The 251916-nt window shown below is 41.4% G+C and overlaps 4 protein-coding genes and 2 pseudogenes across 13 annotated transcripts; 2 read left to right on the plus strand and 4 right to left on the minus strand.

Moving 5' to 3' along the window:
• The first annotated feature begins 5007 nt into the window (after positions 1-5007).
• On the plus strand, positions 5008-112634 carry NCOA6 (nuclear receptor coactivator 6). 8 transcript variants are annotated; one of them, XM_030309745.1, is made up of 17 exons: positions 5009-5199; positions 24074-24150; positions 47726-47831; positions 55228-55509; positions 62423-62578; positions 68819-68941; positions 78075-78203; positions 78909-79790; positions 81834-81980; positions 84593-84726; positions 85420-85709; positions 88374-88495; positions 92149-95151; positions 97938-98006; positions 100781-100817; positions 104255-104403; positions 112068-112634. In XM_030309745.1, the coding sequence occupies exons 4-17, from the start codon at positions 55275-55277 to the stop codon at positions 112109-112111; spliced, it is 5520 nt and encodes a 1839-aa protein (XP_030165605.1). In that variant the 5' UTR covers positions 5009-5199; positions 24074-24150; positions 47726-47831; positions 55228-55274; the 3' UTR covers positions 112112-112634. The 8 variants fall into 8 exon arrangements, with proteins under 8 accessions (XP_030165598.1, XP_030165600.1, XP_030165601.1 ...); XM_030309738.1 differs by having other exon boundaries at positions 5008-5199; positions 84593-85709; XM_030309740.1 differs by having other exon boundaries at positions 5008-5199; positions 84593-85709; positions 104258-104403.
• A 1306-nt stretch (positions 112635-113940) lies between these two features.
• Positions 113941-122664, minus strand: TP53INP2 (tumor protein p53 inducible nuclear protein 2). 3 transcript variants are annotated; one of them, XM_030309749.1, is made up of 5 exons: positions 122486-122664; positions 121552-121659; positions 118593-118767; positions 117902-118070; positions 113941-117313 (listed from the first exon to the last, which is right to left on the minus strand). In XM_030309749.1, the coding sequence occupies exons 3-5, from the start codon at positions 118714-118716 to the stop codon at positions 117061-117063; spliced, it is 546 nt and encodes a 181-aa protein (XP_030165609.1). In that variant the 5' UTR covers positions 118717-118767; positions 121552-121659; positions 122486-122664; the 3' UTR covers positions 113941-117060. The 3 variants fall into 3 exon arrangements, with proteins under 3 accessions (XP_030165609.1, XP_030165607.1, XP_030165608.1); XM_030309747.1 differs by having other exon boundaries at positions 117902-118190; XM_030309748.1 differs by lacking the exon at positions 121552-121659 and having other exon boundaries at positions 117902-118190.
• Positions 122665-129511: 6847 nt separating this feature from the next.
• On the minus strand, positions 129512-130219 carry LOC115510175 (annotated as a pseudogene).
• An 18442-nt stretch (positions 130220-148661) lies between these two features.
• PIGU (phosphatidylinositol glycan anchor biosynthesis class U) lies at positions 148662-232655 on the plus strand. Its single transcript, XM_030309750.2, has 12 exons — positions 148662-148805; positions 160145-160209; positions 171768-171827; positions 172666-172728; positions 180937-181046; positions 183231-183331; positions 200493-200590; positions 207552-207706; positions 209339-209482; positions 212171-212295; positions 218544-218686; positions 232224-232655. Exons 1-12 carry the CDS (start codon positions 148676-148678, stop codon positions 232335-232337), a joined length of 1308 nt encoding a protein of 435 aa, XP_030165610.1. The 5' UTR covers positions 148662-148675; the 3' UTR covers positions 232338-232655.
• On the minus strand, positions 165599-166096 carry LOC115509800 (annotated as a pseudogene).
• A 223-nt stretch (positions 232656-232878) lies between the features above and the next one.
• MAP1LC3A (microtubule associated protein 1 light chain 3 alpha) lies at positions 232879-234440 on the minus strand. Its single transcript, XM_030309751.1, has 5 exons — positions 234290-234440; positions 233936-233991; positions 233753-233859; positions 233320-233489; positions 232879-233039 (listed from the first exon to the last, which is right to left on the minus strand). Exons 1-4 carry the CDS (start codon positions 234327-234329, stop codon positions 233327-233329), a joined length of 366 nt encoding a protein of 121 aa, XP_030165611.1. The 5' UTR covers positions 234330-234440; the 3' UTR covers positions 232879-233039; positions 233320-233326.
• Positions 234441-251916: the final 17476 nt, after the last annotated feature.

The raw sequence follows: 251916 nt of genomic DNA on the forward strand, positions 1-251916 counted from the left end.
ACAACATGAATGAACCTTGAAAACATGCTGAGTAAAAGAAGCCAAACACAAAAGGTCACATATTGTGACCAATATTTATATGAAATATCCAGAATAGGCAAATCTATAGAGATGGAAGGCAAATTAGGGGTTGCTTAAGGATAGGGGAATGGAGCCTTGGGAAGAGGACAATATCTAAATGGTACAGATTTTCTTTCTGAGGTGATATAAATATTCTAAAAATTGACTGTGGTGATGGTTGCATCTGTGACTATACTAAAAAGCATTGAATTGTATGCTTTAAATGAGCGGATTGTTGGTATGTGAATTATATCTCAATAAAACAGTTTTTAAAAAACATGATTTGGCAATATACACTAGGGCTGAACATGTAAATTCTATGACCCAGCAATCCTAGTCCTAGGTATATATCCAGCAGAAAATTGTACACATGTTCATCCAAAGATGTATAAGAATATTCAGAGTAGTACTTAAAAAAATTGACCTGAAGTAGAATTTTACCACCAGTAGAATGGATAATTTGTGATATACTCAAATAATAAAATGAAAGGGACAGCAATGAAAAGGACAAACCCCAACCATAGGCAATAATATAGATGAATCTCAAAAATATAAAATTGAACATAAGAAACCAGACTCAAAAGAGTACGATTTCATTTGTATAAAGTTTAACACCTGGCGTGCCTCATCTGTGGAATTAGGTATTGGTTTACTGTTTACACTCAGAGGCATGGGTAATGATTAGAAAGGGAGCTTTTGTGGAGCTGGTAATGTTCTACTTGTTGATTTAGGTGTTGGGTAGACAAGTGTTGTTCATTTTGTGAAAATGCATCAGGATTTACACTTATGACTTGTGTATTTTTATGTTTTTATGTTATACTCTAATAATTTCAGAATACTTTTAAAAATAGGTTTTTAAGTCCTAAGAATATTTCTCTCTTTTTGGTCACTTCTTGATACTCTTTGATTTTTTTCAATTTTGTAGTTATCACTCTATTTCTATTTTCAATGTTTTTTTCCTAATAGCAAGCCATTGCTTGCCCATATCAAGCCTTTATGCAAAGTAGAAGTGACTCCTCTTCAAGGGACCTTTATTTCTGGTTGTCTGAAATTGTTGAGCTGATTTTGTAGTAACAAGGCACTTTACTGCCATCTACTGGTAAATTATCACAATAAAGTTATAAATTACAGTGTTAACCAGTGGCCAACACCCACTTAGATGTGATGTCCTCTTGCAAGACACAACTTGCTCAACTGAATGTGGTAACGTTGTTTGGCACTGTTGTGACGAACCCCGCAGACAGTAGAATGTTGACATTCTCTAGGTGGTTTTGTTCTTTTTATTCCTGTTTGATATTGTTCTTAAAGACATGGTTGAAGTATTCACTGCGAAAGCTTAAGCCACTTGGACTAAAATGTGAAAGCAAAAGTTCAATAAATGCTAATCAATCTGTTCATATCAAAGAACCATTGATTTGCTCTTGCTTTACCCAAGTCTGAATCCAGAACAATCCTGGATGTCATAGGATTGCTTTTCTTGCTCAAAACATTCTGTGAAACAGTCTTGCATCCTCTCCAGAGGCCTCTGAATCTGGAACTTGTTGAAGCTATCATAAGTCCTAGGTAGTCTTCAGAACATTTTATATCTACTAATTCATTTAATCATCGACTCCTCATCTATAAGGTGCCCTTATTATCTGCATCTTACAGATGAGGCAACTGAAGTACAAAAAAGTTAATTTATATTACAAGTTGTGATATTACAAAAATACCTTCTTTAAGGAGCTTATGGTCTATTAGGGACACAAAACAAAATAAAAATGCCATGTAAGGCTTAAGAAACAAAGGAGAAAATACTTTGGACCCTGTTGGAAAAGACATTTTACTCCTTTTGGTCCCAGTTTCCTCATCTGTATAACAAGAAGGTTGAATTTTCCCAAGGTCACATAGCTAATAAATGCCAGCTGATTTTGTAGTAACAAGTATTGGGTATTTTAGTTTCAGAGCCCAAACTTGTGATCACTGTGCTATACTTAGTGCCAGTTCATGCCTGTTTCTGTCCCTTTGCTAACTACCTGTAGGCAACAAATACTTATGTTGCCCATGCTTCTATTTTCACCTGCAGGATAGGTAGGTGCCCAAGTGGGTCTCTGGATCCTACCTCCCTGAATACTTGTTAACCTCAGGAAAACTTAGAACCTTCAGTTTAAGGACATGGAAAACAAGGTAAAAATGAGGATAGTGGCTCAGATTCTGGAATGTTTTGGTTGTTTTTTTTTTTTGTTTTTTGATTGTGGTAAAATACATAACGATTTTCACCATTTAATTATTTTAAGTGTACAGCTCTGTGGCATTAGGTACATTCATTGTTGTGCAACCATCACCATCATCCATCTCCAGAACTCTTTCATCTTCCCTAACTGAAACTCTGTACCCATTAAACAGTAACTCTCCATTTCCCTTTTCTGTTAGCCCTGGGCAATTCTACTTTCTTTCTTAATTTTTTAAGTTTGTTTGTTTGTTTGTTTGTTTGTTTAATTTGAGAGAGGGAGACAGAGACAGAGACAGATAGAGCATGGAAACAGGGGAGGGGCAGAGAGAGGGAATCCCAAGCAGGCTCCACACTGAGTGCATGGACCCCATATAGGGCTTGAACCCACAAACCTCAAGATCATGACCTGACCCAAATCAAGAGTCAGACATTTAATCAACTGAGCCACCCAGGCATCTCTGCACATTTTTAAATTGGATTTTTGTTGATGTTGTTGAGTTTCTAGAATCTTTCAGAACTTTCTTACCTCTAGAAATTGTTCTAAGACTTGGAGGTTTGTGGATGATGTCATCTCAGCCTCTGGGCTGGCTTCTGGTGGGAACTTTTACTAGTTTCTTTCAGATTAATTCATTAATCAAGTAATTAATGAATTGTATTATACAAGGAGTCACTCTTTGGCTGTGTCAGATTTCTAGGCTAACATAAAAGAATATATGCATATATGTTTGTATGAAGTTTAAGAACTGTCAAAGTGGCTCTAAGTTGCTAGATGTCAAAATAGTGGTGTCTCTGGAAGAGCAAGTATTGACTGGGAGGGGACATGGAGGAGACAAAAGGGAACTTTCTGGGTTGATAGTTCTGTAACTTGATCTGGGTGGTGGTAACATGAGAACACAGGTAAACATTTATTATACTTAAGATGTTTGCATTTTGCTGTATGTAAATTATACCTCACTTTGTAAAAGTTAGAAGAAAAAGCTTTAAAAAAATTTTTCCCCCAGGATCTTATAAGACCTTCTGCTGTTAATTTCATAGGCTCAATGACCTGAGGTGCCTCCTTGTGGCCATCTGTGGTTCTCTTTATTTTTCTTTGTCTTCTTGGTCCCCACACCTAGCACCGTATTCAGTATTCACAAACACAACAGATATTTATTAAGCACCTCCTCTGTGCCTAGCACTGTGCTATATGCTAAGGTAAACAAGATGGATAAAGTCCCCTCCTTATGGAGTCTACAGTCTAGTGGTGAAGACAAGGAATATATAACCTAGTGCATCCTTATTGAGGACAAATAAGAGAATCTGTCTGGGGAGTGGTCAGGGAAGGAGTCCTTGAGGTTGTGATGTTTGAGATGGGAGCTGAAGAGTCATGAATTATCTAAGCAACTAGAGCATTTCAGGCAGAGGGATCAGCATGTTCAAGGGTCCAGAGTAGGAAGGAAGTACAATGTATGAAGAAGATCACTGTAATTACAGCCCAGAGAGAGAATAAGAACGCCCTAAGATAAGTCTGGAGATGGGGCAAAGGCAGGCGACAGTGAAGACACCTATTTGGCCTTTAGCTTAAGAGCAAATGTGGGCCATAAAATAGTTGTTTGTTTTTTAATTTCTTAAAAAAATATTTATTTTTGAGAGAGAGAGAGAGCACAAGCAGGTTAGGGTCAGAGAGAGAGGGGGACAGAGGATCCAAAGCAGGCTCTGCACCGACAGCAGTGAGCCAGATGCAGGGCTTGAACCCACAAACCATAAGATCATGACCCAAGCTGAAGTCAGACACTCAACCCACTGAGCCACCCAAGTGCCCCTCAAATAGTTTTAAATAGGGGAGAGACATGATAAAATTTGACTTAGAAACATTACTCTGACAGGAGAGTGGTTCATTGAAGGTGAACCAGGGAGGATGTGAAAAGGCCTTAGATGACTACTGCACCAATCCAAGCATACAGTGTGTGCTCAATGGAACGAAAGTACTCCTGACTCCTATTCTTAGATGAAACCAGTATGTCTGACCAATATGCAATCAATTTACAATCCACTGGATCATCTTCTATCTTCTGTGATGTTCACAACAGACTCTTTAACTCCCATTTTACAGATGAGGAAGTTGAGGTTACAGGCAAAGAAAGTTACATAACTATCAAGTGTGAAAAACAGATCTGAATCCAGGCCTTTATGACAGACATCAAGTCCAGAGCTGGGAGGCCTCTCTACATTTGGGGAGAAGGGAGGAGCCACATTCCCTTGCACCTAATGAGCTTGCAAGGATGATGGTGATGGGAAAAAAGTAGAGAGGGGCTTACAGGCAAATTAATAATTAAGGCTAAAGATTATCTTTATCACCGTTAATGTTATTAAACACTATGTGTCAGGCACTGTGCCAAGTGCTTTTCATGTCTTCTCTCATTTCCTCTTTGCAAGCACTATTATTATCCCCATATTTCAGATATGTAAACTGAGGCTTGGAAAGTTGACTTGCCCAAGGGCACTAGGGCCACAGGGCTCCTATAGGGCTGTACACTGACTCCAAGGTGGAGGCAAAAGCCACTGACGATATTACAGCGCCAGGAGACAGAGAATCACCCAACCCATGCACTAAGCTCTGCACCCAAGTGAGCGGGCGCGCGCTCCGCCTCGCGCTCTCGGGGACGTTTGGCCACGTGATCAGGGCCCGCCCCCGCCCGCCCCGCCCCCTCCCGCGCTCCCACCCTCTCTCCCTCCCTCCCCCTCCCTCCCCGGCCCGGTCCGGCCCATCCCCCTCCCCGCCGGCTCCCTGAGGCCCTTGCCGGGTCGGGCTGCGGGCGGCCGGGCGCCGACGGCCGGACAGACGGACGCACGCGAGGACGGACGGACGGACAGACGGAGGGCGGCGGGCACGCACGGCCCGGGCCGGTGCTCCGAGGCCCGCCCGGGAGGGCTGGGGCCGCGCTCAGGTGAGGTGACGGCGACGCGGGCCCGTAAGGGGTGGGCCCGCCGGGCGTCTGGGGTCCCGGCCCCGCTGGCTCCGCGGGAAGGAAGCGCCGCCCGGGCCCGGCGCGGGAAAATGGCGCCGGCCGGCAGTGGAAGACGGCTCCTGTGCGGGCCCGGCCCGGAGCCGCCCCGCCCGCGGCGCTCGTGTCCCCGTCGCCATGTTGGGGAGCGGGCCCCGGGCCTGCGGGCGGGGGTGCTGGAGGGAGCGGGGGCCGGCCGGGGTTGGGGAGGGTGCGAGACGCGGGGTCTGGGGCGCTGAGGGAGTGCAGGGCCGGCCGGGGTCTGCACAGGGTGGCGCTCCAGGCCCGAGGAACTGGCGGGAGCTGAACGTGGGGTCGTGGCCGGGGTCGAGGAGAAGAGACACTGAGTTCAAACGGAACTGGATCGGGGTCCGTGGGGCTGGAGGCCAGGACTGGAGTTGGGTTAGGCTATTCGTGTTCAGGACCCCAGGACCGGTAGGACCCAGAGGGGCGTGGGGTCCGAGCTCAGGCTGTCAGAGCAGGGACAGTTCTTTGTGGAGGGCGGGGGTGGAGTGTTGATTAGGAATATTAGAAATGGGGGCCCTTTGGAGGCCGGTGCGACTATCAGACTGGGACAGTTCTCAGAGTAGCGGGTGCGAATTGCAAGTCCGTATGACTCCCAAGAGACTGAGGACATATGTTCTCCTAGCATATTCTACTCCCAATTGGGGAGAGCAACAGAAAATAGGAAGACTTTTGTGAGGAAGAGGGAAAAGAGAGACTGAGGTTTGGGTGCAGGAGCTGGTCAGCAAATGGGGTGCCCAGCGTGGAGCTGGTTGGCAAGAAGAAAGAGCCTCCATCAACTTAATGGAGTTTGTGTCTTTAAAAGGAGGGACCAGGCTGTTTGTGGGTGGTGACCCAAGGTGTCTTCCCAGGAAGAGGACAGCCCACTGTTTTAAGAGCAGGGTCACCTGGGGAGGTCATCAGAAAGGCCTTGAGGCCAGTAAGAATGGTGAAGAAAAATCGGTGTGTAGAAACTACAAGGGTCTTAGAGATCATGTAACAATTTCGGGTCATGTAATGATTTTAGATGAGACCTAGAAAGGTAAAGTTGACTCCTCCAGATCTTTCAGGTTCCTGGAAGAGGAGGTCTGCTGCCTCCTTATTCAACAGACTGGCTTAAAGGAATTTGTTAGCTGTGAGAAAAGTGTTAAGAAGGCAAGCTCAGCATGTATCAAAGAACTGTGAATGGGTTTTGTTTTGATAGTTTGTCAGTACAAAGACTGAAAGGGGATACAAAGAAGGATAGGTAACCAGCTATTTGATAATTTCTAGCCCACCTCCATTTGTGCAAAGAAGTTATCTTCAGGACCCTTTTGACTTTGAACTTGGAGTTTTAAGAGATGCTCCTTCTGTTCTAGGTGTTTGTTATGTAGGAGAGGGACATAGAAAGCCTAAAAAGATAACAGTGAACAATCACGTACACCCAAGATCTGTATCATGATCAAACTTCAATTAAACTTTGATCAAGATAGAGAGGAATTCAAAGTTCATATGGGTTATGGAAGAGTTCTGTCATGCAAATTTCATGCACATCTATCATGAGATAGTAGACCCAGGGCTCCCATAAAATCAAAAAGGTTATGAAGATGTTTATAGTGGTAAGATTTTCTATGTTCAATGAGTATACACAATACATACATACAGTATCAAGATTAATTTATTCTGAGTCTTTCTAATGCACGAAGACCTAACTAGTGGGCATCTAGGGAAGCTGCTCAGAATAATAATAACCCCTCTCAAAATAATAGTTTTAATTGCATTAAACAAAATACACTGGATTATAGAGAAAGCCATTATATTGAAATACCAAAATATACAAATTATAAAATAGTATGGATATACTTTATCAATACATTAAGAAATCAGATCTAGTGACAGGTCTGATAATTACAAATTTTAAACACGATGAGCATAAATAATACTTTAAGATATCAGCAACAATTGTAATATGATGTAAAGGTATCTGTGATAACTGTGACAGTGACAGATACTGCTAATACTAGAGTAGTGTGTTGCCTACAATTCATTTTTGAAGAAAATTGTAACTTTCAATTAGAAGTTAGTGAAAATAAGGAAGTAATTTTTCTTTTTCTCCCTATCCAAGTTCACAGACCCCTCTGAATTCTACCTGTGAATCCCATCTATGAACCCCAGGTTAAGAAACCCTTCCCCTACCACCAAGCATGTCTTCCATTCAGCAGACAATTACTGTGCACTAAGACACGTCAAGCGTTATTATGCCAGGCTCTGAGGATTGAAAGGTCTTTAAAGCAGGATCTTTTCATTTCAGATATTCAGTCTCGTGAGAGAAATGAACATACAAACAATGCTATTTCAGGATGGTGGATGCCAAAGGAGTATCAAAAGTTGTAAAAACACAAGAGGTGGGCACATTTCGGTTCTAAGAATCAGGGAAGGTTTTGTGAAGGGAGATACTTGAGATGTGTCCTGAAAGGTGGAGGAGTTTGCCAGATGGAGAGTTGGAGAGAAGAGCTTTCTATGTAAGGCATGCACTTTCAGGGAATACAATTGAATGTGGCTGAAGCACAGTATGTGTGTGGATCAAGTGGTTAAAGATGAGATGGAAATGTTGTTTGGTTGTCCTGCTTGTAAAGGACTTTATTAAAGGACTGAATCTTTAGCTGATAGGGAGGCATTCAACATTTCCAAGGAGGAGAATGTATGATTAGGATTAATTTTTAGGAGATAAGTGGATGGAGAGTGGACTGGAGAGAAGTAATGAGGGCCTAGTTAAGGCAGAGGCAGTCAGCTTTGAGCAAAGTTAGAATTTTTAGGTGTTGATAATATTGCACATGGTAAGAGAGAAGGAATATTTTAGATTGGGATGGTGGCTCTCAAGTTAAAAAAGGGATGAAAGGAAAATGAAGTGAGAATTGTCACAGGTAATAAGGGAGATGATTTTTGGGGATAGAATAACAGACTTCTGGAAACCATTGCAAAGCTGGCAAGTGTGGTACAGTTTTTGTTTAAAGAAATCAAAGGTAAGTGTCAGCAGACATAAGAAGCAGGGAAAGTATTCCTAGAGTGTAGGAAAACCACAACTGTCTACATCAGGGGTCAGCAAACTATGGTCAATGTCATATCTGGTAGAGTTACTCATTTACATATTGTCTTTGGCTGCTTTCACTCTACCAAAGGCAGAGTTGGGTAGTTTTACAGAGAATATATAGTTTTCAAAGCTGAAAATATTTATTGTCTGTCTCTTTACCAAAGATGCTTGCCAATCTCTGATCAGTGTCTGAAGATTGGATGTTCAACTTCTGGTTTGTCATTTCTAGTTCTTATATAATGGGGAATAACCATTTTGACTTTGTCCTTCCAGCTGGGTCACCCATGCTCTGTATATCTGCAGTATGACATAGACCCCTGAATATTTTATATCAGTCAGTGATGCCAAGGTCTGTTCTGGGGTCTGCTGTGTGGCAAATGTGGTAGTAACAGGTTTTCACAACTCAGACCATGCTTGTTTTGGCATATTCTCATTGGGTTGTCTTTTTAGAAAGATTTCTTTATATTTTCTGATTAGTAATCCTTTGTTGGTTACGTGTAGCATAGAGATCATTTCCCAGTTGCTCATCTTTAAAATTTTTTTTTTAATGTTTGCTGTTGAGAGAGAGAGTGTGAGCAGGGGAGAGGCAGAGAGAGAGAGAGAGAGAGAGAGAGAGAGAGAGAGAATCTGAAACAGGTTCTAGATTCTGAGCTGTCAGCACAGAGCCCAACATGGGGCTCAAACAGCGAGATCATGACCTGAGCTGAAGTCAGATGCTTAACCGACTGAGCCACTCAGATGCCCCATAAATCTCTCTCTCTTTTGTTAAAAGAGGTTCTGAATTTTAATAAAGTCAAATTAATCAATCTTCCTGCAAGATTTTGAAATTATTCTTTATATTATCTTCTTGAATCTTCACTGTTTTTCCTTTGATGTTTAGATCTCTATCTGGAATTGACTCTTGTGTGTGATGTGAGGTAGGGTCCAGTTTCATTTTTTTTTTTTTCTATGTATAACCAATTATCCCAGCATCAATTAAAAAAAAAAAAACAGTGTTTTTAATGTTTTAATTTATTTTTGAGACAGAGCATGAGTGGGAGAGGGGTCTAGAGAGCCAGAGACACAGAATTCCAAGCAGGCTCCAGGCTCTGAGCTGTCACCACAGAGCCCAACGACACAGGGCTCGAACTTATGAGCTGTGAGGTCATGACCTGAGCCAAAGTTGGACACTTAACCAACTGAGCCACCCAGGCGGCCCCAGCCCCATATTTAAAAAAAAACTTTTTTAATGTTTATTTTGAGAGAGAGAGAGACACAGAGTGTGAGTGAGAAGGGGCAGACACAGAATCCAGAGTAGGCTCTAGGCTCTGAACTGTCAGCACAAGAGCCCAACATGGGGCTGAAACTCACGAACTGTGAAGTCATGGTGTGAGCCAAAGTCAGATGCTTTACTGACTGAGGTGTCCCCTACCACACCATTTATTGAAGGGCACTTTGTTTTCAAATTGTGTGCTCTTTTGGTGGAGTCTGTCTGAGGTCCTAATTCCAACTGTGCTGCTTGCTAATTGTGTGACGTTGGACAAGTTGGGTAACCTCTTTGTGCCTCCGTTTCCTGAGCTATTTATTTATTTATTTATTTATTTATTTAGCCCAACGTGGGACTTGAACTCATCACTGCAAGATCCGAGTCTCATGCTGTACCTACCTGAGCCAGCCAGACACCCGACGTTTTCTCAGCTTTTAAAATAAGGATAATAGGGGCACCTGGGTGGCTCAGTTGGTTAAGTGGCCGACTTCAGCTCTGGTCATGATCTCACGGTTCGTGAGTTTGAGCCTTGCATTGGGCTCTGTGCTGACAGCTCGGAGCCTGGAGCCTGCTTTGGATTCTGTGTCTCCCTCTATCTCTGTTCCTCCCCCACTCACACTCTGTCTCTCTCTCTCAAAAATAAATAAAGATTTAAAAAAATGTTTAAAAAAATAAGTAAAATAAAATAAAATAAGGATAATAGTATTTATCTCATAGGATTGTGAAGATTAAGTGAGTTAGTTCATGTAACATGTGGAACAGTATGGCACCTAGAAAATGCTCAATAATGTTAGCTGTTACTTAGCATTCTTGTTCATTTATGATGATGTCTAGCACCTGGCACAGAGTAGGGGTTTAATGTACTCAACTGAGTTGTCTGTCTTAACTTGGTTTTCAGGTCAAGACAGAATGGTTGAGAGGTAGGCTGAATCTCAACAGGAAATGCTTCCAGTTGCTGCTTAGTTTTAGCTGCTGCCTCAGACTATCTGCTGGGAAGGAGCTCCTCTCAGCCCATCACTTCTTTTGCAGAGAACTTCTGTAACAGAGGATGCAAACCAGCAGCCTGTGGTTGGATTTGACCTGCAGACAGACATGTTTTGTTTGGCTAAAATTTACACAGATTTCTGACTTTGTGACTTTCCTTGAAATTTTGAAAGATCTGTTAACACAAACCCCTATTCTCTCATAGCAACACAGTGAAAGCTAAAGCTTTTAGGTGTGATGTGTGTTTCCTTGTGCTCTGTGGTCCTCACTGCTTTCTTGCTTTGTTCATTTACTTTTATTGCCCTGTAGGCATTTGATTTTCTCGTTCTTACTTCACTGAGGTTTTAAATATTCTCTCTCCTAAACCAAAAAATGATATGTTGGGATGAGGGTTGGGATGGCCAGAAATTGACAGATGAGTTTGTGGGCAGGTAAAAACCAAAGTCTGTTTATAAGGATGAGTCATTTTTGATCAAAATGAATAAAATGATAAGTGAAATTAAGAGATGAGGTGAAATTAATTTCAAATTGCTGAATATTTATGCATCTATTGTGCACTGGGTATATTAGAAATTACCACATTTGTGGTAGCAAACTAGCTGGCCAGCTTTATGAAACATTGCAGAAGAGATCTTTTTAATTGTGATGTGGAGCTGTTTTCCAAGAGAGTAGTTGGATGAAAGAGAGGAAAAACAGGAATTCATTCATTTGCCAAACATTTATTGAGCCCTACCCTGTATATTAGGCTAGAACCCTGCAAGATACAAAGATAATTCCAGTCAGAGTTTAAGTGTCCTTTGGAGTATAGGTAATGTGTTACGAAGCTGGGATATCAAAGAATGGTACCTGAAAGAGGTAGCCTTTGAGTGGAGCTGCCAAAAATAGTAAGGATCTTTTTGGTTTTTTTTTTATTTTTTATTTTCAATGTTTGTTTATTTTTGTGAGAGAGAGTATGCGCGTGCACAAGCAGAGGAGGGGCAGAGAAAGACCGAGACAGAGAATCCGAAGCAGGCTCCTTGCTGTGAGTGCAAAGCCTGACATGGGGCTGAAACCCATAAACTGAACCATGAGATTGTGACCTGAGCCAAAATCTGGCACTCAACCAACTGAGCCACCCAGGTGCCCCAAGAATGGTTAGGATCCTAATACTTGGAGACGAGACCGATTTTCCAGGCTGAATGAAAGCATGAGTGTGGAGATGTGTGTTTAGGAGTTAGTAAAGAGTCCAGTTTGGCTGGAGAACAGGATCGTTACAGGGCTGTTGTTGGAGTTCAGTCTCGAAATGGAGATTGAACAACAATAGCAATAATAATAGCAGTAGTAGGTCACATTTTTTGCTTGCATACTGTTTGCCAGATAACTTGCCAAGCATTTAATAAGTAGTATTTCTTTTAATCCTCACAACAACTCTGTGAGATAGGCATTATTTTTTATGGCTTTTTAAAAATAAACTGAGGAAAAGAACTAACAATTGATGGAGAAAGAATTTGAGTCTAATTCCCAGTCCTGTGTTAGTCCCTGTATAGTATATATACAGCTTAATCAGGGAAGGCTTTGAATCCTTTTCAGTTTCTGGCTGGGAAGTTTGGACTTGATTAAGTAATAGGGAGTCATCAAAAGTTTTTAACTATATGGTGACATAATGAAACCTGCACAGTAGGAAAGTAAGCCTGGTAGTGAAGTATAGGAACAGCATGGGGAGAAAGGAGAAATACTGACAGCCAGTTTACTCTCTACCTCCTCACTAGATTCAGTGCTTCTTCATATCTGGCCCTGTGTCTGTCCTCCCCTTCCTTCAGCTCCACTGCCTACCTATTGTGTTGTCTCACAGATTTATTTTTAAAAATGTAATCTTTCCCTACCTCACCTTATTCTAAAAAGCGACTTATTCTAAAAAGGACTTGAGGTGGCTGTCTAGGAACTCAGTAAGCATTTGCTGAGTTAATTAATAAATGACCAGAGGTATAGGTAGGTGTGTATATAAAGGGACTATGACTTTGTTGGACAGAGTAATGCAGCTCTAGAATTTGGTGATAAGCTATATTTTATGTATAAACCCTATAAAGCAAAAGCCTGGAACCACATCTTCTTTAACTTGTGAATGATTATATTCTGTGTCAGATAGAATATTAATGCTCAGTTAATATTAACTATATCAGTTAAAAAGCTAAACTTATAGAAACAGAGAGAATGGTGGTTGCCAAGGGATGGGGTAGGGGAAATGGGAATATGTTGGTCAAAGCATAGAGACTTCCAGCTGTAAGATGAGTAAATTCTGAGGACCTAGAGTACATCACGGTGACTATAGTTAACAATAATGTATTATATACTTGAAAGTTGCAGAAAGAGTAGATTAGATCTTAAATGTTTTTGCCACACACCAAAAAAAAAAAAAAAGTGTGTGAGGTGATGAATGTATTAACTAACCTTATTGTGGTAATCATTTTGCAGTATATATGTGTATCCATCTCATTGTACATTTTATTTATTTATTTTTTAATGTTTATATTTTGAGAGGGGCGGGGAGGGAGAGAGGATGAGCAGGGGAGGGGCAGAGAGACAGAGACAGAATCTGAAGCAGGCTTCAGGCTGTGAGCTGTCAGAACAGAGCCCGACTTGGGACTCAAACTCACAAGCTGTGAGATCATGACCTGAGCTGAAGTAGGCTACTTGACCGACTGAGCCAGCCAGGCGCCCCTCATTGTACATTTTAAACTAACACAATGCTGTATGTTGATTATATCTCAGTAAAGCTGGGGGGAAAGATCTTTGTCAGCTAATAATATTAATGATCACCAAATTCAGAGGGCATTCATACTTTAAATATTTAGGTTTGTATTTACCATTGACTGGCTACAACCACCGCCTCCCCAACACATACAAAGAGGCAACAAAAGTTCCCGCTAACTCTTACCTTTACCAATATTGAACCTGTTGAATATTAGTTCCATAGTACCATTTATGTATATTTTCTAAAGACCAGACAGCAGCAGTTTCTCCCAGGAAGAACTAGTTGCAAATTTGTGAATCAGATTCTTATTTTGGATTTTACAGAGGGAAATTGTTCATTAGGTTAAGTCCCTTGCCGTAAATTTAAATATTATATGAAAGTAAGGCTGTGTCCCTTCTATAAAATACAGACTTAAAAAGTTCAAACACTTGGAGAAATCAAAGATGTTGTGGTTAACCACCAATTGCTGGTACAGGGGAGAAGAGTTTTAGGTAAACCAACATCTGACTAGACATAATAAGAGACAGATCAATAGACCTAAATAATGGATTTGTTAAATAAGTATTCTTTCCCATTGTAGATATTAACTAACAGCAGTATATGCATATACACGTAAGCACATATCAGTATGAATTATAATGATATAACTGGTATAAATTCAAATCTAGTAATGCTTCATAAAAGAAAATGAGCCTTCAACTGAGTTCTTTTAGATTGTGTTCAACTGTTCAGTGCATGTGGAGATGACTCATTCAGAAGCATCATGATCAGAACAATTAAGTGTGGAAGAAAATGTGATTATGATAGTATATGTTGACTGCCTACCAGTGTTGAGAAGTATATCCAGTTAATGAGTAATTAGTTTCTGCCTTCCAGGAAACTAATTCATCTGAGAACGTGATATGGACATAAATAAAAAGGTGGGGGGAGCATAAATGTTTTAAACGAGACTATAAGTGCTGTGGAAATTCAGGAGAGAGCACCACTACCACTTGGAGAATCAGGGAAGACTTCATGGAAAAGGTGGTATATTAATTTTCTAGGGCTGCTGTAACAGACTACCACAAACTGGGTGACTTAAAACAACAACAATTTATTCTCTTAAAATTCTTTATTCTAGAACCTGAATTCAAGGTGTCAGCAGGGACATGTTCTCTCTGAGGCTTACAGTAGAATCTTTCCTTGCCTTTTTCTGGCTTGCATCAATTCTTAGTATTTCTTGATTTGCAGCTACATCACTTCAGTCTCTGCCTTTGTTGCCACATGGTGTTCTCCCTGTGTATCTCTCTGTGTCCAAATTTCTCTCTTATAAAGACACCAGTCATATTGGATTAAGGGCCTATACCCTACTCCAATATGACCTCATGTATACTGGTTACATCTGCAGTGACCCTATTTCCAAATCTACATTCTGGGATACTGGGGGTTAGAACTTTAATGTATCTTTTTGTGGGACACAGTTCAACCCGTAACAGGTGGCATGATACAGAGATGATACAGAGGTATTAAATTAAAATTTATTAAATAAATAGAAGGGTAAGATTGCAGTGAGTTAAGGAGAGAAGAACCAAGTGCATGATGGACATAGGAAAGCATAAGGAATATTTAGAAAATGAAATAGTGAGAAGGCTGTTTTGCTGGTGTGTTGAGGAGCTATGGGGAGATGAAGCCAGAGTAGTTGGTTGAGCCCTAGCTGCCAGATCTAGGAAGGACATTCAGATGTTGAGTGGGTAGTGTGTGGGAACAGGATGGAACTGCAGAATTTTGAAATGGTGGGTAACTGATTCAAGCTTTGGATAGGTAATTCAAGCTTTAGGGAGATTTTGTGATCCAGTGATCATGGATAAGTAGACACCCTGAAGAAAAACAGATGGTCGATGATTTAACACACCCAGCCTTCCTCATTTGCCCAGGACAGTCAGGAAATTCCTCTTTTGTAAAAAAACAGCAATAACAGAAACACCACAACAAACTTTGAGGGTTTTATTAGCCTCTTGCTCAGCCATCTGTGGGCACTGAGATACATCAGCTTTTTAGGATCTCTGTTCAGAAGCCTGACCATGTATTTCAGTATTAGTAATCATGTCACTTTTCTTTCAAACTTTTCTTCAAAATCACCTCTTTTCTGTCCTTTTTTTTTTTTTTATCTTTTGATTTTTCTCAAAACTCTCTTTGGTTTTCCATCTTTTTTAAACATCTGACTAATGGAAAGAATTGAGTAAAATTATGTACTGTCCAAGACAATGATACACTTTTTTTCTGTGTCCTTTTAATGATAGTTTTGGTGACTTTTGCCCACAGTAGGACTTTATTCATATTGTGAATGCATTCAAGCTGTGGTCAACAGTAGAGCTCAGGTGCTTTTCCTTATTTGTCTCTAGGTAGTTCTTCCTGCAAATTGTGTATTTGCATTGTTCATATAATCTCGTAAGAGCCTATGTCCCCATGAAGTTTTAAAAATTGTGTTTAAATATTACAAACACATAACTTTGTGCTCATTAGCATATATGCAGTCTTTGTAAATTTAATTCTTACAGTTTAAAAAAAATTTTTTTTTAATGTTTATTTTTGAGAGAGAGAGAGGGGGAGAGAGGGAGAGAGAATGAGTGGGGAGGGGCAGAGAGAGAGGGAGACACAGAATCCAAAGGAGGCTCCAGGCTCTGAGCTGTCAGCACAGAGCCTGACACGGAGCTTGAACCCACAGACTGTGAGATCATGACCCGAGTTGAAGTCGGACGCTCAACCTACTGAGCCACCCAGGCGCCCCATAATTCTTATAGTTTTTAATAGTCTTTTTATTTGGCAATATATTGAGGTACTTTTCACATGTCTATATAGTTATTTTTTTTTTCCAACGTTTATTTATTTTTGGGACAGAGAGAGACAGAGCATGAACGGGGGAGGAGCAGAGAGAGAGGGAGACACAGAATCAGAAACAGGCTCCAGGCTCCGAGCCATCAGCCCAGAGCCCGACGCGGGGCTCGAACTCACGGACCGCGAGATCGTGACCTGGCTGAAGTCGGACGCTTAACCGACTGCGCCACCCAGGCGCCCCTATATAGTTATTTTTAATGGATACATAATAACCAAAATTTAAATACTCTCTGTTTATTTGGGTGAGTTCCAGTTTGTTTTTATTTTTGGTTTGTAATTCTCATTTATATTTCTATAACATCTTACTATAAAACTTTTTCCCCCAATTTTATTTTAGAATATATTCTCTAAAATGATTCAGTTTGGTCTAAGGATCATCACTTTTTAGCCATTTTGTCAGCTTATTCTTTAGAATAACTACCAGTTTATATTGATACCAGCCATTAGTTGTTGTTGGATTTTATAAATTTTTTCTTCTAGTATAATAGAGGTACCTCACAGTTTGTTGGGTTTTAAGATACTTTAAATGTTTTCTTATGAAAAATTTCAAACATACAGATAATACCCCTGAATTAGTAGAATAAACACCCTTATACCTACCACCTATGTTCAACATGTAGCCATATGCTCAATGGTATACTTATTATGTTAAACTTTTAAAAATAAAGACATCATCAAACTATGCCTTTAAACATTTTAGCATGCATCTCTTACAAATACATTCTTCGCATACAGTACCTTTATCACACCTAACAAATTATCAATAATTCCTTAATGTTATCTAACATTAAGTCTGTATTTGTTTCCCTCCTTGTCTCCAAAACAACTTTTTATAGCTGACTTGTTCAAAGGACCATGCACTACATTTGCATCTATTTATGTAGATGTAGTATTTTACAAATCTGGAATAGTTGCCATTCCTTGTCTGCTTCCTCACCTTTTGTTTTTTTTGTTTTGTTTTGTTCGTGGCATTGATTTGTTGACACCAGAGCAGTTTTGTTTAATGCTCCACATTCTGGATTTATCTGATTGTTTTCTTTGTGACATTTATTCCTTATATTTCCCTAAACTGTAAGGTTTAAAGACCAGATCTGAGCTGAACATTTTGGCAAAAATACCTAAATATTCCTCACAAGGCATCATATTACAAGCTACACAAATGTCTAGTCGTCCCATTGTTGATGATAACTTTGATCAGAGGTTTAAGGTTGTGACTTCCATATCTCTCGATTATGAAATTGCCCTTTTTCTTCTGTGACTAGCGAATATATTTTTTACTTTTATCAATGATGGGTATTTTTTTTAACTTCTTTGAGTTAGTTTTCTTTACCATTTGACCATTTGTTCCATGTAGATTTGGTATTATCCTTTTAAGTTTGTACTGTGTATTTAAAAATTGTATTCAGTATAACAAATAATGCATTGTTATGATAGATAAATTTCAAGTTTCAAAATATAGCTGAAATCCAATATAACCAAAAAAAAAAAAGATACAGATTTCAAATATATAATAGGGGGCATTTGTTTGACAAGATTTTGTGATAAGTCATGTTTCCTTTTTAAAAAAAAACATTCCAAGCAGACAAATCTAAAAAACATAAACTCTTGAATCAAAAATTTCTTTTATTTTTTTTTTTGAAATGGAGGTAAATCTCAAATTTATAAAAGTTGGATTTACATTTGTTTTTCCATACCCACCCAAAAAGCACCCAGAATTTATTTCTTATTCTGTGAGTGTTTCATTTGGTGGTCTTTTTTATACACCCATTTTTATCAATTTTAAATTGTTATTCCTTTTCCTATTACAGATATTTTTCTTAATTCTTTCCTGTTATGAATTATACTCAAATCGGATTTTCCTTTCAAACCACAACTTTTTAAATGCCCAACATGGCATTTTCTCTCTTAGTAAGATTATCGTGATGCCATACACATTATTCTACAAATTCTGTTTATTTTTTTACTTTTTAGGATATACATTTAATTCTATGTCATTAAACAGATATCAAATTCACTTTTTTCTAGCTACATAATATTTCATTTATGCAGGTTTCTGAAGTGTCATCAGGTTTCTGATTTTATTTTCCCCATCACAAACTGTGAACATCCTTATGCATACATCTTTAAGAAATGGAGCTTTTACTTCTGTAGGATAAATCCCAAACATGGGCTAAAAGATAAGCTTATTTCAGTATTATGAACTGCCAGGTTATTTTCCATAAAGGTTGTTGCATTTCTTATTCTCACTGGCACTAGATATTAGGTATCTTTTTAGTCTTTGCCAGTCAGCTGGGTGAAAAGAGTTTTCTTATTTTTATTTTCATTTCCCTGACCATTAGTACATTGTATACATTCATTGGACATTTGTATTCCATATTCTACAGATTCCCTTTACCAGTTCTTTACTTATTTTTCTCTTGGGTTGTTAATTTTTTACTTTTTAGTCAACTTGCTGGCACTTTTATGTATTTAGAATATTAACCCTTTTTTGTCACATGGTACAATTATCCCAGTCTATCAGTTGGCTTTTGACTTTGTGGTTTCTTTTGACACATAGACTATTTTAATTTTTACCTGTTCATATCTGTCAGACTTTTTCTTTAATTACTCCTGGATTCATGTCTTGCTCATCACTACCCCACTAATGAATTTTTATTTTATTTCTATATGTTTTTTAATTAAAAAAAATTTTTTTAAGTTTATTTATTTAGAGAGAGAGAGAGAGCACAAGTGGGGGAGGAAGAGAGAAGGAGAGGGAGAGAATCCCAAGCAGGCTCCATGCTGTCAGCGCAGAGCCCAATGTGGCTACTTTGAATGCTATACCTGTGATTGAAAATATTAGTAATAGTGCATTCACCTACAGTTCTGTCTATAGGTTTGCTAAGTGATTATATCTGGGTCATCACTAATGAGGAAATGGTAACTACAGAATTTAAAAGCTGATCTTAGGATTTCAGTGTTTGATTTTAAATGTGACAGTTTGGGGCACCTGGGGGGCTTGGTCGGTTGAGCGTCCGGCTTCGACTCAGGTCACGATCTCACACTCGTGGGTTCGAGCCCCGTGTTGGGCTCTGTGCTGACAGCTCAGATCCTGGAGCCTGCTTTGGATACTCTGTCTCCCTCTCTCTCTGCCTCTTCCCCGCACGCACTGTGTGTGTGTGTGTGTGTGTGTGTGTGTGTGTGTGTGTCTGTCTCTTTCTCTCAAAATAAATGAACATAATAATAAAAAAATAAATAAATAAATAAATAAAAGTAACAATTTGAGGGGTGCCTGGGTGGCTCAGTTGGTTAAGCATCTGGCTTTGGCTCAGGACATGATCTCAAAATTAGTGGGTTTGAGCCCTGCATCAGGCTCTGTGCTGATAGCTCAGAGCCGGCTTGCTTCAGATTCTATCTCTCCCTCCCGCGTCTACCTCTCCCCCACTTGCACTCTGACTCTCTCTCTCTCTCAAAAATAAACAAACATTAAAAAAAAATAAAGTGACAATTTGCAGAGCATAAAACAAACAAAAAAACAAAGAAAAGAAAGAAAAAAGTTTGACAACACGCAACACTCTCATTATGAATGTAAGACCATAGAGGAGAAGAAACACTGGTAGACTCTTTAAAAAAAAAAAAAAAATTAACGTTTATTTATTATTGAGAGACAGAGAGAGACAGCATGAACATGGGAGGGGCAGAGAGAGGGTGAGACACAGAATCCAAAGCAAGCTCCAGGCTGTCAGCACAGAGCCCGATGTGGGGCTCAAACACAGAAACTGGGAGATCATGACCTGAGCCGAAGTCGGACGCTTAACTGACTGAGCCACCCCAGTGGCCCAACACTGGTAGACTCTTAGATTGATTGCTTAAGGACTTTTGTAACTTAGAGCCCAGATCTTCTGATTTAATTCTATTGGAAACTTAATAGAGGAAAAAAAAGCCATGGTTCTTTAAAGTCGTCTTCCGTCTTATGGCAAGACTACATTCGTTATTATTATTACAACATACTTTTCTAGTGCTTTTACAATGAACTTTTTTGTAAGGAAGTGTCACATATGAAATGAAAGACTTTCCTACTTCTGACTAAGAAGCTTCAAATTATTCACTCAGACCTCAATTTTTCCATCAGGTTATTGGACTAGATGATTGCCAAGGGCTCTCTAGTTCATACGCTAAGATTCTCATCAAGTAATTTTTAGAGAATTTTTTAGTAGTTCCTATATTGTAGGATTTGATCAACTTTTCAATGTCATTTGTATTTTAGAGCATGGATTAAAAGACTAGTACTCTAAACCTGTGTTATTTTTTGCCTACAGCTTTATTAGTCCTAAAAGGACACAGTGGTATTCATTGTTAGAACATGATATAGAAAGTAGTTTTTCTCTAAATTTTACATTATCCACCTATCATGGCATCTAACAATATGGGGAGAATCTCTTTGAGCCTCTGACTTATTTTGTTGGTTTATATTATGCTCAATTAACTTAACTATATTTGTGTTAGAATGAGTTCTAGGAATCTCAAATTTCATATTTCACAGATTTATCTTTTGCTTCTTATATTACACTGTCAGAATTGAAGTTTAAAAATTAATGTTAATATTCCCTAATGTCTTAAGTTGTCTATTATGCCTACTAGGAGCAAACCAGTTGTTGCTACAGTATTGAAATGCCAGTCTCTTTGACAGGCATTTTGTGGATCCTTTCAGGGTACTAAGTTTTTATGATTTGAGGTGCCTCATTTATGCAGTAGATAGCGTGTCAGTCTCATAAATTTCTATGATTTGACTGGAGGTTTGCATAAATTTTCCCATGGGAGCCCTGGACTTAGAAACAGGAAGCATGTAAAAGTTTTATAACAGATTCACGAGGTATGGGGAGGATGGGATTGGATCTTTAGTTATGCCAAGGCAAATGTTTTTTGACAGTTCACATTTAACTGTTTATTCAGAGACTTTTTAAGTGCCTAATAAATTATCCTGAAACATTTAGGTCTGTGTGGTTAACAGGCCAACTTAATTTTAAGTACTATAAGTATAATATCCAGATTTAGGCATTCATAAAAATGTTCTTTAAATTTCTCATTATACAGAATTTTTGTTTCTTCTATAGTAACTTTGGGAGCAAGAAAATACCTACCTTACCTGGTACATAGTAAGCGGTTGCTAAAGGATAGTTGAATAAATGCATCCATTTAAAGATTCAAATTATAGATTAGAAATTATGAGGGACTTCTCTACACACATTTTCTATTTAAAAAATAACTCGTGGGGGAACCTGGCTGGCTCAGTTGGTAGAGTGTGCAACTCATGATCTCGAGGTTGTGAGGTTGAGCCCTGCATTGGGTATAGAGATTACTTAAAAATAAAAAGGAAAAAAAAAAAGGAAATAACTCATGGTCTGTAAGTATGAAATGATTTCAAAATATTAAGTTAAAAAACTCATGCAAAAGAGTCTCTTGGTAAAGTATTGAGGGTGTTATTACTAGCCATCTTTGAGAAGGAAGGGTCTTGCACCTAGACAACAAATCTGGAAGATTTGTATTTGGCACAAGCTGAAGATATGCTTGTGTTTATGAGGCAGAATCCAGAAGAAGTCTAGGATTCTTATTTTACAGAGCTGTTTATTTATTTAATTGAAGTATAGTTGACACACAATGTGATATTAGTTTCAGGTGTACAGCACAGTGATTTGACAACTCTATATGCTGTGCCATGTTTACCACAAGTGTAGTAGCCATCTGTCACCATAAAACTCTATTACAATACCATTGACTATATTCCTTATGGTGTACCTTTCATCTCCATGACTTATTCATTCCGTAACTGGAAACCTGTACCTCCCACTCCCCTTCACCCATTTTGCCCACCCATCCCACCCCCATTACAAAGCTATTTAAAACGTTCAAATAGAGATATTCATTGGTTAAAGTGAAAGCATGTAGAATAATAATTAAATTTCTTGGTAAATAGTCCTTGAGTTTTCTTAAACCTGGAAGGAGCTCAAGATTCTGTTCAGCTTTAGCTTAGTGATCCATCTTCTCATTTTATAGTTTAGAAATCTGAGGTCCAGAGAGATTATATCCTGCCAGTCATACAAGGGAAGGTTACTACTAGAATTTGAGGCACACTTACCCTGCCATGCTTAGCCCAGCCCTCTTTCCATTCTGTCACCCTGGGTTTCACTATCATAAAATAATGCTAATGTCTTTTCTCAAGCTATACCTAGTTAATTTTACTAGTAATCATTTGACATTTGTATTGAAAATATTATTAAAAATGGATTCTGCAGTTAGGAAATCATTGCATGGGCATTAGGCTTTATTTAATTTCCTTATGTGGATAGTGCAGCACCTGTGATGGTTCACAAGTTGTGAACCAGGACGTCTGTATTTTCCATTTTTTTGTTTCCTTGTTTGGTTTTGCATTGTCACTTTTTTAAAATATTTATTTATTTTTGAGAGAGAGAGTGTGAAGAGGGGGAGGGACAAAGAGAAAGGGGGACAGAGGATCCAAAGCGGGCTCTGCACTGACAGCAGCAAGCCTGACTGTGGGGCCAAACTCACAGACTACAAAGATCATGACCTGAGCTGAAGTCGGATGCTTGGACGCTTGACCAACTGAGCCACCCAGGCACCCCTGCATTGTTATTTGTAATAAAAATTTTTCATAGTGTAAGTAAGAGAATAATGTTAAATTAAAAAGTATATTATTATCAGAACATTTACAGTTTTACAACAAAGAGTAGGAAAGTGACAAGAAAGACTAAGTGTGTAGCTAACTACATGCAAGATCTTGGGCAAATCATGTAACCTTTGTGGGACTGTTTCTGCTACTTACTTCATTAGAATCCTTCAAGGGTTCTGCCCAGTACAGATGTATCTGTTCTTAATATTTGTTAACTCAAGTATAGCACACACAATGCAAAGTGCACAAATCATAAGGATAATGAATTGTAAAATGAACACGCTTGCATAACCACTATTGATGTATTTTGAAAAAGCTTTCTTAATTATTATGAAAGCTTTCCTTTAAAAAAAAAAAACACTGGATTTGAGACTATAGGTAATCTCATGTTTTTTTTTTTTAATTTAATTTTTTATTTTTTAAAATTTACATCCAAATTAGTTAGCATATAGTGAAACAATGATTTCAGGAGTAGATTCCTTAATGCTCCTTACCCATTTAGCCCATCCCCCCTCCCACAACCCCTCCAGTAACCCTGTTTGTTCTCCATATTTATGAGTCTCTTCTGTTTTGTCCCCCTCCCTGTTTTTGTATTTTTGTTTCCCTTCCCATATGTTTATCTGTTTTGTCTCTTAAAGTCCTCATATGAGTGAAGACATATGATTTTTGTCTTTCTCTGACTAATTTCACTTAGCGTAATACCCTCCAGTTCCATCCACGTAATTACAAATGGCAAGATTTCATTTTTGATTGCCAAGTAATACTCCATTGTGTGTGTGTGTGTGTGTGTGTGTGTGTGTGTGTGTGTGTGTGTGTTTGTGTGTATACCACATTTTCTTTATCCATTCATCCATCAATGGACATTTGGGCTCTTTCCATACTTTGGCTATTGTTGATAGTGCTGCTATAAACATGGGGGTGCATGTGTCCCTTCGAAACAGCACACCTGTATGCTGTGGATAAATGCCTAGCAGTGCAATTGCTGGGTCGTAGGATAGTTCTATTTTTAGTTTTTTGAGGAACCTCCATACTGTTTTCCAGAGTGGCTGCACCGGCTTGCATTCCCAGATAATCTCATGTCTTTTAACAACACTTTCTAGAGTGAAATTACCAGAAACAGTGATAGAAAGAAGGAATTTGGCCAGTCACAAAAATTTTACTTTGAATAGGCTTATTGGTCTTATACAATTTAGTCTTTTCTTCTGATGTTTCTCTTCTTCCTCTCTGCCCTTTTCTGTCTAGGTCCTGGATGGAATGGAGAGGGGTCCTACTGAACATCTATTATCTTTTCTGAGAGTGGTCAGAGAGTTCTTAAACAGGTCTGTTGTTTATATATAGAATACAAATGCAATCTTGATTTATTAAAAAAAAAACAAAACTTGGTTTCAACATAAGAAAAGGATTGACTTAGAAATAGAGTTTACTTTTTTAAAAAGAAGGCATTTGATCTCCATGTTCGTGGGGAATTTTAGTTTGATAAGCTGTGTTTGACATGTGAATTGGACCCAAAGCAACAGAATTAAATGAGATCTGCTTATTAGAAAAACACTTTCTTAATAGAAAAGCAAGTGAGTCTTATCTTTTTCAGTTATGTTGAAAATATGGAATATGGCAGAATTCTTTATTGATTTCATGGAAGGTACTAAGAAAAGGTAAAAAGGTGAATGTCTCAGTTGTCTATGATTCTGGAGGGGAATGGAGGCATGAGTAAATCCAAGAAGGAAAATATTTATTTGGTTCTCTTTCTCGTGTTTTCAGAATTCATAACATTGAAAAGAAAAAAAGGTACCTTGCAAATCTTTGATTCAGAGGAAGGCAAGTGTATAGAGTTTTGGTTTATTCTTTTCTTATTCATCTGTGTCTCTCTAACCATGAATGAACTGTATCGTTTAGACAGATGAAAACCATAGCTTAGTGATTTCCCAAACTTGTCTTCACATTGAAATCACCTATGAAACTTGGCAAACTATTGATGCCTGTGTCTCCCTTCCTTCCCTGCTCCCTACTCCATTGTGATTTAATTGGCTTGGGCACCTGGCCTAGGTTTTGGTATTTTTAAAAGATCCCCAGGTGATCCTAAAGTTTGACAAGTTTGGGAACCACAGCTCTAGCCAGTTAAAGCAGATCTGGCCACTATTGTAACTTGTGACTTTTTTTTTGCATAAATGTTTGGATAAATACATAAATAAGAGTATAAATATTTTGATTTAGGAATCTAGTGCTTTAAATCTAGGTTCTTGCTAGAATATAAGCCCCATAAAAGTAGGTAGCATGTCTGTATTTTTCTTCATTATTGTATCGTTAACATTTAGAACAATATCTGGCATATATTGCATGCCTAAATATTTGTTGAATGAGTGAATGAACCTGTCAGTCTCTAGTGAGCTGAGAGTATCCTTTTACCTAATACACCAATGGTCTGAGATAGAGAGGGAGGTGGTTGTGAAGAGCCCAGCCTCTAGAATCAGACTGCCTAGACTCGAATAATGGCTCTGTCACTTACTAGCTGTATGACCTTAAGCAAGTTACTTCTCTGTGCCTAAGTTTCGTCATTTGTAAAACGGGGGTAATTGAATCTATTTCATGGGATTGTTGGGGGAACTAATTGAATTGATAATGCAAAGTGCTTAGAACAATGCCTGGTATATAATAGTGTCCTGTTTTAGCTACTGTAAAATTAAAAAAAAAAAAACTCTATTTTCTGCAGTTTGGGTAATTTATCTGTAGAATACTGTTTGAGAGCTAGGGTAGAATAATGGAATCAGCTGCATTAGATGTAGTTAAAGAAGGCTTGACAAAGAAGGTGATTTTGTTTTTTTTTTAGTTACCTTAATGAGGTAAATTTGCATACAATCACCTGCATCCATTTTATTTATTTATTTATTTTTTACCTACATCCATTTTTAATTTTTTTAAAATGTTTATGAGAGAGCGCACGCGCGCACGCGCGATCATGAGCGGGGGAGGGGCAGAGAGAGAGGCAGATACAGAATCTGAAGCAGGCTCCAGGGTCTGAGCTGTCAGCACAGAGCCTGACGACAACGATGACGACATGGGGCTCGAACTCACAAACTGCGAGATCATGACCTGAACTGAAGTGGGGCGCTTCATGGACGAGCCATCCAGGCACCCCTCCCTTAGCATAGTTTCATTATTTATCTGTGTTGTTGCATGTATCAGTAGTTTGTTCCTTTTTGATGCCGATTAGTGTCTTATACGGATATAACATGTTTATCTGTTCACTTGTGATAGATATTTGGGTTAGTTCCAGTTTTGATGACTGTAAATAAAGTTGCTATAAACGTTTTTTAATTTTAATTTTATTTTTTTATAGAGATAGAGTGTGACCAGGGGAGAGGGAGAGAGGGGCAGAGGGGCAGAGGGAGAGAGAGAGAGAGAGAGAGAAAGAATCTTAAGCAGGCTCCACATTCAGCAAGGAGCCTGATGTGGGGCTTGATCCCATAACCCTGGAATTATGACCTGAGCCAAAATCAAGAGTTGGAGGCTCAACTCACTGAACCACCCAGGCGCCCTGCTACAAGCATTTTTGCAAGTCTTTGTGTAGACATATTTTTATTTATTGTTGGGTAAATCCCTTGCAATGGGATTGCTGGGTTGTATGGCATATATGGCATATCTAACTTTTAAAAGAAACTGCCAAAAAGTTTTTTTTTAACTTTTTAAAAAATTTTTATTTATTTTTGTATGTTTTTATTTTTATTTTTGAGAGAGAGAGAGACAGAGTGTGAGTGGGGGAGGGGCAGAGAGAGAGGGACACACAGAATCCGAAGCGGGCTCCAGGCTCCGAGCTGTCAGCAAGAGCCCGATGTGGGGCTTGAACTCACAGACTGTGAGATCATGATCTGAGCTAAAGTCGGTCATCCAACCAACTGAGCCACCCAGGTGCCCCAGAAACTGCCAAAAAGTTTTAAAGGAGGTGAATATTCAGTAGGATTTCCAGGGAGAGTCCATTAGTTATCTATTGTTGCATAATAAATTACCACAAATTTAGCAGCTTAAAACAACACATATTTATTGTGGCACAATTTCCATGGGTCAGGAATCTGGGTACAGCTTAGGTGAGTCCTCTGTGTCAGGGTCTCTCAGAGGCAGCAGTCAAGGTGTCAGCCAGGGCTGGAGTCTCATCTCAGTGCTTGACTGAAGAAGGAATTGCTTCTAAGTTCACTTGGTTGTTGGTGGAATTCACTTCTTCAAGGGATGTTGAATTAAGGACCTTGATTTCTTTTTTCTTTTCTTTTTTTTCCCTGTGTTCTCAGACTATCTATTTGTTTATTTTCAGGAATAGAATTTAGTGATTCATGACTTACATATAACACCCAGTGCTCATCCCAACAAGTGTCCTTCCTCCTTAATACCCCTCACCCTTTTAGCCCTTCCCCCCACTTAACAGCCCGCCAGCAAACCTTAGTTTGTTCTCTGTGTTTAAGACTCTCTTATGGTTTGTCTCTGTTTTTATATTATTTTTGCTCCCCATCCCTTATGTTCATCAGTTTTGTATCCTAAATTCCACATATGAGTGAAGTCATATGATATTTATCTTTCTCTGACTTACTTTGCTTGGCATAATACACATTGTTCCATCCACATTGTTGCAAATGGCAAGATTTCATTCTTTTTAATCCCCAAGTAACATTCCATTGTGTATATATACCACATCTTCTTTATCCATTCATCAGTTGATGAACATTTGGGCTCTTTCCATACTTTGGCTATTGTTGATAGTGCTGCTGTAAACATTAGGGTGCATGTGCCTCTTCAGATCAGCCCTTCTGTATCCTTTGGATAAATACCTAGTAGTGCAATTGCTGGGTCATAGAATAGTTCTATTTTTAATTTTGGGGGGAACCTCCATACTGTTTTCCAGAGTGGCTACACCAGTTTGCATTCTCACCAGCAGTGCAAGAGGGTGCCTCTTTCTCCACATCCTTGCCAGCATCTGTTGTTGCCTGAGTTGTTAATGTTAGCCATTCTGACAGGTGTGGGGTGGTATCTCATGGTGGTTTTGATTTGTATTTCCCTGATGATGAGTGATGTTGAGCATTTTTTCATGTGTCTGTTAGCCATCTGGATGTCTTGTTTGGAAAAGTTTCTATTCATGTCTTTTGCCCATTTCTTCACTGGATTATTTGTTTTTTGGGTGTGAGTTTGATAAGTTCTTTATAGATTTTGGATACTAACCCTTTATCTGATATGTCATTTGCAAATATCTTCTCCCATTCTGTTGGTTGCCTTTTAGTTTTGCTGATTATTTTCTTCTCTGTGCAGAAGCTTTTTATCTTGATGAGATCCCAGTAGTTCATTTTTGCTTTTGTTTCCCTCACCTCTGAAGACATGTCAAGTAAAGTTGCTGTGGCCAAGGTCAAAGAGGTTGTTGCCTGTTTTCTCCTCTAGGATTTTGATGGCTTCCTGTCTTATGTTTAGGTCTTTCATCCATTTTGAGTTTATTTTTGTGTATGGTATAAGAAAGTGGTCCAGGTTCATTCTTCTGCATATCACTGTCCAGTTTTCTCAACACCATTTGCTGAAGAGACTGTCTTTTTTCCATTGGATATTCTTTGCTGATTTGTCAAAGATTAGTTGGCAGTACATTTGTGGGTCCATTTCTGGGTTCTCTGTTCTGTTCCAATGATCTATGTGTCTGTTTCTGTGCCACTACCATACTGTCTTGATGATTACAGCTTTGTAATACAGCTTGAAGTCTGGAATTGTGATGCCTCCAGCTTTGGGTTTCTTTTTTGGGATTGCTTTGGCTGTTCGGGGTCTTTTATGGTTTCATACAAATTTTAGGATTGTTTGTTCTAGCTCTGTGAAGAATGCTGGTGTTAATTTTGATAGGGATTGCATTGAATATGTAGATTACTTTGGGTAGTATTGACATTTTAACAATATTCTTCCTATCCAGGAGCATGGAATCTTTTTCCATTTTCTTGCATCTTCTTCAATTTCTTTCATAAACTTTCTGTAGTTTTCATTGTATAGATTTTTCACCTCTTTGGTTAGGTTTATTCCTAGGTATTTTATAGCTTTTAGTGCAATTGTAAATGGGATCAATTCCTTGATTTCTCCTTCTGTTGCTTCATTATTGGTGTATAGAAATGCAACCAATTTCTGTACATTGCTTTGATATCCTGCAACTTTGCTGAATTCAAGTATCAGTCCTAGCAGTTTTTTGGTGGAGTCTTTTGGGTTTTCCACATAATAGATTATCATGTCGTCTGCGAAGAGTGAAAGTTTGACTTCCTCCTTGCTAATTTGGATCCCTTTTATTTCTTAAAAAAAATTTTTTTTTTAATGTTTATTTATTTTTGAGAGACAGAGCATGAGTGGGGAAGGGACAGAGAGAGAGGGAGACACAGAATCTGAAGCAGGCTCCAGGCTCTGAGCTGTTAGCACAGAGCCTGATGCAGGGCTCAAACCCATGAATCCTGAGATATGACCTGAGCCGAAGTCAGACACCCAATTGACTGAGCCACCCAGGTGCCCCAGATCCCTTTTATTTCTTTGTGTTGTCTGATTGCTAAGTTTAGGACTTCCAACACTATGTTGAGTAACAGTGGTAAGAGTGGGCATCCTTATTGTGTTCCTGACCTTAGGGGGAAAGCTCTCAGTTTTTCCCCATTGAGGATGATATTAGCAGTGGATCTTTCATATATGGCCTTTATGATCTTGAGGTATTATCCTTCCGTAAGGACCTTGGTTTCTCACTGGCTGTTAGCTGGAGGCTCCTCCAATATAGCACACTGAGAGGGCAATAAATAGAGTCTTCCAGAAAAATAGAAGTCACATCTTTTTAACATAATCATGGAAGTGACATCCTGTCACCAACATCTGTTGGTTAGAAGTCACTAGGCTAGCCCACTCATGGGGAGGAGATTACACAAGGATGTGAATACTAGATGCTGGAATAATTGATGGCCATCTTAGAAGTATATCTCCCACAGAAGGCATGGTTTAGTGGCAGGTTGGGTCTAGATGGACCAAGGGGAAAAAGTAGCTTGTGAAATTTTCTTCATCTTTCCTGTATCAAACTGTATCTCTTTCTTCCTTCTGTCTTTCACATCAGCCTCTCTCCCCTTCACGAAGAGAGACATAAAGGTCACTCTCACAGTAAGTTTTTTATCTGAGTTGTTTTTGTTTTTATTTTATTTTATTTTTTTTTGAGAGAGAGAGCAAGCACTCGAGCTAGGGAGGGGCAGTGGGAGAGGAAGAGAGAATCCTAAGCAGACTCCACACCCAACACGGAGCCCAACATGGGGCTTGATCCCACGATGGGGGCTTGATCCCACAACCCTGGGATCATGACCTGGGCTGAAATCAAGAGTTGGACACTCTACCAACTAAGCCACCCAGGTGCCCCTTGAATATTTTTTATTGTTGTTAAGAGATTTAATTAAGGCTTCTTCCTGAATCATTTAGTGTTTATAGCTTATTTAAAAAAACATTTTATTATGGAAATTGAGACAGATACAAAAGTAGAATGCTATCATGAACCGTATGTACCTTTCACCCACCTTTAACAATTTATTTATTTTTTACCAATCTTACAAGTATATTCTACATACAATAAAATACACTCATTTTTTTTTTTTTTTTTTTTTTTTTTAATTTTTTTTAACGTTTATTTATTTTTGAGACAGAGAGAGACAGAGCATGAACGGGGGAGGGTCAGAGAGAGGGAGACACAGAATCTGAAACAGGCTCCAGGATCTGAGCTGTCAGCACAGAGCCCGATACGGGGCTCGAACTCACGGACCGCGAGATCATGACCTGAGCCGAAGTCGGCCGCCCAACCGACTGAGCCACCCAGGCGCCCCAAAATACACTCATTTTAAATGTATAGTTTGTATTCTGTCGGATGCCTATATCCTAACAATCAAGAAGATTTAGAACATTTTCACTCCAAAGTTACCTTGTGCCCCTGTTTAATCAGTCCCCATCCCAGTCCTAGGAAGTACCCATCTGATTTCTATTGTTGTGGGTTCATTTTGCTTGTTGTAAAATGTCATAGAAATGTTTGGATTCTTTTGATCACCATGTTTTTGAGATTCATCCCTGTTGCATATTTCAGTAATTCAGAGTTTTTCAGCCTTGGCACTACGGACATTTTGGGCTGGATAATTTGTTTTGCAGACTGTCCTGTGTATTGCAGGATATTTAGTAGCATCCCTGACCTCTATCCACTAGATGCCCATAGCATTCTCCTCTCTTCCTTTGATTGTAACAATCAAAAATGTCTCCAGACATTGCCACCTATACACTAGGGGACAAAATCCCCTCCCTTGACTGGTAGATAACTTTTACAGTAGTTGATCCTTTTTATTGTTGGGCAGTATTCCACTGTATGGCTACACTACAATTTATCCATTTACTGATTGATGGATATTTGGGCTGTGTCCAGTTTACTTTCAGTTTCGGGCTATTATAGATAGAGTTGCTATTAACCTTCATAGGAAGTCTTTGTATAGACATGTTTTTATTCAGGATAAATATCTAGGAGTTAGATTGCTGGGTCTTATGATAAATAAATGCTTAACTTTAAAAGAAACTGCCAAATTGTTTGTACATTTTTATAGTCCCACCACTATGGGAGTTCCAGTTGCTCTGCATCCTTGCCAGCATTTGATACTTATTCTTTTTAATTTTAGCCATTAGTGTAGGTGTGTTATTTGTCACTTTAATTTTCATTTTCCTGATGACTGATAGTGTTGAGCATCTTTTTATGTGCTTGTTGTAAAGTGTCTCTTCAAATCTTTTGTCCATTTTTCATTGCATTATGTCTTATTATTGAGTTTCCTTTGTCTTTTCCCCTATGTGTGCATAAACATATTTAAGAAATTAAATATTAAGAAAGACAAGACAATTGAAATAATGAATACACCTTTATATAGTTTCATATTTATTTATTTATTTATTTATTTATTTATTTATTTATTTATTTATTTTTAATGCTTATTTTTGAGAGAGAGACAGAGAAACAGAGTGTGAGTGAGGGAGGGGCAAAGAGAGAGGGTCAGATAGAAACCCTGAAGCAGACTTCAGGCTCTGAGCTATCAGCACAGAGCCCAACATGGGGCTTGAACCCATGAAACACGAGATCATGACCTGAACTGAAGTTGGACACTTAACCAACTGAGCCACCCAGGCACCTTACCATGCATCTTTTCTGATCACAATGCTGTGAAACTAGAAATGAGTCATAAGAAAAAAATCTAGAAACAACACAAGTGCATAGAGTTAAATAACATGCTACCAAACAATGAATGTGTCAACCAAGATATCAAAGAGGAAATAAAATAATACATGGAGAGAAATGAAAATGAAAATACAAGGGTTCAAAATCTTTGGGATGCAGCAAAAACTGTTCTAAGAAAGAAATTTATAGCAATACAAGCCTGCTGCAAGAAGCAAGAAAAATCCCAAATAAGCAACCTAGCCTTATCCCCAAAAGAACTGGAGAAAGAACAAACACACCCAAAACCAGTAGAAGGAAGGAAATAATAAAGATTAAAACAGAAATAAATGAAATAGAAACTAAAAAAAAAAAAAAAAACCCAGTAAAATAGGTTAATGAAACCAGGAGCTGACTCTTTGAAAAAATAACAAAATTGAAAAATCTTTACCCAGACTCATCAAAAATAAAAGCAGAGAGAGAGAGAGGACTCAAATAAGCAAAATCAAAGATGAAAGAGGAGCAATAACAACTGACACCACAGAAATACAAAGGATTATGAGAATATTATGAAAAATTATGTGCCAACAAACTGGGCAACCTAGAAAAAGTGGATAAATTCCTAGAAACATATAACTTTCCAAAATTGAATCAGAAAGAAATAGAAAATTTGAACAGACTGATTACCAGCAATGAAATAGAATCAGGAATCAATCAACTCCCAACAAAAAAAATTCTGGGATCCGATGTCTTCACAGGTGAATTCTACTAAACATTTAAAGAAAAGTTGATACATACTCTTCTCAAACTATTCCAAAACATGTAAGAGGAAGGAAAACTTCCAAATTCATTCTATGAGGCTAGCATTACTCTGACCCCAAAGCCAGATAAAGACGGTACAAAAAAAGAATTACAAGCCAGTATCTCTGATGAACATAGATGCAAAAGTCCTTTACAAAGTATTAGCAGGGGTGCTTGGCTGGCTCAGTTAGAAGAGTATATGACTCTTGATCTCAGGGTTGTGAGTTCAAGTCTCACGTTGGGTCTAGAGATTACCTAAAAAAATTATTAGCAAACCAAATCCAACAATATATTTAAAAATTCATTCACCACAAGTAAGTGGGATTTATTCCTGAGATGCAAGAGTGGTTCGGTATTTGTAAATCACTCACTGTGATACATCATATCAGCAAGAGAAGGGATAACCATATGATCATTTCAGTAGATGCAGAAGAAGCATTTGATGAAGTGTAATATCCATTTTTGATAAAAACTCTCAACAAAGTAGGATTAAAGGGAACATGCCTCAATATTATAAAGGCCACGTATGAAAAGCACACAGCTAAAATCACTCAATGGTAAAAAACTGAGAGCTTTTCCTCTAAGATCAGGAACAAGGCAAGGATGTCTACTTTCACCACTTTTATTCAACATAGTACTGAAAGTCCTAGCCACAGCAATCAGACAAGAAAAAGAAATAAAAAGCATCCATATTGGTAAGGAAGAAGCAGAACTTTCAGTGTTTACAAGATGGCATGATACTATATGTAGAAAACCCAAGACTCCACCGAAAAACTTCTAGAATTGGTAAATGAATTCAGTAAGGTCATAGGATACAAAGTTAACATATAGAAATCCATTGCATTTTTATACACTAATAATGAAGTAGCAGAAAGAGAAATTAAGAAAACAATGCCATTTACAATTGCACCAAAAAGAATAAAATTAACCAAGAAGGTGAAAGACCAGTATTCTGAAAACTAAACAACATTGATGAAAGCAATTGAAGATGACACAAACAAATGGAAAGATATTCCATGTTCATGGATTGGGAGAACAAATATTGTTAAAATGTCCATACTACCCAAAGCAATCTACACATTTAATGCATCCCTGTCAAAACACCAATGCCATTTTTCACAGAACTAGACAAATAATCCTAAAATTTGTGTAGAACCACAAAAGACCCTGGATTGCCAAAGAGTCTTGAAAAAGAAGAACAAAACTGGAAGTATCACAATCCCAGATTTCAAGATATACTATAAAGCTGTAGTAATTAAAACAGTGTGGTCTTGGCACAAAAGTAGACACATAAAACAATAGTACAGAATAAAGAGCCCAGAAATAAACCCACAATTATATGGTTAATTAAATTAAAGCAAAGGAGGCCAGAATATGCAATGGGAAAAAGTCTCTTCAACAAATGATGGTGGGAAGACTGGACAGCTATATGCAAAAGAATGAAACTGGACCACTTTCTTTCACCATACACAAAAATAACCGTAAAATGAATTAAAGACCTAAATGTGAGACCTGAAACGATAAAAATCCTAGAAGACAGCACAGGGGGTAATTTCTCTGATATCAGTTGTATGTAGCAACAGCTTTCTAGATATATCTTCTAAGGCAAGGGAAACAAAAGCAAAAATAAACTATTAGGAATGCATCAAAATAAAAAGCTTCTGCACAGCAAAGGAAACAATCAACAAAACAAAAAGCATACTGAATGGGAGAAGATAATTGCAAAGAACATATCTGATAAGAGGTAAGTATCCAAAATATATAAAGAACTTATAGGGGTGCCTGGGTGGCTCAGTCGGTTAAGCGTCCGCTTCAGCTCAGGTCATGATCTCACAGTCTGTGAGTTCAAGTCCCACATCAGGCTCTGTGCTGACAGCTCAGAGCCTGGAGCCTGCTTCAGATTCTGTGTCTCCCTCTCTCTCTGCCCCTCCCCTGCTCATGCTCTGTCTCTCTCTGTCTCAGAAATAAATAAAAACATTAAAAAAAAAAAAAAGAACTTATACAGCTCAACACAAAAAAACCCCAAATAATGCAGTGTAACAATGGGCAGAAAACATGAACAGACATTTCTCCAAAGAAGACAGCCACATGTCCAGCAGACACATGAAAAGAATCTCAACATCACTCATCATCAGGAAAATACAAATCAAAACCATGAGATATGACCTCACACCTGTCAGAATGGCTAAAATAAAAAACAAGAAACAACAAGTATTGGTAAGGATGTAGACAAAAAGGAACCCTTGTGCACTGTTGGTAGGAATGCAAGCTGGAGCAGCCATTGTGGAAAACAGAATGGCAGTCTTCAAAAGATTAAAAATAGAATTCGCGTATGATCCAGTAATTCCACTTTTAGGTATTTACCCAAAGAATATGAAAATGCTAATTCTAAAAGATATGTGCACCCCTGTGTTTATCATAGCATTATTCACAATAGCCAAATTATGGAAGCAGCCCAATAGATGAATGGATAAAGATATGTGTGTGTGTGTGTGTGTGTGTGTGTGTGTGTGTGTGTGTGTGTGTATAATAGTTATTATTCAGCCATAAAAAAAGAATGAAATCTTGCCATTTGCATCAACGTGGATGGATCTCGACGGTATACTGCTCAGTAAATAACTCAGAGAAAAAAACATACCATATGATTTCACTCGTGTGGAATTTAAGAAACAAAACAAGTGAACAAAGAAAAAAGACAAATGAAACACCAGACTCTTAACTATAGAGAACAAACTGGTGGTTACCAGAGGGGAGGTAGTTAGGGGAATGGGTGAAATAGGTGAAGGAGATTAAGAGTACATTTATTTTGAGGAGCACTGAATAATGTATAGAATTATTGAATCACTATATTGTACACCTGAAACTAATAAAACACTGTATGTTAATTATACTGCAGTAAAAATAAAAGAATGATAAAATATTAAAAAGTATATACCAAGAACTCTTGTGGGTGCCTGGGTGGCCCAGTTGGTTAGCATCTGACTCTTGGTTTCAGCTCACATCATGATCTCACAGTTAGCAGTGCAGAGCCTGCTTGGGATTCTCCCTCTCTCCCTCTCTGCCCCTCCCCCACTCGTCTCTGTCTCAAATAAATAAACTTAAAAAAAAATTTACAATTCAATTATAAAGAGTCAAATATCCCAGTTTTAAAAATTGACAAAAGATTTGAATGGATGTTTCTCCAAATTGTGGCAAATGGAAAATAAACATGAAAATATGCTTAACATCATTTGGCATCAGGGAAATGCAAATCAAAAGCACCATGAGATACCACCTTACACCCACCAGGATAGCTGTACTCAGAAAGGTAATGACAAGTTGGCGGGGATGTAGAGAAATTGGAACCCTTGTGCCCTACTGGTGGGAATGTAAAATGGTGTAACTGCTTTGTAAAACAGTTTGGAAATTTCCTCAAAAGATTAAACATAGAAAATATATGACCCAGCAATTTTACTCCTAAGTGTGTGTGTGTGTATATACGTATGTATATGTGTATGTAAATATGTATGTATGTGTACATGTAATCGTGTATACATATATGTATATATATCCGAGAAAAACGAAAATACGTCCATACAAAAACTCGTATACAAATATTCATAACAGCATTATTCATAATAGTGAAAAATGGAAACAACCCAAATGTATCAGCTGATGAATAAATGGATAAATAAATGTGGTTCTGACAGTGCGGAGCCTGCTTGGAATTCTCTCTCTCTCTCTCTCTCTCTCTCTCTCTCTCACTCTTCCCTGAAGAGTGAGAGATGTTATTTGGTATTTTAAAAAATACTGTTACTTGCTACAACATCTTGAAAATATTCTAAGTGAAAGAAGCTGGTCACAAAAGACCAGTTATTATATGGTTTCTACTATATGAGGTATCTAGAAAAGACAAATGCTCCTTGACCTAGTCTCAACTTTCCCCTTTAATGGGGGGGGGGAGATTAACACATTAAATTAAAAACAGCATATTAGCAAAATTGTTCATTGTACTCAGATGAAGATGATGGTGACTAGTAATAGTTCATCTTTATTTCATACCTTATAGATCTTTTCAATGATTATTTTTTGTAAAAAATAGCATTTGGGGTACCTGCGTGGCTCAGTCAGTTAAGTGTCCGACTTCAGGTCATGATCTTGCTGTTCGTGGGTTCGAGCCCTGTGTCGGGCTCTGTCCTGACAGCTTCATCCTGGAGCCTGCTTTTGATTCTGTGTCTCCCTCTCTCTCTGCACCTCCCCCACTCATGTTCTGTCTCCCTGTGTCTCAAAAATGAATAAACACTAAAAAAAATTTTTTACAGGCACCTGGGTGGCTCAGTCGGTTGAGTGTCCGACTTCGGCTCCGGTCATGATCTCCCAGTCTGTGAGTTCGAGCCCCATGTCAGGCTCTGTGCTGACAGGTCAGAGCCTGGAGCCTGCTTCGGATTCTGTGTCTCCCTCTCTCTCTGCCCCTCCCCCACTCTGTCTGTGTGTCTGTCTTTCTGTCTCTCTCTCTCTGTCAAAAAAAAACATTAAAAAAATTAAAAAAAATTTTTTTTAATAAATAGTATTTATGGGGTACATGGGGGGCTCAGTTGGTTGAGCATCTGTCTTCAGCTCGGGTCATGATCTCACTGTTTGTGAGTTCAAGCCCTACTTCGGGCTCTCTGCTGTCAGCATGGAGCCCACTTCAAATCCTCTGTCCCCCTCTCTGTCTGCACCTCCCCTTCTCATACGCTGTCTCTCAAAAATAAACAAAAAAAGATGGTGTTTATTCAGTGCTATTTATTCAATAAATAAGCAGCATTGAATAAATAGAAAAATAATATGGAAAGAAAAAAGTCTCTCAATCATAATCCCAAATAATTGATATAGTTAAACGTCAAGGATAAGGAACATAATAGTCCATTCCTAAATTAAAGGATCAGGGTAGTGTTAGGGTTATGAGTTAAGGATAGGGTTAGGGTTAGCCGTCATGCAAAATGGCTGTGAGGGAGTAGACATGGTAAGTAGCCAACTTCTGATGACTATGTAACTGGAGTAGGGCTGGTCTTGCACCTTTGTAAACACTTCCTGAATGTTGGGTATCAGAAGCCCAGAATTCACACTCTTCATTTGTGCTCAGAGCTTATCTTCCCATGGAGGCTATAAAGCTGAATAGGAAAAATGTATTTTTTTTTAATTTATTTTTTAGAGGGAAGGAGAGAGAAAAAGAGTGAGAGAGAGAGAGAGAGAGAGAGAGAGAATTCCAAGCAGGCTCCACACTGTCAGAGAGGCTCGAATTCACGAATCATGAGATCATGACCTGAGCTAAAGTCGGACATGAACCAACTGAGCCACCCAGGTTCGAGCATACACAAGTTGGGGAGGGGCAGAGACCGAGACCGAGACACAGAATATGAAGCAGGCTCCAGGCTCCCAGCTGTCAGCGCAGAGCCTGATGCAGGGCCAGAACCCACGAACCATGAGATCATGACCTGAGCCAGAGTCAGGCACTCAACTGAGTGAGCCACCCAGGCACCCTGAGGTAGCCTCCATTTTAATTTCCAGTTTGGATTAACTTTTTGAAAGGAGGAAGATGACAGAATAGTGTGGAGAATAGCCAATAGTGGAAAAAGGAAGAGTTAGAGATCTTGCACCAAATAATTTCCAGTTCTTCAGGGAAGTATGATTAACATTGAAGTCAGGGCACCTGGGTGGCTCAGTTGGTTAAACTGAGTTTAAAGTTGTGTCTCCCTTTCTCTTTGCCCCTCCCCCACTCATGCTTTTTCTCTCTCTCTCTTCTCTCTCTCTCAAAAATAAACATTTAAAAATTAAAAAAACAAAAACATTGAAGTCAAATAGCCAGGGATTAAAATAGTCATAGTGTCCCTAGATCTGGAAGATGTTAGCCCATCATTTTCTAAATGACAACATGGAAGCTAAGAAAGGTTTAAGTGATTCCAAGGATGTGGAAAAAAACAAGATGGAACACAGGGTGCTGCAGTTCAATTTTAGATTCTATATAGTTACATTTGTTTTATTTCCACACAAATAATATGGTTTGTATTACTTATATTAAAAAAAATTAAACAACCAAACTTTATGATAATAAAAGAAAAAGCTTTTGTTTCTCCTTCATCACTTTTTTGGAGCAAATTATTATTTTTTTTAATGTTTATTAATTTTGAGAGGGAGGCAGTGCATGCAAGTGAGTGTGGGTGGGGCAGAGAGAGAGAGAGAGAGAGAGGGAGAGTGAGAATCCCAAGCAGGCTCCGAGCTATCAGTGCAGAGTCCAACGCAGAGTTTAAACCCATGAACCATGCATGACCTGAGCCAAAATCAAGAGTCAGATGCTTAACTGACTGAGCCACCCAGGCACCCCATTGGAGCAAATTCTTAACCACATTCCCTACCTGACTCAGTTTCCTCATATAAGGTAAATTAAATAATGTATGAAAAGTGTGGTTCTAAATTTGCACATTAGAATCACCTGGGTAGTGTTTCAGTGCCCAACGCTCAGGCCACAGTGCAGACATAGTATGACTCTGGAATTATTTTTTTAAGTTTCTCAAATAATTATAGTGTGTAGCCAAGGTTGGGAGCTCCTGAAGTTCTTTCAAGGCATATACTCATTTGATCTCAGATATTCTGACTTCAGTCATTTTGGAGTTACTGCGGCAATTCTAATTAGTGGGTATTGGCCTGAAATAAACTAGGTCACTTGGTTCTGATATTTCTGCTAATTGTGTACTATGTATGAGTAGGGTAGAGTCACCCTGGTGAGAAGACAGTTTGGTATATGGTGGGAGAAGCACTGAATTTGAAGGTGAAAGACCAGGCTTTAGTCATTATCCTGTCACAATCCTAGTCTATAATTTCAGTCAAGTCACAATACCACTGCTGTGATTCAGGTTTTTCCTTTGAGAGTTGGGGGGAGTTAGACTGATTATTATGCAAATTCCTTTCTAGCTTTTAAACTTCAAGTTTGTGAGTTAGTGGGGGTGGGGGAAAGGCAGTTGATGGATTTGTATGCCTTAAGAATAAGTGAGCAAGGGGGCAGGACACTGATAAAAGCATTGCTGAAGGAGCCAGCTGTGGGATGGGATGGGAGTGGGTGGGGAGGAACAGACTGGGTGAACAACAGAACCTGGAGATAAGGGAATGGGGTGGGAAAGGGTTGGGAAGCAAGTGTAGGAGACTGGCTGAAGGGAATATTGTTGAAGGTGGTGACAGTGGCTCAGCCCTTGGTAACAATGTGCTCCAGGTTCTTAACCTTACTGTCAAATGACTCAAGGAAAATGTGGTCAGAGGGGCTCTCCTCAGAACTAGGAGATAGAAAGCAGAGGCTATTTTTGTTGTTGCATGCCTGAGATGGGGTAAGAGTAGAAATATACTTGCTGCTCAGTGTTTAAGAGGGTAGTAGATAGCTGGCTTTTTTTTTTTTTAATACATAATGCATGCATGTGGTTCAGAAATAAAAACATTATAAAAAAGATATACAGGGAAAAGTCTTGAACCCACCCTCAGCTCCCAGGATTTATTTATACCCTTCTCCCCATAACTTTTTAATATGAAAAAAAAATGTTTTTAATACAAAAAAGTTGAAAGAATAATACAGTGATAATAGTTTGCTATATTTGCATCATCTGTTTACCTACCTATCTTTACTGAATACTTTGAAAATAAGTTGCAGACATTATGACATTTTATCCCTAAATACTTTGGCATGCATCTCCTAAGAATAAGGGCATTTGCTATACAATCACAAATAACATTACTACACCCAAGATGTTTTTAAAAATGCCCTAATATCTTCTGTTACTTCACATTCAGTTTTTCCCAACTGTCTTAATAATTTTATGGCTGTTTTCTTCAAAGCAGGTCTAAGTAACGTTTATGAATTGCATTTGGTGGTCATATTTGTAAAGTCTTTTAATTGAGAACTGTGTCTTCCCCCTATCTCTTCCCTTAAGATTTTGGGTTTTGAAGAGACCAGATCAATTTTGTTGTAGCAAGCCACACATTCTAGATCTGATTATTTCTTCATGTAGTCAAATACTTCTTCATGTATTTGTTCTTTTTGCTCTATCTCCTGAATTTTCTATAAAGGAGAAATTACTTTTAAAGACTTTTTAGACCTAGGCTAGGCATTTTTACTAATAATCATCATAGATGATGACTGGTGTTTCAGGTAAAATCACATCAGAAGGCATAAATAAAAGGTCTCACTGTAATTGTTACTGGATTTGATCACCAGGTAAAGCTGGTGAATGTCATATCTTTCCACTCTAAAGATACTTGTTTTCTCTTTGCAATTAGAAAGTAATCTGTGGAATAATCCGTTTGCACCATGGGAGTCTTCTGTTCCCCAGCAGTTTTCACCAGATGGTTTTTAGCATCCTTTGATCATCCTTGCCTGAATCACTTACTTCATTGGAGTTTGCACAATGGTGATTTCAAAAATTCTTTCCTTCTGCATTTATTAACTAGCATTCTGATGTAAAGGAGAGCTTTCCCTCTTTACCAAGGATGAATGTTTCTTAAAAGACAAAGTAAATTTCTTGCTTCATCCTTTTTTCTTTAATTATCAATCTTCAGAGTAAGGAATTGATGTCATAGTTACACCTAATAGTGACTTTCTGAGTAATTTTTTTACTCTCTGAGCTATTATTTACTCTGAGCTATTATTATATATTTATGGATTTCTATTTATTCATGGTATTTTAATCAATTTTAGTCATTAATTCTTTTTGATACTTAAATTGTCTCAAATTTGCCGGTAGAAACCCCTTAAACTGGCTCCTGGGTCCTTGTGACTTTGCTCCCTATTTGTGTGAGTGCTTCCTTGCCCTCCTCTGGTACAACATGTTTTTTTTGTTTTGTTTTGTTTTTTTCCTAGTTTACCTTGAAGCTAATAATTTTTACTGTTTTGTGGGGTTTTTTTGTATTTCCTTCTAGAGGTTTTTTTTGTTTGTGTTTTTTTGTTTTGTTTTGTATTTTGTTTTTTTGTTTTTTTTTTTTGTCAGAGGGAGTGCGAGTGGGGAAGAGGCAGAGGGAGAAGAAAACAGAGAGACCATCGTAAGTGGGCTCCACGCTGACAGTGTGTAGCCTGATGCAGAGCTGTCTCATAAACTGTGAGATTATGAGCCCAAATCAAGAGTCAGATGCTTAACCAACTGAGCCATTCAGGCACCCCTAGAGTATTTTATTTTTAATACTAACATATATAAAATATTTTTCTCCTCTTTCCCCACTAAAAGTAGCATCCTGTAGTCAATGTTTTATTCCTTGTTTTTTCTTCTCTCAACAGTATATCTTGGAGATCATTCCACATCAGTGCATAGAGAGCATCCATATTCTTGCTGCCTTTCCTTTTTATTAGATGTACTATAATTTAATCAGTCTCTGTTGATGGACATTTTGGTAGTTTCCTATCTTGCTCTTGCAAAAATGCTTTTATTGAATAACCTTGTGTATGTGTCATCTCGTAAGGGAGCAGGTTTATCTGTAGGATCAGTGCAGTCAAATGCTCTACCACTGAGCTCTACCCCCTCTTACAGGATCACCAACCAGAAGTGAGATTGCTGGGTTAATGGTATATGTAATTGTAATTTTGATAGATAATGCCTACTTGCTGATGTTAGACAACCACTAGCAATGAGTGAGAATGTCTGTTTTCCTATAGCCTTGCCAAGAGAGTGCATTATTATATTTTTGGATTTTCACTAATCTGATGAGTGAAAAAAATGTTTTCTTATGTGTGAAGTTTAACATTTTTTATATGTTTAAAGTTCATTTGTATTTCCTTTTCTTTGAATTTTATGATCATATTCTGTGCCCATTTTTGGACACAATACTTTGTCTAAATTGCTGTTCTCTTTATAATATCTATATATGCATACACATATACATACACAAACCTGTTTTTTTCTATTGTATGTTTATATATGGGAAATTTGCTCTTTCATTGTCAATATTTTTTCTTTGTCATTTTGTTTGTTGTTTGTTTGTTGGGTTTTTGTTTTGCTTTACTTATGGTATTTTTTGCCTTGCAGAATTCTTTGATTTTTATGTATTTAAATTTACCCATTTTTTTAATGGCTTTGGATTTTATGTCATAGTTAAAAAAATCTCTACCCAGTTCAAGAGTATAAAAATTTCTTCTGTACTTTCTTCTAATACTTGTATGGTTTCATTTGTTGCATTGAAGTTTTGGATCCATTTGGAATTTATCTTGATGTGAGGTATAGCTCTAAGTTTATTTTTTCCCCAGGTGGCTACCTAGTCCCATTTAATGAAAAATCTGTTTCCCCCACCTTTATGAGATACTAAAATTCTACATCCATTTTGATCACGTTTGGGGATTTTAGTCTTCCATTGGTCTCCCATCCGTTTATATGCCAGTACTCACAGTTTTAATTACTGAGGCATTATGTTTTGATATCTGGTAGGACTTGTCCTTTTCCCTACTCTTATTTTTCAGAGGTTTTTTTTTTTTTTTACTCTTTTTATTTCCATGTGAACTATAAAGTCAGCTTTTCCATTTTAAAAAAGTTAGAATTTTTCTTAATGTTTTATTTTATTTTTGAGAGAGGGAGAGAGTGCAAGCAGGGGAAGGGCGGGGGGGGGGGGTGGTGAGACACAGAATCCAAGCAGACTCCAGGCTTTGACAGAGCCCGACAAAGGACTCCAACCCACAAACCGTGAGATCAAGACCTGAGCCGGAGTCAGACACTTAACCAACTGAGCCACCCAGGCACCCCAAGAAGTTAGCATGTTTTAATAGGATTGTTAGATTCTAAATTAGGGAGAATTGATGTTTATGAGTCTTTTTTCCTCTCTCTCTCTCTCTCTCTTTTTGAGAGAGAGACCACGAGCTGGGGAGGGGCAGAGAGAGAAGGAGAGAATCTTAAACAGGCTTCATACTCAGCATGGCACCCAACACGGGGTTTGATCTCACAACCCTGAGATCCTGACCTGAGCTGAAATCAAGAGTCAAATGCTTAACCGACTGAGCCACCCAGGCACCCTGTGAGTCTTTTTGTCTAAGAATGTGGTGTGTCATTCCATTTGTTCAAGTCTTTTTTGTATTTGGATCCTTTATTAGTGTATTTAAAATTTCATCTTTTTAGTTCAGTCCTAAATATTTTGTCCTTTTTGGGCTGTTATAAATTAAATTTTTCCCCACATATTGATGATTGATTGCCTATGTAATAAAGCTGTTGTTTTCTGTATATTTTGTACCATTCTACTTTGCTGAATCTCTTATTTTTGCTGTTTTCTTGGTTGATTTTTCAAGATGTGCAAGAATACAATTATATCATCTCCTGATAGTGATAGTTTTACATTCTTCCCAATTTTTTACTATTATTCGTCTTGTTTAATTTCACTGACTTTATATACCTATGATAGAATGTTTAATAATATTTAGTAGATATCTGCCCTCTTCCCAACTTTTCCCCATTAAGCAAGCTGCTGACTTTAGGCCAAAAAAAGATATATTTTGTCATGTTAAGGAAGTGTTTATATATTTGATTTTTTTTGAGAAGTGTTAAATTTTGTCAAATGACTTTAAGTATCTGTGGAGATGATCATATGACTTCTTCCCTTAGTTTCCTCATAGTGAGCCTTGCTTGTATTCCTAGACCAAACTCTACTTAATTATGATACATTCTTCATCTAATGTACTGTTGTATTCTATTTAAAATTTGATTTAGAATCTTGCATCAACATAAGAGAGATTATAGCTTTCTGCCTGCAGTGTGTATCAGCTTTTGATATTCATGCTATATTTGCTTCATAAAAAGATTTGGAAAGTTTGCTTTCTTTTTGTATGTTCTGGAACAGTTTCAGATCATTAGACTTAATCTGTTCTCTAAAGGGTTAATGTTTCCATTAAATTTGTGTGTGATGCTTTTGGGGGGCATTATCATATTTATATAGGTAGAGTGAACAAAAGCTTGAACAAAATAGTCTCTATGGTCCTTTTAATTTCCTTTGTTTCTGTGGCTATTTCCTTCTTATTTCTTATTTTATGTATTTGGACTTTCTCCCTTTACTAGATTAACGAGTAGTTTATTTTATTGGTTTTTCTTCCAATGTACCAATTTTTGGATTTATTTATTGTTTTTCTGGGTTTTGTTTTGTTTTGTTTTTAGAGAGAGCGCAAGCAGGGGAGGGTCAGAGGGAGAGGGAGAAGCTCAAGCAGACTCCACCCCCAGCATAGAGCCCACCGTGGGGCTGGATCTCATGACCTTGAGATCATGATCTGAGCACAAGTCAAGAGTCAGATGCTTAACCAACTGAACCACCCAGGCGCCCCTCTTTTTCTGTTTGTTTGTTTTTTTTTTTTTATTAATTTCTCCTTTTATCTGTATTAATTCCTTCATTTTGATTTCTTTCAGTTCACCTTACAGGTTTTTTTCCTGACTTTTTGAGTCAGACATTTAACTCCTTCCTTTCTTTTCTTCTTTCTTTCTTTTCTTTCTTTTTCCTGATGTAGGTATTTATCGCTGTGAATTTTCTTCTTTACTGGTTTGGCTGTATTCTTTAGGTTCTAATATGTAGCATTTTCCTTATTTTGGCATTCTCTAGAAATTTTGCAATATTGATTTCTTTTTTAACCCAACTCCAAGGGTTTTGTTGTTGTTTTAAGGTGAAAAGGCCTTTGTTTCTTGATTTTATTTTAAATGTATAATTTCAGTACATTGTACTGAATCAGAGTATTATTCTACTGTTACTTTTTGGATTTATAGAGTTTTTTTCTTTTTTAAATTCCAGTATAGAGTGTTATATTTGTTTCAAGTGTACAGTGTAGTGGTTCAACAATTCCATGTATTGCTCAGTGCTCATCAGGGTAAGTGTACTGTTAATCCCATTCACTATAGAGATTTTCTTTATGGCCTTTTTAAAAAATGTTTATTTATTTTTAAGAGAGAGAGTGTGCAGGCTGGGGAGGGGCAGAGAGAGAGACAAAGAATCCCAAGCGGGCTTGCCACTGTCAGCACAGAACCCAGCACGGGACTCAAACCCACGAACCAAACTGAAATCATGACCTGAGCCAAAATCAAGAATTGGACGCTTAACAGATTGAGCCACCCAGGCATCCCTCTTGATGGCCTTTCTTAAGGTCATTTTTTGTTAATGTTCCATGGAGTTTTGAAAAAATAGCTTAGACTTAAATTAAAAAATAATTAAGGAGCATAGTTCTTTCCCTAAGAATTATTTATTAATGTCTAGTATATATATCCATTTAAAAATTTGAAATTATAAAATCAATATTTGACAATAATGTAAAACCATAACAGCCAAGTTAAAGACATTGTAGACTGATACTATCTTTTCTTTTTAAAATTTTCTTACTGTTTATTTATTTTTGAAAGAGAGAGAGCAAGCAAACCAGGGAAGGGCAGAGAGAGAAGGAGACACAGAATCTGAAGCAGGCTCTAGGTTCTGAGCTGTCAGCACAGAGCCCAATGCGGAGCTCGAACCCTCGAACTGTGAGATCATGCCCTGGGCTAAATTCTGACTCTTAACCAACCGAGCCACCCCAGCGCCCCAGACTGATACTACCTTATTAAAGTGGGAATATTTTTCTGAAGCATGCCAAAATTAGACACTTTCCATGCAAAATTTCTATGTGTACCATAAATAATACTTAGAAAAACTGAAAATTTAATGAAAAATAAAATAAAATTATATAAAAGTAGGAAAAAAGCTTAAATCTATACTTTATGAAGTTTATTTATTTAAAAAAAATTTTTTTTATTTTTTTTATTTTTTTTTTTTTTTTAAATTTTTTTTTTCAACGTTTATTTATTTTTGCGACAGAGAGAGACAGAGCATGAACGGGGGAGGGGCAGAGAGAGAGGGAGACACAGAATCGGAAACAGGCTCCAGGCTCTGAGCCATCCGCCCAGAGCCCGACGTGGGGCTCGAACTCACGGACCGCGAGATCGTGACCCGGCTGAAGTCGGACGCCCAACCGACTGCGCCACCCAGGCGCCCCTAAAAAAATTTTTTTAATGTTTATTCATTTTTGAGAGAGATAGAGCACAAGTGGGGGAGAATCAGAGAGAGAAGGAGACACCGAATCCAAAGCAGGCTCCAGGCTCTGAGCTGTTGCACAGAACCCAATGCAGGGCTCGAACCTATAAACAGTGAGATCATGACCCGAGCTGAAGTTGGACACTTAACCCGCTGAGCCACCCAGGCACCCCATATACTTTATGAAGTTTAAAATGAGTTTTGAAATTATGTTAGAACAAGCGGGTCTTGTATTTAGTGTGTGTAGAAAATATTTTGGTCTTGGCTCCAAGTATCTGCAAACAGTGTGGCATGATGATGTTAATTCATTTTAATTTGACAGGTTTAAAAATGGAGGTAAAGGGAGGAGGTCTCTAAGGCTTAGGGTCCCAGTTTCATGATCCTTTTTTTTTTAATTTTTTAAAAATTTTATGTTTTTTTATTTTATTTTTGGGAGAGAGAGAGCGCGCACATGCATGAATGGGGAAGGGGCAGAGAGAGAGGGAGACACAGAATCCAAAGCAGACTCCAGGCCTCGTGCTGTCAGCACAGAGCCCGATGCGGGGCTTGAAGCCACAAACCACGAGATCATGACCTGAGCTGAAGTTGGATGCTTAACCGACTGAGCCACCCAGGTGCCCCGCCCCCCGCCCCAGTTTCATGATTCTTAAGCGAAGGCAGTATATGTCCTGGAGTTTGCTTCTATACTCTTTGAAATGCTTGTTGAATAGTGGTTTGATCTCAGAAAAAAGATATTCTTTGTAGACTTAATGAAAACTCTATTTTAACATTCTCTAAAGACGTCTAAGTTGACTTGGTAACTTGTATTTGCATTGGCTTCTGTTATAAAGATGTCACCTCTGTAATTTCTAATTTCTATATGATACTGCAACTTTCTCTTTGTCTCTCTTTTTTAGAATTTTTATTTGGCTGCTGCCTTTTGAAATACAGGCCCTAAAAATGCCAGCTTGTTTGGACTTAGAAGATGACCTGAATAAATGATAAAAAAATAAAGACATTTTGGTGAGTGAAATCTTTTGTGAAAGAGTGGTTAAGGCTCAACTTAATTCCAAGCAATGGAATGACTCTACTAAAGTTACGTAGCAAATTAAAAAACTGTTTCCTTTATCATCTAGCGTTTTGTCAAAGGAGAAGATGGTCCTTCAGCCAGTTATCGAAGGTATCAGTATATTTAATGAAGCCCCAAATTCACTAAGTTTGAGTGCCTTCTGTTCCTCTGGGGTTGAGAACTTGATCTATTTTTTTCTTTCTCTTCGAGAGTCCACATACCTCTTAGGAGGCACATCATAACATTTAAATGCATTTCAAATATCTGGTCTATTCCAGCACTGTACCAAACCCAGCATAGTTCACTCACACCTAGCATTGTACTAGTCAGTCATGGGAGTTGTAGAAATTGAAAATTGGTGACTGGGCCTTATGCAGCTACAGTGTGTTTCATTTGGCATACATAGTATTTTTATTTTCCGAAAATGTAAACCTATTTTAAAATCTGGAGATTTCACTGAATATATGGATTTTAGCCTTTTCTTAAAATTCAGAACATCTGCCCAACTCCTCCCATCCTTCCAAAAAGAAAGTAATAAGCTGGAGCAGAGGATAGTAGCTGCTTAGCATAGATGGGTATGTGAGTTTCCTGTTACCCAAATCATTCATACAGTGTGTGTAAATACACTTAATATCCAGTGTTCTTCTCTTATTTTATCTGCCTAACCGCTATGAGTATGTAAGTTTGTGGTTTCTGATGCAGATCATAGTGTCTTGTCTTTTCAAATGGCAGCCAAGCTGATACTCTGAATAACCTGTAACAATCTTCTACCCATTACACCAGTCCCTTCTGTTCATATGTAAATGTAAATCTGGTGCATATTAGCTGGGTATATATATAATATGTAAGGTATATAAATTTATATATTCATAAATAATATAAATTTATATATTTACAAATATATATGTTTAAATATATTTATTTATTTTTAACCCTACTGTGATTTGGAAGATGTTCATAAGTAAGCTTCTAAGCCTTCCTGATGTCTGTGGAGTTTTACCTTGGAGCAGCACTATGTTGCTGGTATGATTGCTTTTTTCTTCCTTTTTTTTTTTTTAAGCTTTTTATTATGAACAATTTCAAACATTTTATAAAATTATACTATAAACAAAAGTATAATAAACACCTGTATACTAATCACCTATATTTAACCATTATTAAAATTTTGTCATATTTGCCTAATCTATTTTTCTCTCAATTATTTTAAAGTAAATTACAAGCATCCTGATGTTTTACCCCTGAATGCTTCAATATGCATCTCTTAGAACATTGCCCTATATAACCATAACACCATTGTTATCACACCTAACAAAATTAGTGGTAGTTCACTAATTATCCTAAAAATGTGCTTTACATCTTTTTTCCAAACCAAGACCTAATAAAGGACCATACACTGCATTTGATTTTTAAAAAAAATTTTAAAAGCTCTTTTATTTTTTTTTTTAATTTTTTTTTTTCAACGTTTTTTATTTATTTTTGGGACAGAGAGAGACAGAGCATGAACGGGGGAGGGGCAGAGAGAGAGGGAGACACAGAATCGGAAACAGGCTCCAGGCTCTGAGCCATCAGCCCAGAGCCCGACGCGGGGCTCCAACTCACGGACCGCGAGATCGTGACCTGGCTGAAGTCGGACGCTTAACCGACTGCACCACCCAGGCGCCCCAAAAGCTCTTTTAATGTAGAATAGTTTCACCCATCTCTTTCTTCCTTCATTACAACTGACTTACTGAAGAGGCCAAGCCAGTTATGCTGTAGAAATCCTACACTCTAGATTTGTCTGAATATTTCCTCATGATGTTATTTAAGTTATACCTCTGTCTCCTGTATAAAGATTTTATTATATTCAGGTTAAACATTTTTGGCACATTTCACATAATGTTTTATCCTTATTAATGATCCTTTTCTGAATTATTTTATCAACAATCACAAAATTGTGATTTTTCCAATGATATCATTCTTTTTACATTTAAGTTGGCTTTCTTCTTAAAAAAGAGCTTTCCTTTATCAACTGGAGCTATTTGGTTATCCTGAAATATTACCCTTAAATGATTTAGTTTGGAAATCTATTTCCAAAAGTAGAATAAATAATATGCTTGCTCTTTAAATTCTCCTGGATGTCACATTTATTCTTAGGTTCTTTACAAAAGATCAAAAGAATGAAATATGGCCTTTTGTAGCAACGTGGATGGAACTGGAGAGTGTTATGCTAAGTGAAATAAGTCATACAGAGAAAGAAAAATACCATATGTTTTCACTCTTATGTGGATCTTGAGAAACTTAACAGAAGACCATGGCGGAGGGGAAGGGAAAAAAAAAAGGTTAGGGAGGGAGCCAAAACATAAGAGACACTTAAAAACTGAGAACAAACTGAGGGTTGATGGGGGGTGGGAGGGGGTGATGGTGGGTGATGGGTATTGAGGAGGGCACCTGTTGGGATGAGCACTGGGTGTTGTATGGAAACCAATTTGACAATAAATTTCATATAAAAAAAAAATCAAAAGAGCCCCTGTTAGAAGTGAAACCAACAGATAATCTGGAAGTTTATTATGTGGCGAGTGAGCAAATTAACTGGTGGTTAATCTTAACAAACCCAGAGAGATAGCACATGTTTTCTTGTGATGACCATAAATGAGCAAGTGAGTCTCAAACTGGTCAGCTGTAATGATTTCTGTCTCCAAGAGCAGTCACTGAACTGCATTTCACTCAAAATTAGTTAATTGTTTTGATTATAAATCCTTTGTTAAAGACTAGATTTTAAGTGGACGTTATGTCAATGAATATGTTATCAGGAAGAAGCTTCTTTAAAAAGTTTCTGGAGAGGAGGCCAGCAATTTTTCATACTTACTTTTAATTTCTTCATTTTTTAAGCACCTGTGTAGTGCCATAGTACTTTTAAACCAGTAATTCTTGAATTTGGATTAGTTGATTTGTTTTATCTGCCAGGAGATGGTTTTCCAAATTCAGATTTGCCAGCCTTCATGACATGACCGATGACCCCTTTAGAAGACAGATTTTTAGTTGATCTCTTTCTTTCCAGTAAAAGATTTCTTTTGGAAAACACTTCTTAAATTTTAAATTCTTTTCTTGTAGTTGTTCCAACTGGGGAGTAGCTATTAAATAGCTCTAGTATTTCAGGCAGTCTCAGCGATCAGTCGTTTTCCTGATGAGTAACAGCTTTTAAGCCCTAAAGTCTTTTTCAGTCTTGTTTATTTACCTCTAAAGTTCTTTAAAATCTGTAAGGAGCAGATGGCAGTTGACTAAAGGCAATGGTATTTATAAGGGATTTTCTGAATGCTGTTGTTTCTTAACCACCCAAGTCACACTATTCCTTTGTAACAGTTACAGTACTAGAAAAGGTGCTTTGCTCAAACGTAAGTTTTTTTGTTGTTGTTGTTTTATTGTTTTCATGTTTACTTACAACAGAGGAATTTTTCCCCCTAAGATTCCTTAAATTGGTTTTTGGAAATTCTTTGTTCTTGAAATTTAATTGACTGTTTAAAAAAGAAAAAGAGGGAATACAAACTGGTGCAGCCACTCTGGAAAACAGTATGGAGTTACCTCAAGAAACTAAAAATAGAACTACCATACGACCCAGCAATTGTACTACTGGGTGTTTATCCAAGGGATACAGGTGTGCTGTTTCGAAGGGACACATGCACCCCAATGTTTATAGCAGTACTATCAACAACTGCCAAAGTATGGAAAGAGCCCAAATGTCCATTGATGGATGAATGGATAAAGGTGTTGTATATATATACAATGGTATTGCTTGGCAATCAAAAAGAATGAAATCTTGCCAATTACAACTAAGTGGATGGAACTGGAGGGTATTATGATGCTAAAAGAAATTAGTCGGAGAAAGACAAATATCATATGACTTCATTCATATTAGGACTTTAAGATACAAAACAGATGAACATAAGGGAAAGGAAGCAAAAATAATATAACAACAGGGAGGGGGACAAAACATGAGAGACTCTTTTTTTTTTTTTTTTTAATTTTTTTTTTTTCAACGTTTATTTTTGGGACAGAGAGAGACAGAGCATGAACGGGGGAGGGGCAGAGAGAGAAGGAGACACAGCATCGGAAACAGGCTCCAGGCTCTGAGCCATCAGCCCAGAGCCCGACGTGGGGCTCGAACTCACAGACCGCGAGATCGTGACCTGGCTGAAGTCGGACGCTTAACCGACTGCGCCACCCAGGCGCCCAAGAGACTCTTAAATGTGGAGAACAGAGGGTTGCTGGAGGGGTTGTGGGAGGGGGAATGGGCTAAATGGATAAGGGGCATTAAGGAATCTACTACTGAAATCATTGTTGAACCATATGCTAACTAACTTGGATGTAAATTTAAAAAATAAATTATTAATTAAAAAAATAAAATAGGGGTGCCTGGGTGGCTCAGTCGGTTGAGCGTCTGACTTTGGCTCAGGTCATGATCTCACAGCTCGTGAGTTCAAGCCCTGCGTTGGGCTCTGTGCTGACAGCTCAGAGCCTGGAGCCTGCTTCGGATTCTGTGTCTCCCTCTCTCTCTGCCCCTAACGCACTCTCATTCTGTCTCTGTCTCTCTCAAAAATAAATAAGCATTAAAAAAAAAAATAGAAAAGTCTTAAAATAAAATACACACCTTTCTATTAATTAGAATAACAAAGAACCAAAATTCAGAACTTGGGATAAACATGTATTTGAAACTAGATGGAAGGAGATTTACTAAAAGAGTAGAATTTTTAGTAGTAGACTAAACAGAAATTTCACTGAATGAGAGATCTAATTTGTAATTTCCTTTTTCCCTCATTGTAAAAGCTGCCAACAAGAAAAACAAACTGTTCAGAATAAATGGAGTAGGGGAACCTGTTTGCATCTATGGATCATGACTTTGATATCTAAAAGGCTGAAATGAGTGGAAAGAATATGAATATTAATATAAGTTCCCTGAACTAGATAATAGTTATTAGAATGAATAACTGAATCTAAGTGCTATATTCTATAAGTTTTCTATATTCTATCCTGTAAGTTTTCCATTTTTTTAATATCTGACAATTATATCCATTATCCATAATCTGACAATTATAAAAGTCCAGTTTTAAAGACTTTTGTTCCGGTTCTGCCTCATGGAATGGTAAAGTAGTAGTATTTTTTGTTTTTGTGCACTTTTAAATCATCCGATAACCTGATTATTCAATTGATCATATTTTAAATATTTTAGATAAATTTGCCTTAAAATTAAATTATTTATTCTACAACTGACACAAAAGATTAAAATTGTGATTTAAATTTGCTATATGAGTATCCACTTTGTTAGAAAAATGTATAAAGTTGGGGGGTATTTTATATACTCCAACATAATCTTAGGAATGAGAAGTAAGGTATGTAGATGCTTAATGTGTATTTTCTGTTTTATTATTATTATTATTGATGTAGATATGCTGGACTTCTGTCTTTAACATGGGCAAATAAAACCATATAGTATTTTGTTTTTACCAGAGTTTTACAACATGATAGCTTATCGAATTAGTGATATACTGCCAAAATAGTTTTAGAAATCACCCTCTAAAAACCCAACAACTCTATCCTATACCTAAGCCAGTAGATCAGTTTGTAGGCATCTCTTTGCAGAACTGATATGCTAGTGTGAATTTGAGGTAAAATATTTAGTATTTAGGAAAGAATAAAAAACGATTCTTGCATGGGACACCTGGGTGGCTCAGTCGCTTAAGTGTCTGACTTCTGCTCAGGTCATGATCTCACGGTTCATGGGTTCGAGCATCCGGCTCTGTGCTGACAGCTCAGCGCCTGGAGCTTGCTTCGGATTCTGTGTCTCCCTCTCTCTCTGCCCCCTCCCTGGCTCACACACTGCCTCTCTCTCTCTCTCTCTCTCTCTTTCTCTCTCTCTTAAAAATAAATAATAAAACATTAAAAACAAATTAAAAAAAATGATTATTGCATGTAAATCCTAAATGAAATGTCAAAGAAGAAGTAACTCAATAAAAGTATGTTATATTTAAACATTAAAAAAAAAGAAAAGTTAAACAGTTTTTAAAAGTTGATAATTTTTTTCCATTTATACTGGTATTATAACCTATTACAGCATATTTAGCTTTGCATGTCCCTAAATGACTTGTAGCATATTTGGAAAATAGGAAAAGAAAATTTACCAGCCTAGTACAATCACTGTTTGCATTTTAGTGAATTTATTTTCAGCCCTTTTTTTCTTATCTATCTTTAAAAAAAACACATAGTTGTAATTCTATAAGGAATGTTTTTAAATTAGAAGAGTTGTGTGAGGTTCTTATGTATCCATGTCATTCTGGCTTAACACAGATGCTAAAAAATGAATGTTCACTCACTTTTGGGTTAAGAAGTGATCTTCAGTCCCAACGCTAATGGAGAAAATGGCCACATGGTGTGATTGTTAATACATGTATTCTTTGATAGACAGCATAACTGAAAATAACAGATAATGTGACTTCTCTAGATCTAAAAGTTGAAAAGTAATTTAGTTGTGTCCTGGACACAGTTCTTTCTTTCTATAAACATGTGTTAACTACTTATTTTCCTTTCCTAAAAGTATTTAAAAATGTTTTATTGTTTTGTTTCTAAATTATTATTTTTAGCCATATAACTATTAATAATGCTTTAAAAGTTATTTTATTTATTTTTTAAAGTTTATTTATTTTTGAGAGAGAGAGAGTGCATGCACACAAGCAGGGGAGGGGCAGAGAGAGAGGGAGACGCAGAACCTGATGTGGGGCTTGAACCCATGAACCATGAGATCATGACCAGAACTGAAGTCAGACGCTTAACCGACTGAGCCACCAAGGTGCCCCTAAAGTTATTTTAAAGGGTCCTCAAGACTTTAGGATTTTAGATAGTCCTCCAGATGTTTTTAGTTGGGTCAAGCTTTGCTTTGCAGGTTAGAAAAAGAGAATGGCTTTAGAAACCTTGGCTCCTCTGAAACTTTTGTCAGAACAGGAATAAGGGGAGTATTGGAGAGCCCTTTGCTCTGTGGGGTCAAAGGCTTATATAAATTAATTTTCAAAATATAACTTGTTTTATTTTCTTGTGATTGCTTGTTCCCTCCTCCCTGTATTCTAGGTAGCTTGACATAATAAACATAAACATTATAATAAAAGGAACTTTATTTAAAACTGGTGAATTTTTATTTCAAGTATTTTTAAGAACTAATTATTATAGACTATCTTAGTTTATCCTCTCTGTAATTTCTTAATGTTTATAGTGTGCTTTCTTATTATTTGGGAAATAAATTATAGTTTTTACAGACCAATGGATTATACATTGTTGATTGTATAATTATGCATTGTAACACCCTTTTTGTATCTTCTCTTTTCAAAGGTTTGCTTATTCTCCATTTGGCATATGCTACTGGAATAATATTCACCATGGTTTTGGATGACCTTCCAAACTTAGAAGACATCTATACTTCCTTGTGTTCATCATCAGTGGAAGATTCAGAGATGGATTTTGATTCTGGACTAGAAGATGATGACACAAAAAGTGATAATATTTTGGAGGATTCCACAATATTTGTGGCCTTCAAAGGAAATATAGGTGATAAAGACTTCAAATGGAAATTGGACACAATATTGGAGAATGTGCCCAATTTGTTACACATGGGTAATTTATTTATTATTTAATTATTTTTAAAATCATTTTAGTTTAATTATTTTTTCTTTTTCTTTTTTTTGGGGGGGGGGAGAGAGTGAGCACATGCCAGTGGGGGAGGGGCGGAAAGAGAAAGAGAGAGAGAGAATATGTTAAGCAGACTTAGTGCGGGGCTCAATCTCAAAACTGTGAGGTCATGACCTGGGCCGAAATCAAGAGTTGGATGCTTAATCTACTGAACCACCCCAGTGCCCCTCTTCTTGTTACTTTTTTAAAAAAATGTTTGCTCTTCTGTGATTGTCTTGAGTTTTACGAAGTAAAACTTTGCCATACTGGATTGAAAGGCTGATTTTAAGTGCAGAATTGGAATTTTAGAATTTTTTTTTTATGGAGGTATAGTGGACATATAACATTACATTAGTTTCAGGTGTATAACTTACCATTCCATATTTGTATATATTGTGAAATGGTCACCCACCACAATCTAGTTAACATCTGTCACCATACATAGTGACAGTTTTGTTGTGATGAGAACTTTTTTTTTTAATGTTTTTATTTATTTTTGAAAGAGCGCAAACAGGAGAGGGGCAGAGAGAGAGGGGGACAGAGGATCGGAAGCAGGCTCTGCACTGACAGCAGAGAGCCCAGCGAGGGTCTTGAACTCGGGAACCATGAGTTTATGACCTGAGCTAAAGTCAGACACCTAACCGACTGAGCCACCCAGATGCCCCTGCAATGAGAACTTTTAAGATATACTCTCTTAGCAACTTGCAAATATGCCATAGAGTATTACTAACTATGGTTACTTGCTGTATGTTATATCCCTGTGACAATAACTGAAACTTTGTATCTTTTGACCCCCTTTACCCATTTCACCTCCACCACCACTCCCTGTCCTGTCCCCTGTCAGCTACCAGTCTGTTCCCTGTATCTATGAGCTTGGTGTTTTTGGTTTTGTTTTGTCTTGTTTTTTAAGATTCCACATGTCTGTGAGATCATACAGTATTTGTCTTCTTCTGGCTACTTAATTCACTTTAGCATAATGCCCTCAAGGTCCATCCATGTTTCTTATAAATGGCAATATTCTTTTTTATGGCTGAATAACGCTCCATTATATGTATATACATACCATGTATATACATACCATGATTTTTTTGTTCATTCATGCATTCATACATCTGTGGACACTTAGGTTGTTACCATGTCGTTGTTCTTTAAATAATGCTGCAGTGAACGTGGGGGTGCAGATAATCTTTTTGAGTCAGTGTTTTTGTTTTCAGATAAACATTCAGAAGTGGAATTGCTAGATCATATGGTAGTTTTATTTTTAATTTTTGAGGAACCTCCATATGTTTTCCACAGTGGCTGCATCAGTTTATATTCTCACTAACAGTGCATAAGTGTTCCTCTTTCTCTACGTCCTTGCCAACACTTGTTATTTTTTGTTTCGTTAATAATAGCCATTGTAAAATTTTTTAAATATTTATTTTTTTTTGAGAGACACACACACACACACAGAATGGAAGCAGGGGAGGGCAGAGAGAGAGGGAGACACAGAATCTGAAGCAGGCTCCAACCTGTCAGCACAGAGTCCAATGCAGGGTCAAACTCAGGAACTGTGAGATTGTGACCTGAGCTGAAGTTGGATGCTTAACCAACTGAGCTACCCAGGTACCCCAGTAATAGCCATTCTAACAGGTGTGAGGTGATATCTCATTGTGGTTTTGATTTGCATTCCCCTAATGATTAGTGACATTGAGCACCTTTTATGTACCTGTTGGCCATCTGTATGTCTTCTTTGGAAAAAAGTCTGTTTAGATCTTCTGCCCATTTTTTAATTGAGATTGTTTGGAATTTTATAATCAAGTTGTATGAGTTCTTTAGATATTCCTTATCAGATACATGATTTGCAAATATTTTATCACATTCAGTATGTTGCCTTTTCATTTTGTTGATGGCTTCCTTTGCTGTGCAGAAGGTTTTTAGTTTGATATAGCTCCACTTGTTTGTTTTTGTTGCCTTTGCTTTTTGTGTCACATTGAAAAAAATCATTGCCAAGACCAATGTTAAGGAGCTTACCACCTGTTTTCTTCTAGGAGTTTTATGGTTTCAGGTCTTACATTAAGTCTTTAATCCATTTTGAGTTAACTTTTGTGTATGGTGTAAGATAGTAATCCAGTTTCATTCCTTTGCATATGGCTGTCTGGTTTCCCCAGCATCATTTATTGAAGAGACTGTCCTTTCCCCATTGTGTTTTCTTGGCTCCTCTGTTGTAAATTAATTGACCATATACGTGTGGGTTTATTTCTGGGCTCTCTGTTCTGTTCCATTGATCTGTGTGTTTTTATGCCAATACCATACTGTTATGATTACTATAGCTCTGATTTTTTTTTTTTTAATGTTTATTTTTGAGAGAGACAGAGACCATGCGAGTGGGTTAGGGGCAGAGAGAGAGGGAGACACAGAATCCAAAGCAGGCTCCAGGCTCTGAACCCCAGCACAGAGCCCAATGTGGGGCTTGAACCCACGGACTGTGAGATCATGACCCGAACTGAAGTCGGATGCTTAACCAGCTAAACCACCCAGGGGCCCCGTAGACTGTACCTTTTGCTTCTACTCCCTCCTCTCCCACTCACTCAAACTCAGAAGCTGTGAGATCATGACCTGAGCTGAAGTTGGATGCTCAACCAGTTGAGCCACCCAGGTGCCCCCCCTTTTTTTTTTTAATTTTTTTATAGCTTTGTAATACAGCTTGGAATCAGAGAGCTAGAATTTTTTTAATGTTTATTTTATTATTTTTTTTAAAGAGAGAATTAAACATTTTTTTTAATGTTTATTTTTGAGACAGAGGGAGACCAAGTGCGAGTGGGGGAGGGGCAGACAGAGAGGGAGACACAGAATCTGAAACAGGCTCCAGGCTCTGAGCTGTCCGCACAGAGCCCGATGCGGGGCTTGAACCCACGAACCATGAGATTATGACCTGAGCCAAAGTCGGATGCTTAACCGACTGAGCCATCCCGGTGCCCCTTAAATGTTTATTTGTGAAAGAAAGAGTATGTGCACATGAGTAGGGGAGGGGTAGAGAAAGAGGGAGAGAGAGAATCCCAAGCTGACAGCAGAGAGACCCAGTGTGGGGCTTGAACTGACAAACCATGAGATGATGACCTGAGCCAAAATCAAGAGTCAGATGCTTTAACCCACTGAGCCCCCCCACGTGCCCCTAGAATTTTTTCTTTTAATAGAAATGCTGTTGTGTTTCTTTTAAGTACATGGAGAAACTGAACATAATAAGGTACTGTTTAACATAGTAATCCTTAAATTATCTGCTCTAGTAGGTAGGAGTAATTCTCAAGACCCAATTTTATTTCTTGTTTTTAACTCTCTGGTCTTTAGTTTCCTTACCTGCAAAATGAAGAGGTTAGACTGGATCTTAAAGGCCCCTAAAAGCTTAGAAAAATCTTACTTCATGGTTCTACTTAAAATGTACTTGAAATTTGCCTTCCTGAATTTTATTTATTTCTTATTTTTTAATGTTCACTTTTGAGAGAGAGACAGAAGGCAAGATGGGGAGGGGCAGAGAGAGGGAGACAGAGAATCTGAAGCCGGCTCCAGACTCTGAGCTGTCAACACAGAGCCCCAAATGCAGGGCTCGAACCCATAAACCGGGAGATCATGACCTGAGCTGAAGTCAGATGCTTAACCGACTGAGCCACCCAGGTGCCCCTTGTCTTCCTAAATTTTAGATCAGGCTGCCAACTGGCAACCTGTTGGATCCAGCCTGCAACCATGTGTTATGGCTCTACTTTAGTTTTGTTTGTTTTGATGTTTGAATTTCATCACCAATGCTTTAAAAATTGAAATATTTTGCATACAAATCCAGATTTTGGATTTAACTCTAAAAATGGAAAGATTTGATAACATTGAACTCTCTTCTTGTCCCAGGCAGTGCTGAGGAGCAGCTGCTATTGAGGGCAGGCCCTCATCTCAGATAGTTCCCATCTGGCCTCTTCATACACTTGGATTACCTGTCTAGGTCTTGTAGGCATTTGTGTTTTTGAAACTTGGTTAGAGGCTCTACATCATTTTTGGTTAGCACAGTTATCTAATCTCATCAGACATAGTACAAAGCCTAGATCTTATTTTTTTAGGCTTGGTGGTTTTTTTTTGTTTTTTTTTTTGTTTTTTGTTTTTTTTTTGAGATTTGATGTCATTTTCTCAAGGGCTTTTTTATACCATGTAAAGAATAGTATTAGAGAATTTTATATGTTAAACTTACAGTTATTAACATCATTGTCACTCTAGTCTTATTCACAATATATTACAAGAGCCTTTCCAGGTTAGAGCAGCATACATGAAATTAAAATTTTATAGTCCTAATATATCATATTACACAGAGATAAGAGTGTCAATGAGCACGAAAGTGTTTATTGCTCTTATAATTACCCCCATTTTTTCTTGTTTGAGATTGCTGAATCAGGGGTGCCTGGCTGGCTCGGTTGGTAGAGCATGCAACTTTTTTTTTTAATTTTTTAAAATGTTTATTTATTTTTGAGAGAGACAGAGAGAGCACAAGCAGGGGAGGGGTGGAGAGAGAGGGAGACACAGAATCTGAAGCAGCTCTAGGCTCTGAACGGTCAGCACAGAGCCCCATGTGGGGCTCAAACTCACAAACTGTAGATCATGACCTTAGCCAAAGTCGGACACTTAACTGACTGAGCCATTCAGACGCCCTTAGAGCATGCAACTCTTAATCTCCAAGTCATAAGTTAATCCCCTACTTTGGGTGTAGAATTTACATTAAAAAATTAAAATAAAAAAATAAAATAAAAAAATAAAATATGGATGGATAGCTGAATCAGTTTGTTTATGGCTTTCAAATAAATTGCCAAACCCAGATTTATGGTGTTATCAGATTGTATTCTTGGTCCACAAGTATTTTAAATCAAATGTCAAGTATGATGGAAGTTAAAAAAACTTTTGATAAATATAACCATGTTATAAACAGGATTTTTCTACACCCATATCATAAATAGATAATACCATAAGCAATTTTGATGTATGTCTAGACTTTGAATGAGATTCTGGTACTCTTTAGATTGGGCATATATACTCTGGAACTAGGATCCCTCGCTTCCTACCTTTTGCTTTTTGGAGGCATAAGTGTCATGGAAAGGAAATTGACCTGAGAATCAGAGCTGGGTGTTAGTCCCATCTCTGGTGCTGCTAGGTGACCACAGGATTCTAGGCAGATCACTTAGCCTTTCTTGGCCTCGGCTTCCTCACATGTAAAATAGACTAAATATTGCCTAATCTTAAGTTCTATAATTGTATTATCTTACTGCGGTTAGCAAGTGGTCTTTTATATCCACATTAGAACAAGTGAACTCCATGTCTGGATAAATTAACTTTCAATGTGTAGTGGTTTTGGAGGTGGAAGGGGCTTTAGGCAACATGTAGGCACTTTATCTATAGATATATCTGATTTTGACAACACATATGCCCATATGACCCATTTTCTTGATACTGGAATGCATAAATAGAGGATACCAAAGACTTAATTTAGCCAAGTTCATAACAAAAGGGAAAATTATTTTGCCTGGGGTTATTGAGAAAAAAAAATTTTTATGAGTTAACTGGGCCTGGGATTTGTTTTTCATCTGTAAAACACAATTACAAACAACATTTAACCTCCTCAGTTAAACTTTTGTACCTTCTTTTAAAAACATGTCCTGAAGTTTCCATTGACTTTTCAGACTTGCTGAAATGCAGGGTTTTCATATCCTAACTGAAGCTTTGTTGTCAAATTATATTGTTTTTCCCTTCAGTGCGGTATGCTTCAGTGAAAATTATACTCTTATTTAAAGCAGGAAAAAATTGGGGCGCCTGGGTGGCTCAGTCGGTTAATATCCAACTTTGGCTCCGGTCGTGATCTCATGGTTTGTGAGGTCGAGCCCTGTGTCGGGCTCTGTGCTGACAGCTCGGAGCCTGGAGCCAGCTTCAGATTCTGTGTCTCCCTCTCTCTCTGCCCCTCCCCTGCTCATGCTCTGTCTCTCTCTCTCATTGATAAATAAATGTTAAAAAAAAATAAATTTTTTTAAAGCAGGAAAAACTTTAAAATCAAAGACAAAAAAAGCCTCCTTCTTAAATTGAAGGATTTATGGGACACTGGAAGAAATATCTTCTTCCTGTCTTTGTGAATATCTTGTACAGAGATACTCATTATTTGTTTGTTTGTTTGTTTATTTATTTTTAAGTAGGCTCCATGCCTAGTGTGGAACCCAACATGGGGCTCAAACTCACAACCCTGAGATCATGACCTGAGCTGAGATCAGTTGGAAGCCTAACCAACTGAGCCACTCAGGTGCCCCAATACTAGTTAATATTTAAATAGGACTATGAACTGGCATAGTCTGCATACTGTATTTTTGTATTTATAGAATTTCAATGAAATGTGAGACTTAAATATTCTCATGATGCCAGTTCACATGTATTGAATGGAATCCAGAAATAGACCTTAGTCTATTCATTTAAACTTGTCTCTCTCTTTCTCTCTCTTATAATCCTTACTCCATCTTACTGCTTTCCATGTATTTACTGCATGTGTGTATATCAGGGCCTGTGCTAGGTTTTTGGCATATATTTTCTCATTTAGTACTCACATTCTCACGAAATAGTTTTTTCATGGTTTTAAAGAAGAGAAAGGTAAGTTTCAGAAAGGTTGAATAATTTGTTCATGGCCACTCAGGTGCTAAGTGCTAAAACTGGAATTAGATTTGAAGTCTATCTAATGCCAAAGACTAAGTTCTCACAGCTACTCCAAGGCAATGCTCTGCCTTGTTCTTTTGCTTTTGGTTAGTTTTGTTTGTTCCATGTCTTCTGGTGGTTAAAAGATTACTAATATTATTCACTTTCTTTCATGACCAAGAATCCAGCAAGCTAAAGGTACAGAAGGTGGAGCCCTGGAACAGCGTGCGTGTGACATTCAACATCCCCCGGGAAGCAGCGGAGCGGCTACGGATCCTGGCTCAGAGCAACAACCAGCAGCTTCGGGATCTGGGGATTCTCTCTGTTCAGATTGAAGGTGCCTATCTGGACCCAGATCATAACAACAGTAGAATGTAGCATGATTTTCTTTGCTGCTTTGTCTGTTCCCCTCCTGTTTCAGAATGCCAAGTAACTCACGTAACCTGTACTTCCCATTGCCACACCTTAGGGTAAGGAGGGATTGAGGCTCTGTCTGGGTGATGGTTCCACATCCATAGCTTCAGACTCCATTCCCTTGGCTCATTTTGTCTGTCAGATTTGGATTTTATTGGCACCCTGACCAGGAACTGATTTGTCTTTTTTTTTTTTTAAGTTTATTTATTTATTTGAAGAGAGAGAGCATCAGCAGTGGAGAGGCAGAGAGAGAGGGAGAGAGAGAGAGAATCCCAAGCAGTCTCTGCACTGTTAGCGTGGAGCCCAGCACGGGGCTTGAACTCACAAAGTGTGAGATCATGACCTGAGCTGAAATCAAAGAGTCAGGTGCTTAACCAACTGAGCCACGAAGGTGCCCTTTAACTTATCTGTTGTTTAAGGAATATCTAATTTCATTTGCTTCTGTCTACCAAATAAGCTTTAGTATTTATTTCGTCATCTAACAGAGATTAGGAGGCCCTAAATAGTCCTTTTCGTAGCAGTATTCATTTTTCAAATATTTTGCCAGAATGGTCTTTTCAAAATGAAAACACACACACACATACACACACACACACACACACACACGCGCGCATGCACACACACACACGCGCACACACACACACACACACACACACAAACACACACACACAGTATCCAGCTTAAAACCCCTGCTTTGGCTTGCTGTTATTCACAGAATAAAGACCAAACTTCTTACTCTAACCTCATGGAACTTGTGTGGTCTGACCTCTACTCTACCTTTCTCATCCAATCTTAACTCATCCAACCCTCCTCCTTGCTGTCTATTCCAGCCTCTCCAGCTTTCTTCTGGTTCCTTGAATATGCATTTCTTCCTCCTGCCATGGGCCCTTTGCATTTATGTATTCTCTATATGGAATATTGTCCCTTACCAATTCCCCCTTCCTTAGTTAACACCTACTCAGCCTTCACGTATTAGCTTAAATCTTCTTGAGGATATATTTTCTGAACTCCTTGACTAATTCAGAGTCCTTTGTTATATGCTGTCACAAAAGTCTGGTTTTTGTCCTTAGATCATTTATGTCACACTTTCATCAGAGCAATTGTTTCATTATTGTTTTATTCTCTCCTAGATTGCAAGCTACAGTAGGGCAGAGACCATGTCTGGTTTTGCTCACTGTTGTAGTTCTGTTTTCCTGGAACGTGTTAGTTTCCTGAATAAACATATGTTGAATGAAGGCAAGGGAAGCACACACATAATAGCATCACTTTGCTTTAGCACTTGGAATACAGTGATAAGTATAATATGGTCCTTGCTGTTATAAGCTCAAAAGAATTTCCTGATCTTGGTGAGGGAGACAAACCTGTGAGAGAGAAGTACCAGGAAGGGGGAAGCACAGAGGAGGTTCTATCTTTGGAGGCCCCGTGAACTAGAACCTTTCTTCCCCTCCTGTATTGATGCAGACATAGTGGCAACCAGTGATTTCAGCCTTTCCTTCTACCGGTGGGCCAAACCTTCCTAACTCCGTGTTTGCTTAGAGCCTAAATGCGCCACAAAACCTTGGCAGCCAAAAAGGTTAATACTTCATATGCAGGAGTGAGACACATTTTGTGCAGTGTAGGATTGTACGTTGCTGTGCCCCAAAAGGGGCAATAGCAGCAAACAAATGAAGATTTAGAGAGGATTATAGGTAGAGAAATGGGGTAAATCCCATCATTTGATAAAAAAGGGAATAGAGGTTTAAACAACAACCAGCCTATTATGAAAAATGGTCGATTGTCTAAAAGGATCCAGAGAAGTAAAATTAATTCACAGCAATCTATAGGATATAGGATGAACTTTTGGGAAGAGTGGAAGTAAAACAGCTTTTGGCTACATAGCACTATGTAGGCCATTTATATTTTATGAAAACATAAGTGGTTTCTTAAACTCTAAACGTTTTATAGTCTGTTACCTATTTATGTGAGTTAAAAGGGCTTTGAAAACTTACATGGTAGTGTTTTCCACTGGAGAAAGGAAACACCAGTCTCTTCTTTTAATCAGACCTACTTCCCCTAAGTTCTTTTAAAAAGATAAGGTGCTGGCTCCCCTTTATAGCCGTAAATTAAAGCATAAGTACCATCAAGAAAGTAAAGTAGATAACATGTATTTCAAGAAATTGTGAAATTCACGTATGGTAGTGATTATCACATTACAGAAAAGGGTCCTTTAACTTTTAGGGTATGCATATGTGTCCCAGGTGACCTCCTTTTCTCTCTCTGTGCTCCCTCAGAATTCGGGCAGGAGTAAAAGTGGTGGCAGCAGCTTTGCTTTTGTGAAACTGGTAATAAGCTGATGCCTTTGTAAGTTGTAAGAGGTGTCTGCTGCAAGGGTGTAAGGTCAGGTTGCACAGCCTATTCTCCATAGAAGAACACTCCCTGTACCCTTCCTTTTTTGAGTTTTGGCCAGGGAGTTGGGAAGACATCTTTTTTGAGTATATTTTGTGTCCCCTCTATTAATTCATGGTGATTTAAAGCAGAAGTCTGCAAACTTTTTCTGTAAAGGGCCAGAGAATAAATTCTTTTGACTTTGTGGGCCCTAAGATCTCTGTCACAACGATTTCAGTCTGCTTGCAGTGCAAACCAGCCATAAGCAATACGTAAGTGAATAAACATGGATGTGTTCCAGTTACATGTTACTTAAGTATATAGGCAGCAGACTAGACTGTAATGTGGGCCCATAGGCTGTGGTTTGCCGACCCCTAATCAGTGAGTTTGGGAGCCTGTAGTGTTCTTTATGTGTGTTTCTTTGGCACCAGTTAGCTTATATGCAGTTGGCAAATAGGAGAATGATAGCACTATAATGTGAGAATTGTGTGTATTCATATAAAAAAGGCAAGGGAAGCTGAAATAAAATAGAAGGATGATTATAAGAAAAAAAACTCAGCTACTGCATAGGTAGGAGTCCTTTCAGCTCTGTTTTAAGGTAATTAAGGATGAGAATTTAGATACCTTCCCCAGAAGTGCACCCCAAGTGCACTTGCATGGCTCTTGCTTGTGACAAGTTCACTTTCTCCTGTGTCTGCTTTAATGGCAGCCCCAATGGCTCAGAGCTTTACTGAATCTGCATTATCATAGCATCTTTAACCGGGCATTTCCACTGTAAATGTTCTTGGATATATTGCCTCCACCAGTTAATGTTTTCATTAGAACTCTGATTACAAAGCCACATACATTTTGAGTAAATCCTAACAACATTGTTTTTCCCATAAAACCTATTATTTTCAGTGTGAGTTTTTATAGAATGTGGGGTTTCCCAGGAATGCATTCATCATTTGGAAAAATGCCTATAGTTCTTTGTAAGGTTATAAGATAACAATTCATAATATACTCAAATAGCTAATGAGTACCTACCATGTATTAGACACTGTTCTCTGTATTAAGGATATAATTAGGGTGGCCATATAATTTATCATCTAAATTAGGACACTTTTGAGAGTAAAAGGGGTGCTATTTTTTTTTTAATTTTTTTTTTAACGTTTATTTACTTTTGAGACAGAGACAGAGCATGAACTGGGGGGAGGGTCAGAGAGAGAGGGAGACACAGAATCTGAAACAGGCTCCAGGCTCTGAGGTGTCAGCACAGAGCCCGATGCGGGCTCGAATTCACGGACCGCGAGATCATGACCTGAGCTGAAGTTGGATGCTCAACCAACTGAACTACCCAGGCACCCCAAAGGGGTGCTATTAATAACTACCCCAGAACAAAAGACATAAAGGAACCAGGGCAGATTCCTGGTTATCCTTGTATAGTAATGGATGAGGCAGACAATAAAACAAGTGAATGAGTAAGTCATTACATGGGATGTGCTCTGAAGAAATAACATGATATTCTGGGGTGCCTGGGAGGCTCAGTCAGTTAAGCATCCGACTTTGGCTCAGGTCATGGTCTCACGGTTTGTGAGTTCAGGCCCTGCGTCGGGCTCCATGCTGACAGCTCAGAGTCTGGAGGCTGCTTTGGATTCTGTGTCTGCCTCTCTCTCTCCCCCCCCCCCCCCCCAAATAAATAAACATTAAAAAAAGGAAGAACATGATGTTCTGATAAGGGTGACCTACCCTTGGATAAGACAGTTGGAGGAGGTCTTTTGGAGCCTGTGACACTTAAGATTACATGAACACTGAGAAGTTGGCTCATGTGAAGAGAGTAGAACTATTAGAGGCAACTATTTGCACATACTGTATGTGCAAATGCCTTGAGGTGAGAAGCAGCTTTGTGTGCTTAAGAAATTTTTTAAAATGCCACTGAGGCTGAATCCTTATTATTGAAGGAGAATATAGTGTGAGTTGAGGTTAGAGCGGTAGGCAAGAGCCACATCTGAGCTCTTAAATATGGTAGCCACAAACCACGTATGGCTGTTGAGCATATGTGGCTAGTTCAAACTGACATGTGCTATATTGATATAGCATGGATATATTGAGCCAAATAAAGTATATTACAATTAATTTCACCTGGGGTTTTTTTTTTGTTTATCTTTTCACTGTGGCTTCTAGAAAAATTAAAATTATATGTGTGACTCATATTTCTGTTGAACAGCACTGGACTAGATAGATTACTAAGACCTTTTATACCCTGTTAAGGAGTTTGGCTTTTATTTCTACAACAGTAGGAAGCATTGGAACAGTTTTAAGCAGAGAACTGAAATAATCTCATGTCCATTTCAAGAATAAATACTCTTTCTGTTTAGAGTGTCTTAGTGGGGAGCCTGGGTGGCTCAGTTGGTTAAGCGTCCATTTTTGGCTCAGGTCATGATCTCTAGGTTTGTGAGTTCAAGCCTCGCATTGGTTTCTGTGCTGACAGCTCGGAGCCTGGAGCCTACTTTGGATTCTGTGTCTCCCTTTCTTTTGCCCCTCCCCCACTCGTGCTTTGTCTCTCTCTCTCTCACTCACTCTCACTCAAAAATAAATACACATTAAAATTTTTTTTAAAAAGAATGTCTTAAGTTTGGTATATTAATAGTTGCTTCCTTTTATTGGAAACCTTCAAGGTCTGTATTCTCTTTTTCTTTTATTCCTAACTCCCAGAGGCAAACAGTTTAGAGCATCTTGTAACCCTGGTAATCAGTCCCTTATTAGTAGGATGTTTGTTCCCTGGGACCAACCAGCCTACCTGCCTGGTGGAAATACTTAATACAGAAGGGTGACTTATCAGTGATAAGACAGGAAACTACTGTGTCCTCATTAGCTTCCTACTTTATCATCTGGCTCTGTAATCCAGAACCCTACAGTACATAAGGAAGGATGCCAAAGAATGCTGCCTTTGACCTTCTTAGCCACTGGTTAGCTATACTTCTATCTGTCCACATGGTGGTGCTATCATCCACAGTAACAATAGTCAAAATTTTGGATTAAGCGCAGGAAGTCTCCTGAAATTTGTTTCTTTTTATCATTAAACCAAGTAAAATTTAAGTAAGTTACCTCTAAGTTTAGCGTCTAATAAGTTGGAACACTTCTAGATGTTACCTACCAGGGTATTGTGAGGTTCAGATGAGATAAAATTTTGTAAGCATTAAAAACTTCATATGAGTGTTGGTCTTATAATTAGATGCTGCAAAAGTAGATTAGTAGCAATCTATCTACTCTTCATTGCATAAATATCTCCAATGGATATCTGTTTATGCTGCACTAGTTGAAAGGGAAATGGGATTTTGCTCACAAATACTACAGTGTCCCTATACCATCATATGTTCTTTCTCCATTAAACTTACTCTTTTCTCTACCTTCTGGTCATAAATTCCCAAAAGGTAATCTAGGAGTTTGAGAGTTTCTGAGAACATTTAATTCCTTCTTGCACACATGGACATGTACACACACATGCACACACTATGAGCTAGTTGAAAATAGTCACTCAGAGTTACAAACTCTCTCCTGACACCATACATCATTAATGATTGTCCATCTGCTGTATTGTGAGTATTGATTATGTTTTCCTTGTGCTTCATGTAAGTAAACTTACTCAAGTGAAGTTGAAGAAAGACCTATATAGTATTGAACCTCCCTTTTGTGTGGTTGGTAAACTTACCATAGTTCTTTAAAAACACAGAAAACTAAAGTTTTTGTGTACTTGTTTTTAAAAAACATTTGCATCTTATTCTGATGGTTTCCTTCTTGTAACCTGTAATTTTTTCAGGGGAAGGTGCTATCAACCTGGCTTTGGCTCAGAACCGAAGCCAAGATGTGAGAATGAATGGACCCATGGGAGCCGGAAATTCAGTTAGGATGGAGGCGACATTTCCCATGGCAGGTGGTCCAGGTGAGATCTCCCACTCAGTTATATGACATTTTACTGGTTTCCTTTTTCCTTTTATCTGCTAATGTATGATCATTTGAGTTTTGCAAAATAGATGGGGGTTCCTGACACATCACTGTTTACTGATTTAAGAAAATAAGATTTAAATCACTCAGGAAGGTAGAATCGCAGAGCATGGGCTCATGCTTAAATGTAGATAGATGAGCACTGAGCTGTGCAGCAAACATTTGTTGAGTTCTTATTGTAGGACAGACTCTGCTCAAAGTGTTGGAGATAGAAGTGAATAAAATAGGGGCACCTGGGTGGCTCAGTCAGTTAAGCATCGCTCAGGTCATGATCTTGGCGGTTCATGGGTTTGAGCCCCTCGTCAGGCTCTGTGCTGACAGCTCAGAGCCTCGAGCCTGCTTTAGATTCTGTGTTTCCCTCTCTCTTTATCCCTCCCCAACTCGCACTCTGTCTCTGTCTCTCAAAAATAAATCAACATTAAAAAATTTTTGTTTTTAAAAAAATAAAATAAAGAAGATAAAATTAAAAAAAAAGAAATGAATAAAATGTTTTTTATCTTCAGAATGTTTATAGTATAATGGAGTATGTAGCTTTCCAATTGCCACCCATTTTCTATGAGGCTGAGAATCTGAGCCGAGAGTTCTTTGTGTTTATGTGGAATCTGAGGAATATGTGGAAGAATATGTGTTTTTAGATATTTAGAATTTGAGAGAGTTATAAATTATTTGTTAACTTTTCTAGTAAAACTGAGATTTCTTCTTTAGAGAATGAACTCAACATTCTGTGAATCACAAAATATTAGAATTGAGTGGACTCTCTCATTTAAAGCTGAGGAAACTGAAGCTCACAGAAAGGAAGCAGTTTACCCAGGGTCAAGTAGAAATAGACTAATATCACGGATTTAACTCCTAGTCCAGTGCTCTTATCACTACATTAGTGGCTTTCAAACTTTTTCTGCTTTAGGACCTTTTATTCAAATAAACCAGGAAAGCACAGCTGCTGTGGTTGAAGCAGAGTAACCACCTGAAACTATACTGAGTCATTCACATTCCCACTTACCACAGTAGCTCTTGAAGAAATAGAGCAGAATGGAGAAACTTAATTTATAAAACCATTATTCCAAACTGTAGCTGAAGACTTGGCCATATAAAATTGGGACTAGATTTTTATCCTGGCAGTGCCATTTCCTGGTTACCTCAAGCTAGTCACCGTACCTCTCCAAGCAATAGTTTCTTCACCTAAAAAGTCAGATAGTAATGCGTACAGTCTTTTGTGCTCATGTTTGAAGGTGGATGAGCCCTGAGCCATGTAGCTGACATTTACAGAGTTCCTATTATATGTCAGGACCTGTGCTGTTGAGCTGTTACGGAATACCACATGGTAGATAAACAGTACCTATCCTGGTACCTGTAGTAGGGAGTCAGTATAGTTATAGTTCTCCACAGAAATCTGAGCATTTGGTATTATGGTAGCTTAATGAGAGATAATCAGTGATGCTAGTGCCACTACTGAAGAACCAGAGTGGGAAAACTCTGGCCAAGTTGCATATAGTTAGTAAAAGAATAGATCTAGAATGAGAGACAAGAAATCTGGGTTTTAGTCTCAACTCCTGGACAAATGACTTAATATTTACTGGCCGTAATTGCCTGGAAACATATTTACGTCCTAGAAACAATGCTGTGGATCCCTTCCAGCCTTACACTTTTAGGACTCTATTAAAACTGACATCAACACACTAATGCAAGTATCTGGCAAGTAGCAGGCATATTTACTAAGCATCTCTAGGATGTAAGTGTAAATTATAGTGATACAGTTCATTGTCAACATAGGAAACTTAGAAGCTTAAGGTTGAAATCAAGTTAGATTGGAATTTAATGAAGGGTACTGATTGTGCTAATATATGTAATACAAAGTTGAAGGAATAATAAAGTTGAAGTAATGATCTGTAGTCATACCAACATTTTAACCCCTAGATATCTTTCTTTACTGCCAAGCGTACTTTAGGAATATTTTTCTCTGATGTCCATTGGGACAGTGGTTGCAAATAAAATTTAATATTAGGTTGAACATTTATAAACAGAGAAAGTTTTAAGGGAAAGAGATCTTAACTACCCTCTAAAACAATAATAAATGACTTTGGAATTGTCTGTATAGAATGTCTTGGATTGTCAATTATTCTTAGTATTACTTTCTTTGCTTAGCACTGGCAACAGAAGTTGACTGATAAGCCAGAAGTCTTTTGTAATTAAAAGCCTTTTTTAATCCATAGGCTTTTTTAAAAAAATTTTTTGTAGCCATATAGAACTGCCAAGATTAGTAAGGGTGCCATAGTCATTTAGTCATGGTTTCTTGACCTTGTCACTGTTAATATTTTGGGCTGATCATCTTTTGCTGTGGGCAGCTGTCCTGTGCATTGTGGGATGTTTAGCAGCCTGCTTGGCCTCTACCTACCAGATGCCAATAGCACTACCACACCTTCCCCCCTAGTTGTGCCAACAAAAATGTCTTCAGATGCTGCCAAACATTCTCTGGGGGACAAAATTGGCCCCAGTTGAGAACCATGGATCTTGTGCAGATTCCTACCTAGTGCTGGAATATATGTTAGAGTGTTACTACTGAACATGTAGTCAGCATGCTCTTGAACATTTCTGGAGATAGAAAGCTCATTGTAAACTGAGAAAACCTGTTTCTTATCTCCAGAGAACTTTCTTACTGTCTAATTACCATCTTTGAAAAATGGAGGGGGGTTTCTCAGAGACAAATCCAGTTATAGACAGATAAACATTTATCTAACTGTCCCAACTACAAAACACCCAAGAATGCTAGACAAAATATAACATTTAATGCATGGCTGACCTTGTAAGAACTCAAAGGAAATCCCCAGAGTGAAAAAGAAGTCAAAAATGAAAATTTAAGTAGCAGTAAACAAATGAAGAGATTCTGCAGGGACCAAAGGCTCTGAGTTTGAATGGCCAGGAAGGGATAAAATATGAAACCTTGGCTTGGGTCTACATAAAGAAGGAAGTTATCAATTTGAAACTAGAATTTTCAGTGAAAGGTAGATTAGAAAATTTTCACCCTCTGACACAGAGGGAGACAAATGCAAAACTTACGTGTCTTGGCCTGGGCTCTAGTTGGGAGGTGGGGAAATGGTGATTATGGAATTGTCTTTTCTACTCTGATTCATGTTGGACATTTAATATATTATTATTATTATTATTTTTAACATTTATTTATTTTTGAGACAGAGAGAGACAGAGCATGAACAGGGGAGGGGCAGAGAGAGAGGGAGACACAGAATCTGAAACAGGCTCCAGGCTCTGAGCTGTCAACACAGAGCCCAACGCGGGGCTCGAACTCACGGACCGTGAGATCATGACCTGAGCCAAAGTCGGCCACTTAACCTACTGAGCCACCCAGGCACCCTGGACATTTAATATATTATTGAAATGACCCTGGAACAGTCAAGCTAAATTATTAAGTGGTTCTAGACTGGTAATAATTGTTGATGCTCTGGAGGGACACGTTCTCAACCTGAGCCATTGCAGACTTCTCATAGTTAAAGCCCTAGTATAAATGAGTTTATACTCCAGATTCATAAAATGTAGGACTAGACTCCCTCCCTCCAAAATTCTAGATAATTTATAATAGTAGGAGTATCAGGGTATTTAAAATGATGAAAATCACAAGAGAACAAGACACCATTAAAACAGAATTTTGGAATGGCACCTGGGTGGCTCAGTTGGTTAAGCATCCAACTTTGGCTCAGGTCATGATCTCCCCATTTGTGGGTTTGAGCCCCACATTGGGCTCTGTACTGATAGCTCAGAGCCTGGAGCCTGCTTCTGATTCTGTGTCTCCCTCTCCCTCTCTGCCTCTTCCACACTCATACTCTGTGTCTCTCTCAAAAGTAGATAAACATTAAATAAAATTTGAGGTGTGCCTGGGTGGGTCAGTCGGTTAAGCATCCGACTTCAGCTCAGGTCATGATCTTGCGGTTTGTACAAGATCACTCACTCTCTCTCTGTCTCTCTCAAAAATAAAACATTAAAAAAAATATTTTTAATTAAAAAAAACCCAGAATTTTGGGGAAAAAACCCAGAACTTCTAGAAATTTAAAAATTATTGAAGTAAATAACTTGTTCAGCAAATTAGACACAGCTGAATTGGAAGGTTAATATGAAGAAATTACCCAGAATGCAGCAAATTAAAAATAAAGAGATGGGAATATGAAAGAGGTCAAGAGACATGATGGATAAAATGAGATTTAACATATATCTGAAAAGGGTTCCAGAAGAAGAAAATAAAGAAATTGAAGATGACATCAGAGAGAATGGCTGAAATTTTTTCCAACATTGGTGAAAGATGTGAATCCTCAGAAATACTGAGCAATATAAATTAAAATAAATCCATGTTTCACACAAATTTGAAAAACTATAAAACAAAAAGAGAATGTTAAAAGCAACTCACAATAAAGGATCAATTATTTACAAAGAGAAAACTATCAGATCACAGCTGATTTCTCAGTAGCAACCCTGGAAGCCAGGAAACATTGAAATAATATTTTCAAAGTGATGAGAAAATAATTGACAGCCTAGAATTTTAAACCTATCTGTACTATCAAGAGTAGTATAAAATACATTTTTGGGGCACCTGGGTGGCTCAGTTGGTTAAGCGTCCGACTTTGGCTCAGGTCATGATCTCACGGTTGTGAGTTCGAGCCCCACATCTGGCTCTGTGCTGACAGCTCAGAGCCTGGAGCCTGCTTCAGATTCTGTGTCTCTCCATCTCTTGGCCCTTCACCTGCTCATGCTCTGTGTCTCTCTGTCTCTCAATAATAAATAAACATTAAAAAAAAATTTTTTTTAAATACATTTTCAAAGACACTAAGAGAAGTTACCATTGCCAGACTCTTGCTAATTGCAGTGCTCAAGAATCTACTTCAGGAAGAGGAAAATTGACCCTAAGATGGAAGAAATAAGATCCAAGAAGGAATGGTGAGCTAAATAATTGGTAAACATGGGGCAAATCTACATAAGTATTGGCTTATTTAGCAATACTTGAAATAAATACTTTAAAGCATACTCTTTAAATTATGTCTGTTGACATTTTAAAGATATCATTAAAATAATAGAAATAAAATGTATAACTTTTTTTTTTAATCTTTTAATGTTTATTTTTGAGAGAGAGAGAGAGAGACAGAGTGCAAGTGGGCAAGGGGCAGAGAGAGATGGAGACACAGAATCTAAAGCAGGCTTCATGCTCTTAGCTGTCAGCACAGAGCCCGATGTGGGGCTCAAACCCATGAACCGTGAGATCATGACCTAAGCTGAAGTTGACCAAGGCACTCCTAAAATGTATAACTCCTAAACTAGTAGTGGAGGGGTAGAAAGGAAGGGCATGTTAGAAAAAATCCAGTAAAATCCAAGAAAATTAGGAAAACAGCATAGAAAAAATAGGAAATCACCATAGAAAGAAGGAGTAAAGAGCAGTGGTATCCTAAGATGATAAAATGAATCAAAATATATAGTAACAGTACAGGTAAACGTATTATGAACACTGATAAAAAGATGGTGATTAATCAGATTGAATAATAATCTCAGGCTTACTAATGTGCTTTTACAGGAAGCACATAAAACATAAGAACACAGTTCATAGTTAAAAGGATGGAAAAAAAGATAATACATGTGAATATTAACCAAGAAAAAGGGTATATCAACAGACTTTAAGATAAAAAGCATTAGGGTAAATAGGGTCTCTGTATGATATAAGAGGAAATATTCATCAGGAAGACAGCTAAACTTTTATGTACTTACTAACCTAGCCTTAAAATATGTGAGGCAAAAGTGGACAGGATTCATGGAGATATCACATCTTCAGAGACCTGTTAACACACCTGTGTTAGTAATTGATGTATTAAGCTTATTTTGAAAATTAGTAAGGATAAAACTTGAATAACATAAGAAAAAAAGTTTGACATAATGGAGGTATATAGAAAACATGCACTACTAATTCAGGAATTTTAATTTTTTCAAGTACAAATGGAACATTTATACAAATTGACTATGTGTGTTTCTATTTTTTTTTTTTTTTTTTTCAACGTTTATTTATTTTTGGGACAGAGAGAGGCAGAGCATGAACGGGGGAGGGGCAGAGAGAGAGGGAGACACAGAATCGGAAACAGGCTCCAGGCTCCGAGCCATCAGCCCAGAGCCCGACGCGGGGCTCGAACTCACGGACCGCGAGATCGTGACCTGGCTGAAGTCGGACGGTTAACCGACTGCGCCACCCAGGCGCCCCGACTATGTGTGTTTCTAAAACCAAGTTTCATTAAATACCAAATATTGGTATCACACAGATCATGTTCTATGACCACAGTACAATTAAGTCAGTGGCAAACAAAACATAGCTAACCAAAATATGCTGTATTTTTAGAAAATGTAAAATATATTCTGAATATCCATGATTTAAAAGCAATCATGGTGGACAGCAAAAATACATACCAAATTTGTGAGATGTAACCAATACAGGGCTTGGAAGAAAATTTAAGCCCTAAGATAACTATATTAGAGCAGAACATGAACTGAAAATTAAGAATCTAAGTTTCTGACCTAAGAATTGAGAAAAAGAACAGAGTAATAATAACTTAGGAGGAAGGAAATAATAAAGATAAGAGCAGAGATAAAGTATAAATTAAAAATAGAACAAAGCAGCAAAACCAAAGATGTTTGTTTGAAAAAAACAACTAAAACTGATGAACCTGGTAAAACAAAAAGAAGTCATAAGCAATGTAAAGAAAGAAAAAAGTGTACACTTCAAAAGGGTGAATTTTGGGGCACCTGGGTGGCTCAGTAGGTTAAGCGGGTTAAGCGTCTGACTCTTGATTTCAGCCCAGGTCATGATCTCATACTCCGTGAGATTGAGCCCCATATTGGGCTGTGTAGTCAGCACAGATTCTCTTCTTCCTCCCCCTCTGCCCCTGCCCAGCTTGTGCTTGCTCGCTCTCAAAAAATTAAAAAAAAAAATTTTTTAAGGGTGAATTTTATGGTATGTCAGGGAAATACAGATCAAAACCACATTGAGATACCTCCTCATACCAGTCAGAGTGGCTAAAATTAACAACTCAGGAAACAACAGATGTTGACCAGGATGGGGAGAAATGGGAACCCTCTTGCTCTGTTGGTAGGGATGCAAACTGGTGCAGCCACTCTGGAAAACAGTATGGAGCTTCCTCAAAAAAAAAAAATTAAAAATAGAATTACCCTATGACCCAACAATAGCACCACTAGGCATTTATCCACGGGATACAGGAGTGCTGATTCATAGGGGTACATGTACACCAATGTTTGGAGCAGTGCTATCAACAATAACCAAATTATGGAAAGAGCCCAGATGTCCATCAACTGATGAATGGGTAAAGAAGATGTGTCTTATATATACAATGGAATACTACTTGGCAATGAGAAAGAATGAAATCATGCCATTTGCAGCAACATGGATGGGACTGAAGGGTATTGTGCTAAGTGAAATAAGTCAGAGACAGGTACCATAGGTTTTCACTCATATGTGGAATTTGAGAAACTTAACAGAAGACCATGGGGGAAGGGAAGGGGAAAAAATAGTCTCAAACAGAGAGGGAGGCAAACTATAAGAGACTCTTAAATACGGAGAACAAGCTGTGTTGATTGCGGGGGAGGGGTGGCGAGGAGGAAGGGAAAATAGGTGATGGGCATTGAGGAAGGCACTTGTTGGGATGAGCACTGGGTGTTGTATGTAAGCGCTGGGATCATGGGAATCTACTCCCAAAGCCAAGAGCACACTGTATATACTGTATATTAGCTAACTTGACAATAAATTATATTTTTTAAAAAACTTAAAAAAGTAAAGTTTAGAAGTAGAATCATAAAATAAAAATTAAAGTGGGGAATTTTATACTATGTGAATTATATCTCAATGAATGGAAAAAAGTTGTGAATAACTTTAGCCTAATAAATTTTGAAGCAGCAGCAAATTAACAGTTTTCTTGAAAATATAATTTAACCAAAACTGACTTAAGAAAACTTGAAAAATCTGTATTTAAGAAATTGTGAAATAATTAAAAATCTGTGTCCTTATGAATTAATTAGCATAACCCACAGACCCAGATAGTTTCCAGGTAAGTTTACTAAGCATTTAAAGAACAGATACACATGTTCTTCCAGAGCATAGAAAAAGAGGAAAGATGCTTTTCTGCTCTATTTTGAAGTTACTTTTTAATCTTGATGCCAGAAAGCAAAGACATGAAGAGAGGATAATATATTTTCACTTATTAATATAGATGGTAAATCCTATAAAGCCTTAGCAGTATCAGAAATTGGAAAGACACGGAACAAGAAGAGTTCTCAAATTGCTAGTTGGAATATAAATTGGAATAGCCACTTTTTTTTTTAAGTTTATTTATTTACCTAAGTAGTCTCTTACCCAACTTGAGGCTTGAACTCATGATCCCGAGATCAGGAGTCATATGCTCCTCTGACTGAGCCAGCCAGGCACCCCTGGCGTAACCACTTATGAGAGCAGTTTGGCAATATCTAGTAAGATGGAAGATGCTTATAATTTAAAACCTAGGAATTCTGGGTATATAGTCTAAAGACACATGTCCACAAGAATACATGACATTGCAGAATTATAAGATTGAAAATTCAGGGCAGTGGGAGGGAGAATCTTACTATTCATCAGCAGGAGAATAAATGTGTGGGTTCCATAAAATAGCAGTCAGGATGGATGGATCTCAAAAAATAATATTAAGAGAAAAAGGAAACTGAAGAAGACAGACTTTGCCAGTTATACAAAGATTAAAAGCATACAGAAAAGCATACATACATTCCACATATGTGGAAAAGATAAACATGCATGTAACTATTAATCCCAGTTATAAGAGAGTGGGAGTGGAAAGAGATTGGGAAGGAGTGGGGACTTCTGCTGTACCTACATATGTATCTGAAGGGAATGGGGCAAAATGTTAATTAACAAGGTAGATGATGGGTACATAAATTTTCCATACCTTTTTATCTTCTTGAAATATTTTACTTAAAAACAAATGTTGTGCCAATTCCAGTACTCTATTCTACAGATTTTCTTTTTCCTTTAGGACTAATAAGGATGACCAGCCCTGCCACTGTTATGATACCCCAGAGTGGAAATGTGTCATCTTCCATGATGGCATCAGGCCCCAATTCAGAGCTGCAGCCCAGGACTCCTCGCCCTGCTTCTCAGTCAGGTAATGACCTCCAATCTTTGTGGCTTAAAGAGGCTGGAACTCTCTGCAGAGATCATTACAAAATTTAGCTATTTCTGATTCCACGTTCCTAACTGCCCAACTTAAATGCCACCTTCTTCACAAAATCTGCCCTATTTCTTCAAGTTGAAAGTCCATTTCCTTCTCAGAATTTCTCTTTCTCTTATCAGTTACAACCCAACATTCCTAACAATGCATTCCTTGGGCTACTTAGTCCTGCAAGATACTTCTTGGCAGAGAATTCCATAATAAATTTGGTAAGTGCATCATATGTTACCTCCTTCCTAGAGATTCAGAATTAATGTTCTGGAGGCACTGGAAGTCCTGCCATGAAGAAACCTGTCTAAGGTGGTTAGGTTCAGTTGTTTCCCAAACCAAATTGACTGTATTTTGTTTTATTTTCTTAAAACACTAATGAACATAGTTCCCAAGAATATGCTTTGGAAAATACTGCTCTCCACATTTTATGTTTGGCTCTTATATCCACTTTTGAACCATAAGCTCTTTCTAGACAATATTCATCTTTCTGTCATCTTGGTGTGTTGCTTTGCATATAGAAGGTGTTCGCAAACATTTCATTGAAGGTACCAGGGGATTTTACTCTATATTTTTCACGATTGCCAGGACTACTGTAGGATCTAGGGTTGCAGTAGTTTAATTAGTGCTTTGTTGACTGTCTTTAAACAGATTCAATGGATCCACTCCTCTCTGGGCTCCATATACAGCAGCAAAATCATCCCTCAGGATCTTTAGCTCCCCCGCACCACCCAATGCAGCCTGTCCCTGTGAACAGACAAATGAACCCAGCTAATTTTCCCCAGCTGCAGCAGCAGCAGCAGCAGCAGCAGCAGCAGCAACAGCAACAGCAACAGCAGCAGCAGCAACAGCAGCAGCAGTTGCAGGCAAGACCCCCACAGCAGCATCAGCAGCAACAGCCACAGGGAATGAGACCCCAGTTTACTGCCCCAACTCAGGTGCCTGTTCCTCCAGGCTGGAACCAGCTGCCTTCTGGAGCCCTTCAGCCTCCTCCAGCCCAGGGTTCTCTGGGCACAATGACTGCAAGCCAAGGGTGGAAGAAGGCTCCCTTGCCTGGCCCAATGCAACAGCAGCTCCAGGCAAGACCATCCTTAGCCACGGTACAGACACCTTCCCACCCGCCCCCTCCATATCCCTTTGGCAGCCAGCAAGCCTCACAAGCCCATACAAACTTTCCTCAGATGAGCAACCCAGGCCAGTTCACAGCTCCTCAGATGAAGAGCTTGCAGGGAGGGCCCTCCAGGGTCCCAACCCCCCTGCAGCAGCCCCACCTCACCAACAAGTCTCCTGCCTCCTCACCCTCCTCCTTCCAGCAGGGATCCCCTGCATCCTCCCCAACGGTTAACCAAACTCAGCAGCAGATGGGACCAAGGCCACCTCAAAATAACCCACTTCCCCAGGGATTTCAGCAGCCCGTCAGCTCTCCCGGTCGGAATCCTATGGTTCAACAGGGAAATGTGCCACCTAACTTCATGGTGATGCAGCAGCAGCCACCAAACCAGGGGCCACAGAGTTTACATCCAGGCCTAGGAGGTGAGGAGCACTGAAGCTATTTGTGTTGATAAATTTACTGGAGATAGATCTTAGTAGAACTTCAATTTTTAGAGTTAATGGAGGGAGGATGTAATTATTTGGCTTTGTGGATGTAGTGGTGACACTTGATGTAACTTAGTTAACTTGATACATTATTGACTTGATACATTATGCAGCATCTTACTGGTTACATTTAAGCTAGCCCTCTGGATGAAAATGCAGGTAAAACTCAATATAGAGATTTTCATTTTGTTTTTTAAATTACTTTTGCTTGATCTTGGACTGATAAGATGTCCAGAAGAAACATGCATTTTATTAATTTAAATCGCTCAGCTGTTGAAAAAAAATTAAGATTATGCAATAGAGCAAAAATGAAAAAAATAAATACAGGGTCTTTTGGGGAAAAGGCCCTTCGAGTTTTCAAGTTTGATAATCTTCGTAAAGTAGTAAGCATGGTATTTGTTAAGTTTGATTAAAGTGTTAAAGGGGAATAATTTCAGAGATCATTGAGTTTTATAGTTTATAATGCCAATGCCTGCTCCTTAGAGAGGGAATTCCACCAGTTATACCTAAAGGAGATTTATTTATTTATTTTGTAAGGTGCCTCTTGTATGAAGAAAAAGCAATGGAGCTTAATGTGTGAGAGGTAAAACGATTACAGTAAAACTTATCCATCTCCATGTTTATTATTTATCTTATTAATCATTGATCTAGTGCACATGAATGTGCTTGGAGCTTTTCAGTAAGGTATAGAGAGTGCCAGTAATACTGTCATCTGATGAACATATCCCCACCAAAAGACACCCATTGCCTACCCAGAAAAAAACCCTTGCATCTTTAGTGCAACATAGCAAAGGCATGTTCTCATGGTTTCTGGTGAAATTAAGTTGCTCATCAGTCTCTTCACTCTCTTGTAATTAATTTTACTGACGTGCAGGCTCTGATATTTAAATCCTAAGAAGTTTTTAGAAAATGCAAGAATGTTTCAGTTCCAAACTTCACTGTTCTGGGCATCTAGTCCTGGATCAGTGGAAGCTGGGTAGTCCCTCCTGCAAATGTGATTCCTGATTTAATTATAGTGGAAGCATGCAAATGGGGACTTGTCACTGCTAAAGAAAGGACAAATGCATATTTGTCTACAGAGCGCTTTTCAGGACATTGAAAAATTGGTCCTTAAAAATAAATGGACTAAAACAAAAATTTTTAAGTGAGCTTTAGGTCTTGATGCTTTCATAGAGCAGATTATGTGCTCACGTAGGTGATCTGGCCACATCAAGGCCTATGTTACAAACAATGAGTGGGTTCTGAGATCCTCCTTCTTACAGATCTGTTTTCTGAAATTAAACCTTCCTATAAAAGGAAGTAATACTTTAGTAAGATTCCATTAAAGCATGGCTTTTGGTACCATAGCTGTCGGAATTGCAGCAAACCTTATAAGGGGAAGGCATGATGATAATTTAATATAGCCTCACTTTGAAGCTCCTATGGATTGTTGCTAATCTCCTGTCTCTTCCCAAGAGACGAGCACAATATTGGGGGAAGTTTTCCACAAAGGAGATTGTCATCCATTTCCCTCAATGGAAAAAAAATCACCTATCGTTAATATCAGGACCCAGCTCTTTGTTTTATAGTATTTCATATCAATTTGTTTGAATATGAGAGAATTTAGCATATTACTTTGGTACCTATGTTAAAGTATGTAAAGTTTTGGGGTCTGTTGTATTACAGAGAAAAGTGAGCCCTAAACCTTGCTGTGACATGGCCTCAGATCACATTTAGGGAGCAGATTGCCATCTCTTCCTTGGCATGTTCTAAGTGTAAATTTTTTAGTATTTCTTTTTCATTTTGACAATGCTCATGTAAGAGATTGTGTTGATTTTTTTAACCATCTTTCCCAACCTTATTATTAAAGATCTTACCAGTGTGACAGAGAGAGCTAAGCCAGTGGAGACTTCATGCAGCTCATCCTTCCTTATTCATTCCACATCTAAGCAAGAGTATAAATTTGCTAGGTAACTGCCTTACTCATTGTTTTCTATTAAGGAATGCCTAAACGCCTCCCACCTGGCTTCTCAGCAGGACAGGCCAATCCGAACTTTATACAAGGTCAGGTGCCTTCGACCACAGCAACCACCCCTGGGAATTCAGGAGCCCCTCAGCTGCAAGCAAATCAAACTGTCCAGCATGCAGGTTTGTTTTCTGTGATTTATTCAGCCAACATTTATTGAACATTGTGTGCTAGATACCATGATAGATAATAAGAATATACAGATAAATATAAATCCTGGTCCTTCTCTTAATCTCAAACCCAAATTATTCTTTCAGGGCAATAACTAATATATCAAAAGTAGGTACAGTGTCTTGGGAACCGAAGGAAAGGAAATTAAACTTGAGTTTGAGCAGGTTTCAGCAATTTTTTTTTTCCTGTAAAGGACTCCAGATAGTAAATATTTCAGACTTTGCAGATTATATGGTCTCTGTTGCAACTACTTAACTCTGCTATCACAGCACAAAAGTAGCCATAAACAATATGACAAATGAGCATGGCAGTGTTCCACACACTGTTTATTTAGAAGCTGGCAGTGGGCTTGATTTGGCTCATGGGCCATAGTTTGCCAACCCCCAAGTTAGTAAAAGGGCAAAAGGCATTTCTGGCAAAGGAAACTATAGGTACAGAGACACATGGCATTTTGGGCAACTGCACCTTTCAAAATCTCTCTATAGTACATGTTAGCTTTGTTTATGCAGAATGTCTAAATTCTGGTTTATAATGTGGTGTTTGAAGAACAGACTTCAATCAGTATAGATTTAATGCCGACAGTGTATTTGTGGAGAAATAGGATAGAGCAGAATGGCTAAAAAAATTTGTAAAACAGTGTTGTAATATGCCCAGACTTCATGTTTCTGGTTGCTTAGGCACCACATGGACTAATCTTCTTATCCTTTCTCATTGAGCCAGATCGGAATGAAGTAAGTGCAAACATTTTCTGTGGAGAACTCCCCATCCCCACTTAGAGTTAATTTAGTTGTGTGGTTCCAACTTTTAATGGTAAATCACTAAGGAACAAGAAAAGTTCTAACTTAGTTTGTTTTTTTTTTTTAAAGTTCAAACTACCTCTTGAAGCGTGAGAGAGGGGCAGATTAAACTGTTTTACTTTACCCATCTGCCAATGCAAAACTGCATTCCTGGTTATGTGAATTTATGGTTTCTGTAGGAAGTTATGAATAGTGATAAAATCATTCATCATTCTTCCACCCAAGCACATCTATTTTGTATTTCTATATGGTGCCTTCCACAGGTACATACTGTTTAGACTTCCACACTTCTCCTAAGATCGTTCTACTCCTGTCTCTCATTTTCTGTTCTCTTAACCCTACTTTATTTCTCTTGTTAGCTTTTAGTTCTCCTGAAAAAATATTTGTCTGTTACAGTCTCTTGCCAACTGCATAGAGTCAGGGGTTTGGTGTGTCTTGTTAATTGATACTACCTTAGCACCAAAAGTGTCTTGTGCATATTAGTTACTCAAGAAGTAATTAATGATTGAATGAGTATACACTGTATATTCAGTGTGTACAGAATATTCAGTTTATACAGTATACAGTGATCATGGAGTTTAAGTTAAGAGTTTATAAGGCTAATGATCCCAAAATCTTTTTTGGGATTCAGAAAAACTGAATAATGTGAACAAGGGACAGTTTGTCCCCTGCCTCCCTGGCTGGAGTGTGGATTGGCCTCATAACTTCATTACGGCTGCCGCTTTCTAGTCCTTACTTAAAAGTGACAAAGAGCTATAAAATAATCTAAAAGAGTATTCAGTAAAAAGGGGGAGATAATGCAAGTAACTATAGGAAAATCCTAAAGACCCAACAATAAGTAAACACTGCAGCAAGCCAGGCAATGTCTTTGTCTAAATTAGAAATAACTGAGAATAGGACATGTGCTGTATGATCCACCAGGGACTGCCACAGGGAAGGGTCAGTGAAGTTTTGTTTTTTGTTTGTTTGTTTGTTTGTTTGTTTGTTTGTTTGTTTTGGTGGATCGGAGATTTATTTAACACCAGCGGGCTCAGAGGAGACCATTTCTCCAAAGCTCTGAGCCTAGGGGTCAGTGAAGTTTTAACATCCCTTGGTAACTGTTCCTCTGTCTGCAGTTTCTGGGTTATCTGTCAGTTGACTTACACCAGAGGCTCAGCTTCAGATAAGGAATAAGGAATTTTTACCACACTGGGGCAGAGGAGACCTGTCCTTAGGAAGTATCAGGTGTTCTTTCCTTTCATGTGCAGCATCCAATACCACACATGTAAACTTTGAGAGTCATTAGTTTTCCAGAAAGCATGTTTAGCATTGCCAAGGTTTTCCTAAGACAATGCATCACATTTGTTGTTTTCCTGACTCATCTAAAGCAGAGCTTATTTCACCAGCCTACAGTGCTTTTCATTAATTTTCTTCACCTTAAAATAGCTACATGTCATTTTCGAACAATGAGATGCTGCCTTTCTCTTTATTTCATCTGAAAGAAACTAAACTGTTGATCTTCAAAGTGTTATCTTTAAGTTACCAAATAGGAGTAAAGAAACCATTTCCCCTTCTCTGTTGTGTGGTCATTGGGAATGTAACCAATCATTCCACAGTCATGTCTCCATACTTCAAAAAAGCCACAGAAAATATGTCAAACATAGCATATTTATTTATGTTGGTCAGTGGATATATGGGTTATTGGTGTTTCTCCAATTAGAGTATCTTAATACCAATATAAGAGTATTTCTATCTGAAACTGTCCTTTTTTTGTTTGTTTGTTTAAGGTGGTCAAGGAGCTGGTCCTCCTCAAAACCAGATGCAGGTGTCCCACGGGCCACCAAATATGATGCAGCCCGGCCTCATGGGAATTCATGGCAACATGAACAGCCAGCAGGCTGGTAGTTCTGGGGTTCCTCAGGTGAACCTGGGCAACATGCAAGGCCAGCCCCAGCAGGGCCCACCATCTCAGCTGATGAGCATGCACCAGCAGATTGTGCCCTCCCAGGGCCAGATGGTCCAGCAGCAAGGAACCTTGAACCCTCAGAATCCTATGATCCTTTCAAGGGCCCAGCTTATGCCTCAGGGCCAGATGATGGTGAACCCTCAAAGCCAAAATCTTGGGCCCTCGCCTCAAAGGATGACCCCACCCAAGCAGATTCTTCCCCAACAGGGCCCACAAATGATGGCGCCACATAACCAGATGATGGGGCCTCAGGGGCAAGTTTTACTCCAACAGAACCCAATGATAGAGCAAATCATGACCAATCAGATGCAGGGGAATAAGCAACAGTTTAACACTCAGAACCAATCCAATGTCATGCCGGGACCAGCACAGATAATGAGGGGACCAACTCCAAACATGCAAGGAAACATGGTGCAGTTTACGGGACAGATATCAGGACAGATGCTGCCACAGCAAGGGCCCGTGAGCAACAGTCCATCTCAGGTTATGGGGATTCAGGGGCAGGTCTTGCGACCACCAGGGCCCAGCCCACACATGGCCCAGCAGCATGGTGATCCTGCTACTACAGCAAACAATGATGTCAGTTTGTCTCAGATGATGCCTGATGTTAACATGCAACAAACCAACATGGTTCCCCCCCACGTGCAGGCCATGCAGGGAAACAGTGCCTCGGGAAACCACTTCTCAGGCCATGGGATGCCTTTCAATGCACCTTTCAGTGGAGCACCCAATGGAAATCAGATGTCCTGTGGTCAGAATCCTGGCTTCCCGGTCAATAAGGATGTCACGCTAACAAGCCCATTGTTGGTCAACTTATTGCAGAGTGACATCTCTGCAGGCCATTTTGGGGTAAACAATAAGCAAAATAATACCAACGCAAATAAACCGAAGAAGAAGAAACCCCCTCGGAAGAAGAAAAATAGTCAGCAAGATCTAAAGTAGGTTGTGATAGTTTTGCCTCAAATTGTATTTATTTCTATGTGAACTTTTTTTGATGGAAAATTTTAAACGTGTATAAAATCAGAACAGTATGAAATCCCTCTGCTTCAACAATTACCAAGTCATAGTCTGTCTTGCCTTCATCTCCCATTACCTTTCTGATTATTTTAAAGCAAAATGACTGTGAATATTTTCAGTACTATGTACCTCTGAAAGATAAGGACAGGTTGGGTTTTTTTATTTTAATGAACACATAATACCATTAACATGTAGGAAAACGAACACTTTCTCCATAGTCTCACACACTCAGACAGTGTTCAAAGTTTTCTAATTATCTTAAATTAATTCTTTTTTTATCGTTTGTTCAAATAAGGAGCCAAACAAGGTTCATACATTGCAACTGACTGATCTACGTCTCTTAAGTCTATAGTCTCAGGGATTGTGGCACATAGAAACTGAAAAGTAGCCAGTGCTACCACATTACACTCCACAAAGCACTTCAGGGTTATAGCAGCTACTAGGGAGCCAGAAAGGCCAAATGTGTTTTGGAAATGAAAACAGTTTATCAAAACTCCCCGCTCTCTCAAATGGAAATAGTTTTTTGGGGACACCTGTCTGTCTCAGTCTGTAGAGCATGCAACTCTTGATCTCAGGGTTGGGAGTTCAAGCCCCACGTTGGATATAGAGATTACTTAAAGAAATAAAAATAAAATCTTTTTACAAAAAGAAATAATTTTTTGTACAGATGCCTTTCCTTCAAAGGCTCTCTATTTTGTGAAAAAATAAGTAAGTAAAGGCTCTCCATCTCCATCATCCCTAGAAGCTTAAAGCCTCATTCTAACATGGTTGGACCTTTTAAATCAATTACCCCTTAAGTAAAGGTTCTCTAGGTGAGTTCTTTTGCAAGATCATAGCAGGAAGGACGATTAATTTATATGTCATGTCTTGAAGCTAAGTGTTAATCATGTTTTTTTGACTTTGATAAAATGTTTCCAGAGGGCATATTGATTAAACTGGATTTTCTGCCTTTAATCGTAAAATTGGAAGAGACATTTGTTAATAGGGAATAGTGACTAATGAATGTAAAATGGGTTCATTGAAACAAATTGCTAGAACTGTAGGAGAGTTTTAGTTAAACAACCATAAATGTTCAAAATAAAACCCAACTGTCTCTGAGCCTTCCCATGATATTTCTTTGATTATACCGTACTCACTTGCTGCTTCTTGAGTATTATAAATTAAAAGTCTGTGACTGTATATTAACAAACTATATTTTCCTAAATTCAGACTTAATAAGACCTTTAATTATCTAATTTTTCCAGTAGCTCTAAGTTAAATTCCTTACTGCTTTCAACCTGCTGTCCTGGGAGGGTATTTATTTCTCCCAGTAGTCTAAAATTGTAAGGCTATTCAGTTGCCATTAGTATGCATTCTTACTGTCTTCACCAGCTCTGAGGAAGATCGCTTACTTGTTGGGGCTAGAAATTGTGGAAAGGACCTTATATAGGCATCAGGGTTCCTACAAAAGGGAGACAGTAGGTATAATAGGAAGAGCACTTGCTCCTAACTCTACCACTAGCTCACTGTAGAGCCTTGGACCTGTTTCTTACACCTCTCTGGGCCTTTGTTTTCTCATCCATAACATGAAGTGACTGGACCAGATATCTTGAGATTTTTTTAGCAGTGCAGTTCCATGAAAGTAAAGAGACCTACAGAATCCTTATAATTTGAAGTGAGAGAGAAGTCATAGAAGGAACAAATTGCTATAGGCATCTGGATGTGCTAAAGACCTGCTTCAAGCTCTAAATTTCCATGTGCTAGGACTTTTTAAAATGGATTTAAGGTAAGGCTTAGAAACCACACAGAATACAATGAGATCAAATACTGTCTAAAACTGGGTGACCAATATCAGGGCAAAGGGAAACTAAAGATAGGGAAGAAAGATACAGCCAGGAATAAGATTGCAAACCAAATGGATGTGAGTACATTGGTTCTTTGGGAATGTGGATGTTAGTAGATAACATTTTTTTTTCATTTCTTTTTCCCCACTAAAAATTCTAAGCTACAACCAGGTAAAAACGAAAGCATCCCAAAACCAGTGGGGATGTCTGCAAATACTCATTCTGTAGCAGAAATAATTAGCTTTGTTCTAGTATTCTCCATTTTTCTTTATTCCCTGGATACCATTTTCATCAGCCAACCTACAACTTCTTGCAAGGTGTTATGAATTGTGAGAGCTGCTGCTATAATATCCACAAAAAATAAACAATCTGGACTCCATGGTTGAAATTGATAACTATACCAAAGATAGTGTGGTTTCACAAGAATAATATTTTATAATGTTGATAGTCCAAACTATGATCAGGTCTTAAAACATTTAAGCGATGGATGATTACTTGAAAATCATTATGTCAGAAATTTGTAGAAAGCACTTTGAGTAAATAGCCATACTATTATTAGATTAAGTAGATTTTATTGTTTAATGAAATTGCTGGATTATTTTTATGCCAAACAGTGAATATTTTATCGGACTAGAGATATGGAAGTTACGATAAAGATGATAATGCAAACAGATTTTATGTCTTCAGAAATAGGGGAGAAGTTAAGCTACTTTCATGTATAAGCTAAGCAACTTACTCCCAAATGTATAATTTATTTTTTAGTACCCCAGATAATCGCCCAGCTGGGCTGGAGGACACGGATCAGCAGCCATTGCCTGGAGAACAAGGAATTAACTTGGACAACTCAGGCCCTAAACTGCCAGAATTTTCAAACCGACCACCAGGTGATAAAATGTTAGCTAAAGATTGCGTACTTTTCATCATTTATACAGCAGTACAAGGCTTCTCTTCAAGGAAACATTGGTATTTTATTTTGTCTCCTAACTAGGCTTCTTTAGCAATTAAATGTGTCTAATATTTGGAAACTTTGCCTTGATAGTAAGTAAAAATTTCAAATATGACTTCTGAAGGCATATGTATATGTAGTGTATACAGTTGACCCTTCAACAACATGGGTTTGAACTGCATTATCTACTTATATGCAAGTTTTTTCAGTAAATACAGTAGTATAAATGTGCTCTCTTATGATTCTTAATAGTGTTTTCTTTTCTCTAGCTTACTTTACTGTAAGAATACAGTATATAATACATATAACCCAGAATGTGTGTTAATCAACTGTTTATGTTATGTAAGGCTTCCAGTTCACAGGTAGGTTATTAGTACTTAAGTTTTGGAGGAGTCAGAAGTCATACATGGATTCTCAACTGCACAGGGGGTTGGTACTCCTAACTCCTACATTGTTCAAGGGTCAACTGTGTATAGATACTGCTCAGATTAGCCTTCTTGATATTAAGTCCTCATAAAATCAGACTGAAATGTCAAGTGCTTCTTTATTCTTGTCAGTATCAAGATTCTAGTTGGCATCCAAATGGAGTAAGATTAAATGGAAAGATGTTTTCACTCGAATCCTGCTTGCCTGCCTTTCCTGCAGCCTTTCCTATTGGGTTTTCTCGAAACAATGAATAGGGTTTACAATAAAATTTTTTTTTTAATTTTTTTTTTCAACGTTTATTAATTTTTTTTTGGGACAGAGAGAGACAGAGCATGAACGGGGGAGGGGCAGAGAGAGAGAGAGACACAGAATCGGAAACAGGCTCCAGGCTCTGAGCCATCAGCCCAGAGCCTGACGCGGGGCTCGAACTCATGGACCGCGAGATCGTGACCTGGCTGAAGTCGGACGCTCAACCGACTGCGCCACCCAGGCGCCCCTACAATAAAATTTTTTAATAGAGTTTTTATTATGAATCTTTAAACATAAACACTATATAAGAGTAATAAAAGAGACGCTCATGTACCTACCACCCAGCTGAATAATAAATAAGATCACTATTGGTGAAGCCCCCTGTGTTGTACCCCTTTTTGGCTATAAAATAATATTATCCTCTAAATGTTGAAAAGAAAAAAACTTCCTAAAATTCATTTATTCCAACCTAGGTGTTATAGAAGAACTAAGGCCAGCTGCCACAATATCTCTATACTTGTTACTCTTGGCCTGAGCAGTGATTTGTAACCTTATTCCCCTGTGACCCAGTCGAAGACACCCAAGCCTGTCATACTTAGGTCACTCTTCCCTGTGTGTACAAAGGATTATGTTTTGTTTCTTCCTCACTAGTTATTCCTCCTTTTTGACGTGTGAGAGTGACGTTATTTTGGGTATATACCGTAATCCGCCCTTAATTTATGTATTTTAAAAGTGAACCAAAAAAAAAAAAAAGTAAATACACCATGATGTCAATACTACATGCTATTTATTACAAATTGTTTGGGAACACCACAATTCCAGTCAGTGAGTTGCAGCAATTGAGGCAGGGAGGTCACCAGTCTTGGCAGGTATATCTAGATGACATTATGAATAGGAAGATACCTTCTTCCCTCAAACACATGTGAATTCCTATATGAATCCCAGAGGTCCTTGCACACATCATTGCTTCCTTTCTAGAGTTTAAAAAGTAGGAACCTACAGGATGAATTTGGCCTATCATGTGTTTGAACTATCATGCAGTGTCTTAAACCAGATAAAAACCTGAATTTAGATGCCTTTAGATAGAACATTCATTCTGCAGTTTGGCTCTGTCCACAGGACTACTACTGTCTTATACCAGACCACTTCTGTTCTTCACTACTGGCCTGGTGCCTAAAGGCATATGAGTTGCAACCCTTGATTAATAAATATGGGTTTGGGTTATGTTATAGACACTATGTGTGTTCTGGCTTTCATTCTCTACCATTATGTGACGGCAACCCTAATCTGTCTTCTTAACGTTAGTGCCCTTTGGACTGCTGCCTCCAGCTTCTGGAACCTTTATAGCAGCCATGCCCTCAGCTGTAACTTTTGAAAAGTTGCTGTATTATCTGCTCTGCTGTCTTTGGTATTTATTGTGCTACCTGGTGGGCTGATTTAAAGATAAAAGACATTTGTGACATAGCCCAACAACTGTGGGCTTCTACAGAAATGACAATTTTCTTAATATGGGAACCTGAGTTAAACCTGTAGAAGTGCCATATTATTGTTGGCTCTATAATTGTAAAGAAGTGACTTGGGCCTGAAATAGAAAAGGATTTTTAAAAAAATCTCTAAAACTGAATTCTGTACATTGTACTCATTGGTGCCATGGTAATCTTTGGCCAGAAGACATTAATTAGGGTTGACCACAGGGTCTGACCCTGTGGATCAGCAGCATTTGGTAGCTCCTCTGTGAAAATCATGAACCATCATTTCTGCCAACTGCCAGAGCCAACTGTTTTTATTCCTGCGCCTTCTTAAAACTTCCCTTATGCATTTTTATGCAACAATGGAATAAATCTAGTTTGTGAAATTGTATCCCAGCTATATCCCCACTTTTTCCCATGGAACTACCTTTATTCTTGGTTAATGATTTTTCCTTTCTGCTGATTGTGTAAAGCTCTGGTTCTAAAATGTCAAGTAAAAGCTTCACAAAAGAAGGAATCATTTGAACTGTTGCCTTCTGAAAATCTATAAGGCATTGACCCTCAGTTCTTTTCCCAAAATTATTTTTTATTCCTGAGGGCAATGTTTCTGGCTTATTATTCTTCCTTTGTGGATTCATAGAAAATATTTCTCCAAATTGAGTTTTAACATGTAAGAAAGTAAATGGAAATTAATATCCATAAAAAAATCTTCAGTATCCTCAATTTATTTTCAATGTGTATATCAGCTTCTGTTAGCTCCTGCTCTTTATTAAATTGAACTACATCAGAGGGACAGTTTAGTTCATTTGGGTTCCCCAAAGGATTGAGCCTGAAGGATGCAGCATGATGTATGGAGCCAGTGGATTGGCGTCATTTTAAATCCCTCTTAAGGCATTGAATCCTAGAATTGTATATTTGCTTCTGTTGAAAGAATAAAAAGCCTATCTTTGATGCTGTTGTTTTCACAAAATCACACCTTAAAAAATTAATCTTGATAACAGAAAAAGTGAGTCCTAAATGCCTTACTTCATTCACAAGTACAGTGAAATATTTATTATTCCCACATGAGACCCCAGTGGTCAGCTACTTGCTATTGATGGGAATTTTTCTCATTTCACCTGAATGTTTGGCTGGGATAGACTCAGCCACTTTCATTGCATAGCACAGAGTGTCTGTCTATTACAGTCTTAGTACAATAGTGCCTCATTCAGACCTTGAAGACTAAGGAGCTCCAGGTTCTTGATGCTTTGCTTTTTGCTTCCTTAAGCTGTGTGCCCCTTTGCTTATGTCGGATAATGAGGAGCTGCTCCTGCCCCCCTGGCAGTGGGCATGCCTAAGCTGTTTGTGCACTGTCTGGGCCACCTAGATGAGTATTGCTTGGCTATACTCTAAAAGTTGCTTTTCCTGCCGAAAATCTAACTTCCCTGATTTTGGGGGCTTGTTTTAGGTTATCCTTCTCAACCAGTTGAACAGAGGCCACTTCAGCAGATGCCTCCTCAGCTCATGCAGCATGTGGCACCCCCGCCACAGCCACCACAGCAGCAGCCGCAGCCACAACTGCCGCCACCACAGCAGCAGCCACCACCTCCCAGTCAGCCACAGTCGCAGCAGCAGCAGCAGCAGCAGCAGCAGCAACAACAACAACAACAAATGATGATGATGCTCATGATGCAGCAGGACCCCAAATCAGTTAGGCTTCCGGTCTCCCAAAGTGTCCACCCCCCACGGGGCCCCCTGAACCCAGACTCCCAGAGAATGCCCATGCAACAGAGCGGCAGCGTGCCTGTTATGGTCAGTTTGCAAGGACCTGCTTCCGTGCCACCATCACCTGATAAGCAAAGAATGCCAATACCTGTGAATACTCCTTTGGGAAGCAATTCAAGGAAAATGGTATACCAGGAGAACTCCCAGAATCCTTCTAGCTCACCACTGGGAGAAATGTCCTCGCTCCCTGAAGCAAGTGGCAGTGAAGTACCATCTGTCTCAGGAGGCCCAAATAACATGCCTTCACATTTAGTAGTTTCCCAGAATCAGTTAATGATGACAGGGCCAAAACCTGGACCATCACCCCTTTCTGCAACTCAAGGTGCAACTCCCCAGCAACCCCCTGTAAATTCCCTGCCCAGCTCTCATGGCCACCATTTTCCAAATGTGGCTGCTCCAACCCAAACATCTAGGCCTAAAACACCGAACAGAGCCAGCCCCAGACCCTACTATCCTCAGACACCCAACAATCGCCCTCCTAGCACAGAACCTTCAGAAATCAGTCTGTCTCCAGAAAGACTCAATGCCTCCATTGCAGGACTCTTCCCACCACAGATTAATATTCCTTTACCTCCTAGGCCAAATTTAAACAGGGGCTTTGATCAGCAGGGCCTAAATCCAACAACTTTAAAGGCCATTGGGCAAGCACCTTCGAATCTTACCATGAATAATCCTTCCAATTTTGCTGCCCCACAAACTCACAAATTAGATTCTGTGGTGGTGAATTCTGGAAAGCAGTCTAATTCTGGAGCAACAAAACGGGCTAGTCCGAGCAACAGTCGCAGGTCTAGTCCTGGGTCCAGTAGGAAAACTACCCCAAGTCCTGGGAGGCAAAATTCAAAAACCCCTAAACTTACTCTAGCCTCTCAAACAAACACAGCTCTGTTGCAGAATGTGGAGTTGCCAAGAAATGTATTGGTCAGTCCCACTCCTTTGGCCAATCCCCCTGTACCTGGGAGCTTCCCTAACAACAGCGGGCTGAATCCTCAGAATCCTACTATGCCTGTGGCTGCAGTGGGAGGTGTTCTGGAGGATAACAAGGAGAGCTTGAATGTGCCTCAGGACAGCGATTGCCAGAATTCCCAGGGTAGGAAGGAGCAGGTAAACATTGAGCTCAAAGCCCTCCCTGCCCAAGAAGTTAAAATGGTTGTTTCTGAAGATCAGTCTAAAAAGGACGGGCAATCTTTGGATCCTAACAAACTTCCCGGTGTTGAAGAGAACAAAAATTTGGTGTCTCCTGCTATGAGGGAAGCACCCACATCGTTAAGTCAACTTCTTGATAACTCTGGAGCTCCTAATGTGACCATTAAACCCCCTGGGCTTACAGATCTGGAAGTAACGCCTCCAGTAGTTTCTGGGGAGGACCTGAAAAAAGCATCTGTCATTCCCACACTGCAGGATCCGTCTTCTTCTAAAGAACCCTCTAATTCCCTAAATTTACCTCACACTAATGAGCCGTGTTCAACCCTTGTGCATCCAGAATTGAGTGAGGTCAGTTCTAATGTTGCACCAAGCATCCCTCCAGTAATGTCAAGACCTGTCAGCTCTTCCTCCATCTCTACTCCCTTGCCCCCAAATCAGATAACTGTTTTCGTTACTTCCAATCCTATCACGACTTCAGCTAATACATCAGCAGCTCTGCCGACTCACCTGCAGTCTGCATTGATGTCAACAGTCGTCACAATGCCCAATGTGGGTAGCAAGGTTATGGTTTCTGAGGGACAGTCAGCTGCTCAGTCTAATGCCCGGCCTCAGTTCATTACACCTGTGTTTATCAATTCATCCTCAATAATTCAGGTTATGAAAGGATCACAGCCAAGCACAATTCCTGCAGCCCCACTGACAACCAACTCTGGCTTGATGCCTCCCTCCGTTGCAGTTGTTGGCCCTTTACACATACCTCAGAACATAAAATTTTCTTCTGCTCCTGTACCACCTAGTGCCCCCTCCAGTAGTACTGCTCCAAATATACAGACTGGTCGACCCTTGGTCCTTAACTCACGAGCCACCCCTGTTCAGCTTCCTTCCCCCCCATGTACAACTTCTCCAGTTGTCCCTCCTCATCCCCCTGTCCAGCAAGTGAAAGAAATGAATCCAGATGAGGCTAGTCCTCAGGTGAGCACCTCAGCAGATCAGAGCACTCTTCCCTCTTCACAGTCAACCACAATTGTTTCTCCCCTTTTGACCAATAGTCCAGGCTCCTCTGTCAACCGGCGAAGCCCAGTCTCATCTAGTAAGGGCAAAGGAAAAGTGGACAAAATCGGCCAGATTTTGCTGACCAAGGCATGTAAGAAAGTTACAGGCTCTCTTGAGAAAGGGGAAGAGCAATATGGTGCAGATGGAGAGACTGAAGGCCAAGGGCTAGAGACCACAACTCCAGGGCTCATGGGAACAGAGCAGTTATCCACAGAGCTGGACAGTAAAACCCCAACACCCCCAGCACCCACTCTGATAAAAATGACCTCTAGCCCCGTGGGCCCGGGCTCCACCTCAGCAGGACCCAGCTTACCTGGCAGTACTCTCCCCACCAGTGTACGCTCGATAGTAACCACTCTGGTACCCTCTGAGCTCATCTCTGCGGCGCCGGCCACAAAAAACAATCATGTTGGCATAGCATCTGAGCCACTTGCGGGTGGCCTAGTGGAGGAGAAGGTGGGATCTCATCCAGAGCTTCTACCCAGCATAGGTATGTACTCGGGGCCTGGCATCATCTCCTCGTGTCAATTTTTTGATGACCTATCCCACAAAAGAAAGCATGACTTCTCTTCTACTTGGTTGAAGAAGAGTGGGCTAAATGGCAATAGTGGTAGTTTCATTTATTAGAAGTACATTGGGAAATATACTTGAAAACCCATGTTAAGTTTACATTCATTAATAGGTTCTCTCTCAGCTCCTAAAATAATGGCAGACCTTTCATTTATATAAAGCTTTTCATTTTACAAGGAAACATCTTTACCTGTTATCTCACGTTATCTTCATACCAACCATGTCAGGGAGCCCTTAACCCAAGTCCGATTCCGTGAGTGAGAAGATTGAAACTCAGAGTTCAATATTTGTTCAAAGTTGATACTGTGAACCTTCAGTTTAACATTGTCTCTTAAAGGTGAATAGAAGTTTCTGCAAGCTCTCCTTACCATGATAATGACTTGCTCTTGACAGTTTCAGAGCAGGGTTCTCATAGCCCCTTCCTCATTATACTCTATCCCAGAGACTATTCCTTTCTGACTGTCTACTCCAGAGGAGAACTTTTCAGAAAACTAAGTTTCATGACAGTAGACACAGGAGAAGCAAAGTGGTTGAGAGACAGATAGGCTTGAGTTAGTATCACAGTGCCACCATTTACCAGCTCTATGGGTTTAAGTAAGTTGCTCAACTACTCCAAACTTGAGTTTCTTCCTTTTGTAACAAGGGAACAACAGTAGTTCTAAGAGTTCACTGAGATAATGCATATAATGTGCTTAGCACAGAATATAGTAATGAATAAATGGAAAAAAATTATTACTGATTTCTCTTTGACACAGTTTTTCATAAATTAGACCATTCCAATTCATGTATATCTAGTTCAAATTATTTCCTATGTACTGTTAAGATGGACAAATGATGGGAGCGTAGGTATCCTTATGCCTCCCCTCCCCCCTTCACACCCCGCCACACCCCACCCCACCCCCACACACACGCACACACACATGTCTCTCCTGTGAGACCTAAGTGATGCAGAAGCTCTATTTTCCCCAAGTGGAGTCAATCACACAATGCCAAAGCTGAGAAGGACCTTTGCTATATCCTAGGGCAGCTAACAGTGCTTTTCTCGTTGAATGCAAGCTAAAATGTTTTGAGTGGTAAGCACCTAGGAGGAGGGTCAGAAAGAACACAAGCTTCAGGTTATGATCAGAGTTCAAATTCTAGTTCCACTGGTTACCAATCACAGTTGGATAAATTCCTTAACGTCTTATAAGCCATGTACTTCACCTGTAAAACAGAGTTTGTAATTTCTACCTCCCAAAATATACAAAGATAAAAGGAGAAGACAGCATAATGTGGCCAGTACACTGCCTCACACAGAGCTTTAGAAAGGTTAATTCCCCCTCTCCCTCTTCAATGCTAGAGACACGGAGAGATAAAGACCCTTAAGGAGTTCATTGCCGTTGCAGGAGACAGAGACTTCACAGGGCTGGGTGCCCTAAGTTTCTGGTTCAAATTCTGTGAATGTAGATGACTCCTAAGAATGAAAAAGAAACCTGGTGTGAGTTAAATATATTTTCTGCTATTAAGTGTTTCTGTTGTACTTCTGGAGGGATCTGCCCACCCCCCCCACCCCACCCCCCCCCACTGCACACACATACCAAGAGAATAATGATGAAGTGATTAGGGAATATTTTTATATGGGTCATATATAATACTAGAGAAATATATAAGCTTTGGGAAGATGAACCTGCAGTTTAAAAAAACCTCAATTTTAAGATTGTTTCCATTCTTCTAGGTTTTTATCTTGAAAATGTGAGAGATCAATACTGGAGTTAAAAGTAGGATTTAAGATACAGTTTTAGGCTTTATCAGATAAACATCCAAAAAAAATTCTTAACACAAAGGCATTATTGACTAAGCAGGGAGAGAAATATACAAAATTCACAATTTCCACAAGAGGATAAAACATTGTTACTAAGTTTATCTAGGATGTTAGACTGAAATGTCAAGATAGGAGGACGTAATCCTTGAGTGACTGTGGCATATCTATGCCCTTAATCTTTATTGTATGATCCAATAAGCTTCCATTCTAGAGTACATTGTGTATCCTGTTCCATTCCTCTTCAGGGACCTAAGTAGTCTCTGTCCTCCGAAGCCTAATTCTGATGTTTCTCCCTCTAATGTACCATCAGTTTTCTCAGTCTAGAATTGATCTCCTTTTCTTTCAATTCCCATAGCACTTTCTACCTTATGAATCTTTTTCATATAACATCCCAGTGGACTCCAGAGTACCACATTTGTGTATCTTATCTTTGATACTGGACTGAACAAAAAGAAAAATTAGTCTCTAACGGTGCCTGGAACAGCGCCTTGCCCCTAGGAAGTTCTTGGTAACTGTTTGTTATATAAGTAAATAACATCAAATAATGTATTCATCAAGTATGAATTGAATATCTGCTCGATGACCATCACTCTTGCCAGGTGCTATACAAAAGTACAAAATGAATTTTAAGATTCAAGTCTCAAGGGGTGTAGTCTTTAGAGGAATGAGAAATTTTTTAAATGCTGAGGTAAATGGTATCGTTGTTCTCTGCAAGTGGTTCAGTTTGCCTACTAAGGTGTGTTTTGGGGGTTAAGTTTTGAAATGTCCTTTCAAGGCCAGTTTCAAGTACTGCCCTCTAAGCGTATATGTATTTCAGCAGTTACTTAGCCCTTGAGTCAGTCAATGCCTTCGGTTTTGTTGAGAAAAGAAAGTAAAAGGCCTGTATTTTTTTTTCCTTGCCTTAGCCCCTTCACCGAGTTTAGTTGCAAAGGAAACTCCAGCCACAACACCACAGGGGCCTGGTGCCAGACCAGGTAAGGCATGCTTTGGAAAAACTTCTCTGAGTGGAATGGATTATATGTGAAGGAACTGCTGCTGTCCTCAGGGTGCCAGGAAGTGACTGAAACTCTCTCACCTGCTGGCTTCAGAGCAGACCTCAGATGAGTGGCAGGGTTTGTGCAGGACTGTTAGGGTTCTTTTCCCCCCGACTGGCTTGCTGTCTTATGCATTCCTGGTGTCAGCCAGGGAACCCAAGAAGGGTGTTGCGGTGCCCATTGTCTGCCACCTAGCTGTGGATGGTTTCCATTGGACTGTTTGCCCTGTTGCATGACCCTGGCACTCATAGCTGGCAGCTGACTGGCCCATGGTAACTTGCTAGGGTGGCAAGCGTTCCTACACTCAGTAATTGCATATTCATGACAGGAGTGGAGGCTTGTTCTGAGAACCTCTGCTACAGTGAGGTAGCCACTTTTCCTGGGAGTCAGTCATTTCAGTCCTCTCTGGATGGCATTATGTTTCCCATGACCAAGAAATTGCAAATGGCATGAAGGATGGTGTTTCTGGAAGGTGGAGTCCATGGTAATCTGACAGATAATTGCTGTGGAATGGTGGGTCAGCTCAGAATGCGTGAGGATCTTGATGGCAATAACAGTACTGCCTTCATAGATAAATAGTGTAAGTGTGTTACAGTTTAATCTTGGCCTGGCCCTTTGTCACTGAACATATTTAGAGATACCAAAAAAAAAGTATGACACTTTTCACTCAGAGGTTAGAATCTCATTTACAGTCCAGTTCACACCTGAAAAAATTTGTAAGGAAAAAACAGTATTACCATGTTTAGCTTTGTGGGCCTAAATCAGTGAAATTAAGCTATAACTTGTGATTTTTTTAAAGATTTTATTTTTAAGTAATTGTTACACCCACAGTGGGGTTTGAACCCATGACCCCAAGATTAAGAGTCACATGCTCCACCAACTGAGCCAACCAGGCACCCTAACTTGTGTTTATTTTAAAAGCTGCTTCAGGTGCTATGTGCTATGTTATGTTCTATTGCACACTCTGGGTAAAATCAGGCTTCTGAAAAGAATGGTTGAGCAAAAAGCATTTCAGCCATTCAGATTCTTCCTTTGCTACCAACTACGCACATGATGCATGACATTGTGCTAGGCACCTGACAAGGATAGGAGTGGAGCAAATCATTCACAGAAGGTATTAGATGGTAATGTTCATTTTTGGCGAGAAAAGGAGCAACTAAAAGAGGAAGGGAATTACATTTTCTGCCCCAATTCTTTACTCCAGAAAAATGTGCTTTACTATATCGTACATCTTCCTCAAAATAATTGGCCAAAGAATCCTATTGCTTTTAAAAGTGTGACTTAAATGAATCTGCTTAAAATACCCTCATAGTCACTAATTGCCTCACCAGATTCCTTTGATCTCTACTAATGTGAATTAGCTGTAATAGCGTTAAAGTTCTCAAAAGCACTGAGTTTTGTTTCACATGAGCAAACTAATAAAATTTTTTGGTAATCAGCCTCTTTTGAGCTGTTTTCATTTTTGAGCACACATTACCTGAGTTTGTGTGCAGGCAACAGAGACCCAGTGAGCTGGTATCTATTTCAAGTGGAGGGTTTCCAGGTTTTATGGGTTAGATGTTGGGAGCTAAGTAGCAAATGAGAAGCAAGGATTCCCTCATCTTGCATTGAAGGCAGAGGGATGCAAGGGATTCCAGCATGAAGGCTGCATTGACATGAGTATCCTAACAATAACAACAGCTAATTTTGAGTTCTTACTAAGAGCCAGGTGCTGTACTGAGTTTTTATATGTATTGTTCCATTTAATCTTAATTTTGAGGTGAGTAAAGTGGTTGTCCCCATTTTTCAGATGAGACATTGAGCACAGAGAGTCAAGCACAGGGTTACATGGCTAATCAATGGCGTCAGAAGTCTAACCTATGCACTCTGATTTCACTGCCTTCAAGGAAGTTAAAGTGTAATCTCTGGGGTAGATGAGGCATGTACACTGAATCTGCTGTGCTGAATTCTCTATAAGGGGAGGCAGGAACAGGTACAGAGCTGTGGGAGGCCAGAAGCAGGAGAGATCACTGCTGTCTGGTGCATTAGGAAAGTCTTCTGGAAAGATGAAACTCTAAAAGTGATGTTTTTCTGCTGATGCTGAGAAAGAAGTGCCTGGTAAACCCATAGAATATTCATTTAAGCAAAACCCTGCTAGACAAATTACTGAGATTTTCCTTTCTTAGAGGGTATTGTGGGGAGTTTGAGGAAGAGAGGAATGTAATGGAGTCTGTAGGCATTATCTCAAAGCAAAGCAGTCTGCACTCTGTAACTCAGTGAGGAAGTCCTTTGGAGGAGAATGCATCCTTAATATATATTTAAGACATATTTTAAGATTACTGCCTTTAAAAACAAGTATGAAGAGGTTAGGGATATTTTAAGAAAGAAACCAATCTCTTCTACAGGAGAGGAAGAGGCTTATTTTACTAATCTAGTTATAGTTGGGTGAAATATGAACCAGGTAGTGTGAATTTAGTTCTATTGATCCAAACAGGATTATTTCACAGTGTGGAGTAGAAATAAAAATAGACCAAGTAAGTGTCTTATGCCCCAGACTACTGAGTTGTGTCCCTGCCAACTCTGTCTCCATACCATGTAGGGTGAGGATCCTGCTGGGCATGAAGACATGTTAGCCTAAATAGGGCATTTAGAATTCTGAGACACCTCCCTTCTCCCAGTGGACATAGACACCAGAAGCTCCCACATCTCATTTCTGTCCTTTGTATTTTTCACAGAACTCGAGGCAAATGCTGCCATGGTCTCTGGACAAAGGTAAGATGATCATTCTGCAGACTCAGCGTGAAAACGGCGTAAGCCTCTTTGAAGGGAAGGGTATCGGCTTTCTCATCCTTTAAACCTCTCTTCACCTTGTCCTTTTTCCTCGACTCATTGTGCCAGTCTGTTTTCCCTGCTAAAACAGGGGAGCTGTCATGAGTCCTAACCCCTGAGAGGTAACATTTCCCTTAACAAAGCTTGGTGGCCAAGTTTCTACCTTTTTTGGTTGTTTTGAAAATTGAATGAGATAACATGTTCAGCACTCACCATAGTGAGTAAATAGTAAGTTCAGTATGTAAGAACTGTTGTTATATTGTCATTAATAATAGTCCTTGCAACACCTTCTAAAGCATAGCTGTTTGATCCTCCAGGCATAAGAGAGAAAGCCAGACAGGGTCTGAACCCCAAAATTCATGCTTTTCCTGTTATACTACAAAGCCCCACATAACCTAATAAAATGAAATACACCTGTGGCTTCACTAACTCCATGGAAAGGAGGAGGAATAGTTCCAAAAGTAATTCCTTTTTTAATCTAGTAATGCATTGGATAACATTTTAGAGAATTTATCATATTTGTACAACTTAGTTTATAAAACACCTTCACAATCATTTTCTCATTTAATCCTATCCACCCTTTGAGGTGGTCATAATAACCAACATCTATCTGAATGCATCTCATGCTATGCACTGGGTTGCAAGCCCCTTAAGTGTATCATCTCATTGAATTTTCACAGTATCTATTAGGAAAGTAAATTCTGTCTTACCGGTAAGGAACCTGAAGCTCAGAGAAGTCAACTAAATTGCCCAAGGCCACAGATTTAGTAAATGGTGCAACTGGTATCCAAACTCAGGTGCCCTGATTCCGGAACCCTCACACTTAGGTATTGTAGCAGACAAAATGGGGATTATAGATCAAGAACCTGAAGCATAGAGGAAGTTAAATATCATGCCCAATAAGTATATAGGTAAGACTTGACCCCTGTTCTTCTGCCTCACAGATTCATTGGCATTCCTACTACATATTTCTCCCTGTTTTTATTTGAATTGGCTAATATTTGAATTCATTTGCCTTTACCAAGCATACTCCAGCTGTGTGGCTACACAAAGAAGATAACCAGATCAAAAAAGGGTATTTGTTTCCAGAGCTGAGTACTAACCATATGAACAGCAGGACAGTACTTCTGTGGCTTTTGTTTTGCCAGGAGAAAGAGGCACCTCTGTTAGGAATCTTTCTTCCTCAGAGACTTTGACCATTTTCGGGGCTCCTAGCCAGAAAGCCATCCTTTACCATCTCTAAAAGGATGTGTGAATACCCCTGACTTACAGTTCTACCCCAGCTCTGGCCTTGCCTCTTCTTCACTTGACTTGGTTCATGGGGCAGTTGTTAGATATAAAGCAAGATGGTGAACAGTATGGCCAAATTCCCAGCTATCGTACCACCAGTGAAGGGTCCTATGGCAGGAATGAACAATGGAGGGGTAGAGGGAGTTCATAGGCCATGGTTCATGCCTCTAAGGAGCTCCTGATCTAGTGGAAGGCAGAAGATATTAAAATAAAATATGCTGTACAACCTGATGGGTGCTCTTGAATGCCAGATACAGACTGTGAACCCAAAAAGAAGAGACAGCTTTACTTGGGGAGTAAGGGTCAAGGAAGACTTCCCAGAAGAGACATCCCTTTAACCAGCTTGTTTTGTTGCATTACGTTTGTTTAAGTTCCATGCCTTACAAGCAAGTTTAATCAGCGTTTTTTCCCTAATGATTTTGACATGCATTTTTTTTGAATCATGCAAGTAGTAAAAAGTTTATTAAAGAAAATTTGAAATTCAGATCAGAGAATTAAAAAGAAGAAAATTACCAGAGCGCGTGGGTGGCTCAGTCAGTTAAGTGTCCGACTTCAGCTCAGGTTATGATCTTGCAGTTTGAAAGTTCAAGCCCTATGTCAGGCTCTGTGCTGACAACTCAGAGCCTGGAGCCTGTTTGGATTCTGTGTCTCCCACTCTCTCTGCCCCTCTCCCACTCTCACTCTGTCTCTCTCAAAAATAAATAATAAACTTTAAAATTTTTTTAAAGAAGAAATTACCAATAAACCAGTATTCCTACGACTCAAACAATATTCACTATGTATGTTTTAGTTCATTTTCTACTTCTCTTCAGAGTGTGTATACAGATAGGGAATATTTTATATATAAACACTATAATATTTTTATATAATATATAGTGATATATATATAAGCATTATACACACGTGTATTTCACACCCATTCATTCGTATGTAGTTACATATATATGCTCAACATGTATTATGACAAAAATAGGATTATACTATTCATAACATTGGTAACTTTTTTCCCACAGTAATGTGTCATGAACAGTTTTTATCATTAAATAGCTTTCTACAACATGATTTTTCATGACTGAATGTGAATGTGCCATGTTTTAGTTTTAAAATCTGTTGTAAAGCATTTAGGTCTTCTGTCTTTATTAGTACTTATATAATGCTTTGACATCCTGTGTGTAATTACAGCTCTGTAAAAAGATTTGTTTCCTTAGCCACCTAGAAATGGAATTGCTGAGCCAGAGGATTACACCAGGGTTTCTCAGCCTCAGCGTTATTGACAGCTTGGATCAGATAATTCTTTGTTGGGGTTGGGGGGGAAGAGCTGTCTCATGCATTATAGAATATTTAGTGGCATGCCTGGCCTCTGCCCAGAAGATGCCTGTAGCATCCCCCACTTAGTCACGGCAGTCATCTTAACAATCAGAAATGTCTCCAGACATTTTTAAATTGCTAAATGTCTCCTGGGAGGCCAAAATGCCCCCTATTGATAACTGTTGGGTTACATAATTTACACTCTGATCAGGAGTTTCTGTCCTCATACCCTCAGTAGTACTGGATATTACCAATTTTAAATCTTTGCAAACTAAAAAAAGGGGATTGAGGTAGGGGTAATCAGTATACCCAGCAGTATATATACTCTGAATACATTCTCATGTGTATTCTATAATGTGACTTAGGCCATTATCTGATTATACAGGCTCATAGAAAATACCAGTACATATTAGTAATTTCCTAAATTTCAGATACTATTAACTTTTGAAAAGGAATATTGTTATTTTAAGAAAAGGGTGAGGAAGTTTCGGAATTTTTATTCCAAGTTCTTAATTTCTTTTACCTGTTTTTCCACAATTTCACCAGCAATATGCTTTTTAGTATTTTATTTTACTACTGTAACAAGCTAGACTCAACTTTTAAATTGTGAGTAATATAGAAGGTATTTTGTTTATTGTCCCAGAGTGGAATATTTTCTCTTCAGAATGACTGTATAGTTCTTAATCTCCTGCCTCACAAATGAAGCTCTATCTGAAGAGCCCTTTTTTGTGTGTGACTTGATTCCCTCTCCTTCTTGGAAACTTTGTGCTTCCCTCTGTCAGCAGTGAGCCCAAAGAGATCATTGAAAAGTCCAAAACCCCAAGCCGAAGAAACTCCCGAACTGAAGAGCCAACTGTGGCTTCTGAAAGCGTGGAAAATGGACATCGCAAGCGATCCTCTCGGCCTGCTTCAGCCTCCAGCTCTACTAAAGGTTAGCAGTGCAGTGTGGGTGCTTTTGTGGGTCAGATAGAAGAATGGGGTCTTTATCACCACAGCAGAGGACTTTGTCTTTTATCTATGCTTCTGTTACTTTGACTTCTACTGTCTGTCCCTCCTTTGTTTGTTAGTTCATTTACCTGTGTGTTTTCTGTGTATGTGCACAGAGCAGCAAGCACTGTTGGGGGAAAAAAAAAAAAAGAACATAACAGGGCAGATTGATTCGTGATCACCACTTCAGATAGGTGCTCAATATGGCCCAGCCATCCTTCTGTGATCAACTCTCTTTTCCACCCCTCTGGCCCCTACTTTCTCTCCCCTCTCTCAGCAGAGACTCTCACCTCTCCACAGAGAAAATAGAACTGCTTCAGCTGTCACTACCAAGACCTAAATCTACTAGGATCCTCCTTTGCTCCTACTATAATAGAGCAGCTGTCCCTCCTCAAGTCTAAGGCCAGTTCCTCCACTTGTGCCTCTTTGATCCCATCTTCTCTGACCTTGTCAAGAACCTTACACTACTACCAGTTTTCTTTCCTGTATTGATTGCTGTCTCCTTTTTTAATTCATGATGTCCTTGGTTTCTGTGACCTAGAGCTCTCCATAGTTTTCTCTCTACCTCTCTGGCTTTTCCTGCTCAATCTCTGTAGCCAGTTATTAGATGTTGCCCTTCCTCACACTTTGATCCTGAGTCACCCTTTCTCTTCAACTCTTCTCTCCCCAATTGATCTCACTCATGCCCTTCTTTTTTAGTTACAACTTTTCACAGATGACTCCTAAATTTGCATTTCTAGTACAGACCTCTAAAAATCTTAGACAACTGCATGTCTTCAAATTCAACATGTCTGAAACCAGACTTGTGATTTTCACCCCCACTATCAGGTCATCTGCCAGTGTTCCCCACCTCAGGGAATAGCACCACCATCTGTCCATTGGGCAAGTCCTCCTTGGCATCTCTCCCTCATCCTCACATCTCTCATGTTCGTTACCAAAAGCTGCTGATTTTATTTCAAGTGGCCCAAATTCATCCCCTTTGCCCCATCTTCATTGCTACTGTAGCTTAAAACCCTTTGGTGATTTACATTGTAATTTGGATTAAAGTCTGAAAGTGCCAACATGGATTAGAAAGGTTCTATGTGGTCTGGCCCCTGTCAGCCTCTCCTGGCCTCATCTGACTTCCCTCAGCAACTCAGACATGCCGCCCTCTCGTCACAAGCCTGTGTGTGTGTACACCCACTGCAGGGAGTGTCTTTCCCTCTTCCTTCCTCCCTTCTCCTCATTAAACTACTCTTTGTACTTAGCTCACTTGACACTGCTATGAGGAATCACAGCCCCATGTTCTCCTTCATAATACCACAGCTTTAATTTTATATTTATTTATGTGATAATTAATATACATGCCCTGTTAGGGCAGGAGTTTGTCTGGTTTTGCTCACCACTATATCCTCGGTACCTGGTACAGCGCCTTATACAAAGAGGTATATAATCAGTAACTATTATATTAATAACCATCTATCAAATATATATTAAGTACTTACTACATGCCAGGCTCTGGGGATATAATAGTGAAAAGGGAGAGTCTCTGTCTTCATCATATCAGTTATATACCAGCCAGAAAGACAGACTAATACAGCGTGTTAAATGTTAAATGCTATGATAACAAACTTACATGGTACTGTAGGAGCATATTGCTGGGATGCTTTACTCCTCTGCCTAGTCATAGAAGGCTTTGAAAAAATGATGTTTAAGTTGAGACCTGAAGAATGAGGAGGCATTATCCAGGCTGTGGGAGTTGAATGAAATATTCTAGGCAAAAGTACGGCATGTGCAAAGGCCCAGATCTGAGGGAGAGTCATCCCCTCTGGGAATGTGCTGAGCTTGAGTAGCTCAGCTTAGGCAAGAGGTGGAATCCTGGCCAAGTGCCTGATACCAGCAGGGCTGCTGAGACGCAGTCCAGTACCATTGGGATGCCAACCTGAAGATGAGGGCAGGTTGTGGTGCGCCAACACAGACACTGACCTGAGAACTCAGCTGTTATTGGCAGGTTGTGTTTCTCGGCAAGAATTTCACGATTCCTCATGAGAGCCCCTGGGTAAGCCACAGGTCTACAGATCATACAGGTAAAGCAGAGGTGTAGAAGTTACCTTACCTCAGCCCATCAGAGAGGGAGGAACCTTTTTTCCTCTCCAGGCATACTGTGTACACCACAAGCAGAGTCCTCTTAGGTATCCCCACTTTGATGCCGAAATGGAATCAGCCACTTTTCTTCCTCCTCCCTGGGAATTATCTCCCAGGCAGAGATTTGTTTGGAAGTAAGCACTCCTTTCAGTATATTGAATACTAAACTTAGAACACTAAAGGGAAGATTCCTAGAGTTCCGTGGGAAAATCTGCTTCCCCTCAGTTCTTTGTATTCTTTATTTAATGTTTGTTTATGTATTTATTTAGAGAGGTTGAGACAGAGAGAGTGCAGGGGAGGTCAAAGAGAGAGGGAGAGAGAGAAAGAATGCCAAGCAGGCTCTGCGCTGCCAGCACAGAGCCCATTGCGGGGCCTGAACCCATGAACTGTGAGATCGTGACCTGAGCTGAAATCAAGAGTCAGACACTTAACCAGCTGAGCCACCCAGGTGCCCCTCAATTCTTTGTATTCTTTTGGCCCCTCACTTTCCCAAAGATCGAAGTTTTCTAGGCTATAGAATGTGGTGTGTAATTACCTTTAAAGCAGGAAATAAGTGTTGACCTTTAGAGATGTCACACACCAGATTTTTGGAAACTTCATCTAAGTCCAAACCCTCAAGATAATAAGGATGTCATTTATAGTGTACCAGAAAGAATTAATCAAAGGAGCAGCTGGGACAGTTAAGAAGAGATGCCCAAATTAGAGCCAGTTTGTAGAGAACTGCCAGCCAAGCAAAGATGGAAAGCTGGAACCTGTTTTAGAAGAGGGTGGAGAGTAGGCGTGTACACTTAAGGACGTTGTCCCAAGGTGGTATTCATGTATTCCAACATGGTATTCATGTTGGAATGCCTGCCCCATCCATGTTCTGAAGCTTAGCAACTAGCTTAGGAAAGGCCATAATGACTTGAAAGCTTTGTGAGTTTGCATGGAGGGGTGCTGGATGTCTCCTGAGAAGATAAAGAGAGCTCCGGCCAAACCCCAGGAATCAGTCATGTACAGATCTCTACATCAGCTTCAAGCCCTCAGGCTCCCAGTTCTGAACTGCTAGGGTAAGTTACCTTTTGTACCCAAGATGAGTGCTATAGCTGTTTTGGGTTTTAAGTGCTAGAGCTCTTGGATCCAAATTAAAGAATAAATATGCATATTATTTGGGCTGCTATGTTGTATCCAAAACTCTGAACCAAAGTCATAAAATAACTTTTTGTGATGTATTTGAGCCCATACCCAGGGAATGATCATAAAATATCATGGTGGTTTCCTTCAAGTTTTGAGGGGAGAAAAAGGTTTGCCTTTTTTGCACTCATACAATGTGGGTCATATGTGCACAAACAGAATCAGAAATGGTCTGTGTTTTTCATGAGAACCTTGAAATCAGCTGAGAAATATGAGTGGTGTATAATGAGAAATACTGGTACATTTGTATTGTCAGAGAACCAGTGACATTAATTATGCTCCTGCTGTGAGAACAGAGTTTGCTTATCTCATGCTGGCCAAGGCCTCCTGTACTGCCAGATTGGAGCAGGTGGGACAGATTATTTCTGGGCAAGTCTAGAGAGGCACACGTGGTTAATAGGTCACTCTTTAACCTATTGTTTTGTTTTTGATTGTTGGGTTCCCCCCCCCATCCCACTTTTAATTACAGACACAAAAATTGGCTCTCACAAACTAGTGAGCTTCTTTTTAAAATTGCGCTTGATCAGGTGTGTTGTTACAAATATGCAAATGAGTAGTTCCACTTCCTGATATGAGGTGTTGCCTATTAACACAGAAATGATTTTTCTCATTTTTCTTGTCATTCTTCATTTACTCTTCTGTTAATAATAGTTTTTATGTTATACTTTCAATTGGAAAAAAGATTAGTAGTTAAAAATGTAAAGTTCAATGCATAAGTTTGAAACCAGGGAAGGTATGCTAATATGAAGGAAGTTCAGAGCAACCTATAATCAGTAGCAGCTGTGGGTGTTCCTGGAATGCCTTAAGATGCCTCTGATAGCAAAGTGGGGTGAGAGTCCTACCCTCCCCACAGCCAGTGACTTGAGAAGCAACAATCTCAAAAAACAGACATTCTTAAAATGAAAATGTTATTGTGGAAATGTAAATGAACATAATATGGAGAAAACTCTGAACAGTAACTGCCTGAAACTGCACTCTTGTAGTAGCATCATTCAGAAACCAGCCATGAAAATTTTGAAAGGAAAGTTCCAGAATTTTCTTTACAAATAAATAGAAATCTTGGCTAGAAGTAGTACAGTAAAAAGCATAATGAAGTGAGCGAGGTCAAGGTCATTTTCTAAAACTCCTTGAAAGGTAAAGGTAAACTCCACATAGTAGAAGATTTAATAAACCCTTGTACTGTAGATTTGGCCAAATTTGCTTAAGGTCAAAATGAGGCAACCAGTGGGGGGGGGGGGGGTGGGAATGCCCATGTCAAATTATAAATGTAAATGTTCTCCAAGGATGTATATACAACCATCTGAAAGACTGTTATTGACCCAGTTACTTACCATATACTTTGTTCTAAAATATTAATATAAATGATGTTACTTTTAGTCTTTGGACTACTTTTATATCTCTCAAGACATTAATTTGTAAAAATCGTTGATGGTTTAAAAAACTTGGATTTTCCAACAATGTATGTAATATTTATTTTGCTAGTATGGTATTGAGTATGGGACTTGGGAGTGGGATTATGCACAGTCAGTTAAGGTAGGCAGCCTTTAGGAACAGACTTGATGTACACTCTGAATGTACCATCAACCACTTCATTACTTCCCTAGAATTCCTTTACCTTCAAGAGGTAACCTCCAGATTCTCTTATTGTGTTCAGCGGAGTAGTAAAAGTTGTAACATTTTGGAGGAAGTATAAAGTTGAACTACAAAAACAGAAAACTCATCTTTTCAGATAGATTTATAAAGACTTCAAAAGTGACATTGTCCTGTGACCGAGATTGCCTAAATTTATCTAGCAAAGGTGATAAAGGACTTCAAAATCAGGTTGATACAGCTTTTTCCCTCATGGAAGTATAAAAGTTCACCCTACACCCATTTCCCACACCTAACCCTGGCATCTAAAATATTATTTTTTTTGCAGTTTCTAGCACAAATCACTTGTTGATTCATGGTCCCACTCACTGATTCATCCTCAGAAGCAGAATCAGTCTGCCAGATCATTGGGTGCTTTGGAGCAGTGACAGATGGGAACAAACAAGGAAGGAGGAGGGGGAGGAAGAGGCTGAGGTGCTTATCCCCCCACCCCCTTCCCAGCCACATCCCTCAGTCTTTCATATCACAACAAAGAGAGGCTCCCAAAGTTGGCCTAATTAACAGATATCTTTCTAAGAATGAACACCCCATCAAGACAAAACCCTGTATATTTTTCCTGCAAATGACAAATTTGCTACAGTGAAAAGGAAACTTGAAAGCTGGACTGGGAGTTGATTATAGGGAACTGGGGTGGGTGTGAGACTCTTAGTTTATTTCATGGAATTAAAGAACACCATTATCAACATCCTGTCAGATTAACTGTCCTCTGATTAGCAAAAGACTATGGAGTAAATCAGAGAGACTGACTGTACCACATGGCACAAGCAGAGTGACCTTCCAGCAAGAAGATATATACACACTGGAATTTTCACCAACAGAAGCCCTGAAACATTACACAGGCCACTTCTCAGAAAGTCATTGAGCCTTATTACTTCCTAGCAATTACTATAGCTAACAGCAACATTTTTGCTTTTTGCATCTACATCTTAAGTCTGTGCTCTCAAAATATGATACAAAAGAGAAAAAAAATTTCTTAGAACACTGAATCTAACATGTAGCATCAGGAACTTTAGCCTAGGGGCACCTGGGTGGCTTAGTCGGTTAAGTGTCAAACTCTAGATATCAGCTCAGGTCATGATCTCACAGTTTGTGGGTTCAGGCCCTGCATCAGGCTTTGCCCTGACAGTGTGGAGCCTGCTTGGGATTCTTTCACTCCCTCTCTCTCTGCCCCTCCCCTGCTCACTTGCTCTCTCTCAAAAAAAAAAAAAAAAAAAAGAAAGAAAAGAAAAAAGAAAATTTATTTATCCTAATTTCCAGAAATCAATAAAACTGATTCATCTTACATATTATTGTGTTAGATAGAAAATATTTTTTTCTCCTTGATGGGAAGTAATTTTAAAACATTGTTTTCAGGGCGCCTTGGTGGCTCAGTCAGTTAAGCATCCAACTTCAGCTCAGGTCATGATCTCACGGTTTGTGGATTCGAGCCTGCGTTGGGCTCTGCACTGACAGCCCAGAGTCTGCAGCCCACTTCAGATTCTGTATCTCCCTCTCTCTCTGCCCCTCCCCTGCTTGTGCTCTCTCTCAAAAATGAAAATAAAATAAACCTTTAAAAAGATAATAAACCTTTAAAACATTGTTTTCATATTAAGACCAAAAGATCTGTGGAACAACATGAAGAATGAGAGTGAATTTAATATAAGATTTTGTTTTTCTTAAATGTTTATTTTGAGAGAAACAGCAAGGGGGAGGGGTAGAGGAGAGAGAGAATCCCAAGCAGGCCCCATGCTGTCAGCACAAAGCCTGATACAAGGCTCGATCTCATGAAGCATGAGATCATGACCTGAGCCGAAATCAAGAGTCAGACACTTAACCGACTGAGCCCCCCAGGCGCTCCTAAGATCAATATAAAATTTTAAAGAAATGTTTACATTTGGAGAGCTTTAAGCTATTCATTGTACTCTGCTGTAGAAGACTTATGTGTGGAAAAGTTTTTGAGAAACATGGTTTAAATATGGAATAAGATTGAGTTGATTGAAGACATTAAAAGAGGAATGAAAGGAACACATTTATTCCCTTTATGCCACTGTTCTCTGTGTTTAAGTTACTCAGGTCCCACCTCTTCCATGAAGCCTGCAGGCTCACCTGGACTCAGAGCAGACTGTGGCTTGCTCTGAATTGCTTCTATGCCTGTGTGTAGACACTTGACCAGGGATCGTGATCATACTATTTAGAGACTTTGATTATAGTACAGCAAAAAGAGTTGCTTACTGCAAAATAATGGCTTGGCTCCAAAAGAGATCCAGAGGCTGGTTCTTTGCACTCTGGCACAGCTTACTCACTTGCTTGTAGCAACACTCATGGATATATCACCAAAAGCACTCATTCTGTCATTTCACTGGGTGATAAGAACTGGTGATGGAGATTGTGGGGTTAATTGCCCAGCTTCAGGTACTCTCCCCACCCCTGCCTCTTTTTCCAACTGCTTATGTGTGCTCCATTTCCCACCACCTGTACCCTACGTCCCAAGTCTCCAAGGCCCTACTCTACAGGTCTAGGCCTGACACCCTCTCCACACTGAGCACTCCTTTTGAGGACCTTAGATTTATTCAGAGTCCAGTAGGACCCCACTCCGGCCAGCCCTGCTTCCTGTGGACTGCCTAAACAGCACTGCCATAAAGAGTTGCCTCAGCTGAGCATGTCCTTTCTTTCCCCCGACAGACATAACCAGTGCGGTGCAATCCAAGCGAAGAAAATCCAAGTAAACAAGCTGGAAGCGACTTGATCCTTGTAAATGTGTGTGAATTTTACAAAAAGCAATTTTGAGCTGTGACTTTTTAAAATCCATTTCTGTACAGTTAGTCATTTTAATAAAGCAGCCCTTTTCCTAGTCCCTGCAACCTGTTTCATAAAGTGCAATGGGGAAAGCAGAGTTGTTGAACCCTTTTTTGGTGTTGCAAGATGAAGTTCAAGGTTTCTAAAATGTTGCCATGTATTGAGAGGAGCTAATGCAATTATGTTATTAGTTTTCACATTTCCTAAGCAGCCTAGAGTACAGGGTGAGCATTTTTAGATCTTCTAATGATGTATTGTGCTGTGGAAGTTATGTGTGTGAATAGCAGTAGCGGGAGCAAAAAGAAGCTTCTCATTTGGAAATGTTGTAAATAATTTTATTATATAGTGTTTTGGATGTATTTGTTGTAGAAATGGACCAGTGAATAAAGAGAATCTAAGGGTTTGTACAATGTGAAATATTGAATGTGTTCAATAAATGTCATTGTCCTAGAACATAAATGTACGTTATTGGCAAGGGATTACTGGGTGAACAAACTCTTTGTTTGGACCATAGATGAGTAGGAACAGCCTTCTTTGTAAATTAGAATTCCACCTTGTCCTTACTATACTGACTTTGAAGAAACTAGCCTGTTTCAGTGTTTCAGCACTGTACCAGGCACTTTGATAGATGTTGGTCAAATTTGTTTTGGATGCAAATAACAGAATCAACTTAGGATCAAAGGCCACCCAGAATTTTTTAGGGACAGGAAGCCATCAGTAACCCAGATGCACTTTTTCTCCACCTCTTACATATGTTTCTACAGTGACAGGATGGATTGCTTCAAAACACCTGTAAACATTTCCTCCATTCAACAGATAAGCCCAGACTAACCAGCAAGATTCTTTGTAACAGCATCAAGAATCTAGTGCACTTTAGAGAGAGCCAAAGCATAAGAGACTCTTAAAAACTGAGAACAAACTGAGGGTTGATGGGGGGTGGGAGGGAGGGGAGGGTGGGTGATGGGTATTGAGGAGGGCACCTTTTGGGATGAGCACTGGGTGTTGTATGGAAACCAATTTGACAATAAATTTCATATATTAAAAAAAAAAGAAAATAAAAAATAAAAAAAATAAAGAATCTAGCCCACTTTAGGTCAGCTTTCCACCTTCATTTCAGTTCTGTGGTTAGATCAGGTAGCTTCCAAATAAAAGTGGTCATTTTGTGTGGTATACTTCAAAGGTGTCCACGACTTTTCCGCCCTTTGGGTACCCTGTTTCTCATCTACATTAGGCTTAGGGGTGATTTCTCATCAATATGCCCAGGTTTTGCCCTTTCCTGGCTTAATTCCTACCTAAAAATTATAGACTCCAAACCTGCTGCTTCTGCCCCCACCCTACTCTCAACCTTCAGTGAACTCTGATGCTTAGGGCTCTGTCCTTGTCTTGGTCTGGGCCTCTGCCTTCTGCTGTGTCTTCTACAGCTAGACACAGACTCATCCCTTCCCCTGCAGTCTCTCCTTGCCCTTGCCAGAACCTAATGCCTGAGACCATGACTCCGTCATGCTTATTCTCATCTGTGTTTCAATTGTCATTATAGATGTCTTGGGTTATAAGGATCCTCTGAAAGTAGTTATTTATGAGTCAGACCCCACAATTGTCTGGTTCTATTTCCAGCAAGCTCATCTTCCCTCTTCCTTCCCTGTATGTGACACACACAACCAGAACCAAAGCCAGCCTAGTAATAATCCCTATGCCAATACTGTGCTTGAGATTGCAGAGTGCTGCTTCTACTTTAGCTCTATACAGACAGAAAGCATAATGTGCTTTAAATAGATTTTTATTTATTTTTCTTTATATTAATTTTTTTCTCCCATAGAGGAATAACATCAAAATCTAACAATCAGAATCCTGTTATACACGTACACAGGCATGCCACATGACTGGATTGAGGTGGTTGTGTCCTTGAGTCTGTCAGCATGTCACAACATGGTCAACCAGAGTTGCCTCATTTCAGCCAGTCTCAAAATACATCCAAGAGGGATTCATTCAACTTGTTGGTTTCATTTGGAACTAGGTGGCAGGGCAAGAGGGAAGATACTAGGGGCTATGGTGTGTCTGCATTCAGTCCCCTCACATAAAGCCACATGGATCTGAGGAGGCATCCAAGAGCTCTAGTGGGGTTCTTGTTGCACCTAAGACATTCTAGGTCAGAACAAACTGATCAGGGTTCCAGGTGGGGGGGTGGGGAGCAGGCATACCCCCAAACAGCAGCAAACTGCATTCATACACACATGGTACCCTGCGAAGGCCAAACTGGCAAAAGCTGGAAAGTGACAACCAGCTTGACGAGAGCACTCAGACATATTGGGGAATTACTGTAAGTCACCCTTTGATGTACTTGGGTCTCACTGTAGAAACAGGGGTCTCTCTGACATACTTAGTTTTGGCAATGTGCTAGTAATATTGACATTAATTAATACAACTTCTCCAGGGTCTCTGAAAACATCAGTCACGACAGACTCTCTCACCCCCTCCTGTCTAAGGTTGCATAGGACTTTATGAATTCTAGTTCCCTCGTGTATTCAAGTTCTGTGGCTTAAAAAAAAAAATCCTGAAGCATGCTCAAGGTGAAAGGCACATACACAGTCAATACAGTATGATGAGGTCTGATGCTTCAGGAATCAGACTAGCAGGAGACTGAGTAGTGTTGGTTCATAGAAATCTATACACAATTAAAATATTGCCACACTTAAATGCTACCGAATCTGTAGGAAAGTACAAAAACATATGAGCCTTACAACCAGCCAGGTGATGGCATTGGAGGGTTCTAGAACTACAGGAGCCTCCAGAAATATGTGTAAGGAGTCTCTTGAAATTTGAGCCAAATGTCCTATAACTTGCTCGCCCCCTCCACACCAGAAGGATCATGGGGACTGCTCACAACTGAGCCTATGCCCCAGCTGGCAGCAAAGGAGTAGGCAGGAAGAGCTGGAGGGAGCTTAAGCTCTCGGAAGTGCGGGAGACCCTAAGCTGGCTGTGAAGTGACCACGGGGTTGCTGAAAGAATAAAAGCAACTCTTTATAACTGAAGGAGAACCTTGGCAAGAGAAGCAAGGTTGTAACTACTGGGGCCCTAGTGGACTGGCTTAGGGACTTTGATCTCCTTTTACTGTAGATTTGGCTTGGATAGGAGACCCCAACAGGAACTTCCTTTGTCCCCATCCTGGCAACCATGGGGCTACCCCCTCCCTTATCCATATACCCAACACGAGCCTTGGGGCTATAAGATCAGGGAGGGCAGCTGCCTTTACCGTCATGAGATTATAGAGTTTTCCAACCAAGCCTCAGCTTGGCTGTGAGGCCTAGAAACCTGGAATTGGAATGAGGGGGAAGACCTATGTAAGTATGTAACAGGAAATCTTAAAAGTGTCAAGGAAGAAAGCACACACTAAAAAAGGACAATTAGAGGAAAAGGGAAGCAACTCAGGATATCCCAAGAAGCTGTTGCTGGTGACTGAGCCCAAAATTCACTCCCACCATAAGAAGGAGAATGCTGTCTGCCTGTGACCCCGCTGGTCTCACCCAGGGATTCAAGTTCCCTCCTCCAGTTGCTTACTGGAGAGGGGGAGGGTAACCATAGGGCCCCCATTTCTCCCCGTTGGACTAGAAAGGAAGAGAGCCCTGGGGGAGAAAATGAGAGGCCCCCTGGAAGCCCTGAACCTGGATAGGGACTGTTTGGGGGTTGGGACAGTGGGGCTCCTGGCTTCCTACCCGGGAGTGTTTATTAGCCATCCTGAGCAGAGTGAAATACAAGGCCAGAGGTGAAACACGAAGGCTGAGCTGTCAGTCTTGGGATGGCTTCACCCCACAGCTTGTCCTCCCCAGCATCATTCCCCTGCATTTTTACTCTGGAGTGTGCACTTTCCCTGCCTAGAAGCCCTCTGGCCTGCATCTCTCCTAAACTAGTTCTAGCACCTTGGGCACGTGAACATATGGCCAGGTGGCAGGGCCTTGCCCAGCCTCTATTCCTGGGGTGACATGTTGGGGGTAGGGCAACAAGGTACTAAGCCCTTCAGACTCAGGCGTTCAGAGGAGTGAATTTCAGAGGAGAGATATGGTAAATGGGATTATAAAAACTGGGGGCAGACTCCAGGCTCAAGCCCAAGAGGAGGGCTTGGCCACTGAGCAAGCACAGGGCCAGCTCCCATGGTGCCCTGCTCCCCACAGGTTCTTAACCTGTATGTCCTGTCTACATCTCCAGTAGGCTGCCTCTTACCCTTGATTCCCTCCACTTCTCCTTCTAACTCACATCTCACAGTCCTATTCCACATACTTTACCTTTACAGGCCTAAACAACTCCAAGGAGTCCAATCCCAGGGGAGAGGGAGGGGGGAGACTAAAGGCAGAGGCCTTTAGTCTCAGCGCCACCCCCTATCCGTTTGGGAGGGAATTACTGGGAATGAATAAGGGCAGGGGTGCGTGTAGTGCCAAACATGAGATAGGTGAGGCTGTAAAGTGGGAATTGAAGGCAGAGAAAAGAGCTAGGTCTGGGAGAAGAGGCTAGTGGAAGGAGTGGGCCAGAGGTACAGGAACGGAGGGCAAGGATGAAGAGGAAGTCGGGGTAGAGATGGGGACAGAGAGCAGAGAAGGAAGGAAGGATGGAATGTCAAGGGAGGGGGAGGAAATGGAGGATTAGATATCAGGCATGGGGTCGGAGGGTGGGCAGAGGGGCTTCAGAAGCGGATTAGAGGATCAGTGGTGGGAAAATCGAGGGAGGTGGGAGAGGGGGCTAGCACCCCACCTCTCTCAAGGAGGAGGGAGGTTGTAGTGTCCAACCCAGGTGGGCGGAGGGCGCTCCTCGCGCAACACACTGGCCGCGGCAGAGGGGCCCGACAGGGGTCCGGGGTCCGCGAGGCGCTTGTGGTTCGGCCGGCGGATCCTCAGTAGTTGAACTGGCGCTGGCATGGCTGATAGACGAAGCTGCCCTGATGCTTGGGCCGGCGCGAACGGCTCTCGCGGGCGCGGTTCTGCCGTTGCACCACCTTGGCGCTCAGCGCGTGGCGCTCGGCGCGCTGCCGGGCCCGCTGTACCCGCCGCGCCTGGCCCGCCTTCTCTAGCAGTGCAGCCCGCGCCGGCAGAGGGGCGGCGGCGTGGTGCAGGGCCCGGGGCTCACGACGGGCGGGCGCCAACTCCCTGCGGGGACAGAGCAGGGCTCGGTCGGGGCCGGACAGGTCCCGGGGCGGAGAGGCGCGCTGGCACCGCCCACCCAGTCCCCGCACCCTCGCTCCAGCGCAATGCTGTCTCTGCTCTTAGCAGGGCGCCCGGTGCCCTTCTTGTGGGCCCCAGCCCTTCCTCCGAGCCAGCCTGGAGACGCCTCCTCAGTTCTAACCCCTGTGACGATTAAACCGGACTCCAGGGAAGGCTCGGCTCCCACCTCCAATTCGGTCCTTACCTTCCGAGCTAGCCTCTGGAAACCCCACCTCTCCGGCGCTCCGGCCTCGCCCCTCCGCCAAACCCGCCCGAAGCCTCGGAGCTCCGTCTCTCCCCAGCCCTGTCAGGGCCAACAAGCCAGGCCTCTCCCTCTCTTAAAGCTCCGCCCCTTTACCCTCAGGCCCTCCCCTAGCCTCTTCCCCGCTCTTTGCCACGAAGACACGCCTCTAAAGGCCCCGCCTTCGACGCAGGGCGGGCTCCGGGGCGCGCTTCCTCGAGCCTCCCGGCCTGGACCCTTGCCTCCCGGACACGCTTCTCTAGGTCTCCAGGCTACGTCCCCGGCCCGCTCACCCTTCGCTAAGGTCGCCGTCAGGCAGGGCAGCGTCGGGATGCGGGGAAGGGGGCCCAGGCTCCAGCACTATGGTGCTGCCGGTGACGTAAACGGACATGCTGGGATGCTCGATGAGGAGGTCCTCCAGGGGGTTGCTCTGGAGGCGGGCGGGCCCGAGTCCGGGCCCCTCTGCAGTAAAACAGGCGGGAGGGGTAACAAACCAGCTCTCGTCCATCAAGGAGGGCGCGGGCGGAGGGCGGCCTGCGGGAGCAGGAGCGGCCCCGGGGCTGGGTGGAGCCGCGTAGCTGTCTACGGGGCGCGGGAGGGGTAGCCATGCAGAGGAGGGGGCGCAGCGGGGAGGGACACACACACACCGGACACAGTGGGGCGGGGAGAGAAAGGGCATCGTTAGTCAGACCCGCAGCCCCGCCTGCCGCGCCCACGGGGCACCCATGGGCCAGGAGTCTCGACCAGCTGCCCTAGGGCACATGAGGTGTGGGCCCCAACGCTGAGATACCAGGAGATGGCCCGGGCTTTGCATGGGATGGGGCCCTGTTACCCTGCCTTCACAGTCACTGCCTCAGCCCCAGTTTGCCCAGGAGGCCAGGCGAGCTTCCCAATCCCCTAGTAGCTCCCTTCCCCTCCGCAGCTCGGCCACCTGCCCATCACAGGCCCAGGGATCAGAGTCCTGGCCCCCGACTCAGGCCTCACCCGGCAGATCAATGATGAGCCAGCCGTCCACTTCATCCTCCTCGGAGACGAAGGCTCGGGGGCATCCGGGGTCCTCGGGGGGCGGGGGAGTACTGAAGAAGAGGCTGGTGAGGCGCTGGAACATGGTGGGAGAGTGAAACGGTCTCAGGGGGGCGCCCAGCGGCAGTGCAGATACCTGGGAGGTGCAGAGAGGAGTCACAGCGCCCACCCGACTCCCGGCTAGGGATATCACCCCCAGCCCTCAGAGCATAGTGAGAGTACGCTCTAAGGGATGTGTGGGGAAGCTCTGCGGTGTGTGCGTGTCCTGGTAAGTCCACCTGCTTTCATGCTTCTCTATTTTCTGCGTGACCTTACGAAGTTATTTAACTCATCTGTGCTTTAGTTTTCTCATCTATCAAATGCCAGTGATAATAGTACCTTCCTCTGGGCCCTTATAAGAATTACACGAGCTAATAATAGTATCCTCCTCTGGGCTCTAATGAGAATTAAATGAGCTAAACACAAAGTGCTTAGAGCCGTACCAGGGCACAGAGTAAGCGTTCAGTAAAAGAATCAACTAGTTAATTATTAACATCATTGCATGCTCTAGGGGCATGGAAGGAGTGATATATATGACTAGACTCTATCAGGAAAGGTCTCCAGAGGGTTGGACATCCACGCTGAACCTTGAAGGGTAAATAGCAGTTCTCCAAGCAAGGAAGAAACTGTCTGATATTGTGATTACTTATTATCATAATACAGCTAACATTCATGTGCTAGGTACTGTCCTAAGCACTTTACCTATATTACCACAGGTACTTCTCACAACAACTCTAGGAAGTGGGTCTAATTATTATCCCTCTTTTACAGGTAAAGAAACTGCGGCTCAGAGAGGTAATGTAACTTGTGCAAAGTCTCACAGCTAATAAGACACAGAAGTTGGATTTAAACCCATACAGTCAGATTCCAGAGTCAGCACCCCCAATCACTATACTCCATTGCCTTTGCTGGGTATCTCTCTGGATTAGACAGTTTTAACTTGGTGACCTGGGTATTTTTCTGGGAAGAAGTTTTCATCATGATTTCCTAACATTACTCCTTGACCCCCCAGATTAGGAACCACTACTTGAGCCTGTGTGGCTTGTAAAGTACTGGCTAGCAGAAATCCCACAGAACCACTACCATGTGATTGCACAGCTCTCATCTGTGTCTGTCAGATGAGGTTCTAAGATCCTATTCCCATGGGCCCTCCCCCCTCTCACCCCCTATACCTAAGCTCCTGCTCAAGGGCAGCATTCCTGGCTAGGAGGAAGATCAGGTTGCCTGGCCTCAGAGAGACAGCAGGTCAGTGGGAGGTAATGATGAAGGGAGGGCCTATCAAACCCCAGGAGCCCTTAAGGATGAGCAGTGAGGGTAAGACCAGGACCCAACCCCTCAATCAGCCCTTCCCTGGATGAAAATAAGAAAGGAGATCCCCTGCTCCAGGAATAGAGATGTCAAGGAGGTGGCTATAGACCTGCCCTTCTCCCCACTTCAGCCTGCCTTAGGACTAGGCCTGGCTAGGAGTCCCCTGGATGTCCCAAAGCTTGAGCCTCCTCACCTATCCCCTGAAGATGGTCAACCATTTTGCTACTGAGACACTTGTCACCTTCCTCTAGGGATGTTTCCACATTTCCTGTAGAACTCCCTGGGGGCATGTCTACTTTTCTATTCCCTGGAGGCAGTCTACACTTACTGCTAACCCACCTGAGTTATTTCTATCCCTCCCATTTCTGGGATATGTTTTCATATTTGCCACAGAATCATCCAACCTCCATAAACAGAGTATTTCCACATTTGCAAACCCACAGTGGGCTCCAGACAGAAGTATTCCCTGGGTGCTGGCTTCTCTGGTGGGAAATCTACAGAGATTATAATAAAAGGTTGGGCACCCCCAACTAGTGTCTGCCTGATACAAGCCACATATCCCAACCTGTCTGTCGGCCATAGGGAGTCAGTGATTCAGTTACCAAAAATCCTGAAAGTTTGGCCCCTCCTGAAGGAAGAGAAGGTTGGAGCCTTGGTGAGGGCCATCATATTCACCTGGCCCATTTTACAACCTGAGAATCAGAGGAAATCAGTCTATCCAAAGACACACACTAGATGGTGGCCAGGCAGGTCTAGTCCCAGGACACTAAACATCCAGCCCAGAGTATACATAGGAAGGCCTCAGCAAACAATCACCCAAAAATATAATGAGGCAGGGGAGATAGGGAGGTCAGAGAGGAGTCAGAACTTTTCAAGTTACTGCTCACCTCAAAACCCCTCTGCCCAGCTATAAAAGGGTTTAGAGTTCCCAACACCAAGATTCATCATGCATCTACCAGAGCACCCACTGTGTACCAGAACCCATTGGGGGTCTCCTCAAATTATAGACAGATTAAGGTAAAAGAGGTTCAGTGGGAGGAAGCTCCCTGCCTGAAGTCACACAGCAAATAAGTGACAGAGCCAGGAGTGACAGTAGCACCAGCCAGCCAATGCCCGCCCCCTCTCATGACCACTGGGGGAGCCTCCCAGATTTGCTTTCCCAGCTTTGCCAGCTTCCTGGTTCTCACATTCCCAGTTCTGCTCCAGGGAGAACCATTCCCTTTAATAACTACAGCAGCTGTGCCCAGAATAGCTCTTGAGCCCCAAGCCACTTCTACCCCACCCATCCTTTAGCAAAGCCCAGGCTGGGATGGGACTCTTGGCCCAGTCTCTGGGCCCATCCACTTGGAAAGCCAGAACTCTCCTTCTCCTACTCCCTTCTCCTGGCCCTCTCTGTAAGCAGAGAAGGGGGCAGCACAAGCCTAGTAATCACCAGCACTAGGCCAGGTCATGTCCTTCTCAGCTGACAATGCTAGGGGTTGGGGAGGTAATAAAGGGCCAAGCAGGGAACTCTCACCCTCCATCCTACCCCAACATCAGCCCCAGAGACACCCTGAGGCAGCCAATGACTCACCTTTCTGTGGTCAGAAATTTTGATGCAGCAATTTTATTGGGCTCTGGGTCTCCAAGGTTCAGAGTGAGGGTCAGGGCCACAAAAGGGGACCAGGTCTCCAGAGGCCTCCTGGAAAAAGATCCAGGAATGAGGGGACCTAAGAGCTCCATAAAATTTGGATGGCAATGAGCCCAAGGTGGAGGAGTCCCCAGTGTTAGGAGGATGTGTAACTTGTTACTTGTATTGAGTTCCTACTAGGCATGTGCCATGGCTAATGCATCTATCATTCACTCAGTAGGTATGACTCTAATTAGCTTCATGACCTGGAGTAAACAATTTCCCCCCTCTGTGCTTCAGTTTTCTCTTCGGTGAAATGGAGTCCAAGACCCCTTGTTTGGGGGTTGGGAGTGACATCCTCTAAAGCGCTGCACACAACAGCGATTAGGAAGATCAGGCTCCGGCTTGGTAGTCCCGGGGGTGCAGAGCTTGGAGCTGGAGAGAGGATATTCCGCCATCTGGCGCTGCCCCCCAACGACCTAGAAGTGGAGCTCTGGGCTGCCTCTGAACTCCAACCTACAGCCAGCAGCGCCGCCCGGACCTAAGTAGGGGATCAGAGGCCTGACTACAGCACCTGGGTTAGCCCAGGAAACTGCCGAGGCCCTTCCGGGCCTGCTGCCTTTCAGCGTTCCTCACCCGTGAGCCAAGCCCCGACCCAGCGCTTACCGGGTCACCGGAGGACAGGCGACCCGAGCCGGGGGGGGCGGTGCCGGCCTTGGTGACGTCTCAATGTCATATGCAAATAGAGAGACGTCACGGTCTACCAGCGTGCGGCAGCCAATCGGGAGATGGAAATGCAGCCCGGCCACCGCCGGCGGAGACAAAGACCCGGGAGCCGGGAGCTCGGGGCGTGTCCAGAGACGCGGGACCCCCTGGGCCGAAGCCGGTCTGGACTCACCTTGGGGAGGGGGAGGTACGGTGGGCGGGGTGGCTCTGAGGTAGTTGCGCGGCGGAGCGTCCGGGCGTCGGCGCTGATCACAGGCCGGGCTGCATCGCAGGGCTGGACTGGGAGGCGGCCGGGCTCCGGCTTGGAAGCTCGCGGCTGCTGCGCTCGCCTGCGGGGCTTTGAGACTGTGCGGCCGCTGCTGGGCTCACCGCACAAATTGGAACGTTCAAACAGCTGATTGTGACGTCACAAAGGAGCCCGCCCGCCTAGCGTCACCGGCCGGCGGAGCGGTGGCCAATCGCAAGCTTCGGATCCCCCCTCCCCACCCCCTCCACGATCCGCTGGATAGTGGCTCCTTCCAGACTCCGAGCCTCGGGGGGCCTCCCAGAGAGACCACTGCTGAGTTCTTTGACCTCTAGCTCCAAGGGAGACCTACAGACCTCTTAATGAGGACGGTCCCCACTCCCTACGAGATCCCCATCTTCTGCATTTCCTGGATATGCCCTAGCGCCCTCACCTAGCCCACTGTCCCCCATATCCTTTCACAGGGATCCTCTCTCCAAATCCCCTAATCCGTACTCTTTCCTCAACTCCACGTCCGTGCACGTCCATTCTTCCCATCAACCTTCCCTCTTCTCTCACCTCACCCCTTCACATTCCCTGCTTTCCCCGCTCTATTTTTCCTCAGCCTGGCAGGCTTGGGAGGTAAGGGACATCCCTTTCCCTGGTTCCAGGGGAGCACCCAGGAATGTAAAGGAATTGGCTCGGTTGACGGGAAGTTTTTCAGAATGGGACTTGAAGAGGAATTGCCCTGGACTGAATAGCCCATCTGGAGATGGCTCTGTACTGGAACATTTATGCTTTATTTAATCCACATTGCTACCAGGGCTGACAGGACAAGGATTATTAGGTCTGATTTACACACAGGGGAACTTACAGGCTCACAAATCTCTCTGTTAGTATGTGGATTAATTTTCAATTATGCATTCAACAAAGATTTATTGAGTACCTAGTATTGCCACTGCCAGACCACTAACTGACATTTACTAAACACTGAGTGCCAGGCACCAATTGTACTCTATAACACTTTATATGTGTTTTGATTTTCACAACAACCCCAAAAGGTGAGTATTCTCCCCATTTTCCATTTGAGGACACAGACTCAGCCTGACTTCCTGCAGGTTGCGAAGCTATGGTAAATAGCAGAACCAGGATCTGAAACCATAGTTCCTGGCCCCAACCCTCTTCACTCTCTACATGCATCAGATTGTCCAAACCCCAGAGTGCTTCAGCCTCCCCAGGGAAACCTAGGCCTAGTCCTGACTGCCTCAAACTTGCTGTGTGGCCTCAAGGAAGTCATGTTACCTCTGTGGTCCTCAATTTTTTTTTCTGTCAAATTTAACATGTCCAAGCATCTAGAGATTCTTTCAAATTCTCTATCCTCAGGATTCTACCAAGCCCATGTTCTAGACCCTGTCTCTCCCAATGGCCTGGGAAATACCTGAGGTGAGACCACAAATACACATCCTCTGAATCTCCAGGACTGGAGGTTCTGGGTCCTCTCTCAGTAGAGCAGGGCTGGTGGGGGTGGGTCTGAGAGCTGCCCATCTGGCCCAACAGGAGGCAGGGAGTGAGCTAGGCCAGAGCTTCATGCTCTGCTGATAAAATCCTGCCCCAGCCTAGTCTGAAACTCCAGAGGGACTCCTCAGCCCTAGCAACTAGGAGGAGCCAGGAAATAAAACCCAGAAGCTTCTGGGGGGAGGAGCAGCAGTGTTTTGGCTCTTGGTGTGGTGTCCCCAAAGTGTCATTCTGTGCAACCCTGAACCTCTGCTCTTTGCATCTACTTCCTGCTAACTTCATATCCTCTCTTGACCTCCTTGCTGACTTAAACGAAATAATCCCTAATACTCCTCTCTCATCATACCATTTGCCTCTTCTAAAAACTTCTGTGGCTCCCAACATATCACACCCCTTAACACAGCATTTGTTAATTGGTTCAGCCTTCCATGAACCAGTCCTAGCTCTGTCCGGCTTCATCCCCACTTCTCCTGTATGCAGCTTGTGCTAATGTCAAATTCCTGTCTCCTTAACACTCTCCCACAGTTGTGGTATTGCTCAAGCTGTTTCCCTCTTGAGGGAATGCCCTCTTCAGGCCTTTGTGAATGCATATATTTTCTGTCTTCAGGACTCTACTCACACCTTCTTCCTCCAGGTAGCCTTCCCCACCCTACTTTGATGGACAGTCATTTATTCAATAAACAAGAGGTAGTGATGACTAAATGTGTGTGTGTGTGTGTGTGTGTGTGTGTTCCTAAATGGATGGTTGGCATCCCAAGGGCGTAATCTCTGTCCATATACTACCCCCACCCAGCCTATGCTGGGACTGGCAGAGTAGACTCCAATCAAAAGCTCAGCATTTACAGCTCAAGAAGGGTGGCTGGTATAGGAATCTTCACCTGGATCCTGGACCCTGGTGTAGGGAGCATTCTGTTGGGCACAGGATTTTCATTTCTCAAGCCCAGGGAAGGGGCCTCTGGCATACACTCTGATGAGCTAGATTCTGCTCCCAGCTTTGGCTGAACCCCATGTACAGGCTGCTAGGGCAGATCCCAGTCTTCCATTTCTCTGTAGAATCAGAGGTACCCATGGAAGTAGCGGTATCCTCTCCTGAAACCCCTAGGACCCATCCCTCTGCACTGTAGATTTATTATCAGGGTTGGAGGACACCTCAGATCTTAATTCATCCAAACTCCTCATCTTACAGGTGGAGAAACTGAGGCACACAGGCACAGAGAGGTCAAGTTACCTGCTTAGAATTGTAGACCAGCAGAGCTATCTATTGAACCTGGTGGCAAAGGAGTGGGGGAGGTTAGTATTCTGGGACCCTGGTCTGGACCTGAAGGTTGTAAAAAGAGGCAGTGGGCACCATGCTGGAGGTAATACTGGAGACTTATTTCCAATTAGAGACTGCCATTGCTGGATAGACATGGATGTCTTCACATACACATGGAGGCATCCGTGTACAAACATACACACATGCACATGAACTCACACCCACGGAGTTAACAGATGCCCATACCCATCCAATCCCTGCTCAGACATAAGCACCTTCCCAGTTTTATGGGCTCCAGGATTGGAGGTCAAGAGGCCATCCTTCTATTCCTGTTTGGGCCTGAGGCTTGCCCTCACCAAACCCTGGGGCCTCACCAATGACTTGGGGCCCCCCACTTCAAAGGACAGAGATGTGTCAGCCTGGGTGTGTCTTTCACAGACCTTGTGTGTACTTGAAGATATGAGCCCGCTGGAGAACTGCCTCACCATTCATCCCTTCTCCCTTTCCCCTCTCAGATAGACAGCAAGGCTGAGACAAAGACCACAGGGTAGCTTGGAATCTGAGTCAAAATCAGGAGTCCTGATCACTCAGAAGCATAGCCCTTCCCTGCCCTCCACTAGTCCCAGAACTACAGTTAAATGAGAAGATTAATTATGATACTATTGGGATTTCTATGTGCCAGGTACTATTCTAAGTCCTTACCCATGTCAATAATTAATTTAATCTTCACAACAACCCTCTATGTAGATAATAATTTTCTTTCCATTTTACTGGTACAAGAAACTGGGACAGAGATGGGAAAAAATTTAATTGGTAAAGCCAACTAGGGCAGACATAATCCCCAAACTCCTCCCAAACCAAATGTTCTATACCTTAACCAGGAGCCATATATCCAGAATTTCTATTCAGATGGGTTTGTTGTCCAACTCAGAGGTGTTTAAATTGAGGATGGTGTGTGTGTGTGTGTGTGTGTGTGTGTGTGTGTGTGAACACCTTGGCCTGATTGTCAGTAAATCCAAATTTCAGTCCTGGTTCTATCCTGGGCTCACTGCCTGGGTTCCTGGGTAAATCACTTTCTTTGTCTGTTTTCCCATCTGCAAAGTGGCTGGCCTCATGCTTCCTAAACGGTATCTCCAGTCCCAACCTTCAGGCATCCGAGTTTGTTTGTGTCTGTTTGTCCTCCCTAGAGGAAGGAATAGTCAGGACAGGATTCATTTCAGGAAGAGGAGGCAGGTGACAGGAAGTGAAATGCCTGGCTTGGTTTTAGTCCACCTGCCCATGATTTGAGGTTGGGGTGGTGACTTTGGGGTTCCTTGGGTATGTTTGAGTGTAGACAATTACCCAAGTGAGCTGCTCTGGTGTGAATGCCCTGCATGAATTCCCACATTTAGAACTTTTGAAAGGAAATGGTGGCATCCCTCCAGCTTTGAGGCTGGGAAGGAGAAAGTAGACAATGAGGTTCCCCCCTGCTGAGGCAGCCACTCTTCTAGGAGCAGATGGGCTCCCTGCAGCTCAGACCACCGCCCTTTCCTGCTCATAGCTCCTCCTTGGCTCCCTACCATCTCTAGGCTGCAATTCACACGGCAGACCAGGCATGCTCTCACGGTACTTGGTACACAGTAAACATTCAGTAAGTACTGACTCGAGGGGTGAGTGAAGCTGCCCTCACCCACTCATTTGGCCTTCTCCGTCAACACACACACACACACACACACACCATGCAAATGATCACACTCCAAGCTACCACCAGTTTTTCTGCTTCCAGGATTTTGCTCTCGCAGTTTCCTCTTCCTAGGGGGCCCGTCCCTCTCCCCCTACCTAATTTCCATGTGTCTAGACCCTCTTTATTCTTTATTAATTCTTTATTAATGTAATTGGCAGCTTATATTTATTGAGCATTTACTGTATGCCTGTCACATTCCAGGATGGACAGCGTTTCTATCCCCATTTTACAGATGAGGAAATTGAGTCTCAGACTGCTGAGGCCCAAGATCATGTTTCTGTATATGTAGCAGTGTATAGAAATATTGGATGTACATCTGTGCACATATAATAATAAATAGTGTAAAAATTATAAAGCCTATGTGTGAAAATTTTACAGTATCTTTACCTAACATAAAATCATTTTCTCAAGCAGCATTCCCATGTTGGCCTTGGAGGAGCAAACTGCCATGTTTTGGAGAGGGCCACATGGCAAGGACCCAAGAGGGGCCTCTAGAAGCTGAGAGCAGCCCCCAGATAACAGATAGCAATAAAATAAGGATCTTAATAATATGGCTGCAAGGAAATGAATTCTGCCAACAACCTGAGGGAGCCTGGAAGAAAAAGTTTCCCTATTTGAGTCTTCAGATGAGGACACGGTGGTCAACACCTCAATTTCACCCTGTGGGTCCCTGAGCAGAGAACCCAAATGAGCTGTGCCTGGACTTCTGACTAATAAAACTGTAGCTAATAAGTAAGCGCTGTCTTGAGCCCCTAAGTTTGTGGAAGTTTGTAACACAACTATAGAAGACTTCTACACATGTGTTCAAAAAGTTTTTTGCATGAAAATCAAGAGGCAGCATGAGTTACTAATCTTACTCGAGTACATTTTGTCTTTTTTTTAAAGGTATTTTGAAAGTTTATTTATTATTTTGAGAGAGAGAAACAGAGAGAGAGAGAGAGAGAGAGAGCAAGTAGGGGAGGGCCAAAGAGAGAGGGAAAGAGAGAGAATACCAAGCAGGCTCTTCACTGTCAGTGTAGAGCCCAGTGTGGGGCTCAAACTCACAAACTGCAAGATCATGACCTGAACTGAAGTCAGATGCTTAACCAACTGAGCCATCCAGGCGCCCCCAACTAGTACATTTTGTCTTCGTGCAAATATTTTTGTAAAACTCATAATAGTGTTACAAATGGGAAAACATCATTTTTTTCTTTTTTTCTTTTGCCAAAGTCATATACTTGAAATTAAGTAACTTCAATATGTGGGATGCAACTCTAGGTATATATCAGCCAAAAGGCACTTCTTCCAGGAAGCTTTCCAAGATCTCTTTGGGAAGAAATAACTTCTCCCTTCTCACAGCCCCCAAAACATATTGTCTGCCTGTCCTTAGAGCATTATACACTTTCAATTCATCACACTCAGTAATGACTAGTTACTCTCTGGGAGACAGATGCCTTTTCTATACTTGAGAATCTCTTTCAGTGTAAGCAGAAATATAATCAGAGACATTATAAAACAGGGAGATAGGGGCTATGACAGTGGGTAAGACAAGATGCTAGGGGAATCCAAAAAAAAAAAAAAGAGAGAGATTCAAGGAAGGCTTCAGGGAAGACAGGGCATCTGAGGTACACTTTGAAGGATGAGTAGAAGCTTGAGTAGGACAAATGGGTTGAATGCCCTGGAATATGACTTCAAATCAGGAGCCCTGCACCTTTGTCTTGGCTCTGCTTCTGACTTGCTATGTAATTTGGGGTGACTTTCTGTCCCTCTGTGGGTCTCTGTTTCTGTACAATGAGGGCATTAATGGGGAATTCCTTTGTCTGCTTTCTTGTCTTCTGCCCATGATTTTCTAAGGAGAGTTTTATTTTGTCTGACTGCTTTGTATGTGTGTGTGTGTGTGTGTGTGTGACACAAAAGTAGGATAACAGGATGACAGACACTGAATGGTAAGGTGGGGAGGAAAAAGAAAAGCAAAGCTGCGGGCAAGGGCCTCGGGGGACAAGTTTTGATGGAAAGTGACAAGTTTGGTGAGTGAGGGGCACTGAGAGGCAACAATGTGGCTTGAGAGGGTTAATGAGAACACAGGAGATTCTAAAGAGTGTTGACCTGGATTACAGACCCTCTGATGTCTTTCAAGAATTATAAATAAATATTAGAGTAATTTTTTTTAAGTCAACAAAAAAGTGCCTGTTTTGTGTTAGGTATTGTTCCAGGTACTTGGGACACATGAGAGAATGCAACAAAGGTCCCTGCCCTCATGGAGCTTACAGTCTAGCATTTTTTACCATTGCACCTGCATTCTGTCAGTGATCCTGGACAAGTCACTGCATCTCTCTGTGCCCGTCATCAACTGCCTCATGTGGGAATGAGCAGGCCCTACTCAGACATGGGTAACGGGCCTGGTGCACTGTAAATGCCAAACGGGACTCCCATCCCCAACCCACCACCCAGACAATAGAAAGGGCTGGAGGTTGACTTTTAATAATAAAGCACAAGAGGGAAAAGGTGGAGGGATTTGAGCAGGGTGGTCAGGTGTCCTACCACACCAGGGCCTGGGCTAGCTACACAAACTGCTGCTGCTGCTGTTGCTGCTTGGTGGCGGCCTTGCTGGCAAGGTCCTTGGCCTCCTCTGTAGCTGCCAGTGCTGTCCCCCTTGCCTTCTCCTTGGCTTCCTTGGCTGTCTCAACAAGGGGTTCGGAAGGGGCCTCACCTTGCAGCTTGGCCAAGATGTTTTCAAAGCCCTTCCTAGTCTTGGTCACAATTGCTCTTGAGCCAGGCAAGGCCAAATTCGTGGACAGCTTTGGAGACACCAAATAAGCTGGAGGAGACCCAGGCTTCCCAGTGGATTTTGGTCCAGCTGCTGTTATCAGAGTTCACACAGTAAACACATAGTTCTTCCACCACCAGCAGCTGGGCCTGGTTGATGTTCCAGGTGAAGGTGGTCATGGTCTAGTTCTGTGGGTCCACAATAGAATCCTCCAGGATGTACACCGAGGGAGCAACACTGGCAGGAAGCAGTCGCTCCGCCCAGCAGGGAATCCTGTTGGTCTTGGTCAGGAGACACTGGGTCAGGGGCCACCTCCTGGTGCACTCCGTCTTCGGTCAAGACATGTTTGCTATAGGGATTCGGGTGCTGCTGCCGGAAGGCAGCCAACACTTGGTCCCAGGAACTGTGGAGCAAGCAAGCTCTGGCCCAGAAATACTTCACCATCTTCCTGACCCGGGGTGGGGGTGTGTGCTGGGGGGTGGGAGGTGGCGGGGGAAGAGAGGGGTGGGGTGGGGGCACCACACCCCGCCCAAGCACAAGCAGCAGCCCTGGCCATGAGGGGTTGTCTGGCCACAAGCCTAGAGCCATTTTAAAATTACTTTTGGGAGCTGGACTGTTGTTCTTGGATTTAATACATTTTCATTCATTTCTGAATAGATTAAAATGCACGTAATTCAAAAGCCTAGAGAATAAAAGGATATAGGTTTCCTTCTCATTTCTAACCCCAGCACCCTCCAATCAACTTCTGCTCCTTAGGGGTGACTGCTGTTACCCAGCTTCTTGTGTGAAGTGTTGGAAATATTCTTTACCTATACATATGGATATGTATGTACGTATATGTATATGTGATCACCCCATTTTGAACACAAACGAGAGCTGTGCATACTGTTCTGAAATTTGTTTTTAAAATTTATTTTAATGTTTATTTATTTTTGAGAGAGACAGACAGAGTGTGAGTGGGGCAGGGGCAGAGAGAGAGGGAGACACAGAATCTGAAGCAGGCTCCAGGTCTGGGCTGTCAGCACAGAGCCCAATGCAGGCTCAAACTCATGAACTGTGAGATCATGACTTGAGCCAAAGCTGGACACTTAACCGACTGAGCTACCCAGGCACCCCTGAAATTTGCTTTTTATAAAAAAAATGTTTAATGTTTATTCATTTTTGAGAGACAGAGAGAGAGCATGAGCGGGGAAGGGGCAGAGAGAGAGGGAGACGCAGAATCTGAAGCAGGCTCCAGGCTGTGAGCTGTCAGCACAGAGCCTGACGTGAGGCTTGAACTCACGAACTGCGAGGTCATGACCTGAGCCTAAGTCAGACGCTCAACCGACTGAGCCACCCAGACGCCCTGAAATTTGCTTTTTTTAACTTAACAATATAACATGGAGATCAGTCCCTAATAGTACATAGTACTTCTTCATTCTTTGTTAATAACCACACAGTATTACATTATATCATAGTATGGATAGACTGAAGTTGTCCAATCAGTTCCCTGTAGCTGATCATTTGCTTTGTTTTCAACAATTTATTCTTTACATGGCAGTTCTTGAATGTGACATTGGAGGCTAAGCCTGGGCCATGTGGGGCCCTGGGATTTGTTTGGCTTATGGGAGTATTTGGATTATGGAGTATGGGATCTTTGAAAGATACTGACTCATTCTCTGACCAAGCTCTTCCTACCACCCTTTCCCTTGATTTTCTACTCACTCAACCTCTGGGCCCAGAATGGCAGTCTCAGCCCTTCACCATGACCTGCTCTCAGAGGTCCTCAGAACTCCTTCTACTCCATAAAACCCTCCTGGCCTGATTCCCTTGATTCAAGCCATGAGTCTACCAATGGGATCTTTGGGTAGAAAAGCTAGGGATAGAGACCCTGAATAGGTTGTAAATATTTATTGATCAATTCCTGAACTTACCTGGGCCTTCCTGCTTGTTCTTCATCTACTTGTCTGGTTTTGTATGGATTCTATTCTCCCTGTCTTCCAGAGGAATTCTCTGGGTCTCTGTCGGGGGTAGGACCTTACTTGTGGGTCTTAAAAAAAATGTGTCTTCCTGGGGTGCCTGGGTGGCTCAGTCCGTCACGTGTCTGACTCTTGATTTCGGCTCAAGTCGTGATCCTGCGTTGAGGCTCCGAGTCAGGTTCCCAGCTGAGCTTGGAGCCTGCCTAAGATTCTCTCTCCCTCTCCCTCAACCCCTCCCCCTACTTGTGTATGCATGCACTCTCTCGTGCACGTGTTCTCTCTCTCAAAATAAATAAATAAACATTTTTTAAAATGTACCTTCTTGTGGGAGAAGAAACCCTTCTACCTGTAATGGGATTGCATGGAATGGTTATTTACAGATAATCCAGCGCGCTAAATTTACAGATAAGGAAACTGAAGTGTGGATGAGGGGGAAGGGCTTACCCACGATAATGAGTGAGTGAGTGAAAGGGACAGGAAAGACACCGGAAGCTTTCATTTCCAGTTCTTACCCCTTCACTCTCTTCTCCAAGAGTTCAAACTCAGTCAACCTTTATTTTCAAACTCTAGTATATAAAGGTAACAGAATTGCAGTATTATTCATATGATGGATGACTACTTAGCAATAAAAAGGAATGAACTATAATACCTGTAAAAATATGGATGAACCTCAAAATATGATGCTGAACAGAAGAAACCAGATGCTAAAGAGTACATATCATATGATACCATTAGTATGAACTTCTAGAACAGGCAAAAGGAGTATGTATACTGACAGAGAGCAGGTCAATAGCTGCCTGTGATGGGTGGAAGGACCGACTGAGTACAAAGGGGAGCAAAGGAATTTTCTGGAGTGATGGAGTGCTCTATATTTTGACTGTGGGAGTGGTTACATGGTGTCAAAATTCATTACACCTCAGCAAAGTTGGCTTAAAAAGGAAAAAAAGGAAAAGAAGCAACATAGAAATATACTTACTCAATTTATTTAAGAAAGTACAATATTACCACTGACCTACATGTACAAAACCAACATTGACCAACTCATTTGAGAAGGGGAAGTTTAGCAGTTCATAACCCTTAGACAAGATGTTTTCCATCTTTGAAATGAAGTTGTCACAGATTTTGATCATAACATCATTTTCCTTAGGCTTTTGTTCAAGAATTTCCTCTGTCTCAAAATCATTCCTGACTTAGGTTGGATTAAAAAGCTACTGACTACTACCTCTTTGCTCTATATCAGAGTGATTTATTAGCTTGACAGATTTAATTTTTCTACTACAGAGGTCTTCAAAGTGTTTCAGTTCTGTCCTTAAGAAAGAAAAATTATTTGTACAAGTAATAACAACCATGGCTAATGTTAATTGTTTTCTATGTTCCAGGAGGTATTCTCAATGGTTTTCATGTAATATTTCATTACAGCTTCAGAACAATCACATAAGGGAGCTACTCTTATTATCCCCGTCTTGTAGGCTTGGAAAATGAGGCACAGAGAGCTTGAATTATCTGCCCAAGGCTTGACAGCTACTAAGTGATAGACTGGGATATGAATCTTATTAGCCTGGCTCTAGAGCCCATCTAGCTGTTAAGCACTATATGGCATTGACAACCAACATGACTCAAGAGTGATAGGGAAGCCCTTTTACCTTAGGATCCCTTCCTCACTGGTACCGGAAATTCCACCATTATAGCTTCCTCCCTCACAGTTAAGCATTTCCCTATTTAGATGCCTCCTAAAATACAACTAGTTAAGAGATTAGGAACACTAAATCCCTACACTTCTAGTTGATTGGGTTTTTTCACTGCACTCTCCACTGAATGGACTGAGAAACACAGACTGGGAGGTGGGAACAGGGCAGCAGGGCATTGAAGGGAATGAACAGAGAGGTAAAAGGTGGGAGCCAGATGTCCCAATTTTCCTAGGCTGGCCCTGTTCAACCTCACATCGACGGGGACTCTGGAAATATGACCCTATAGCTAATTGGCTCTGGTTCTCAGCCCAGAACTCTGGGAACAGGGAGTCAAGTGCATGAGAGGTGACAGGAGAGGCTCTTTGGAATGATGCTGGGAGTAGCTCAGCCTCTTTCTGAGCCAAGGTATTCCTTGGGGGAGGGCAGGTGGGACAAAGGGCATGATATGAATCCTCTCAGAAGGAGAGTCAGCTTCAGCCTCACTCTTTTGCCTTGGGGTAGTTGAATTCTATCCATTTGAATTCTACTTTTTAAAATTAAAATGTATTTTAAATGATGCAACAATTTATGTAAATTGAAACAAACAGATTTTGTAATTAAAAACATTGTAAGTATAAAATTCAAACAATCAAGATAAAGTTAAAGTCCCTTGACCATCTGTCATCCAATTCAAGAGACTTTCCACCACTGCCCCTGATTGGGAGTGTATCTTTTCCTTTTTTTTTTTTTTTTTTTTTTTTTTAAACAGAGGGAGAAGGCAAGCAAGGGAGGGGGCAGAGGGAGGGCGAGAGAGGGAGAATATTTTTCTTAAGTTTATTTATTTACTTTGAGAGAGAGAGAGCACACAAGCAAGTAAGGAAGGGAGAAAATCCCAAGTAGGCTCCACACTGCCAGCATGGAGATCAATGCGGGGCTCGATGTGGGGCTTGATGTGGGACTTGAACCCACAAACCATGAGATCACAACCTGAGTTGAAACCAGGAGTCAGATGCTTAATTGACTGAGCCACCCAGGCTCACTTAAGCAGGCTCCACGCTGAGTGCAGATCCTGATGTGGGGCTTGATCCCGCAACCCCGGGATCATGACCTGAGCCAAAATCAAGAGTCAGATGCTCAACCAATTGAGCCACTCATGTGCCCCTCCTTCCCTTTTTCTACTATATATATACATATGTGTGTGTGTGTGTGTGTGTGTGTGTGTGGAGTGTTTTGTTTCATTGGGCTTGTTTTGCTTTTGCTTCTAGTTTTAGAATTATGCTTTACATTTTTTTATTTACTTAATTACAGGGACATAGTTCAGAATTCCAAAGGTTCAATAGGGAATATAGTAAAACCCAGGTGCCCCTCCCTCCCCTGTTCCCACCATCCAGTCTCCTCCCTGGAGGCAAACACTAATTCTAGTTTCCTGTTATTCCTTCCAGAGGTATTCTAGGCAGTTAAAATCCAGTGCATATATACTTATATGTATTTTTCACACAAATAGAGACACTGTTCTGCACCTAGTTTTTTTTTTTTTTTTCACTTTACAGTGTATTTTGCAGACCTTTCCTTATCAGTAGCCTCACTTTTTTCTTACACATGCATAGTATCCCATTGTATTTATGCACAATGTGTGTCAATTCCCCTGTGGAAAGAAGGGTTGTTCTCAATATTTTATTATTACAAATAATGCTGCAATTAATATTTGCATCCATTACTTTGCATATTTATTCATAAGATGAACATTTATTAGTGGGGATTAGTCAGGTGAGGTTATTTGAAAAGTTTAAATAGCATTTTAAATGTTGATTGATATTACCAAATAGGCTTTAGGATGTACCAATTTTTACTGCTTATAAGTTTGTTTTTACATAAATATATCATATTATATACTCTGTCCTGAACACTCACATTTTCCACTTAGCAATATGACTTGAGTTCTACCTATGTCAATACACATAGACACATAGACCTACCTACCTCATAAAAAAACTGCCTTCCAGTTTCCCATTGTGTGGCTGTAGATAGCCTATTTAACTGTAGATAGTTTATTGAGGGACATTTGGGTAATTTTCAATTTTTTGCTGCCACAAAAAACACTACAATTACTATTTTTGTGTGAATATAATAGATTCAGAGAAATGACTTACAAGACTGATAGGTATACATATTTTAAATTTCTTTTTTTTTTAATTTTTTTAATGTTTATTTATTTTTGAGAGAGAGAAACAGAGTGTGATTGGGGGAGGGGCAGAGAGAGAGGGAGACACAGAATGTGAAGCAGGCTCCAGGCTCTGAGCTGTCAGCACAGAGCCCGACAGGGGGATTGAACTCACCAACCGTGAGGTCATGACCTGAGCTGAAGTCGGACGTGTAACCAACTGAACCACCCTGGGGCCCCTATATTTTAAATTTCAAAAAAATGCTCTCCCAAAATGTGCCAGGTTAGACTTCCACCAATGGTGCATGAAAGCTTTAGGTTTACATCTAGAAGCAGCCTATGTGTTTCACCCGGAATCAAAGCTCAAAGTTCCAGTTATCACTGGGATCATCTAGGCCCTGAGCCTCTCTCTGCAGGATGTGAGTGGACAAGCTGAGTGTTGGGAAGGAGGAGAATAGGCTAGGGATAGTCTGTCCCCCATTAGGCAGATGGTCACCTAGGTAACATAGCCCTCTCCAAAGAAAAGGCAAGGCTACTTTGGGAAAGAGTGAGCTCCTCATCACTAGAAGTGTCTGAATGGAAGTTTGGTATCAACAAATGTTCTGAGCATGTGCTCGGTGCCAGATCTTGGGCTCGGTGTCTTGACTCAGAAATGTGTCATATCCATTTCCTGCCCTCCCAGGGCTTGATAATCATGGGATCTCACTCCACATCGGGCTCCATGCTGAGTGTGGAGCCTGCTTAAGATTCTCTCTCTCTCTCTCTCTCTCTCTCTCTCTCTCTCAATCTTTAAAAAAAAAAAAAAGAAAAGAGAGAGTTGAAAGCTTAGCCGACTAAGCCACCCAGGTGCCCTCAAACATCCTTTAAATGCACAACTGAACCTTCAACAGTTTGGGTTTTTAACAGATGTTTGGGGAGATGAAGACTTGGGTTTACATGAAGTTTGGGATTCGAACTGAGACCCTTGAAGAGCTATACCCACAGTGATAGATTAGAAGAAAACAAACTTCTGACTACTAGCAAAGGAAACAAAAAGGATATATGTCCATCTTGACCTGGTATTTGGGTGCGGGAAAGAAATGATCTGAGAATCTGAAACCACACTCCTGTCCTCGATGAGTCTGGAGTTCAAATTTATATCACCTGAATGGCTGGTAAACTTTAAGGCTGAGAAATTCACACAAAAGGAGATGTACTCCCAAACCAACTCTCAGATGCCTAGGAGAAACAAATGCAAATCTTCTCTGGATGTCCTCCACCCCAGTTTCAGGCTATACAGAATTCCTATGTATAAAGCCCTTCCAAACATTATTTAATAATCCACAAGGAAACAATTGATGAAATACACAAGGAACAATCCACCATGAGCAAGATTCAGTAGACACAAGGAATCAGACTGCCAAAAACTTCAGATACTAGAATTATCAGATAGTGATTACCAAGTGCTGTTTAGAGACAGCTGCTTAGTGCTTTCTTTGGGAGTATGGAGAAAGAACCAACTCTCAGGTGGAACCAAAGTCTTCATAGAGATGGAAACTTGAAGAATGTGCCTTGAAAGATAAGTAGGACTTTGCCAAGTGAGGACAAGTGCTGTTGGATAGCCAGTGGGGTGTACACAGTAGAATGTACCAAGGAAATGACAATTCATAGTTTATTTTCTCAGGTGCAAATAGGGCACAAAAGTGGGGGATGAGTCAAGGGAGGTAGGTGGGGGGGTAGATCATGGTGGCCCTTGTGAGCCATCCTAAAGGACTTCAATTCTTAAACTAAGTGCAAAGGAAAGCCAGTGAAGAGTTTTAAGTGAAGGGTTTTAGGGGAAGGGTTAATGATACTCATTTGTTTGCTTATTCATTCATTCATTCATTCATTCATTCAACCAATGGGTATCAAACATAAAAAGTGGTTGTAGGATGGAGAATGGCAACAGGAGACCTGTTAGGAGAGTATAGTAGACATCTAGGGGAGGAATGCTAGTGACTCAGACCAGGGCAGTGGCAGTTAGGATGGAGAGGAGTAGGTTGATTTGACTAATCTTTAGGCCAAAGCTTGAAGGTGGATTATGTACAGGGATGGCCATTGGGAGAGGTCAAGGCTAATTCTCAGGTTTTTAGTTGAACAACTGAAAGACTGGTGGTGCCATTCACAGAGATAAGGAATTAAGGAGGAAGAGTGAGTTGTTGAAAGGAAGATCATGAGCTCAGTTTTAGATATTTGGAATTTAGGGGTGTCTGGGTGACTCAGTCAGTTAAGCGTCCAACTTCGGCTCAGGTCACGATTTCACAGTTCATGGCTTTGAGAGCCTCATGTCAACTCTGTGCTGACAGCTCAGAGCCTGGAGCCTGCTTCAGATTCTGTGTCTCCCTCTCTCTCTTCCCCATCCCCCCTCAAAAATAAATAAACATTAAAAAATTTAGATATTTGGAATTTAAAGTGTCAATGTCTAGTTTGATACACATGTCTGAATATCAATAAGTGAAACCTGGGCTGGAAATAAAGATATGAGAATCACCAAAATATAAATGGTAATTAAAGCCAGGGAAGAAATCCAGAGGTTGATTTCCATCTCCTGTTGTATTGGTTAGGAACTTTTGGTAGCAGGTGGCTAACAAACCAACTCAGACGGGATTAAACTAGAAAAGAAATTTGGTTGAAATGTTTAGCACTAATTGCCCTCAGGCAAGGTTTGATCCAGTGTCTCAAATAATGGAACTAAGATCCAGTCTTTTCTAATTTTTCCAAAACACTTCCTAGGAGTTGGCTTAATTCTTGACAGAGTCTCTTTGTGACCACATGCTAGTGTAGGGGAATGGCTCTACCTTGTCACCTGGTGACCTTACACATATTCATTCATATAAGCCACATGGGCAAAGGTTTGAAAAACTTAATCTGAGTCTTGGCAGACTGCCCCATGACCCTCCCAGAACATGAGAGGATGGGAGGCTTGTAAGACTCTGATGCCATGTTCTCCGGGCCTCCCTATCTCCCCTGGGAAGCTGTAATGAGAGTTTTCTTACTTCTTCCCAGGTTCTGAGGAGCTAATGGGACTTTCTACCCCATCCTACTAAGAATGGAGCTACAGAATAGAAAACCTGTTAACTGCAGCCTAGAATTGGCTCCTTAGCAACAAGGTACCTACAACTCACGTTGAAATTGCCCAGCCCTTTTTGTTTCAGTGTCATCCTTTTTGGTGTGGGGTACAAGGATCACAGGGAGCTGGCTTATTCTTGTTGTGTATGTAAGTAATAAACTGCTTACATTGAACATGGGTCATTGTACCTTTACCAGTTGAATTAGGCTTTGGCCTTGGCCTTGCCTTATCTTGTCTTGTACATATAAATTGCCAGCTGCTTCTAGGTCTGGGTGCTTCCAAACTCAAACCCAGCAGAAAAGAAAAGACCCATTTCCCCAAATGGCTCAATCCAAAATTCCAGAATTGAGGTGTTTTGTTTTGTTTTGTTTTGGTTTTAGCTCTATTGACCTGATTTGGGTCATATGCTTATTCCTGAACTAATCACTGTGGCTAGGGATTTGGAGTGTGTTGGTTAGTTTAAGCTATTTAGGCCCATTCCTGGAAATGAGTTGAGGTCAATCCCACTCAAATTACATAGCTGAGAATTCAGGGTCCTATTTGGAAAAGGGAAGGGAAAGGTGGAATGGATGCTAGGAAGCAACAAGCAAAGCCCACTGTACCTGTCTCTTTTTCCAAGGCAGGGAAGTCTGTGTGTATTGGGGGGAAGGGCATGAGGGGTCTGAATGCATAGTTTGTGGAGGGTATGGTTCCTGAGGAGAGGGGTTCAGAGACAGGAGGCTGAGCTACAGGAAGCCAGTCTTTTCAGGTTGTAGTTCTAGTTTATATCTTGGTCTTGTTTTCCCAACAGAATGGCTTTTGCAATGGTGAGCATTTGTGGGTAGGAGACAGGAAGAAAATTGAGAGGGCTGGAGGCACAGAGTCCCAGAAATCTGTCTTCAGGGCATTATGTAAGGCCAGGTTTCTGGTTCCTTTTGGGCCCTTACAACACTTGGGTGCAAGGGTTGAGGGAGCTGGTGTGGGTCTCCTAACTTGGTCTCACCAGACACCGAACCCAGGAAAAAGAGGCAGCTAGTATAGGAGACAGACGGTGAGAATCCTGGTTTCTGGAGAATCCTGGTTTCTCTGAGACTTAGTTTCCTAATCTGTACCATGAACTAGATCAGGTCTTTCCTACCTTATCAGTCTTAAGGATGCCTTCAATGATTTTTCCCTACATGCCATTGCCTTCCTCTCATCCTATTTATTGAGTTGTTACTGTTAATTTTTAAGTTTTTATATAGTTTGTTTTTTGATGAAAAAGCTACACATAGATCAAGCCAATGCTGTATCTTTAATTCTTCTTTTGTTTTTATAACAACCCTGTTTTCTTCCCCCCACTCTATTCTTACGTGTCTTTTGCTGATTTTCTTGAGTTCATTCTTTCTCATCCAGGTCATATCTTGCAAGTCTATGTGAGGGTTAATTCCTCTTTGCATAATCCAAGGAATTGTAAATTTTATCAAAGTCTGTTTGGCCATTGCTAAAGTGGGTTCAAAGTTGAAGACAAGGATAATTCCTCCAGTCTCACCTCTTGCTCATTTCACCCCACATTGGCCTCCCTCATTGCAAACTCAATCCCTTCCTCCCCATACACCCCATTGACGATTGCCAATTCTTTATATCCATGGTTCCCTCTCAATCTTTAGGTATCAGCTTAAATATCACTTCCTCAAACAGGCTTCCATTGACTACCCAATCTAGTCAATAGTAGGTCCTCTGTCATTCATTGTCATTGCTCCTGGTCTGTTGCCCTCACAGGTCTAATCATAAACTCTAATTATTTTGTCTGATTATTTCCATTTTGTATGACTCCCTGCTAGACTATAAACTCCAATATGAGAGGGACTGTGTCTATCTTTCTCACCACCGTTATTAGTGGATATTTGCCTTTTTCTTCCCATTCAGTGTCCAATCACCCCTTGCCTTCACTCATATGATTTCACCCAGCTGCCTTCAGGGTGTGCTGTCCTAAGACAAATAGTAAATTCATCATCTGACTTCTCACAAATCCTTTTCTCTTGCTGTTTTCACACAGCCATGAGGCAGGCATGGGACCTAATCTCAATCAATCTCATGCTCTTTCCAAGAACTTTGGATCTTGAAAGAAAAGATACAAGGCCATGAAAAACTGGTTAATGTTCACTCATTCCACTGGCGGTGCCTAGTTGATGTGGCAGGTGCCTCCTGCTTCCCAGGCCCTGTATTGTTTATTTGGGCCCTGATTGTTCCAAGTCTGGTTTACTCAGTCTTCCCTTTAGCCCTGTGAACTCCCGTGCCACCTCCTAGTCAACTTCCTTTATGTTAAAGGTGGCCAGAATCAGTCTGCTGTTTGGAATACAAGAAATGTACTGGATAGATTGTATCTCTACAGACTAGCATAGGACTCAGCAAAGGTAGGTGTCCAATAAATGCTAAAGGAACAATTACCCAGGTGTATGGCCTAAAACTGGTTACTTAATATCTTAGAGCCTCAATTTCTTCCTCCTGGGCAACCCACATACCATCTGGGATCTCTGGTTTCTCAGGACAGAAATCATCTTGCTTGTTCCTTTATTACCTCCCTTCTTTCAGTTCTCTACCCTCCCTTCTCAGCTACAAAACAACTTAACCCAACTCAACCCAAATTCCTCTCATTTTCTCAGGAAGAGCAGCTTAACCGCAATGTCTGGACCTAACATTCAGATCCTGGTTATGCTGTTTACAAGTTGTGTGACCTTAAACAAATTACTAAACTTCTTTGTTCTTCAGTTTCCTCATGTGCAGGTGGTGATAGGGAAATTATAGTAGTTGTAATAGTATATAATACATATGCTGATATATAAGAGTAATATATAATATATATCATATATATAATATATAATATATAGTAATATATAATCTATATAATAAATAATAGTATATACTATATATACATATATATTATATACATATATACTGAGATAAAACATGTGAAGCACTTAAAATAATGCTTAACACATAGTAAGCACTCAATAATGATAGCTATTATTACTATTTTCATCTTTTTGTTGCATAAGAATCTGGATACCTACACCTTCAGGGTAATGTTCTTCAAAATATGGCACCTGAACCACGAATACCAGAATAAACTGGAGAGATTAAAAGTGCAGCTTCCTGGGTTCCTTCCCAGACCTAGTGAATCACAGTTTCTAGGGCAGAGCTAGGAAATTTACATTTGAAAAATATATCTCCCAAATGATTGTTCATTTTTTATTTTTTATTTAAAAAATTTTTTTTTATTGTTTATTTATTTTTGAGACAGAGAGACAGAGCATGAATGGGGGAGGGTCAGAGAGAGAGGGAGACACAGAATGTGAAGCAGGCTCCAGGCTCTGAGCTGTCAGCACAGAGTCCGATGGCGGGGCTCGAACTCACGTACGGTGAGATCCTGACCTGAGCTAAAGTCGGCCACTTAACTGACTGAGCCACCCAGGTGCCCCTAAAATTCACCCATTTAAAGTATATAGCTCGGTGGTTTTGGTATATTCACAGAGTTGTACAACCATCACCACAATCTGATTTTAGAACATTTTTATCATTCCCAAAAGAAATCCTGTACTCATTAGCAGTCATTTCCTATTCTCTACCCCGCCAACCACCTCGGCTTTAGACAACCACTAATCTGCGTTCGATCTCTATAGATTTGCCTATTCTGGACATTTCACATAAATGGAATTATATACAATATGTGGTCTTTTGTGTTTGGCTTATTTTACTTAGCATGTTGTCAAGGTTCATCTATGTAGCATGTATCAGTACCTTTTTTTTTTTTTTTTTTTTTTTACTCAATGATAGTCCATTGGATAGATATACCACATTTTGTTCATCCATTCATAACAAACAAAATGGATATTTTCCTTGTTTCCACTTTTTGGGTATTATGAATAATAACTATGAACAAGCTGTGAACATTCATGTACAAGTTTTGTATGGATATCTGTTTCATTTCTCTTGGATATTAGTTAGGAGTTTAATTTTTAGTTCATATGGCAATTCTATGTTTAACATTTTGAGGAACTGCCAAACTGTTTTCCAAAGTGGGGGCAGCATTTTATATTCCCACCACCAATACATGAGGGTTCCAATTTCTCCACTTCCTTGCCAATACTTGTTATTATCTGCCTTTTATTGTAGCCACCTTCATAGGTGAGAGGTAATATCTCATTGCGGCTTTGACTTGTATTTCCCTAGTAACTAATGATGTTGAGCATCTTTTCACATGCTTATTGGCCATTTGTGTCTCTTTTGGAGATATGTCTAGTCCAATCCGTTGCCCATTTTTTTTTTTTTTTTTTTTTTACAGATTTTAAGTAATCTCTACACCCAACCTGGGGCTCAAATTTACAATTCCAAGATCAAGAGTCATATGCTCCACCAACTGAGCCAGCCGGGCACCCCACCCTTGTCCATTTTTAATTGGGTTATTTATTTTCCATTATTGAGTTATAAGAGTTCTTCATATATTCTGAATAAAAGTCCCTAATAAGATATATGATTTGCAGATATTTTCTTCCATTCTGTGAGTTGTCTTTTTATTTCTTGATAGTTCCCTTTGAGGCACAAGTTTTTAATTTTGTGAAATTCAATTTATTTATTTCTTCTTTTGTTGCCTGTGCTTTTGGTATCTAAAAAACCATTGCCTAACTCAAGGTCATGAAGGTTTACTCCTATGTTTTCTTCTAGGTGTCTTACAGTTCTTTTTCTAATATTTAGGTCTATGATCCATGCAAACTCATGTTTAAGAACCACTAGTTTGGGTCTACCTAAAATGTTTTTTCCTAAAGACAATCCTCACCCTAAGAAGAACTTTTAAGTCATCTGTAGGATGATGTAAACAAAAATAAAACAGCTAACTAATATATACCCAGCAAATGGTATGGACTAACCATTTTACATTACATAATCTTGTTCAATCTTCACCAAGAGGTTTGTGTTATAATCACCTCCACTTTTCATGATGTAATACACTTCACTCTATGATGATGTAATACATATATCTCCTCCTTTTATGTCAAAGAGGATACCAACACTTGTATCTTCAGGAAGGGAGGTTATACAGACTAAATAAGCTCATTTGTGTTAAAAGTATGGCACAGTGCTTGGCAGAACAGGGCTCAAAGGATGAGAATGCCTCTTTCTATTCCTTTCTTTTTTTTTTTTAATTTTTTTTTAACGTTTTATTTATTTTTGGGACAGAGAGAGACAGAGCATGAACAGGGGAGGGGCAGAGAGAGAGGGAGACACAGAATCGGAAGCAAGCTCCAGGCTCTGAGCCATCAGCCCAGAGCCTGACGCGGGGCTCGAACTCACGGACTGCGAGATCGTGACCTGAGCTGAAGTCGGACGCTTAACCGACTGAGCCACCCAGGCGCCCCGCCTCTTTCTATTCCTTTCTAATTGCCTCTCCCACTGAAGACCTACCCCTCCCATTGGTCAAGAAAGCTATCAGCTCCAGGGCTGATTTTTGTATTCTCCTAGCATCCTGCTCTGTTTTTTCCCTTTACTCATTATGATTTGTGATTTTACTTTTGTGTTACTCTTAAGATTATCACATCTCTTCAGCTACTCTCCAACTTCCAAAAAGGCATAAGGTGCAATTTTGCCACTGGAATATTCCCCAATACCCTGTATAGAGCCTGGGGATATAGTGATCTTTTAAAAATATATAGCTGACTGGGGCACCTGGGTGGCTCAGTCGGTTAAGAGACCAACTCTTGATTTCAGCTCAGACCACGATCTCATGGTTTGTGAGTTGGAGCCCTGCATTGGGCTCCATGCTGTCAGTGTGGAGCCTGCTCTCTTTCTCTCTCAGCCCCTCCCCTGCTCAATCTCTCTCTCTCTCTCAAAATAAAGAAAGAAAGAAATTAAAAATATATATACACCTGACTACATCACTTTTTGGTCTAAAATCCTCCAATGGCACATGGATTACCCTTTGAATAAATTCCCAAATTCCCAACTACGGCAAACAAGTCCCTACCTAATTGGCCACGATCTGCCTCTCCCCCGTACCTTCTATTACTCTCTCCACTTGGAACACACTTGTTTTCTCTCTCAAACACATTTACTGTTCCCTGATTCAGAGTCTGTTTCCTCCACTTGTCAGCTCTGATTAGTTTCTCATCCTTTATGTGTCAGCTCAAATGTCACCTCTTCCCAGAGACTTCCCTGACTGCCCTGTCCAGTGCTACCACCACACTTCTACCAAGTTATTCTTTTTTTCCCCCACCAAGTTATTCTTGATCATACCAGCTGTTTCATCTTATCTACAGACCTGAAATTTTCTTATGTATTTATTTAATATTAATTATTGTAGCTAACATTTAAGCACTCAAATAAACACTTTTCATACATTAATTAATGAAGTAGTGTGCTAATTAATGCTTATCAATGGGTTCTCCAAAGTCCAAAACTCTGATTTGTAGTGCCTGATTTCTGTGTGTAAACACGCTCATTGGGAGGGATTTCAAGATACTAACCTGACAACACCAGTATAGGAATTGATGGGCAGTGGCACGCCATTATACAATATTTGCCATAGTGATACAGTAGTGATAAATAACCTCAAAAACAAGAACCATATGATCCTCTCAATAGATGCAGAGAAAGCATTTGACAAAATACAGCATCCTTTCTTTTTTTTTTTTTTAAGATTTTTTTTTTCAACTTTTTTTTTTTATTTATTTTTGGGACAGAGAGAGACAGAGCATGAATTGGGGAGGGGCAGAGAGAGAGGGAGGCACAGAATTGGAAACAGGCTCCAGGCTCCGAGCCATCAGCCCAGAGCCTGACACGGGGCTCGAGCTCACGGACCGCGAGATCGTGACCTGGCTGAAGTCGGACGCTTAACCGACTGCGCCACCCAGGCGCCCCAATCCTTTCTTGATAAAAACCCTCAAGAAAGTAGGGATAGAAGGAGCATACCTCAAGATCATAAAAGCCATATATGAATGACCCAATGCTAATATAATCCTCAATAGGGAAAAACTGAGAGCTTTCCCCCTAAGGTCAGGAAAAAGACAGGGATGTCCACTCTCGCCACTGTTATTCAACATAGTATTGGAAACATTAGCCTCTGAAATCAGACAGCACAAAGAAATAAAAGACATCCAAATCATCCAGGAGGAGGTCAAACTTTCACTCTTCGCAGATGACATGATACTCTATATGGAAAACTCTAAAGATTCCACCAAAAAACTGCTAGAACTGATTCATGAATTCAGCAAAGTTGCAGGATATAAAAATCAATGCACAGAAATCAGTTGCATTCCTATACACCAACATTGAAGTAACAGAAAGAGAAATCAAGGAATCGGTCCCATTTACAATTGCACCAAAAACCCATAAAATATTTAGGAATAAATCTAACCAAAGAAGTGAAAAATCTATACACTGAAAACTACAGAAAGCTTATGAAAGAAATTGAAGAAGACACAAAAAAATGGGAAAAGATTCCATGCTCCTGGATAGGAAGAACAAATATTGTTAAAATGTTGATACTACCCAAAGCAATCTACATATTCAATGCAATCCCTGTCAAAATAACACCAGCATTCTTCACAGAGCTAGAACAAATAATCCCAAAATTTGTATGGAACCACAAAAGACTCCGAATAGCCAAAGCAATCTCGAAAAAGAAAACCAAAGCAGGAGGCACCACAATCCCGGACTTCAAGCTATACTACAAAGCTGTAATCATCAAGACAGTATGGTACTGGCACAAGGACAGACACTCAGATCAGTGGAACAGAATAGAGAACCCAGAAATGGACCCACAAACGTATGGCCAACTAATCTCTGACAAAGCAGGAAAGAATATCCAATGGAATAAAGACAGTCTCTTCAGCAAGTGGTGCTGGGAAAACTGGACAGCGACATGCAGAAGAATGAACCTGGACCACTTTCTTACACCATACACAAAAATAAACTCAAAATGGATGAAAGACCTAAATGTAAGACAAGAAACCGTCAAAATCCTCGAGGAGAAAGCAGGCAACAACCTCTTTGACCTTGGCCACAGCAACTTCTTACTCAACGTGTCTCTGGAGTCAAGGGAAACGAAAGCAAAAATGAACTACTGGGACCTCATCAAAATAAAAAGCTTCTGCACAGCTCAGGAAACAATCAGCAAAACTAAAAGGCAACTGACAGAATGGGAGAAGATATTTGCAAATGACATATCAGATAAAAGGTTAGTATCCAAAATCTAAAAAGAACTTATCAAATTCAACACCCAAAAAACAAATAATCCAGTGAAGAAATGGGCAAAAGACATGAATAGACACTTCTCCAAAGAAGACATCCAAATGGCCAACCGACACATGGAAAAATGCTCAACATCACTCATCATCAGGGAAATACAAATCAAAACCACCATGAGATACCACCTCACACCTGTTAGAATGGCTAACATTAACAACTCAGGCAACAACAGATGTTGGAGAGGATGCGGAGAAAGAGGATCTCTTTTGCATTGCTGGTGGGAATGCAAGCTGGTGCAGCCACTCTGGAAAACAGTATGGAGGTTCCTCAAAAAACTAAAAATAGAACTACCCTACGACCCAGCAATTGCACTACTAGGCATTTACCCACGGGATACAGGTGTGCTGTTTTGAAAGGACACATGCACCCCCATGTTTATAGCAGCAAGATCAACAATAGCCAAAGTATGGAAAGAGCCCAAATGTCCATCGATGGATGAATGGATAAAGAAGATGTGGTATATATATACAATAGAGTATTACTCAGCAATCAAACAGAATGAAATCTTGCCATTTGCAACTACATAGATGGAACTGGAGGGTATCATGCTAGGTGAAATTAGTCAGAGAAAAACAAATATCATATGACTTCATTCATATGATGACTTTAAGAGACAAAACAGATGAACATAAGGGAAGGGAAACAAAAATAATATAAAAACAGGGATGGGCTAAATGGGTAAGGAGCACTAAGGAATCTACCCCTGAAATTATTGTTGCACTATATGCTAATTTGGATGTAAATTAAAAAAAAATTAAATTAAAAAAAAGAGCACAGATAAAACAAAAGTGTAGTAAAAAAGTAAGTAATAGGGGCGCCTGGGTGGCGCAGTCGGTTAAGCGTCCGACTTCAGCCAGGTCACGATCTCGCGGTCCGTGAGTTCGAGCCCCGCGTCGGGCTCTGGGCTGATGGCTCAGAGCCTGCAGCCTGTTTCAGATTCTGTGTCTCCCTCTCTCTCTGCCCCTCCCCCGTTCATGCTCTGCCTCTCTCTGTCCCAAAAATAAATAAAACGTTGAAAAAAAAATTATAAAAAAAAAAGTAAGTAATAAGTTTTGAGTATTTATTACCTTGCTTTAATATAACTTATTTAATTGTAAGTTTATATAATTTAATTTTTGATAATGGCTGTGTTTTAAAAGCGACCAGCAAAATTTCTAAACATTCCTCAATCCTTTCTGGCTAGCTCATAAGGACCGGCTAACATGCAGCGTTATTTTCCACATGAGGTACCTGAGGCACAGAAAGATTAAGCAACTTGTTCAAGGCTGCAGAGCAAACAGAGCACTCCAAAACGTGTCCTCAGAACACAATATAGTGCCCGGCGTATAGTTGGTGTTCAATAAACAATTGCAGAATACATAAATGAGTACATATTTAATATTATTTTTAAAACATAAAAGGGAAACATCCTAACATTTAAAACTTACACAAAAGAGTGAAATTAACAACTACTCAAAACTTGCTCATTATTCTAGTAAGATACGCCTTCACTTGCTTACTTAGCAGCGCCGAGCGCTTTTACGAAACACCTGCTCTCTCAAGAGACGTCGCCCAACCCTTTACTACAAGCTTGAGAAGCCCCGCTCTACGTCGCCCCGCCCCGTCTCACCGCAAAGCTTCCTGGGAGTGGTAGTCCCCAGTATGGGTGCTCCGGTGGCAGCAGCAAGGCGCGCCTGGCCGCGGAACTACAGAGGGTGGCGCACAGGTCGCGAGGCTTTTCCGCCTCACGTTTCCCTCCCCGCCTGCGCGCCCACCCCAGCTATCATGGCGGCTCCCTTGGCTCTGGTGCTGGTAGTGGCCGTGACCGTGCGGGCGGCCTTGTTCCGCTCCAGTCTGGCCGAATTCATTTCCGAACGGGTGGAGGTGGTGTCCCCACTGAGTTCTTGGAAGAGAGGTGAGGCCACTGGCTGGAGTAGGTGGCCAGGCCCCGCCTGTGCTCTCCTGGCCTCAGTGAATGGGAGGCGGGGGCAGTGGCCTCAAGCACAAGATTCTGAGGGAATTGACCCGCTCTGGCGCCCTCGGGGAGGGTGGGAGGGCGGAGCCTGAGGGCGGGGCTGCCGAGGGGAGGGGGCGTAGGACTGTGGGGCCAGGTTTGGGCCCTAGGGGCCTACTCACCTGAGGCGTGGGGAGCTGAGGGGGTGTGTCCCCCTCGGGTCCTGAGCAGAGGGGCGTGGCCTGAGAAAGGATAGATATAAGAAAAGGGCGTGCTGGGTGGATTGGGATTTGCAGAGGTGATTCGGTTTTGGTGAGGGATTGTAGGTGGTGCTTCCTGGGGTATGGGATAGTGTGTGAGGGGTTCCCTGAGTGAGGGGACCTATCTTGCCTAAGCCAGTAGAGTGTGTGAGTGTGCTTAGACGCGTGTTCTCGGTCTGGGACTTGTACTACAGCATTTCCTACTGTTTCTTAAATTCTTCATCCACTATTTTATACCAGTGCCTACAGTGAGACAGAATTTGTGCTGAAGGATCCACAGGCTAGTGGGAGAGACAGATAGTTATAATCCTTTTTGGAAAATGTTCTTCCCGTGTACATCCAGTTCCTTTCTTGGAGTTTCAACCCTGAAGGAAGTGTCCTCTCTTTTTCCAGTTTCCTGAGGATGTGGGCTGTGAGCTAACTGTTGAGGGATGTAGAATTTGGAAAGGGAGATTAGAGAAAGAATTCCTGGTAGCGGAAGGTAAACAGGACCAAGAAAATGTTGAAGGGTGCAAAATGTACAAAGTGAAGGAGAAATGGGGTAGGGGTTAGGTTAGGGCCAGAATTTAAGACTTATAAAAAAAACTTTCTTTACCTAAGTACAGTGTACATCAATGCACTGTATATTAAGTGTTGAACTCAGTGAATTTTTATAAACTGTATACACATGTAGCCAGCACCCCTAGCCAGCACCCAGATCAAAAAACAAAACATTACAGGAGTAACAGCACCCCAGAAGTTCTCTTTGTGTCCCTGAACTTTAAATGCTAGAGTTTTGATGTTATCCCATAGACATTCTGGAATGGGGAATGGCGTAATGAATAGTTGTTTTATGAATAATTCAAGCTTAGGTTTCTAAAAATACTATATATGAAAGGCTATGGTAAGCCTCTGATCCCCAAGTTATTCTGTGTGTTAGATGGTGTTATTTCCCCCATTTTACAGATGAGGAAACCAAAATTTAGAGAAGTTAAGTAATATGCCCAGGTTTCCCAGTTGACAAATGGTGATAAAGGTAGTAGTAATTCTTATGTGTGATGGTGAGAGCTTACACTTGATAATCCTTGCATATAATATTTGCATATAGTTATTTGTTGAACCAACTGAATTGTTTGGGTTGAAGCCACTTGGTTCCTGCTTTCTTCTGGCTACCAAAAGCCCCAAGGCAGTATTAGGCCCTCCTTCCTCTGTTCTCTTAGCACTTTATACATAACTTCTATTAAGAGTATGTCTCACTTTTTATTATAATTATTTGTTTATATCTGGTTTCTCCATTGTAGTATGAGTTCCTTGCAGGCCAAAACTGTTTTACTCATTACTGAATCCTTTGTGCCTTGCATAGAGTAATTAGTTGTATTGTTACTATTAAATAAATGTTGAAGAAAAGAAAACATAAGATCTGGTTACATATAGGAAGGGCAGGGTGAAGGATCCTAAGATGAGGCAATATAATATGGTGATTAAGAGCACAGGGTCTGGGATCTTTAAAAGGGTTTGAGTCTTCTTTTGCTTCTCTACATATATCTGTATGATCTCCAACATAATTTTTCTCATCTGTAAAATAGGAAGTTATAATATGTACCCCATTAAATGAGATAATCCATGTTTAAGCTCTTAGCACAATAATGAAAGCCAAAACAGCTAATTCTAGGATTTTGAATCTAAATAATCAGGAGAACAATTGTGATATTGGCTAAAATAGGTGAGTTAGAAAGGATAGCAGTAAGTGTTTGATGTATGTATAGGGTGATAGTATGATATTCAGAGGTTTAGGTCTGGAGCTTGGGGCCAGTGTCAGAGCTAGAGAGAGATTTGCTAATCACCTATCTGAATCTGATGGGGTCAGAATAATTATTTGTCCTGTTTTAAGCGGGGTTGGTACATCTGTATCACTTGTCTTCAGAATATACTTTAAGACGGGATATTTTAAAAAGCAAGTGATTGTATTTAACCCTAAAAGGCAGGCATTTAAAAATACTGAAGTAGGAGCCCCTCTGGTTTCACATGGCATTCATTCATTCCACATGAGTTTTTTGAGTGACCAGTTGTTTGGGTGAAGGACTGTGAATCCAAATAGATTTTGGTTGACTGTAACCATAGAGTGATTTTTAATGGGAATAAATGAGAAGTTGTAAACTTGGAGGAGATGATTCTTGTCTTCAAATATCTGAAGGGTTTTAACTTGGCATGTTGTCAATTCTTTCATGTGCAGATGACAGAATCCCAACTCAAACTGCGCAAATTATAATAAAAAGTGAACTTATTGGCCTACATAACAGAACAATTCAGGCAGGGTAGATGGTGACTTCAAATCTAGCTAGATCCAGAGACTCAATGATCTCATCATGACTAATTCTTTCTCTATCTTGGCATTGACTGCATTCAGGAGGGCTCTTCTTGGGTATTGGCAAGATTGGCCCCAATAGTCTCTGACTTTTATATCCTCACAGTGTCAGGTCCAGTGGAAGGAGAGTGACTGTTCTTCAACAAACATAATGAAAGCCTTGGAATTGAGTCACATTGAACTTATTTGGGTTATATGCCAATTCTTAAGCCAATTACTGTGGTCAGCCTAAGTCATGTATCCATATACATATTATATGTATCCTACTGGCTGGCTCAGTTGGTGGAGCGTGTGACTCTGGATCTTGGGATTGTGGGTTTGTGCTCCATGTTGGGTGTAGAGATTACTTAATAAAACCTTAAAAATAATATCTATCTATCTACATCTTTGGAGAGGGGACAACCTTCCAAACTATGGAAGAGGGGGCATCCTATAGGAAGACCAGAGTGCTATTACCAGAAGAGGGGGAAATTGATGCTGGGTAGGTGAAAATAACGGATACCCATTATAATAGGAAAGACATTTTTTCTATGTCATTCATTTCTACAGACCCATCAGTTTATTTGGTAGTTCAACTAAAATTTATATAAATATTTTACTTGACAAAAATGTAAGCATGTGCTTCTCAGACAGTAACTAACACTAATATAATGCTTTCTATATGACAGGCACTGTTCTAAGCATTTTAGATATGTCTAAGAACTAATTTAATCACCACAATGGCCCTAAGATGTAAATAGTTTTATGTGTAAATACCCCATTTTATAGATGAGAAAATGGAAGCACAGAGAGATTAAGTTACATACATAATGTTTTATGTGAATAGCTGGGAGTCTTTAGGCGTTGCTGTTCCACCAGAGTGCACTCTATACCATCTTGCATAGAAATCTGTCAGAAATAATTTTGGAACTTTTTTTTAAAATCATATATTTTTTTAATCATATATTTTAATCAAATATATCATATATATTTTTTAATCATATATATTCCTCAGCCTTTGCTCTAATGATTAGGAATCAATATGGGCTTAGCTTCTTGAGTTTAGGGTAGAGCCCAAGCTATAAGTGCTTATTTAGAAACCCACCTCCAATGCAGCTATGAGGGTCAGGGTCAGGAAGAACACTTCTGATAGCACTACTTTAAAAAAACCAGAACTTTTATTGTTAAACAAAATGGAGAATTAATAAACCACACACAACAATGTATTGCACAGTGAATTATTATAAGCAAAACACATTTGTAGGCATCATCCAAATCAAGAATCAGAACTTTGTCACTTATTCCGGAAGCCCTTACGTATGCCCCATTTTAGGCACAGCCCCTCAGCACCTTCATTAAATAACCATTATCCTGACTTTTATAGTCATGACATCTTTTTTTTTTTTAATTTATTTATTTTGAGAGAGACAGAGACAGTGCAAGTTGGGGAGGTACAGAGAGAGAGGGAGACAGAGAATCCCAAGCAGGCTCTGTACTGTCTGCTTGGAGCCTGACGTGGGGCTTGAACTTATGAAACTGTGAGATCATAACCTGAGCTGAAACCAAGAGTCAGATGTTTGACTGAGCCACCCAGGTGCCCCCATGACATCTTTTTTTTTTTTTTTAAGTTTGTTTGTTTGTTTGTTTAGAGAGAGAGAGAGAACAAGCCGGGGAGGGGTAGAGAGAAGGAGAGTGTGAGAATCCCAAGCAGGCTCCACACTGTCAGCACAGCCCCCGACATGGGACTTGAACTCATGAACCATGAGATCATGACCTGAGCTGAAATCAGGAGTTGGATGCTTAACCATCTGAGCCATCCAGGCATCCCTATACTTATGACATTTTTACATCCTCTTTGTTTTATTGCTCTGATGAGTGTCCCTAGTTACTATAGCTTAGTGTTGCCCTTAAACGTTTTTATATGTGGTTTAAGTCTCCCCTAATCTTTAAGGTCCCCATCCATCCCATCCTTTTCTTATCTGTTGAAGAACCCAGACCATTTGACCTCTAGTGTTTCCCATAGTTTGGACTTTACTGATTGTATATTCATGGTTCAGTTTAACATATTCGCGTGTTCATTGTGTTTCCTGCAAATTGGCAGTGGGATCCAGAGACTGGATACCACTACTTTTTTTGTTTTTTAGCTTTTTACTTGAAATAATTTTATATTTATAAAACATTTGCAAAGATAAGACAGAGATATCATGTATACCCTTGATCCAGCTTCCCTTCATGTTTACATTCTGCATAATTAGAGTACATTGGTCAGAACTAAGACAATACTAAGACAATAATGTCCATATAATACCATTAAACAAATTGTAGTTGCTCAGAGTTTACCATTTTCCCACTATTCTTTTCCTGTTCCAGCATCTGATTTAGGATCATATATTGCATTTAGTGGTGGGCCCTCGTTCTTTTTCTATTGGTGAGAGTTCCTTAGCTTTGCGTTGTCTTTTATGACTGTGACACTTTTGAAACATACTGGTCAAGTATTGTACAAACAATGTCTCCCAATTTGGGTTTGTCTAATGTTTCTCATAGTAAGATTGAGATCGTGGATTTTGGGGAAAAGTCCCACTGAAATGATGTGATCTTCTCAATGTATTGGATTGAGGTACATCATATTGAAATGGCTTATTACTGATGATGTTAACCTTAATCCCTTGGTTATGATAGTATCTGCCTGGTTTCTCCACTGTAAAGTTACTATTTTCCCTTTTTAATTTATAAACATTTGGGGGGATATATGTAGGGGCTCTGTATATATCTTGTTTCTCTCTAAAGTTTTTACTCACTACTTTTTGCACTTATGGGTTGATGATCTTGCCTGCAGCAGTCATTACTATGGTGTTCTAATGATGACTTTTCTATTGCCCTCATTCCTTCTTCATTATGAATTGGAATCTTCTGTAAGGAAGAGTTGTCCCTTCTTCCTTATTTATTTAACATCTGTATGGACTTATAGGTATTTATTTTATTCTCTGGGTTATAATCCATATTATCTTTATTTTGATGCTCAAAATCTTTGGCCATTGCGACCTCTTTCAGGTTGACTCCTTTGTCCTTGGACATACTTTGCTCACTATTTTGTTTGTTTGTTTTGTTTTGTTCTGGTGTTTTTAATACTTCATTACTTTCTGGAACCACAAGATGCTTTAGTCTTACCTTATTTTTCTCTTGGTCTAGCCCTGGAATTGACCACTTCTCCAAGGAATCCTGGTTTCTTTTATTGAAAAAAGTTATTTAGAAAGCAAGTTCTGGATGCTAGGTGTGTTCATTGCTATGGGAATGACATTGTCTCTTGGGCCTTCGCTAGAAATATAGATACTACTTATTATTTTTTTTTTTAATTTTTTTTTCAACGTTTATTTATTTTTGGGACAGAGAGAGACAGAGCATGAACGGGGGAGGGGCAGAGAGAGAGGGAGACACAGAATGGGAAACAGGCTCCAGGCTCTGAGCCATCAGCCCAGAGCCTGACGCGGGGCTCGAACTCACGGACCGCGAGATCGTGACCTGGCTGAAGTCGGACGCTTAACCGACTGCGCCACCCAGGCGCCCCACATACTACTTATTTTGAACAAGCTTAATGCATGCCCTTCTTGATATGGGAAGCTCAAAGACCATGTTTGCCTTTTTTTTTTAATGATTATTTTTGAGAGAAAGCGCAAGTGAGTGAGCGTGAGTGGGGGAGGGGCATAGAGAAAGAGGGAGACACAGAATGTGATACAGACTTCAGGCACTGAGCTGTCAGCACAGAACCCGACACAAGGCTCAAACTCATGAACCCCGAGATCATGACCTGAGCTGAAGTCAGAAGCTTAACCGACAGGTGCCCCAGACAATGTTTGTCTTATGCTACATAATATGTTTTTATTATCACCCATAAGAAAAATATGTAAAGGTAACTAAGTAAGAATTTTTACTTCATGGGATTTATCAGTTAAGAGTTGAGACACTTGGGGTACCTGGGTGGCTTATTTGGTTAAGCGTCCTACTTCAGCTCAGGTCATGATCTCGCAGTTTGTGAGTTCAAGCCCCACGTTGGGGTCTGTGCTGACAGCTCAGAGCCTGGAGTCTGCTTCAGATTCTGTTTCTCCCTCTCTCTCTGCTCTTCCCCCGCTCATGCTCTGTCTCTCTCTCCTTCAAAAATAAGTACACATTAAAAAAAAAAAAGAGTTGAGACACTTTATTGGGGTGCCTGGCTGGCTCAGTTGGTAGAGTATGTCTCTTGATCTTGGGGTTGTAAGTTCAAGTCTCACGTTGGGTATAGACATTACTTAAAAATAAAATCTTAAAAAAAAAAAGAGTTGAGACCCTATAAAAAAACCCTTATATTTTAGAATAGTCAGCAATAATTAATTAGTTTTTATGGTCAACTATTCTGAAGCATTAGTTGTTGGATAATCCATGAAGCTGAAATTTTATTCAATTTATCTGGTGTACTTTTTACAGGTGTTATTTTGGGGGGTACTCTAGGAAAAAGAATGGCTTAAAGCTATGAGTTCTTTGTATTGTTGTTGTTTTGAGTATTTTGTTTTTCTCCCCAAACAGACATTTTATGAAACCTATGTTAAAATGTTCCCAGCAAAATATTATTGGAACATAGTTATATATGTTAGAATTTGGGGCCCTGGTTTTTCTTTTATACATGGAGTAAATTCACCATCACATTCTAGAGGATTTTGTTACTCTGTAATTCAGATGTTCCCAAATGTACTGCAGACCATGCCAAAGTTTTCAATCATGTGCACCAAAGTAAGGACATTATCAGTTTATCATAAATATCAATGTATTCAAGTAAAAATATTTTGAGTTGATGCTCTTCCTACACTTTTTAATGTTATAGATGGTGGGAGTAAATGATAGTTTGTTTTTTATTTTTTTATTTTTATTTTTTAATTTTTTTTAACGTTTATTTATTTTTGAGACAGAGAGAGACAGAGCATGCATGGGGGAGGGTCAGAGAGAGGGAGGCACAGAATCTGAAACAGGCTCCAGGCTCTGAGCTGGCAGCACAGAGCCCGACGCAGGGCTCGAACTCATGGACCGCGAGATCATGACCTGAGCTGAAGTCGGACGCCTAACCGACTGAGCCACCCAGGCGCCCCAGTTTGTTTGTTTTTTAATGTTTCCATGAGGTTAACTCTTTCCTTAGATCAATTATTTATTAAGTAATATGAGTTCATATTTAATCATCATGATAGCAGTGCCACATTCTAAGCACTTGCCAGAAAACACATTAACAAATTTTGAGGTGTACAATATCCTAGCAAAAGCATATCTGAGAGAAATTACATTTTAGACAATTGCCTAAAAAGTATGCAATCTCCCTCTGGATTAAACCAGTGGAGAGTGATGTCTATGGACAGCATCTTACTGGTCCTCTGTTGAATTGCTTTTACTGCTCTGTGGTAGGATGCCATTGACTTAGGTGGGGAGTTGCCCTGTGAAGTGGCCTGATGAATCATCTCCTGGGGTCTCCAGTAAAGCTGTTAGTGAAGGGTTGAATAGTTGTGTTACACAGCAACCTCTTTATGTGGCTCCGTGGGGCAAATTTCTTTCTGGTCCTAGTATAAGGACCAGTTATAGCTGTCTTGAGCAATAGCTTTTTTTATTTTAACAGCCAGTATGAACTCTGTAACTGATTAAGTTTCCTTCTAGGGTGGGTCCATTTAATGCCCACTCATTATAAATATATATTTTTGGAACAGGCTTTGTAACTTTGATTTTGTTTTATTTATCTTTGAATAGGTAATTCTATCACAGGATTCAAAAACCAGTGGTGCAAAAGGCTATATGATTAAAAGGCACCTTTCCGTACCACTTTCCTATAACCACCCACTTGTGTTCCCTGGAGGGACCAGATTCTTACGTATATCAGTTTCTTACATGTACTTCTGAGATTTTAGGCATTTATAAGCTCATACCTTTTATAGTTTTTTGTGTGTCCGTTTATGTTTTTTCTTATCCTTCACTCATTTTTTTTAAATTAAATTTCCTGTTTCTTTCTAATAATTATGAAATAGTGCTCATTGCTAAAGATTCAGAAAATGAAGAAAAGGTAAAAGAAACTAAACATCTTCTGTAATCTTATCAGCAGAGATGGTTGCTGTATTTTAAATTTTTATTTATTTTGTTTAATGCCTAAGGTTTATGTTTAATTTGAGGCATTTCTCATTGAATACATATTCATTTTCTCTCAAATAATTAAATGGATCAAGGCTTATAAATATTTAAAATATTTATTTAAAATAAATATTTAAAATAAAATTTGATCATACTGACATACTGTGTTATGACCTGCTTTTCATTTTTTTAAAAAAAATTTTTAACGTTTATTTTTTTATTTTTGAGACAGAGAGAGACAGAGCATGAACGGGGGAGGGGCAGAGAGAGAGGGAGACACAGAATCGGAAGCAGGCTCCAGGCTCTGAGCCATCAGCCCAGAGCCTGACACGGGGCTCGAACTCACGGACCGCGAGATCGTGACCTGAGCTGAAGCGGGACGCTTAACCGACTGAGCCACCCAGGCGCCCCAACCTGCTTTTCATTTAAGAGTATTTCATGGCCATCTTTCTTTTAGTAAATGCATATCTGTAATGTGCTTTTTTATTTTAACTCTTAATTTTGAAATAATTTTAGATTTCAAAAAGTTGCAAAAATGGTACAGAATTCCTGTTTACCCAGTACTCAACTTCTTCTAATGTTAACATCCTTCATAACCGTAGTACACTGACCTAGCCCAGAAAATTATTATTCATACAATACTAATAACTAATCTGTTATTAGAATTTTATCAATTATACCAGTAATGTCATTTTTATGGTCCAAGATTCAGTCCACAATCCCACACTGCATTCAGTTATTATGTATCCTTAGTCTCTTCCAATCTGGGACACTTCCTCAGTCTTAACTTTTTTTAAGTTTATTTATTTATTTTGAGAGAGAGAGGGAGACAGAGAATCCCAAGCAGGCTCTGAGCTGTCAGTGCAGAGCCTGACATGGGGCTCAAATCTCATGAACCATGAGATCATGACCTGAGCCGAAATCAAGAGTCAGATGCTTAGCTGACTGCGCCCCCAGGGCACCCCTCAGTCTTAACATTTTTGAAGTGCACTGGCCGGCTATTTTGTCTCTCAATTTGGGTTTTCTTGATGTTTTCTCATGATTAGATTGAAATTATGCTTTTTTGGCCAGGGTACCACATTTTTGGCAAGGGTACCACATTTTTGGCATAAAGACTACAGAAGTGTTTATTCCCATCTCAGTGAATCATTTCAGGAGGTACTTGATGTTGATAGTGTGAACTGTCCAACGTTATTACTGGTGATGTTAACTTTGGTCACACGATTAAGGTAGTGAGTGCCAAGTTTGTCCATATAAAATTATTTCCCCCCTTGCAAATATGGCTTCTCATTATATTTTTTCTCCCTGATTTTAGTATCCCTTGATGATCTTGCCTTTCACAGTTATTACTGTGAGGTCTCCCAAATGGTGATTTTCTATTTCCATCTTTCCTTCTACATTTGATACTTATAGTTCTCTGTAAGGAAGAGCTTTCTTTGCTCATCCACTTATTTATATTCATTTATATCATAGTATGATTTTTAACTATGAAATATTTCTATGTATCTATCCACACATCCACATATATACATATCATAATTTATTTAGATAAATCTCTATTAATGGACATTGAGATGATGATTATTATTTTAATATTTATTTATTTTTGAGAGAGAGACAGACAGAGTGAGAGTGGAGAGGGGCAGAGAGAGAGGGAGACACAGAATCCGAAGCAGGCTCCAGGCTCTGAGCTGTCAGCACAGGGCCCGAGGTGGGCCGGGCTCGAACTCACTAACAGCAAGATCATGACCTGAGCCAAAGTCAGATGCTTAACCAGTTGAGCCACCCAGGCACCCCTGGGATTATTTTTTTAAGTTTATTTATTTTGAGAAAGAGAGCTGATGCACAAGTGGGGGAGGGGCAGAGAGAGATTGAGAGAGAGAGAGAGAGAGAGAGAGAGAGAGAGAGAACAGAGAGGATCCCAAGCAGGCTCTCCACTGTTAGCACGGAGCTGGATGTGGGGCTGGTCATGACCTGAGCCAAAGTTGGACGCTTAACTGACTGAGCTACCCAGGCGTCCCAAGGAATTATTTTTATTTTTTTAATGCTCTGAGCACCATAATGAACATACAGTTATTTCCCTAAGATAAATTGCCCTAAGAACAATCATTTCAGTGTCAAAAGTACTTTAAAAAGTACATATTTCCCTGTAGAAAATTTAATACAAATGTCACTCAAGCAACATATGAAAGTGCCCATTTCCCCACACTAGGGACAACATTTCTCAACTTCTAATATGTTGTCTTATTATTTTGGGGAATGTGGCAAAATATACATAAAGGAAACACTTTTTAGAGTGGGTAGAAATTACAGTGAGATCAAAGAAAGCTCATAGTTTAACAAAATTTTCTCCTGAGAGCTGCCCCACAGTGAAAATAGATGCTCTGTATGGAAAAAAGTTTCATGTCATCTGAAATGTTCAAATCAAGATTTAAAGCCACTTGCTGGGATTGAGGTAAAGGGGGTTGGACAAACTGTGAGGCCCTTCTTGTTCCTGGGAGTATCTAATACATTGGTCTCTGGCCATCTGCATATGTCTCTGAACTTGGATGAAGTGAAGTGAACTTGGATGTCTTACTTTTCAGTGGTTGAAGGCCTTTCACTGTTGGACTTGGGAGTGTCTCCGTATTCTGGAGCAGTATTTCATGAAGTAAGTGTTCTTGTTTTCTTTTCTGGGTATTAAGAGTAGTTTATAGTCACAAATACCAAAGCCTAACCTCCATTTTGTACAAACATTTGAAAACATCTATTTTTGAAAATCATATTTAGAAACAGACCTTTTTTAGATGTCCTCTGCATAAGAAGGAGGTTTCACAATTGCAGTGGAAATGATCCAGATCAAGATTGTGATTTGCGGAAGCAGATGAGACTTCTGTAGAAGTTACCATTTTTATTGTCAAATAAATCGTAAACAGTTCCCAGTGCACAAATAAGTTGTATGCTAATTGGCCTGTAATTGGTTCTTTGGAACATGCTTTTCCATGAAAACTGTGTTAGCAATGCTGGTTTCTTAGAAAGTCACAAAAGCCTGTTTAACCCATAAAATTAGTTCTTAAGAATGCTAAAGTCATTGTTGGGTCACCATCATCTCTTGCGTGGGCTCCTGCAACAGCTTCCTGACGAGTCTTGCTCCATTCGGTCTTGCTCCTTTACTTTTAATTCTGCAGTCAGAGTCATCTTTCTGAAATGTGAATCTGATTTTGTCAGCTCACCACTGAACTCAGGATAAAATCCAAACACCTTAGGGAGTATACAAAGCCCTGTGGGCCCTGCTTACCACATTAACCACATTTCTTTCCACTCTCACCTCCCCATTATTATTGGTTACATCGTTTTAAAGTATAAGTCTTCTAATTTGAAATTTTAACCCCTCAGTTTTACAGTTGTATCCTTCATACATACTTTGAGAACAAATTTGTTTGTTTGTTTGTTTGATTGTTTTTTCTGTCTAGTATTTTGAAAGCATTCAGCTTGGTTCTCATGGAAATAACAACAGGCTTTTGCATTCATATTAGTTAGCTTGTATTACTGTCTAATTGAGCCACAATAATAAGAGCAGCTAGCAGAAACAGGGACAATTTAAGACTTTTAATAAGCACACAATTCAGTTATTGGGAACAGATATGTGTGGGCATATAAAAGCATAGCCCACTAGCCACAAGGGCCCAGTGTGGAGGAGGCCTTGGGCAGTATGTTTTCTAGACAGAATAGGAACTCCCTGAGAGAGTTCTCACATACATTCATAATGCTCCAGCACTGTATTCTCTCTTACCTATGTTTCTTTGCTCATGCTCTTGTCTCCTTATGGAAGGCTATTCTTCCCTCTTTTTGTGATTAGCTTTACTATTTAGGTATTAGCTTAGAGTTTACCTCCTTCTAGAAACCGTTCTTCCTGAACATCTTCCAAAGCATCTTGTGCTTATACTTTTAATGGCTCATATCATACTCTTGAAATTGCCTCTGTACTTGTTTTACCTAGTATGCTATATGTTCCTCAGAACAGGTACTGGCACCTTTTCATTAAGTATTCCTAGTCCCTAGTCCTGTATCTACAGATGTATTCCAATCCCTCCCTTCCTTCTGTCTTTTAATAAAGATTTGTTAAGTACATACCAAATGCCAGTTACCCTGGTAGGTGTTAGGGATACAAAACAAGACACGGTCCTTGGCCTCATGGTACTTATTTCTGAGAGCACAAAGAAAAAAAAAAGTTAGTAAAAAGAAAACAGATTTCAGAGCAAAGAATATTACCAGAAGTAAAGAAGTTTATTGCATAATGATAAGGGGGTCAATTCTCAAGAGAACATAACAATCCTAATGTGTATGCACCTAATAACAGAGTTTCAAAATACATGGAAACTGACAGAACTGCAAGGAGAAATAGACAAATCCACAATTATAGTCAGAGGTTTCAATATCCTTCTCTCGGGGATTCATAGGACAAGCAGACAAAATCAACAAGGCTGTAGAAGCCTTGAATAGCATGTCAACCAACTTGACCTCATTGACATTTATAGAACATTCTGTCCAACAGCAGCAAAACACATAATCTTTTCAAGTGTACATGGAACATCTGCAAGATAGACCATATTCTGGGTCATAAAACAAGGCTTAATGAATTTAAAAGGATTGAAGTCATAGAAAGTATATTCTTTGACCACAATAGAATTAAATAAAAAACTAATACCAGAAAGATGTCTGGAAAGTCCCCAAATATTTGGAAACTAAGTATTCTCCTCAATAACCCATGGATCAAAGAAGAAATCAGAAGGGAAATTAGAAAGTATTTGAACTGAATGAAAATGAAAGCACAACCTATTGAAATATGTGGGATGTCAGTAAGCAGTACTCGGGGGAAATATATAGTGCTAAATGCCTATATTGGAAAAGAAGAAAGGTCTCAAACTGATGACCTCTGTTTTTACCTTAAGAAACTAGGAAAAGATGGGCACAAAAACAGACAGATCAATGGAACAGAATAGAGAACCCAGAAATGGACCCACAAACGTATGGCCAACTAATCTCTGACAAAGCAGGAAAGAATATCCAATGGAATAAAGACAGTCTCTTCAGCAAGTGGTGCTGGGAAAACTGGACAGCGACATGCAGAAGAATGAACCTGGACCACTTTCTTACACCATACACAAAAATAAACTCAAAATGGATGAAAGACCTAAATGTAAGACAAGAAACCGTCAAAATCCTCGAGGAGAAAGCAGGCAACAACCTCTTTGACCTTGGCCACAGCAACTTCTTACTCAACGTGTCTCTGGAGTCAAGGGAAACAAAAGCAAAAATGAACTACAGGGACCTCATCAAAATAAAAAGCTTCTGCACAGCTCAGGAAACAATCAGCAAAACTAAAAGGCAACTGACAGAATGGGAGAAGATATTTGCAAATGACATATCAGATAAAAGGTTAGTATCCAAAACCTAGAAAGAACTTATCAAATTCAACACCCCAAAAACAAATAATCCAGTGAAGAAATGGGCAAAAGACATGAATAGACACTTCTCCAAAGAAGACATCCAAATGGCCAACCGACACATGGAAAAATGCTCAACATGGGGCGCCTGGGTGGCGCAGTCGGTTAAGCGTCTGACTTCAGCCAGGTCACCATCTCGCGGTCCGTGAGTTCGAGCCCCGCGTCAGGCTCTGGGCTGATGGCTCAGAGCCTGGAGCCTGTTTCCCATTCTGTGTCTCCCTCTCTCTCTGCCCCTCCCCCGTTCATGCTCTGTCTCTCTCTGTCCCAAAAATAAATAAACGTTGAAAAAAAAATTTAAAAAAAAAAAAGAAAAATGCTGAACATCACTCATCATCAGGGAAATACAAATCAAAACCACCATGAGATACCACCTCACACCTGTTAGAATGGCTAACATTAACAACTCAGGCAACAACAGATGTTGGCGAGGATGCAGAGAAAGAGGATCTCTTTTGCATTGTTGGTGGGACTGCAAACTGGTGCAGCCACTCTGGAAAATAGTATGGAGGTTCCTCAAAAGACTAAAAATAGAACTACCCTACGACCCAGCAATTGCACTACTAGGTATTTATCCAAAGGATATATATGCTGTTTCGAAGGGGCACATGCACCCTGATGTTTATAGCAGCACTATCAACGATAGCCAAAGTATGGAAAGAGCCCAAATGTCCATTGATGGATGAATGGATAAAGAAGATGTGGTGTATATATACAATGGAGTATTACTCAGCAATCAAACAGAATGAAATCTTCCATTTACAACTGTGTGGATGGAACTAGAGGGTATTATACTAAGTGAAATTAGTCAGTCAGAGAAAGACAAATATCATATGACTTCACATATGATGACTTTAAGACACAGAACAGATGAACACAAGGGAAGGGAAGCAAAAATAATATAAAAACAGGGAGGGGGACAAAACATAAGAGACTCATAAATATGGAGAACAAACAGGGTTACTGGAGGGGGTGTGGGAGGGGGGATGGACTAAATGGGTAAGGGGCATTAAGGAGTCTACTCCTGAAATCATTGTTACATTATATGCTAACTAATTTGGGTATAAATTTTAAAAATGACATTAAAATAAAAAAAATAAAATTGCCTTGTTCTTTAAAAAAATAAATTAGGAAAAGAAGATAAATTAACCTCAAAGTAAGCAGAATAAAAGAAATAAGATCTAAGTGAAAACAAATGAAACAGGAAAACAATATTGAAAGTCACTGAAACAAAGTTGGTTCTTTGGGATGAACAGTCAAATTGATAAACTTTTGGGAATTGGGATATATTCAATATCTTGGTTGTGGTAATGGTTTCATGGGTGTATACATAGGCCAAAACTTATCAAATGGTATACTTTAGGGGCTCCTGGGTGGCTCAGTTGGTTAAACGTCTGACTTCAGCTCAGGTCATGATCTCATGGTTTGTGAGTTTGAGCCCCATGTCGGGCTCTGCGCTGTCAGCACAGAGCCCACTTCATGTCCTCTGTCTCCCTCTCTCTCTGCTCCTCCCCTGCTCACATTCTCTGTCTCTCAAAACATAAATAAACATTAAAAAAGTATACTTTAAATATATATAGTTTATTTTATACTAAATATATTTCCATAAAACTAAAGTTAAAAAAAAAGTGAGATTTCAGTTAAATGGTAAGTAAGTACATGTAGAAAAATAAAACTGGGTACAGGGATAAAGAGTGACAGTCAGGGCTGCCTGGGTGGCTCAGTTGGTTAAGTGTCTGACTCTTGGTTTCAGCTCAGTTCATGATGTCATGGTTCATGAGCTCAAGCTCCACATCAGGCTCCATGCTGACACAATAGAAACTGTTTGGGATTCTCTCTCTCCCTCTCTCTCTGCCCCTCCCCTGCACTCACTCACTCCTTCAAAATAAACTTAATAAAAAAAAGAGTGACAGTTGGGGTGCCTGGGTGGCTAAGTCAGTCAAGCGTCTGACTTGGGCGTAGGTCATCATCTTGTGGTTTGTGGGTTCAAGCCCTGCGTTGGGCTCTTTGCTGACAGCTCAGAACCTGGAGCCTACTTCGGATTTTGTGTCTCCCTCTCTCTCTCTGCCCCTCCCCTGTTCACACTCAGTCTCTCTCTGTCTCTCAAAAATAAATGTTAAAAAAAAGAGAGTGAAAGTCATGTATGTGTCACTGTTTTAGATAGTGTGTTCAGGGAAGGCACTCTGAAAAAGTGAAATTTGAGTAAGAGATCTAAATGAAGCCAGCATATCATAGCATCTGTGATGGCCCTGATTTGGGAATGCACTTGGCATTTGTGAGTGGAAAAAGAAGGCAAGTGTTAAGGCAGAATGAACAAAGAGGAGAATAATAAAGACAAATTATGCAAAGTTAGGAGTCAGATTATGTAGCACTTTTTATACACATGGTTAGGAGTTTGGTTCTTCTCTCTCTCTCTCTCTCCCTCTCTCTCTCTCTCTCTCTCTCTACCTACCTACCTATCTTTAGTGTTATTATTTTTTTAGTGTAATTATTTTAATGTCCAAAATTTATAATATGAAGACCAGAGCTTCCTCCTAGACTCAAATTTATAAATTCTTATAAATTGAGATACTTCTTATCTAATGTGGTTTCTAGGAAGAATTCATTCAAGTCCTCAGTGGTCATTTGCTCAAATGGAATTATGTTCTTCATCTTCTCTAGCTCTCTCGTATTCCTCAATCCTGGCCTTGGAGAGAGGTAAAAACTCAGCACAATTTTTTACATCTTTTTTCATAGCATCCTGGCATACGAGCCTTCAGGGCACTAAACTTCTCAAAGTCATTTGCCAAGTCAGCCTTTACCACATTGGCCTTGTATAAGCCCAGTTGATAGCGGGTAGATTCTTAGGTAGAGTAGCCAGTGTGGTTATAAGGGTCTCATTCCAAGACTTTAGGGAATTAACAGTGGTCTTTTGGTCTCAGGGTATGATCTTTCCAAGGGCTACTCAGTAAATGCCTATTAGAGAAAGTTTTTGCCCAGCCATCTTGAGATCCTTCACTAATCTTGGTGGCCCACGGTAGCAACTAGATTTTGTTTTTACTATGCTGGGAAGACATGGAGACTTTTAAGCCAGGAGAGGAGTGATCATATTTATTTTATATTTGATAAATATTGCTGTAGATACTGTAAGGGGAATTGACTCTAGGGACAAGAGGTGAAGCAGGAAAATGATTAGGAAGGATGCCTATGCATTAGTCTAAGCAGGATGATGGTGGCTTGGGACTAGTGTAGTAACAATGAAGATGGTGAAAAGTGATTAGATTCTTTAAAAAAGTAATTAAATTCTGGTTATACTTTTAGAAGTAGACTTGTTAATAGATTTGATATGAGATACGAAGGCAAGAGAAGATTCAAGGATATGATTCAAGAAGAGCAGGTTTTTTGTCCTGAGCAACTGAATAACTGAGGTTATTTAATGAGATGAGGCATACTGAGGGAGGAGCAGTTTTTAGGAGGGTAAGAAGTAAGAGTTCAGATTTCACCATATTAAGTTTGAAGACATCCAAATGACAATGGTAAGGCAACAGGCTATACAAATGTGAAACTCAAGAAGAGAGGTTCTGACTGGAGGTTTAAAATTGGGATCTGTCAGCCTATAGATGATATTTGAAAACATGGGACTTGGAAACCAATTTGACAATAAATTTCATATTACAAAAGAAACTAACAACTGAAAAAACAAACATGGGACTTGATGTAATCACCTAGTGTGATAGCCAGGCTCCATGATGGCCCCCAAAGATTTCTACCTCTGGTATTCACACTTGTGGTCCTCTCCCATATCATACCAGAGTTGGCTTGTATGACTGAAAAAAAATATGCAGAAATAATGGTATGTCACTTCATAAATTAGGTTATAAAAGACACTGTGGCTTACATCTTGGACTTTCTCTTGAAAAGATAGACAATAGACAATCTTGTTTAAGAATTTGCTCTAAAGGAGGGCAGAGAAATGGTATGGCAGATATCTGCTGAAGGCAGATATCTCATGAAGTTTTAAATATGAGAATCTGCCCTATATTTATTGTGGCACTGTTTACAATGGCCAAGATGTGGAAGCACGTGTGCATGCACGCGCACACACACACACACACACACACACATACACACACACACACATTGGAATATTATTTAGCCATAAAAAAGAATGGGATCTTGGCATTTGCAGCAACACGGATGGACCTAGAGGGTATTGTGCTAAGTGAAATAAGTCAGACAAAGACAAATACCATATGATTTCACTTACATGTGGAGTCTAAAAAACCCAAACAAATGAATAAACTAACAAAAAGCAGAAACAGACCCATAAATATAGAGAACAAACTGATGGTTGCCAGAGTGGAGTGGGGTGGGGTGGGGGAGATGGGCAAAATGGGTGAAGAGGAGTGATATAGGCTTTCAATTATGGAATAAAAGGGACAGCATAGGGAATGTAGTCAGAGGTATCATAATAGCATTGTATGGTGACAGATGATAGCCACACTTGTGGGGTGCATAACATAATATATAAACTTGTTGAATCACCATGTTGTACACCTGAAACTAATGTAGCACTGTGTGTCAACTATACTTCAGTGAAAAAAAAAAAGAACATGTGGCTCAGTCAGTAGAGCATGTGACTCTTAATCTCAGGGTTGGGAGTTCAGGCCCCACATTGGGTGTAGAATCTGTTTTAAAAAAACATGTAAAAACTCTCAAAACTTACTAAAATAAAATAATAAAATAGCAAAAAAAAATTGAGAAACTGTGTATATAGTTGCTGATGGGAATAATCCTGTGGATAGAGAAGTTGGTGATGTAGGGAAGAGAATAATTGAATGAGCATTGTCTTTGAGGAGGCAGGAAGGAATGAGATGCAGTTCATAAGGGGAGAATTTGACTTTAGGTAAGAAGAAAGTAAGTTCATCTGTTGTTAATAAGAGAGAATATAGGTATAGATAAAGGATGTTGGTCAGTGGGTAGTGGGAAAATAAGGTGGTTCTCATTTAATTGTTTCTTTTCTCAGTGAAATAAGAAATGAAGTTGTCAGATGACAGTGAGGAGTGGGGAGGGAAGTTGGAGGTTGAGGACAGGGGAAGATGTGAAACAGTCCTGTCAGAAAGAATATGTCAAGTGAATGAATGGAAGAGCTGTATCTAGCCATTTAACCATTATTTAAAATGTTTCTCTGGGAAAATGCTTTCTTAGCTATAGTGAGGGAGTCTAGAACATATTCTTACTCCTTACTGGTGTGTGTGTGTGTGTGTGTGTGTGTGTGTGTGTGTGTGTGTGTGTATAAGTAAAAGGGGATAATGGTATGAGATAGTAATTTCCTGCTATTAGAAGCCATGTTAACTCTCTATACTTGTGTAAGATAACTTCTTGGGGACTGAACAGTTGCTTCCCCCAAACGTAGTGGGGATGACCTCAAACTCGGAGTCCCTTGCTCCTCTTTCCTGAATATGGGTTAATTTGCTTGTAAGCTCAGTGTTCTTAAATCAAGAGCTACCTGTGTTTCAATATAGTTTCTTTAAATAATAAAGCATAAAGAAATAAAATTAAGGGTGCCTGGGTAGCTTAGTCGGTTGAGCATCCAACTTGATTTTGGCTCAGGTCATGATCCCAGGGTCATGGGGTTGAGCCTGCATTGGGCTCTGTGCTGAGTGTGGAGCCTGTTTAAGATTCTCTCTCTCTCTCTCTCTCTCTCTCTCTCTCTCTCTCTGTGCCCCTCTGCCCTCCTCCCCCACTTGTGCTCTCTCTCCGAAATAAAAGAAAAAAAAATTATATCAAGCCAAGTGAAAAGAGTACTTTGGAAGAGATAGTTCATCATTCCTTTGCCTTTTATTTTTTTTAATCTTCAGCTGATTTTACCATCTAGTTCTTAGGGAAAAGTAAGAATATGTTAAAGGGGAGAAGAAAAATCTGCACAGGAGAGAAAAAGAGAATTGTGGCAACCACATTAGATTTTATGACTACCTTCAACAAATGTTTCTATTTTGTGTTTAGCCAAGTAATGATCATAAAATTGTGAGTTCATTCAAAATTTACCCTACCCTGACCGGGAATGGTTACTCACGTGGAAATGTAGCAGGAAGACAAATTATATTCAGTGTATACTTCTCTATAATAATATGATACACAGTTAAACTACCGTGGACATGTTAGTTCATTATGGAAACCAGCCCATTTGCTGATAGGCTTTTTGAGAACTATTTGTTCTGTCATTTCTGAGACCTACTTAGTGCCACTCTAAACTATCTAAAGCATCAAAGCACTTTGAAAGCAGGCTATTGGTAATATAAATATCAAGTTACTACTTCTTACTGACAAAGATAAATGCAAAAAAAGAATCCATTAGTAGATAGTTGTAAAACATTTAGTTCTTTTAGAACTTTGGAAGGCAAAGTTGATGCCCTTGTTTTCAAAAGATGGTAAAAACTTGATCTCAGGTAGCTAACATATTGAGGTTTACTGTATGTTAGGCACTGTGCTAAGTAAGCGCTTGTGCCCATTACCACTTACTCCTCCCAAGAACCCTGTGAAAGGTCACTATTCTTTTTTTTTTATGTTTATTTTTGAGAGAGAAAGAGAGACAGAGTGTGAGCAGGGAGAGAGACACAGAATCCAAAGCAGGCTCCAGGCTCTGAGCTGTTAGCACAGAGCCCGACGTGGGCCCCAAACCCACAAACCGCGAGATCATGACCTGAGCCAAAGTTGGACACTTAACCGTCTGAGCCACCCAGGCACCCCGAAAATAGGTGGCTATTCTTATTTTATAGCTGAGGAAACTAAGGCTTGGAAGGGAAAAGTACACAGGTGGAACCTGGATTTAAACCTGAGTTTGACCCCAAAGCCTTGTTCTTTCTACTACACTAGCTAAAAAGCATGTTAGTGACCTTTGCAATATTATAGGATATATTTTTGCAAGTGATTGGGAGTTGGAAAGAGGTGCTCCTGAGTCACCAGCAAAAACTCACTAAAACCAAGTCATGCACTATCTTTCTGGTTCTGGTGGATTGGTGAACTGGCTTATAGTAGCAGATCAACCCTCCTGCCAAGAAAAACTAGGAAAGGAGGATGAATAGAAAAAAAATATCTATTTGATGGTATTGGAAAGTATCAAGATAGCCAGGATTATTGAGGGGCTGAGATCCCAGAGAGGAAAATACAAAATGTGAGACTGACAGTCTGAGCTGCTTTCTCTTTGATGTATTTATCAATTTGTAAGTGGCATAGGCTGAGGTTAGAGAAAGAGAACAGAAATTGGCTGTTAAGAGGCTAAGGAGCTAAGTAGAGCTATTGGAAGTCTCACAGTGCTGGAGAAATAACAAAATCAAATGCATGGCCAACCAAGGTGGCAGGGCTCTGGTAAACATCTTCGCTTCCAATTGGGTCCTCCGAAGGACTACACTGAAGGAAGGAATAAGGGTAAATGACATATAGATATTACAAAAAAATAAATCAAAGGGGCACTTGGGTGGCTCAGTCCATTAAGCATCCGACTCCTGTTTTTGGCTTGGGCTATGATCCCAGGGTTGTGGGATTGAGCCCTGCATAGGGTTCCACGCTGAGAGTGGAGCCTCCCTCTGCCCCTTTTTCCCAGTTGTGCACTCTTTCTCTCTCTCTCTCACTCTCTCACACAGACAGACAGACACATACACACACACACACACACACACACACACACACACACACACACACAGATCTAGCTTAATTAGCTAAACTAATTAGATTAAGGTGATGCTATTCTATTCTAATTGCTTGCCAGAAATTTAAAGAAATCTTTTCTGGAAGAAAATAGCCTTGTCCAGAACCTCTAAAATTTTTCATATCTATAATGTCCATCATTCAACCAAAAGTTACCAAGCATAATAAAAGAGAAAAAAAATAGACACTACGGATTCACAGGCGATTCAGATATTGGAGCTGTCAAACTTAGACTGTAAGATAACTGTGGTCAGTGATTAATATGCACAAAAAATAAGTGACGAGGCAGAGAATTTCTCCAGGGAACTGGAATATATAATAATGAATCAAATGGAAATTCTAGAACTGGAAAACATAATAGCAAATTAAGAATGCAATAGGCACAGTTAACAGCCAATTACACAAAGCTAAAGAGAAGACTCATGGGGCACCTGACTGGCTCAGTCAGTAAAGCATGTGACTCTTGATCTTAGGGTTGTGTGTTCCAGCCCCACATTGGGGGTAGAGTTTACTTGAAAAATAAATAAAATCTTGGGACATTTGGGTGGCTCAGTCGGTTAGGTGCCGACTCTTGATTTCGGCTCACGTCATGATCTCACTGTTCATGAGTTTGAGGCCTGCTTGGGATTCTCTGTCTCCCTCTCTCTCTGCCCTTCCCCCATGCATGCATGCTTACTCTTGCTCTCTCAAAAATAAATAAACAAAAAAATAAAAAAATAAATCTTTGAGAAAAAAAGAGAGAGGACTCATGATCTGGAAGATAGGTCTGTAGAAAATATCTAGACTAAAGCTTGGAGAGAAAAGGATAGAAAACAGAAAAAAAAAGAGAGATCTATGAGATATAAAACATCTCAGAAGACAGAAGAAGGGAAAACATTTCCCAGCTTATTTTATGAGTTCAGCAATCTTGGTCCACTATGGAGTTCCCCTTGGCTATTCTGTATGCCTTAGAATTAAAGTTTACCTCATACCTTTACTACTCTTGAAACTGATAATAGTAAGATTTAAGTTAATTTGTTTGTTTGTTTTTCTCCTACAGACTCCATTAATAATATACCTCTTTCATTTCCTGATTGACTATGCTGAATTGGTATTTATGGTAAGTAACCTTCCACATGAAATCAACACATATATATCTTTATAGTCTTTTATCTTGTTGTTTTTAAGAAAAATTATCTTTTAGGAACTTAAGAGTTGCTCAGAGTGTGAAAGCAAAAACCTATCCTTAATTGAATTCAAGGAACTGTGGTATATTATGGAAGTATGGGGAGTAGTCTCTGACATCTGACCAGTTCTAATTCCTTATACTTTTAAAATTTGGTTTCTGGACTATGTAGTCTCAAACTTTCTAGTGCCAAAATTCTATGATTGGCTTTAATTTTAGTGCCAGTGTAGAGGGCATCCTGAAGTTCCTAAGCATTCTGCCAAAAGGTTCCGTGCAGTGGACATAGGCCTGATGAGACTCTTAGGAGCAATAACCTTCAAAGTTGAGATGACAGGGCTGTTTTGAGAGATAGTAATTTGAAACACTTGCCTAATGTAGAGTTGAAAATCTGGGTCAAATAGGAGATCCACTGAGGTCTTCCTTAATAATTATAATGGCTGCTGTTTATTGAGGACTTATTTAGTGCTGGGCACTTGACATACATCAGGCCTGCAAAGTATTGGGTATTCCTACTTTATAGAAAACTTAAGTAACTTGCAATTAAAGAACAGATGTGGTACACCAGGCTAACATAAGCCTTGATGGGTCCTTATCCTCAAGGTTTTCCAGTCAAATCTCCCTGAAAGGCTTTATCTTTGGGTAGTCAAAGTGAGGCTTGAGGTTCTGCCTGACTGGACAAATTCATTACCAAATAGCCCACCACCATCCAAAACCTCTAGGCCCTGGCAGCATTTCCTCACTCTTATACTATTGTTTCTCTTTCTTTTGACAGATAACTGATGTACTCACTGCCATTGCCCTGTATTTTGCAATCCAAGACTTCAATAAAGTTGTGGTAAGTAGTCAGTGGGTGAGACAAAACTGGTGGAATTTTTTGGTAGCCTTCTGGTCTCTGTTATTACAAAAAATCAAAGGTCATGTACTTAAGGATCCAACTGTTTAAAAATACTAAGAAATAGGAATGAAGCTTCTGGCCTGTTAAGCCAGCTCTGCAATGGCCAAACCTAAACCAACAAGACAGCTTCACTAATAGATACAGAAAGGTCAGTTTAATCTCTGTAGCTTAATATCCATTCACCTGTGCAACTTTAGACTTTCTGGAGCAGAGTTGAACTACAATTATAGTAATGAGGACCCTTAATAATCTTCCTTTCATGAGTATAGCTTTTAACTCACTGTGTTATGCCTATCTGAGGTAAAATTGGATTCCCAATGTAGTTTCTGTTTCTCTACAGAGAACAATCTTACTTGGAAAATTTGGCATGTAGTAAATGCCTGTAGAAAGTTTTTTTTGTTTTTTGTTTTTTTAAATCAGGTGTAATCTTTTCTTTTTTTTTTTTTTAAGTTTATTTATTTATTTTGAGAGATAGTGAGCAAGCAGGGGAGTGGCAGAGAGAGAAGGAGAGAGAGAGAGAATTCCAAGCAGGCTCCATGCTGCCGGTGCGGAGCCCGACATGGGGCTCAAATCTACAAACTGTGAGATCATAACCTGAGCTGAAATCAAGAGTCAGACATTTAACTGACTGAGCCACCCAGGTGCCCCCTTTTTTAAAATTATTTTTGAGAGAGAAAGAGAGAAAGCACGTGAACAGGGAAGGGGGAGGGAAAGAGAGAGAGAGGGAGAGAGGATCCGAAGTGGGCTCTGTGCTGACAGCAGAGAGCCCGATGTGGAGGCTTGAACTCATGAACTGTGAGATCATGACCTGGGCCGAAGCCAGGCACTTAACCCACTGAGCCACCCGGCGTCCCGCCTGTAGAAAGTATTGATGAAGTATTGATGTAAACTTTAGTCTTAATCCGTATGTAATAGCCAAAGGGAGTGATATATCGTGACCATTTTCATTTTCCTGGGTTCTGAGAGAGTTAACAGATTAACCATGTGTACTATCCATGTAGTTATTTTAAAAATTGGCTGCAGTCCTCCTTGACTGGCTGGGAGCCACTGAGATTAACTGGGGAGAGAGAAGGCTGCATCCCACTGGTGTTGTCTGTGGTTTATTTTCACGTCTGTTACCAAGTAATAGAACCAGAAGTAGCAGTCTGCCTTTCTGTGGCACTGGTCATTAGTAACAAAGCTAGTGAATTCTACAATTATGGACCTCAAAGAGATTTACAAAATATCTGGATTGGGAGTTCTTAAATTGGGGTCTGTTTATAGGCTTAATAGCCCTATAAGACCAGAGAGTGTACATCTTAAACCACTGGAGCATTTGGGACATAAACAAACCTGAGGGCATTATGCTAAGTAAAATAAGTCGACAAAGACAAATCTTGTATGACCTTATTTATATGTGGAATCTAAAAAAGTAAAACTGGGAAGCCTGATTGGCTTAGGCAGTAGAACATGTGACTCTTGATCTCAAAGTCGTGAGTTCAAGCTCCACATTGGGCATAGAGCTTACTTTAAATAAACAAATAAATAAAAAGTCAAACTCCTAGAAACAGAGTAGATTGGTGGTTGACAGGGGGTGGGTTTGGAGATAGGGGAAATGGGAGGGTATTGGTCAAAGGGTACAAACTTTGGTTGTAAGATGAGTAAGTTCTGGAGATCTAATGTATAGCATGGTAACTATAGTTAACAATATTATATACTTGAAAGTTGCTAAAGGAGTATATCTTAAATGCTCTTACCACACACACACACACACACACACACACACACACACACAGGAATTATGTGAGGTGATGGGTGTGTTAACTAACCTTATTGCGGTAATCATTTTACAATATGTACATGTATTAAATCTTATTGTACATTTAAACTTACACAATATCATACGTCAGTTGTATTTCAGTAGGATTGGAAAAGAAAAGAAAATTTTAGGGACTGAGGTGAAATGCTTCAACAGGATTCCTTTGAGGGCTAGAGATGAAATAATTGGGTGTGAAATTCATAAGCTGAGGAATGCAGAGATAAATTAGCAGTGGTTATTTTCTTCCCCAAGATAGATTGTGTATGTAGACCATAGTCTTTGTTCTTTGAAGTTATATGCTAAAATATTTAGGGGTGAAATGTCATGATATCCACAGCTTACTTTCAAATAGTTCAGAAAAAGAATTTGCATGTTTGCGTATGTATGTGTAGAGATAAAGGAAATGTGGCAAAATGTTAACAGTTAGTGGATCTAGGTGTTTTATTTATAAACTTTTCTATAGTTTATAAATTTTCAATAAAAAACACTGGGGAAAAAGTAGATCTGTGTCTGTACCCACCAGTGTATGTGTATACACATGCATGTGCACACACACACACACACACACACATACACATACACATACATACACATACATATACACGGTATAGATGTGATATATGTGAATATCCAAGGGAGGGTTGGTAGCTTTCATTTAAGAACACGGCTAGATCTTTTCAACCAAAATGTAAAACTGAAATGTGTTTTAGTGAAAGTTGATTAGAGATGCCAACACTATATGTACTCCTTTTTTTGCTGTTCAACTGTCATAAACATACCACGCATACACCCTAATTAAAACCATTTTTTAATGGTGAGAGAAGCTTAAGGGTAAGTAATGAAGCTAGGTTTCATTTAATTTCCTAACAAAGTTAGACGTCAGTGTCAGTAGAAGGGATCCCTTTAATTTAGAGCAATGATAATTTTAATTCATTTGTTTATTATTTGAGTTTATATGGAAACATAGAGAATTTTTTTTCTTTGTGTGATTTAAAGAGGTTGAGAGAAAACCAAATGAGCTGTTGTTGATACCCTGTTTTTTTTTTTTTTTTTTTTTTTTAGTGATTGTACCCATTTATTACTTTCCCTTAGTAACAAAGGTCACATAAAATAACCACAGACAATTATTTTTTTCCTCTTTCTTTTGATTGTCAGATCTGTCAAACAGAGGATAAAGTAATCTTCTTTGAGAATTACACACGTTTACTATAGTTACTATGAATGACCAACAAATTGAGATGCTCACAATTAGTCATATGAATCTTTGACTTCTAAATCCAAAAGCTGTATGCTTTTAAGACAGTCATAACTAATAATTAAAACTCTTACCAATTTCTTTAGAGATTTACCAACTCTTGTCTGGTACCAAGGATAAAGGGAGAAATGACAGGGACCTATTCTGGGTTGTGGCCCAGAGGAGAATGGGCAAGATGTGTATAAATGCTCTCATCAAGCATTTCTGAAACCTCTAAATTCCTTCCCCTCTATATTAAGCAAAAAGATACTTGGCCATCTAAGGTCACTTTCTGTGGGGGAGCATTTGGTTTAGGTGTGTATTAATTAAACTTGGAAACTTGACCAGTGTTGGGAACATTGAATGAAGACTTTCTGGTGAGATACCCTGTTTTTTAACACACCAAAACATTCTGTTGTCACCAAGACTGAATTGAAATTTGGAGTAGTTTTGTTTCTCCATCCTCAGAATTCAGCCTATTGGAACATTAGGTTTCTTGGTCAGAACAAGAGTTTTATTTACACTGTGTCAAAATTTACTTATTCTGAATGGCAGATTTTTGATGATGTGGATAGAGTATCAGCACATATCTTCCCCCAAATCTTCCCCACTTTGTCAGAATGGGCCCATAGCATATGGAAGAATTTTAGTCTTGCTGGGATTTAAGACCAGATCCCTGGTAACAAAGCTGTGTCTGTACTCAAACGTGTTCTGGAAAACTATGGTGCAAAGGTGGGTTCCATTCCTAGCCCTTCTCCAGCTGTTAGCCTATGGAATATGAATGCTGATTGATTGTGACCAGTGGATTCTCACATTTTACATCTACCTTACTTGACAAAAGCATTGTTGTTAATCTAGTCTGTCCTTTGCTGAGATTGTACTTTCTATTTGGGACTCAGAATTCGTGTTAGAAAGTTGCTTGTAGTTTGAGAGAGAGTGATAAAAATGTGTCTTCCCTTAATGTGATTAGAGGGTTGTAAATTTGGAGCATAGACTCCTGAACTTGGAATGTGGTGAGGCTAACAGAGATGTGGTGGGGGAGGAGTATTCACTACTCCACCTCTGGACACCCTAGTTTTGGGGGTTGCAAATTGGTATAGACACGGATTCAATTATTAGAAAAAGCTGTTTATTTGAAGCAGGGGAATAATGTCCTTGTAAAACCAAATCTTGTAAGGACAAGGAAAGGCTGCATAGAGAAGTGGATAGAAGGGAAAGAAAACTCCACCCTGGAGATTCATTTTTTAATTAAAAATGTCTATTGAAATAAAACACACATATGGAAAAGTGCATAGGCATCTGTGTATGAGGTGATTAATGATCACAGAGGTAATGATCACTCAGGTAATTTCCTTTCAGGCCACTTTTAATCTCTCTTACGATAGTTTTAAATCTCATCATTGTCAAGGCTGCTGAATATATAGAAATATTTATCTTTGGATTTTAACTTGTACTCCTTAACCTCACTTATTTTTATACTTTAACATTTTCTTAGTGTGTGTGTATTCGCTTTTCCTTTGACTTTTAGCCATTTTCCTGTCTCTGACTGGATCCAGTGGGGATTTTTTTTTTTTTTTTATGAAATTTATTGACAAATTGGTTTCCATACAACACCCAGTGCTCATCCCAAAAGGTGCCCTCCTCAATACCCATCACCCACCCTCCCCTCCCTCCCACCCCCCATCAACCCTCAGTTTGTTCTCAGTTTTTAACAGTCTCTTATGCTTTGGCTCTCTCCCACTCTAACCTCTTTTTTTTTTTTTCCTTCCCCTCCCCCATGGGTTCCTGTTAACTTTCTCAGGATCCACATAAGAGTGAAACCATATGGTATCTGTCTTTCTCTGTATGGCTTATTTCACTTAGCATTACACTCTCCAGTTCCATCCACGTTGCTACAAAAGGCCATATTTCATTTTTTCTCATTGCCACGTAGTATTCCATTGTGTATATATACCACAATTTCTTTATCCATTCATCAGTTGATGGACATTTAGGCTCTTTCCATAATTTGGCTATTGTTGAGAGTGCTGCTATGAACATTGGGGTACAAGTGCCCCTATGCATCAGTACTCCTGTATCCCTTGGATAAATTCCTAGCAGTGCTATTGCTGGGTCATAGGGTAGGTCTATTTTTAATTTTCTGAGGAACCTCCACACTGCTTTCCAGAGCGGCTGCACCAATTTGCATTCCCACCAACAGTGCAAGAGGGTTCCCGTTTCTCCACATCCTCTCCAGCATCTATAGTCTCCTGATTTGTTCATTTTGGCCACTCTGACTGGCGTGAGGTGATACCTGAGTGTGGTTTTGATTTGTATTTCCCTGATAAGGAGCGACGCTGAACATCTTTTCATGTGCCTGTTGGCCATCTGGATGTCTTCTTTAGAGAAGTGTCTATTCATGTTTTCTGCCCATTTCTTCACTGGGTTATTTGTTTTTCGGGTGTGGAGTTTGGTGAGCTCTTTATAGATTTTAGATACTAGCCCTTTGTCCGATATGTCATTTGCAAATATCTTTTCCCATTCCGTTGGTTGCCTTTTAGTTTTGTTGGTTGTTTCCTTTGCTGTGCAGAAGCTTTTTATCTTCATAAGGTCCCAGTAATTCACTTTTGCTTTTAATTCCCTTGCCTTTGGGGATGTGTCGAGTAAGAGATTGCTACGGCTGAGGTCAGAGAGGTCTTTTCCTGCTTTCTCCTCTAAGGTTTTGATGGTTTCCTGTCTCACATTTAGGTCCTTTATCCATTTTGAGTTTATTTTTGTAAATGGTGTGAGAAAGTGGTCTAGTTTCAACCTTCTGCATGTTGCTGTCCAGTTCTCCCAGCACCATTTGTTAAAGAGGCTGTCTTTTTTCCATTGGATGTTCTTTCCTGCTTTGTCAAAGATGAGTTGGCCATACGTTTGTGGGTCTAGTTCTGGGGTTTCTATTCTATTCCATTGGTCTGTGTGTCTGTTTTTGTGCCACAGTGGGGATTTTTAAAAGGGAGTTTGGCTGTTCTTCGGGGGAGCTGAGTCAATAATTGGGACCATGAGGCCAGGCATCATGGGGGCTTTGCTGGTGAGCTTGGGAGGAGACAAAAAGAGATAGCAGAGAATCTGGGGACTGCTGACCTGATTGCCTTTCTCTCCTGCAGGCTCTCCTTTTATAAATCTTTCTGTTTCAAAGTATTTTGGAAGATTGGAGTTATTAGGAAGTACTTTTCTTTAGTTGTTGCCATAGGGTCACCTCTGCCCAGGATCTGCACATACCTGTTTAGCTGTCCCCATCCCTTCCTATAGTCCTGATGGCAGGCTTCCAGCCTGGGGACTGGCTCTGCATTCCCACCTGTATCTCTGGCTGCTCCTGGATTGACTCCCTGCTTCCCTTCAACAGGCTTCTTTGAGGATCTCCCCCCAGCCAGGTGGCCTTCTTTTTGCAGGAACTCAGGGACCCTTAGCTAGCAGGGCCTCCTTCCTCTACCACTGCTGCAGCTGTCCTCACTAAGTGCTCTGTCTGCTGAGCCAGCCCCCTCCTCTCTGATAAAAACACTGTAGTTTATATATTGTCTTTTTAATTAAACAATCCCAGATGTGCATGGTAGCCTAACTTTTACCGATGATAATTCCCACTGTTTAACCTGAACTCTCAGAGATGATCAAAGGAGGTTTTTGAAGGTTGTTCTGGTTTTCTGATTAACCCTTTACTACTAAATTTGTGCAAGAAATCTGGGCTTACCTGTGTTCCTGTGATAACTTTTCTACTTTCTTTTGAATTGAAAAATGGATCTTTAAATTTTTTTTTAATTTTCCATTTAAAAAAATTCTGAAATACCTAAGACATACAAAAATATGTAAAGAATAATATGTACCGTGAACTTACTTCAACTTAAAAAATAAAACATTACACATAAAGTTGCCTCTGAGACTTTCATCTCCTTATTTTTCCTCTCACCAGTTACCACTGTTGTGAATTTAGTGTTTATTGTCCCCACACAGGGCCTTAACTTCTACTACTTTTGCATATATACCTAAATAACACGTAGTATTATTTTGCATGCTTTTAACTTTGTGTAAATGGTATAGTGCAATGTTCTGTACATGCATTTTTTTATCATTAAATCTTTAATCCTGCACACTTGCTACTCTGACATCTCTGCACTACTGTCTTTTATAATTGGTTGCAGCCTTGAATTTATCCTGTTGAAATAAGATTCTTGGGCCATTAAATCAGCAAGGCTACCCATTTGGGGTTCAGAGGCTTTTTCCATCTACAGTCTGACCCATGTTTGCTTATAGGGTTGCCTAACTTTTTTTCATTCTGGAGCACACCCATGAACTTGTTGGGACATACCAGGGGAAGGCAAGAGCTTTCCACCCCCATCTCACTCCCTCCTGACTCTCCAGCTGCCCAGCCACACCCAGCCCTCCTCCTTTTCTTCATCATGGCCATTCCCCACTTCCTCTGTGGGAGTCAAAAACTTGAAACAGGAGAACATGGAAGAAAACCTGAGATACTGTGACATTCAGGGGATCATTTTACTTTGCATGAAAATATTTCACTTTGCTGATGGAACTTTGGAGTTCTTAGGCCACTCATGGTAACTCTTCAACAGGGCTGGGAACATTGCTTTGCCATTTATTCATTCAGTCATTCAATAGATATTTATTGTTTGCTCACTGTGCCAGGTATTGGAAATTATTGGCAAAAACATGGTCCCTGTCCTCATGGAACTCATAGTCTAGTGAGGGAGACAGATATTAGTCACATAAATAAAAAAGTCATAACTGTGAACAGCGCTATGACAGAATGTGTATTAATAGGGACATTTTACCTACTTGAAGGGGGTTAGTGTGCCTTCCTGAGGAAGAAATGATTTAACAGATCTAAAGACTATGTGGGAGCTAATAAGGAAAGAGAAGAAGAGGTTGTTCCAATTCAAATGCAAAGGCCTGGGAGCAGGAGGGGTATGGCATGTTCATGGTGCCAGAACCCAGAAAATGAGAGGTGAGGCGAGAGGTGGGTATGAGATGAACCTGGAGAGGTAGGGCCAGACCAGGTGGGGCCATGTGGGCCATGGAAGGACTACTGTCTTCATTCTAAAAGCAATGGGAAGTAATGTGTTTTGTCATTTTTTTTTTCCAGTTTAAAAAGCAGAAACTCCTCCTAGAACTAGACCAGTATGCCCCAGATGTGGCCGAACTCATCCGAACCCCTATGGAAATGCGTTACATCCCTCTGAAAGTGGCCCTGTTGTAAGTATTATTTGACAAAACAGGGCTCGGTGCCAGTGAATGCGAGGAAAATCTGATGAGACTTTCTCATGTTGTTTGTTGTATTTTTGGAGATCTGCGGTCTTAGTCATCAAGTACTTGCTGTGGTTCTGTTGCACAACTGGGGTTCTGGCCAGCAAAAGAGACAGAGCCATTCTGTCTCTTTTGGGACAAAGCTTCACACAGGGACATGCACAATCAGCCCTTCACAAATGCTTTTTCACTCCACGCTGATCTGGGCTCCAACCTACTTGTAACCCATGTTTCTTTAAAAAAAAACCAAAAAAACAAAGTTCTTTAATTGTATATATGGATTGAATAAAATTCCAATCTTTATATGGCCATTATTTTGAGCATCTCCTATGTTTCATATACAGTTAGTCCCCCATTTGTAGTTTAGAAAACTATAGCTAGATAGACCCATCCCAGCTGGGTGACAGTATGGGAGAGTGGAACTTATTGAAGCTCTTTAAAAGAATTCTCTAGGAGTACTCAGTGCTGCCTGTAAGTTTAATTCTTTCAGGTTATTCTTGTTTATATAGAGATAGGCAAATGTGAATAATTATTCAGTCAGCTCATAGTCATTGAATATGAATAATATACTAGCTTCTAGGGATATACTGTAAACAAGATGGGCAAATTTCCTCATGGAAAAACATGACCTTAGAACTTCAGAATTAGAAGGGGCTTGTGAGGACAGCTTATTCAACCCTCTGCTTTGTATGTGTATCTCCTGTTCAGCATTAGGTGGTGTGCAGCTGCTTTTTGAACATCACCTGCTATTTAGAAATGGCTTTCTTCCCCTCTCCCACCAAACAGCTTTCATTTCTATGTATTTCAGAAATACTAGCAAGAACTACCTAATTAGAACCAGAGGTTTAGCAACATTATGAATCCCTTATGGACTCATTTATCTCCTGGGGATACTTTTATAATAGCAGCAGCCATTTCTTTAAAGGTTGTATAACAAGCCTGTCTGTAATTCTTGAAAAAAAACACCAACAATTTCTGGGCCTTTGGTTTTTAGAACTGCTACTCTTACAGCCTTGGGAGGTATTGGATTTAAGGTCTTTACTGGTGAATAATAATTATAATCTCTCCCTGAGACACTGGTATGTTTCTTCCTATCTAATAATCAGCATTATGTAACTGGTTTCCCTTTTCACTTTGTCTGCCAGGAAACTCAGAGCCAGATTTGAAGCTGATTATTACAGTGCTGTAGAAAACCCATTTGGTCTTTTTTCCCTGGCCTTTTTTTTTTTTTTATGTTTTTCCTGGTCTTGATTTTTTTTGTTTCTATTTTTATTTTCCTATTATTTTTTATTACCTGTTCTCATTTGAGCTGCCTCAAATCTTCTGAAGAAGAGGATAGAAATAAAATAATAATCTATTTTGACTACACAAGATTTCCCTAATCATCATTTTAAATCCATTGCTCAGTCCATTCCTTCCCACCTCAAGACAAGACTAGGTTTTTGAGCTTAATTCCTTCCAGTAGAAGTTCAACATGTCCTGTGAAGTTCCATGACAACCAGCTCATTGAATTCAGTAGATACTTACCCTGTACTTGGGATCTAGCTTGGTGGATACAGCTTGACTACCAAGAGGGCTAAACCAAAGCTACTCTGACCTCTCAGAGGAACGGGGGGGTGGGGGGGTATCCTGTGTCAGAGCTTAGGAGCCCAATTGAGGAAAAATTACCTCCTGGTTTTCAAAGACAACTGTAGCCATTCCTAAAATATATGGCTCTGTGGGAGTTGGTAAAATTTTATCACTTATGAGATCTGAAGTACTAGAAAGAACATAGGCTTTAGAGCCAGGAGGTACTGATTTTGAATGTATTTATTAACTTGTGAAGCCTTGGGCAAATTACTTAACCACTGAGTCTCAGTTTCCTCATCGGAGGAATAATGGTATCGCTAGTTTACTGGATCTCTGTGATGATTTACCACACAGCACAGACTAGGCAGTGAATGTTCGGTGTCTTATATTAATTGGTGCCAACACCATTTCATTCTCTTTACTTAAGAGAACTCATTTCTAAGAATTGCCTTCCCTTGAGTATGGTTTTAGTAAATCCCTTGACTTGCCTACCTGTGGTGGCCAGGACTCCCTGGTCCTTTGACTGGGATTACTGATGCCAATTTTGTATGTTTTTTCCCCCAGCTATCTCTTAAATCCCTACACGGTCTTGTCTTGTGTTGCCAAGTCTACCTGTGCCATCAATAACACCCTCATTGCCTTCTTCATTTTGACCACGATAAAAGGTAAGGCCCCAAAGGAAAGCCCAAAGCTCGGTCCCTGACGTGATTTGTGTAGGGTTTTGTAATACTTCTTCTGTGGATTAAAAAAAAAAAAATCCAACACTTAAGAACATATTTTTTAATTACACAAATAATACAGGATTATTATAGGAAATTTAGGTAAGCTAAGAGAAAAAAAAATTAGAAGATGCTGAAATTCTACTACTCAAGAGAGTTACTGTTAATAGAGTTGGAAAAAAAACAAACAATGGGGCACCTGCCTGGGTCAGTTGGAAGAGCATGGGACTCTTGATCTTGGGGTCCTGAGTTTGAGCCCCATGTTGGGTCTACGTAGAGATTACTTTAAAAAATAAGCAAATAAACTTTAAAAAACAAACAAAAAACTGAGAAAAAGCTTATAATGAGAAGAGCAGTCCTTTGCCTCTCTTCCCATCCCTAGTTCAACTTCAAAAGAACTACTTTCTGGCTTTTGCTGGTATTTACTTCCATATTTCTTTTATTTTTTTCAAAAAATTTTTAATGTTTACTTATTTATTTTGAGAGAGAAAGAGAAAGCAGGGAAAGGGCAGAGAAAGGGAGAAATAGAGAATACTAAGCAGGCCCCATGCTGCCAGCCCAGAGCCTGATGCAGGGCTCGAACCCACGAACTGTGAGATCATGACCTGAGCTGAAACCAAGAGTCGGAGGCCTAACCAACTGAGCCACCCAGGTGCCCTACTTCCATATTTCTAAGATCTCATATTGCTATTTCATGAATTATATATTTTAGACATTATCTATTGCATTCCCGTATGGGAGATAAAGATTCAGCTCTTTTGTATCATGTCTTCACTTCCCTTTTACCTAAGAGAAGTTATATCACAGTCTTGATTAAATCAGTAGTTGGTACCTATATTTTATGACACAGTATGTATTATTCATTGTTGGGCAAAGTAGTAACTATGATTACTTTTTCTTTCTTGTATAACCTTTTCTTCTTCCTGGGGTTAATAATTATCTTTTGGGGGGGCACCTGGGTGGCTCAAAAGGTTAAGCATCCGACTCTTGGTTTTGGCTCAGTTCATGAGATCAAGTCCCACATTGGGCTCTGTGCTGACAGTGCAGAGCCTGCTTGGGATTCCCTCTCCCTCCCTTTCTCTCTGCCCCTCCCCCACTTATGTGTAGGGTCTCCCTCTCTCTCTCTCTCTCAAAATAAATAAAAATTAAAAAATAATAATAATCATTTTTTTGCTTGTTTTTGCTTAGTCTTTTTGTCCCAATCCCTATTTTCCCCCAGTTGTTCTGCTAGATCTATCAAGTGCCTAACAATAGTTTTTAAAAAATGCTTATTTATTTATGTTTAGAGTTTTAAAATTTGCTTGAGAGAGAGACAGAGTGTGTGAGTGGGGGACAGGCAGAGAGAGAGGAGAAAGAGAATCCCAAGCAGGCTCCCTTGTTGTCCGCACAGAGCCCAATGTGGGGCTTGATCTCACAAACGGTGAGACCATGACCTGAGCTGAAATCAAGAATGGGATGCCTAACGGACTGAGTCACCTAGGCGCCCCTAAAAAATGTTTAAATGCATCAAGTATTCTATCAGTTCCATTTTTTATCTGAAGACTTCTCTCACACATCCTGCATCCTGCCCCAATCTTCCCTGTTTTTTTCTGGGCCTGGTGCAAAGCTGTCATACTGGGACTCCCCTTTACAATTCTCCTGTGTCATTTCCCTTCTTTCCTGGATTCCTTCTCTCCTTCATTGATTTTTTTCCTCTGTTTTGCTAAAGTGTTTCCTCTAGTAGTTTCCTAAGAAAGGGTGTCAGAGGTACATATTTTGAGTCATTCTTCGTCTGAACACAGTCTTTATTCTAGTTTAGCACCAAATTAATAGTTGGGGCAAAGTATAGAATTCTAGACCAGAAAAACTTTTCCTTCAGAATTTGGAGGTATTGCTTCACTGTCTTCTCGCATCCTGGTTGCTATTCAGCAGTTTGATGCCATTATATGTAACCTATTTTTTTCTGAAAGATTTAGGATCTCCTTTTTGTCCTCAGTGTTTTGAAATTTTACGATGCTATGTCTTGACATGGGTCTTTTTAAATTTATTATGCTTGGTACTTGGGAGACTCTTTCAGTATGGACACCAGTGTCCTTTAGTTCTAGAAGGTGTTCTTGTACTATTTTTCAAATTCTTTCCTCTCTGTTTTCTCTGTCCTCTTGTTTGGGACATGTATTGGATATTGGCCTTTCTTGATTGGTCTAATTTGCATATATTATTTTCAGTGGACTTTTCCATCTTTTTTTGCTTATTTAGTTCCTCTTACTTTTGCTGGGATACTACTGTGTTTCTGTTTATTTTTTATTTTTATTTTTTATTTGAGAAATAGAGACAGAGACTGACTCTTAATCAGGCTCCACGCTCAGCACAGAGCCTGATGTGAGGCTCAATCCCATGATCCTGGGATTATGACCTGAGCTGAAATCAAGAGTCATATGCTCAACTGACTGAGCTACCCAAGTACCCCACTGCTGTGTTTTTATCTTCTAACTCTACTATTGAATTTTTAATTTTTTTAAAGTTTGTTTATTTATTTTGAGAGAGAGAGCATGAGTGAGAGAGAGGCAGAGAGAGAGAGAGAATCCCAAGTAGGCTCTGCACTGTCAGCATAGAGCCAGATGCAGGGCTTGAACCCATGAATTGTGAGGTCATGACCTAAGCAGAAATTGAATGCTTAACTAACTGAGCCACCCAGGTGTCTGAATGTTTAAATTGCATATATATATATATATATATATATATATATATATATATATATATTTTTTTTTTTTTTAATCTGTTTTTATTTTTTTATGCCTATTTTTAAGTTAAACTCTATGCCCAATGTGGGGCTCAAACTCATTACCCTGAGATCAAGACTCACATGCTCTACCGACTAAGCCAGCCAGATGCCCCTATTTTTTTATTTTAAAGTTCTTTCTTTGTCTCCAGTTGTTTCTTTGAAGCATCCTATTATTATTTTATCACCACAGTATCCTCTCTTCTCCCTTTGAATTTTGGTTGTTTTTTTGTTTGTTTGTTTGTTTGTTTTTTAGTTTACATCAGTTCTAAGCACAGTCCCTTTGTCTTCCTGGACCCCCACTCCCCACCTGCCCTTTTTCTTTTCCTTTTTGTTTCGGTCTCTGTCTTTCACATGGGAGGATTTTCTCTTATTTTTGATGATCCTTGGCTGTTTGTCTATTATTTAAAACTGAGGCACTAACACGTTCATTCAAGACTCTGTGAATGGGCAGGAATCAGGCTCACTGTAAGGAGATCTGGCAGTGAGCTGACCTTTTTTCTTGGAGGTATCCCTAAATGTCTTCATTCATAATAGGTTTTCTTTTCCTCTGGAATACTTTAATTTTTCCAAAGAAGAATCTTCCAATTTTCTGCCTAAGGGTAACCAAGATGAAGTTTTGGTGGGGTGGGGGGCTTATGTGACCAATTGCTAGAGTTGAAAGAGCAGGAACAGGGGCCACAACTGACTGCAATATAAAGACTTTATGTAATCTCATTACTTTTCAGCCCACACTTCCTCTCAGCCCATTACTATGAATAGTATCCTCTAGACCTGTGTCTCTTTAGTGTTCTCTGAAACTGTAGTTTCTGGGGGTGGAGTAGAAGGTAGAAAGATGGGGTATGTAGGGGTAGTCATCGGACTGCACATAGATGAGATGTGACCTGGGGTTCTGACGTCTGTTTCAGCTTGATTTTCATCTCTGTACCCCCACTTTCCATAGTACCTGATGCCTTCAAGGTGCTGAGTTTCTTGGAAGTTCTAGGGGGCGAGTTAGCCTGATTTTTATTGCTGTTCCTGTCCCTAGGCCATTAAACTATAATTTCTTCCATGTGGCTCAGTCATTTATCCCTCTTTCACCTGTTTCTGCTATTGTATTAAACTTCATTTTGCTCTAATCCTCTCTCTTTTGTTGTTTAAGACTAGTTTTATTCCTTTATTGTCATTTTAGTGAGGTTTTTGGAGGGAGGATATGCATGTGATCATTCTACCACTTTTATTTTTTTTTATTTTATTTTATTTTTTTTTTAAATTTTTTTTTCAATGTTTATTTATTTTTGGGACAGAGAGAGACAGAGCATGAACGGGGGAGGGGCAGAGAGAGAGGGAAACACAGAATCGGAAGCAGGCTCCAGGCTCTGAGCCATCAGCCCAGAGCCTGACGCGGGGCTCGAACTCGCGGAGCGCGAGATCGTGACCTGGCTGAAGTCGGACGCTTAACCGACTGCGCCACCCAGGCGCCCCCATTCTACCACTTTTAACTGGAATTCTTTTAGCATTTAGGGTATATATTTCCAGACTTTTTCCCTCATTTTTCTTTCAGACTTTTAAATATTACTGTTATCAATCAACTGTTGCTATAAAAATTGTTGTTTAACAAATTACTCCAAAACTCAGTGGCTTAGAACAACAATAAACTTTTACTTGACTCATATATCTGTAAGTCAGTCAGGGGTCAGTTGATCTAGGTTACGCTTGGCTAGGCAGTTTGTTGGTTTCATTGGGACTCATTCATGTACCAGTGGCTGGCTATAGTTTGCTAATCTAGGCCGGACCCTTCTCCACATGTCTGTCATCCTGCTGGACCAGGGAACTGAATTAGGCATGTTCTTTTCATAGTGAGAGCAGAGGCACAACTGTGAACAAGCCCAATCAGGCATGCAGTTTTAAGTTTCTGGTTATACCACATGTGCTAACATCCCATTGATCAAAACAACACCTGGCTGAGCTTAGGAGTGGAGACTTCCATCTTGTCCACAATGGAAGGGCGCTGCAAAGTTCTATGACAAAGAGCCTGAACACAGAGGGGGTGGAGAATTGAGGTCAATAGTGTAATCTACTATGTATGGCGGTAAACATCTAGTCTGTCTTTTTTTTTTTTTTACTTTTTTTTTTTTACTATTTATTTTTGAGAAAGAGAGTGTGAGCTGGGGAGGGGCAGAGAGAGAGGGAGACATAATTTGAAACAGGCTCCAGGTTCCGAGCTATCAGCACAGAGCCTGATATGGGGCTGGAACTCATGAATCATGAGATCACGACCTGAGCCCATGACCTCAGCCGAAGTCAGACATTTAACTGACTGAGCCACCCAGGCCACCCCGCCCCATCTATCATTTTTAATGGCTGCATACTATTCCATTTTATGGATGCAATGTGTAGAAATTCTTTAACCAACTTCTATTAAATAGGTAATTTTTTACTTTTCAGCTGTTTAAATAACACTGCAATTGGTTTTCTATTGTATAGTAATTTCCACACCATGTACAGTTATTTTCTTATAATGAAGTCTTGGAAATAGAATTGTGTCACTGAATGTATATCTTCTTTAGGATTTCTGAAATTTATTGCTAAATTGCCTTCAAGAGTTTCACCAATTTATACTCTCAAGTATATGAGAGTCCTTATTTCACCACCTTGTTGCTGACTAGTTTGCACACTCAGGAAATGAAGAATCAAAAGGTGTACATAGAACTTTTTACTTAGAGTTTACATACCCTTTCTAGGGTGGCATGAGAATGACTTAGGTCGTCATAAGACATTGTTTCTCTTTGCAGTGGTTGTGGGTAGTCTTTCTGTAGGCTGTTTAGTTTAACTTATTATCCATGACTAGATATTTTCTTGTTATGAAAATTGTGGTCATTTTGTCAGAAATAACTCTGAAATAGTGAAGACTCTTTGCTATCTGTGAATACTGCCTGCCTCAGTCCCTGTTTCCAGAGTGTTGGGCTCAGGTAGATTCATTGATCAAGGTGTCTGGCATCCATTAAAATAAGGATTCTAGGGGCGCCTGGGTGGCTCAATCAGTTAAACGTCCGACTCTTGATTTTGGCTCAGGTCACGGTCCCAGAGTCGTGGGATTGAGCCCTGTGTCGAGCTCCACGCTGGGCATGGAGCTTGCTTAGGATTCTCTCTCTCCCTCTTCCTCTGCCCCTACTGCCCCACCCCCCAATAAATAAATAAAGACTGTGCTGCAGCCTGGCAGAAGGGACTGAGCACCAGCCTTTGGAAATGCCACCTTTAAAATAGCCAAGTACAACGATGGAAAGACTGAAGACATAGCCTCTGAAGTTACATGTAATAGGAATCTCACACAAAAATGTGAAATATGCTGTTTTAAAAAATGTCTTTTGTATGTTTTTTTAAATCAATGGAAAGGTTTTGTTTTGGGAGAAAAACATGTGAAAAAGTTATATGTATCTCTTATAGCCACATTGTTTTTGGTTCCACAGAACAAAAATCTTTATATTATATCCATATTTCTGTTGTATGAATTCATAGACATTTTTATAATGTTATACACACAATTTTGTTTTACTTTTATCACTTACTTCATGTGAATTTTGTAGTGTTGGTCACATATTTGTCAGTTTCTTTAAATCTAAATTTAGTTTTTGTTTGTTTGTTTTTGGGTTTTTTTTTGTTTTGTTTTGTTTTAATTTTAGTAGTTCACCTAAGTAGTTAAAGTACTTGGTAAGAATAAAAGAAATTCATTGGAGGTGCCTGGGTGGCTCAGTCAGTTAAGCGTCTGACTTCAGCTCAGGTCATGATCTCATGATTTGTGAGTTCAAGCCCCGTGTTGGGCTCTGTGGTGACAGCTCAGAGCCTGGAGCCCATTTAGGATTCTGTGTCTCCTTCTCTCTCTGCCCCTCCCCTGCTCATGCTCTTTCTCTCTCTCCTTAAAAAATAAATAAACATTAAAAAGATTTTAAAAAAGAATAAAAGAAATTCAAATGTATAAAATGAGATGTAAAAGTCTTTCATCAGCCCACCCCACCTCCTCTTCCATTTCTTAGTATGTTCGTCATGGAGTACCAGACCTCTTCCATTGTTGGCAGCTATACACAGAGGCCATCACAAATAATAGTCTGTTAAAATCTGTTAAAATATTCAAAGAATTCTATTTTAGTTGGGTCTCTGACCCATCCTAACTCTTTGAGTGTATTAATAATCTCTACTAACAGAATATACAGTAAAGTTGGTTCACTTGTAAAATCTGTAAGTCACTTTTCTACATTGCACATTTGCACCACGTAATTAAATTTTAATGAAATTAGGAAAGGAATTTCATTTAGAGAAGAAAACAGGAGAATTCACAAAAAAGGAATATAAATGACTAAAAAATATGGAAAAATACTGAAGTCCATAGATAATTAATAAAAGCAAATTGAAATAACACAGGCTTATTTTTTTCCCCCTTTCAAACTGGCAAAGATTTTAGAAGATAATTCTCAGTGCTGACAAAGGTGCTATCAAGTAGACATTCTCCCACATGGCAAGTTGACTTAGAAATTAGTACAGGCCTCTTGGGAAACAGTTTGGCAGTAGTCTTAAAATTTTTGTACTTTTGATTTATTCTGCTTATGAGAACCTATCTGAAAGCAATGCAGAAATACAGGTAAAGCTTTATGATACAAAGTCATTAATGCAGGATGATTTATAATGACTGGAAAAAATGGAAAATACTTCAAAATAGAGAAATGGCTACGTAAAACATGGTTTACCCATGTAGTTCAATCCCATACAGTTTGGCGATGCACATGGTGCTTAAAAATAATTGTAGATTGTGTGAGAATACTTATTTTTTAAGGCAGAATACAAAATAGTATATTTAAAAAATTTTTAATATTTATTATTTTTGAGAGAGAGTGCGAGCTGGGGAGGGGCAGAGAGAGAGAGGAAGACACAGAATCTGAACCAGGCTCCAGGCTGTGAGCTGTCAGCACAAAGCCTGATGCGGGGCTCCAGCTCACAAACTGTGAGATCATGACCTGAGCCGAAGTCGGACGCTTAACCGACTGAGCCACCCAGGCGCCCCACAAGATTGTATATTATAATAAAATATAATCTCAACTATGTTAAAACAACAACAAAAATAGTTTCCAAAAGAGTGATGCTTGTTTCTGGAGAGTAAGCTCATGTTTCTATTTCCTTTTCATACCTGTTTTTTTTCCCCAAAGTTTCTTCAGTGAGCACATAATTAAAATTAATTTTACCTGACTGATAAGAAGTTAGGGACAGTGTGGGAATGCAAGCTGATGCAGCCACTCTGGAAAACAGTATGGAGGTTCCTCAAAAGACTAAAAATAGAACTACCCTACAACCCAGCAATTGCACTACTAGGTATTTATCCAAGGGATACAGGTGTGCTGTTTCGAGGGACACATGCAACCCCATGTTTATAGCAGCACTATCCACAATAGCCAAAGTATGGAAAGAGCCCAAATGTCCATCGATGGATGAATGGATAAAGAAGATATGGTATATATATATATACCATATAGAAGATACCATAAAGAAGATATGGTATATATATATATACCATATATATATATATGGATTACTCGGCAATCAAAAAGAATGAAATTACATAATCAAAAAGAATGAAATCTTGCCATTTGCAACTACGTGGATGGAACTGGAGGGTATTATGCTAAGTGAAATTAGAGAAAAACAAAAATCATATGACTTTACTCATATGAGGACTTTAAGAGACAAAACAGATGAACATAAGGGAAGGGAAACAAAAATAATATAAAATCAGGGAGGGGGACAAAGCATAAGAGACTCATAAATGTGGAGAACGAACAGAGGGTTGCTGGAGGGGGTGTGGGAGGGGGGATGGACTACATGGGTAAGGGGCATTAGGGAATCTACTCCTGAAATCATTGTTGCACTATATGCTAACTAATTTGGATGTAAATTGTAAAAAATAGAATTAAAAAAAAAAAAAGTTAGGGACAGTGGAAGAAAACTTGGCAACTCTCTTCCCAGACTTCCATGGAGCTAGTGTCCCACAGAACAGAGTGGCCTCATTGGCTCTGTCCCCTTCTCCTACTTGCTCTCCTCTGGCCTCCTTTGTGACAGTCCAGGATTAGCTGGGACACATCGAGAGCTACAGGCCAGGACAGGGCCCAGCCATTGTATTACAACGTCCTTTTTGGGGTGTTGGCTAGCAAGCAGGCGTAAGGGCAGGGTTGATGTTATTTTAGTGGAGCAGTCTGGGTTTCATTTCAAAGGTTGGGGCTTTTGGTCAAGGGCTACCCTGCGTTTCAGTGAGCTAATTAAAATATTCCATCCCTGTGAAGTAGTCTTTATTGGGCTTTAAAAAGGAAAAAAAACAGATGTTAATAGGTAGTCCTGAGATGTTTCAAACTAGGAATTCCTGAGGTTTGCAGCCCAAGGACCCTTCCAGCTCTCCTTGTCCCACCAAAAGAGGTGTGTGTGACAGGACTCGCTTCTGGAGGAAAAAGAAGGATCAGTACTATCAGAGGTAGTGCTTGGTGATTAAGAGCTCAGGCTGATCTGATGGCAGACCGATCTGGTAGCTAATTCCAGCTCCTCCACTTCCTGGCTGTGCCACCTTGACCAAGTCAGTGAACTGTTCTGGGCCTCAATTTTCTTATCTGTAGCATGGGAATTGAAACAGTTCCTATGGCGTAGAGCAAATGTAAAGAATGAATGAAATGGTGCATGTCAAATATAGCATGGGATGGGGGATGTACTAAGAGCTCAGTGAATGATGATGCTGGTTGCTACTCTTTATAATATCCTCTTTTTTAAAAGATCCCTCAGGATTGACAGGGGCTCCCTGAGCCTTCTGGGGAGAACTTGGAGGTTTAAATGAGAGATTCTCTTCCTGGAGCTCAGCCCTGGAAGAACAGTTGGAGAGTGATGATCCTTAGTCCTGAACCCATCCATATGGGGTCCCTCTAGGGTAAAGCTCTGCCCATGAAGAAAGTCCTAGAGGACAGGACCCTAGGATAAAGCAGTCTGGGTTTTTTGTTTGTTTCGTTTTGTTTTGTTTGTGTCAGATCAACCCAGTTTCAAAAACTGCTAGTTTCTAGTTACCAGTTCTGTAGCCTTGGGCAAATCACAAAGCTTCAAGAGCTTCAGTTTGATCATATAGATAATGTCTGCCTCATAGATAAGCGGAAGAATAGGCAAGAAATATAAAACACTTAGCATACTGCCTTAGCAGAGCCCATTCAACAAATAGTTGCTTGGCTTATTATGATTTTTATGATACGGGTGTGGATTGAGATCAAGAAAGTAACCTAGTGATGCAGTTAAAGCGAGTGGGGTTTGGAATGAGACTGTCTGGTTTCAAATCCTGTTATTATTATTCACTTGTTTTGTGACCCTGGGCAAACAACCTTTCTGTCCTTCAGTATCCTTTTCTATAAAATGGGAATAGTAGTAGTACCCACTTCATAGAGTTATTGGAGGGACTAAATAACTTAATATGTGTAAACTGCTTGCAGTTATAGCAGGAGAATGTGCTCAATAAATTATTATCATCACTGATGTGGATGGACTACTCCGAGACAGCCTGCCCCATTAAAAGAGTGCTTGGCAACGAATTTGGTATAGCAGACCAGGCCCCAGCATCGGCTCCTCCTTCCCAGCAATCTTGCTTGTTGGTTAGGCCCTAGTGCAATTTCCTCTTCTGAGGGAAGATGTCCCATGGGACCTTTTCACCACATTTCAGTCTGTCCCACTGCCTGTCCTGGTATAGGTCACTGTCCATGACCCCTCTCTGCTCATTCCACTTGTAGTCCGTATCTTGAACCAGCCCCCAGAGCCCCACCCTGTCTACATTCCTGTGCTATCCTGTAGCTCTGCTACCTATCCAGGCCCAGATTGCTTCAAGATGCAGTCCCTGGAGGCATTGTTACCCCACGTCTTGCCAAGGCTTGTCTTGTCCCCCACCCTGACACAGGTAGAGAGTTGGAAAACATACTCAAAGCTAGATGGGTAGGTAATGAAATTCCCTGAATACTATAGCCAGTGTACATGCACATTTGACTGGTTTACTTTAATACTCCCATCCTAAGCCCAGAGACTAGGGCTGGGACAGAAAACCTAGTATCTGAGCTGTACCAGCAGAAAAACAGTAGATTATCTTTTTTTGGCAAAACTCATAGTCCTCTTGGAATAGTTCCTCCTGGTTAGATGAACAAGATACCCTAGGTCTTGTCCAGATAAGGCTGCAGTTTCAGACGTTATGTGAAATGTCATGTCTAGGCCTGTAGCTGGATGCTTTGGGGTGATTGTGCAATCTAAGTCTGCTGTCATCTGACCCCTACCTACCTGCTTGCTGAGACTTTGTAGATTAACTGTTTATTGAAGTATAACATAAATACAGAAAGTGCATAAATCATTAGTGTGCAGTTCCATGAATTTTCACAAAATGATGAATAATCCACACTCCAATTAAGAAACAGAATGTTGGGGGCGCCTGGGTGGCTCAGTCGGTTAAGTGTCTGACTTTGGCTCAGGTCATGATCTCACAGTTTGTGAGTTCGAGCCCCATGTTGGGCTTGTTGCTTTCAGCTCAGAGCCTGGAGCCTGCTTCAGATTCTCTCTCTCTCTCTCCTCTCTCTCTCTCCTCTCTCTCTCTCTCTCTCCCTCTCCCTCTCCCTCCCCTCCCTCCCTCCCTCCCTCCCTCCCTCCCCCACTCACGCTCTGTCTCTCTCACTCTTAAAAATAAATAAACATTAAAAAAAATTTTTTTTAAGAAACTGTTGCGGGGGGCCTGGGTGGCTCAGTTAAGCATTCAACTTAGGCTTAGGTCATGATCTTGCAGTTCGTGGGTTCGAGCCCTGCATTGGGCTCTGTACTGACAGCTCAGAGCCTGGAGCCTGCTCCCAATTCTGTGTCTCCCTCTCTCTCTGCCCCTCCCCCGCTCACACTCTGTCTCTCTCAAAAATAAATAAACATTAAAAGAAAAAAGAAAGAAACAGAATGTTGGGGCGCCTGGCTGGTTCAGTCGGTTGAATATCCAACTCTTGATTTTGGCTCAGGTCATGATCTTGTGGTTTCATGGGTTCCAGCTCCACATCGGGCTCTGCGCTGACAGGGTGGAGCCTCCTTGAAATTTTCTCTGTCACTCTCTCTCTCTCTCTCTCTCTCTCTCATAAATAAATAAACATTAAAAAAAAAAAAGAAACAATATTACCAACATCCATAAGAGCCCCTTTTGTGCCCTCTTCCAGACATTCCTCCCAACTCTCACCCTGTTTTTGCCCATCAGGCTAATGACAGTCCCATCCATGCTCAGTGCACCCTTCTGTCATCTGTCGCCCTCCTGCCTGTGCACATGCTGTTCCCTTGGACTGCTGGGCCTTACCTAAACATTGTTCAAAACTTAGGTGTCATTCCCCTGATGGGCTAGCTTCATACTTTTCTCCCTCCATATTTTGCCACTGGTTACTGGGATCTCCACAAGGACAGAGACTGTCTCAGTCGCCAGTTTCCCTGGCACCCAGCACAGGCTTGGCATAGAGCAGGCACTCCAAAATGTTTGCATATTGAATAGTTTGTCTAAAATATTTGAAGTCGGGGCGCCTGGGTGGCGCAGTCGGTTAAGCGTCCGACTTCAGCCAGGCCACGATCTCGCGGTCCGTGAGTTCGAGCCCCGCGTCGGGCTCTGGGCTGATGGCTCAGAGCCTGGAGCCTGTTTCCGATTCTGTGTCTCCCTCTCTCTCTGCCCCTCCCCCGTTCATGCTCTGTCTCTCTCTGTCCCAAAAATAAATAAACGTTGAAAAAAAAAAATAAAATAAAATATTTGAAGTCACCTTTTTCTTTCTTTCTTTCTTTCTTCTTCTTTCTTTCTTTCTTTCTTTCTTTCTTTCTTTCTTTCTTTCTTCTTTCCTCTTTCTCCTTCCTTCCTTCCTTCCTTCCTTCCTTCTTTTCTTTTTTTTTTTTTTTTTTCTTTTCTCTCTTTCCTCTTTTAGTAGGTTCAACACTCAGCATGGAGCTTGAACTCACTACCCTGAGATTAAGAATTGCATGCTCTGGAGCACCTGGGTGGTTCAGTCGGTTAAGCGTCCCATTTTGATTTCAACTCAGGTCATGATCTCATGGTTCATGGGACCAAGCCCCACGTTGGGCTCTGTGCTGACAGCTCAGAGCCTGCTTGGGATTTTTTCTTTCTGCCCCTCCCCTGCTCATTCTCTCCCTCTCTCTCAAAATAAATAAATGAGCTTTAAAAAAAAAAAAAAATGTATGCTCTACTGACTGAGCCAGCCAGGCACCCCACCTTTTACTTTTCTTCATCTTTCCTGACCTTGCCCCAAGTACATATCATCATCCTTCTGCTTTCCTAATCCACCCACCATGCCCCTTCTAGCTTTTTTCAAAACACATCAGCCCTGAGTCTCTTGTGTGTCTTCATACTCCCCCTCACTTTTGCTCAGACTATGTATTTGCCCCATCCACACCTGCCCCAGCATCCCACACATCAGGCTCCTGACTGTTGTAATGCCATGTTTCTGCCTCCGGACCACAGGCCTCCACCATCCAATAGTTTACTCCACAGAGAGCATTCTCTGTGCCCAGCCTCCTTCCCCAAGTCCTCAACTTCTATTCAGTAGGCTCTGTTGTTTTCAAGTGTCAGATTTCTTTTGTGCTTTGCCCACGTTTCATTACCTGTGTTTTACACTTCCTAAGTTCTCCTTCCTCAAGAACATTGGTTTCAACTAGACTTTTAGGGGTGCTCGTTTAGCAATATATACAAGTATCAAATCATTATGCTGTACACCTGAAACTTATATAATGTTATATGTCAGTTATATCTCAATAAAAAAGAAACATTGGTTTTCTTTAATGTGCTTGGATTTTCAAAGGGATTCATATGTGTCACTGAATGATACTCATTCATTCATTCATCAGGTGTGCCAGGCACTGTGCTAGGTGTTGGAGATTCAAAGTGAAGAGGGGTTTATTGCCCTTGAGAAACTCATAGACAAATGAGGAGAGAGAACAACATTAGCAAATTATTATAAAGATGGTATCAGTATTGAATGAGGGTATTGAATGAATTTAGAGAATGGACACTGGAATCATCTGAGTGGTTTTGTTACTTAAAATGATAATGTTACTTAACCTTCTGTTTCTGTATCTTGATTTCTTTACCTGTGAAAACAGAGCTTTCACAAGGTTATTGTGATGTTTACTGAAGGCTTTTATGTTGTTGTTGTTGTTGTTGTTGTTGTTGTTGTTTGAGTTCAGCACTGTTCTGAATACAGAGGAGAGGTGCCTGACACCTAGTAAGTGACCACTGTTAGCTGTAATCACTATTGTTATCATCTCTGCTTAGGCCTCATTAGAGAAAGTGACATTTTAATTGTCCACTGGGAATGGGTCTGCACTAGAAGGAGGGCAGGGAAGGATAGCTTGGGCAGAAGGAATAGGCTGAGAACAGACACAGGAATGAAAAGGCATGGTGTTTCAGAAATTAGGGAATGGTCCAGAGTAGCTGGAGGATGGGGTGGGTGTAGGAGAACAGTGAGAGGTGGTAAAGCTGGAGAAATAAAATAAGACCCAGATAGTGAAGGGCCTTGTTTGCCGTTGGAGTTTGGACTTAATCCAGTAGATGAAACAGAATCATCAGAAATGTTTAAAGAGAGGCCTGTCACAATCTAATCTGTTTTAGAAGGATCCTTCTGGTACCTCTCTGGAGGATTACATGGGAGGAGATTGGGGAGACCACTGGGGAGAAGGAAGAGGCTGCTGAAAACGTGTGGCAACAGATGATGAGAGCAGGAACTGCAGTGGTGGATGTTCCAGGGGTCGATCAACAGGACATGACTGGTAGAAGGAGTGTGGGCGTGGAGGGGTGAAGGGTCACTGCAGTAAGCAAGGAGATGTTGCTGCCACTCACTGGTAGAGAATAGCAGAAGGAACAGATTTTTCCTGACTATTGATTTCGTCTAAGGAAGGAAGAGTGCTTCTTCCCAATCCAGGGAGCAAGTCTCTGAAACTCATGAGTCCATTCTATAATGCTATGAGCGCTTTCTTCTCTATTGGCCCTTATAGATAGTCAGCTGCTCCAGACAAGTAATTACTGAGCTCAGGCAATTAGGACAGGAGGTGACTGTGTTTATTTCACTCCCTGGTGTCTTCTGGGAGAGAGAGGGGTGAAAGTCACATGTTTGTTTTCACCACTTTTATAAGAATGGATGGAGTTGGAGCATTAGCCTCCCTCCTCTGGTAAGAGCCTGTTTCTCTTGCACCCCAGTCTCTATAGAAAGTCATGTTAAATTTAAAAGTTCTTTCCATTTTTTTTCCCTCCCTTAGCTGGTTTTCCACACAATGTCATTCAGATTTTGGCCAAGTCAGGGAATCTTGAGCCCAGCTTAGCTGTCAGACTCCAGGACAGCCCCTTCTCCACCACTGCCATCTCCCTATCTCAGAATTGACCTGGTTCTGGTTCTAGGTGTCTGTGGCTCAGCGGGAATGTGGGGGCCTCTGCTGGTGGCACAGCTTGGCTGGGCATGATCCTGTCCCTGCTCAGTCATGTTTACAAGCACCCTGGACACAGGACATCATGCCTCGCACTGATCAGCAATGCAAAACAGCCCAGCCCTTAGAATTCTGTCCTTGGTCTTTTATTTCCAGCTTCCTCCTTTTTCTGCCTTCCTTCCACTTTCTTTCAACCAGGAATTGTTCCTAGCTGATGAGTTTCTTTGGTTTGAGGTATGAAGCCCTCAGAGTTCTCTTCTCTCCACTCACTCTCCTGTAAAGTAGTCACATTTGTAACCCTCCTCTTCCAAGGTGGCTCTTAGATCAAGGAAATAGACTACTTTGGTGGGCAAAAAATCCTATGGATCATGTCCTTCTGTTTGTTTCTGGAGCTGGGTTGGGAGAGGGTAAAACTCCTGAGTGGAGTTACTGGTTACTCCTTTAATGAAACACCATTGAGAGGATATCTTATTTCCGGTAAACAGTTGACCCACACTAATGAGAGTGACCACAAGACCTGTCAGTTATGAAACATTATCATCACAAGATAACAGCCTTGAACTGTCAATCACTCTACTGATTTCTGGGCCACTCTGAAACCTCTGTTGCTAATTTGTGTTCTCTAGCTTTGGTTTTAGGGTACTCTGTTGTCTAAAACATCTGAAAGAGAATAGCTATTTGGTTTTTTAAAAAAGAAATCAGTTTTTTCTTATGACATAAACAAAGGATGTTCATTATAGAAAACTTAGAGGGATGCCTGGGTGGCTCAGTCGGTTAAGTGTCCAACTATGGCTCAGCTCATGATCTCACAGTTCATGGGTTTGAGCCCCATGTTGGGCTCTGTGCTGACAGATTCTGTGTCTCCCTCTCTCTCTGCCCCTCCGCCACTCATGTTCTGTCTCTATCTCTCAAAAATAAATGAAACATTAAAAATTTTCAAAAAAAGAAAACTTAGAAAATACAGAGAAGCAAAAATTAAAAAAAAATTAGTAATCCAACCACTGAGAAAAAAAACCACTGTGAACTTTGGGCCTCATCTTTTAGTCTTTTTTTTTTTTTTAATTTACTTATGCATGTGTGTTTTTTTTTTTTAAGTTTATTTATTTATTTTGAGAGAGAGAGTGCATACAAGGGAGGGGCAGAGAGAGAGGGAGAGAGAGAATCCCAAGCAGGCCCCGTGCTATTCATGCAGAGCCTGACACAGGGCTTGAACCCATGAATTGAGAGATCATGACCTGAGCCAAAATCAAGAGTCAGGCACGTAACTGACTGAGCCACTCAGGCATACCCTGCATGTTTTCTTTTAAATGAGATCATAGTGTATATCTCTTTTATAACTTTCAATTAATAGGATGTTATAAATATCTTTCCATGTCATTGCAAATTTGTTGTAACATCATGTTTAATAATTCCATAGTGGGCCATTTTATGTAGGAAATGGGGAAATTATTAATAAAAATTAATATACTTTAATGATAAACACATGACCTGAAGATAGTCCATAAGGAAAGGGTATTGTAAAATAGGGATAGGTTTCATAGCTCTGAATTGCTTAAGCAATAATTGTGGACTTAGTTGATAAGTTAAATTAGACATAGATATTAATAGACTTGATCCCTTTATTCAGTCTGAAAATTTTACAGGAAACATACTTGAGGGGTCTCAGGTTGCTAAAGGTAAATGGTTTTGAGTTCTTAGGTTTCCTTTCATGGGAAATCAATCTGTGAGTTTGCATAGCACCTTGTGCACCAGGAGATATTTGACAAGAGCTTATTTGACCAGTTACAGAAAGTTTCTTGCTTTTGGGACTTGCTGAGTTGAATCCTGATTGATAAAGCTGGATTATTTCTTTCTTTTTTCTTTCTTTTTTTTTTCCTTTTACAGGTAGTGCCTTCCTCAGTGCTATTTTTCTTGCCTTAGCAACATACCAGTCTCTGTACCCACTCACCTTGTTTGTTCCAGGACTCCTCTATCTCCTCCAGGTAAGCACTTGCTGGTCAGAAGCCAACACTCAAGTGACATTTAATACATGGCCCAGTCACTGCCTGGGGCAATGAAGGGCATGGCTCAATAAAGGCAATGAGACCGGGTCCCTGTCTCGCATGTACTTGCTTCTACTTGAAAACACAAACAAAGAAACTTGACTAACTTTAAACAAAATGAGCGTAGTGACCATTAAGTTCTAATTATGCATAACATTGCAAATGTTTAAGTGTATTTCATTTTATGTGTGTGTAGTTGGAATCTACCATCCATCTTGCATTTTCCTTCTCTCATCTAATATTCATAGACCCCTCTCTAAGCTCATTTTTAAAAAACTTTTCTGTATAACAGCACTCATCATGTAAGGTTCTTGTAGGAATTAAACATTGTGGGTGTACGTAATGCAATCCTGGGACCATGGTGATTGATCAATAAATATTAATTGAAGAATACAGATTGCTGATATTTACTGAGAACTTACTATGTCTGACACTATACTGAGCACTCTGCAGGCATCATTTCATTTCAACCTCATAAGAACTTTTGATGTAGGTCATAGTGTTAGCCATGTATTAGTCTATTATTAGCCATAATACATCCATGAATTGCAGCTGGAATATTGGCCAGCATAGTTACTTGCCTAAGGTGACATGGCCAGCAAGTGACAGTACTGAGATATGAACTCAAGCATCCTGATGCAAGAACTTGCCCTCTGACTGTCTGCCTTTTCCACACCAATGAGAATACACATATTTGCTCAAGAGCAAGTAACCATTTTCAGGTCCTGCATGGTCCAAATCCATTTTTTTTTTTTTTAATTTTTTTTTTTCCAACGTTTATTTATTTTTGGGACAGAGAGAGACAGAGCATGAACGGGGGAGGGGCAGAGAGAGAGGGAGACACAGAATCGGAAACAGGCTCCAGGCTCTGAGCCATCAGCCCAGAGCCCGACGCGGGGCTCGAACTCCCGTACCGCGAGATCGTGACCTGGCTGAAGTCGGACGCGACGCTTAACCGACTGCGCCACCCAGGCGCCCCTCCAAATCCATTTTTAGAAGAGAAACATTTCTTGAAAGTGTACAGAGGACAGTGCCACAATTCAAACCAAGAAATATCTGATTTCAGAGCTTTTGTTCTCAATTATAAACACTGTTTCTGGGGTGCCTAGGTGGCTCAGTCAGTTAAGTGTCCTATTCTTGATTTCAGCTCAAGTCATGATGATCTTATGGTTCGTGAGTTTGAGCCCCATATTGGGCTCTGTGCTGATGGTGCAAAGCCTGCTTGGGATTCTCTCTCCTCCTCTCTTTCTGCTCCACACCCTCTCTCTCTCAAAATAAATAAGTCAACTTAAAAAAAAAAAAGCACTGTTCCTAAAACTGAGTGTATACCTCCATTTATTGGAATAGGCTATATGCTTGTCATTTTAAGTGACTTCATAATATGTCTTTGTCTTGATGTACACAGTGATTCATGATTAGCTTGGTCTTCATCCTGTTTAGGGAATTTGAGATATGCCCTGGTTGTCATTGATATAAATAGTATAGAAAGTTAGTTTTCTTTAAGTTATTTCCTTAAAGTATGTAACTCCAGGTGACTCATTGGACCCAAAGGTGTGAGAATTTTCTTAGTCCTTATTATGCAAGACCAGAGTGTTCACCAAAAAGCTTGAGCCCATTTGTAGTACCACCAAAAGTGTCTAGAGTGAACCACGGGCGCCTGGCTGGCTCAGTTGGTAGAGCATTCAACTCTTGATCTTGAGGTTGGAAGTTTGAGCCCCATGTTGCATGTAGAGATTACTTTAAAATAAAATCTTTAAAAACAATAAAATAAAATAAAGTGTAGTGAACCATTTCCTCCCAGGCTGCCAGCACTGGCTTTTCAAATTTGAGTTATGGTTGCTAGTCTAATAGATGTATCATTGCACTGTGAAGTTATTTTGCTTTGATTCTCTTTCTAGATTCTTGTTGAATCCAAGAATTTTTCCACATAATAGTATGCTGTTTGCGTTTCCTTTATTACTTCATACTTACAGTTCATTCTTTAGAAAGTCTGAGCACTAGGAGAAATGGATACAACCATGTGGGCTCAATTCCACAGCCCTGGGATCATGACTGGAGCCAAAATCAAAAGTTGGATACTCAACCAACTGAGCCACCTAGGTGCCCCAGTGAAGCTTTTTTTACAATCTGTGATTGAAACAACTAATGGACCTTCTAGCATGATTTGTGTGAACTGCTCTGTGCTTGCTTGCTAGTGAATATTTGTTTAATAAATGTTAAGTATGCCAGAATCTGGTCTGGAACTTGTTTGCTTTGCAGCAAGATTGTAGAGTGGGAGCTAGCCTTCATCCACCTCAGACTTCTTTCAAGGCAACTGTTGAAGAACCTGAATTGCGTACTTTAAAATAGTTAAACATGTGGTGTGTGAATTTCACCTCAAAAAAGAAAAATCTAATACTAATATTAGCTTTTTGCTACAATTTTTCTAGCTTTGACCATTGGGGGCTCTTTTAGATTGGCTTTTGTGTTTTTTTGACTAGCCTTGTCTTCTTGAGCCTTTCTTTCCTTTCTTTCTGGTGCCACAAGATGTTCCAGGTTCATCTTGTATTTTCCCTGCTCCAGCCCTGGAATCAATTCTTCAAGGACTCTTGGTTGCTTTTATTGGTGAAAGTTATTGAGAAACCGAGGATTATAGGTCTGCTTATTGTTATCTGGGCGGCATTGCTTCTAACAGACAGCTGTGAAATACATGTATGTATACTAACCCCGCCCCTACGTCTGTAATTCTTTTTCTCCTTATCTCTTCATACTGATACCTGTTTACACTGATACCAGTGAGTCCAGTCTGACACCAAAGGGTTCACTTTAGTCTGTCCCTTTTCCTTGTGTATAATTTTTCTCTAATGGTTGGAAGCCCAACTTTCATTATCTGCAGTATATTTGCTAATATGTTCAGTTCTAAAATCAACATAAAGTGGTTCTAGAATTTCTGTGAGAAATACCCAGGTCAGAAATATATGTACTGGGTCGCCTGGCTGGCTCTGTCGGTGGAGCATGTGACTCTTGATCTTGGAGTGATGAGTTCGAGCCCCACTTTGGATGTAGAGATTACTTAAATAAATAAATAAATCTTTTTTAAAAAAAGAAATATATCTACTGACTTGATTATAACACATATGTGTAGTTGTTTTTGTCTTTAGCATTACAGAATTCTGTCAGGTTACTACTTCTCAAAGTCACTCAGGTTAGTTTTCTTCTCCCATGTAACCCTTCAATGTAGGTATCTTATTAATTTGACATATAGTTAGGCTCATTTATTACTGCTTGTATTAATTTTGGATTTCCCCTACACCTTGGTTGATTTTAGTTTTTTGGTTTTTGGGGGGGTATGTGAAGAGACTAAGAAATATTGCTGTGGTTCTAAGAATCAGCTATACAAAAAACATATTCAGAGAAGTATTACCCTGCCCTCATCCCTGCTATCTTGTTCTTTTCTTTTTCCTTCTTCCTCTGTCACCCCAAGTAACTGGTTTTAGTTTCTGGTTTATCCTTCTTGTATTTCTTTTGCACAAATGAGCAGACACATGTGTATTTCCTTCTTTCGCATATGAAGGATAGCATACTCTAGGTACTCTTTTGTGCTTTGCTTTTTTTACTATTATTTCCTGGAAGTCACTGTATATTGATACATAGAGATCTTCTTTTTTACAGCAGCATAGGACTTCATTGTATGGACGTACCATAGTTTCTTCAACTTTTCCCCTTTGTATGGGAATTTAGATTGTTTCCAGTATTTTGCTATCATAGTTAATGCTTTAATGAGTAACCTTGCATATATGTATTTTCGTGTTGTTGGAGGGATATCTTCAAGGTAGATTTCTAGAAATAGAATTACTGGATCCAAAGTAAATATATATGTAGTTTTTTGGGTTTTTTTTTAGGTCTTTTTAAATTTCCCTCCATAAGGATTGTATAATTTTTTATTCTTATGTATGACATAAGAATGTATGACATTGCCTATTTTTCCACAGCCTTGCTAATAGAATGTGTTGTCACATTAAAAAATCTTTGCCAGTCTGATTCTGAGAAATGGTATCTCAGTGTTGTTTTAATTTGCATTTTTTAAAATATGAGTGAGTTTGAACATTTTTTCATATTTGTGGATTGTCTATTCATTTTTTCTGCTCATTTTTCTGTTGCATTTTGATCTATTTTCTCTCCATTATGAAGAATCCTTTATATATTAGAAGTATTATTAACCCTTTGTCTGCAAATATTTTCTTCTAGTTTTTCATTTGTCTTTTGACTTATTTATGGTGTTTTTCTTTTAACAGCTTTTATTGTTTATCAAGATATAGTTTACATAGCAAACAATTGACCTATTTAAAGTATACAATTCAATGATTTTTAGTGTATTCACGGAGTTGTGCAGCCATTACCACAATCAATTCTACAACATTTTTATAACCCAGAAAGAAACCCTATGCCCATTAAGTCACTCTCTGTTTTTCCCCAGTTCCCCTTTCCCCTCTAGCTCTAAGCAACCAGTATTCCGCTTTTTGCCTTTATATGCTGTCCTGGACATTTCATATAAATAGAATCATACAATATGTGGTCTTTTGTGACTGATTTATTTCACTTAGCATGATGTTTTCAAGGTTCATCTCTGTTGTGGCATGTATTAGTACTTCATTCCTTGCATGTTTATATTTCCATATAAACTTTAATCTTGTATAATTCCATAAAATAGCTTGTTGGCATTTTTACTGGGATTGCATTATTGCATTGAATTAATGAATTTTTTATGTTTCAAATTTTTATTTAAATCTAGTTAGTTAACATATAGTATAATATTGATTTCAGGAGTAGAATTTAGTGATTCATCACATACATGAAACACCAGTGCTCATCACAACAAGTACCCTCCTTAATACCCATCATCCATTTAGCCTATCCCCCACCCACCTCTCCTCCAGCAACCCTTAGTTTGTTCTCTGTAGTTAAGAGTCTCTTGGGGCGCCTCGGTGGCTCATTTAAGCATCCAACTTTGGCTCAGGTCATGATCTCATGGCTCGTGAGTTGGAGCCTCATATCGGGCTCTGTGCTGACATCTGGAGCCTGCTTCAGATTCTGTCTCCTCTCTCTGCCTCTCCCTCGCTCATGCTCTGTCTCTCTCTCTCAAAAATAAATAAACATTAAAAAAAAAAAGGAGTCTCTTATGGTTTGCCTCCCGCCTCTTTTTTCTTCCTTCCCCTATGTTCATCTTAAATTCCACACATGAGTGAAATCATATGGTATTTGTCTTTCTCTGACTCACTTATTTTGCTTAGCATAATACACTCTAGATCCATTCACGTCATTGCATATGGCAAGACTTCATTCGTTTTGATGGCTGAGTAATATGATTTACTTTTAAACTGTTTGTGATACATATATTAATAGCTTTTCTTACGTTGCATTAACCTTGATTTTTGAATATGTCCAACCTAGTTATAACCCAATTTTATCATATATTGCTGAATATATTAGGTAATACTTCATTTAGTATTTTTGTATTCGTGTTGGTAAATGGTTTTGGTATCAAGTTTATGATATTTGCTGTGAAAGAATTAATGTAAGATTAGAATCACCTTGAATGTTGGTAGAACTTTCTTGTAAAACTTGCTGGGCCTGCTCTTTTTTTTTTTTTTTTTTTTTCCTTCCAAGTTTTTATTTAAATTCAAGTTAATTATCATATAGTGCAGTATTGGTTTCAGGAGTAGAATTTAGTGATTCATCACTTACATATAACACCCAGTGTTCATCACAAGTGCCCTCTTTAATGCCCATCACCCATTTAGCCCATCACCTCACCCAGTTTCCCTCCAGCAACCCTCAGTTTGTTCTCTATAGTTGAGGGTCTCTCATGGTTTGCCTCCCTCTGTTTTTACCTTGTTTTATTTTTCCTTCCCTTTCCCTGTGTTCATCTGTTTTGTTTCTTAAATTCCACATATGAGTAAAATCATATGGTATTTGTCTTTCTCTGCCTGACTTATTTTGCTTAGGGCCTACTCTTTATGGGAAAATTTTTCATTACTAATTCAGTTTCTTAAATGCTTATAGGACCATTCAAATTTTGTTTCTTCTTGAATTAGTTTTTCCCTAATTTTTTCATGCTTTAGAAAAGTTGAAAGACTAGTATAATAAGTACCTTTTATTTAGATTACCCAGTTACCATTTTGCCACATTTTCTGTATCTATCTGGATATACAGATTTTTTTCTTTCTTTTTTTTTTTTTCCCCTGACTCATTCTCAAAGAAGTTACAAATTTATTAAAAGTGTGCTCTTCAGGGGCACCTGGGTGGCTCAGTTGGTTAAGTGTCCAACCCTTGAATTGGCTCAGGTCATGATCTCATGGTTTGTGGGATTGAGCCCTGTGTCAGGCTCAGTGCTGCAGTGAAGCCTACTTGGGATTCTCTTTCTCTCTGCACCTTCCCTCCCCGCCCCCAGCCCAATAAATAAATAAACTTTTTTAAACCTTTAAAAAGTAAATGTGTTATTCATATTTCCTACTTGGTTCCTGATTGTTGTCTTTGTGATCTATCAGTTATCTACTGATGATGGTTATGTCCGTTTTTCCTTTGTAGCCCTGTCCATGTTTGTTTTCTATATTTGAGACTGTGTTATTAGGTACATACAGGTTTAAAGCTGTTACATCTTTCTGATGAATTGCACCTTTTATCATTATGAAACATCTTAATTTCTGTAATACTTTTTACATCAAAGTTTATTTTATCTGGTAATAGTATAATAAAACTTGTTTTCTTTTGGTTAGGGTTTAACACAAGGAAATCCTTTTCAGTCCTTTGATTTTCCATTTTTCTGTGTCCTGTGCTTTGCAGAAGGGATCTTGAAGTTTAAGCTGATAACTTCTTTCTGTCCTTGACATCCCTAAATGTACCATTTTGCCCTCTTTCCTAGCGGCAGTATATACCTGTGAAAGTGAAGAGCAAAGCTTTCTGGATCTTCTCTTGGGAGTATGCCATGATGTACGTGGGAAGCCTAGTGGTAATCATTTGCCTCTCCTTCTTCCTTCTCAGCTCCTGGGACTTCATCCCTGCAGTATATGGCTTCATGTAAGTAATGACTTCATTAGAAAACTCTAGAAGCTAATTTGTTTTTCACAACTCCAGGTGGAATCAGAGGGTGCGCAACCACAGGGAGCATCAAGATACAGGGGTCCTTAAACTTCAGTGTGCACCAGAAACACCTGCAGGGCTTATTAACACCCAGATTTCTGGGCCCCGCCCCTAGAGGTTTTGATTAAGTATATTTGGGATAGGAACCAAGAATTTACATTTCTAACAAGTTTTCAGGTGATGCTGATGCTGCTGGTCCAGGGAAGAGCAGACTTTGAGAACCACAGGTCTAGTGCGTACCTTTGATCCTGTGAGATTAAAGAGCACTCTCTAGGAACATCTGAAGCAACTACCAGCCTCTGCCTGGAAGGGTTTGGCTCAGTCCTAAACAGGAATGGATACATTCCTCTACTGCAAGAGGGTCTCTGACAGTTTTAAAATAAAGCCACCTCCCACGTGTCAAACTTTCAGAGAAAATAAAAATGGAGTATGAATTCTGCAGACGTTTCCCAGTACTCTCTGTGTGGTATGCTGAGGAGGACAGGAAGGTCGCTGCTCAAGCCTCAGGGACCTCACAGCCCATTGAGGTGATAGACAGTTAAATCTGTCAGGGTGGGGAGGGGATCTGGAGGGGCAGACTCCCCTTTGGAATTCTGGACTGCTAATTTGTGTTAAATCCTGGCTATGCATAACTTGTAGCTCTTCATGCTGAGCTTTAAGTAAGAGTTTGTAATGCTGGTGAAAAGCTTTTCCTGGTTTTTGCTGGCCCACAGGATTGTGTTCTTTACCTCATTTCACAGAAAAGGAAATGTAGTCACAGCAGGAGGCAAAGAATTGCTCTGGGTGGAGGCCTTGGTCAGTGCACTCTGACCATGAGCCATTGCCTATTTCTTCCTTCTTCATGCTCTACTTACTGCCCTTTTAAAATCGTGAATTGACATCAGTTCCAATTCTGTGTTTTTGAAAATAAGACATATAATGTAAATTTTTAGAAGAGCCAGATTTGCAACCAATCTTTATCTAATAGAACTAGACAAAAAGTTTTCCAGTGAAACCCTTATTTCTCAAATGAGATCCGGGATCCTAGCTGGAACCTGCCAGTGCTTCCTCAAGACTCCAGAAGTCACTGCAGTGTCAGGCACTCAGTCTCTGGCTCCTGTTGTCAGGATGTGGAGCAAGAATGGGGAGCAGCAGGATCTTTGAGCTCGCTCCTCTGGGCAAGTCTTTGGAATGCCCCAAATAGATGCTGTCTGTTTAAAACCCATTCCTCTCTTGTATATCCTGGGTATCTCCTAAATTTAAACATATATATTTTAGGCGGTAAAAGAGGGGCTGGTCTTTTGACTTCTAGCCCAAATCCTGCCTCATTTCAGATCTTTGATGCATGCCAGAATTTGGTTTAGTTGATATTTGTTATGCGTTATCATTCTCTGTTTCTCTGCCTCTTGTTTTTATTAATTACCTATATCCAGGGTGCCTGTAGGGCCCCTCACATCCTGATAACTGTGGGGACAAAGTCATCTTTGGCTGCCCAGTAGTGACCAAATTCTTTAGGAGAAAACCAGGTCAAGGCAGACCATTTAAAATTTGGCTCTCTTTTTTTCTCCCTCTTTGTTTTCTTCATTCCAGACTTTCTGTTCCAGATCTCACTCCAAACATCGGTCTTTTTTGGTACTTCTTCGCGGAGATGTTTGAGCACTTCAGCCTCTTCTTTGTATGTGTGTTTCAGATCAACGTCTTCTTCTACACCATTCCCTTAGCCATAAAGCTAAAGTAAGTGGTTGGACCTGCTGTTTCTTTGTCTGCAGAGCCATTTGTAGTCTTACAGGCACCTTTCAAACTAGGAGTATCCTCTCTCAGGTTTATGCCATCTTTCTCCAGGGAACCCTACCTTTAATGGCCTCAGGTGCCAGTAGCCATAGCCAGCAATTGAGTCACACATGAGTGCAGGCTGCAGGGAGCACCCTGATATTTCCCCTAGCTTCACTTTGAGCCCACAGTGCTACTGAACCCACTTGCTATTTTGGATAGAGGAAGGGTTTGGAGTTAATAAAGGGTCTTTAGAAAAAGTGCATCTAGCCCAGTGACAATGGATACTCAGGATGTGTTAGTTGGGAGGTTGGCCACCTGCAGCTCTGTTTAATCTTCTGATCAATTTCCTTTAAGACTTGTCTCTTCTGCAGCATAAGAAAACTAACATGTATTGAGCCTGGCTCCATCCCAGCCCTTTTTAGGTTTTCTGAAATGTATTTATACCTAACCCTTCTGGCATCTCTTGGAAGTAGGCATCATTTTATTATCATTACGCCCATTTTATAGTTGAGGAAATGGACATTCAGAGAAGTGGAGTGATTTTCCCAGAGTCACACAGCTAGTAAGTAGTAGAGCTGAGATTCAGACCAAAGTTTGTCTCCAACATCTATACTCATCCCCTGGCACCATGCCAAACTCCTGAGAGAGATCACTTGTAGTAGTCCCTGGAAAACGTTCTATTACCAGAGCAGGGAAAAGAGGCACTGAAGCATACAGATATGCATTGATAGTCCAGGGAACCTAGAAGAGAGTTTGGTTTAAATTTCAAGAGCCTGAGTTCTCTGTTCTAATCTTCCTGCCAGTCTTCATGGCCAGTGTACCAATGCACATGGTTCCCATTCTGTAAAAGCTCAGAGCTCATGCCTCCTTCCCATGACAGAGCCTTGGCCTGGCATCTGACAGAAAACTTTCCTTGGCCTGGCAGTCTCTGGAACTCTGGCAGCCTTGCCCAGCCAAGCTCTCCAGCTATCTGTCACACCCAGTCTCTGCCCTTGATCTGGTCAGGCCTAGCCACTGGGCTGAGAGAAGCTGGGAGCCTGGAACACCTTTCCTCACTCTGTAGCACCTTTCATTGTCTGCATGTGAAAGGCCACAGGTGCTTCTGGGTAGACTACAGCAGCACTGTCACGTGACACCCCCCCCCCCCACCTCCACCCACCCCAGGCCAGGGCCTCAGGGTTGTGGGGACAGACTATATGAAGTGACTTTCTCCACTGCTGCCTTCCTGTGGCTGGATCTGAAGCTCCACTGACTCTCCAGCCCCTGCAGTGTTTGCTTCCAGTGCTAGCTTTGTGGGAACAGGGCCCTTCTGACCAACTCTCCCCAGACAGTATTGCAGGGGATTCTAGTCTCCATGTTTCTTGTCACTGGATTTTCACTGGCCTTTTCATAGGCCATTAAGCTCTTCATGCAGCTCTTACCAGCTACCTAAAAAGCCCACAGCCAGTGATTTGGATTGTTTTTAGGAAGATGCTCACTGGGCTAGCTGGACCCTTCGGGAGCCTATAGCACTGAAACTTGCCAGGCTGAGTCTGAAGCATTTGTTGTGTAAAACTGCTGGAGTGTTTGGGGCGTGTACATGTTTGTCTCCACATCTCAGACTTACACCCATTGAGTCACCCTGACCTTTGACCTGCAAGACATAACTGCCATTAATCTCTGAAGAAAGCCTTTATGAGCTGGGCATCCAGGTAGTGTGCAGAAGTAGGCCACATGCCTGTTGTTTAGGTACAGCTGGGGAGGGTGTAGGTCTGGCCTCTCTGTTGGCTTCCTTGTAGCACTTGGTCAGCCCTCGGAGGAACACTGGAGATTGAGCTCTGTCCCCACCCTTCCTGACCAGAGCTGTGATCACGCTAGGCACTCAGGAGAACAGTCTTGGTGCTGCTCAGGAGTTCTGGAGATAAACAGTTCCACCGCTTACTAACTCACCTACCTTATCTGAACCTCTTTCCTCATCTGCAAAGTATGGGTGATGATATTGCCTACCTCAAGGAGTAGGGGAGGTATATGAGGATCCCATGTGACAGCACAAGGAGAGGGCCTAGGACGGAACTTGTCACAGCATGAGGGTTTAGGAAATGCTAGCTGTTATTGTTGTTTAAGGTAACAAAACTCCAGTTCCAGCCCAAAAGCGCTGAAAAGCTGCCTGCAGCTCTCACTTCTCTTTCTGGAAAGGAGCTCATCATAGCTAAGTGTGTGTAGACTCCACTGGCCTTACTGTCAGAGAAAAAGAGCATCAGCAAGGAGGCACTTCCTGCCCTGGGATCTGGGTGTCAGAGGGGCCTCTGGCAAGGGAGGCTGCCTGATTACTCTGACAGCAGCTATGAAAGCCCAGTAATGAAGCTGACTTCATTTATTTTCTTCCTCAGTGACTCTTGCCGGGGAAGGCTCAGAACTGGGGTGTGGGGGGCAATGGGCTGTTGCTCTAGTGTTTGCTGGGCCCTCCTCACCACCTCTGGGCAACTCTGGGTCCCTGCAGTTTTCTGCTTTGCTGCTTGGTCTGATCCCATGTCTTCTGGGTAGCAGAGCCAGCCCCTACCTGAAGTCCACTTGAGAGTATTTTGGGGTTTGAGGGATGGGGTCAGGAGTCTTGGGTGTGCCTGGTCCCTGACTGATCTCTCCCTCTCTGCCTGCCCCACCCCACCCCAGGGAGCACCCTGTCTTCTTCATGTTCATTCAGATTGCCATCATCTCCATCTTCAAGTCCTACCCAACAGTGGGGGACGTGGCCCTCTACATGGCCTTCTTCCCTGTGTGGAACCATCTCTACAGATGTGAGTACTCCCACCTCTAACCCTGTGGTGGCAGATTTGTGTCAGCCTGGTCCCTGGATAAGACAGACACGGAAAAAGAGATTGATAGGCATTTGCCTGGCATCTGGTGTGCTGGCAGCACCGGGAGAGAGGGAATGACACAAGGCAGTGTCCGCCTGCTGGGTACTACAGACTAGTGATGGTAATAAAAATAACTACCATATTTTGGTCACTTAGTACCTACCTGGCCACTGTGGTTTTAGGAGTGTTACATGCATTAGGTCATTTTATCTTCACACCAGTCTTGGAGGGAAAAATAACACCATTTTGCAGATTAAAAAACTGAGGTACAGAAAGGTAGAGCCACTTGTTCAAGATTATATGACAGGTAAGTGGAAGGGTTTACTGTGAGCCTGTAGCTAGTGCTATCCAGTAGGATTTTCTGTGGTGATGGAAATGTTCTATATCTGCACAGTACAATAGGATAGCCACTAGTATGACTAAGAAACTGAATTTTTTTTGAAGACTTTATTTAAAAAAAATTAATGTTCATTTTTTTTTTTTTTATAATTTTTTTTTTTCAACGTTTATCCACCTTTGGAACAGAGAGAGACAGAGCATGAACGGGGGAGGGGCAGAGAGAGAGAGGGAGACACAGAATCGGAAACAGGCTCCAGTCTCCGAGCCATCAGCCCAGAGCCTGACGCGGGGCTCGAACTCACGGACCGCGAGATCGTGACCTGGCTGAAGTCGGACGCTTAACCGACTGCGCCACCCAGGCGCCCCTAATGTTCATTTTTGAGAGAGAGGGAGAGAGAGAGCAAGTGTGAGCAAGGGAGGGGCAGAGAGAGAGGGAGACATAGAATCTGAAGAATGCTCCAGGCTCTGAGGTGTCAGCACAGAGCCTGACGTGGGGCTCAAACTCACGAACCATTAGATCATGACCTGAGCCAAAGTCAGACGCTTAACGAACTGAGCTACCCAGGTGCCCCTGAAGATTTTATTTTATTATTATTTTTTAAATAATCTCAGTGTGTAGAGCTCAAACTCACAGCTCTGAGATCAAGAGTTTCAAGCTCTAATGACTGAGCCAGCCAGGAGCTTGTAGAGAAACTGAATTTTTAACTGAAATGTAGTTAAATTTAAAAAGTCACACATGGCTGGTAGCTACTGCATTGGACAGTGGAACACTAGACCTTGGTCTTTGAACCATTTCCCAGCATTGCACCTAAATGTTTATAGAACACTGGACATCTGTCTGCTCTGAAGACCCCTGCAGCTCTAACCATGTCCCCCCTCAGAAGATGGCATACAGTGAGCTAGTTATGCTTCCGAGGCTGCCAGTATTTTCCTCAGTTGGGCTTTTAGCCCTCTGCATGGGTTCTCTTCAGTGTTTGTGGGCTCCCTGGGGGCAGACTTATGATTCACTCACCTCTGTGTCCCCAGCACCCAGGATCAGACCTGACCCACACAACTCAGCACATGTTTTTGGATGAGTTTTTAAGTCCTGTAATAAACAGGCAGTGTCAGTGCCCAATACTCGATTCTCTAATCTAAAATGGGAAGGGAGCTATGGAATTTTCCTTGCCTGCAGTGAGTGCACAGCCAGGTATCAAGAGTGAACTTGGGAAGGACAGGCTTCAGAGGAAGGAAATCTTTGTTATTGTTTGGGGATGCCTGGGTGTCAACCAGGAAGTGAAACTGACCAGCTGCCAGAAGGAAACCTACCTGTAAGACTGGGCCTCTGAGCTAAGGTAAACAGCAGAGTGGGCGGGCAAGGCACACTGCTCTTGCAGGTGATGGCCTGTGGGGCAGTGACCAGTCCTACCTGACTGGGAGGAGTAAGTGGCGTTTTCTGCCTATGACATCCTCATTGCACAGATAAGAATCACCCAGTCCAGCAGGCTCAGAGTCAGTCTGGTGCCCCCGCCCCCCAGCAGAGTGGCCAGTGACAAATCATGAGGCCACCAAACGTGGACATGCCCCAGTTTGTGACAGTGTGGGTCTTGGGGACATTGATCCTCTTTCCTCAGAAGTAGAGTCATTTTTTTCTTAGCTGTCTCTTGCCCTTAATAATCTTTCATCCCGGGGTGCCTGTGTGGCTCAGTTGGTTGAGCATCCGTCCGACTTTGGTTCAGGTCATGTTCTCAAGGCTCGTGAGTTCGAGCCCCACGTCGGGCTCTGTGCTGACAGCTCAGAGCCTGGAGCGTGGTTTGGATTCTGTGTCTCCCTCTCTCTCTGCCCCTCCCCTGCTCATGCTCACTCTCTCTCTCTCTCAAAAATAAACATTCAAGGGGCGCCTGGGTGGCGCAGTCGGTTAAGCGTCCGACTTCAGCCAGGTCACGATCTCTCACTCCGTGAGTTCGAGCCCCGCGTCAGGCTCTGGGCTGATGGCTCGGAGCCTGTTTCTGATTCTGTGTCTCCCTCTCTCTCTCTGCCCCTCCCCCATTCATGCTCTGTCTCTCTCTGTCCCAAAAATAAATAAACGTTGAAAAAAAAAATAAATAAATAAAAATAAACATTCAAAAAAAATTAAAAAAAAATATTTCATCCCGTATTGCTGAACACAGTCTGGAGCCAGAAAGACTTGAATCTGGATCCTGGCTTTCCCATTACCAGCTCTCTTTTTTTTTTTTTTTTTTTTTTTTTTTTTTTTTTTATGAAATTTATTGACAAATTGGGTTCCATACAACACCCAGTGCTCATCCCAAAAGGTGCCCTCCTCAATACCCATCACCCACCCTCCCCTCCCTCCCACCCCCCATCAACCCTCAGTTTGTTCTCAGTTTTTAACAGTCTCTTATGCTTTGGCTCTCTCCCACTCTAACCTCTTTTTTTTTTTTTTTTTTTTTTCCTTCCCCTCCCCCATGGGTTCCTGTTAAGTTTCTCAGGATCCACATAAGAGTGAAACCATATGGTATCTGTCTTTCTCTGTATGGCTTATTTCACTTAGCATTACACTCTCCAGTTCCATCCACGTTGCTACAAAGGGCCATATTTCATTTTTTCTCATTGCCACATAGTACTCCATTGTGTATATATACCACAATTTCTTTATCCATTCATCAGTTGATGGACATTTAGGCTCTTTCCATAATTTGGCTATTGTTGAGAGTGCTGCTATGAACATTGGGGTACAAGTGCCCCTATGCATCAGTACTCCTGTATCCCTTGGATAAATTCCTAGCAGTGCTATTGCTGGTACCAGCTCTCTCTTTTTAGGAAATTCATCTAACCTTTCTGAGTCACTCGGTTTTTAATCTGTAAAATGGGGAGAATATCTTCCAGGGGTGTTTTAAGTTTGAGAAATAATGTATATAAATAGCACTGCAGTTACCATTAGTAAGAATCATGCAGGGGGGGTTTCCTACATAATTCCGTGATCAAAGCTTCAGGCTTGGTAGAGTCATTCAGGGTCATTGGAATGAACATACTTTTCAAAGCTTGAAATAAGCTATTTTATGCCCTCCGGGGTTGACGCAGAGAAATTAAGGATGGGGTTCCCAGAAACCTAGATGATCTAATAGATGCTGTTGCTGGCTGTCTGGGCGAATAGTTTACAGTTCAGCTTGACTGAAGACTCTGCACAGAATGTGAGCTGCCCTCTGCCACCACCCCCGTCCCCCCCACAGCCCCCTGCCCCCAGTGGCCAGCAACTGTGGCAGAGAATATTCATGCTCAGGGTATCTGTTTGGGTCATGACAGCTGTGAGTCATTACATTCAGCCAAGAGCATCTCCAGCCTAGTCCTTTGGACCCATGAGTGGAGACTGAGAAGTCTGTGAGTCTAGGGTGAAGGTACTCAGACTTGTAATGTGGTTAAGAATTCAGTTTAAACATTAGTTGCCAGTGCTAACATGCCTGCTCACACATTCACCTTTTTGTTTTCCTGTCCTGGCCAGTGGGGAGGAGACGAGGTATGTCGGCCCTGCCCCAAGTATAGGCCCCAGACGCTGGGACTCTGTGGTGCTTGGGATCAGGATGAGTCATACAGACACACAATTGTGGTGTTAGGGAACAGCCTGCTGGCAGAGCTGGTGCTAGCCTACAGTGGTCCAGCTGAAAGATCCAGTTACTAAAGGCTGTATTTGTGTGTGTGTGTGTGTGTGTGTGTGTGTTTTGTTTTTATTAACTATTGTATAAATATAAGAGACTATGGATTAAAAAACCAGACAAAGAGAATAATAACATAATAAGCACCTTTGAAGCTCCCAGTCCCCCCCCCCCCCCCCCCCCGCACTCCTGCCAGTTGGACTGGATTCTTCAAGTGGAATTTTATTTCTGAGTGACTGAGGCTCAGAGAGGGAAGGTGACTTGCCTGAAGTTTCAGCTTGTCAGCAACCGAGGCAGAGACTGGATAAGCCACCATGGGTGTAGTAGGGAATCTGATTCCATCTGACCCAGTAAGTCTAAGGAAGGGTGAGCCTTTCGTCTCATTAGGTCCTGGTCATCTCTGACACCTGGTGCCTGGAACAAGCTGTCCTGTGCCCCAGGTCCCAGCTCTGTGTGTTCTGGCGTATAGCTTTAATCCTCTGGCCTGTCAGCCAGCAAGAGTGAGTAGCAGCTCCCGGTTCTTGCAAAGGTCACCACAGGCCAGAAGCCAACTGGATGCTGGTGACAGTTCCTCCAGGCACATGGGAATGTATCTTTGCAGCTGTTTGTAATTGCAGCCAGGAGCCTCATGGGAGCCTTCCCAGTCTCTGTGCACTTTGTTACCTTCTTGTCACCCTGTCTGAAATCCAGAGTGGCTAGAGGCAGGGAACAAAGGCCTACCTGGGCTCTCAGGCCACAGGATTTGTTTTAGGAATAGCATAGATTTTTTTCAGCCCAGGGGATCAGAAATGCTCCCTCCCACAAAGATGTCCACATAATCCCCAGAACCTGTGAATATATTACTTTATGTGGCAAAAGGACTTGAAGTTAAGGCTTTTCAGATGGGGAAATTAGCCTGGATTATCCAGGTGAGCCCAGTGTAATCTGCAAGGGCCCTTAGAAAGTGGAAGAGCTGGAGGAGGGAAATCTCTTCCATATGGTTTTGCTGTGAACCTGAAGCTGCTCTAAAAACTAAAGTCTATTTTTCTAAAAAAAAAAAGTGGAAGAGGGAAGCAAAAGAGGAGGTCTGAGTGATGCAGGGTAGCAAGGACTTATTTGGCGTTGCTGGGTGGAGTAGGAAGGGGGTTGTGAGGTGAACTCAGGCCGCTGCCTCGCTGCAAAGGCAAACGGATGGCTTCTGCCCTAGAGTTTCCAGCGGGCACGCAGGTACCTTGATTTTAGCCTGTGAGACCCAGAACTGTAATATAAGCTGTATTGTTTAAACCACCAAGTTTGTGGTGATTTGTTACAGCAGCCTTAGAAAATAGTAATATATCTGTGCCGGGTTTTTCACATATCTTGTTTAATTCATGTAACCCTCCTATGAAGTAGACCCTATTCTAGCCCTGTTTTAGAGATAGGAAAGCTGAGACAGAGAAACTTGCTGACAGAGCAGGGATTTTAACCAAGGTCTTTGTCTTTCTGAGGCCAAGTTTGGGCTGCACTGTCCTGCTCCTCCCCTCCAGCTGCACTCTGCCTGCCTGCCTGCCCATACCACTGTGTGTAGCAGGTCCTCCCTGGGGCTTTGGGGAGAGCCTCTCCCTGGTGGGATTCTTCAATCCTTCTGGGAGTGTGGGGCGGTGATGTTAGAGGGAGGGTGTCAGAAGAGCTCTTCAAATCCTCCAAGGAAGAGTGAAGGACATTTGAAGAGCAAGGCAGACAACCTAAGACGTGAGTTAAGGAAAATGGAAAGCATTTCCTAAGACCCAGGGCTGTGGCACCACAGAGACTCACCATGGGGCTCTAATCTCCATAGGTTCACACTGTCCTTCCTGTCCATGATCCCATGTGGACAGACAGCACCCTGCTTGGGGATGGGAGAAATTACCCTTGGACACCCCTAGATTGTGCGGCAGAGGGCATTGTCTTGCTAAAACGCCCCCTTTGTGGTGCCCAGAGGCATTCACAGCATTGCCACCTGTAACTAGCCAGGCCCACAGTGGGAGGTGCAGAGTCCAAACGTAGGACTTCACACCAGCTTTGGGCATGGGGAGCCATTGACTCAAGGGTTTGAGGCTTGCCTCTTGGCACCCCAGAGTCTCTGAATCTGGGGGAGGGTTTCTGCCTTTGAGCTACCCAGGCTCTCCCTGGGCTTCTTCGTCCTGTGGAGCCATGCCCATAAGAAAGGGTTCCAAGGAGAATCAACGTTTGGTTAACTGTGAGTGTCTGTCTTTGCAGTCCTGAGAAACATCTTTGTCCTCGCCTGCATCATTATCGTCTGCTCCCTGCTCTTCCCTGTCCTGTGGCACCTCTGGATTTATGCAGGAAGTGCCAACTCTAATTTCTTTTATGCCATCACATTGACCTTCAACGTTGGGCAGGTAAGAGCACTGCACGGGGATTCATTTTGTAGCCTCAGACATTCAGCAGAGGCCCTGGGTTCTGCAAACTAGGGGTTTGGGTGTGAGTGAGGACAGTTTGCCTGAAGTAGCTCATGGTCCAGTAGAGAGGATTAAAGAGAGCAAAGGAAAGGTGAATTCAGCCAGCATTTACTGGGCACCATGCTGAGCTATCACCCCATTGATTCTCACAGCAAGTCTGTGAGATAGTGTTATCACTAGTTTACAAATAGTAACAGAGCCTCACACAGGTTGTCTCTTGCCCAAGGTCATCGGAGGGGCCAAGAACCAAATTCAGGGAAGGCTCCATTTCTGAGGCCACCCTCTTTCTATAACAGTGCCTGGGCTGTGTGTCACTGTACTGAGTGCAGTGTGTGTGGTGGGCGGAGGGCAGAGGCAGGAGGAGGAGAGACTTTTCAGACTCTGGGAGAGCAGGGGCAAAGGCAGCAAGATGAGAAAATAGTTCGGTCTAGCTGTTGGGTAAGTCTGGAGCACAGATGGTGGGGCTGGGAATAGTGGGTGAGGAGGCTGTAGGGGTCAGAGGTACCAGCTAGGAACTCTGATCTCCCCCTGACCCAGGGGAAGCCCCTCCCTTGGTGCCATAGAGCAGTGGTTCTCAGAGCGAGAGGGTGGTTGTTAAGAATGCAGATTCCCCAGGGGCACCTGGGTGGCGCAGTCGGTTAAGCGTCCGACTTCAGCCAGGTCACGATCTCGCGGTCCGTGAGTTCGAGCCCCGCGTCAGGCTCCGGGCTGATGGCTCGGAGCCTGGAGCCTGTTTCCGATTCTGTGTCTCCCTCTCACTCTGCCCCTCCCCCGTTCATGCTCTGTCTCTCTCTGTCCCAAAAATAAATAAACATTGAAAAAAAAATTAAAAAAAAAAAAAAAAAAGAATGCAGATTCCCTGTTAGTGTTTTAAATCCTATGGTTACGTTATGACTGTCACAATTACATGGCTTTGATTGTTAAAAAAACAAACACAAAACATTCTCTGACCCTACTCCCAAGAATGTTGAGTCAATAGATGTGGAAAACAGCGTCAGGAGTTTGTATTTTTAATAAGCTTTCTCAGAGACTCTGTTGCAGGTGGTCTAGCAAACTTTTCTGAAGTTCCCTTAGGTCAGCTCTGTCCTCCTTGTGCGGTCTTATGAGAATCAGTTGTACCATTTACCATTTCAATGGCTGTTGGTGCAGCCAGGCATTTCCTGTGCGTTATGGGCTGGATGGGAAGCCAGGCTAGCTGGAGAGACTAATGATGCCAGTGAAGAGTCCCCGGAGGAGATCCTTCCCTCCAAGGTTAGCTGCTGGGAAAGAAGGAGGGAGGAGTTTGGGCTTTTGCAGTGAGTGATGGGTCTGGTATTTCCTGCACGGACATTTCTGGACAATTAACGTCCAGCCCAGCTATTTATCTTGGTTTGTGAACAGCAGGAAGAGAGACAGAGGGCCCTGTAGCCCGGGTGGGACTGTGCCGGAGGGTCTGCTCGGCCTGTCGCACACAGGCTGTTCATGGTAGATGCTTGGCACCTCCTGTGTCCTGTGCCGACAGAAATCTGCAGGATTCAACTTAACACCTCGAGAAAATCCAAAAGGTTGTTCTGGCCCTTGTGTCTTGCTGAAATCCCTTAATTATCCTTTGAAAGTGATGGCTGGCATGTGAGGGCATTGGACCTGCCCTGGGCCTCTGTGGGGCTTGGCAGTCTCCACTGAAATAGTCCACAGCTTGTCATCAGGTCATAAGTGTCAGGTGTGGGTCAGAAATACAGTTGCAGTGATTATGAAGTATTTGTGGAACTTGCCAGATAACAGCTTTTTCCCCCTGTGGTTGCCATTAGGAGGGAGGGTCTCTGTAAATGGCATGGGAAGTGTTTGCAAGTGCTCAGGTGACTTCTAAGGCAGGAGAGACTGAATTGTTGGAAAATAGGGCTGGGGTTGGGAACGAAAGGAGTGTGCTAGTGGCTGAGCTATGGAGAAAATTCAGGCTGAGCTCTTGGCGTTGTCTTTTACCTTTTTCTTTTAATCTCTTTTTAAAATGTACTTTTAGTCACACAAGTAATACATGAATTCACTGCTGGGATGAGAAAGCAAACAAAATAGAAGCATATGGAACAAAAAGTAAAGGTCCATGTCTTCCCACCGCAGGGCATATATCATGATCAGGATCAGTTTGATGTATCTTTGCAGACATTCTCTGTGCTTTTACAGACAGCTCTCAGTACATATGCACACATACAGAGCTTTCTTGTTTATATAAAGAAATGGCCTCCTACTCTAGGTGCTGCTAGTTGGCTTGCAGTTTTTCACTTGGTGATCTCCTCTTGGTAATGGTTCTCAGAGCCTGTGGGTAGGAGGAGCTTGATTTATTTGACTAGGTAGGCCCCTACTGATGGACGTTGAGGTTGCTTCTGGTGGTTCTGCTATAAACAGAATAAATGCTATAAAATGCCTTGGGCATCCCTCCATTGAATCTCATATAGTGTTTTCTTTTTCTTTTTCTTTCTTTTTCTTTTTTCTTTTTTTTTCTTTTCCTCATTTCCTCTCCTCTCCTCGTTTCCTCTCCTCTCCTCGTTTCCTCTCCTCTCCTCGTTTCCTCTCCTCTCCTCGTTTCCTCTCCTCTCCTCGTTTCCTCTCCTCTCCTCTCCTTGTTTCCTCTCCTCTCCTCGTTTCCTCTCCTCTCCTCTCCTCGTTTCCTCTCCTCTCCTCTCCTCGTTTCCTCTCCTCTTTTTCTTTTTCTTTTCTAAGATTTTTATTTATTTATTTTGAGAGAGAGTGAGAAAGCTCCAGCAGGGGAGGGGCAGAGAGAGAGGCATGAGCGAAAATCCCAAACAGGCTCAGCACTGTCTCCACAGAGCCCGATGTGGGACTCAAACTCATGAACCGTGAGATCATGGCCTCAGCCAAAGTCGGATGCTTAACCAACAGACCCACCCAGGTGCCCCTCATATACCATTTTCTTAAGATAAACTCCAGGTGGTGGGATTTACTGGGTCAGAGGACATGTGCATTGTGCATTTTTGGCAGATATTGCCATGTTGCCCTTCAGACAGGTCATACCAACCTCCTTGGCTCTTAGCTGTGGTCTGTAGTGCTTATAAACTGGCAGTTTGTGCAGACATTGGCACACCTTTGTCATCGGCCACCTTGGGTCTGGACTCTGTGGCTCTGAGTCAGACAACTTTGTCAGGTTGAGTGTTTTCTGGGACTGCTGGCTTTGTTTGGGCTTTGTGGCTGCTGCTGCCAGATCACTAAAGGGACATATCACATGGGGCACTTATTCACCAAGGCAGTCACTCAAGTCCTGTCCCTGTCCTGGAGGATTGACTGAGGTAGAAGAGTGCCCCTCATGAGGGTTATACACACCTGCCTTCAGGCTGTTTGGGAGCAACAGAGGACAAATATGAGACATTTAGAATTTTAGTAAACTGTTGAGTATCTGCTCCTTAAAAAGACCTTCCACAAGGTTCCCCTGCCTCACTGTCTCTTCTTAGCCCCCTGTTTGTTTCTTCCAAGCACTTATCCCAGTTTGTAACTTTACATTACTTGCTTCTCTCTCTGCCTCCCAGACCAGACCTGCTTGTAAGCTTCTTGCCAGCAGAGATCTGCCTGTCCTTCCCACTGCAGGCAGCTTTGGGTTTGGCAGAGGGCAGGTGTTTAGCAAACACTTGTTGAATGAATGAATGAAACAAAGATAGCCAGGGAGAACATTGTGTGATTAATGGCCAAGTGGGGAGAGTAACCGCTGGAGGAATCTAGAGGGAATCTTTCCTGTTGTGAGTGGTCAGGGAATGCCCTGGGGAGCAAGGAGTAGCAGCTGGGCCTTTTACACTTGGAGAGTGAAAGGTCTGGGAAGTGGGCAGGTTGGGGGCCAGGGCACCCCTCTGGCAGAGGTTAGTGGCTAGCAGCTCTGTCCTTAACCCTTCTCCAGCTTCTGCCAGAACCTGGTCTCTGTGGCTGATGAAGCCCCTACATGTCCTCCACAGCTCAAGCCAGGTCCACTTCCATCTGACCTACAGTCAGTGCTGCCATTGAGATGTATGGCATTTGGGGACATACCTTCAATCCCACAGCTGGCTGTTTTCAGCTCTTCTAGCTGGAATGATGTCTTAGAGTTCTTGGTCCTCCCTCTCCCCTCCCTGGGCAAGACTGATCAAGCTGTCCTGGGAAGAGCTGGATTTTCAGCAGGCATCAGGAGCCCAGTCCATCATTGCTGAATGCAGAGACCACCTTGACCCACAGATTTTAAGTCCTGCTCTGTTTGAGTTGGTCAGTGCCACACTTTGTTATACAACAATCTGTGTTGGTAAATTCTTAGTTACACTGGCAGATAAACCAGTGACTTAGGCTCCATCCTTTCCCCTTGGGGCCATTAAGTATTTTTCAGCATGTGGCATGGATCATTTGTTAATTATAATTGTGCCTCAGAGTCAGTAACCAGGAAATGACAACAGTAAAACATCCATAGGGTGTGAGTGCATGCACGCTCATGCCCATGTGTAAGAAAGGTGGGGGAGGAGGAGAGATTGAGGTAGATTGGTTGGTTGAGGTCCTCTTCTACTTCCTCACTGTGTGACCTTCAGCAAGTAACTTGACTTCTTTGATTTGCAGTGTTCTTTTTTTTTATGGGCAGAAAACTTTTTGATTTAAAAAAAAATTTTTTTAAACTTACTATTTTTTAAATTTAAATCCAAGTTAGTTAATATATAGTGTAATAATGGTCTCAGGAGTAGAATTTAGTGATTCATCACTTACATATAACACCCAGTGCTTATCCCAGCAAGTACCCTCCTTAATGCCCCTCGCCCATTTAGCCTATCCCCCCCACCCCGCCAGCAACCCTCAGTTTGTTCTCTGTATTTAAGAATCTCTTAGGATTTGTCTCCCTCTCTGTTTTTATATTATTTTTGCTTCCCTTCCCTTATGTTCATCTGTTTTGTATCTTAAATTCCACCTATGAGTGAAGTCGTAATTATGATATTTGTCTTTCTCTGACTGACTTATTGGGTTGTAGTGTTCTTAAAACCAGGGATGACAACCCAGCCTCCCTGGATTTGTGTAGGTCCTGTTGCTATTATCATATGTTAACATGAGAAGTAGCACCAGTGACCTGCTATTCAGATACCCAGAGCAAATTCCCAGGGAAACATTCGGACAAAACAAACTTCTTCCCCTTTTTTTTTTTAAACAAAAAAACAAAACTCTTTTCTTCTGCAGGTCAGCAACCAGCAGAAGAAAAATAGTCATCAAAGATTATATATAAACAAAAAGTAATGTGTTTAAATTTAGCTTTTTTAAAGGAGTAAGATAAAACATCCGACTCACCCTAATTCATCTTAAAAACAGGAAACATAAGGAAATCTCCCCCTAAAATTATAATTAATAGTGGCTCATGTTTAAAGAGTGCCTACTAGGAGCCAGGCCCGTATGATCCCTTTAATCTTCTGGATCATGTGCTTGTGTGGCCTTCTGGACCTTTCCCTGTACGTTCCCATGTACTTGTGTGCTCCTGGAGAAGAGCTTTATTTGTGTGTGTGTGTTTTATTATTGGCAACATGATGGAGTATGACTTTTTTCCTTTCAATAAAACATCTTGGTGATCTTTTCTTGTTTGTATAAGAGGGAAGTGCCTCACCACAGTTGATGGAGCTGCTCCCCTCCTGATAGCTTCTTAAGGTGTTTTTCTTTGTTCTTGTATAATAAGGAATACACTTAGTCCCCTTATAACTGCCTTTTGAGGGAGGCACCACCAGTACAAATGACCAAGTGGAGGCTTGGAAGTCCCCAAGCTCTGAGGGGTGTGTTTATTTATGCTCATTTGTCGTGTCCTCTTGTTACACTGGAGGTTCCATGAGGGCAGCTCTAGGTCTGTCTTCTTCACAAGTGGATCACCAGCACCAGGAATATTCAGTGACTGTTTATTGATAAATAAATGGAATGAGCTGGAATCCGAAACCACATTTTATGACCAGTGATCCCGTATAATCCTGTGTACCCTAACCTCCCAGTCCTAGTATCTGTTTAGGACAAAGCTGGGCCTGTGGCAGGTCCTGCTGGATTCCTAGGGGGTCAGAGCCAGACCCCACGTGGCTGACCCTGAAAGCCCCACTCCTGTTCTGTGTCCGTGTCCAAAATGGATCCCCAGTGTCCAGAGAGTGTCCCAGCAGGTCCATGAACTGCTGCCTCCTCACCATGGGCTGCCGGCTCTGATCCCTTCTCCTTGTAGTATAGAACCTGTAGATCCTAGGCTGGCCCTGCCTTGACCATTCTGCTGTCTTCAAGGAAGCCTGGAGCCCTGGGGTCCTGCCACAAGCCCTCTGACATGTTGGGTCCTGCTCAGGACTGGCTTATTTGCTCCAGCACAAATGAAACCACAGTCCTGTCTCCTGGAATTACCTTTCAGTTGGTCTGGTGTGTCATTCTGGGGAATGGGACAGTGAGGAAATAAATGTCTGGGGACATGTTGGGCAGATCATCAGTGTTTGGGTGGTGCATAGCCCCCATTTGTGGACAGCCAGGGCCCATTTCAGATTTAATCCGTGCTTTGTGTGTGGTTCTGACTGCAAGATCCAGGGTATGTGTGTGGGGCGGTGGGGGAAGAGGTCTTCCTCCTGACACGAGGGGCCTGTGGCCCAGGCTGGAGCCCTTGCTGTCGTCCAGCTCAGTGTGTGTGTTTACTTTGCTTTCCTTCCAGGTGGCATTTTGCCAGGTCTTCATTCATTCCTTCATCCCTCCTGTCTTCAAACTCTGTGCTCAGCATCCCAAGCGTGGCTCTCACAGGCCCTTCCCTGCCTTCTCTCCTCCTACAGCCAGAGTGACAGGAAAAGCCTGAGCTAAATATAGGGGGGCAAGGCCAGCAGAAAGCCTGGGTTTGGAGGTCTAGCCTCGATGGTGACTCCCAGCCCCTCTGTCATGGCTTGCTGGCCTTAGGCAAGTCACATAAGTTCTTGGGCCTAATTAATTTATTTGTGTATATTGGGCATTTGTTATGTGCCAGGCACTCTGCTAGCACAGTGTGAATGAGACACAGCCCTGCCTCCTCGGAGCCCAAGGTCTGTGGGAGAGAAAGAAAAGGAACCGGTCAGGGTCAGGGCAGCCGGGTGGTGCTGTGGATGGGTTAAAGAGGCTGGGGAGCTCAGAGCTGAGGCGGGTAAGGAAGCTTCCGTGGGGAGGCAGCCTGTACGTGGCATCCCCGGGGTGGGTAGATGCAAACCTGGCTCTGGGTGGTGAGACCTGGGAGGAAGAGAGCATGAGTGAGAGAGTGTGGAAGGCAGTTCTGCAGGGCTGGCGTGCCCTGCCAGAGGGTGGGAGCCCTAGCATGCTGAGTACTGGGCTGAGTCTGTGGTTTTAGGCTGAGGATAACTGTGATCCCATCTTTGCTTGGAAAACCTCACCATGCCAGGAGGGGGAGAGGTGAGGGGTGTGAGCTGGAATCTGGAGCCCAGGGAGGCTGTTTAAATCTGGTGAGAGGTGATAGCGGCCTCCGTTTCTCTGCCTACAAGAAGGGTGGCTGTGAGGACTCAGTACAGAGTTGGGTGGGGAAAGCTTTTGTGAATTGAAAAGAGCCACCTGGATGACAATTGCCATCATACCGGCTTTGGTCTTACACTGTGGCCTTCCAGACCCCAAGATGGAGGTATAGTGACTTTCCTGTTACTTTGCATCTTTAGAGATAGAGGGTGGAGCTCGGTTCTCCGCCATCATCTCCCTCATGTGTCCACTCAGGCCTGGGTTGGGTCACGCCAAAGTCCCGTCCAGCTCCACGAGTCAGCCGTCGGCCCCTCTGGCTCCCACGTTCCTGGACCCCAGGCAGCGTGGGCAGAGGATGCTGTGCTTTGATAGTTGATGGAAACAACCACGTGAGCTCCCGCAGGTGCAGGTTAGCTGTCCAGTGTCAGCATCTCCAGCCCAAGCAGTAGACCTGGGGAACTGCGACATGCCTGGGGTGACAGCAGCTGCTTCTCTGGGAAGTGGCAGCCTAGGTGCCAGTGTTGGCCGAGGCTGCTCTTGTGAGCCCCACAGCTAGACGCACCGAGGTAACAGCCTTCACTGGCTCGGATGTCTCTGATACTTATTTTGCCTTTTCCCAAAAAACTCTCTTCCTGGCTAAGTGTCAGGACTGGGGCCTGGGAGCACAGCCTCATCAGGGGTGTTAGTGTAGACCAAGGGCCAGCATGGGCCCATAACAGGACCCAGGTACAGACCTTTTGCTCCCCAGAATCCTTAACTGGAAGGGGCTGTGGGGAGGATGGGAAGAAGTAGGGCTTGGGCCTCAGGCAGGACTGGCATTGTAGCCCAAATGCTTCCCTTACTCCCATGTGACCCTGGGCAAGACCCTTGAGCTTGGAGTTTGCTCATCTCTGAGTGGGGCTTATAAACCCTACCCCGGAATGTTGTGAAAATTCAGTGATGTGCTTTTTTTAAATTCAAGTCCAGTTGACACACAATGTTACATTGGTTTCAGGTGTACAGCCTAGTGATTGGACAGCTCACTTATGCTGTGCCTAGAAGTGTAACTGCCATCTGTCCCCATACAGCGCTATTACAGTGCCATTGACTGGTCCCTGTGCTGTGACTTTTCATTTCATGATGGGAAGCCTGTACTTCCCACTCCCCTTCACCCATTTTGCCCATCCCCCAACCCTCTAATGATTTTTTTAATTAAAGAGCCTGGTCCGGAGCAGCTACCCAGAAGTTGTTGGTTTCCCTGTCTCTCCACTTCCCCACCCTGTAATGGAGCATGTTCTAACCATTTTATTCCACTTGTGAAGTGCCTCTCCCTGTCACTGGCCATCCTTTTATCAGCTACCTCATTAAATCTTCATCGTGGCCCAAAAGATAGTGCTGGAACCGTCATGGCTGCCAGTGAGAGAAATGTGGTCTGACTGAGCCCTCACAAGGGGGAGGGGACCAGCAAAGCACTCCCAGAGTGCCAGCCCTTTCCTGGGTCTGGAGTCACAGAGCTGGAGCAGATACCATCCCATCTGGTTGGGAGGCCAACAGGAAGTGACTTCATCCCAGGGATCACATAACTGAGCATGGGGTTAGGGAAGCATCTGGGGCAGGAGATGCAGATGATTCCTCTCTAGGGATAAGCAGGAGCCCTTTGTGGGAAGAGCCATTCCAGCTGAGGCAGTGAGGTGTGGCCACAAAGTGTTTTCAGGACCAGGCTGTGTTCAGGGCTCCTTGGCCATGTGGGTGTGGTGCGGGGCAGAGTGGGGCACTGGGGGCTTCTGAGCAGACAAGTGAAGGGTTCGTTCGTGTGTGTGTGTGTGTGTGTGTGTGTGTGTGTGTGTGTGAGGGAGAGAGACAGACAGACAGACAATGAGAACCTGAGAGAGATCCCTCAGGGGCCAGGAGGATGCAGGAGGCCTTCTAGAAAGAGGTGGCAGTGGGAGGGATAAAAGGAGGCTGAGTTGGAAGTCTGAGGAAGGGGATTGGCAGGACTTGGTTGATGGCAAGAGAGAAGCTAAGGAGTCCAGCCACAGCTCTTAAGGGCCACTTTAAAGAATGGGCTTTTCAGGTGCCTGGCCAGCTCAGTCAGTACAGCATGTGACCCTAGATCTCAGGGTCATGTGTTCGAGCCCCACATTGGGCATGGAGTCTTCTTAAAATAAAAAATAAATAAAAATAAAGAATGGGCTGTTCTTCAGGTCTCTGAAAACACACAGGGACAGAGCAAAGACTGGGGGAGCCACCATTGTGAGTAAACTAGTTTTATCACTCACTTTACAGATGAGGAAAATGCAGCTTAGATTTGGGAAAGTGACTTACATAGGGTCACACAACCACTAACTTGTCCATGCTCTTTCCATTGCTCCTTGCCCAACTTCCCCCACCTAGACTGGGCAGAGGGGCTCTGGATCTGTAGCTGCTGTGTTGCTTGAATCCCAGGGCCTGAAATCCCTGCTCCTTAGCCCAAATGGAAAGCCCCAGGGTCAGAAGAGGGAGGTTGTCTTGGCCAGCCTGTTACTAACTAGGGGTGTCTCAAAGAGCCAAGCCTCCAGGCCAGCCTGGTGTCCCCAAGATGCCTTCCCCATAGGCCAGGGTCAGGTCACCCAATCGGGAACACTGACCTTTGGTTCCAGACAGATCAAGCTGGCACACAGGACTCTTCCCTCCATACCACCCTCCCCTTACACTTTATCATGAAAATTTTCACAGACACAGCAAAGTTGAAAGATTTAACATTGAACGCCCATATACCTACCACCTAGACTCTACCGTTAACATTTTACTATACTTTTGTGATCACAAATTATCCATCCCTCAATCCCTTATTTTAATCATTATTACACTATATGTTAACTAATTTGGATTTAAATAAAATTTAAAAAAAACCCACAAAGTATAGATATCACTATATTGCCTGCTAAATATCTTAGCATGTATATTATTAACCAGAGCTCAATACTTACTTACATTTTTCTTATATGAAATTTATATAAGGTGAAAAACACAAATCTTAACGTGTACATTTTCTTTTTTTCTTTTTTTATAATTTTTTTATTTTTTCAATATATGAAGTTTATTGTCAAATTGGTTTCCATACAACACCCAGTGCTCATCCCAAAAGGTGCCCTCCTCAATACCCATAACATGTACATTTTCTGAAGCTGCCTTTCATTCAGCAAAAATTTTAAATTTATTTATTTTGAGAGAGAACATGCACACACAAGCGTGAGTGGGGAAAGGAAAGAGAGAGAGGGAGAGAGAAAATCCTAAGCAGGTTCCATGCTGTCAGCTCAGAGCCCAATGTGGGGCTCAGTCCCATGAACTGTGAGATCATGACCTGAGCTGAAATTAAGAGTGGGACACTTAACTGATTCAGCCACCCAGGTACCCCAGCAGCAAAATATTTTTGAGCTGCAGATAATAACATAGCTGCAGATAATAACACATTGCTTTTTTAAAATAAACTTTTAATTTCCAGAATAACTTTAGATATAGAAAGTTCCCATATGCTCCACACCCATGATCTAAGCCAGGGAACTACATTACATTTAAGTGTCCTGTCTCCCCCATGTCCTCTGCCTGCTTTCTCAGTCTTTCCTAATTTCTCATGACCTGGACAGTCTTGAGGAGCACTGGCCAAGTATCTTATAGAGTGTCCCCATTTTGGACTTCTTACGCTTTTCTTTTTGTAAGTTGGGGGTTTGGATTTTTGGAATGCTCAGTCGGTACATGCTAGCCACCTGATTTCATGATGATGTTACCCTTCATTTGTTCAAGACAGTGTTTGCGGGGCTTCTTCAGGATAGAATTACTATTTTCTCTTTCCCTGCTCTGTTCTTTGGAAGTAAGTTACCTCTCCTAGCCCACCCTTGGGGGCAGAGGGTGGGGAGTAGGAAGAACTAAGCTCCATCTCCTGGGTGAGGTATGTTATTTGGAATTCTTCTGTAATGGTTCCAAAAGCAATTCTCTCTCATTTATTTATTCAGTCATGTATGAGCTGGTTGCTTTTAATTTATTTCTTTAATCAATATAATACATATACATAATTTACAATGTTAAGGATTATAAAGAAAAAGAATGGTTCCCTAAGGGCTTAGTTATTTGTTTTGTTACTTGTAAATAACATACATACTGTGGTTTTTTCCCCCCACTTTATATTAAATTGAACTATATGAACTTTCCAATATGCAACCATTTTTGATCTGCAAAATGGCCATTTCATATGGTTCAACCTAATACCTTGTATTTTGACTTTCTAATCCTCGTGCTGCTGATTTTGTGTGACACTGGAGTTGGTTCATTTGTTTTATTGTGAATTGTGACTTTGCATATGATCCTCATCACATCTGGCTCCCAGCTTAGCCACAGCTCCAGACCAGACACCTTGGGCCTAGGTGAGAAAGGGGCTGCAGGATGTGAGGTCAGCCTTTGCCGTGGTAACTGCCCGGCACGGGCAGCTGTGGGGCAAAGCCTTGGGGGCTCCCTGGACTGTCAGCTCCACGGATACCCTCAGCTGCTAGTTCTCTGCCCTGTGGCAGACTGGGCCCCAGGTATATCACCTTGCTGCAGGGTCACGGCCACTAGGCCAGCTCTCATGTGTAGTCTCAGGCCAACTATTGAACCTTTTGTGCCTCAGTTTCCTCTGGTGTAGGTCCTCAGCTTTTCCTTCAGGTCCCTCTGTGTTCTCCTTCCTGCCCACAGTATGAAGCTGTCCAGGACAGGGGTCTCCGGAGGTCAGAGGCCAAGATCCCAGGCTCAGCTCAACCTCTGACCTGCTCTAAGACCCTAGCCGGGTGTTCCCCCTCCACTCCTCCACTAGGCTTCCATCTTCCCATCTATGCCAACAAGGTGGTTGATACTAATGGTCTAAGAGGCCTCTAAGTGGCTGAGAAATGGGGCTGTGAGCCCCTCTCCCCACAACCTGCCATGCAGCAGGGCTCTGCCCCTCCTGCCCCAGGCACTGGGAGTCTTGGGATGAATGGGATTGTAAAACAGCACAAGTCCTTATTCCTTTCTGGGCTTCTGTGAGGGGGATAGTACTGAGTACTGACTGTGCCAGGGGAGGAGGCACAGTCATCAGGCAGTCACACAGATGAAAGAAAAACTGCAATTTGGATGAGTTTGTGTTACCAAGTAGAGGTTAATGGGGCCAAGACCCAATCTGGGAGTGTGGAAGGGCTTCTCTAAGGAAGTGACCTTTCCTGAGACCTGAAGGGTAAGCAGATGTTGGCTAGATGAAAGGGAAGAGAACATTGCAGGCAGAGGAAACAGCAGAGATCCTGCAGCAAAAGGAAAGAAGCCAGTGTGGCTGGAGCTGAGTGAGGTGGAGCAGGCGAGAGGGTGAGGCATGCACATGGGGCAGGGACCAGGTACAAGGCCTCAGAGCCCCAAAAGAGTCTGATCTTCATCCTAGGAGCCCTAGGAAGCCTTTGGAGGACTTTTAGCTGGGAAGTAATAGGCCTAGATTTATTTTGAGACGCAACCTCTGGCTGCGAGAGAGAATGGACTGGTGGGGTCAGGGGTGCGGGAGGCCTGAGACCAAGGAGCCCAGAGCAGAGATTGATGTTGTTTCGATGACAGTGGCTTTGTCCAGGGTGTTAGCTGTAAGAACAGGTAGAAATGGGTGGATCTGAGTTTGGGAGATAAAACTGCCAGGACTTAGTGGCTTTGTGTCCAGGAGAAGTATCAGGTTATTCTGTGGCCTAAGAACCTGGAGGGAAGATGGGGGCATGGGTTCACCATGGGAGCAGCAGCTTTGACCGGGGGCACAGCTGTACCATGGAGGAGCCTGTGGGCACCCAAGAGGTGAGGTTGGAAGGGCCACTGGCTGCAGAGGTACATTCTGGAGTGCAGAGGCCAGGGCCTGGGAAGGTGGCGTGAACCCCACAGGGGTGGAGAGGGGCAATACAGGGGCACAGGGGTGGAGAGGGGCAATGCAAGACCTTGTGGGGTCAGTTGTAGGCCCTGAGGTAGGAGTCCCTGGGCAGGGTCACCCCAACACCCGCCTACCCTCTCAGAGACCCAAGGTTCAGGGGTAGGTTCCTCAGAGCTTCTCACACCTTCTCTCTCCCCCCAGATCCTGCTCATCTCCGATTACTTCTATGCCTTCCTGCGGCGGGAGTACTACCTCACACATGGTCTCTACTTGACTGCCAAGGACGGCACAGAGGCCATGCTTGTGCTCAAGTAGGCCTGGCTGGGCACAGGGCTGCATGGACTTCAGGGGGTGGAAGGGCCAGAAGCTGGTCCAAGCCCCCTAGCCAGAGTTGCCAGCAGAGGAGGCCTCCGGCAGATGAGGTTCGAGTCCAGGGTTACAAATCTCTGGCACCAGAGAGGAGCCATGGCTGGCAGCAAGGCCAATGGGGAATAGCCAGGAGCTCCTCCACTTGGACCCCCACTTTGTGGTTCTGCACACTGGGGAGCCCCCTCCGAGGCTCGAAAGGGGAAGAAGCAGGTGAGCAGGGTTTGTTAGGTTGTGACTACTTAATAAATGGTTTTTTGTTACAAAGAAATCGATCCTGGGCCCACACTGCACTCCTGGAAGGGGTGGGCTTGGCCCCTGACACCACCGTGGTATACTACACACTGGTGTGGGTTTCTAGAATGAGCCCCAAGTCCACAACACGCAAGTTTGTGCCCTGGCCAGCTGAGACTGTTGTAGGGCAGCCTACTCCCACCCCACCCCCCAGCAGCTCCCACCCCCCCATTCCCCAAGCAGCTGGAGGCAAAGGGCCAGGCGGGCCTGAGCAATCTTTATTCTGCAGAGGGACAATGACCACAGATCCGTACACCTTGTCAAGACCAGGTGAGCCAGGGGCCAGTCTTTCAGGGGTGGGCAGGTCCAGGCAGGGGGGCAGCGCCTCAGGTGAGGGAGGGGCAGATGGGCAGGGGCCTAAAAAAAGAAAAAGACAAACCACACGGAGCAGGGGTGCTGGGAGCTCTTCCCTATCCTCCCGCATCCCAGCCAGCACCCAGAGGGGTAACCCTAACAATGACTGGCCCAGGACCCACCCACGGGCAGAGTAGGTGTGGTTGGTGCGCCCTGGCTAGGAGGCGGCATCCCTGCCCAGCCCACCCAGGGCAGAGACCGTTAAGTTCAGGAGCCAGGAGCTCCCTGGGTAGAGCCTGACAGGCCCCCCCCCCCCATTCCAACCCCTCCCCCCCCCCCCTACTGCTGCTTCAGAAGCCGAAGGTTTCCTGGGAGGCGTAGACCATGTAGAGGAAGCCATCGTCATCCTTCTCCTGCTCGTAGATGTCGGCGATGGGCGTAGACACGCTCACCATGCTGTGCTGGTTCACCAGCAGGAAGAAGGCCTGCGTGGGGTTCAGCTGCAGGCGGCGCCTGGGGTGGCAGAAGGGCATGTCAACTGTGAGGGGCCAGGCTCCTGGGTGGGTGGTGCCCTGACCACACCCCCCGCCCCATCCCCAATGATTCTGAGACCACCCCCATCCCAGCCCTTTCTGGAGGCACTCACCTCTGACCTGACACAGACCCCAGCCCTGACCTTTCCCAACCTACCTAGGACTGGGATCCAAAGCTCGGGCCCAAGTCCCACCCTCCCCCAGAAGGCCCCAAGCCCCTTCTGACTGCTGCTGCCCACGCACCGGATGATCTTGACCAACTCGCTCATGTTGACATGGTCTGGCACCAGGAACTTGGTCTTGTCCAGGACTGGCAGCTGCTTCTCACCCTTGTAGCGCTCGATGATCACCTAGGGGTGGGGCAGGGGATGCGTGAGATGGGCGGGGCCTGGAGCCACAGGGATGGGAGGGGGCGGTGGGACTCACCGGGATCTTGCTGGGGTGCTGGTCGCGGATCTGCTGCACCTCCTTACAGCGGTCGGCTGCGGACAGGAGACAGGCAGTAAGGCCAAGAGGTCCCGCTTGCCCCGCCCGTCGCCGGCCCCGCCCCCCAGGCTCCCGCCCCCGGGGCCGTCAGGCCCCAGGGCCTGGCACCGGCTGGACTGGGAGGCGAGGCCCCGGCCCAGGCCAGAACCTGCCTCCCGGCCCCAGGGGGTCCAGCCTGAGTCTGACGTCACGGGGCTGACGTCGCCTGCGGCAGTCAGGGTCAGTCGTGGTTCCCACCTCCCCCCCAACTCCGTGTCCCCGCTCCGCACCCGCAGACTGCCCGCCGGGCCTCACCGAAGGTCCGCCGCTGCTTGAAAGGCCGGTCTGAGGGCATCGCGCGGGCCCGGCGGGGCGCGCAGGCCGGGGCTCCGGGACGCGCGGCTTGGGGGCTCTGGCTGAGATTCGGGGGCTCCGCGCCTCGCGCTCAAGGGCTCCGGTTCTCGAGCTGAGCCTGGCGGCGGTGGCTCGGGGAGGTAACTCGCCCGGGTGACGTCAGGTCACAACATTCCTTAAAGGGGAGGCCGGCGCACTGCTCCCATTGGGCCGACGCAAAACCCGCCCGCCTGGGCCTGTGACGTCATGGCGCAGAGAGCTGGACTCCAAGCCAGCACCGCGGAGGGGTGGGGCGGGGCTCCCAGGTCGCGTCACAGTCCTGTGACGTCATGAGCTGCCGGCCCATCTCCCCGAGGCCGGGGCTGAGAGACTGGCAAGCCTGCCGGGAGTTGAGAGAGCTGACTCGCAGCTCTGACAGCGGGAGAGCGCGCGGGCCAGTCCGGGGCTCAGCATTTTCCGTTCCCCCTGGTGCTAAGTCATCCCACAGCACACTGGGAGGCCGTTCCCTTCAAGCGATGGTGTGAGGCGCTGGAGGTGACGATGGCAGTAAACCCAAAAACCTCGCCTCCATGGAGCTCATGGTTAGAGAAAGAAAGCTAGGGTCGGGGGGATTACAACTTGAAAACAAGATACTAAAAAGGAACACACAGGTTTTCAAAGGAATTTCTAGAATTGAAAAAGCTATTTGAAATTCAAGTCTGAAAGGATCAGGCAAGAAAGTAGATGGGACACAGCAGAAGATAAGTCACGCAACTGGAGGATTGAAAGGAAGCAACCAGAGAAACAAGGTGATAGACCTTCTAAAAGGGGAAGTGATAGGAATAGGGAAGTGAGAAGACCCGCAGGTCCAATCAGAATTCCAAAAGGAGAGAAAAGAAGTGGGAGAGGCAGTTCTTGAAGAGCTTCCAGACTTGATTAAAGACCAGGATCCTTACATAAAATCCAGAGCAGGATAAATAAAAGTAGCATCGTGGCACTTTGTAATGAGTTTGCAGAACTCTAAAGAGAAGAAGAAAAATGGTGAGCAACTAAGCTGGTAAACATGTAGGTAAATAAACAGTGGAACATGAACAGTGATGATTAATCTGGGGAGTTACAAAAGGAGCACAGGACACAACCGGAAGACTGGAGAGAGTAATCAGTTCAAGTGTTCTAAGAGGCTTGATATATTTGAGGGGGGCAGGATAAAGATACTGATAATTTACAAAGCTTTGTGAATTCAGGAAGTGTGTATTTCAGACACTTACAAGGGAATCACTAAAAGAATAGCAAGTGTAACTGCCAATAGAGAAAAGGAGAAAAGAAAGTAAAAAGAATGGTATATAAATGATGCAAAACCAGAGTAAATGTAAAACATGAGTAACAATGTTTTACATTCACTTATTAAAAACATGATCAGGGGCGCCTGGGTGGCTCAGTCGGTTGAGCGTCTGACTTCAGCTCAGGTTATGATCTCATACTCCCTGAGTTCGAGCCCCACCTTGGGCTCTGTGCTGACAGCTCAGAGCCTGGAGTCCGCTTCAGATTCTGTGTCTTCCCCTCTCTCTGCCTGTCTCCTGGCTCATGCTCTGTCTCTGTCTCAAAAATAAATAACATTGGGGCGCCTGGGTGGCAGGCTCAGTTGGTTAAGTGTCCAGCTTCAGCTCAGGTCATGATCTCACAGTCCGTGAGTTTGAGCCCTGCGTCAGGCTCTGTGCTGACAGCTCAGAGCCTGGAGCCTGCTTTGGATTCTGTGTCTCCCTCTCTCTCTGCCCCTCCCCTGCTCATGCTCTGTCTCTGTCTCAAAAATAAATAAAAACATTTAAAAAATAAATAACATTAAAAAAATTAAAAATAAATAAATAAAACATGATCAGACTGGCCAAGAAAAATAAATGCAGCTCTATATGCTGTTTACAAGAGGACATTTAAAACTTAAGGGCACCAAAAGTAAAATGATGGGAAAAGGTATACTAGAGAAAAGCTAACCAGAAGATATAGGTATAGCAAAATCAGACAGAAAAGTCCTTAAGGTAAAAAACATTATTAGAGATCCAGAGGATGACCAATAAATGATGAAAAGTACAACTTGTAGGAAGACAACAATTCTTATAAAACATACAAGTTAGAGGTCTAAAAGGCTGAATGTATAAAACAAAAGTGATAGGATACAAGGAGAAATTGCCAGATCTTCCATCATAGTGAGAGATTTAAGACTTCTTTCAGTAACTGATAGACCCAACAGCCAAAAAAAGATACAGAAAGATATTAATAATCCTGATCAATGAACCCTGATGGAACCCTGAACCCAGTATTGCTACTTTCAAGCACACAAGAAACATTTACCAAAAAATGACATAAAAAATGGCCCCAACTTGAATCTCAACAGGTATCGAATAGTTTCATAAGGACCATATTCTGTGACCACAGACCAGACCCAAATAAATTCTAAATGTTTGGACACATAAACATCTAATAAACATTTTACTCAAAGATGAAATCCTATTGAAATGAAAACTATTTAGATCAAAAAAATGAGAATACACTTAAAAACTCAGGGTTGGGGGAATACAACTAAAGCAGCCTGTAGAAGATTTATAGCCTTATTAATTATAGTAGGTAAGAAGTACAGAAAATCTACAAGCAGAGTATTAAAGAATTATAAAAAAGTAACAGTGTCAACCCAAAGAGAGTGGAAAGAAGAGCAGAAATTGATGAAATAGAAAACAAAAATACTAAGACCACAAAGCAAAGCTGGATCTTTGAAAAGACACACAGAATAAACAATGTGCCAAATAGAACTGCTATCATTTCTAGCAGAAATGATAAAAATAAGAATGTTATAAACTTTATGCCAGTAAATTTAAAACTTAGATAAGATGGACAATTTTCTAGAAAAAGAAATTTGCCAAAACTATTTCAAAAAGAAATAGACAAAGTGAGTAGCAATATACCTCAAAAAATTGATCCAGATGGTTTTTGAGGGGAGTTCTCCCTGCCACCCCAAGACCAACCAAACAAACGAAAACAAACCTGCAACAAACATCGTACTTAATGGTAAAACACCATACTCTATGGTATGGTGAATTCTATGGTATATTCATTTCAGGGAAATGAATTCACTGAATATAATGCAACATTGTATTGAGGTCCCAGCCAGAACACCAGGCCAAGAAGCAGCAGGAGCATAACTACCACTCACAGCAAGAAGATGCAGAGGAATCCACAAACAATAGAAGACTGCTAACTAACATGAAGTCTGACAACACAGCATACCATGTTTTAGAGGAAGATGGGAAATGGGAAATGGGAACTCTCTACACTGCTGAAGGGAGTGTAAAGCCTTTCAGCCATACTGAAGAGTGATTTGGCAGAATCTACCCAAACTGAAGATGCCCATATCCTACAAACCAGGAATCCCACTTGCTGTGTCCCATGTGAGCTCAAGGGAACACAGTTAAGTATGTTCATTGGAGCATTTTCCTAACAGCAAAAAATTGGGACCACCTATATGTCCTACTGAAGATGTTGGGTATTCCTATAACATAGCAACACATGGTGAGAGAAGGGCTCTCAGCAAACTTTCCCTTTAAAAGGCCAGACAGTAAATAGGTTTGGCTTTCCAGGCCATATGGCCCTCTGCAACTACTCCTTTGTTGCTGTTGGCTTGTGGAAGCAGCCTTTACCCCGAAAGGGCATGGTTGTATCCCAATAAAACTTTATTTGCTAAAACAGATTTGGCCCGAGGCTTTAATTTGCTGACTCTTGATCTAGAGCTGTGTCAAAATGGACAAATCTCACAAACACAAAGTTGCACCAGAGTATAATCAGAGCCATTAAGTTCAGCTGAAAGAATTAGGTTGGCCAAGGCCTTGGGGGAAGTTGTTACACCTCTCCTTGCTCCACTAAGCCCTAGGCTGAGGCTATGGTGGGGGAGGGCCCGTCCCCCAAATCCCAAGGTCTGTGCTCACTCTTGCTCTTACCTGACCAGTCAGCAGGACTGACACTCCACCTCCAGCTCTGGTTTCTCTCCCACTGTTCCTCCTTTCCCTCATCTCCACAGAATCCAAGGCCCGGTCTACTCCGTGTCTCTACTTGAAAGCCTAGCAGACATTTGAAATTTAGCTTCCCCCAAATCAACCCATGCTCTTTCCCTAAAATGTGCACCAGTCGTAATCTTCCCTGTCTCCATCCGTGTCATCTTGGACCCCTTTCTTTCCTTCACCACCCACATATCCAGTCCATGCCCAAACCCTGCTGGTTCACATTTCAAAATATCTTGACAATCGAACCAATTCTTACCACTTCCACCACTGCCTTCGGGCCAGAGCTGCCATCATCTCTTGCCTGACTACTGTCAGCATCTCCCATCTGGTCTCCTCGCTTTAGCTTTGCCGCCTCATTTGGGTCCCACTACGCTGACAGCAGCTTTCCTGTGCACGGAAGTCGGGTCAGCTGATTCTGTACCCCACACGTTCAGAGCAAAAGTCAAAGGCTGAACAGTGGCCCAAGAGGCTTGTGAGATCTTGCTTCTTACTCTCTCCTACTCTCTCCTGGCCTCATCTACTCCTTGCCCCCTAGGCTTCAGCTACACTGATCTTCTCACTCTTCCAGAATCAGACACACTTGTGCCCCAGGGCCTTTCAGTACTTACTCTTCCCTTTGCCTAGAGCGTTCTTCCTCAAGATCTCTGTGTGGCTCTCAGGTCTCCTCAGGGAGGCTTTCCAGAATGATCTTATTTAATGTTGCAGTCCCCACCCCGGTTACTCCCTATCCTCCCTCCAATGCCTTATTTTTTTGACAGAATAGTTAGTAACTTCTAATATACTATATAATTTTTCTAAGCATTACAAAAATCTTCAGGCATACAGAGCACTTGAAATGATTGTTCAGCAATCACCAATATACACACCAGTTACATTCTATACTTAATGCTTGCCCTATTTGCTTTATCATCTGTACATCCACCCACCCAATCTTTTTTATACATTTCAATTGCAATCCAATATGCATTTATTTTTATTAACTTAAAAAAATATTTATTTTGGGAGAGTGCAAGCAGGGCTTGGGCAGAGAGAGGGGAACAGAAGATCTGAAGTAGGCTTTGCGCTGACAGGCTGACAGCAGTGAGCCCCCATGTGGGGCTTGAACTCACAAACCACAAGATCATGGCGTGAGGAGAAGTCAGAGATGCTCAACCAACTGAGCCACCCAGTTGCCCCTCCAATATCCATTTGTGATAAAAACTCTCAACAAAGTGGGTATAGAGGAAACCTATCCCAACATAATAAAGGCCACATGTATGACAAGCCGACAGCTAACATACTCAATAATAAAAAGTTGAAAGCTTTTCCTTTAAGATCAGGAACAAGACAAAGATGCCCCCTCTTGCCATTTTTATTCAACACCATCTTGGAAATTCTAGCCAGAGCAATTAGGCAAGAAATAAAAGGCATCTAAATTGGAAAGGAAGATGAAGGTGGCTCAGTCGGTTAAGCGTCCGACTTCCGTTCAGGTCAGGATCTCGCTGGGTTTGTGAGTTCGAGCCCTGCGTTGGGCTCTGTGCTAACAGCTCAGAGCCTGGAGCCTCCTTCAGATTCTGTGTCTCCTCCTCTCTCTGCCCCTCCCATGCTCATCTCTGTTTCTCTCTGTCTCTCAATAATAAATAAACGTTAAAAAAAATTTTAATTGGAAAGGAAGAAGTAAAACTGTTGCTGTTTGCAGATGACAGGATATTATATATAGAAAACCCTAAAGACTCCACCAAAAAACTGTTAGAACTCATAAATTCGGTAAAGTTGCAAGATACAAAATCAATATACAAAAGTCTGGGTTTTTTTTTTCAATTAATTTATTTCTGAGAGTGAGCGAGCAAGCAGGGGAGGGACAGAGAGAGGGAGAATCCCAAGCAGGCTCCACACTCAGCTCAGATTCTGATGCAGGGCTCAGTCTAACAAACCTTGAGATCATGACGTGAGCCAAAGTCAAGGGTCCGATGCTTAACTGACTGAGCCACCTGAGCACCCTGTTTTTTGTTTCTTTGTTTTTTTTTTTTTTTTTAAGTAGGCTCCATGCCCAGTGTGGGGCCCAACACAGGGCTTGAATTCATGACCTTGAGATCAAGACCTGAGCTGAGATTAAGACCTGAACTGAGATCAAGATAGTGGCACACTAAACTGACTGAGGCACCCAGGTGCCCCAAATCTGTTGTGTTTCTATATGCTAATAATGAACTATCAGAAAGAGAAATTAAGGGACGCCTGGGTGGCTCAGTTGGTTAAGTGTCTCACTCGGTTTCAGCTCAGGTCATGATCTCACAGTTTTGTGGGTTTGAGCCCCACATTGGGCTCTGTGCTGACAATGGGGATTCTCTCTCTCTGCTGATCCCCCACTCACTCTGTCTCTGTCTCTCTCAAAAATAAATGAGCTTAAAAAATTATTTTAAAAAAGCAATTAAAATACCATTTAAAATTGCATCACTCCCCTGCACTCTCTAAAAAAATAAATTAAAAAAAAATAAGGGGCACCTGTGTGGCTTAGTTGGTTGAATCTGACTCCTGATTTCGGTTCAGGTCATGATCGAGGTCATGGGATCGAGCCCCAAATTAGGCTGTGCCCTGATATCATGGAGCCTGCTTGAGATTCTCTCTCTCCCTCTGCCCCTGCCCTACTCTCTTAAAAAAAAAAAATTGCATCAAAATGAATAAGATACCTAGGAATACATTTAACAAAGGAGGGGAAAGTCTTGTATACTAAAACCATAAGACATTGATGAAAGAAATCGAAGACATGAATAAATGGATATTCTGTACTCATGAACTGGAAGAATTAATATTGTTAAAATGTCTCTATACCCAAAGCAATCTACAGATTCAATGCAATCCCTATTAAAATTCCAATGGCATTTTTCACAGAAATAGAACAAATGATCCTAAAATTTGTATGGAACCACAAATTATCTGGAAAAGCCAAAGCAGCCTTGAGAAAGAACAAAGCTGGAGGCAAACTATATCACAAAGTTATAATAATCAAAATAGTATGGCATTAGCATAAAAACACATAGATCATGGGTGCCTGGGTGGCTCAGTGGGTTCAAGCCCTGCATTGGGCTCCACACTGCCAGTGTGGAGCCTACTTCAGATTCTCTCTCCCACTCTCTCTCTCTGCCCTCCCATGCACGTGCTTGCTCAGAATAAACAAACTTAAAAAAAATCAGTGGAGAATAGAGATCCCAGAAATAAACCCATGCATATATGATCAATTAATTTATAACCAAGAAGCCAAGAATACACAGTGGCAGAAAGGACAGTCTCTTCAGTAAATGATTTTGGGGAAATTGGACCATGACTTATACCATAATGAAAACTAACTCAAAATGGATTGAAGACTGAATGCAAGACCCGAAACCATAAAACTCCTATAAGAAAGCATACGTGGTAAGCTCCTTGACATTGGTGTTGGTGATGATTTGGGGATTTGATACCAAAAGCAAAGGTAACAATAGTAAAAACAAACAAGTGGGACCACATTGAACTAAAAAGCTTCTGCACAGCAAAGGAAACCACCGACACGATGAAAAGACAATGAATTAAAATATTTGCAAGTCATATATTTGATAAGGGGTTAATATCCAAAGTATATAAAGAACTCCTACAACTCAATAGCAAACAAAACAAACAAAAAAACCCAACCAATCTGATTAAAAAATCGTTAGAAGACCTGAACAGACATTTTTCCATAGAAGATGTACAGATGGCCAACAAATGAAAAGATGCTCGACATTACTAATCATCAGGGAAATATAAATCAAAACCACAATGAGATATCACCTCACACCTGGCTATCTATCACCAGCATGACAAGAAATAACAAGTATTGACAAGGATATGGAGAAAAGGGAACCCACTAACAGTGGTAATGTGAATTTGTTCTGCTGCTGTGGAAAACAGTATGGAGGTTCCTCCAAAAATTAAAGATAGAAATCTAGCAATTCCACCTCTGAATATTTATCTGAAGGAAACAAAATCTCTAGAAAAGATATATGCACCCCTATGTTTATTGCAGCATTATTTACAATAGCCAAGATATGGAAACAATCTAAGTGACCACTGGTAGATGAATGGATAAAGAAAATGTCACACACACATGTGCATGCACACACACACGATATGGAATATTATTAATCCATAAAGAATGGAATCTTGCCATTTGTGACAACATGGATGGGCCATGATCTCACTGATATGTGGAATCTAAAAAACAAACAAGCTCAGAGATACAGAGAACAGATTGATGGTTGCCATAGGCTAGAGAGTGGGGTGGGGCAAAATGAGTGAAAGGGGTTAAAAATCACAAAGTTTCAGTTATAAATAAGTCAAGGGGATGTAATGTACAGCATGGTGACTATGATTAGTAATGTTGTAGTATATATTTAAATGTTGCTAAAGAGTAGATCTTAAAAGAAAAAAAATTTGTAACTATGTATGCTGATGGTTTTTAATCAGACTTATTGCAGCGATCATTTCACAATATATACAAGTATTGAATCATTATGTTGTACACCCAAAACTAACATGTTATATGTCAATTATGTCTCAATAAAAAGAGGAAAAAAACCAGTAAGTTGCAGACATCAATTCACTTTGCCCTCAAACCCTTTATATCCATATCAATATTTGTTTTTAATTTTTTTACAGGGATAAAATTTACATATAACTAAGCATAGATGTTAAGCGTGTGTCTGATGAATTTTCACAAGTACACACACCTGTGTAATCCAAACTCCTACCAAGATACAGAACACTACCATCACCTCTTTAGAAAGTTCCCTCTTGCCCCTTCTCAGTCCATATGCACCCTCACCTCCAGAGGCAACCACCATTCTGAGATTTTCACCGTAGATTAATATGAGCTCATCTAGAACGTCATATAAATAGAACCACACACAGTACGTGCTTTTGTTTCTGGCTTCTTTACTTCAATATAAGCATTTTGAAGTTCATGTTCTTGCAGATATCAGTAGACCATTTCTTTATATTGCAGAGAGCTTCCATTGGATGGGTGAACCACAGTTTGGTTATCCATTCTTCTACTGATGGACACCTGGGTGGTCTAGGTTTTGGTGATTGTAAATAAAGATGCCATGAACACTCCTGTAACGGTCTTTGTGTGGACACACTCATTTTATTTCACTTGGACAAATACCTAGGAGTGGAATTGCTGGCTTAGAGAGTAGATGTGTGTTTGGTTTTAGAAGAAATTACTAATTTTTTTCTCCTTTAAGTTTAGTTATTTTGAGAGAGAGTGTGTGTGCAGGAGGGGCAAAGAGAGAGGCAGAGAGCAAGAATCCCAAGCAGGCTCCGCACTGTCAGTGTGAGGAGCCTGATGTGGGGCTTGAACTCACAAACTGTGAGATCATGACCGGAGCTGAAATTAGGTCGGGTGCTTGACTGACTGAGCCACCCAGACACCCTGGATCTTTTTCTAAAGTAGTGGTTCCATTTTAGATTCCTGTCAACGCTGTACACACATCTGTGTATGGGAGCTCCTGTAGCTCTGTATCCTTGCCAGTATTTGGTGATGCCAAATTTTAATTTTAGCCACTCTGGTGGGTATGCAGTGGGATCTAATTGTGGGTTTAAATTTAATATGATATATAATTGTTATAAAAATTATTTTATTTCTCTATCCCAGCACCTAGATAGAGTGTAGCACATGGCAGGTGCTCAGTAAATATTTGCTGGATGAGGACCTGTCCTCTGGACCTTCACAGTGTCATTTCTCTGGAATGTGTGGACTGCCCATCTGAGGGTCTGTCTCCCCTCTTCTGACTAGGACTCATAGGCCTCAGAAAAGGCAGAGAACTGGCCTTGACTGGCCCATCACATCAAAGTGGAGCAACCCTGCCTGAATGGCCACCAATTACTGTGTGACCATGGCAGGTTCCTTCTCGGAGCCTCTGTCTGCTCCCTTACACAGTGGCAGACAGATGTTGGGTCTAAAGTAGCTTTACTAATGGGGTGCCTGGGTGGCTCGGTTGGTTAAATGTCCGACTTCGGCTCAGGTCATGATCCCGCCGATCCCAAGTTCGAGCCCCGCATCGGGCTCTGTGCTGACAGCTCAGAGCCTGGAGCTGCTTCGGATTCTGTGTCTTCCTTTCTCTCTGCCCCTCCCCTGCTCGCAGTCTGTCTCTCTCTCAAAAATAAATAAATATTATAAAAAATTTTAAAGTAGCTTTACTACTTACTGGATAACTTTGAACAAATTCTTTCCCCCTGGAGCCAGTAACAGAACCTACCTCTGAGGTCAAGGATCAGCATCAGTGAATGACCAGGAGGGCATGGGGTTCTGGGGGAACAGGGCCTGGAACTTCATTCAGCACCCATCTTATTTAAGGCAATGAGCTCACTTGTAAAATGGGCCTCACTTTGGGAGGACCCAGGAGGAATGCGGTCTGAGTCAGGGTCATTATCTCTGAGTAAGGATTGGTTGTTCCTGTTTATAGACTCCAATTGGAATTTTCCCAAAGACTGGAAGGACTGAAATCTTCCCAGGGGTCCCCTAGCCTCCGGCTGGGGCACCCCACCCTCACTCTTCAAAGTCTCTCTGGCTTCACTGGGAAGTATAGGCCATGACCATCAAACCCACTGCCCATATCGGGCCTCACTCCCTCTGTTCCCTCCTTTCCCTCTAACCAGGGGCATGCTCACCCCTAACCACCCGCCTCCCTGAATGACAAGGCCCAGGTTGCTACCCTCTTACCCTCCCTCCTATGTCCTCACAGTCCCTGCCCTCCTAGACCCTGGCCCTCAGAGCTGGCCAGTCACCTGGTGAGGTTGCCTCCCCTTGGCCTTTCTAGCCTCTGGCTGTGCCTAAAAGATCTGCCTGCCATGGGCCCCAGCTCTCCTCAGCCTGCTCAGCCCGTTCACATCCATCAGTGCCTTCAACGTAAGCCTCAGGTCTGAGTCCTGCCTCCTGAACAGTTTGCCTCATAATGTTTAGGCTTCTCAAACTCAACACGTGCAAGTGAAGCCCCATCTTCCCTAATACCTGCAGCTCCAGCTTCTCCCCTCACGTCCCATCACTCCAGCCTGACCCAGGCTTCAGCTGGGCTCTCCCCTTTGCTCCCGATCCAGTCACTGTCTGAGTCCTCTCAGGTCCACCCCAAGTCGCACTCAGACCCATCTGTCCTCTCCCAACCCTCCCTCTGTCAGTCCACCAGGCCAGCTTTGCCTCCCACTTCCCAGGTCTCAGCCTAGACCACGCTTCACCACCACCCTTCTAACAAGACAAGGTTTCTGCTTCACCCTCTTCGGTTGCCAGTCCCTACCTGTCTCCACTTCCTCTTGCCCAGCACACATTCCACAGCCCACCACAATTCTTCCCAAAGTGCAGAACTCCCTCATTCTGCTGAATTAACCTGGGAACATCCCAGTCCTGGTTAAAGCCAGCCGACAGCTTGTTACGCAGCTGCGCCCCTGGCTGCAGATATGATGCAAAATTGCTGATTGCGACACAGCTCAGCTGGGCCCTGCCCACCCATCCCGAGTCACTTACCTGGCAAGCTCCAGTCCTCCTCTCCGGGCAGCTCCGGCTCGCCTTCCCTCGTCGTCCTCTGGGCCCTCACCCCGCCTCCCCTCAGGTGCAGTGGACCAGCGGGCCCTGCTCTAGCCTCAGCCAGCCCTTCACTCTGTGCCCCGGGGCACCCTTCCCCTTGTTTGCTCCGCCAGGAGGCCCCTTGTCTCTCACCAGCAAACAGTCACGTTCTGGTAACTCGCACCCCCCTCCATCTCCCACCCAACTTCTCCCTTCACAGCCCACCTGACATGACTACTTTCTCCTTGAAATTCTTTCTTCTCTTGGCTTCTGTGGTGGAGACTGTTGTTACCTCCAGCAACAATTGTGCTCTCCCCCCTTGGAACAGAACCCTGAATGTCTCTTAGGGCAGCCATGCACCCAGCTTGATTTCCCAGCTTCCACTCCAGTTAAAAGTGGCAAGACGACTAAACTTTTGTCAGTAAAACATAAGTGTTATGGGACAAGATCATCCTACAGGACACGGTGGGTGTCTAAAACAGCAAGATCTTCAACCGGGTGGAAATCAAGTCTGAGATGCTCAGTCACCACCTGGGCGAGTTCATCCCCCTCAGGTAGCCTGCTTAGCTGTTATAAAGGCACAGGCTGCTCTGAGGGGGGAAAAAAAGTGCTCGACGGGACTTGTGGGAAATCTCCTTAAAGGGAAAGAGGACATCCTTCTGCAGCCCCGCCCTCCATCAGGTGCCTGAAACTTGTGACGGCTGGGGCTCTAGTAGCTAATCTTGGATCATAAGGACAAGGGCTACACCCTGGGAATGGTGGGGCAGAACGTTTCAAGAGCCTGGGTCCCTGATGACTTTGTGGAGCCACCATTCCATCCTGGACCACATGGACTCATGAACCATGAAATCATGATCTGAGCGAAAGTTGGATGTTCAGCCGACTGAGCCACCTGGGTGCCCCTGCCTTCATGTTTCTAAACACTATAGTTGTCCTGTTATTTCTGTAGTTCTTACCACAGAAGGGGATTTGACTCTTGCCTCCCTCACCCTTCCCATCGTCCAGCAGCTATAGCACCATTTAGGGTGTATTGTATTTTGCCTACAAAACTATGCACAGCTGAGCCACACGATATGTCCTAGATTTGCTTTTTATTGTACAATTTTTTTATTTTCTGGGGTTTGGGCTTAAGTTTTCATTTTGTTTTTCGTGCCCCAATATTAAATTATCCCTAATTTTTTTGCACAACTAAAAATCTCTCTGAATCCATTCAAATACATATAATACTCTAGCAGTTTTTTTCTTTTTGGAAACATCCTTCTCCTGTTTAGGACTTCTCTCTAGGTTTACTGCCCCAGGCCCTTCACCATCATCCTGAGATATCCCTTTTGTCTTTCTTGTGTTGGAGTCTCAAGTTGCCCGAACCCCATATCTTACTTTCTTCGCTCCATGCCCTTGTTTTGATGTATATTCTTCCATAGCTTCCTGAGGAAGGGTGCATGGTGGAAAAATATGTGACCTTATATGTCTGAAAATATTTACCTTACTCTCACACTTAACTAATAGTTTGGCTGGAATAGGACTTTAGGTTGTAAACAATTTTTTTAAGCAGAATTTTAAAGGCATTGCTGCACTCTGTTTCTAGTGATGCTATGGTTCCAATGCTGTTGTAATTTCTAATCCTTCGTACATGGTTTCTTCTCTCTCTGGATTGTGTCTGTCCAAAATGTTCTGAGATCTCATGATGATGGGGCCTGGCGTGGGTCTTTTTAAAATTAATTACTCTGGGGGCGCCTGGGTGGCTCAGTCGGTTAAGCGTCTGACTTCAGCTCAGGTCACGATCTCACGGTCCGTGAGTTCGAGCCCCGTGTCGAGCTCTGTGCTGATGGCTCAGAGCCTGAAGCCTGCTTCCGATTCTGTGTCTCCCTCTCTCTGCCCCTCCCCCGTTCATGCTCTGTCTCTCTCTGTCCCAAAAATAAATAAACGTTAAAAAAATTTTTTTAAATAAAATCACTATAAAAAAATAAATAAATTAAAAAAATAAAATTACTCTGGACATTCAGATCTTTTGATCTGGAAACTTAGGTCCTTAGTCTTGGAAACTTTTCTTACAGTCTCTTGCTGGTATTTTCAACCCTCTGTTTTCTCTTTCTGGAACTTCTGTTAATCAGATGTTGAATATCCCAGACCAATCCCTTAATTTTCTTAACTTTTCCATTTTTTCTTCCTTTTTTCCACTTTTAGGGAGATTTTCTCAACTTTATCTTGCAACTCTTCTGTTGAAATTATTCCCCTCATATTTTTAATCTTTCAAGAGTTTTTCCTTGTCTCTGGATATTGTTATAGCCTCTTGAACTCACAACCCTGGTATGTGTGTGTAAGGCTGTATAGGTCAGTGTTTTTCCACTCTAGGTGCATGTCAAAAAACCTGGGAAGCTTTTACAAACTAATGATGTTCAGGGATTATGCTTTAATTGATCCAAAGATGGATCCCAAACACAATTTTGTTTTGTTTTTTTTTAACTGTTGTCTCATCTCCACTAGACATAAGCTGTTACTATTCCTTTATGTCTAGACGGGCCTGGCGCATAGTAGGCACCACTACTAAATAACTGCTGAATGAATGAACAAAGCACTGCTTTGTAAAGGAAGATTGTAAAATAAGAACAAATTCCAGGCAATATGCTACTTTGTCTATAATGTTTTCTCTAAATATATTTGAAAACCTAACAATACATGAAAACCAAACAAGTCTTGTAGGACAAAAAAAGTATTTGAAATCCAGAGGTTTTAAAAAATCATGAAATTCCTATTTCTTCTTGCCTTTTAGACAAGTTTTTAATAACATATTTCTTGTGAACTAGGAAGTTAAAGTCTAATAATTTTCATCTGTTTCTGCTGAAGCCCCAAGGCAATAGTGGCCTATGCTGAGGAGAGGAGCGTCCAGGACTGCAAAACAAGGGGCCCCAAAGTGAGTCCAGACTTCTGCCTGTAAAAGAGGTGGAAGCTTCTGTTTCACCTTGAGTCGACAGACGGAAAGTGTGTAGAGGGGACCCTGAGAACCAGAGGCCAAAAGCACAGTTATGAGGGGCCAGCCAGGGAGAGCGCATTGTCCAAAGTAAGGGAGTGGCAGGTAGGACAAGACAGGTCTTGAAAACTCACGACAGATGAGCCAGAAGGACGAATTTCAGCTTTAAACACACGCCAGGCTTAGAGAGCCAGAACTCGTTCACAACAGTCCTGGTAAAGTACACACTTTCCATCTCATTCTCCTTATGGCAACATGGGGCCAAAGAGGGGACAGCACCAAGTGGGGAAACAGGGTCAAGCACCTGGTAGGTGAGGGGCAGTCTCCATCTCCATATTCGGTTCAAAATTTTGTCGTCACACCAGACTGGGCACATCATCTCCAGTGGGCCTTCAAGGCCCTGGGAATGAGGAGAGAAGCCTCGAGACTTGCCTGACATCCCAACCAGGGGCAAGGGAAGCACGAGCCCCAGAGAATCAATGTAAAGACAGTGGAGACCATTATAAAGTTGCCTTTTGATCCAACTGAGCTTGTTTAACACAACAGTTGAACAAACTAGCACTTTGTGTTTGGTGTTACTTTCCTTCTCAGTTGAATATGATTGATCAGTTTAAGTTCATGGACACTGGATTGTGGCTCTACTGATTTGACGTTTGGCAACTTCATGATTTCTACCTGCCATAATGATTGAATTTAGGAGATCTGCATTTCTCTTTTCACCCCCTGGTAATTCACCAGAAGCTGAATTTGGTGTGGAAAGATGGTTTGGGATTCTCAGTGAAAAAATGTACAAAAGTAGTTGGTTTGAGTCCAACATACGTTAACAGGAGAAAGCCTGTAATTCCTGCAGTGCTTTAAAAACACATTTTTGGAGAAAGGCAATACCGGCTCACAGAGGAACATCAGAATTTCCAGGCACAGTGCCAAGTGCTGAGGTGGATGGTTGAATGATGGATGGAGCTGCACCTTGGAGTGTGAAGATCATACCTGAAGGAGTCTGAACAGGGGTTGCCTCTGGGGAGTACGGGTGGAGACTGGCTGGGAAGCAGGACAGCATTCAGGGTGAGGTGATCTTGAATAGGGGGCTCAGCTGGCTGGTGTAAGCCCTTGTCATATGCCATTTACTGTAAGTAAATCTTACCCGCCCTCCAGAAAAGGTAAACTGGTTACTGGCACACATGTTGAAGTGTTTAGGAGTGTGTACTGTCTGCCGCTGTCCTTTGAAATGCATCAAAAAATAGGATGGATAAAGGAATGGGTAGTTATAATAGAAATGTAGCAGAATGTTAATTGTAGAATTAAATGGAGGTATATAATTATTTCAACTTCTCTGTATCTTTGAAAATCATAATGCTAGCAGTGGCCACATCCATATATTATACTGGCAAATGTACTTCTGAAACCCAGAAGTGATGTTCTTCCCTTCACACCCAGGGTAGTTGTCAGTTTCCCACCTTAGTAGTAGGTATTATATTCCCATACACTTGCTACTTTAAGTACAGAAACTCCAGGCTATTTACATATGTTCTATCATCATTTAAACTTAAAAAAATTTTTTTTTCTTAAGTTTATTTATTTAGCATGGGTGGGGGAGGGGGAGGGAGAGAGGGAGAGAGAATCCCAAGTAGGCTCCATACCATCAGTGCAGAGCCTGACGAGGGGCTCAAAACCATGAACCATGAGATCATGACCTGAGCTGAAACCGAGTCAGATGCTTAACCGACTGAGCCACCCAGGTGCCCCCACCATCATTTAAATTTTTAATTAAAAATCAGAGTTTTTACATCTTAAGATGAGTTCAGGGAGTTCTACACATTGTTATCACAAACTGGAGTGCATCCAATGCAGGCTTCCCATGTGTAAAGAAATCCCATTGCCGAGGGGACTCAGAGGCAGAGTATCTTTATGTTCATGAGTCATCTTGTTTTCCCTAAAGCCAGACTGAGCCTAAACCTTCCTTAGGATCTTGGGAGATCCTTTAAGGCAAACAAGAGGGTGTGTGAGAAGGACTAAGGGAAGAAAGGAGGGGGAGGTCTTCAAGACCTGCTCTGGAGCCAGACCACCTCCTTCCCCAGGGACAGGGCCCCTTCCCTCTTCTAGAAATCAGACTGTGCCACCGGATAATCTAAGTTGACCAGACCGTCTTCCCCATTATCCTTTTTGGAGAAACTCAAGCCAGGACACAGGAAACTTAGACTTAGATTCCAGCCTAAAAAAGCCTGAGAACAAAGAGAAGATACCAGTGACTATACCTCACTTTCTTTAAATCAATCAATACTGATCCAAGGTCATTTTGCTCTGGTCCTATAATCACCCTCTCCTCAGGTGTTCTTCCTGAGTCCACAGGGACAGGGCAAACATGCTGTGGTTTCCTAGAAAATCAGTTTTCCTTGGAGATTTAGGGAAAACTATCTGAAAGGATTACTGCCATATTAAGACAAATATGGATATATTATGGAGTGGAAAATCCCTATCATCTTTCACTAAAAAGGGAGTGTTTGAAGAAATTTTGCTGAACCCTTATGAACTACACCCCTGGGCTCCCAAGGGTACATCTTTTACTCCCCTGACACCATTAAGGAAACTTCACTGGAAAATTCAGAGAGATATTTTTGCTAGATGGAAGAACCCACTGTAGACAAAGGTTACTTTTGGCGAATGAAGGACAATGAAGGGGGATTTCAAAGTTTATACTACACAGTTATCAATCTTTTCCCTCTTGTTTCCAAGGTAACAAAAAAGACAAAAAGAAAAACCTAATAAAAAATAAATACATGTGGTTTCTGGGGGGAAAAATCCCAGAGTGCTACTGGATGATGGGGCCCAGAGCCTCACAGAGTAGCAGGCATGTTCTGGGACCCACACACGAGTCTGAGGGAAGGCACACATTTACCCAGGATGTGGTCATTCAGGTAAACAGGACCAGTGGGGATTTCTCAGAAGAAGGTGCAGAAAAAACAGTTTCTGGAGTCTGAGACTCTGTCACAGTTATGAGACCTAAGGCAAGTCATTCTCTAGACCCCAATTTCCTCATCTTTAATATGGC

This window comes from Lynx canadensis, chromosome A3, assembly GCF_007474595.2.
Source record: "Lynx canadensis isolate LIC74 chromosome A3, mLynCan4.pri.v2, whole genome shotgun sequence".
Taxonomy (NCBI): domain Eukaryota; kingdom Metazoa; phylum Chordata; class Mammalia; order Carnivora; family Felidae; genus Lynx; species Lynx canadensis.

Coding starts and splice junctions, on each gene's coding strand:
- NCOA6 (XM_030309738.1), top strand. CDS start 55,275: ATGGTTTTGGATGACCTTCCAAACTTAGAAGACATCTATACTTCCTTG. Junction 62,579..68,818: donor TCTCTCTGTTCAGATTGAAG/GTGCCTATCTGG, acceptor TAATTTTTTCAG/GGGAAGGTGCTATCAACCTG. Junction 88,496..92,148: donor ATTTTCAAACCGACCACCAG/GTGATAAAATGT, acceptor GGCTTGTTTTAG/GTTATCCTTCTCAACCAGTT.
- TP53INP2 (XM_030309748.1), bottom strand. CDS start 118,716: ATGTTCCAGCGCCTCACCAGCCTCTTCTTCAGTACTCCCCCGCCCCCC. Junction 118,191..118,592: donor GCTCATCATTGATCTGCCGG/GTGAGGCCTGAG, acceptor CGCGCCCCGTAG/ACAGCTACGCGGCTCCACCC. Junction 117,314..117,901: donor GACGGCGACCTTAGCGAAGG/GTGAGCGGGCCG, acceptor CTGTCCCCGCAG/GGAGTTGGCGCCCGCCCGTC.
- PIGU (XM_030309750.2), top strand. CDS start 148,676: ATGGCGGCTCCCTTGGCTCTGGTGCTGGTAGTGGCCGTGACCGTGCGG. Junction 172,729..180,936: donor AAGACTTCAATAAAGTTGTG/GTAAGTAGTCAG, acceptor TTTTTTTTCCAG/TTTAAAAAGCAGAAACTCCT. Junction 183,332..200,492: donor CATTTTGACCACGATAAAAG/GTAAGGCCCCAA, acceptor TTCCTTTTACAG/GTAGTGCCTTCCTCAGTGCT.
- MAP1LC3A (XM_030309751.1), bottom strand. CDS start 234,329: ATGCCCTCAGACCGGCCTTTCAAGCAGCGGCGGACCTTCG. Junction 233,992..234,289: donor CAAGCAGCGGCGGACCTTCG/GTGAGGCCCGGC, acceptor TCCTGTCCGCAG/CCGACCGCTGTAAGGAGGTG. Junction 233,860..233,935: donor AGCACCCCAGCAAGATCCCG/GTGAGTCCCACC, acceptor CCCCACCCCTAG/GTGATCATCGAGCGCTACAA.